Source organism: Homo sapiens, chromosome 10 (assembly GCF_000001405.40).
Source record: "Homo sapiens chromosome 10, GRCh38.p14 Primary Assembly".
Lineage (NCBI taxonomy): Eukaryota > Metazoa > Chordata > Mammalia > Primates > Hominidae > Homo > Homo sapiens.
The window spans coordinates 37083617-37290090 of NC_000010.11; the positions used below are offsets into that span (position 1 = coordinate 37083617).

General features: G+C 36.8%; 1 protein-coding gene and 2 pseudogenes across 7 annotated transcripts; all 3 read left to right on the forward strand.

The window, feature by feature from the left end:
- Positions 41982–182278, forward strand: ANKRD30A (ankyrin repeat domain 30A). 7 transcript variants are annotated; one of them, XR_007062015.1, is made up of 55 exons: positions 41982–42392; positions 46277–46391; positions 46589–46762; positions 48624–48730; positions 50300–50437; positions 52991–53055; positions 58102–58674; positions 61379–61440; positions 63754–63841; positions 66035–66063; positions 66161–66233; positions 68444–68505; positions 69956–70046; positions 74776–74804; positions 74898–74970; positions 79033–79061; positions 79160–79232; positions 81478–81539; positions 82989–83079; positions 85349–85390; positions 85914–85942; positions 86036–86108; positions 90096–90124; positions 90223–90295; positions 92541–92602; positions 94050–94140; positions 97141–97182; positions 97706–97734; positions 97828–97900; positions 101897–101925; positions 102024–102096; positions 104342–104403; positions 105851–105941; positions 109448–109476; positions 109570–109642; positions 113665–113693; positions 113792–113864; positions 116111–116172; positions 117619–117709; positions 132565–132778; positions 134079–134262; positions 135364–136281; positions 147845–148064; positions 148883–148951; positions 152179–154242; positions 157240–157400; positions 157555–157657; positions 159142–159231; positions 164502–164780; positions 164880–165004; positions 168632–168780; positions 178248–178309; positions 178867–178923; positions 180914–181021; positions 181588–182278. XR_007062015.1 is itself a non-coding variant. In XM_011519757.4 (43 exons), exons 1-43 carry the CDS (start codon positions 42172–42174, stop codon positions 137838–137840), a joined length of 4758 nt encoding a protein of 1585 aa, XP_011518059.1. In that variant the 5' UTR covers positions 41982–42171; the 3' UTR covers positions 137841–139332. The 7 variants fall into 7 exon arrangements, 5 of the variants coding, with proteins under 5 accessions (XP_011518059.1, XP_011518060.1, XP_047281946.1 ...); XR_930524.4 differs by lacking the exons at positions 164502–164780; positions 164880–165004; positions 168632–168780; ... (2 more) ...; positions 180914–181021; positions 181588–182278 and adding an exon at positions 161972–162861; XM_011519757.4 differs by lacking the exons at positions 147845–148064; positions 148883–148951; positions 152179–154242; ... (8 more) ...; positions 180914–181021; positions 181588–182278 and adding an exon at positions 137709–139332.
- RNU6-811P (RNA, U6 small nuclear 811, pseudogene) lies at positions 51621–51727 on the forward strand (annotated as a pseudogene).
- On the forward strand, positions 164502–181021 carry ATP8A2P1 (ATPase phospholipid transporting 8A2 pseudogene 1; annotated as a pseudogene).
- Positions 182279–206474: the final 24196 nt, after the last annotated feature.

Consider the following 206474-nt stretch of genomic DNA (forward strand, 5'->3'; position numbering starts at 1 on the left):
GTAATCCCAGCACTTTGGGAGGCCAAAGTGGGAGGATCACAAGGTCAGGAGATCGAGACCTTCTTGGCCAACATGGAGAAACCCCGTCTCTACTAAAAATACAAAAATTAGCCGGGCGTGGCGGCACAGGCTTATAGTCCCAGCTACTCCGGAGGCTGAGGCAGGACAATCGCTTGAACCCAGGAGGCAGAGGTTGCAGTGAGCCAAGATCATGCCACTGCACTCCAGCCTGGTGACAGAGTGAGATTGCATCTCAAAAAAAAAAAAAAATATATATATATATAGATTCTGATATTCCTAGAGTTTCTCCTGATGAAAGCTAGACAGTTCTGTTTATCAGTCACATGAAGATATTTGTTTAACTAAAATTTTTATTTACGATGTATTTAGATTCACATGAAATTGGAATAAATCATACAGAGAGATAATCCACATCCCTTACCTATTTCCCCCATCAGTAACATCTTGTAACATCATAGTACAATATCACAACCATGGAGTTGGCATTGATAACAGTTATGATGCAGTTCTGTCATGACAAAGATTCCTCATGTTGCCTTTTATAGCCATTCTCACCCACCCCGACTCCATTTCTCTGTTCCTGATTCCTGTTACCCACTAATTGTTCCCCTTTTCTATAATTTAACTCCTTCAGCACCATTTGTTTAAAAGGCTGTCCTTTCGGCCAGGCGCGGTGGCTCCCGCGGGAGGCCGAGGCGGGCGGATCACGAGGTCAGAAGATCCACACCATCCTGGCTGACACGGTGAAACCCCGTCTCTACTAAAAAAATACAAAAAATTAGCTGGGCGTGGTGGCAGGCACCTGTAGTCCCAGCTACTCGGGAGGCTGAGGCAGGAGAATGGCATGAACCCAGGAGGCGGAGCTTACAGTGAGCCGAGATCGCGCCACTGCTCTCCAGCCTGGGCGACAGAGCAAGACTCTGTCTCAAAAAACAAACAAACAAAAATAAAAATAAAGGTCCTTCACATCCCTTGTAAGTTGGATTCCTAGGTATTTTATTCTCTTTGAAGCAATTGTGAGTGGGAGTTCACTCATGATTTGGCTCTCTGTTTGTCTCCTATTGGTGTATAAGAATGCTTGTGATTTTTGTACATTGATTTTGTATCCTGAGACTTTGCTGAAGTTGCTTATCAGCTTAAGGAGATTTTGGGCTGAGACAATGGGGTTTTCTAGATATACAGTCATGTCGTCTGCAAACAGGGACAATTTGACTTCCTCTTTTCCTAACTAAATACCCTTTATTTTCTTCTCCTGCCTAATTGCCCTGGCCAGAACTTCCAACACTATGTTGAATAGGAGTGGTGAGAGAGGGCATCCCTGTCTTGTGCCAGTTTTCAAAGGGAATGCTTCCAGTTTTTGCCCATTCAGTATGATATTGGCTGTGGGTTTGTCATAGATAGCTCTTATTATTTTGAAATACATCCCATCAATACCTAATTTATTGAGAGTTTTTAGCATGAAGGGTTGTTGAATTTTGTCAAAGCCTTTTTCTGCATCTATTGAGATAATCATGTGGTTTTTGTCTTTGGCTCTGTTTATATGCTGGACTACATTTATTGATTTGCATATATTGAACCAGCCTTGCATCCCAGGGATGAAGCCCACTTGATCATGGTGGATAAGCTTTTTGATGTGCTGCTGGATTCGTTTTGCCAGTATTTTATTGAGGATTTTTGCATCAATGTTCATCAAAGATATTGGTCTAAACCACTGCTCAAGGAAATAAAAGAGGATACAAACAAATGGAAGAACATTTGATGCTCATGAGTAGGAAGAATCAATATCGTGAAAATGGCCATACTGCCCAAGGTAATTTACAGATTCAATGCCATACCCATCAAGCTACCAATGACTTTCTTCACAGAATTGGAAAAAACTACTTTAAAGTTCATATGGAACCAAAAAAGAGCCCGCATCACCAAGTCAATCCTAAGCCAAAAGAACAAAGCTGGAGGCATCACACTACCTGACGTCAAACTATGCTACAAGGCTGCAGTAACCAAAACAGCATGGTACTGGTACCAAAACAGAGATATAGATCAATGGAACAGAAAAGAGCCCTCAGAAATAATGCTGCATGTCTACAACTATCTGATGTTTGACAAACCTGAGAAAAACAAGCAATGGGGAAAGGATTCCCTATTTAATAAATGGTGCTGGGAAAACTGGCTAGCCATATGTAGAAAGCTGAAACTGGATCCCTTCCTTACACCTTATACAAAAATCAATTCAAGATGGATTAAAGACTTAAACGTTAGACCTAAAACCATAAAAACCCTAGAAGAAAACCTAGGCATTACCATTCAGGACATAGGCATGGGCAAGGACTTCATGTCTAAAACACCAAAAGCAATGGCACCAAAAGCCAAAATAGACAAATGGTGGGATCTAATTAAACTAAAGAGCTTCTGCACAGCAAAAGAAACTACCACCAGAGTGAACAGGCAACCTACAAAATGGGAGAAAATTTTCACAACCTACTCATCTGACAAAGGGCTAATATCCAGAATCTACAATGAACTCAAACAAATTTACAAGAAAAAAACAAACAACCCCATCAAAAAGTGGGCGAAGGACATGAACAGACACTTCTCAAAAGAAGACATTTATGCAGCCAAAAAACACATGAAAAAATGCTCATCATCACTGCCCGTCAGAGAAATGCAAATCAAAACCACAATGAGATACCATCTCACACCAGTTAGAATGGCAATCATTAAAAAGTCAGGAAACAACAGGTGCTGGAGAGGATGTGGAGAAATAGGAACACTTTTACACTGTTGGTGGGACTGTAAACTAGTTCAACCATTGTGGAAGTCAGTGTGGCGCTTCCTCAGGGATCTAGAACTGGAAATACCGTTTGACCCAGCCATCCCATTAGTGGGTATATACCCAAAGGACTATAAATCATGCTGCTGTAAAGACACATGCACACGTATGTTTATTGCGGCATTATTCTCAATAGCAAAGACTTGGAACCAACCCAAATGTCCAACAATGATAGACTGGATTAAGAAAATGTGGCACATATACACCATGGAATACTATGCAGCTATAAAAAATGATGAGTTCATGTCCTTTGTAGGGACATGGATGAAATTGGAAATCATCATTCTCAGTAAACTATCGCAAGAACAAAAAACCAAACACCGCATATTCTCACTCATAGGTGGGAACTGAACAATGAGATCACATGGACACAGGAAGGGGAATATCACACTCTGGGGACTGTTGTGGGGTGGGGGGAGGGGGGAGGGATAGCATCGGGAGATATACCTAATGCTAGATGATGAGTTAGTGGGTGCAGCGCACCAGCATGGCACATGTATACATATGTAACTAACCTGCACAATGTGCACATGTACCCTAAAACTTAAAGTATAATAAAAAAAAATAAAAATATTATAAAAATAAAAAGCTGTCCTTTCTTCATTGAAGTGCTTATACAGTTTTGTAAAAATACAATTGTGCATATTTTGGTGGGTCTATTTTGGGTTCTCTATGCTACGATATTGACCTATGTATTTACCCCTCCTTAACCACACTGACTTAATAACTGTAGCTATATAGTAGGTCTGAATATGAGATAGAATTATTTCTCTTACTTCATTCTTCTTTTTCAAGATGCTTTTAGCTATTGTGGGGCCTGTGCCTTTCCATATGAATTTTATGATAAGTTACCTATGTCTGCAAGAAAACATACTGATATCTTGATAAGAGTCATAACTATGAATAGTTTGAGAAGAATTGATATCTTACTATGCTGAGTTTTCCTATTCACAAACACAATGCATTTCTTTTCTGATTTCTGTCAGCATTTTAAAATTTTCAGCATACAGATCGTATACATGTTTAGTTAGATTTAAATCTAGGTATTTAATTTTTTATGTGCTTGTAAATAGTAATGTCTTTTAAATTTCAGTTTCTACATGTTCAATCTTAGTATATAGAAATCCTGTTAGTTTTTTTGTATTGATCTTGTAAGATCCTGGAACCTCGCTGTACTCATTACTGGAGTATTTTTGTATATCCCTGGGGTTTTTCTATGTAAATAATCATGTCATCTGCAAACAAGAACAGTTTTATTTTTTTCAAATCTTTATTTCTTTTTCTTGCCTATTGTGTTGCCTAGAATTTTCAGCACTATTTAGAATAATAGTAGTGAGAGTGAATAGGTTTGCACTGTTCCCCATCTCAAAGGGAAAACATTGTCTTTCAATATTAAGTATCCTATTAGCTTATAGATATCTTGTGGATTTTTAAAAAATCAAGTTTACGAAGTTCTCTATTTTCAGTGTGCTGAGAGTTTTTATAATAAGTGAGTGTTGGATTTTGCCAAATGCTTTTTTTGGTGTTAACTGACATAACGAGAAGATTTTTTTGTTGTTGTTTTTCAGCCTATCCATACAATGAATTCCATTGATTGCTTTTTGAATGTGGGACAAGCCTTGCAGACTGTAATAATAAATACATTTAAATTGTTTCAGAATAAGATGAGGTATTTCTAAATGTCTTTTGTGCAGCCATAAGATGAAGAACCAATGAAATAAATCTCTTTTGGTCATGGTGTATAATCATTTTTATACATTGCTGAACTTGATTGGCTAATATTTTGTTGGAATTTTGCTTTCTATGTTCATATAAGATTTTTTTTAAATTATACTTTAAGTTCTAGGGTACATGTGCACAATGTGCAGGTTTGTTACATAGGTATACATGTGCCATGTTGATGTGCTGCACCCATTAACTTGTCATTTATATTAGGTATTTCTCCTAATGCTATCCCTCCCCCTCTCCCCCAACCCCATGACAGGCCCCAGAGTGTGATGTTCCCCGCCTTGTGTCCAAGTGTTCTCATTGTTCAGTTCCCACCTATGAGTGAGAACATGTGGTGTTTAGTTTTCTGTCCTTGCGATAGTTTGCTAAGAATGATGGTTTTCTGCTTCATCCATGTCCCTTCAAAGGACATGAACTCATCTTTTTTATGGCTGCATAGTATTCCATGGTATGTATGTGCCACGTTTTCTTAATCCAGTCTATCATTGATGGACATTTGAGTTGGTTTCAAGTCTTTGCTATTGTGAATAGTGCTGCAATAAACACATGTGTGCATGTATCTTTATAGTAGCATGATTTATAATCCTTTGGATATATACCCAGTAATGGGATGGCTGGGTCAAATGGTATTTCTAGTTCTAGATGCTTGAGGAATCGCCACACTGTCCTCCACAATGGTTGAACTAGTTTACACTCCCACCAACAGTGTAAAAATGTTCCTATTTCTCCACATCCTCTCCAGCACCTGTTGTTTCCTGACTTTTTAATGATCGCCATTCTAACTGGCATGAGATGGTATCTCTTGTGGTTTTGATTTGCATTTCTTTGATGACGAGTGATGATGAGCATTTTTTCATGTGTCTGTTGGCTGCATAAATGTCTTCTTTTGAGAAGTGTCTGTTCATATCCTTTGCCCACTTTTGATGGGGTTGTTTGATTTTTTTCTTGTAAATTTGTTTAAGTTCTTTGTAGATTCTGGATATTAGCCCTTTGTCAGATGAGTAGATTGCAAAAATTTTCTCCCATTCTGTAGGTTGCCTGTTCACTCTGATGGTAGTTCCTTTTGCTGGGCAGAAGTTCTTTAGTTTAATTAGATCCCATTTGTCTATTTTGGCTTTTGTTGCCATTGCTTTTGGTGTTTTGGACATGAAGTCCTTGCCCATGCCTATGTCCTGAATGCTATTGCCTATGTTTTCTTCTAGGGTTTTTATGGTTTTAGATCTAATATTTAAGTCTTTAATCCATCTTGAATTAATTTTTGTATAAGGTGTAAGGAAGGGATCCAGTTTCAGCTTTCTACATATGGCTAGGCGGTTTTCCCAGCACCATTTATTAAATAGGGACTCCTTCCCCCATTTCTTTTTTTGGTCAGGTTTGTCAATGATCTGATGGTTGTAGATGTGTGGTGTTATTTCTGAGGGCTCTGTTCTGTTCCATTGGTCTATATCTCTGTTTTGGTACCAGTACCATGCTGTTTTGGTTACTGTAGCTTTGTAGTATAGTTTGAAGTCAGGTAGCATGATGCATCCAGCTTTGTTCTTTTTGCTCAGAGTTGTCTTGGCTATGTGGGCTCTTTTTTGGTTCCATATAAAATTTAAATTAGTTTTTTCTAATTGTGTGAAGAAAGTCATTGGTAGCTTGATGGGGATAGCATTAAATCTATAAGTTACTTTTCTTTTTTGTTTTTTTGAGATGGAGTCTTGCTCTGTCACCCAGGCTAGCCTGCAGTGGTGAGATTTCAGTTCACTGCAACCTCCGCCTCCCAAATTCAAGAGATTCTCCTGTCTCAGCCTCCTGAGTAGCTGGGATTACAGGCATGTACCACCACACCCGGCTAATTTTTGTATTTTTAGTAGAGACGGGGTTTTACCATGTTGGTCAGGCTGGTCTTGAACGCCGGACCTCATGATCCTCCTACCTTGGCCTCCCAAAGTGCTGGGATTACAGGCGTGAGCCACCGAAGATTTTGTTTTGTAGCTTTCTTTTCTTTTCTTTTCTTTTTTTTTTTTTTTTACTTTTTCTAGTTTTGGTGTCAAGGTAACAGGAACTGTTTCTTCCTCCTCTAATTCTAAAAACAACTGATTAAAATTGGTCGTAATTCTTCTTTTAATATTTGGTAAAATTTGTGAGTGATTCCATTTGGACCTGGAGATTTTTTTGGGGGGAGCTTTTTAATTACACATTTATTTAGTGGTTATAGTACCATTATAGAACAGGCTATGTATTTAATCTTGATTGAATTTTGATTATGTTTCATGGAATTGGTCAATTTATTTTGAGTTGCTGAATTTATGAGCATTAATTTGTTCATAGTGGCTGCAGAATTTGTAGTGTATATCCAGTTTATTCCTGCTATTAGTGATTTGTGTCTTTTGTCTTCTCTGTCTTGCTAGAGGTTTATCAATATCACTGATATTTTTAAAGATAATTTTTTGGTTTTGTTGTTTTTAAGTTGTATTCCTATTCTCAATTTTATTTTTACTATTTCTTTCTGTTTATGTTGGGTCTACTTTCTTTTCTTTTTCTATTTTCTTGAAATAATCAGGACAGTCTTGAGAGTTACAAGTGTTTCTGTGAATAAATGCACTGGGAGAGCAGGTGTCCACTGGGATTATCAGGCAAATTAGAGAGGGTTGTCACCCTATTGATAACCCTAAGCAGTGGGACTGTAGGAATTAGATCCATGGCCACTTCATGTGTATCACAAGGGTCTTGGATCAGGATATCTGGTCAGCACTGGCTCTTTCGCTTCTTGCATGAAGTCCCTCATTACTAATCACAAAGAGCACAAATTGTTATCCTGTGAAGTACCATAGTCCTGACACCCTAATATACTCAAGTTTGGTCTGCATTGTTGTTTTGGTACCAGGAGGTATGTGCTAACTCTTATAACAAGGTTTCAAGTGTAGGTGAAAAGTCAGAAGTGGTAGCTAATATTTGTTGTGCCTCTGTTGTTGAATATGTTTAAATCTATAATTTACTCCTCATAACAATATTATAAGTTTCAAAATCTTCATTTTGTAAAAAGGAAATTAAATCTTGAAGAGGCTAAATCCTTTGTATAACATATAGCAAATGGTGGAGATAGGACATGAGGTGAGAGATAGATGCCTAACTCCATCCTACTAAAAAGCTTTCCAGTGCATGCTGTTTGCATCAACACATGCTAGCTGTCATTACATACAGAGGAGGGTGCTCTGATCATGTAATCACAACTGTAGTTTCTAGAAAGGCCCCAATGTATATTTAATCATGATGAGATATGGTGATGTTGGATTCATATATGTAGTTGTTTTGATGAAGGAAAATAAATTTACATCGTTTTAGGAAAAAAATAGATTCGTTAAATGTCCTTTGTGCAGCTATAAGAACCAATGAAGTAATATTTAAGCTACATTACCTCAGGAGAAGGTGTTGACCATGTCCTGAACAATCCATTTTATAGTTGGGAAATATTACCAGCATGTATGTAGTGTTTAAACTGTAAATTATATACACACAGGGTCATAGGCAATGGACATAATCAATGACATATATAGACAAAATTTGGAGATTGAGATCTGACAAAGATAATCAGTAGAGCCCAGTAGAAAATGAAGTGAAGGATTTGTGTATGTAATTATATTCAGGGTCTATCAAAATGTATACAGCTTCATTTTGTCTGCTTTAAAAGGAAACAAGTTATACATTTTCCTTTCTTTCATTCATACTAAGATGTAGATAAAACACATTTATTTACTTATTTACATTTAAACATTTATTCCACAGCTTTTACTAAGAAGTGCAATCTGTTGATTAATCTGTATTGAGTGCACAGAACTTACAATTCAGTCATGAAAAGGCAACCTAATTTTAAAATGGGCAAAGGACTTGAATAGACATTTCTCCAAGGAAGATATACAGATGGTCAATAAGCACATGAAAAGATGCCTAGGATCACTAATTGCTATGGTTTGGCTGTGTCCCCACCAAATCTCATCTTGAATTGTATCTCCCAGAATTCCCATGTGTTGCAGGAGGGACTCAGGGGAGGTAATTGAATCATGGGGACCAGTCTTTCCCATGTCATTCTTGTTAAAGTGAATAAGTCTCACGAGACCTGATGGGTGTATCAGGGGTTTCTGCTTTTCTTCTTCCTCATTTTCTCTTGCCACCACCATGTAAGAAGTGCCTTTTGCCTCCCGCCATGATTCTGAGGCCTCCCCAGCCATGTGGAACAGTAAGTCCGATTTAACCTCTTTTCTTCCCAGTCTCAGGTATGTCTTTATCAGCAGCGTGAATACAGACTAATACAGTAAATTGTTACCAGTAGAGTGGGGTGCTGCTGAAAAGATACCTGAAAATGTGAAAGCGACTTTGGAACTGGGTAACAGGCAGAGGTTGGAACAGTTTGAAGGGCTCAGAAGAAGACAGGAAAATGTTGGATAGTTTGGAACTTCCTAGAGGCTTGTTGAATGGCTTTGCCCAAAATTCTGATAGTGATATGGACAATAAGGTCCAGGCTGAGGTGGTCTCAGATGGGGATGAGGGACTTGTTGGGAACTGGAGCAAAGGTGACTCTTGCTATGTTTTAAGAAAGAGACTGGTGGCATTTTGCCCTTGGCCTAGACATTTATGGAACTTTGAACCTGAGAGAGATTATTTAGGGTATCTGGCTGAAGAAATTTCTAGGTACCAAAGTATTTAAGAGGTGACTTGGGTACTGGTAAAGGCATTCAGTTTTATAAGGGAAGCAGAGCATACAAGTTTGGAAAATGTGCAGCTTGACTATGCATTAGAAAAGAAAAACCCATTTTCTGAGGAAAAATTCAAGTTGGCTACAGAAATTTGCATAAATAGCAAGTACCCTAATGTTAATCCCCAAAACCATGGGGAAAATGTCTCCAGGCCATGTCAACGATCCTCACAGCAGCCCCTCCTATCACAGGCCCAGAGGCCCAGGAGGAAAAAGTAGGCTGGGCCCAGGGTCCCTGTGCTGTGTGCAGCATGGGGCCTTGGTGCTCTGTGTCCCAGCTGCCCCAGCCATGGCTGAAAGGGACGAATGTACAACTCAGGCTGTGGCTTCAGAGGGTGGAAGCCTCAAGCCTTGGCAGCTTCCACATGGTGTTGAGCCTGCAGGTGCACAGAAGTCAAGAATTGAGGTTTGGGAACCTCCATCTAGATTTCAGAAGATGTACGGAAATGCCTGAATGCCCAGGCAAAAGTTTGCTGCAGGGGTAGGGCCTTCATGGAGAACCTCTGCTAGGGCAGTGCAGAAGGGAAATGTTGGATCAGAGCCCCTACACAGAGTCCCTAGTGGGGTGCTGCTTAGTGGAGCTGTGAGAAGAGGGCCACCATCCTCCAGACCCCGGAATGGTAGATCCACCAACAGCTTGCACCACACTCCTGGAAAAGCCACAGACACTCAATGCCAGTCTGTGAAAGCAGCCAGGAGGGAGGCTGTACCCTGCAAAGTCACAGTGGCAGAGCTTCCCAAGACCATGAGAACCCACCTCTTGCATCAGCATAACCTGGATGCAAGATCTGGAGTCAAAGGAGATCATTTTGGAGCTTTAATAAAAATGTGACTTCCCTGCTGGATTTCAGACTTGCATGGGCCATGTAACCTCTTTGTTTTGGCCAATTTCTCCCATTTAGAGTGGGTGTGTTTACTCAATACCTGTACCCCCATTGTATCTCAGAAGTAACTAGCTTGCTTTTGATTTTACAGGCTTATAGATGGAAGGGGCTTGCCTTGTCTTTGATGAGACTTTGGACTGTAGACTTTCGGGTTATTGGGGTAATGGTGAAATGAGTTAAGACTTTGAGGGACTATTGGGAAGGCATGGTTTGTTCTGAAGTGTGAGGACATGAGATTGGAGGGGCCAGGGGCAGAGTGATATGGCTTGGCTGTGTCCCTACCAAACGTCAACTTGAATTGCATTTCCTAGAATTCCCACGAGTTGCGGCAGGGACCGAGAGGGAGGTAATTGAATAATGAGGGCTGGTCTTTCCCATGTTATTCTTGTTATAGTGAATAAGTCTCATGAGATCTGATGGGTTTATCAGAGGTTTCCACATTTGCTCCTTCCTCATTTTCTCTTGCCGCCACCATGTAAGAAGTGCCTTTTGCTTCCTGCCATGATTCTGAGGCCTCCCCAGCCATGTGGAACTGTAAGTCCAATGAAACCTCTTTTTCTTCCCAGTCTCAGATATGTCTTCATCAGCAGTGTGAAAATGGACTAATAACACTAATCATTAGTTAAATGCAAATCAGAACCGCAATGATACACCATTTCATACCTGTCAGATGACTATCATCAACAAAACCCCAGAAAATAACAAATGTTGACAAGAGTATAAAGAGATTGGGACCATTGTGCATTGCTAGTAAAAATGGAAAATGATGTAGCCACTGTGGAAAATAATGTGGCAGTTCCCCAACAAATCTAACATAAAATTACCATTTGATCAGAAGTTTCTCTACATTTAACGTAGTGAAACATTTAATGTATATACCCAAGAGAATCAAAAGCTGAATCTTGAACAGATGCTTGTGCACTGCTATTCTTAGCAGCATTAAAAATAGTCAAAAGGTGGAATCAGCTCAAATGTCCATCAACAGATGAATAGAAAAAAAATGGTGTGTTCATACAATGGAATATTATGTAGCCTTAAGAGATGAAATTCTGACACACTCCATGACATGGATGAAACTTGAAGGCATTATGCAAAGTGAAATCAGCCAGCTGCAAAAAGACAAATACTGTATAATTCCATTTATATGAGGCACCTACAGTGGTCAAATTTATAGCCACAGAAAATAGAATGATGGTTGTCAGGGGCTTGAAAGAGGGGAGAATGGAGAGATATTATTTAATGGGTATAGCGTTTCTCTTTGGAAAGATGAAAAAGTTCTAGAGAAGAATGGTGGTGATGGCTGTCCAACAGTGTGTATGTACTTGATGCCACTAAACTGCACACCTAAAAATGATTAAAATGGTAAATTTTGTTGTATATATTTTACCACAATTTTGAAAACTTAACATCTTTGTCTGTCTAGCACCCTCCCCTGATTCAACAGCGTAAATCAACTTAGCAAACTAAAAGCCACTAAACTGATGTTTCATTTATTTCCTGCAAATGGTCTAAAAGTTCTCTTTAGCATTTTATTTTAAAAATCAAGTTAGTTTGGTGGCTTGCTTCTCTATGTTAAAAATAGCATGGGTTATTGTTGAATGAGATAGCATGTAATGTAGATATTAAAAATAGTTCACGTGTTGGGCACTTTTGTGCCTGGCACTCTACTGTTTTACACGTTAGCTCATTTATTCCTCACCACAATTCTGTATGATAGCTATCATTTTTGTCATGCACCAATAAGCAAACTGAGGCATGAAGTCTTTTAATAAATGTCCTGAAGATAGTAAACCAGTGTATGGTGCATCCAGGATTTAAACCCAGGTAGTGTAACTCTAGAAACACACCATTTATTCATTATCTGATTAATTAGCTAGTAACCATGAATATTACTCTTGATCTTGCTGAGCTTTTGTTTTTTTCATGGGTAGTTTTGTTAAAAACTTTCTTACCTTTAACTACATGAACCACATGCCAGCAGTGTGATAAGCACTTTCATTCATTATCTCAAGCTTCTGTACCTCCAGAGCCTACAACAATGTGTGGCACATTATGTGTGTTCTATAACTTTAAATAAATGAATAATGCAAAAAGAATATGTGCTTAATAAGGAAGGAATGGAATTTATTTCCAGTTCTGTGGCCAGAAGCCATTTGTATCTCGTTTGTGTGTCTAGGACCCATTGGAATGCAATGCAGCCAAGTTAATATTCAGACAAACTGCAAACTAATAAATATTAAGTTTCCCTAAGTTTCCTATTGCCTGATGGTACTTCTTTGATGTCAGTACGGAAATGGGCCAGCTCCACATCAGGATGTGGTTGGGAAGAGGCTGTGCACTGATCTAAGAAAGAAATCTGATGAAAATATGTTTCCACTGCATTATTCAAGGAGATAGTATATAAAACTCTGTATATACAAGCATACCTCTAAATGTAATCTGAATATTAAATTTTAAATTAGTGCTGTACTTTTACTTCTAAAATGAAACTCAGAAAGGATGGCATAATTCCAAGAAAGAAAGAGTTTGGAAACTTCCTTAACAACACCATTAAGCATTCCTTAACAACAACAACACAGGGAGGTGCTGTTTTAAAATAACTCACGGGTCAAATAGCAACTTTTTGGATATTGGTCACTGTTTTGGTGTGGTCTGTGGAATGGGTCAAGGGGGGACAGTTTTCACACTGAAGGAAATATATGAATATTCTATTCTTGATGGTAAGTCTAATGAAAGGTAAATGGAGAAATAAGGCAATTTTGTCTCGCTTCGCACCAGAAGTGTGAAAGGACACATAGGCAATCAGACCAAAAATAAATGTTTTGTTTCAAGTAACCAGATACTTGAAGCAAAAGCATTTTTTTGTACCTTCCTATGTGTAAAATTATCTATCTCATTCACGTAAAATTGGTTTTGTTACCATTATCGAGATACTTACAAAACAATGGTTTTTATTTTCAGGAGAATAGCGAGTTCATTTCTATTTGTTTGTTGTTTAGTTAGTTGGTTGACTGTTACGAGGGAGCAGGTGGGAAGGCTGGCTAGATAGTTGTCCCAATCAATTACTTTTCTCCTGTGTGTACGGTTGCTCTAAATAAGGATAGTAGAGTGATCAGGCAAGTTACCAAGGTTGCCTGCTTCCCTTCAAATCTGACAAATAGCCATGGGCACGTCATTCTTAATGCCACCAAAATGAATGGTGTCTCTCTAGTGTAATGGATGTTCCACATTAAAAAATGAGACAGAATGTGAGCATAGCTTTAAATTATTAAAATGGAGAAGATTTATGTTCATACCTTGTGTAAACTGGTTTACAGGATGCATTCTAAAACGTGAAAAACAGAAGGTAGCAAAGTAATCATGCTAGTGGTCAAGGGAGATTTTGCTTAAGTTGTGTTTTTGTAATTTGTATAAAAATTATATGTTGTGTCGACTAAAATAAACTAGAAATAATTAAAAATCATACATACTATGTGATTATACATTTAGACATTTACACTTGTGTGTGTATTTGGGGAAAAAGACTACAGGTAAATACATCCATATTAATAGTATTTCTGGATTGTGGAATTATGGCATTTTTTTCTTTGAACACTTCAGATTTACAAAGCACTGGATAAGCAGGAAGAATTACTTTTATAATAAGCTATGACGGTAAGTTTGTTTGAGGTGCAGTCTCATTTTTCCCATGTAACAAAGGAGTGGGCCTTGACCCAATCAGAGCTAAGTGTTGTTTTTGTTTTAACTTACATCAATCTGTTTATTTCACTCATATGAAAAGCACAGGCATGTCCCAGGTTCACAAAAAGCAAATAAAAGCATTGCCCTTTACTCACCTTGCTCTCAATTCAATAAACTAAAAAGAAAGGATATTTATTGTGAAAGGCATGATTATCTCTTCTACATATGTATATTGAGAATATAGCATGTGCAAGGAATTATTCTAGGTGAAACAGGGAATACAGCAGTGAAAAACACAACCAAAACAACTTCCTTTAAAAAGCTTACATTCTAATGGGAGGAGAAGACATTAGTGCACCAACTACATATTACGCTGGAAGATAATACATGCCATGGAGATTACAAAAAATAAAACTGAGTACATGAAATGAATTTAGGAAAGGAGTGAAATTTAAAAATGTCTAGTCGCTAGTCAGGGTAAGCGTTATTGAGATGATATTTGTTTTTTCTTTTTTGATAACTTTTTACAGCTTTATGTTTAACGAATATCAAACATACTGTCAATATTTAAAGTGTAAATGAGATGAATTTAACATGTACATGTGCCCATTAAACAATCACCATGAAGGAGATAGTGAACATATCCAACACACCCAAAGCTTTCCAGTTCCTCTTTGTAGTGCACACTCATACCTCTCAGGTGTGAAGTAGTGAGCCACACTCATACAAACAAACACACACTGGGCTATCTCATTGTTTCAGGAGCATTTGTTCAAAATGTTATCCTTATGTCCATGAATCGTCTCAGAACTTTATTAAAACTTAGCTGATATACGTGTATGTGGCTGTATTAGTACTACATTTTCTTAGTTACTATAACTTTATAAGTCTTGAGACCAGGTGCTGTTCTCCAAATTTGTTGCCTTTCAAAGTAACTTGCCATTGTAGGTCCTCTGCATATCTATGTAAATTTCAGAATTTTAGTTTGTCAGTTTCTAAAAGAAATCCAGCTATGATTTGATTAGGACTGTTATAGATCAATGTGGGAAGAGTAGACATCTTAACAATATTGAGATTTATGACTTGTGAATTCCATTTATTTGTTATCTCAGCAATATGTTGTAGTTTTCAGATGTTTTGCTTTTTTTTCAGGTTTATGCCTAATTACTACACATTTTGATATTTATAATAATATCAAAATTACTGTAATATTGTAAATGTTTTAATTTTTTTCTCCATTAATTGTCAGGTACCTTTAAATCATAATTTAATTGGATGATACAACTGGATTTTGAAAAAAGTATACATATATGTATATTAAAAGTAATGTATTTTTTTCTGTTTGGCAGACTGACTCTGCTATCATATCATGTATTAGTCCAAATTCATACTCCTGATAAAGACATACTCGAGATTGAGAAGAAAAAGAAGCTTAATTAGACTTACAGTTCCACATGGCTGGGGAGGCCTCAGAATCATGGCGGGAGGCAAAAGGTACTTCTTACATGGCAGTGGCAAGAGAAAATGAGAAAGAAGCAAAAGCAGAAACCCCTGATAAACCCATCAGATCTCATGAGACTTATTCACTGTAACAAGAATAATATGGGAAAGACCAGCCCTCATGATTCAGTTGCCTCCCTCTGGATCCCTCCCACTACACGTGGGAATTCTGGGAGATACAATTCAAGTTGAGATTTGGGTGGAGACACAGCCAAACCATGTGATATCATAATGTAAAATTGCACTCAGTATCACTCAGCCTCCTCTCAAGGACAATATATCAAAATATATGGCATGTTTCAGTTTATTTAGCATCGCAAAACTCTAAAATTGCACTTACTTTTAGAAACCTGGAATAGTAATATAAATGCCAGCTCATAGACAGATATAAGACTACATATGACAATTTTCTAAATTCAATCTAACCACTTTTTAATTCTGTATTCTCAATGTTTTTCCTCCTCTTGAAATTCACTCACTCTTTTTTTTAATTTATTTTTTATTTCAATAGGTTTTTGGGGAACATGTGGTGTTTGGTTACATAAATAAATTCTTTAGTGGTGATTTGTGACATTTTGGTGCACCTGTCACCCAAGCAGTATACACTTTACCCAATGTGTAATCTTTTATCCCTCACTCTGCTCCCATGCTTTCCCTCAAGTCCCCAAAGTCCATTGTATTATTCTTGTGCCTTTGTATCCTCATAGCTTAGCTCCCACTTATGAGTAAGAATATATGATATTTGGTTTTCCATTCCTGAGTTTTTTCACTTAGAATAATAGTCTCCAATTCCATCCAGATTGCTGCAAATGGCATTATTTTATTCCTTTTTGTGGCCGAGTAGTATTCCATGGAGTATATGTATATATACCAGATTTTCTTTATCCCCTCATTGACGGATGGGTATTTGGGCTGGTTCCATACTTTTGCAATTGCAAATTGTGCTCTTGTAAACATGCATGTGCAAGTGTTTTGTTCATATAATGACTTCTTTTCCTCTAAGTAGATAACTAGTAGTGGGATTGCTGGATCAAATGTAGCCAACTGATCTTCAACAAAGCAAACAGAAACAAAGTGGGGAAAGGACACCCTATTCAACAAATTGTGCTGGGCTAATTAGCAAACCACATGTAGAAGAATGAAACTGGATCCTCATCTCTCAGCTTACACAAAAATCAACTCAAGATGGATCAAAGACTTAAAGACCTGAAGCCATACAAATTCTAGAAAATAACATTGGAAAAACCCTTGTAGACATTGGTGTAGGCAAAGACTTCATAACCAAGAACCAAAAGGCAAATGCAACAAAAACAAAGATAAATAGATGGGACTTAATTAAACTAAAAAGCTTCTGCACGGCAAAATAAACCATCAGCAGAGTTAACAGACAACCCACAGAGTGGGGGAAAATCTTCAGAATCTATACATCCAACAAAGGACTAATATCCAGATTTTACAAAGAACTCAAATAAGCAAGAACAAAGTGAACAATCCCATCAAAAAGTGGGCTAAGGACATGAATAGACAATTCTCAAAAGAGGAAATGGCCAACAAGCATGGAAAAATGCTCAACATCACTAATTATCAGGGAAATGCAAATCAAAACCGCAATGCAATACCACCTTACTCCTACAAGAATGGCCGTAATCAAAAAATAAAAAAATAATAGATGTTGGCGTGGATGTGGTGAAAAGGGAACACTTTTACACGGTTGGTGGAAATGTAAACTTGTACAAGCACTATGGAAAACCGTGTGAGGATTCCTTAAAGAGATGATATTTGAACAAGAACTTGAGGTGAAAGTAGAAAATGTATAGCAATCTGGCAGAAGAGTGTTCCAAGCATATGGAACAGCCTGTGTGACGACTCTGAGGCAGGGATGTGCCTATCATGAACAAGCAAGAACAAGGAGACCAGTGTTACTAAAACAGAATGAGCAAGGAGGACAAATAATAGGTGATGAGGTCAGTGGTAATCAGGGACCAGATACTATGGCCTTGAAGGTTATAGTAAAAACTTTAACTTTTGTTTTGGTAAGAGGAATGAGGTAATCTAGCTTAATATTTTAAAGTATCATGCAGTTGCTGTGAGGAGAATAGATTGTAGCAGGACCAATATACCAGCAGGAAGACCAGTTAGGAATCTAATGCAGTAACTCAGGTAAGAGATGAGGATGCCCTGGTCAGAGGTGCTAGCAGTAGAAGCAGTGAGAAGTAGTAAGATTCTATACATATTTTAAAGATAGAGCCAAAAGCATCTTTTGTCTGTGGAGATGGAGAGACCTTAAGAATGACTCCAAAGATTTTAACCTCAGCACCTGGATGGATAGAGTTGTCATTACTTGAGACAGAGGAGAGCATGTGTGTAATACATTTTTGTAAAGCACAGGAAATTCTGGTACATGCAGATCGACATGAGATTTAAGTATTCTGTTGGGAATAATGAGTCAGCACTGGCTACACAAGTCTGGATTTCAGAAGAAAAAAGGCTTTTTGGCTAGAAATGCAATCTTAGGAATTGTTGGCCTACATAGCATTCTACAATTTTGTGGACAGATGTCAGGACTTAGGTGTAAGGCATACGAGCTTTTAGAGCTGAGTTCGATGCAGTAAAATCAGCAAAGGGAACTGAGAAGGAGGACTAAACATAGGGTAGGAGGAGTAAGTAAAACTAGAAATGAAAATCTCTGAAGGAAGAGAGAATGATGAAATGTACCAAATGGGGTCTGTTTGATATAGAATAAGAAGGAGATGAATTAGAGAGAGTAAATACAGACAACTCCTTCAAAGAATTATAAATAGGTAAGAAATGTGCCAGTAAGTAGAACAGAAAGTGTAAGAAAAGGAAGAAGGCTCTTGTTTGTTTTGAGAAGAAATAATAACATTTATTTACTCTTGGGAATGACAGTGAAAACAAATAGTAAAAGGGAAAGAGAATGTGGGGCAAAGTCCTTGATTGAGTGTCCTAGTGCTTAACTGAGGCGAATCCAAGTAGAGAGGCACAGATTAATGTAGATTCTTACAGGTAGTGTTGGGATGGGTGGCAGCTCTCTTCTGACTGTTTCAACTTTCTCAGTGCAGTAGGAGGCTAAATTTCAGGCTGTACATACATGAGTACATTTAACACATTGAGCATATTTTGTGTTCTTAATACTATCCTAGGCCTTGATGTGATTATGTCATCAGATGTTCTTGCCCACAGAAAATTTGCATTCCAATGAAGATGTACAATTAAACCTAAAAAAATTGTAAATGTTATGAGAAATGTTAGATTTCTATGGAAGTATTACAAAAAGGGCATTTAATTCACTTGGCCATGAGTGGCACCAGAGAAATCTTCCCTCACAAAGTAATCTCTAAGTTGAAATGTGATTATTGAATAGTGGTAGAGGGGCTGTAAAGGGTACTTCAGATAGAAGGAATAGTGAATGGAAAGCCTGAAATATGAGAGCTAATATGGCAGTTAAAGGAAATGGCAATGACGGTAAAACTAAAAAGGTTGATGGAAAGAGTAACTGAGGTTGAAAGACTGGCAGGGGCAAGATTATGTATCCATGTAGAAGAGTTTGCAATTTCTCCTTTGAACATTTGGAAGGGACTTAAACAGTGAGAAGTTATGGACAGATTTGCATTTACACTCTAGAAAGAGCATTGGCTCAAGTGTGACAAATGGAATGGAGTGAATTGAGGGGAAGTCAAGGAGAGCAGGTGAGACACTATTTCAGTAGACAAGGTGAGAGGCGGTGTGTTGGAAGACTAGCAGTCATGGTGTTGCAGGAAAGTGGGTCCACTCGAGAATATTCAGGAAGAAGGATCAAGTAAGTGGGTGTGAGTAGTGATTGAATGTGGATGGTTGAGTGAAGAAACTCAAGCGTCACTAACAGAATATGGCTTGGTGGTAACTTTAAATGAAGTAAGATAACGAGGCTTTGGGGAAAAAGTGCTGGGTTAAATTTTTGACAATGCTGTGTGATGCCCAAGTGGAGTTTTTGAAAAAGACAGAAATGAGTCTAAAACTCAAGGGAAGTTGTTGTTTGATTGGAATTATAAATTTGGGAGTTATCGGCATAGCTATAATTCAGTTTCTAACCAACTACAAAGAAAAAAATAAAAACCTCAAAGAACAAATAGGCCAAAAAATTGACATTCAGGTCACTGTTAATTTTTCTTATCACTAAGCCTGAAGGCCATTGTCCTTTTATTCAGGTTTTCCTTTGTTCTTTAGAGGGTGAATTAGCATGTTCCTTTAATGTTTCCATATGGAATTCTCATGCATTTTGAAGTGAAAGGGTTATAAATGTCATATAATTTTCCTTGGCATTTTTATTTTCTGCAAGTAAAGAACATTTCACTATAAAGCATTCATAATGATACTGATTTTGTTGGTCATATTCTCCAGCTACTAATTTTCCATAAAAGTTCGCTTGGGGGAAAAAAAAGGAAAAACACTTTTTATTAGGATTTGAGCTAAACTGAGTTAGCTCGTTCACGGCAAAGAAGTCATTTATTGCTGACATGGGCCCTGTTGCTGATGGTCTTTCTCCATAAATCTAGCATGTCCTGTGAAAGGTTAATGCTGCAGTTTAGCAGCCAATTCCATCCAAAGTGTAGTGAAAATTAGCATACCCTTTTTTACTTAGTTGTGTGTATGCATATCAAGAGTCTTTTTAAAATTCAGACTCGAAATAATCCAATGTTAAATAAATAAAAATAATTGATTGTGTCATGTATTATGCTAGAGTTTTATATTCCTAAACTCATTAAAGCTTCTCAATCATACTTTCCAATTGGTATTGTTATCTTTAATAATGTAGATGAAGAAAATGGGTGCCTGAAAGGTGGGTCTTTCTCCAGAAGTGACAAGTCATAATTCCCAAGTCCAAAACGTCAACAAAAATGCAAAACGTTATGGATAAATAATACCCTAGGAAGGCTTGAACATTCGTCATTGTGCAAGCAGAGGGTCATTGAGAACTGGCTCCGAGAATCCCAAGAATTTTTCTTGCTGTCCTTTTGTTTATCGTCATTGTGTGCATTTCCCCAATGCTTTGGAAATAATTTGGAGTCTTTACAATGAAAGATGAAATCTTTATTGTGACAACACAGCAATCTAATTTATCTCTGACATGGTTCCCCCTTTACCCAGCATAAATGGAGTGCCAGCTTAATGATGTCATTCTCTATAATATAGGATATCAAACAAGGAAGAAGTCATTTGGGGTCTGCACCGGGGAAAACAATGAACAATGTCTTTCAGCTTCCTGTGAGCACCACTGCAAAGGTTCCTAAATTTATCCCTAGGGTTTCCAAAAGGTAGAGATTGAGTATTGCACAGAGCTAGTGTAACTAGCCTCACAGGATCATTCTAAAGATAAAATGAGATAATTTGAGTAATGAGATCTAGCATAGTGACTTGAACTTAATATATTCTTATTTTTTTCTTTCTATTTTTTTTTCTGTTTCTAGGTTGATTACTTCAGGCTAGAAATATACCTTTGAATTTTGAAAGAAAATCTCTCTCTCTCTCTCTCACTCTGTGTGTGTGTGTGTGTGTGTGTGTGTGTGTGTATCTATGTATGTATGTATGTGTTTGCAACTTTGGCTCTCTAAAAGGAAAAGTATAAAATTTTCTAGTTTCAGTTTTCTGTACCCTAACATTTAATTTCATCTAGACCTGGAAAGAATAAAACAAATTTTTGAATCTGCTGAAGTCAAAAGATTATAGTATCTGTGCTAAAAATACATAAACAAAAACAGCAACCACAATATTCTAATGAAATGTAATAGGTGTAAAATAAACTTATATAAAATAAAAAAGAGAAAACAATAGAAAGGAATAAGCTAACAGAAGGTTTAAGCAATGTTACCCGATGAGAGTTTTGAAGGAATTTTGGAATTTTCAGGAGTTTATATGAAAAAGTTTAAGTTTAGGAAAGAGAGAAAGTTATGGGCAGATACAGAAGGCATAAGCCATGTAGCACGTTTGGGAAACTTCACAGAATTTGGCAGTGGTGAAATAAAAAGGCCAAAATTCTACATTGAGGCTCGGTTCTGATTGTGGTCTACCTTCTATGCAAAGGAACTGGACTTTTCCCTCAAAACAAGGAGAGTCTTTGGAGAGCTGTAATCATAGGAATGCCAGGATCTGGCCTAGAAATAATGAAGTAGATTTTCCAATTCTACCCCAGCAGATCTCAGCTATCTTAGTCTCCTAGGAAGGAGACAAATAGGCCAAATTGGTTAGCTCAAGACTAAACTCATTGTCTTCCTGTGACCATGGGTCTCAAATTGTTTCTGTTTCTTACTATCTTCACAATCAAGTACAAAATCTTCTTGGTGTGACACTAATTATAATCTGGCAACTATTTACTTCTCCAGTCTCATCTTGTACACTGACCTCCTTCATAGACAATGAGCTATCCCTCATTAGGGATACACACAACATGAACAACATTAAAATAATTACAATTAATATTTCTTGAGCACTTATTATAAGCTAAGTAAAGCATTATTCTAAATATTCAATGGGTTATATCTTTTTCTTCTTAAAGCCTTGCAAGGATGTCTAGATAGATTGAAATTCAAAGTCCTCACAAGACCCCTAAAGTCATACATGAACCAGACCCCCTCTGATCCCTCATCTTTGAATTATTTTCCCTTGGTTATTCCATCTTAACCACTCTGGCACACTTACCTCTCCTTGGATAGCACAGTTATTACCTCAGACATGGCCTAGACTTTTGCTGCTCACCTCAACCACCTCATGCTGGGAGTGCTCTCAGCCAGAAATGCACATGGCCAACTCTCTCACCTTCTCTGAGTCTTCACTCCTAACTCACCTTCTCAAGGAGGCTCTCCCAGATGGCTTTATTTAATTTGCAGTTCCCCTTCCCCACTGCCCCATGTTGCTGATTTCCATACTCTCTTATACTTAATTATTATCTTTTTTCAACAGTGCTCATTTTCTTCTAATATTTTATATAATTAACTTATTAATAATGCTTACAGTTTATTGCTTCTCTTCCCCTGGCAATCATAAATTCTACAAAGCAGTGGTGGTTTGTCCAATGAGGTATTTCAAATGCCTCAGACAATATCAGTTTCTAGTAGATGCTCAGTAGTATGCATTGAATAAAATAATGCATTATTCCTCACAATCTTCATAAGACAAGTAACTATCATCTTTTCCTAATGGACATGAAAATTGCATGACAGAAACATTCCATAACTAGATTTGTTGCCCAGCTTACCTGTAGTAGACCCAGGACTTCAAGACAGGCAGGCGCTTAACTTCTACACTTGATAAACCTATATGGCCTGCCTTTGTTCATGCTTTGCCATGTTTGTCTGGTTCTCTGGTTCTTTCACTAGATTTTAGTTTCTTGAAGGCAAGTTAGCTCTATAGAACCTACCTCAGTGACCTACCAGGTACCGGGGAAGTAAATATTCAATGTTTGCTAAATTAAATAGCAAGTTACAATTGGGAAAATCTGACAAAGTAGAAAGACTTTGAAGCTAGTTAGACGTAAGTCAAAATCATACGTTTGATATTTGTTATATTCTGCTCAAAATATTACTTAACCTCCCTGAACCTCACCTTCCTCATCTACACCATGGGACTGATATTACCTCCAATGAAGATTATGCACATAAGATAGGAGTCACGTATTATGTTTATTTTCATGTCAAGTAATTAGAATATATTTTGTTCCATTTGCCCTGGGTTCTAAGTCAAAGGCTGGGAAACGTTTTCTGTAAAAAGCCGGATAGCAGGCCAGGCGCGGTGGCTCACACCTGTAATCCCAGCACTTTGGGAGGTCAAGCCAGGTGGATCACAAGGTCAGGAGTTTGAGAGCAGCCTGGCCAACATGGTGAAACACCTTCTCTACTAAAAATACAAAAATTAGCCGGGCCTGGTGGCGGGTGCCTGTAATCCCAGCTACTCTGGAGGCTGAGGCAGGAGAACTGCTTGAACCCGGGAGGCGGAGGTTGCCGTGAGCCAAGATCACACCACTGCACTCCAGGCTTGGTGACAAAGCAAGACTCCATCTCGAGGGGAAAGGAAAAAAAAAAAAAAAAACCCAGATAGCAAATATTTTAGGCTTTACAGACCATACAATTTCTGTTACAATGATTCAGCCCTGCTGTTGTAGTTTGAAAGTAGCTATAAACAATACATAAATAAGTGGGTATTGCTGTGTTCCAACAGACCTTCTCAAAAATGGTGCATGCCTGATTTTGCCTGCGGGCCACAGTTTGCAAACCCTTGTTCTAAAGCATGACACCTGGAGTCATTAGCTAAAAGAAATTCTCATCTAAAACTACTGGATTTAAACATTTTAATATTGTTTATCATGTATTTATCCCTGGATACTGATTTCTTGTGTTGTAATTATAAACACTAATAATAGAAACGGGACAATTACAATTATCTTTCAAAGAGTTTTACATATTCAAAATGTGCATCCGGCCCAGCCTTACATGTCAGGTGCTGAGCAGCACTTTAAAGATGTTCACCAGTATGAGCAGAATGGTTCATATTGAGGCCTTTTAAAATAGCCTCATGAGGGCAAGTTCTTGTTTCTGTGTGCTGCTACCTCACGTGACTTGTCTATGTCCTGAATTTAAATCTTGTTTCCAGTACTCCTGTAATCCTCTCTACGTGACGTGGTATTGTTCATCCCAATATCTTGTTACTGACCTTTGCTTGACTCTTTCTCTAGTCATTGAGTCCTAGATATCCCAAGGCCTTTTTCACAAATAGCTACCCCCTGTCCAGCATATTTTGTCACTTAGCAAGCTTGACAGCACTAGTCCTGGGCTGTGAATTCCTTCTAGATCCTTATTTGTTTTAGGGTTAATTGAACTCCTTTGCCTTGTGTATAAGGCTCTGTGGGACTTGGCCCTAGTCATATTCTCAAAACTCCAAAATATAGTCAGGCCCCTTTCACATGCCTTGTTGTTTTACACTTCTGTGCCTGCTGTTCTCTCTGTGACACACTTTCCTTGTTTGGATATTTGGCAAACTTCTACTAATCCTTCAAAATCGGGGATGGCTGCATCCTCCCTTGATTCTTCCCCATAAAGGTTCCACTTTCCAACCAATATCACCCCTGTACTCTGATCCCTAATTTCGGCAGCAATCAGCCCCAGGAAACCAAACCAAAAGCTCTGCAGCAACTGACCCAGAACAGACAGGATTTGTTCAATGACTATAGCTTCCCTTATTTTTGCTTCCACCTCAGGACCAACCAGAAAAAGCCAATATGCTCCCCAAACCAATTATAGAGGATGCCCTCCTTCTAGTTAGAAGAAGCAACTGCAGCTTCTTTATGCCAACCACGTCCAATCAAAGCATACCTGAACCCTTCTCTTCTGTTCACTATGATGTTTTCCACTCCCCTGCCTACCTATGAGTTTCCAGCTATCACAGTGATGATAGCTGATTCCCTTGCTTTAGAAAGCTCTGATAAAATAAGTGACTAAACAAACTCTGCCTCTTCTCATGTAGGTGTCTTCTTTTATTACCACAATTCCTAGCACCAAGCATTATTAATATGTTCAATCTGCCCACACTGATGGGAAGAACATCAGGATAAGCAGTCAGACTAAGTCTAGAAGCGTTCTGTGGTGAAGCCCTTCTCTAAAACTTTAATTACACTTAACCTAGGGACCAATCAGATCACAGGTCCGGTAGAATGTCTCATGAGCTAAATGGGAGCAGTGGACCAATGGAAATGCATATGTAGAAAAGCAAAGAATAAGAGATATAGAGAAGAGAGCTGTAAACTTACTGGGGAAGTCCTAAACATCCCTGTACTTTCACTATTATCACTGGCCTTCTGATCTACAAGGATGAATTAACTTATATAAAGGGCCTAGAGTGAGACAGATGTTTTAATGTTTTTTTAAATAAAGGAATAAACCCTCAACCATGAAAAGAATATGCATATTTGCAATTACTCTCATCTTGCTTTTGTCCTTTATTCTGCAATACAAAGCAATTTCACTTTAAGTTCTCTGTTATATATTTTATAAGACAATACACCAAGGAAGCTTAATCTATTTTACACATGGAAGGGCAACAGAAAAGACTGAGCATGACATGAGAAATAGGTGTGCCTCCAGGAGCATTAGATCCAGCCATCAGTGCACACCAGTACACCTCTGATACCTGAAATTAATCTCACAGCAGTGGGAAAGCTTAGTCATGCAGGCTGTGCTTCCTGCTGAAAGTAAAACCAACAAACTCAACACACATGCAGGCGGTTGCCTTTGAATCTTAAGGACCATTATTGTTATCTGCCATAACCATGCCACAAGAATATTGCCTCTCTCATTTATTGCATTGAAAAACCTTAATATATTTCCTCATTTCCAGTGTATAATTAAATATCTAATATATTTATTTTGGCAGTGTATCATATTAGGGAATGTGCTATGGAGCTGGAAAACATGAGTTAAAATCCTCGTTCTAACCCTCAGATAAAGGACATGCTACTTAACCTATCAAACCTTTAGTTTCCTAATCTGTATAGTGGATATATTAACATCAGTATCTTGGGGAATACTGTGAAAATAATATTAGACAATGTGTGAAAAATATTTAGTATAGTATAAAATAGGATTATTTTATTACTATATACTTTATGCATAAGACTATACATATATGAGCATGTATACATTTACTAGGTATACCTGATAAATGTTTTAACATTTAGATTGGGCTTCTTCAAATTAACAGCTATGCTGTAAGATGTTCGAGTATCTACATACCATATACAACATATCAGATGTAGTAAACTGAACTATGAATGTGTGTATGGCAATACATTTTAAAACCATGATACCATTAAGCAATAAGGATGTTTGGCAGACAGTTGGGCTCACTAACTACCAAAGTAACCACTCTGCACACCAGCTTCACAGCACGGACAATTCACACTTATTTCTACTTCAAGGAAATAAAACCTATTACTGTTCTCTGTGCTTTTTGATGTCACTATCAAATACTCAAATATGCAATTATTGGGTCCATGGACAATAATGATTCATGATTTTATATTGCACGCATCCTTGCCTGCTTCTTCCTTTTCCTGAGGTTCTGACAGCCTGACTACAGTGTCTTCAATGCTTCCTCTCAGAACTAATTCAAACTTCACCTCTGCCACAAAGATTTTTCTTTACTCACTCTTTCCTCTGTGTTATCATGGCCCCTGCTTGTCCCTATGAAGGAGGATAAAACATCGACTCATGTTTTGTTCATTATTCTCTCACCTGCTAGACTGTGAGTTCTCTGAGGACAGGAGATGATGTTTTCTGTGGCTCTGTAGTACAGTGACAGCAAGTCACTTTATTCATTTATTCAGCAAGTTTGTTTGGTAGAATCTCATTAAGTATCTACAACACGATAGGTGCTATGCTATTAATGTTGGTTTCACCAGCAAATAAGACAAGGCCGCTGCATATTTCCAGTTGAGCCAGGAAGATAAGCATTGGATAGGTAACTGCAGGCATGATGAGGGGTAGGGAGAAAGCAGTCTGAAGCTGAAGGGAAGGCAGGGTTGATGTTGCTAGGTGATGTTGGGAAGAGGTGTTCCAATCAGGAGGAATAACATCTAGGCAGAATTAGTATTGTTGGAGACAAGGGCTGAGCAAAGTGTGATAGGGCTGGAGTTTGGGAAGCCAGGGGGTCAGGGGTACAGAGTAGACCTGAAGAGGTAGAATGTACCCAGATTTCTCTGGGCCTTGTAGGTTATTTCGCACAGTTTTCAGTGCTAGAAGAAGGCATTGAATGGTTTTAAACAAAGGAGTGACATGATCAGATTTTTAGTTTAAAAAGACCTTTAGGTATTGTATAGATTGGATCTGGGGATAAAGGGTTTCTTGAGAGACAAGTCAGAAAACGAGTAAAAAGATCCAAATGACATATAATAGTGGCTCATATCAGGATTGTGTCACAAAGGGTAGAGAGGAAGAGGCAGGTTCAAAATATATTTAATGAGTAAAATGAACAGATTGTTGTGTTCATTTGTTATGGGAGGTTGTAAGGGGTAGAGATGAGTCAGGAATGAAACTTGTCTTTGAATTTGAGCAACTCTACCCTGACCCAAAATTAATCTTTAAGTCTAGGCCAGATCCTGGCATTCCTATGATTACAGCTCTCCAAAGACTCTCCTTGTTTTGAGGGAAAAGTCCAGTTCCTTTGCATAGAAGGTAGACCACAATCAGAACCGAGCCTCGATGTAGAATTTTGGCCTTTTTATTTCACCACTGCCAAATTCTGTGAAGTTTCCCAAACGTGCTACATGGCTTATGCCTTCTGTATCTGCCCATAATTTTCTCTTTCCTAAACTTACACTTTTTCATATAAACTCCTGAAAATTCCAAAATTCCTTCAAAACTCTCATCGGGTAACATTGCTTAAAGCTTCAGTTGCTTATTCTTTCTATTGTTTTCTCTTTTTTATTTTATATAAGTTTATTTTACACCTATTACATTTCATTAGAATATTGTGGTTGTTGCTGTTTTTGTTTATGTATTTTTAGCACAGATACTTTAACCTTTTGACTTCAGCAGATTCAAAAGTTTGTTTTATTCTTTCCAGGTCTAGATGAAATTAAATGTTAGGGTACAGAAAACTGAAACTAGAAAATTTTACACTTTTCCTTTTAGAGAGCCAAAGTTGCAAACACATACATACACACACACACACACACACACACACACACACACACAGAGTGAGAGAGAGAGATTTTCTTTCAAAATTCAAAGGTATATTTCTAGCCTGAAGTAATCAACCTAGAAACAGAAAAAAAAATAGAAAGAAAAAAATAAGAATATATTAAGTTCAAGTCACTATGCTAGATCTCATTACTCAAATTATCTCATTTTATCTTTAGAATGATCCTGTGAGGCTAGTTACACTAGCTCTGTGCAATACTCAATCTCTACCTTTTGGAAACCCTAGGGATAAATTTAGGAACCTTTGCAGTGGTGCTCACAGGAAGCTGAAAGACATTGTTCATTGTTTTCCCCGGTGCAGACCCCAAATGACTTCTTCCTTGTTTGATATCCTATATTATAGAGAATGACATCATTAAGCTGGCACTCCATTTATGCTGGGTAAAGGGGGAACCATGTCAGAGATAAATTAGATTGCTGTGTTGTCACAATAAAGATTTCATCTTTCATTGTAAAGACTCCAAATTATTTCCAAAGCATTGGGGAAATGCACACAATGACGATAAACAAAAGGACAGCAAGAAAAATTCTTGGGATTCTCGGAGCCAGTTCTCAATGACCCTCTGCTTGCACAATGACGAATGTTCAAGCCTTCCTAGGGTATTATTTATCCATAACGTTTTGCATTTTTGTTGACGTTTTGGACTTGGGAATTATGACTTGTCACTTCTGGAGAAAGACCCACCTTTCAGGCACCCATTTTCTTCATCTACATTATTAAAGATAACAATACCAATTGGAAAGTATGATTGAGAAGCTTTAATGAGTTTAGGAATATAAAACTCTAGCATAATACATGACACAATCAATTATTTTTATTTATTTAACATTGGATTATTTCGAGTCTGAATTTTAAAAAGACTCTTGATATGCATACACATAACTAAGTAAAAAAGGGTATGCTAATTTTCACTACACTTTGGATGGAATTGGCTGCTAAACTGCAGCATTAACCTTTCACAGGACATGCTAGATTTATGGAGAAAGACCATCAGCAACAGGGCCCATGTCAGCAATAAATGACTTCTTTGCCGTGAACGAGCTAACTCAGTTTAGCTCAAATCCTAATAAAAAGTGTTTTTCCTTTTTTTTCCCCCAAGCGAACTTTTATGGAAAATTAGTAGCTGGAGAATATGACCAACAAAATCAGTATCATTATGAATGCTTTATAGTGAAATGTTCTTTACTTGCAGAAAATAAAAATGCCAAGGAAAATTATATGACATTTATAACCCTTTCACTTCAAAATGCATGAGAATTCCATATGGAAACATTAAAGGAACATGCTAATTCACCCTCTAAAGAACAAAGGAAAACCTGAATAAAAGGACAATGGCCTTCAGGCTTAGTGATAAGAAAAGTTAACAGTGACCTGAATGTCAATTTTTTGGCCTATTTGTTCTTTGAGGTTTTTATTTTTTTCTTTGTAGTTGGTTAGAAACTGAATTATAGCTATGCTGATAACTCCCAAATTTATAATTCCAATCAAACAACAACTTCCCTTGAGTTTTAGACTCATTTCTGTCTTTTTCAAAAACTCCACTTGGGCATCACACAGCATTGTCAAAAATTTAACCCAGCACTTTTTCCCCAAAGCCTCGTTATCTTACTTCATTTAAAGTTATCACCAAGCCATATTCTGTTAGTGACGCTTGAGTTTCTTCACTCAACCATCCACATTCAATCACTACTCACACCCACTTGATCCTTCTTCCTGAATATTCTCGAGTGGACCCACTTTCCTGCAACACCATGACTGCTAGTCTTCCAACACACCGCCTCTCACCTTGTCTACTGAAATAGTGTCTCACCTGCTCTCCTTGACTTCCCCTCAATTCACTCCATTCCATTTGTCACACTTGAGCCAATGCTCTTTCTAGAGTGTAAATGCAAATCTGTCCATAACTTCTCACTGTTTAAGTCCCTTCCAAATGTTCAAAGGAGAAATTGCAAACTCTTCTACATGGATACATAATCTTGCCCCTGCCAGTCTTTCAACCTCAGTTACTCTTTCCATCAACCTTTTTAGTTTTACCGTCATTGCCATTTCCTTTAACTGCCATATTAGCTCTTATATTTCAGCCTTTCCATTCACTACACCCTGCCAACAGAGTACTTTTTTAATATTAACATATTTGTGTCTTTATATTTAACATGCACTTCTTGTAGATAGCATACATTTGTGTCTCACTTATTTATCCAATCTGATAAGCTCTGACTTTGAGTGTTTATACAATTTACTTTTTTTTTTTTTTTTTTTTGTGAGTGAGTCTTGCTCTGTTGCCCATGCTGGAGGGCAGGGACGCAATCTCAGCTAACTGTAAGCTCTGCTTCCTGGATTCCAGCAATTCTCCTGCCTCAGCCTCCTGAGTAGCTTGGAATTACAGGCGCCCGGCTAATTTTTGTATTTTTAGTAGAGACAGGGTTTCACCATCTTGGCCAGGCTGGTCTCGAACTCCTGACCTCGTGGTCCACCCCCTTAGTCCCCCAGAGTGCTGGGATTACAGGCATAAGCCACCGTGCCCAGCCACAGTTTACATTTAATCAGATTATTCGTATTGTTGGTTTTAAATCTAACATCTCACTATATTTTTTCTATTTTATCATTTGCTTTTCTGGTCCATATTTTTTTCTGCTTTATGTTGATTTTTATGATCCTATTTTTTCTTTATTGGGTTTTAGGCGTAACTCCTGTTATTTTGGTAGTTACTTCATAGTTCATAATATGCAGCTTTAACTTATCACAGTCAACCTTCAAATGATATTACATCACTCAGACTCTTGATTTGTGAGTACGGAGGGACAGGGCAGGGACATAGATGATGAATCGGAAGCACCTGTCTCATTTAAAAGGCTCACTAATCTTAGTAAAATAAACCCATACAGAAAATTCTTTTATTTTAAGGTGAGTAAACATGCAAACACATGGCCCTTCAAGGTCATTCTGTCAGTCAGCCTTAATCCAACCCATGAGATACCAGTTTGCCAGTTTATGATCATTGCCATAGAATAGTTTTTTCTTTTAAATTCTAAGTTTAAACTGAAGATTTGATGGATGTGGAACTAGTTTTCTTTTTGAGCAAGAAAATAACTCAATTAAATGTACTATGTCTCAAAATATGCAGTATACACCATTATGAAAACGAGACAAGAGTAAATAAATTATGACATCTAGAAAATTAGGTGAGACACTGTTCAATAATGAGGCAAAATAGGATGTGAATGTCACCTATGCTATCAAATATAGAGAAATGTGGGGTTTCATCCAATAAATGTGAGGTTGAATGTATAAACCGTTATTTCAAATATGTCTTGATTTGTATCTAAATTTATATCCTATAAAATCATGCAGAAAATGAGTCATTATCTCATTTTAAATAGGAAAAATCTGAATCAATACTAATACTAAAAACTAATAATTTACTCAGTGCCAGGCAATGTTTCTAGTGTTTTAAGTTTTCAGAAAATGATTATGAGATAATTATGAAGAAAACAATTCTTCACTTTTCAAGGAAGAAAACCAAGGCAATGAGAAACTAAGTAACTGGCCCACCCAAGGTCATATAGTTAAGAAATGACAAAGTTGTAGACCTTAATATGTTTTTTTTTGTTGTGGTTGTTGTTTTGTTTTGTTTTGTTTTGTTTTGAGACGGAGTCTCGCTCTATCACCCAGGCTGGAGTGCAGTGGCATGATCTCGGTTCACTGCAAGCTCTGCGTCACCGGTTCACGCCATTCTCCTGCCTCAATCTCTTGAGTAGCTGGAACTACTGGCACCTGCCACCACGCCAGGCTAAATTGTTGTGTGTTTAGTAGAGTTGGGGTTTCACCATGTTAGCCAGGATGGTCTCGATCTCCTGACCTCCTGATCCGCCTGTCTCGGCCTCCCAAAGTGCTGGGATTACAGGCATGAGCCACTGTGCCTGGCCGAGTTCAGCATGTTTTTAATAAAATTTGTTATTTTTCATGTCTAATATTTGCTCTGTCTCTCATATATAATAAAAATATAAATATAAATATAATCATAAAGAGAATTATAATAGCCAACTTTCTCTATATTTCGGAGATATTGGCTTGGCATTGCTTTCAGCCAGGTATTTCAACATTAGCCTCTAGAGTGGAGTTGGGTAAAGGTTGATTTCAATGTTTCAAAAATATATGAGGACTGAGAACCTATGTTAGTGAATTTCCTATTCTCGACTTCTAGTCAAACACTATCAAAATTGACAACTAAAGAAATAATGAAATGCAAGAAAATGTTTATAACACTTAAGGGGATAAATTAGTTTCTTTATGTCTGATTTTATATTAAGTAAGGAGCTTGCAGGAAAAGTAAATGACAGTTGATGATTTTGATTATAATCAGTCCAATTTTTTCCATATTTGAGCAAAAATTGTAATTCACCTATCCAATGCTTTCAGTGTAGATTAGCTGAGTCATGTAACTTACGTCATCTCTTATAAATATTGATTGAGATGAAAAATGAAGAAATGATTTATCTTAAAACAGTTCTATGTGGATAATATAAAAAATACTGACAGGTTCATCTAAAATATTTTTGGATAAGCTACATTATACATGATTCATAGCTTATGTGTAACATATGATATTTGATTTGGTTTATACACAAAAGAACAAATGTTTCTGTATAAGAAAGTTATTTTGCTTATTATGGAATTTAAAACTAAAATGATTCTTCCACGATGGCCATTTAACAATTTAAATTTAGGAAACATCTGGCATGTACGATGAGTATTTACTTTGTATAATTGTGTTCCACATCTTAGTGCATTCCCTTTAGCAGTTTCTTTCAGCAAGCAACGCATGTGAACTTGTTTCTCACTAAATGTTTATTTTAGCAAAGTTTTAGACCTACAGATTTAAAGAAGAATCGCAAAGATGTTACAAAGGTGAACTCTTGAACCGAGTCTTTTATTTTTAAGCATGCAAAACGGTTTTTTTTTTTTTTTGAAACGGAGTCGCGCTGTTGTCCAGGCTGGAGTGCCCTGGAGCGATCTCGGCTCACTGCAAGCTCCGCCTCCCGTGTTCACGCCATTCTCCTGCCTCAGCCTACCAAGTAGCTGGGAGTACAGGCGCCCGCCACCATGCCCGGCGAATTTTTTTTGTATTTTTAGTAGAGACGGGGTTTCACCATGTTTGCCAGGATGGTCGCTATCTCCTGACATCTTGATCTGTCCGCCTTGGCCTTCCAAAGTGCTGAGATTACAGGCGTTGGCCACAGCGCCTGGTCAAAAGTGTGGTTTTTTAAACCCTGAAGACATAAATGTACCACTGAGAACCCAAAGAAAATTGGACTAACTGTTTTGTTTTGTGATTTGATGTCTGAAAAATAAAATCTTTTAGTTTCCTTTCATTTTTCCTCAGAGACTATAAACTGTGTTGTGATGTCAAACTCAGAATGAGTTTAGATGCCTATGGGCAAATTGTTTGCTCTAATTAGAACAAAATGAGACAAATCTCTTACACATAAATCTTTGATGGTGGGAAATGTAGCTTCATGTTTTTAAAGTCTTCCCAGAAGTCAAAATGCCTCTCAATCTTGTAACTACTTTTTATAGCTACCTAAAATAATTATTAAGGCATATTTGATATTCTGAAATCAATTTATGTTTGTGTTTTGTTTAATAATTGGGATCCTTGGGAACCATTTGCTGCAAATATCCTATACTGAAAAAACTTTGTCTAAAGATATCATTCAGAAAAATATTTATACTTAAAAATATAAACTCCATTAACAATAATTGTTCAGCAAAACTCTATTAATTCAACACGTTGTATGCTTAATTTTCGTAGCCAATTTTTCCTTTTCTTCTCTCTAATGATGTGATGTTCTTCAATGTCTTCTGAAAACTTGAACATAGGAAGTTGGAAGTGTATAAAGTAAAACAAATTGTAAGGAGAGAATTTAGAATGCTAATTTTTGAAGGGGAAATATAAATTTACAGCTCTTAGTTTGCATTTTAAATTTATGTTATTACCTGTATTTAAGTATTTAAGTTGATTTTCACCAGTGCGTTAGTGTGTTTGTGTTGTTGTAAAAGAAATACCTAAGACTGGGTCATTTATAGAGAAAATAGATTTATTTGGCCCTTGGTTCTGCAGATGGTACACAATGCATAGTGCTAGCATCTGTTTGTGGTGAAGGCCTCAGTAAGATTACAATCATGGCAGAATTTGAAGGGGAGCCAGCATGTCATTGGGCAAGAGAGGGAGCAAGAGAGACAGGGAAGGTGCCACACTCTTTTAAAGAACTAGATCTCCTGTAGACTCTTTACCACTCATTACCCAGGGGAGGGAACCAAGCCATTCATGAGGGGTTTGCTCCCGTGACCTAATACCTCCTACAAGGCCCCACATCCAACAATACAGGTCACATTTTAATATGAGATTTGGAGGGGATAAAACATCCAAACCATATCAACTGTTCACTGCTAACTACTAAATCAAAGAATTAATTTTTTACAGACAATGTACATTTTTTCTTCATTCAAAAGAAAAATACTTGATTAGACCTTATGAGGAGAAAATGTTAATCTCTTACAGTTTTTAATTAAATAAAATAATTTGAGGCTATTTTTATAAATTAAGGCCATCAAGAAGGACTCCAGACTCTAAAAAGATTCCAGACATTTTCTATAAATATATTTTAAATATGTTTATATATATTTATTTATATGTGTGTGTGTGTGTTTGTGTGTGTGTGTGTGTATAGTTGTTTTCATAGTAGATTTACACCACTGCCATCTGGGAGTAATTCCCTTATTCAATACAGAAGGATTTCTCATCCTTCTCCTAAATATTTTCTTCTAGCTCAGAGTGCCTGTGGCCAAAAACAAGAGATTTTAAAACAACAACAAAAACAAAAATTTCTTCATCCCCATAGGGGTTAGCTTTCTTTTCTAGTCTTTTTACTTGAGTTAAAACATTTCCTTTGAATTTAGACTGACAAAGATATTGAAGGACATCTAATGTCGTTTAGAACACTGCTCCTGTGCCTGTGTTCACTAGTTCCTCAAGTGGAGGTGATTGGAGATATTAGAAGAAAGGAATAAACTAGGGTAGCTCATATCACCCATTCCGTGTTTTTTCTCTTTAGGATGTGCCAGCCTGCAGTGAAAATGAATTCTGTTCTGCCTCTGCTATGCTGTAAATTTAGCAATAAAGTTTCTGCTCCATATGTGACCGACTAGGTAAGGGTACCATGTAATGGAGTGTAGTGTAGGAAAATCCCTGTTGCTAAGCACCACGCCAACAACACCGTGAGCTACAAAGCTCACATGTTTATTTGATTATGCTTTACTTCTGTATCTATCTTGAATTGTTCAGTATTCAGAGAAAACAGGAAAGTAAGTTGTTAACATTCTTCATTGCAACAAATTTTTTAGAACTAATTCTATATTGAGGAATGTCTTAAATTTTAACCAAAACCTTTTGATAAATTACAGAGTTGCTGAATATATCTAGATTTGAATCTTAAACTATATCTGTATCTATCATATAGATTTATATGATTTATCAAGAGCTATTATCGGGAATATATACTTGATTCCTTTTACAATTTTCATAATGTAACCAGAAAGTGACCCTTGAGATCCTTGAGAGTGATTATATAAACATACCCTTGATTTGGTGTCTCCAGCCTAATTATCACAGTTAAAATTTTGGTATCAAAAATGGAACAAAGATAATAAGACTTGTAAAGCAGCAGAACTTACAAAATGTTAAAAACAATTTTATTTACATAGTGCATCCACACAGACCTAATTATATGTATTCAACCTAACATTTAACATTATTAGCAAGTCAGAGACTTTAGAAAAATCAGACATAATTTTAGATAAAATAAATATTAATACTAGTTATTAATATTAATCCCTATTTGATTAAATGACTCTATATGAAAATAACTGCCCTTGAATTATTTTCAGCTCACAAATTTTTAATGACAGGAGATGGCAGCTGGGCACAGTGGCTCACGCCTGTAATGACAGCTCTTTGGGAGGCCAAGGTGGGCGGATCACTTGAGGTCAGGAGTTCGAGACCAGCCTGGCCAACATGGTGAAACTCTATCTCTACTAAAAATACAAAAAATAGCTGGTCATTGTGGTGGGTGCCTGTAATCTCAGCTACTCTGGAGGCTGAGGCAGGAGAATCACTTGAACATGGGAGGCGGATGTTGCAGTGAGCCGAGATCATGCTACTTCACTCCAAACTTGGTGACAGATCAAAACTCTGTCTCAAAAACATAAATAAATAAGGAGATGGTATGTAATCAGTATTAATTTTGGGCCCCTCATGTTAGCTAATATGTTTAAGCCTAGGACAAAATAGAAACTGACCGAGATTATTAGCATGTTTCAGTGCATAATATTTTAAAATAATTCAACGCTGACACATAATACTATACTATTCCACTTAGTTATTAAAAAATGGTAAGAGAAGTCTCACGTTCTTGTCCTGGCATGGTGGCTCACATCTGTAATCCTAGCACTTTGGGAAACCAAGTGGGGAGGATCCCTTGAGCCCAGGAGTTTGAAACCAGACTGGGCAACAGTGAGACCTATCTCTACAGAAAATTTAAAAACTAACTGGGCATTGTGGCAAGCACCTGTAGTCATAGCTACTGGGGTGGCTGAGGTGGGAGAATTGCTTTTCCCAGGAGTTTGAGGCTACAGTGAGCTATGATCACATCACTGCACCCCAGCCTGGGTGATACAGTAAGAACCCTGTCTCTTAAATAAACAAACAAAAAATAATCCCAGAACTCTAATGTTCTTGTATGATATAGGACTTTTAAAAATTAGCTGGGCATGGTGGCGCATGCCTGTAGTCCCAGCTACTTGGAAGGCTGAGACACGAGAATCGCTTGAGCCTGGGAGGCAGAGATTTCAGTGAGCCGAGATCACGCCACTGTACTCGAGCCTGGGTGATAGAGCGAAACTCTGTCTCTAAATAAATAAACGATTGAATGAATGAATGAAAGTATACCGAAAGTTTTAACTTAACAAATTTTATTTATGCCTCACATTGATGAAGTGATAAGAACTAATAATACTAATACACGTACAGGATATTTTACAAAAAAGTTTTTTTTTTTTAAATTAGACCCTTATGATATAGGAAATAATTTAATTTTTTATTTTTATTTTTTTGAGGCGGAGTCTCACTCTGTCACTAGGCTGGAGTGCAGTGGTGCGATCTTGGCTCGCTGAAACTTCTGCCTCCTGAATTCAAGCGATTCTCCTGCCTCAGCCTCCCGAGTAGCTGGGACTACAGGCATGTGCCACCACGCCCAGCTAATATTTGTATTTTTAGTAGAGACGGGGTCTCACCATGTTGGCCAGGATGGTCTTGATCTCTTGACCTCATGATCCACCTGCCTCAGCCTCCCAAAGTGCTGGGATTACAGATATGAACCACCATGCTCGGGTGCAAAGTGATTTAAATTTATCAACAATTTTATCTTAATGCAAAATTTTTGTCATTTGTGATATTTTCCAATAGCTTATCTGAAATCGTTAGAATCAGATTTCAAAATAAGATTTCAAAGTCAGAGTTCTTTGAAATCACAATTCAAAAATATTTAGATTTTAGAAAGGTAATGTGGTAAATATACTGCATATTTTGGAATATCCCTAGTGTCAAATCATATGAATAATCACATGAACTGGGATCAATAAAGACTACCCCTGGCCGGGTGTGGTGGCTCACACCTGTAATCCTAGCACTTGGGGAGGTTGAGGTGGGTGGCTCACCTGAGGTCAGGAGTTCAAGACCTGCCTGACCAACACGGTGAAGCTTTGTCTCTATTAACAATTAGCTGAGTGTGGTGGTGGGTGCCTGTAATCCCAGCTACACGGGAGGCTGAGGCAAGAGAATTGCTTGAATCCAAGAGGTGGGGATTGCACTGAACCCAGATCGTGCCATTGCACTCCAGCCTGGGCAACAGAGCAAAACCTCTGTCTCAAAAAACAAGACTATAATACTCCTACATCAGCATAGATCAGATTTTACCAAACTTACGTTTAGATATTCATAAATGTTGAATTTTGTAATTCCATATGAAGAATTATAGATCTGCATATATTTTCAAATATTAATAGTTATAATTCCATAGTTTATAAGTCAAATTTTTGGTTATTTTCATTATTAATACTTTTCCATTCATCTACCCTTTCTAACAGAGAATACAATATGTTTCTTTTCTTCTTCTTTTTTTTGAGATGGAGTCTTGCTCTGTCCCCCAGGCTAGAGTGCAGTGGCGCAATCTCAGCTAAGTGCAACCTCCGGCTCCCAGGTTCAAGCAATTCTCCTGCCTCAGCCTACTAAGTAGCTGGGACTACAGGCACGTGCCACCACGCCTAGCTAATGTTTGTATTTTTAGTAGAGACTAAAATTTTAATTTTGTATTTTGTATTTTTAGTAGAGACGGGGTTTCATCGTGTTGGCCAGGCTGGTCTAGAACTACTGACCTCAAGTGATCCACCCACCTCAGCTTCCCGGAGTGCTGGGATTACAGGTGCGAGCCACCGCGCCTGGCCAATAATACAATATGTTTCTAAGTTGATAGTCTATCATTTATCCACGTTTCTATGGTGAACTTAAGTAATTTCTAATTTCTCCCTATTGGAAATAATGATGCTACAAATAATTTCATTTATGTATATTTTTGTTCATTTGAACAATTTCCTTAGAATAAATTTCAAAGCATAAGCCACTAGATCAAAGAGAATTAAATCCTTTTATTTTTAAAAACATTGGCAGATTTCCTCCAGAAAGCACTATGCTAATTTACAATGCGCCCAGAAAAATATTACTATGCCTTTTGGTAGTACCAGACCATCGGTATTCCTTTCTTATGCCTGTTTAATAGTGTAGGATGGTTCATTTACTCTTTTTTATATTAGCATTTATTTAATTGCTACTAGTGAAAAGAACACAGTCCCATATATACATGTATGTATTAAATGTGCGTTCATTTTCTTTATCCTTTTGTTGATCAAGGTCTTAGTGGTGGCCGTGTATAGTTGAATATGTTTTCAGTTATTAACGCTTCATCATGTTATAGTTACTTTGGTCATTTTACTGATGCTTAATTGGTAAGAATCAATTTCACTAGGGATAAAACTCAGAAGAACAGAAATTGTGAGTTCCTTTGTGAAGATCCAAGGACCTCAAGTACCCCAGAATAGGCAAGAACAATCATTCCTATTTTTTATCTTCAGTGGAAAAAAGAGCCCATTATACCTTTCTAGCCTATTCTGGAATAAATAGCAATTAAATTTTAGTTAGTGTAAACTAACAAAGAAAACACTGTAAGTTAATGAAATGTAGTCTCTACAATTTGTTAGACTTTTTATTTTTTATTTTTAGTTAGACTTTGTTTTTGAGACGGAGGCTCGCTCAGTTGCCCAGTCTGGAGTACAATGGCTTGATCTGGCTCACTGCAACCTCGCTTTCCAGGTTCAAGTGATTCTCCCTGCCTCAGCCTCCCTAGTAGCTAGAATTGCAGGTGTGCAGCACCACTCCCGGCTATTTTTGGTAGAGACAGGGTTTTGCCATGTTGGCCAGGCTGGTCTCCAACTCCTGACTTCAGGTGATCTGCCTCCCTCAGCCTCCCGAAGTGCCGGGATTACAGGCCTGAGCCACCGCGCCAGGCCGCAAGCTAATTTTTGTATGTTTAGTAGAGACGGCTGTTTCTACTAAACATGTTGGCCAGGCTGGTCTCGACCTCGACCTCAGGTGATCCACCGGGCTTGGCCTCCTAAAGTGCTGGGATTACAGGCTAGAGCCACGGCGCCCGGCCAGCATTTATGTTACTTAAATTACAAAGTAACTGGCCGGGCGTGCTGGCTCACGCCTGTAATCCCAGCATTTTCAGAGGCTGAGGCAGGCGAATCACCTGAGGTCGGGAGTTTGAGACCAGCCTGACCAACATAGAGAAACCCTGTCTCTACTAAAAAGAAAAAATACAAAATTAGCCGGCATGGTGGCACATGCCTGTAATTCCAGCTACTCAGGAGGCTGAGGCAGGAGAATCGCTTGAACCTGGGAGGCGGAGGTTGTAGTGAGCCGAGATCACACCATTACCTTGTAGCCTGGGCGACAAGAACTAAACTTGTCTCAAGAAAAAAAAAAAAAAAAGAAAGAAATTGGCCAGGCACGGTGTTTCACGCCTGTAATCCCAACACTTTGGGAGGCCGAAGCGGGTGGAACACGAGGTCAGGAGATCAAGAGCATCCTGGCTAACACGGTGAAACCCCGTCTCTACTAAAAATATAAAAAAAAAAATAGCTGGGTGTGGTGGCGGGCACCTGTAGTCCCAGTTACTGGGGAGGCTGAGGCAGGAGAATGGCATGAACCCAGGACGCGGAGCTTGCAGTGAGCTGAGATAGCACCACTGCACTACAGCCTGGGTGACAGAGCGAGACTCCGCCTCAAAAAAAAAAAAAGAAAAAGGAAAAGAAATTACAGAGGGGCACATTGGCTCATGCTTGTCTTGTAGTCCCAGCACTTTGGGAGGCCGGGGCAGATGGATCACGAGATCAGGATCAAGACCAGCCTGACCAACATGGTGAAACCCCATCTCTACTAAAAGTACAAAAATTAGCTGGGCGTGGTGGCACGCACCTGTAATCCCAGCTATTCGGGAGGCTGAGGCAGGAGAATCGCTTGAACCCGGGAGGCAGAGGTTGCAGTGAGCCGAGATGGCGCCCTTGCACTACAGCCTGGGCAACAGAGCGAGACTCCGTCTCAAAAAAAAAAAAAAAAAGTAACCAATGCAGGAAACCGAGAGGAGAGGTTTGGAAGGTGGTTTAGTGAGGTAATCCATCTTTTCTAGTGATAAACTGGCACCCAGTCAATTTATTCATCAGAAGGGAATACATCAGCCTGGCGTGGTGGCTCGCCCCCGACCCTGTCAGCGTCACCAGCAGCGCGGATCCATGGGCCAGAAGCCTCTAGGGCGCCTAAGTCAGGGGGTGGGTCCCCGGCTGCAGGAGGGCGGGAACGGACACTCAGTGCCACCGCGGAGGCTGCACGGTGCCCAGCGCCAGGGTCCAGCTCCTGGATCGCAGGTCGAGGAGGGGCCACGGGCGGCTCACTGAAACCTCCGCCTCCCGGGTCCAAGCCATTTCCCTGCCTCAGCCTCCTGAATAGCTGGTATTACAGGGATGTGCCACCATGCCCGGCTAATTTTGTATTTTTTTTTTTTTTTTTTTTAGTAGAGACAGGATTTCTCCATGTTGGTCAGGCAGTTCTGGAACTCCTAGGGTCAAGCGATCTGCCCCGCTCAGCCTTCCGAAGTCCTGGGATCAGGACTTTGCGATCCTGGGCAGATCGCTTGAGCCTAAGAGTTCCAGACCGGCCTCACCAACATGGAGAAACCCCGTCTCTACTAAAAAAATACAAGATTAGCCTCCACCGTGGACTCAGGTGCAGCTCCCACCTGAACATGGCACGCGGCAGCAGGGGCTGCAACCTCGACCCTGTCAGCGTCACCAGCAGCGCGGATCCTTGGGCCAGAAGCCTCCAGGGCGCCTAAGTCAGGGGGTGGGTCCCTGGCTGCAGGAGGGCGGGAACCGACACTCAGTGCCACCCAAGAGGCTGCACCGTGCCCAGCATCAGGGTCCGGCTCCTGGATCGCAGGTCGAGGAGGGGCCAGGGGCGGCTATGTCAAGCGGGCCATGTGGCATGGCGCCCCCCACTTTCCGCTCCAGGGAGGCCCGCCAGCCTCGCAGTGCCTCAGCGGCAGTTGCCACCTGCACGCGGTGCCCGGAGAACGCGGCCAGGGCGCGTGTCTCCTCAGCCTGCTGAGCTGCGCATGCGCTGCTGGCTAACGGCTCTGCTCAGCGCGATTCTACTGAGAGAGGCCTGAGTGTGCAAGAGCTTGGCGAACACAGAACTTTTTACGGGTATCGAGGCGGTGCGTGGACTGAAGAAGGGCGAGGGCGATTGGGGAGGGGTGGGGGGTGGTGGCTGGGAAGGGCGATCGGGAGGCGCGGGCACTCTCTAGCAGGTGGCCGCAGCCATGGAGGAGATCTCTGCCGCCGCTGTCAAGGTCGTGCCGGGCCCGGAGCGCCCGAGCCCTTTCAGCCAGCTAGTCTATACCAGCAACGACTCCTACATCGTCCACTCTGGGGATCTTAGAAAGATCCATAAAGCTGCCTCCCGGGGACAAGTCCGGAAGCTGGAGAAGATGACAAAGAGGAAGAAGACCATCAACCTTAATATACAAGACGCCCAGAAGAGGTACCAGGCCCTGCCTGAGCCGGGGCTGCAGGAGGAGGTGGGGGCGGTGGGAGGATCGCCCCTTCAGAGTCGGGGGCTGGGGGGCCTGGGGAAGAAGGGAGCAGGTGGAGGAGTAACGGGCAGCGGGGCAGCCATCCTGGGCCCTCGGGTCTAGGCCTTCTTCCTGGGCAGGCCCCCAGGCTTGGGATGCGGGGTCCCTGCAGGGCGGAGGGCCCATGCCACCTTAAAATCAACCCCAAACTTTAGCTGCTTTCTCCTTCACTCCCACTTCCTCTCACAGAGGACTGTGTAGAGAATTTTAAAGTGATTTAACTCACAAAATTAAGTACATACAGGGTTTTACATTTAATGTACAGGTTTTAAAAGATAATGTTAGATACATTATGAAATGGTGCGTAATGAAATAATTCCCATAATATATGTACTTCTTGGCTAAAAATTATCTGGATAGAGTCCAATATCCATTTTGATATCAATGAATGTCTATGTAAATATGTTCTTTGCTGAGGGACCTTAGAAGGAAACTTCGAGGTGGGAAGATGGTTTATGTTCTTGAATTTAAGAAGACTCATTTTTCTCAGGATGCGAGTTCTTTATCAGTTTTACATAAACCAAATAAAGTTATCAACGTTTTAACATTTTTTAAATTACACAGGCTGTCTTTTACTATTGTGATGACATTTTAAATATTTTGTAATGGAGTAAAAAAGTCTTGCCCTTCTAGATATCAAAATGTGGTATTAATTTGCACAAGATGAGCCGGGAGTGGTGGCTCACGCCTGTGATCCCAACACTTTGGGCTGCGGAGGCAGGTGGATCATCTGAGGTCAGGAGTTCAAGATCAGCCTGGCCAATATGGTGAAACGCCGTCTCTACAAAAATACAAAAATTAGCCGGGCATGATGTCGGGTGCCTGTAATCCCAGCTACTGGGGAGGCTGAGGCGGGAGAATCGCTTGAACCCGGTAGGCGGAGATTGCAGAGAGCCGAGATCCCACCACTGCAATTCAGCCTAGGTGATAGAGTGAAACTCTGTCTCAAAAAAAAAAAAAAAAAAAAAAAAAAAAAAAAAAAAAAATCACAAATTGTTCGCTAACAGCTGAAAAGACAGGTAAATAAATACAACAGAATAGAAAATCCACAAACACCCAAATATATGTAAGAATTTAGAACTTGGTAATGGTCACACTTTATACTAGCAGGAAAAGAATTAGTTTCCTAAGTGAAATGCCTGCTTTTTGGAGAAAACTAGATTTTTGTGCCACAAAATAAGTTCCTGATGGAATATAGATTAAAAGTTTTTAATGTACAAAATGATAAAAATACCGGAAGAAAATATAAATGCCTATTTACACAGATACATTTTTATCTTGACAAAACCTTTTTAAGAAGCTCAGAAGCAAGCACTCTGAAGGGCAATTTAGTAAAACAGAAATTAAGTCACCCTGCATATGAGAAAAAATAAAGGGCAGCATACTTGTAAAAATATTTACTACATATGTATGTGTGTGTGTGTATACATATTAGATTTAAAAATCTTCGCTTTATAGAGAATTCACTCAAATCAACAAAAAACCCTCTAATTTAAAATTGGGAAATTTAAATTAGAGATCTAAATTGCAGATCTAAAAATTGGGCAAAGTCCTTTTTTAAGATCTGCAACTGACCTATGCACACAGGAAATAATATTTAGTGTTCCTGGTTAGAGAAGGCATTTAAGTTAAAAAAGGAATCAAATACTGTTTTCTATCCACAAAGTTTGTGAGGATAAAAAGCAGTGATATTTATAGTACTCCTTAAAGTTTAAGTTGCAGATGACTTTTCAAATAGACAATTTGATGGTAAGTACCATATTTAAAAAATTGTATATGCCCATTAGTGATCAATTCTATTATACTAAAATATTTTTAGAAAATAATGAAACATACATGCAATTTCTTTTCTGAGCACTTCTTAAAATATCAGTGTATTAAAAAGAATCCATTTAATGGCTTTTATAAATACATTTCAGTGAGTTTACAGCATGGGATAATAGTTGACCACTCAAGGTAGAAATATATACAGAAGTATGTTGACATTTGAAAATGTATTTTGGTGTACCAACTGAGGGTAAAGTTCAGTTTGACTATACATACACATAGACTATGGTCTTGTGTTATCTGAAATTATGTACAAAATATAAAATTTGTTATTTGAGGACATTTGTTTTAATATAAAATGTTTTTCCTTTTTATTATCTTTGATTTATGCATTGAGCATGTACAATGCTATTAGTAAAAGTTTATTGTTAATAAAATAATTTTTGGGAAGATCAGCAATGTGAAATTTGCACAGATAAAAATAGTTTCTCACTTTCTATGTTTTAATTTTTATTTTTTGTGGATTAGTATATTCTGTGAACTTTTAGCATCTTCAGAAGAGAATCTTTTTATCTGTGCTTATTGATTTACATGTACATTTTATTAGACACATATTTTTATTATATATAGATTTATTACATATACGTCAATAACTACAGATTAATCATTTTAGTGTAGTTTTATTATTAGAAAAATAAAAGAGCAAATATAAGTGCTTTATTTATAGCAGTGTTTTAAGATATTGAACTTCTCAACTGTATTGATCCATTCTTTTAATCCATTTACCACATGTAAGCTGAATGCCTATTGTGTAAAAGATACATTCTATTAACTCTCAGGACCCTTTCATTCTTAAAAATTTCACATTTACTTGCTCAGCCTGAGCAAAGTGAGAGATTTAAAATTGGAGTATTAGGACTGAATCTCAATGGAAACTTTTCCTCTCATCTTTCAAAAAAAAGCACTTCTGAAGTGAAAAACTAGTAAAATATAACTACCAACCGTGATTTTGGAAATTTATAATAGCTTTGAATAGTAATATTAATCATTGGAAATACCTAATTTACATGCATTCTATAAATCTAAATATGAATTTACATACATTCTGTAAATCTAAATACGGAATAAGATGAGCCATACCTATTTATTTGAATCCCAAGTTTTCTTTGGCTTGAAGCTTTAAAAATATTAAAGAAGTACTTTGTTTTAATAATTTGTTGTCTTTATTTCAACTCTCCTTTTGCGTAGTACTCTTAAAAGCTAACATTTCTTTCAGTGTTAATCCTGTGACTAGGACTGCCTCGTCCTGTTGTATATACCATATTCCACTTCTTGGAAGGCACTGTGAATTGTGTGATGCCTCCTTATTTTATGCACCAATAAAAGATTGTTTAAATTTCTGCCAAATATAGTTGTAATAAATAATGAACTATAAGTGGCATTTCAATGTCAGAAATGTTAAAATATGAGAAATTGAGCATCTTAGAATCATTAAAATACAGTGTTATCTCTAACCTTTAAAACACACCACAATGTAGTCATAATTGTACCATTTTACTTAAAATGCTGTCTTTGTTAAGTAGTAGTAATAATTATAATACCTAACAATTACTGAGCTGTTACATGTGCTAGGAACTCTTCAAAATACTTTGCATAGATTCCCATTGAGGCATCATAGTGATAACCTGTGAGATAACTGCTGTGTTCATCTTCATTTTGTTGATGAGAAAATTGAGGTGCAGAAAGTTTAAGTGACAGCTAGAAAGTGAAAGACCTTAAAGTAATATTCAAGCCCGAGTTGAACTGAATCCAAAGGCCAAGCTCTTTCTATTCAAATAGGCCACTCTTTCTTTAATGTAGTGAGTAATGAGAGCAAATGAATGTTGTACTTTCTTCAGGAGAATATTAAGTATTTGTTTTGAAGGCAGAGAAAGAGCGTGGTATTTAATGTTTACAGTTACATAACTCATTGTATGTTTTGGGACAGTGGACTAAACTTTGCCAAAAAGTCCTCTCACTCTCGTAGGACTGCTCTACACTGGGCCTGTGTCAATGGCCATGAGGAAGTAGTAACATTTCTGGTAGACAGAAAGTGCCAGCTTGACGTCCTTGATGGCGAACACAGGACACCTCTGATGAAGGTAAATAGTAGCCAGATTTTTCAGCAGGAGATGGATTTGGTTTAAATACATAGAATAAAAATGAATTTATCTCATTGAAATACAACTAGTTTTGAAACCTGTGGAATATTTATTTTGATTTCCTATAATTTATAATTTATAATAATTTATATTATAAATTATACAGTTTACAATAATTCTTGCTTTAATACTGACAGGCTCTACAATGCCATCAGGAGGCTTGTGCAAATATTCTGATAGATTCTGGTGCCGATATAAATCTCGTAGATGTGTATGGCAACACGGCTCTCCATTATGCTGTTTATAGTGAGATTTTGTCAGTGGTGGCAAAACTGCTGTCCCATGGTGCAGTCATCGAAGTGCACAACAAGGTAGACACTAACCAATGTTATTTTCAAAATATTTGAAATCCATTTGTTTTAACATTAACATATGTAAGGTTTTTTATATTTGGAAGCTCAAACATTCCTTGAATGAAAATAGTTTGAAAGAACTTAATTGTCTAAGATTTTACTTTAAATATTAATGTTTTTACAAGAACTATTAGAGAGTATGGATTTTCTCTGCATTTATGATAAATATTTGAATGTGTTAAAGGTAAAAACTTCTTCAAATATTCTTTCCCATCCAAGTTTTTTTTTCTTTCCAATTAGTGTAAAACTAGAGGAAAGCAAAAATTGCCTGCATAAATTGAGTCAACATGTAAAATTTAGGAGACATGCAGAAATCTGGATTTCCTCTTAAAGGATTGAATCTGGTGTCTCCAGCCCATATGACTGTTTGGTATGCTAAGAAGACATTCTAGCTTTACACAAAGCATATGTTTCCAGTTTGCTACTGTGCCCACCTAGTTACAACACTTACTCAGCTTACCTCTTTTGCCTCTGTAAATACTTCAGTTATCAATTCCTCTCTCATAGTATATTTTGGTAAAGATTTCAAGGTATTCAAGACAGTTGATAGGTATTTATAATATATAGTTTATATTTTACATTAATTCATTAATAATGGGGTTGACTTCTAGAATTTAGAGGACTTTTTAAACAATGATTTTTCTGTATATAAACTATAAATAATCATCTTCTATTAGAATGCCTTTAAGCCTTTTTAGATTAATCATGGTTATATTTGAAAGGTTATGCATGTTGCAGATAATATTATATCCTTCTCAGAATTGTCCCTTAAAATTCAAGTGTTTTAGTGGCTTTTATTATGCTAATGCATATAGATGAGTTAGAACTTTCATTAATAAGCCATTTTATTAATATTTTTGATATTTTGCCAAAAATTAAATAGCAATTACAATAGAAACCAGAATAAAAATGGATTACTGCATTTTAAGAAGTAGATATGCATTAGAATTTTAGGATTATCATTATAATTGAGAATAAACTTTTATACTGAATTTCTAATAGCTGAGATAAAATTCTATTGTCTTGTAATAGGAGAAACCCCATGGACCATTTAATAATAAGCAATCAAAGTTCACTTGAAGCCAATCTCTTTTAATTTGGAGTTGCTTCCTTAGTGACCCATGTAGAACAGGAGTGCCTGACATTGGCATCTGGGATCTTGGGATTATTGATAGAAGAGAATCAAGCGAGTTTGTATCACCCAGAGGAAACCTCCATTTTTCTTGGGAAGCTTTCAGAGTTGTATCCCTGAAATTCTAATTTGTCAAATGTTAATGTCTGCTGCAAAAATATATTGTCAAATAAGGAATAGTCAAAGTTCAAGTCATTTATTGAATACTGGACATTTAATTCACAGTTTTATAATATTTCTTGAACATAGATAATGGTAGAATATGTTGGGGTACAGTGCTTCTGGTAAGGTAATTATTCTTTGGAATATAGTTTAAGAAACACTAAATTAGAATACTACTTTAGTCAAAAACAAAGTATTTACTACTATGTCTTAGGGTTTAAGGATATAGAGATAAAAGATACAGCCCTTGCCCTCAAGAAGCTCTTGGTTTAGATGGGAAACCATAAAATCATTACAATATAATGATTTTTGGAGATAACCAGAGTTATGTGGTGATGCAGAGGCTGAATATTTACAGCGGAAGGTGCAGTGCATGGGAAAGCACAGAAAAGGGAGAAAGAAGGGACTGCTATTGATTTACTTTCTATTTTATGTGTTTAAGTTCATAAGATATTATATAAGGTATTCAGTTCAGCTGAGAAATATGTAATTTCATGAATTATAAATTGTTTTGCTATTTTACAGGCTAGCCTCACACCACTTTTACTATCCATAACGAAAAGAAGTGAGCAAATTGTGGAATTTTTGCTGATAAAAAATGCAAATGCGAATGCAGTTAATAAGTATAAATGGTATAGTAGTTCTTTTTTTATTAAAAAACACTTGAGTAGTGTTCTAGAGTAATAACACTCAAGTCAGAAATATTTAATAACATTTACTTAAAATTGTTAGATTATGTGAAAATATCAATACAGATTATCAGAAGAAAAGCAATTATTTGGACTGGTCAACATAAAGAACAGTATATAGTAGGACTTCTCTTATTATATTGACTGATTCCTATGTGTAATCTGATGTTTTTGGTTGCATTATCTTCTAAAGTGGTTCTGTATTAGTTTTAAGAAGTATGAACTTTTTTAGTTTACTTTATAAATGATTAACACTTTTATAGTATTTTTCTAACCTCTGTTTTTTATACACTTTTTAAAAAATGCAATATTTGCTGGGCACGGTAGCTGTTGCATGTTATCCCACCACTTTGGGAGGCCAAGGTGGTTGGATCACTTGAGGCCAGGAGTTTGAGACCAGCCTAACCAACATGGTGAAACCCCATTTCTACTAAAAATACAAAAATTAGCTGGGCATGATGGCACATGCCTGTAGTCCCAGCTACTCTGTGGGGGGCTGAGGCACGAGAATCGCTTGAACTTGGAGGCAGAGGTTGCAGTGAGCTGAGATCATGCCACCACACTCCAGCCTGGGTAATAGAGCGAGATTCTGTCTCAAAGAAAAAAAAAAAGAAAAATTAAATAGAAATAGGAGTTTAAAATCATTTTGTCTTTAGGATGACTGTTTGCTTGTTTTCTTTGAAGAATATTAATTTTAGGTTATCCCTACGTGACTATTAATTGCTATCACCAGATACTGTGAATTTATTATTATTTTTCCTTTTTTATTCATAGTGTATTTTTATTTTTAATTTGTATGGGTAGAGGAAGAAAGACATCTTTAATTGGATTAAAATTTTAGTTAATTAAGTTAAGCCATAGGTGAGTAATAAAGAGGAAAGAGATAGGCTTTTGATTCACACAAGACTGAGTTTAATTTCTAGCTTCCTCACTTGATAGGTGTGACCTTGCAAACGTTACTTAATACCAAGTATGATTTTCTATATGAAAAGGAGAATAATAATATGTCCTTTAAGGACTATTGTGTTGAAGTAACATTATGAATGTCAACAGCATTTAATTCAGGGTCTCATACATTCTTATCAGCATCATTAACTAAACTTAGCATGACTACTACTAATATCATTATTCCTAATATTGTTTTAAGCCTTCAGATTGCTGTCACTTGTCTGACTTCTAGCTGATTTTGAAGTATAAACTATTATGTCAGACTAAGGAAGAAATAGATAATTTTTCATTTAAATCTTTGCCTCTTTTAGATTAGTGAACAGAGCATAATTTCTTGCCTCTCAAAGGACTTTATATTAGCCAATTCTAGTGTGCCATATCCCCGTGGGACATGAATCTTTTTGCTCCTTCCTTTTAGCCTTGGTGGTGATTTACAAGGATAAACACTTGAGCACTCAAGATACTTATGTTTGTTGGTACATGTAAATGGTTAATTCTACAATGACAGGCACATATTAAATTGGTTCTGCTCATAATAATGAAGTTATCTCTTTGTTATTTTAGCACAGCCCTCATGCTTGCTGTATGTCATGGATCATCAGAGATAGTTGGCATGCTTCTTCAGCAAAATGTTGACGTCTTTGCTGCAGATATATGTGGAGTAACTGCAGAACATTATGCTGTTACTTGTGGATTTCATCAGTAAGTGTTTACGTTTAGAGGCTAGGTGAGATTTTATAGTTTGTTTCAGGTAGTTTTTGAATTACAGTGAGTTCACTTCATCAGCCAGAAACTAGGCAAAAAGCTAGACTAGTTAGAAGGAGTATTGGGTCCAGGATTCTTTATTTTAGGACTTTCAACAACTTTATCCCTAGGGATCCTAATGTTGTCTACTTGATTTTTCTAATTAGTTATTTGGGTCTTGAAGTGTCCACTTTAGCAGAAAACCTGATAGTGTCCTCTGGGGGCTGTCTTCCATATCTAAATACTTGAATTTTTTAAAAAAAATCTAAGGAGTTCCCTAAGTCCAAGGAAGACATTCTTTTTGTGTAAGTCAAAAGGATTGGGGGCAGAAATCACCATTCTCTTTATTTTGTTGTTTCCATTGATTCTGTTGTTGCATTGTTGCCACTGAAACTGCCCCTGCAGTCTAGTAATGATTGACCTTTGTGACCAGGATGCCCTTACTAACACAGATCCCTCAGTCTTCATGGTGATCCATATGTAGATTTCAAAGTTATTACAGTTTTTTAAAGTTCACATACATATTCTCAGCCATTGTTTCCAAAGTACCAGCACCCTGCTCTGGCAGCTAGAACTTTTAGCTTTAGCCACACACGTAGTGAGCAAATTGACCCTGCTCCTCCACTCAAAACCTGATGTGAAACCCACATCTTAGCCTGGACTTGGCCTAGACCTTCAGGGTAAGTTATCCTTTGAATGACTTTTTTCTATTTTCTCTTGCAAATATTAATTGTGATAGTTTAAAACTGTAAGTCAGGTTGAAGTAATGTTATAGGAAGAAATTAGAGACCCATTTTTATTTTGTTACCAGATCTATATCCCTGGCACTTTATATCCTGTGTAGTGCCATTTTGTAAGTAGCAGAAGGTCTTATCTTATTCCGTAAGATCCCTTGTCATCTTTCCAAATTTGTAGTGGGTTCCAACTTGTGGTTATACCCTCAAGTGATTCTTTTTTCCTAAAAGTAAAAATCTCCCATGCTACTTGCATCTCTATCTCAAGTTTTTAAAATATTTTCAAATTCTGCATTACCATGAAGCCATTCAATAGACTTCACTCTATCTCAAGTAAGTTGGTTAGATTTAACAGAGCTAAGCCTCATCCATCATTGATCAGTCTTCAGGTATAAAAGTAGGGATTTGTGCTGGCTTCAGTGGTACATATACTAAAATTGAAACAATGTTGAGAAGATCAGCATCGTCCCTGCACAAGGATGACACACAAATCTGTGAAGTGTTGCATATTTCTTGCAGTCCCCAAAAGGACATTTGACTACTTTCTAACTAGCTCCAAGGAAATGATGTGTCAAAGCAAAATGTGTGACACCAAGTATTGCAATTGTGATTTTCATACAAAAAATATTTATGTAAGGTGATGTATGAAATGAGATTTGGTGAGTAACACATAGGATCTTGTGTGCAGTATGCTGTTAGTAGGCATCTCAGAAATGAGAAAATACCAACTTGCATCTTCTTTGTGGAACTTACAAAAAACAGTGGTGGGTTTTGTCTTCCACAGCAGCTGGAAATGATCATAGTTACTAAGCATCATTCTATCAAAGATTTGTTAGTTCAGGTTTAAGGAGGTAAATAAAGAGTAGCAATAGTCCAAGCCAGATGCTGACATCTATTAGTTTTCTGCCCTTGGTGTGATTGATGAGCTCAGTAATAGAGGATAATCAGGTTATCCAATTTGATGAATTAATATATTTATAAATAAATTTCATTACAAATTATAAAATAGCTTAGATGCCTTGAATTACATGCCACAAAGAATAGAACATCTAATAACCAAAAGTAGGAATTAATAACAGAAAACTGCAACATTTGAACATTATAACCTATGAAGAAACACTTTTTTTAAAAAATTAATTTTTTGTAGAGACAGGGTCTCCCTATGTTGCCCAGGGTTGTCATGAACTTCTGGGCTCAAGCAATTCTCCTGTCTCAGCATCCCAAAGTGCTTGCATCACAGGCGTCAGGCACTGCACCAGGCCAACACATTGGGTTTTATTGGGATTTTAAAACAGTTTCAGCAATTAGGTTCAAGAACAAATTATTTCATTGCTTCACTATTTCTTTGAGCATTTTTAAAATGTTATCTTGTTAGATCTTTATAATAGTCTAGTGAAATAGGGCTCTAAAATCCTCATTTTTAGAAGACATTGAGCCTAAGAGAAGCAACTTGTTCAAGAAAAAATACCCGTTGGTAACCATGCTAGGACTTTTTCTGAGTTAGGGAGATTTTCCATTAAGCCAAGCTAACTCTAGTTAATTTACTGAGTTATACTGCCCTAAATGCATGAGTATTTCATCTTACTTTATTTCTTCTTTAATTAGAAGCTTAATAAGTTCATAGAGCTTACAAACTTAAAGTCTATGGAATAAGTAATGTTCTGATGTTAGTTCTGATATTGTCTGAAATGCTCTAAGAACTTAATAAATTTGGTAAATGTTTTTTATAAAGTCAGTGTTAAAATGGTAATTTTATTTATCACATTTTTATACATAGCATTCATGAACAAATTATGGAATATATACGAAAATTATCTAAAAATCATCAAAATACCAATCCAGGTAAGACTTCTGATAGTAAACTACCCTTGGTGGTGCTATCATAAGATTATGGAAGTGTTGATCACAAAAAGGTAATTCAAAAAGCAATGTGTAAATAGCATGTGTTTACATATATACATATATGTGGGTGTGGGTGTGTGTATGTGTGTGTGTGTGTGTGTATATATATATATATATATAGCTTTGATTTGATTTTTTGGTTTATAATTCAGAATTAGTTAAGAATTTAGTTGTAGGCAGTTTATAATCTCAAAAAATGTTACCTGAAAAAATATTTGTTTAATTATGGTCCCTAAATCCTATATAATACTTTTGTATAAATAACGCAAGTTTTAAGTTTGTATATTTTATGTTTCCTCAACTGTCCTAACAACTTAGGCTTGTTATAAAATGTATAACCCTTGGGGTGATTGATGAGCTCAGTAACAGGGGATGATCAGGTTATCCAATTTAATGAATTAATATATTTATAAATAAATTTTATTACAAATTATAAAGTAGCTTACATGCCCTGAATTACAAGCCACAAATAATTGAACATCTAATCATGAAAAGTAGGAATTAATAACAGAAGCCAAGATGGCTGAATAGGAACAGCTCCAGTCTACAGCTCCCAGCGTGAGCAACGCAGAAAGGGATGGGTGATTTCTGCATTTCCAACTGAGGTACCCGGTTCATCTCACTGGACAGTGTTGGAAAGTGGGCGCAGGACAGTGGGTGCAGCGCACTGAGCATGAGCCGAAGCAGGGCGAGGCATTGCCTCACCTGGGAAGCGCAAGGGGTCAGGGAATTCCCTTTCCTAGTCAAAGAAAGGGGTGACAGACGGCACCTGGAAAATCGGGTCACTCCCACCTTAATACTGTGCTTTTCCAATGGTCTTAGCAAACGGCACACCAGGAGATTATATCCCGAGCATGGCTCAGAGGGTCCTACCCCCATGGAACCTTGCTCATTGCTAGCACAGCAGTCTGAGATCAAACTGTAAGGTGACAGTGAGGTTGGGGGAGGGACGCTTACCATTGCCGAGGCTTGAGTAGGTAAACAAAGAGGCTGGGAAGCTCGAACTGGGTGGAGCCCACCGCAGCTCAAGGAGGCCTGCCTGCCTCTGTAGACTCCACCTCTGGGGGCAGGGCATTGCCAAACAAAAGGCAGCAGAATCTGCAGACTTAAATGTCCCTGTCTGACAGCTTTGAAGAGAGTAGTGGTTCTCGCAGCACCCAGCACGCAGCTGGAGATCTGAGAACGGACAGACTGCCTCCTCAAGTGGGTCCCAGACCCTCGAGTAGCCTAACTGGGAGGCACCCCCAAGTAGGGGCAGACTGACACCTCACACGCCCGGGTACTCCTCTGAGACAAAACTTCCACAGGAATGATCAGGCAGCAACATTTGCTGTTCACCAATATCCGCTCTTCTGCAGCCTCCACTGCTGATACCCAGGCAAACAGGGTCTGGAGTGGACCTCCAGCAAACTCCAACAGACGTGCAGCTGAGGATCCTGACTGTTAGAAGGAAAACTAACAAACAGAAAGGACATCCACACCAAAACCCCATCTGTACGTCACCATCATCAAAGACCAAAGGTAGATAAAACCACAAAGATGGGGAAAAAACAGAGCAGAAAAACTGGAAACTCTAAAAATCAGAGGGCCTCTCCTCCTCCAAAGGAACGCAGCTCCTCACCAGCAACAGAACAAAGCTGATGGAGAATGACTTTGGTGAGTTGAGAGAAGAAGGCTTCAGACGATCAAACTACTCTGAGCTAAAGGAGGAAGTTCGAACCCATGGCAAAGAAGTTAAAAACCTTGAAAAAAAATTAGATGAATGGCTAACTAGAATAACCAATGCAGAGAAGTCCTTAAAGGACCTGATGGAGCTGAAAACCAAGGCACGAGAACTATGTGACGAATGCACAAGCCTCAGTAGCCGATTCGATCAACTGGAAGAAAGGGTATCAGTGATTGAAGATCAAATGAATGAAATGAAGTGAGAAGAGAAGTTTAGAGGAAAAAGAATAAAAAGAAATGAACAAAGCCTCCAAGACATATGGGGCTATGTGAAAAGACCAAATCTACATCTGATTGGTGTACCTGAAAGTGACGGGGAGAATGGAACCAAGTTGGAAAACACTTTGCAGGATATTATCCAGGAGAACTTCCCCAATCTAGCAAGGCAGGCCAACATTCAAATTCAGGAAATACAGAGAACGCTGCAAAGATACTCCTTGAGAAGAGCAACTCCAAGACACATAATTGGCAGATTCACCAAAGTTGAAATGAGGAAAAAATGTCAAGGGCAGCCAGAGAGAAAGGTCGGGTTACCCACAAAGGGAAGCCCATCAGACTAACAGCTGATGTCTCGGCAGAAACGCTACAAGCCAGAAGAGAGTGGGGGCCAATATTCAACATTCTTAAAGAAAAGAATTTTCAACCCAGAATTTCATATCCAGCCAAACTAAGCTTCATAAGTGAAGGAGAAATAAAATACTTTACAGACAAGCAAATGCTGAGAGATTTTGTCAACAACATTTGAATATTATAACCTGCAGGGGTCTGTCCTGCAGATGGTTGAGACACATAACCAGATACTGATATTCAGTGAAAGAGCAGCAAGGATTCCGAGCTGATTACAGACACCAAGGAAGATGCTGTAAAGAGTCAGCAGCCACAGCCCTGGCTAGCTGGCCCTGTGGGCATTTATTAGTAAAGTTTTAATGACAAAAGCTTTGAGTCAACACACCCGTGGGTAATTAACCTGGTCATCCCCACCCTGGAGAGCCATCCTGCCCATGGGTGATCAAAGGTTAGTCTTAAGACCACATAAGTAAACAAGCTATTTAGATAAACTACTCTACCTTCCTTTGTATCCACTTTAAGCTATTTATGCAAGGTAAGAATTAGGCTGCTTTCAGCCATAACCATATCTTGAGACTTTTACAAAACCCTCTGGCCTTCCAAGAAGATTTGTGTCTATGTCCTATAACTTCATATTAAAATGTTTCTCACCAGCCTGACTGAACTCCCACAATAACCTATGAAGAAACATGGTTTTATTGATTGATTGATTGATTGATTGTAGAGACATGGTCTCCTTATTTTGCCCAGGTTGATATTGAACCTCTGGTCTCTATTTAATTTTTACAATAAATGGTTTGCATTTAGTAAATGAGAATTAATTACAGTTGAGTCTTGAGCAATATGAGAGTTAGGGTGCTGATCCCCCATGCAGCTGAAAATCTGCTTCATATGAAAATCTCTTTCTTTTGACTCCTCCAAAACTTTACTAGTAGTCCACTGTTGACCTGTAGCCTTCCTGAAAGCACAAACAGTCAATTAACTCATAGTTTCTATTTTATATGTACTATATAGTGTATTCTTACAATAAAGTGAGCTGGAGGAAAGAAACTTTTATAAGAAGGAAAAATATATTCACTTTTGAGTGGAAGTGAATTATTATACATAAAGATCTTAATTCTTATTGCCTTCATGTTGAGTAGTCTGATAAGGAGGAAGCAGAGGAGAGATTTGTCTTGCTATCTTGCAGTGGCAAAGGAAAAGAAAAATCTGTCTGTTAGTGGGCTCCTACAGTGAAAACCCATATTCAAGCATCAACTGTGTGACATAGTGACTCGTGTCACTAAAAAAGTAACTATCTTTAGAATTTGAAAACTTAATAATGCTTTCCTGGTGCCATAAACAAATGTCAACAAGAATTACAAAACTTAGCCAGGGTGCCTCAGTACCAATAGGAAATTATTTTCCAAAGATACCTACTGAATGCAGAAGTCAGAAAAGCAATTATTTGTTGAGAAGCGCAGGTTATGTTACATAGTCTTGTACCAACAAGGTCTCACTATTATCAACTTCATTTCCTCCAAGTTGAAACCAAATAAGATATATTTACTTCATTAAAACAAGATATGTTGTTCTATCTGCTGGATAATTAGGGTGTTAATAGTAATTTGTTACAACAAGATACTCTGTTTCTAATAGCCAAAATATTATCATTATAAATATTCAAATAGCTTAACTCTAGGCTCAACAAATTATAATGAAGTTAGAAAAATTTTTCATAATAACAAAAATGCTACTATGATACCTAAATGTGACATAATGCATTGTACAATATGAATTATATGGGCATATCTTTATTATATATTTATTAAAGGACCTCTGTAAGTTAGGTTTTGCAAGTTGCAGGAGACAAGGATAGAATACATATAGTTTGGGTCTTTAAGGTGCTCATAAAACAGTAGAGCTGTCCTTATTGAATTTCTGCATTTTTCCAACAGAATTTCGTAAAAAATGTTTTTTTATTCATTTATCCACTTGTCCACTTAACAAATAATTGTTAGGTATCTTTAAGGTACTAAGCATCTTCCTTGTTATTATATAATTGGTCATTTTATATTATTTACTACTTTATTAAGGTATTAAGCATTTTTCTTGTTATTATTGTCTTTTTTTATTATTTGTTACTTTATTTAGTGCTTACTCTGTGCCAGAACCCCTTTGGAAGCTTATAATTATTACTTATTATGTCATGTCGTTACTGTATTCAGCATGTGTCAGACCTTTTATATCCAAGGTGAAGAATTAAAGCTTTAAAAAGTTTGGTAGTGTCCAGGCACAGTGGCTCACTCCTGTAGTCCTAGCACTCTGGGAGGCCAAGGCAGATGTATTGCTTGAGCTCAGGAGTTTGAGACCAGCCTGACTAACATGGTGAAACCCGTCTCTACTAAATATGAAAAATTAGCTGGGTGATATGGCCCACGTCTGTAATCCCAGCTACTTGGGAGACTGAGGTAGGAGAATCGCTTGAGGTAGGAGAATTGCTTGAATTGCATTGAGCTGAGATCACACCACTGCACTCCAGCATGGGTGACTGAGTGAGACTCTGTCTCAAAAAAAAAAAAAAAAAAAAAGAGAAAAGAAAAGTTTGGTAGTATTTAAGGAAAGCATACAGAATGAGTAGAAGTTTGCCAGGTGAAGAGTCAGGAGGATGATATTTAGTAGAAGGAAAATTTAACCAGATTGTGTGTTTGGCAGAAGGAACATCTGCAGGAACACCTGATGAGGCTGCACCCTTGGCGGAAAGAACACCTGACACAGCTGAAAGCTTGGTGGAAAAAACACCTGATGAGGCTGCACCCTTGGTGGAAAGAACACCTGACACGGCTGAAAGCTTGGTGGAAAAAACACCTGATGAGGCTGCATCCTTGGTGGAGGGAACATCTGACAAAATTCAATGTTTGGAGAAAGCGACATCTGGAAAGTTCGAACAGTCAGCAGAAGAAACACCTAGGGAAATTACGAGTCCTGCAAAAGAAACATCTGAGAAATTTACGTGGCCAGCAAAAGGAAGACCTAGGAAGATCGCATGGGAGAAAAAAGAAGACACACCTAGGGAAATTATGAGTCCCGCAAAAGAAACATCTGAGAAATTTACGTGGGCAGCAAAAGGAAGACCTAGGAAGATCGCATGGGAGAAAAAAGAAACACCTGTAAAGACTGGATGCGTGGCAAGAGTAACATCTAATAAAACTAAAGTTTTGGAAAAAGGAAGATCTAAGATGATTGCATGTCCTACAAAAGAATCATCTACAAAAGCAAGTGCCAATGGTAAGATGCTAGAGCGAACTTTGTAAGGTTTATTGGCACTTCAGGTTCCCTAGTGAAAAAAGTGTGATATGGGAGTAGTTGGGAATGACTTGAATATCTAAATAAGGCGAGCTTAGGCAACACTTTTTAATAGTATAGGAATAAGTAGCTCTTATTCTGTAGGTCCTGGAAAAATTCTCACAATTCTTCTGGCCGTAAATGCTAGATGAACTAACTAACAATGGCTAAAACCATAGGAACCAAAGTTGTTTGGTGGTACAGGGATATCATAGGATCACACTTTTTTTTTTTTTTTTTTTTTTTTTTTTTTGTGAGACAGAGTCTCGAACTGTCCCCTGGGCTGGAGTGCAATGGCACGAGTGATCTCGGCTGACTACAACCTCCGCCTCCCAGGTTCATGTGATTATCCTGCCTTAGCCTCCCAAGTAGCTAGGATTACACGTGCCCACCACCACACCTGGATAATTTTTTGTATTTTTAGTAGAGATAGGGTTTCACTATATTGACCAGACTCAAACTCCTGACCTCATGATATGCCTGCCTTGGCCTCCAAAAGTGCTGGGAATTCAGGTGTGAACCACTGTGCCCAGCCAGGATCCCACTTATGGTTGGCTAGTTAGCAACAGCTCCAATAATCATGCTCTCTCAAGACAATATTTAAAGGCTGGAAGGGCTGCTTTTGTTCACATGTTTCTTTTAAATAGGGAGAAAACTTGGAAGCTTGCAGTAATCTTCCTGTAACATTTTATTGGCTGGATTACACCACATGCCCATATCTAAACCAGTCACTAGGAAAGCAAATGTAATTACTGTGATTAGCTTAGAATAATGATTTCTCTTTTTGAGATGGGATTGGGGTAATGGAATACTGAATATCTAAAGAAACTTGTGTTTCTGCAGCAAGAAAGAAAAAATAATGCTTATGCATAGGAAGCCAGCAATGTTTTCTGCAGGGATTCATTGGAAAATTTTGAGCAGGGGAGTCACAAGATTAGATTTGAGTATCAGGGCATACTGGTTATGGTATAAGGCAGAGATTGGCAAACTTTTCCTGTAAAGTGACAGATAGGGAATATGTTAGGCCGCTGGGCATGGTGGCTCACACCTGTAATCCCAGCACTTTGGGAGGCTGAAGCATGCGGATCACCAGGTCAGGAGTTCGAGAACAGTCTGGCCAACATGGTGAAACCTCATCTTTACTAAAAATACAGAAAGTAGCCAGGTGTGGCGGCATGCACCTGTAATCCCAGCTACCTAGGAGGCTGAGGCAGGAGAATCACTTGAACCCAGGAGGCAGAGGTTGCAGTGAGCTGAGATCGTACCACTACACTCTAGCCTGTGTGACAGAGCAACATTCCATCTAAAAAAAGAAAAAAAAATGTTAGGCCATGTGGTCTCTATAACAGCTATTGAACTCTGCATTGTAGGGTGAAAGCAGTCATAGATAATGTGTGAGCAAACAGGCAAGATTGTATTCCAATAAAACTTTGTATAAAAAGCCATTTGGTAAGCTGAATTTGGCCTGTGGCCTATAGTTTGCTGGCCCTTCATATAGAAGAAAGATGGAGGGTAATTACATAAAAAGATTTAAAGACGAAACTTTTGTAGTAGTTCATGCTATAGTCTTTTTTTTTTTTTTTTGTCACCAATCTGTGGCCTAGTATCAATCTATTATGAAAGTTTGACCCATCCAGGGTAAAAAGAGTCAAGTTCAGAAGCTCAATTTACACATTTAAATACGTAGGTCTTTCTTTGCCGTTATTTTATTTTGATTTCTTTTACTGAATTTTTTTTAACTTAAAAATAACCGTAGTAATTGGTAGGGTTTCTTTGTCCCTGTGAAAGCCATCAGTTAAGGGGCTGTGTCTAACTAGGAAATTTGAGTGAATTCACTTCAGAAGAATTTAGAATATTTCTGTTATATATTTGTTTTCTGTCTCATGGCTGTCAGTATTCCTTGGGCCTTGCATGGACCTTGATTTAATTCTATGAAATGTGGGAAATTTAGTTACTTAAGGCAATTGTTTTTCCTATAAATTTTTAATGTTTCTCCAAGGAGGCACAAGTTGATTCTGAAGGTATTGTTGCATTAAGGAAAGACTATCTCATTGTAATTAAAGCAGTTTTTAATTTATATGCAATACAAGTTCTTTAAGCTTATTTATCTAAAACACATACACACCAAATATACTGTCATGGCATATTGAAATTTAAAAGGGTTGGACATATATTTTGCTAATATCAAAAAGTTAATATTTTGAAGCATCTTATTTATTGATAAATAATCTTTTTTGAAGAACCATATAATAAAGATTAGTCAATCAAACTACATAATACTAAAAAATAAAAGAAAGTAATGAGAGCTGACAGGTAATTAAAGTTATCTGAGTGAACAGCAAATATCTGACATAGTATGCTTCACGGGAGAAGAGGATAGGACTTCTTTTGTGAAGAAATAATTAATACAAATTAATCAAATTTTTAATTTTTTTGCATTCTAATGAATATAAAATTAATTTTTACATTTTTAAGATTGCAGCTCTAACCATTTGACTATAGAAGTGGTTGTGGTTATCTACCAATAGAATATACAGGCTATAGAAGTAAGTCCACAGATTCATGAATGAAAATAGATTTGTATATGTTTTAAAAATTTATAATAAGAAATGTTATCATGAATATATCTGTGATTAACTTTTTATAGATCAGAGGTTCCCATCAGAATCCAAACAAGAGGAAGATGAAGAATATTCTTGTGATTCTCGGGTATTGTGTATTATTGATGTTATTCTCTAAAAATATTAATATTGAGTGATGTGAAAATATAAAGTCAGAGGCTTTGACTTGGTTTTCTTACCACTGCCTATGCTCAGAAGAAATTCTGATATTTCTAAAAACATACTTGGCTGGGCACGGTGACTCATGCCTGTAATCCCAGCACTTCGGAAGGCCCGAGGTGGGAGGATCACCTGAGTTCAGGAGTTTGAGACCAGCCTGGCTAATATGGTGAAACCCTGTCTGTACTAAAAATACAAAATTAGTTGGGTGTGGTGGCATACCCCTGTAATCCCAGCTACTGAGGAGGCTGAGGCAGGAGAATCACTTGAACCCGGGAGGTGGAGGTTGCAGTGAGCTGAGATCGTGCCATTGCACTCAGATCGGGCCATTGCACTCCAGTCTGGGTGACAGAGTGAGACTCTGTCTCCAAAAAAAGAAATACTTAAAAAAAAATGTGTGCTGAGTAGATTACTGCTTGGTAGTGAAATTCTGCTAATTTTCAGAATTAGTTTCAGACACTTGTGTAGTACAGTGTAAAAAATAAGGCTTAGAATTCACCAGTAATTCACATGAGTTCTGAGGTGAAATTTGATCAAAAGCTAAAGAATTACTCCGAGTTCATCTTTGGGCAATTATATGACTCAGTGGTATATCTAGACGTACAAAAATTTTAATTGGATTCATAGAAAAACAGTTTAAGCTGCAGTTTTGTACAACTTGAAACATAAAAGATAATGCTTGGATTGGAAATTATTGACGTATCTGTATTGTCCAGTATAGATCTGAAGGAACATTTCAGGAGACAAACATGCATAAAGAATAGGAAACCAGTGGGACTATAATAACAACAATTTGGTTGAGTAGTATTTTAAAAAGTAGAAATTATTTTTACAGATAGAACTCTTTGAGTCCGTTTGTGGTAGCCATGCTTATAGCAACATAAGTATCAAATAATAGTGATATAGTCCAAGGTCACAACTGTGGAAAGACACAGGAAGTGCCTGACCTCTTAGATCCAAGCCCCTGCTGCACAGTGGTAACAGAAATGAGATGACAACAGACAAGCAGACTTTATCTAATTTGTCCATAGACAAAAAAAGACTTTCTAATACTTGATTGCTTTCATTTAAACATAACATAAATATAAGTTTTCCTTACTACTTTTTCATTTTATTCAAGTACTTTTTCCATCAGCAGATATTTTATCAAAAACATGTTGATTATTTTAAGCCCATTTACCTAAATAAAGCAGCTTCTACAATGTTCTGAGTGCACTTTATATGACTTATTCTTAACATTCTTTTCATGCCATGCATCATTTTTAACACTAAATAATTCTATTATCATGAATAATTTCAGTGTTTAATGCAGTATGTATTTGCGGCAGCGCTCCTCTGGAGGGGGCACCAGCTGCAGGGAGTCTGTCCCTTGCAGACCCCTGACCCGGGGACAGATGAATAAAGTACATTGACACACAGATATTCTTCTCTGCCAGTCCAGCTGAGGGCGTCTGAGTGGCTTACAGACTCCCTGTTGAGTTCTGTAAACAGTTGTGACTATGGCCCTGATCAGCTAGTCAGACTCGCATTTATTCAGTATGATTAATTAACAAAAGCTTGAGTCAATACCCTTAGAGGGTAATTGACATTGTGGACTTCCTGGGGTAGTCCTGAGTAAAAAGCACTTAAGCACCTGTGGTACATCAAAGGTGAGTCTTAAGATTATATGAGTAAACAAGCTAGCTAGGTAAGCTACTCTGCCTTCCTTTATGACTACTTTAATTTGTTTAACTAAAGGTAAAGATCAGGTTGCCTTCAACCATATCTATTACCAAAGTTATGCAAACTTCTCGGCCTTCCAAGAAGATTTGTGTCTATTTATATAACTACCTCTAATATTTTTTCCACCAGTCTGATTGAACCCCAACATGTGTTATGGCAGGTAGCAAGTGTATTGTACTTGTTTGATGTGCCTTCTTGATTTTTGGTGAGGAAGATAAAGTAAGATATTTTTAAGTGAGCTACTTTTTGAAATATGCAGATGAGTGAAAATTTTTGTCAATGTTATTTATTTTTCATGCTCAGTAACCGAGTCAATAGCTGCATGAAGATAACAGATAAGTTTTGATATAGATAGCATGTGTGAGGGTTTCTATCAAAATGTCATGATTTTCAATATGTGCCTATCCTCAAATCAAATTGCCTTTGAAGTCAGAAATTGAGTTTAAAAAATATTTTAATTAGGAATTTTCATGCTTATGATTTTAAAACTGAAATTATCTATTGATACTACTTTTAACAGAGTCTCTTTGAGAGTTCTGCAAAGATTCAAGTGTGTATACCTGAGTCTATATATCAAAAAGTAATGGAGATAAATAGAGAAGTAGAAGGTAAGAACGATTTTTTATTTGAAAAGTCTTTTAACCATATGTTTGTCTAAATGCATGATGACTGATATACTCTAATAGCCAAATAAAATTACCCACTAAATACATAACATCGAAAAGAGAGGAGTAAAATGATAAGTTATGTATCTTTTCAGGTGTTGGCAACAGGAATATGTAGAGAGTGCAAAAAAAACAACCGAATTATTTGTTTGAATCCAAGATACTCTAGGACATGACGAAAGTCAGGAAACAAGTAAGGGAAAAGGAGTAAAAAGGGAATGAAGACTAAAGAAGGCAGAGAGAGTACAGGGAGTTCATGAAGGAACAAGAAGCAGGTTTATATAATGGAGGTGGCAAAATAAAATATTTTTTAGAAAAGATAGACCATGCTTAGAAAGATGGCAAGAATATAAAATGATCTTCCAGTACCAAAACTTGTCCGAAAATTATAGCTAAAGTTTTCTCACTTTTCCTGTCTTTCTCACTACTGGGAAGGCATTAGGAATGGAATTATCTGAGCATGCAGAATTGTGTTTTATTTGCAATAGGTGAGTATTAACAAAAATGCATAGGTGTGCATCTATAAAATTTATCATATACACTCAGTATAGACAAATACTTATGAAACATTAGAAAATCAGCTGAATACCTTGTTAATACACAGTATCATTCAGCATAATTGAGTTTCTAAATTTTAATAAGTTCTCAGGCGATGCTGATACCAGTGGTACTTGGAGCTCATTCTGAGTAGCAAGAGGAGAGGCCATTCATGGGAAAAATGTGGAAGAAGAGCAATTGGATAAAAGGATAAGACAAAACAGGGTCAAGAGAAAGCATTATATTCCTTTTATTTCTGAGTATGCTTTTAGCCAGAGAAGAAGAATAAAAAGATAAAGAAACAAATTATAAATTTAAGTTACTGTCACTAAACAAGGAGAAAGGAAGTGATGGAAAAATAAATTTGAAACAGTGTTGGATGGAAAAAATCAGTTCTAGGAAGTTAGAGTTTTTTTAAATTTTTTTAAAAATTTTTTTAGCAGAGGCATTCTAGGCAGGTAACGGGACAAACAAGAGAGAAGGTAGGTAGGTAATTTTGGAGACTCTGAGAAGGACAGTTCAGTGAACTCGCTTCAGATGTGTTTAGATTATTTGCACTCCAGAAAGTAAATTATGGACACTCCAGAGACTACCAGAAGCAGGAGTCTTACTAGAATTGGAGAAACCAAAGTGACTCATTAGGTTTCTATGTTACAATCAGGCATGACAAATATATATTTGGTTGATGTTAGCTATTCAAGTGAGATATATTTGAAACTAAGAACATTGGCTTTATATTTTAAGAAAGTGAGTTGTTTTGGTAAAATTGTCATTCCACAAAAATTTATTATAGACTAATGATACGCCAAATCAGATGAATTGTAGGAGCTAAAAAAATACTGAATTTATACTTGAATAATAAGATTGCTTTTTAAAATAAATATTGTGGTGACTTTATAATATAAAAAGTTATTTATGTTTAATACATCTATTGCAATTAATTTTTATATACATATGTCAATATTGAAAGCTTATTATAGATTATTTCCATGATGAGTTTTATACATCATCTTGCATGAGTGGATCAAGAAGCATTCAGATGTATAAACTGGAGGATACAGAAATGTAGGCATATTATTACACCATATGGTTATGGAAAACAATGAATATTTATATTTAGTATTATGAACTAAGTATATATCCAAGCTGATCAATTCATAACACTTCACTGATGAGATGTCAATTCTACATTCAGCTGAACTCTCATCATAACTATGTACTTTTCCAAAGATAGGCCATATTAAAGAACATGATGAATAGAATAACATAAATGATTCTAATATGTTTCATTAAGTACGTGGTGTAGCATTCCATGTTCAGCTTTGACATTTATTTTCTCATATCAACCCTTTTTACACGTGAAACACAATCTCGCTTTGAAGTCTTAACTGCACGATCTATGAAACCTATATTTATATTTTCTTCAGTGTATTCCTGTCGTGTGTGTGTCCTAAACAAACCAAAAGAAAACTTTCCAAATCTAAAGTATTCGTTCTCAAAGTCGACCAAGAGGAATCAGTTACATACTATGACTGCATTCATTTGGTTGGCATTGTCATACTTACTTATGATTGATGATAAATCTCTTTTGCTTTTTAGAGCCTCCTAAGAAGCCATCTGCCTTCAAGGTATTTAGTTTTATTATTTCATTTTGAATGACTTATTAATTATGTATTTGTGAAGTATACATTCTTTATTAATCATTTTGCTTCCAACCCCATTTAGCCTGCCATTGAAATGCAAAACTCTGTTCCAAATAAAGCCTTTGAATTGAAGAATGAACAAACATTGAGAGCAGGTAAATTTTTCAATTTAACTATGCAAAGACGAATATTTCAATATTGGACATTTTGATGGTCTTTCTATCCCCAATGCTTTATTTTTTTCAACTTTGATGAAAACATTTGATCTAGATAATGCCAATACTGGTATTGATGTTTGAAAACCTGATATTACAAGAACAGTAATTTTTAATATATTTTTTAAAAATGTAGCCTTAATCTCAGATGTTTCTACTTTTGTATCCCGAAACTGTAATGTTTACTATTTTGAACTTCTGTAATTCTTAAAGATTCAAGTAGGTGAATTTTGAAACTCTTAACTTCTTTTAGTTCTTCGAAGCTTGATTCAAATTCCACTGTTTACTTCGGGGATCACGTCTTTTACTGATATAACACTTGTGTTTTAATATTAATTACCTTGTTTCCAGTGTTGTCACTTTGGGAATCCTAAGAAAATCAGTAACTCGGATTAGTGAACTCTGTGTGTTTGTGTGTGTGTGTGTCTGCGTGTGTTCCTGTGTGTGTCTGTTTATGTGTTTGGTACCTTTACCTTGTAAAGATGAGGAAAGTAATTAGTCATTTCTTTGTGAATATTTGATAAGCACACTTTTTCCTAAAACTGTAATTCTGAAGCATTTGGGTTTAGAGTCTTTTTACACTAACCTACTTTTTAAAACTATTCTTATGCATGTTTAAACATTTTACAACATGTGTGCGTGGTCATATTTAATATGTACAATTTTTTTCAACTTCTAATGCATACATGGTTGTACGGTGTAATGTTCAGAAACATTCTTTTTTGATCAGCATCATAATTTTTAGTGACATCCATAAAGGACACAATTAACTGTGTTTTTTAATATTAGGTTGTTTATAAAATTCCATTGTATGACAGTACCATAGTTAATTGCACAATTTTTATGCTGATAAGTAATAAATAAAAATGAAAACATTCAGATTTCAGACTCTTTCAAAAGTTAGTGTTATCTGCTGATTTTTTAGGTATTAGAAACTAAAAGTAAAATATTTAAAGTATTTCCTTGTGCAATCATACACTCCACTAAGAATTTGAACTGTGCCCCACAGCTTCTTAGAGCTATGGTGTGGCAACACGTTAGATCTCTGAAACGATCCAGGGTACGCTTCTAAAAATGAGTGAACATGGTGACTTACCAAAGTGTGATTTGAGTTTCTTGTACCCTCTGCATGAAATGTGAACATTAGGGATGCTAAGATCAGAAGTTAAACTTACTTTTGAAAACCAGGTATACAGTTGATGGATGTCAAATGAGAAACGTATGCATAGTGATGAAACGGTCTTTTAAGTTTTAGTTGTGCATGTTTGCTTTTTTTCCTCAACCTGATTCAAATAGTTGTAATTTGTACTTTGTACTGATAAAGAAAACTGGACATTATTTTTGGTATAAATTCATTTTCTGTCTCATGTTCCTGAGAACTCGTCAAGTCTTGAGTGGGCCTTGATTTTATCCTATAACATGTGGGAACGTTAGATTACTTAAGGCAATTATATTTTCCTATACATTTCTGATGTTTCTCCAAGGTGTCACAAACTGACTCTGAAGATATTGTTGCATTAGGGAAGAAGTATGTCATTGTAATTGAAGCAGTTGTTAATTTATATTCAATAAAAGTTTTTAAGCTTATCTTCCTAAAACATATACACACCCAAAACACACCCAATACACTGTCATAGAATATTGAAATGTAAAAGGATTGGACATATAGTTGACTAACATCAAAAAGTTAATACTCCTAAAAAATCTTATTCATTGATAAATCATCTTTGTGGAAGAACTGTGTAATAGAGATTGCTGAGTCAATCAAACTAAGTAATACTACCAAATATAAATTTACAAAGAAAAGAGAGATGATAGGTAATTAAAGTTTTCTGAATGAACAGCAAATATAGGACATACTGTGTTTCAGAGGAGAAGAGGATATGACTGCTTTATGAAGAAATAATCCATACAAGTTAATCAAATTTCTATTTTTCTGCATTGTAATGAAATAATGTTAATTTTCAGACTTTTTAGATTTCAATTCTAATGGAATGACTATAGAAGTAGTTATTGTAATCGACAAAAAGAATATACGGGCCACAGAGGAAAAACCACAGATTCGTGAATGAAAGTAGATTTGTATATGTTTTTAAAATTTATAGTAGAGAAATGTTGTCATGAATGTTTCTGTGATTAACCTTTTATAGATCCGATGTTCCCACCAGAATCCAAACAAAAGGACTATGAAGAAAATTCTTGGGATTCTGAGGTACTATGTGTTATTGATTTTTTTTTAATATTAGTATTGCATGATATGAAAACATAAAGGCAGAGGCTTAGGCTTTATTTTCTCGCCTCTTCATATGTCACCCCGAAATTATTTTTGATATTTTTCAGAATATGCTTAATGGAGAATCTATGTGCTAAGTAGATTACTGCTTCATAGTGAAATTCTGGGAATTTGTACGATTAATTTAAGAAGCCAAAGTGGTATAGTGTAAAAACTAAGGCTTAGAATTCACTAGAAATTCACATGGGATCTGAAGTACATTTGTCTAAAAGTGAAAGAATTACACTGATTCCAGCTATGGGCAAATATATGATTCTGTCTTACATCTAGATGTACAAAAGTTCTAATTGGATGCATAGAGAGACATTTTAAACTGCAGTATTGTAAAAGCTGGGACCTGAAAAGTTAATGCCTGGGACTTGAATGTATTGACATATGTTTATTGTTCAGTATAGATCTGAAGGAACATTTCAGCAGAAAGAAAAGCATGAGGAATAGGAAACCTTGTGGGAGTATAATAACAAGAGTATTGGTTGAGTAGTCTTTTGAAAAATATAAATTATATTTTCACAAATAGAACTCCTTGAGTCCTCTTATGGCAGTCAAGCTGCAGCAGCATGAGCGTCAAATAATAGTGATGTATTTTAAGGTCACAACTGTGGAAAGACATGGGAAGTATCTGACCTCTTAGAAACAAGCAGCTGCTGCCTGGTGGTAACAGCAAAAGGTGGAAGTCAATAGGTAGATTTTATCTGATATTTTATTAGACAAAAAGACTTTAACACTTGTTTGCTTTCATTTAGATGTGACGTAATTTTTTTCTTACTGCATTTACATTCTATTCAAGCACTTTTTCTATCACCATAAATTTTGTCTAAAACATGTTGCTTATTTTAAGCCCCTGTTTACCGAAAGGAAGCAGCTTTTTCATATTCTGTGCATACATTCTGTGACAGACTCTAAAAGTTCTCTTCATGACATGCATCATTTTTAACACTAAACAGTTCTGTGATCATGAATATTTTAAATGTTTAATGCTGTATGTGTCCTGGCAAGTAGCAAATGTGTTGTATTTTGTTTGAAATGTCTTATTTATTTTTGATGAGGACTAGAACATAAGTTAGATATTTTTAAGAGAGATACTTTTTGAAATATGCACGAGTGAATTTTTTTATCAAGGTGATTTGTTTTTCCTGCTCAGTCACTGAGTTAATGGCCACATGAATGTAAAGATCAGCTTGATGTAGAGAGGGTTGTGTGAGGTTTTCTATCAAAATGTGTTGGTTTTCTATATGTATCTGCACTTAAGTCGAATTGTTTGCAAAGGAGGAAATTGTGTTTTTAAAAAAGAATTTAATTAGGAAATTTTGATACTCTTCATTACTAGGATTTATCCATTGAAATTATTTATTGCTATTACTTTTAACAGAGTCTCTGTGAGACTGTTTCACAGAAGGATGTGTGTTTACCCAAGGCTACACATCAAAAAGAAATAGATAAAATAAATGGAAAATTAGAAGGTAAGAACCGTTTTTTATTTAAAAATCAGTTGACCGAATATTTCTCTAAACTGATGAGGAGGGATATCCTCTAGTAGCTGAAGAAAATTACCTCCTAAATGCAAACCATGGAAAAAAAGAGAAGTGCAATGGTCGTAAGTTGTATGTCTCATCAGGTGTTGGCAACAGACTATATTGAGAGTGCTGAAAAGGAGCTGAATTATTAGTTTGAATTCAAGATATTGCAAGACCTGAGGAAAATGAGAAAATAAGAAAGAAGAATGTAGTAATAGAGTAACTGAAGACTGAGAAAGACAGAACGTACAGAGAGTACATGAAGGAACAAGAAGCAGGTTTATATAGTGGAGGATGATAAAATGAAATGATTCTTTAGGAAAAGATTGGGTATTGTTAGAAATTTGGGAAGAATATAAAGTGACCTTCTAGTATCAAAATTTACCAGAGAATTACAGCAAAAATATTCTGACTCTTAATGTCTTTCTCACTGGTGGGAAGCCATTAGGGATGGAAGCACCTGACCATGGAGAGCTGTGTTCTATTTGCAATAGGTGAGAATAAGCATATCTGCATGGCCACACATGTATATAATTTGTCATATACACTCCGTATAGACCAGAAGTTTTCAAACTTTAGAAAATCAGCTGAAAACCTTGTTAACAATTCACACTGAGATTCAGCCGACTTGGGATTCTGCATTTTTAAAAAGTTCTCAGGTGATGCTGATGCTGGTGGTCCTTGGACCTTGCTCTGGGTAGCAAGAGGAGAGGCCTTTTGTGGGAAAAATGTGGAAGAACAATTGGATAGAAGGTCAAGACAGAAAAGGGTCAGGAGAGAGCAGTATGGTGTTCTCAATTTTGAGGATGTTTTTAGTCAGGGGAGAAGAAGAAAGGGGCAATGCAATAGAAATTATAGATGGAAGATACTACCACTAAACAAAAGGAAAGAGTGGGAAAAAAATTTTCACAGGTGTTGAATGGGAAGAACCAAGAGCACAAGTCTAGAGATTATTTTTGCTAAAGCAGAGAGATTGTGAGGCAGGAAGCAGGGGACAAGAGAGAAGCCAGCTAGATGATTTTGGATTTTCTATGAATGAAAATGGAGTGAGCTCACTTCAGAAGCATTTAGAAAAGTTTTACTGCAGAATGCTAGAGTGTGGGTGCTCTGGAGACTACTGGAATCATGAGGATTACTAGAATTGGACTAAACCTCAGTGACTCATTAATTTTCTTTATTACTATGAGGCATCAAATATATTTATGTATATATGTATGTATGTATGTTGTTGATATTCACAATTTGAATAAGATATACTTGAATGTAAGAACCTTGGCTTTATTTTTAAGGAAGCAAATTGTGTTGGTAAAATTGCCATTTTATAAAACCTCATTAGCAAATAACATGATACACGAAACCAGACTAATTTTAAAAACCATAAAATTCTGAATTTATGACTTGAATACTTAAATTGTTGTTATTCATAGGTATTTTACTGATTTTAACATAGAAAATGTTATTAATATTTAAAAGTCTATTGCAACTAAATTTAAATGAAATACAGCAATATTGAAAGCTTATTAAATTTGCTATTCCTGATGAAGTTTGTACATCTTCCTCCATGAGTGGATCAAGAAATATTGAGATGGCTAAGCTGGAAATTACAAAAATGTTGGCATACTATTATAGCATATGGTTATAAAAATCAATGAATATTTATATTTAGTATTATGCTTTAAGTATATATCCAAGCTGATCAATTAATTACACTTTCACTGATGAGATGTCAATTCTACATTTAGCTGAACTCTCATCTGAACTGTGTGGCTTCTCAATGACAGGACATATTAAAGAACATGATGAATGTTTGTAATGTAATGATATAAATTATTATAATGTGTTGCATTAAAGACACATGGTGTAGCATTCTACGTTCAGCTTTTGCATTTATTTTCTCAGTGTCATGATTTGCTCCTGTGATTCCAGATCAGTTTTCTCCTTATCAGTCAGCATATACATATTGGTATTAACACTTTTTGCAAAAATCATATATAAATGGTTGTAGAATGTTGTTGTCATTCTACAGCAACTGTTTAGTTTTTGTTCAGCGATTAGCTTGTTTTTCATTTATTTTAAGATTTCAGGCCAGTCGTGGTGGCTCACGCCTGTAATTCCAGCACTTTGGGAGGGCGACGCGGGCGGATCACAAGGTTAGGAGATCCAGACCATCCTGGCCAATACGGTGAAACCCCATCTCTACTAAAAATACAAAAAATTAGCCGGGCGTGGTGGTGGGTGCCTGTAGTCCCAGCTACTCTGGAGGCTGAGGCAGGAAAATGGCGTGAACTTGGGAGGCGGAGCTTGTAGCGAGCCAAGATCTCGCCAGTGCACTCCAGTCTGGGCAACAGAGTGATACGCTATCAAAAAAAAAAAAAAATCATAGTGTGCATTTTTACTTTACACCACCTTTAATTAGACGCTATTCATGGTGACTAAAGAGCAACATAAATATAATTACGGATGTCAACAAGCCTTTGTTTAAGTGTATGTCCTACTTCATGCTATACTAGAAATTAAAAGTGAAGTACTGAAAATCCAAGTACGTACAGCCATACATTTCAATAGCCATTACAAATGCGGCTCATGAATCTTTCGAGCTATGCCATGTGACCTGTCCTGATTCTAAACAACTCCAGTGTACCCCTTTATAAAAATAAAAGTAATAAAAAAAAACTAAGGTGGTATTTTCCTACCCGGTTCCTCTGCATGAATTTTGAACTTCAGGGATGATCAGATCACAATTTAGAACCAGAGTTTTCAACCTTACATAGGATTCTTAAGTGCCAAGTGATAAATGGTTCCTTGATGATGAGCTCACCTTTACTGTTTCATCTCTGCGTGTTTTGCTTTTTTATCTTGTCTTAGAAAATTTAATGCCAGTTATTTTCTTTATAAAGGAAAATATTTTGGTTACATATTCATTTCCTGTCTCATGACACTCTGCTTTCTTTGCACTTAGTGAGGATGTGTATTTCTCACAGTTTTACCTAAAACAAGCAGATGAATTCATGGTATCATTTCTTATATATGAATTTTGGAGGTTTCTTCAGTGCTTCAGAAGTAACTTTTAAAGATATTAATGAATAGAGAATGACCTTCTCATTGTAATTAAAGCAGGTTTTTATTTAAAGCGTATTGAATACAAATTTAAGCACTTTTTTTCTAACACACATACATGCAATATGGTCATGCATATTTAGCCTTAAAATGGTTAGACATAAATTTTGTGTGTTTTAGAGAGTTTATGTCCCTGAAGTGTCTTCATTATTGATCAATGATCTCTCAAGGGAAACAACATATATAGTTGATATTTCTAAATATATTAAAGCATGTCATATGGAAATATTTGAGGAGTAGAGAAAAATGAGTGATTAAACATGTTTGATTAATATTATTTGAAGACATGAGATCTATTTCTATCTCAATGAAATGTCTGTGATTTTCTTGAAGCTAAGTTTTTTATAAGAGCTTATTCATAACAATAGTTTAACACCTGGCACGGTGTAACAAATAGAATTAGTTTTAGAAACAAAACTATTGTAGGATTCATTCCTTGAACACTAAAACTGTTATTTTGAATAAGCATTATTGTAACATTGAAATATGCAGGTGAATGATATGTAAAAAGTCTCTAGAAGTTTGCTTCTTGTTTGTAATACATCCATATAAGATGTTTTCTCGCTCTGTCATCCAGGCTGGAGTGCAGTGGCATGATCTTGGCTCATTGCAACATCTGCCTCCTGGGTTCAAGTGATTCTGGTACCTCAGGCACCCAAGTAGCTGGGTTTACAGGCATGTACCACCATACCTGGCTGATTTTTGTAATTTTAGTGGAGACAGTGTTTCCAAAATAGTGATTTTGGCCAGGCTGGTTTGGAACTCCTGGCCTCCAGAGATCCGCCCTCCTCAGCCTTCCAAATTGCTGGAATTACAGGCATGAGCCACTGCACCTGGCCTGTATTGGTTTGTTGATGGGTACGCTTGGACCTTTTTGTATAAGTGGATCAGGAAATTTTAAGAGGACTAAACTAGAGAACCCTATGAATGTGAAAATACTCGTATTTCACAGAGGTACAAAAATGAATATATTTATTAACTTTTATTCTATAAGTAGATATGCTGCTAAATTTAGAACCTTCTCTGCAATGATAAGTACATTGTACCTTTGAACTCTCATCACAACTTTGCAATTCCTAAACTCCAGGACAAATTGAAGAACATAATAGCTACATGTATATATTGACATAAGTGATTCTGACGTGTTTCCTTAACAATATGCCATAGCATTCTCCCATTAGCTTAGTCATTTATTCTGTTTTGGTGGGGTGTGGCATGACTTGGTCATCTTATTAAATACAACTTCTTTCCTTATACGGCCGCTTTCTCTTACTGATAGTAGGATATTTCTGCTTTAGTTATTGTCACCTTAAATATATTTTCAATGTTGAAATCCTCACAGCATGTTTGATGAAATCTAGTTTTCAAATTTTCTTAGGTATATTTCTGTCACGTTGGCATGATAACAAATACAATAACCCAAAAGACCCCAAAACATAGTGTAATCCGTTTTGCAATCCAAGCATGAGGATTCATCTTCATGTTCACACTGTGTGAATGTTCGGTAGGCTTTGTCAGGCTTGCATATAATCAATTATGTATGTCCCTTTTCTTATAGAGTCTCCTAATAAAGATGGTCTTCTGAAGGTAATAACTTTTATATTTTTGTCTTGAGTATCAACTACATATTTTATGAAGTATACATTGTATATTAATTGTTTTGTTTCCAAACCCATTTAGGCTACCTGCGGAATGAAAGTTTCTATTCCAACTAAAGCCTTAGAATTGAAGGACATGCAAACTTTCAAAGCAGGTAAATTTTGTAATTTTAATTTTACTCTGGAAAGGAGAATATTAAAATATTTGAAATGCTGTGAGACTTTTCATTCCCAATGTTGTTTTCTATTCAAAATTTGATGGGATATTTTGATACAATAATGCCAATGTGAGTATTTCTGTTTGAGAAAATGCCATTTACAAGCATAAGATTTAGAGATTTAGAAAAAAAATTCTGCTTTACCTCATGTGGTTCTACTTTAATATCCTGATAGTGTAAAGTTTCCAGTTTGCAATTTCTGTACGTGCTTGGTTTTAAGGCAGGTGAATTTTGAGACTGAAATATTTGCAGTGGTTCAAAGGCTGATTGGAATTCCGATCTTTACTTAGAAGAAAGTTTCACTTGCTGACATGACAGTTGTGAGTGTTGCCACTCAGAGAATATTAAGAAAATCAGCTTTTTTTTTGATTAGCTGACTGTGTGTGTGACTTTTAATTTTAAAAAATCAGTCAAGCAATCATTACTTGATGACTCTTTGCTAGACATAGTGTTTTAGAAGAGTGACTATAAAGCATTTGGCCTTGGTGTCTTTTAATGCTACTGTAATGAATTGCCTAGAGATACAAAACAGCCTGAATTAGTTTTTGCTGTCATTCCCATGCACGTTTAAAACATTTTACAACAGGCTGTGCATGGTGACACGTGCCTGTAATCCTAGCATTTTGGGAGACAAAGGCGGGCAGATAAGTTAAGGTCAGGAGTCCCAGACCAGCCTGGTCAAATTAGTGAAACCCCATCTCTACTAAATATAACAAAAAATAGCCGGTTGTGATGGTGGGTGCCTGTCATCTCAGCTACTCTGGAGGCTGAGGTGGGAGAATCGCTTGAAACTAGGAGGCAAAAGTTGCAGTGAGCCGTCCTTTTGCCACTTTAGCTTGAGTGACAGAGTGAGACTCCATCTGAAAAAGCAAAGAAATAAAAAAACAAAAACTCACAACATGTATGTGGTTATAGACCATGTGTACAATTTGTTTTCATGTCTTATACGCTGTGTGTAGAATTTGTTTTCATGTCTTATAGGCTATATGTAGAATTTGTTTTCATGTCTTAAATTTTCTTCTATTTTTGTTTGTATTTTTTTCTTCAGTTTTTTTGTTTTGTTTTGTTTTTGTTTTTTTGAGATCACCCAGGCTGGAGTGCCATGGCGCGATCTCGGCTCACGCAAGCTCTGCCTCCCGGGTTCACGCCATTCTCCTGCCTCAGCCTCCCGAGTAGCTGGGACTCCAGGCGCCTGCCACCATGCCCGGCTAATGTTTTGTGTTTTTAGTAGAGACAGGGTTTCAGTGTGTTAGCCAGGATGGTCTGATCCGGATCTCCTGACCTTGTGATCCGCCCACCTCGGCCTCCCAAAGTACTGGAATTACAGGCGTGAGGCACCGTGCCCGGCCGATGTCTGAAATTTTCAATAAATGGTTGTACACTGTACATATTGTCCTGGAACTTCCTTGTTTGCTTATCGAATATTTTAGATGGACCCAATACAATTAGCTCTGCTTTGATTTAAGGCCTCATAGTTTGCCATGTTAATTCTAAAACACATTTAATTAGACCGTCTTTTCTAGCCACTAAAAGTCGACATTAAATGGCAGCTGATATCACAGAGCTTTTACTGAAGTGGGGGTATTTACTGCTTCATCCACTGTTAGAAATTAAAATGAAAATATTTAAAATACACGAATTGGAAAAGTCCTACTTTTCAATACGCATTACAACTGTTACTCATTAACCATGAAAATTATGACATTGTGACATGTCATGAGTCTGAAAAATTTTAGTTTACACTTTTTAGAAAATATCAGTAAATAGGAGAAATAGGAAAAACATTATGTGAACTATTAGGCCCCCGGTGTATTTGTTGAACTTCAGAGATGCTCAGATCAGAAGTTAGAACAAAAATTTTCAAAAATGCATAAGGTTCTAAAGTGCCAAATAACAAATGGGCTCTTGTATATGAAATAATGTCTGAAGTTGCACCTCTGAGTCTTTTTTCTCTTTCTCTTTTTTTTAAAAAAATATAAATCAAACAAAATCAAAATTTTGTTTATAATGAAAAGAATTGGTTACAGATTCATTCTGTGTCTCATGGCACTGTGCTCTCTTTTTCCCTAGAGAGGATCTAGACTTTTCATCTGTTTACATGGGAAGAAGTAGTTCAGTTTATGGTCTCATTTCTCATATAAATTGTGAAAATTCTCCACGGCTTCACATGCTAGTTCAGAAGATATTGATGCCTTGAGAATAAAGCATCTGGTTGTAACTCCAGCAGTTTTATATTTAAAGTATACCTAATATAATTGTCAACCACATTACTTTAGAAAACATAAACAAAAGATAGTTACACATATTTATTTTAAAAATGGTGACTGGGTGCGGTGGCTCACGCCTGTAATCCCAGCACGTTGGGAGGCCGTGACTGGCAGATCACGAGGTTAGGAGATCGAGACCATCCTGACTAACAAGGCGAAACCCTGTCTCTACTAAAAATACAAAAAAATTAGTCGGACGTGGTGGCACGCATTTCTAATAAGTTCTCAGGTGATGCTGATGCTGGTGGTCCTTGGAGCTTGCTCTGAGTAGCAAAAGGAGAGGCCTTTCATGGGAAAATAGTGGAAGAAGAGCAGTTGGATAGAAGGTCAAGACATAACATGGTCAGGAGAATGCATTATATTGCTTTTATTTCTGGGTATGCTTTTAGCCAGAGAAGAAGAAGAAAAAGATAAACAGAAATTATAGATTTAAGATACTATCACTAAACAAAGAGAAAGGAAGTGTTGAACAAATAAATTTGAAACAGTGTTGTATGGGAAGAATTCTACAGAGTTAGAGGTTTTTTTTTATTTTCTGTTTTTATTTTTTATTTATTTATTTTTTTAGTTGAAGCATTCTAGGCAGGTGACAGGGGACAAACAAGAAAGAATGTAGGCAGGTAATTCTGGAGACTCTGAGAAGAACAGTTGAGTGAACTCACTTCAGTTGCATTTAGATTATTTGTACTCCAGAATGTAGACTGTGGGCACTCCAGAGACTACCGGAAGCAGGAGTCCTACTAGAATTGGGGGAACCACAGTGACTCATTAGGTTTCTCTGTTACAATCAGGGAAGACAAATATATATTTTGTTGCTGTTCGCTATACAAATGACACATATTGAAAACTAAGAACATTGGCTTTATGTTTAAGGAAGTGTGTTGTTTTGGTAAAATTGCCATTCCACAAAAAATTTATTATAGACTAATGATACACCGAACCAGACGAATTGTAGGAACTGAGAAAATACTGAATTTATACTTGAATAATAAGATTGCTTTTTAAGATAAATATTGTGGTGACTTAACAATATAAAAAAGTTATTTATGTTTAATTCATCTATTGCAATAAATTTTTATATAAATATGTCAATATTGAAAGCTTATTATAGATTATTTCCATGATGAGTTTTACACATCTTCTTGCATGAGTGGATCCAGAAGCATTCAGACAGCTAAAGTAGAGGATACAGAAATATAGGCATATGATTACACCATATGGTTATGGAAAAAAACAAATATTCATATTTAGTGTTATGACCTAAGTGTATATCCAAGCTGAACAATTCATAACATTTCAGAGACAAGATGTCAGTTCTACATTCAGCTGAACTTTCATCATAACTATGTACCTTTCCGAAGATAGGCTATATTAAAGAACAGGATGAATGGAATAATATAAGTGATTCTAATGTGTTTCATTAAGTACGTGGCGTAGCATTCCATGTTCAGCTTTGACATTTATTTTCTCATATCAACCCTTTATACACATGAAACACAATCTCGCTTTTGAAGTCTTAACTGCATGATCTGAGAAACCTGTATTTATATTTTCTTCAGTGTATTCTTGTCGTGTGTGTGTCCTAAACAAACCAAAAGAAAACTTTCCAAATCTAAAGTATTCATTCTCCAATTGGAGCAAGAGGAGTCAGTTAAATACTATCACGGCATTCATTTGTGGTTGGCTTGTCATATTTACATATGATTGATGATAAATCTCTTTTGCTTTTTAGAGCCTCCGGGGAAGCCATCTGCCTTCGAGGTATTTAGTTTTATGATTTCATTTTGAATGACTTATTATCTATGTATTTTGTGAAGTATACATTCTTTATTAATCATTTTGCTTCCAACCCCATTTAGCCTGCCACTGAAATGCAAAAGTCTGTCCCAAATAAAGCCTTGGAATTGAAAAATGAACAAACATTGAGAGCAGGTAAATTTTTCAATGTAACTATGGAAAGACCAATATTTCAATATTGGACATTTTGATGGTCTTTCTGTACCCAATGGTTTATTTTTTTCAACTTTGATGAAAAGATTTGATCTAGATAATGCCAATACTGGTATTGATGTTTGAAAAGCTGGTATTACAAGCACAGTAATTTTCAATATATTTTTTAAAAAAATGTAGCCTTAATCTCAGATGTTTCTACTTTTGTATCCTGAAACTGTAATGTTTTCTATTTTGAACTTCTGTATTTCTTAAGGATTCAAGAAGGTGAATGTTGAAACTCCAATTTCTTTTTTTAGCTCTTCGAAGCTTGATTCAAATTCCACGGTTTACTTCGGGGATCCCATCTCTTACTGATATAACCCTTGTGTTTTAACATGAATTACCTTGTTTCCGGTGTTGTCACTTTGAGAATCCTAAGAAAATCAGTAACTCGGACTAGTGAACTCTGTGTGTTTATGTGTGTGTGTGTCTGCGTGTGTGCCTGCGTGTGCCTGTGTGTGTGTGGTACCTTTACCTTGTAAAGATGAGGAAAGGAATTATTCATTTCTTTGTGAATATTTGATAAACACACTTTTTCATGAAACTGTGATTCTGAAGCATTTGGCTTTAGAGTCCTTTTACGCTAGTACCATTTATTGCCTGGAAGTAACCAATATTCTAAACTGTTTTTAGAAACTCTTCTTATGCATGTTTAAACATTTTACAACATGTGTGCGTGGTCATATTTAATATGTACGATTTTTTTCAACTTCTAATGTGTACATGGTTGTAGAGTGTAGTGTTCGGCAACATTCTTTTTTGATCAGCATTATAATTTTTAGAGACATCCGTAAAGGACACAATTAATTGTGTTTTTAAATATTAGGTTATTTATAAAATTCCATTGTATGACAGTACCATAGTTAATTGCACAATTTTTATGCCGAGAAGTAATAAATAAAACTGAAAACATGCAAATTTGGGAGTCTTTAAAAAGTTAGTTTTATCTGCTGATTTCTTAGTCATTAGAAATTAAAAGTAACATATTTAAAGTATTTCCTTGTGCAATCATAGACTCCACTAAGAATTTGAACTGTGCCCCACAGCTTCTTAGAGCTATGGTGTGGCAACACGTTAGATCTCTGAAACGATCCAGGGTACGCTTCTAAAAATGAGTGAACATGGTGACTTACCAAAGTGTGATTTGAGTTTCCTGGACCCTCTGCATGAATTGTGAACATGAGCTATGCTGAGATCACAAGTTAAATTTACTTTTGAAACCAGGTATACAGTTGATGGATGTCAAATGATAAACGTATGCATAGTGATGAAACGGTCTTTTAAGTTTTAGGTGTGCATGTTTGCTTTTTTCCTGAACCTGATTCAAATAGTTGTAATTTGTACTTTGTGCTGATAAAGAAAACTGGACGTTATTTTTGGTATAAATTCTTTTTCTGTCTTATGCCCCTGAGAACTCGTCAAGTCTTGAGTGGGCCTTGATTTTATCCTATTACACGTGGGAACATTAGATTACTTAAGGCAATTATATTTTCCTATACATTTCTGATGTTTCTCCAAGGTGTCACAAGCTGACTCTGAAGATATTGTTGCATTAGGGAAGAAGTGTGTCATTGTAAATGAAGCAGTTCTTAATTTATATGCAATAAAATTTTTAAAGCTTATCTTCCTAAAGCATATACACACGCAAAACACACCCAATACACTGTCATAGCATACGGAAATGTAAAAGGGTTGGAAATATAGTTGACTGACATCAAAAAGTTAATATTCCTAAAACATCTTATTCATTGATAAATCATCTTTTTTGAAGAACTGTGTAAGAGAGATTGCTGAGTCAATCAACGTAAGTAATACTACCAAGTAAAAAGTAACAAAGAAATGAGAGATGATAGGTAATTACAGTTTTCTGAATGAACAGGAAACCTAGGGCATACTGTGTTTCACAGGAGAATAGGATATGACTGCTTTGTGAAGAAATAATTCATACAAGTTAGTCAAATTTCTATTTTTCTGCATTCTAATGACATAATGTTAATTGTCAGAGTTTTTAGATTTCAATTCTTTTGGAATGACTATAGAAGTAGTCATTGTAATCAACAAAAAGAACATATGGGCCACAGAGGAAAATCCACAGATTCGTGAATGAAAGTAGATTTGTATATGTTTTTAAAATTTTTAGTAGAGAACTGTGCTCATGAATGTATCTGTGATTAACCTTTTATAGATGAGATACTCCCATCAGAATCCAAACAAAAGGACTATGAAGAAAATTCTTGGGATACTGAGGTACTGTGTGTTGTTGATTTTTTTAAATATTAGTATTGCATGATATGAAAACATAAAATCAGATGCTTAGTCTTTATTTTCTCACCTCTGCATGTGTCACCCTCAAATTATTTTTGATGTTTTTCAGTATATGCTTAATGGAGAATCTATGTGCTAAGTAGATTCCTGCTTCACAGTGAAATTCTGGGAATTTGTACGATTAATTTAAGAAGCCAAAGTGGTATAGTGTAAAAACTAAGGCTTAGAATTCACTAGAAATTCACATGGGATCTGGAGTACGTTTGTCTAAAAGCAAAAGAATTACACTGAGTCGAGCTATGGGCAAATATATGATTCTGTCTTATATCTAGAGGTAGAAAAGTTCTAATTGTATTCATAGAGAGACACTTTAAACTGCAATATTGTAAAAGTTGGGACCTGAAAATTTAATGCCTGGGACTTGAACATATTGACATATCTTTATTGTTCAGTATAGATCTGAAGGAACATTTCAGCAGAAAGAAAAGCATGAGGAATAGGAAACCTTGTGGGAGTATAATAACAAGAGTATTGGTTGAGTAGTCTTTTGAAAAATATAAATTATATTTTCACAAATAGAACTCCTTGAGTCCCCTTATGGCAGTCAAGCTACAGCAGCATGAGCGTCAAATCATAGTGATGTATTTTAAGGTCACAACGGCGGAAAGACATAGAAAGTATCTGACCTCTTAGAAACAAGCAGCTGCTGCCTGATGGTAACAGCAAAGGGTGGAAGTCAATAGGTAGATTTTATCTGATATTTTATTAGACAAAAAGACGTTAATACTTGTTTTCTTTCATTTAGATGTGACATAACTTTTTTCTTACTGCATTTACATTCTATTCAAGCACTTTTTCTCTCACCAAAAATTTTGTCAGAAACATGTTGCTTATTTTAAGCCCCTGTTTACCGAAAGAAAGCAGCTTTTTCAAATTCTGTACATACATTCTATGACAGACTCTAAAAGTTCTCATCATGACATGCATGATTTTTAACACTAAACAGTTCTATGATCGTGAATATTTTAAATGTTTACTGCTGTATGTGTCCAGGCAAGTAGCAAATGCGTTGTATTTTGTTTGAAATGTCTTATTTATTTTTGATGAGGACTAGAACATAAGTTAGATATTTTTAAGAGAGTTACTTTTTGAAATATGCACGAGTGAATTTTTTTGTGAAGGTGATTTGTTTTTCCTGCTCAGTCACCGAGTTAATGGCCACGTGAACGTAAAGATGAGCTTGATGTAGAGAGGGTTATGTGAGGTTTTCTATCAAAATGTGTTTGTTTTCTACATGTATCTGCTCTTAAGTCGAATTGTTTGCAAAGGAGGAAATTGTGTTTTTAAAAAAGAATTTAATTAGGAAATTTTGATACTCTTCATTACTAGGATTTATCCATTGAAATTATTTATTGCTATTACTTTTAACAGAGTCTCTGTGAGACTGTTTCACAGAAGGATGTGTGTTTACCCAAGGCTGCGCATCAAAAAGAAATAGATAAAATAAATGGAAAATTAGAAGGTAAGAACCGTTTTTTATTTAAAAATCATTTGACCAAATATTTCTCTAAACTGATGAGGAAGGATATCCTCTAGTAGCTGAAGAAAATTACCTCCTAAATGCAAACCATGGAAAAAAAGAGAAGTGCAATGGTCATAAGTTATGTGTCTCATCAGGTGATGGCAACAGACTATATTGTGAGTGCTGAAGCGGAGCTGAATTACTAGTTTGAATTCAAGATATTCCAAGACGTGAGGAAAATGAGAAAATAAGAAAGAAGAAAGTAGTAATAGAGTAAATGAAGACTGAGAAAGACAGAGCATACAGAGAGTACATGAAGGAACAAGAAGCAGGTTTATGTAATGGAGGATGATAAAATGAAATGATTGTTTAGGAAAGATCGGATGCAGGGGACAAGAGAGAAGCCAGCTAGATGATTTTGGATTTTCTATGAAGGAAAATGGAGTGAGCTCACTTCGGAAGCATTTAGAAAAGTTTTACTGCAGAATGTTAGAGTGTGGGTGCTCTGGAGACTACTGGAATCATGAGGATTACTAGAATTGGACTAAACCTCAGTGACTCATTAATTTTCTTTATTACTATGAGGCGTCAAATATATATATATATAGATGTGTGCATGTATGTATGTTTTTGATGTTCACAATTTGAATAAGATATACTTGAATGTAAGAACCTTGGCTTTATTTTTAAGGAAGCAAATTGTGTTGGTAAAATTGCCATTTTATAAAACCTCATTAGCAAATAACATGATACACGAAACCAGACTAATTTTGAAAACCATAAAACTCTGAATTTATGACTTGAATACCTAAATTGTTGTTATTCGTAGGTATTTTACTGATTTTAACATAGAAAATGTTATTAATATTTAAAAATCTGATGCAACTAAATTTAAATGAAATACATCAATATTGAAAGCTTATTAAATTTGCCATTCCTGATGAGATTTGTACATCTTCCTGCATGAGTGGATTAAGAGATATTGAGATGACTAAGCTAGAAATTACAAAAATGTTGGCATACTATTCCAGTATATGGGTATGAAAATCAAGGAATATTTATATTTAATATTATGCTCTAAGTATATATCCAAGCTGATCAATTCATAACACTTTTTCTGATGAGATGTCAATTCTACATTCAGCTGAACTCTTATCCGAACTGTGTGGCTTCTCAATGACAGGACATATTAAAGAACATGATGAATGTTTGTAATGCAATGATATAAATTATTATAATGTGTTGCCTTAAAGACACATGGTGTAGCATTCTACGTTCAGCTTTTGCATTTATTTTCTCAGTGTCATGATTTGCTCCTGTGATTCCAGATCAGTTGTCTCCTTATCAGTCAGCATATACTTATTGGTATTAACACTTTTTGCAAAAATCATATATAAATGGTTGTACAATGTTGTTGTCATTCTACAGCAACTTTTTAATTTTTGTTCAGCGATTAGCTTGTTTTTCATTTATTTTAAGATTTCAGGCCAGGTGTGGTGGCTCACGCCTGTAATCCCAGCACTTTGGTAGGCCAAGGTGGGTGGATCACGAGGTCAGGAGATCCAGACCATCCTGGCTAACATGGTGAAACCTCACCTCTACTAGAAATACAAAAAATCAGCCGGGCGTGGTGGTGGGTGCCTGTAGTCCCAGCTACTCCGGAGGCTGAGGCAAGAGAATGGCGTGAACCCGCGAGGCGGAGCTTGTGGTGAGCCGATATTACATTATTGTAACATTGAAATATGCAGGTGAATGATATATAAAAAGCCTCTGGAAGTTTACTTCTAGTTTTTGATACTTTCACGTTACGTGTTTTTTCTTTTTTAGAGACAGAGTCTCGCTCTGTCATCCAGGCTGGAGTGCAATGGCATGATCTTGGCTCACTGCCACCTCCAGCTCCTGGGTTCAAGTGATTCTGGTACCTCAGTCACCCAAGTAGCTGAGATTACAGGCATGTGCCACCATACCTGGCTGATTTTTGTAATTTTAGTGGGGACAGTGTTTCTAAAATAGTGATTTTGGCCAGGCTGGTTTGGAACTCCTGGCCTCCAGAGATCCGCCCTCCTCAGCCTTCCAAAGTGCTGGAATTACAGGCATGAGCCACTGCACCTGGCCTGTATTGGTTTGTTGATGGGTACGCTTGGACCTTTTTGTATAAGTGGATCAGGAAATTTTAAGAGGACTAAACTAGAGAACCCTATGAATGTGAAAATACTCGTATTTCACAGAGGTACAAAAATGAATATATTTATTAACTTTTATTCTATAGGTAGATATGCTGCTGAATTTAGAACATTCTCTGCAATGATAAGTACGTTGTACCTTTGAACTCTCATCACAACTTTGCAATTCCTAAACTCCAGGACAAATTGAAGGACATAATAGCTACATGTATATATTGACATAAGTGATTCTGACGTGTTTCCTTAACAATATGCCATAGCATTCTCCCATTAGCTTAGTCATTTATTCTGTTTTGGTGGGGTGTGGCATGACTTGGTCATCTTATTAAATACAACTTCTTTCCTAATACGGCCGCTTTCTCTTACTGATAGTAGGATATTTCTGCTTTAGTTATTGTCACCTTAAATATATTTTCAATGTTGAAATCCTCACAGCATGTTTGATGAAATCTAGTTTTCAAATTTTCTTAGGTATATTTCTGTCACGTTGGCATGATAACAAATGCAATAACCCAAAAGACCCCAAAAGCTAGTGTAATCCCTTTTGCAATCCAAGCATGAGGATTCATCTTCATGTTGACAGTGCGTGAATGTTCGGTAGGCTTTGTCAAGCTTGCATACAATAAATTATATATGTCCCTTTTCTTTTAGGGTCTCCTGTTAAAGATGGTCTTCTGAAGGTAATAACTTTTATATTTTTATCTTGAGTATTAACTACATATTTTATGAAGTATACATTGTATATTAATTGTTTTCTTTCCAAACCCATTTAGGCTAACTGCGGAATGAAAGTTTCTATTCCAACTAAAGCCTTAGAATTGATGGACATGCAAACTTTCAAAGCAGGTAAATTTTGTAATTTTAATTTTACTCTGGAAAGAAGAATATTAAAATATTTGAAATGCTGTGAGACTTTTCATTCCCAATGTTGTTTTCTATTCATAATTTGATGGGAAATTTCGATACAAATAATGCCAATGTGAGTATTTCTGTTTGAGAAAATGCCATTTACAAGCATAAGATTTAGAGATTTAGAAAAAAAATTCTGCTTTACCTCATGTGGTTCTACTTTAATGTCCTGATCGGATAAAGTTTCCAATTTGCAATTTCTGTACGCGCTTGGTTTTAAGGTAGGTGAATTTTGAGACTGTGAAATATTTGCAGTGGTTCGAAGGCTGATTGGAATTCTGATGTTTACTCAGAAGAAAGTTTCACTTGCTGACATGACAGTTGTGAGTGTTACCACTCTGAGAATCTTAAGAAAATCAGTTTTTTTTTTAATAGATGACTGTGTGTGTGTGTGACTTATAATTTTAAAAAATCAGTCAAGCAATCATTACTTGATGACTCTTTGCTAGGCACCGCATTTTAGAAGAGTGACCCCAAAGCATTTGGCCTTGGTGTGTTTTAATGCTACTGTAATGAATTGCCTAGAGATACAAAAGAGCCTGAAGTAGTTTTTGTCATTCCCGTGAACGTTTACAACATTTTACAACAGGCCTTGCACGGTGGCACATGCCTGGAATCCTAGCAGTTTGGGAGACAAAGGCGGGCAGATAAGTTAAGGTCAGGAGTCCCAGACCAGCCTGGTCAAACTAGTGAAACCCCATCTCTACTAAACATAACAAAAAATAGCCGGTTGTGGTGGTGGGTGCCTGTCATCTCAGCTACTCTGGAGGCTGAGGCAGGAGAATGGCTTGAACCTAGGACGCAGAAGTTGCATGAGCCGAGCTTGTGCCACTTTAGCCTGAGTGACAGAGTGAGACTCCATCTGAAAAGGTAAAGAAATAAAAACACAAAACTCACAACATATGTGTGGTTATAGACTATGTGTAGAATTTGTTTTCATGTCTTATAGGCTGTGTGTAGAATTTGTTTTCATGTCTTAAATTTTCTTTTTTTTTGTTTGTATTTTTTTCTTCAGTTTTTTTGTTTGGTTTTGTTTTTGTTTTTTTGAGATCACCCAGGCTGGAGTGCCATGGCGCCATCTCGGCTCACGCAAGCTCTGCCTCCCGGGTTCACGCCATTCTCCTGCCTCAGCCTCCTGAGTAGCTGAGACTCCAGGTGCCTGCCACCACGCCCGGCTAATGTTTTGTATCTTTAGTAGAGACAGGGTTTCAGTGTGTTAGCCAGGATGGTCTGATCCGGATCTCCTGACCTTGTGGTCCGCCCGTCTCGGCCTCCCAAAGTACTGGAATTACAGGCATGAGGCACCGTGCCCGGCCGATGTCTGAAATTTTCAATAAATAGTTGTACGCTGTACATATTGTCCTGGAACTTCCTTGTTTGCTTATCGAATATTTTAGATGGACCCAATACAATTAGCTCTGCTTTGATTTAAGGCCTCATAGTTTGCCATGTTAACTCTAAAACACATTTAATTAGACTGTGTTTCCTAGCCACTAAAAGTCGACATTAAATGGCAGCTGATATCACAGAGCTTTTACTGAAGTGGGAGTATTTACTGCTTCATTCACTGTTAGAAATTAAAATGAAAATATTTAAAATACACGAATTGGAAAAGTCCTACTTTCCAATACGCATTACAACTGTTACTCATTAACCATGAAAATTATGACATTGTGACATGTCATGAGTCTGAAAAATTTTAGTTTACACTTTTTAGAAAATATCAGTAAATAGGAGAAATAGGAAAAACATTATGGCCCCCGGTGTATTTGTTGAACTTCAGAGATGCTCAGATCAGAAGCTAGAACAAGAATTTTCAAAAATGCATAAGGTTTTAAAGTGCCAAATAACAAATGGGCTCTTGTATATGAAATAATGTCTGAAGTTGCACCTCTGAGTCTTTTTTCTCTTTTTCTTTTTTAAAAAGATATAAATCAAACAAAATCAAACTTTTGTTTATAATGAAAAGAGTTGGTTACAGATTCATTCTGTGTCTCATGGCACTGTGCTCTCTTTTTCCCTAGAGAGGATCTAGACTTTTCATCTGTTTACATGGGAAGAAGTAGTTCAGTTTATGGTCTCATTTCTCATATAAACTGTGAAAATTCTCCACGGCTTCACATGCTAGTTCAGAAGATATTGATGCCTTGAGAATAAAGCATCTGGTTGTCACTCCAGCAGTTTTATATTTAAAGTATACCTAATATAGTTGTCAACCACATTACTTTAGAAAACATAAACAAAAGATAGTTACACTTATTTATTTAAAAAATGGTGACCGGGTGCGGTGGCTCACGTCTGTAATGCCAGCACGTTGGGAGGCCGTGACTGGCAGATCACGAGGTGAGGAGAGCGAGACCATCCTGACTAACGCGGTGAAACCCTGTCTCTACTAAAAATACAAAAAATTAGCCGGACGTGGTGGCACGCACTTCTAATAATTTCTCAGGCGATGCTGCTGCTGGTGGTCCTTGGAGCTTGGTCTGAGTAGCAAAAGGAGAGGCCTTTCATGGGAAAATAGTGGAAGAAGAGCAGTTGGATAGAAGGTCAAGACATAACAGGGTCAAGAGAATGCATTATATTGCTTTTATTTCTGGGTATGCTTTTAGCCAGAGAAGAAGAAGAAAAAGATAAACAGAAATTATAGATTTAAGATACTATCACTAAACAAAGAGAAAGGAAATGTTGAACAAATAAATTTGAAACAGTGTTGTATGGGAAGAATTCTACAGAGTTAGAGGTTTTTTTTTAATTTCTTTTTTTTTTTTTTTTTTTTTTTAGTAGAAGCATTCAAGTCAGGTAACGGGACAAACAAGAAAGAATGTAGGCAGGTAATTCTGGAGACTCTGAGAAGAACAGTTGAGTGAACTCACTTCAGATGCATGTAGATTATTTGCACTCCAGAATGTAGACTGTGGGCACTCCAGAGACTACCAGAATTGGGGGAACCACAGTGACTCATTAGGTTTCTCTGTTACAATCAGGCATGAGAAATATATATATTTTGTTGATGTTAGCTATTGAAATGAGATATATTGGAAACTGAGAACATTGGCTTTATGTTTAAGGAAGTGTGTTGTTTTGGTAAAATTGCCATTCCACAAAAATTTATTATAGACTAATGATACACCAAACCAGGCGAATTGTAGGATCTGAAAAAATACTGAATTTATACTTGAATAATAAGATTGCTTTTTAAGATAAATATTGTGGTGACTTAACAATATAAAAAAAGTTACTTATGTTTATTTAATCTATTGCAATAAATTTTTATATAAATATGTCAATATTGAAAGCTTAGTATAGATTATTTCCATGATGAGTTTTACACATCTTGCATGAGTGGATCGAGAAGCATTCAGATGGATAAAGTAGAGGATACAGAATCATAGGCATATGATTACACCCTATGGTTATGGAAAAAAACGAATATTCATATTTAGTATTATGACCTAAGTGTATATCCAAGCTGATCAATTCATAACACTTCAGTGATGAGATGTCAGTTGTACATTCGGCTGAACTCTCATCATAACTATGTACCTTTCCAAAGATAGGCTATATTAAAGAACAGGATGAATGGAATAATATAAGTGATTCTAATGTGTTTCATTAAGTACGTGGCGTAGCATTCCATGTTCAGCTTTGACATTTATTTTCTCATATCAACCCTTTTTACACGTGAAACACAATCTCGCTCTTGAAGTCTTAACTGCATGATCTGTGAAACCTGTATTTATATTTTCTTCAGTGTATTCTTGTCGTGTGTGTGTCCTAAACAAACCAAAAGAAAACTTTCCAAATCTAAAGTATTCATTCTCCAATTGGAGCAAGAGGAGTCAGTTAGATACTATCACGGCATTCATTTGTGGCTGGCTTGTCATATTTACTTATGATTGATAATAAATCTATTTTGCTTTTTAGAGCCTCCCGAGAAGCCATCTGCCTTCGAGGTATTTAGTTTCATGATTTCATTTTGAATGACTTATTAACTATGTATTTTGTGAAGTATACATTCTTTATTAATCATTTTGCTTCCAACCCCATTTAGCCTGCCATTGAAATGCAAAAGTCTGTTCCAAATAAAGCCTTGGAATTGAAGAATGAACAAACATTGAGAGCAGGTAAATTTTTTAATGGAACTATGCAAAGACCAATATTTCAATATTGGACATTTTGATGGTCCTTCTATCCCCAATGCTTTATTTTTTTCAACTTTGATGAAAAGATTTGATCTAGGTAATGCCAATACTGGTATTGATGTTTGAAAAGCTGGTATTACAAGCACAGTAATTTTCAATATCTTTTTTTAAAAATGTAGGCTTAATCTCAGATGTTTCTACTTTTGTATCCTGAAACTGTAATGTTTTCTATTTTGAACTTCTGTATTTCTTAAGGATTCAAGAAGGTGAATGTTGAAACTCCAATTTCTTTTTTTAGCTCTTCGAAGCTTGATTCAAATTCCACGGTTTACTTCGGGGATCCCATCTCTTACTGATATAACCCTTGTGTTTTAACATGAATTACCTTGTTTCCGGTGTTGTCACTTTGAGAATCCTAAGAAAATCAGTAACTCGGACTAGTGAACTCTGTGTGTTTATGTGTGTGTGTGTCTGCGTGTGTGCCTGCGTGTGCCTGTGTGTGTGTGGTACCTTTACCTTGTAAAGATGAGGAAAGGAATTATTCATTTCTTTGTGAATATTTGATAAACACACTTTTTCATGAAACTGTGATTCTGAAGCATTTGGCTTTAGAGTCCTTTTACGCTAGTACCATTTATTGCCTGGAAGTAACCAATATTCTAAACTGTTTTTAGAAACTCTTCTTATGCATGTTTAAACATTTTACAACATGTGTGCGTGGTCATATTTAATATGTACGATTTTTTTCAACTTCTAATGTGTACATGGTTGTAGAGTGTAGTGTTCGGCAACATTCTTTTTTGATCAGCATTATAATTTTTAGAGACATCCGTAAAGGACACAATTAATTGTGTTTTTAAATATTAGGTTATTTATAAAATTCCATTGTATGACAGTACCATAGTTAATTGCACAATTTTTATGCCGAGAAGTAATAAATAAAACTGAAAACATGCAAATTTGGGAGTCTTTAAAAAGTTAGTTTTATCTGCTGATTTCTTAGTCATTAGAAATTAAAAGTAACATATTTAAAGTATTTCCTTGTGCAATCATACACTCCACTAAGAATTTGAACTGTGCCCCACAGCTTCTTAGAGCTATGGTGTGGCAACACGTTAGATCTCTGAAACGATCCAGGGTACGCTTCTAAAAATGAGTGAACATGGTGACTTACCAAAGTGTGATTTGAGTTTCCTGGACCCTCTGCATGAAATGTGAACATGAGCTATGCTGAGATCACAAGTTAAATTTACTTTTGAAACCAGGTATACAGTTGATGGATGTCAAATGATAAACGTATGCATAGTGATGAAACGGTCTTTTAAGTTTTAGGTGTGCATGTTTGCTTTTTTCCTGAACCTGATTCAAATAGTTGTAATTTGTACTTTGTGCTGATAAAGAAAACTGGACGTTATTTTTGGTATAAATTCTTTTTCTGTCTTATGTCCCTGAGAACTCGTCAAGTCTTGAGTGGGCCTTGATTTTATCCTATTACACGTGGGAACATTAGATTACTTAAGGCAATTATATTTTCCTATACATTTCTGATGTTTCTCCAAGGTGTCACAAGCTGACTCTGAAGATATTGTTGCATTAGGGAAGAAGTGTGTCATTGTAAATGAAGCAGTTCTTAATTTATACGCAATAAAAGTTTTTTAAGCTTATCTTCCTAAAGCTTATACACACGCAAAACACACCCAATACACTGTCATAGCATACTGAAATGTAAAAGGGTTGGACATATAGTTGACTGACATCAAAAAGTTAATATTTCTAAAACATCTTATTCATTGATAAATCATCTTTTTTGAAGAACTGTGTAAGAGAGATTGCTGAGTCAATCAATGTAAGTAATACTACCAAATAAAAAGTAACAAAGAAATGAGAGATGATAGGTAATTCCAGTTTTCTGAATGAACAGGAAACCTAGGGCATACTGCGCTTCACAGGAGAATAGGATATGACTGCTTTGTGAAGAGATAATTCATACAAGTTAGTTAAATTTCTATTTTTCTGCATTCTAATGAAATAATGTTAATTTTCAGACTTTTTAGATTTCAGTTCTATTGGAATGACTATAGAAGTAGTCATTGCAATCAACAAAAAGAATATACGGGCTACAGAGGAAAAACCTCAGATTCGTGAATGAAAGTAGATTTGTATATGTTTTTAAAATTTTTAGTAGAGAACTGTGCTCATGAATGTATCTGTGATTAACCTTTTATAGATGAGATACTCCCATCAGAATCCAAACAAAAGGACTATGAAGAAAGTTCTTGGGATTCTGAGGTACTATGTGTTATTGATTTTTTAAATATTAGTATTGCATGATATGAAAACATAAAATCAGATGCTTAGACTTTATGTTCTCACCTCTGCATGTGTCACCCCCAAATTATTTTTGATATTTTTCAGTATATGCTTAACGGAGAATCTGTGTGCTAAGTAGATTCCTGCTTCACAGTGAAATTCTGGGAATTTGTACGATTAATTTAAGAAGCCAAAGTGGTATAGTGTAAAAACTAAGGCTTAGAATTCACTAGAAATTCACATGGGATCTGGAGTACTTTTGTCTAAAAGGAAAAGAATTACACTGAGTCCAGCTATGGGCAAATATATGATTCTGTCTTATATCTAGAGGTAGAAAAGTTCTAATTGTATTCATAGAGAGACACTTTAAACTGCAATATTGTAAAAGTTGGGACCTGAAAATTTAATGCCTGGGACTTGAACGTATTGACATATCTTTATTGTTCAGTATAGATCTGAAGGAACATTTCAGCAGAAAGGAAAGCATGAGGAATAGGAAACCTTGTGGGAGTATAATAACAAGAGTATTGGTTGAGTAGTCTTTTGAAAAATATAAATTATATTTTCGCAAATAGAACTCCTTGAGTCCCCTTATGGCAGTCAAGCTGAAGCAGCATGAGCGTCATATCATAGTGATGTATTTTAAGGTCACAACGGCGGAAAGACATAGAAAGTATCTGACCTCTTAGAAACAAGCAGCTGCTGCCTGGTGGTAACAGCAAAGGGTGGAAGTCAATAGGTAGATTTTATCTGATATTTTATTAGACAGAAAGACTTTAACACTTGTTTGCTTTCATTTAGATGTGACATAATTTTTTTCTTACTGCATTTACATTCTATTCAAACACTTTTTCTATCACCAAAAATTTTGTCAAAAACATGTTGCTTATTTTAAGCCCCTGTTTACCGAAAGAAAGCAGCTTTTTCAAATTCTGTACATACATTCTATGACAGACTCTAAAAGTTCTCTTCGTGACATGCATGATTTTTAACAGTAAACAGTTCTATGATCGTGAATATTTTAAATGTTTACTGCTGTATGTGTCCCGGCAAGTAGCAAATGTGTTGTATTTTGTTTGAAATGTCTTATTTATTTTTGATGAGGACTAGAACGTAAGTTAGATATTTTTAAGAGAGATACTTTTTGAAATATGCACGAGTGAATTTTTTGTGAAGGTGATTTGTTTTTCCTGCTCAGTCACCGAGTTAATGGCCACGTGAACGTAAAGATGAGCTTGATGTAGAGAGGGTTATGTGAGGTTTTCTATCAAAATGTGTTTGTTTTCTACATGTATCTGCTCTTAAGTCGAATTGTTTGCAAAGGAGGAAATTGTGTTTTTAAAAAAGAATTTAATTAGGAAATTTTGATACTCTTCATTACTAGGATTTATCCATTGAAATTATTTATTGCTATTACTTTTAACAGAGTCTCTGTGAGACTGTTTCACAGAAGGATGTGTGTTTACCCAAGGCTGCGCATCAAAAAGAAATAGATAAAATAAATGGAAAATTAGAAGGTAAGAACCGTTTTTTATTTAAAAATCATTTGACCAAATATTTCTCTAAATTGATGAGGAAGGATATCCTCTAGTAGCTGAAGAAAATTACCTCCTAAATGCAAACCATGGAAAAAAAGAGAAGTGCAATGGTCATAAGCTATGTGTCTCATCAGGCATTGGCAACAGACTATATTGTGAGTGCTGAAGAGGAGCTGAATTACTAGTTTAAATTCAAGATATTCCAAGACGTGAGGAAAATGAGAAAATAAGAAAGAAGAAAGTAGTAATAGAGTAAATGAAGACTGAGAAAGACAGAGCGTACAGAGAGTACATGAAGGAACAAGAAACAGGTTTATGTAATGGAGGATGATAAAATGAAATGATTGTTTAGGAAAAGATCGGGTATGGTTAGAAATTTGGGAAGAATATAATGTGACCTTCTAGAATCAAAATTTACCAGAGAATTACAGCAAAAATATTCTGACTCTTAATGTCTTTCTCACTGGTGGGAAGCCATTAGGGATGGAAGCACCTGACCATGGAGAGCTGTGTTCTATTTGCAATAGGTGAGAATAAGCATATCTGCACGGCCACACATGTATATAAATTGTCATATACACTCCGTATAGACCAGAGGTTTTCAAACTTTAGAAAGTCAGCTGAAAACCTTGTTAACAATTCACACTGAGATTCAGCCGACCTGGGATTCTGCATTTTTAAAAAGTTCTCAGGTGATGCTGATGCTGGTGGTCCTTGGACGTTGCTCTGGGTAGCAAGAGGAGAGGCCTTTTGTGGGAAAAATGTGGAAGCAGAGCAACTGGATAGAAGGTCAGGACAGAAAAGGTCAGGAGAAAACATCATGGTCCTCTTAATTTTGAGGATGTTTTTAGTCAGGGGAGAAGAAGAAAGGAGCAATGCAATAGAAATTATAGATGGAAGGTACTACCACTCCTCAAAGTAAAAGGAAAGAGTGGGAAAAAATAATTTTAACAGGTGTCGAATGGGAAGAATCAAGAGCACAAGTCTAGTGATTATTTTTGCTAAAGCAGAGAGATTGTGAGGCAGGAAGCAGGGGACAAGAGAGAAGCCAGCTAGATGATTTTGGATTTTCTATGAAGGAAAATGGAGTGAGCTCACTTCGGAAGCATTTAGAAAAGTTTTACTGCAGAATGTTAGAGTGTGGGTGCTCTGGAGACTACTGGAATCATGAGGATTACTAGAATTGGACTAAACCTCAGTGACTCATTAATTTTCTTTATTACTATGAGGCGTCAAATATATATATATATATATATATATATATATATATATATATATATATATATAGATGTGTGCATGTATGTATGTTTTTGACGTTCACAATTTGAATAAGATATACTTGAATGTAAGAACCTTGGCTTTATTTTTAAGGAAGCAAATTGTGTTGGTAAAATTGCCATTTTATAAAACCTCATTAGTAAATAACATGCTACACGAAACCAGACTAATTTTGAAAACCATAAAACTCTGAATTTATGACTTGAATACCTAAATTGTTGTTATTCGTAGGTATTTTACTGATTTTAACGTAGAAAATGTTATTAATATTTAAAAGTCTGTTGTAACTAAATTTAAATGAAATACATCAATATTGAAAGCTTATTAAATTTGCTATTCCTGATGAGATTTGTACATCTTCCTGCATGAGTGGATTAAGAGATATTGAGATGACTAAGCTAGAAATTACAAAAATGTTGGCATACTATTCCTACATTATGGGAATGAATACCCATATTCCAAGTATATGGGTATGAAAATCAAGGAATATTTATATTTAATATTATGCTCTAAGTATATATCCAAGCTGATCAATTCATAACACTTTTTCTGATGAGATGTCAATTCTACATTCAGCTGAACTCTTATCCGAACTGTGTGGCTTCTCAATGACAGGACATATTAAAGAACATGATGAATGTTTGTAATGCAATGATATAAATTATTATAATGTGTTGCCTTAAAGACACATGGTGTAGCATTCTACGTTCAGCTTTTGCATTTATTTTCTCAGTGTCATGATTTGCTCCTGTGATTCCAGATCAGTTGTCTCCTTATCAGTCAGCATATACTTATTGGTATTAACACTTTTTGCAAAAATCATATATAAATGGTTGTACAATGTTGTTGTCATTCTACAGCAACTTTTTAATTTTTGTTCAGCGATTAGCTTGTTTTTCATTTATTTTAAGATTTCAGGCCAGGTGTGGTGGCTCACGCCTGTAATCCCAGCACTTTGGTAGGCCAAGGTGGGTGGATCACGAGGTCAGGAGATCCAGACCATCCTGGCTAACATGGTGAAACCTCACCTCTACTAGAAATACAAAAAATCAGCCGGGCGTGGTGGTGGGTGCCTGTAGTCCCAGCTACTCCGGAGGCTGAGGCAAGAGAATGGCGTGAACCCGCGAGGCGGAGCTTGTGGTGAGCCGATATTACATTATTGTAACATTGAAATATGCAGGTGAATGATATATAAAAAGCCTCTGGAAGTTTACTTCTAGTTTTTGATACTTTCACGTTACGTGTTTTTTCTTTTTTAGAGACAGAGTCTCGCTCTGTCATCCAGGCTGGAGTGCAATGGCATGATCTTGGCTCACTGCCACCTCCAGCTCCTGGGTTCAAGTGATTCTGGTACCTCAGTCACCCAAGTAGCTGAGATTACAGGCATGTGCCACCATACCTGGCTGATTTTTGTAATTTTAGTGGGGACAGTGTTTCTAAAATAGTGATTTTGGCCAGGCTGGTTTGGAACTCCTGGCCTCCAGAGATCCGCCCTCCTCAGCCTTCCAAAGTGCTGGAATTACAGGCATGAGCCACTGCACCTGGCCTGTATTGGTTTGTTGATGGGTACGCTTGGACCTTTTTGTATAAGTGGATCAGGAAATTTTAAGAGGACTAAACTAGAGAACCCTATGAATGTGAAAATACTCGTATTTCACAGAGGTACAAAAATGAATATATTTATTAACTTTTATTCTATAGGTAGATATGCTGCTGAATTTAGAACATTCTCTGCAATGATAAGTACGTTGTACCTTTGAACTCTCATCACAACTTTGCAATTCCTAAACTCCAGGACAAATTGAAGGACATAATAGCTACATGTATATATTGACATAAGTGATTCTGACGTGTTTCCTTAACAATATGCCATAGCATTCTCCCATTAGCTTAGTCATTTATTCTGTTTTGGTGGGGTGTGGCATGACTTGGTCATCTTATTAAATACAACTTCTTTCCTAATACGGCCGCTTTCTCTTACTGATAGTAGGATATTTCTGCTTTAGTTATTGTCACCTTAAATATATTTTCAATGTTGAAATCCTCACAGCATGTTTGATGAAATCTAGTTTTCAAATTTTCTTAGGTATATTTCTGTCACGTTGGCATGATAACAAATGCAATAACCCAAAAGACCCCAAAAGCTAGTGTAATCCCTTTTGCAATCCAAGCATGAGGATTCATCTTCATGTTGACAGTGCGTGAATGTTCGGTAGGCTTTGTCAAGCTTGCATACAATAAATTATATATGTCCCTTTTCTTTTAGGGTCTCCTGTTAAAGATGGTCTTCTGAAGGTAATAACTTTTATATTTTTATCTTGAGTATTAACTACATATTTTATGAAGTATACATTGTATATTAATTGTTTTCTTTCCAAACCCATTTAGGCTAACTGCGGAATGAAAGTTTCTATTCCAACTAAAGCCTTAGAATTGATGGACATGCAAACTTTCAAAGCAGGTAAATTTTGTAATTTTAATTTTACTCTGGAAAGAAGAATATTAAAATATTTGAAATGCTGTGAGACTTTTCATTCCCAATGTTGTTTTCTATTCATAATTTGATGGGAAATTTCGATACAAATAATGCCAATGTGAGTATTTCTGTTTGAGAAAATGCCATTTACAAGCATAAGATTTAGAGATTTAGAAAAAAAATTCTGCTTTACCTCATGTGGTTCTACTTTAATGTCCTGATCGGATAAAGTTTCCAATTTGCAATTTCTGTACGCGCTTGGTTTTAAGGTAGGTGAATTTTGAGACTGTGAAATATTTGCAGTGGTTCGAAGGCTGATTGGAATTCTGATGTTTACTCAGAAGAAAGTTTCACTTGCTGACATGACAGTTGTGAGTGTTACCACTCTGAGAATCTTAAGAAAATCAGTTTTTTTTTTAATAGATGACTGTGTGTGTGTGTGACTTATAATTTTAAAAAATCAGTCAAGCAATCATTACTTGATGACTCTTTGCTAGGCACCGCATTTTAGAAGAGTGACCCCAAAGCATTTGGCCTTGGTGTGTTTTAATGCTACTGTAATGAATTGCCTAGAGATACAAAAGAGCCTGAAGTAGTTTTTGTCATTCCCGTGAACGTTTACAACATTTTACAACAGGCCTTGCACGGTGGCACATGCCTGGAATCCTAGCAGTTTGGGAGACAAAGGCGGGCAGATAAGTTAAGGTCAGGAGTCCCAGACCAGCCTGGTCAAACTAGTGAAACCCCATCTCTACTAAACATAACAAAAAATAGCCGGTTGTGGTGGTGGGTGCCTGTCATCTCAGCTACTCTGGAGGCTGAGGCAGGAGAATGGCTTGAACCTAGGACGCAGAAGTTGCATGAGCCGAGCTTGTGCCACTTTAGCCTGAGTGACAGAGTGAGACTCCATCTGAAAAGGTAAAGAAATAAAAACACAAAACTCACAACATATGTGTGGTTATAGACTATGTGTAGAATTTGTTTTCATGTCTTATAGGCTGTGTGTAGAATTTGTTTTCATGTCTTAAATTTTCTTTTTTTTTGTTTGTATTTTTTTCTTCAGTTTTTTTGTTTGGTTTTGTTTTTGTTTTTTTGAGATCACCCAGGCTGGAGTGCCATGGCGCCATCTCGGCTCACGCAAGCTCTGCCTCCCGGGTTCACGCCATTCTCCTGCCTCAGCCTCCTGAGTAGCTGAGACTCCAGGTGCCTGCCACCACGCCCGGCTAATGTTTTGTATCTTTAGTAGAGACAGGGTTTCAGTGTGTTAGCCAGGATGGTCTGATCCGGATCTCCTGACCTTGTGGTCCGCCCGTCTCGGCCTCCCAAAGTACTGGAATTACAGGCATGAGGCACCGTGCCCGGCCGATGTCTGAAATTTTCAATAAATAGTTGTACACTGTACATATTGTCCTGGAACTTCCTTGTTTGCTTATCGAATATTTTAGATGGACCCAATACAATTAGCTCTGCTTTGATTTAAGGCCTCATAGTTTGCCATGTTAACTCTAAAACACATTTAATTAGACTGTGTTTCCTAGCCACTAAAAGTCGACATTAAATGGCAGCTGATATCACAGAGCTTTTACTGAAGTGGGAGTATTTACTGCTTCATCCACTGTTAGAAATTAAAATGAAAATATTTAAAATACACGAATTGGAAAAGTCCTACTTTCCAATACGCATTACAACTGTTACTCATTAACCATGAAAATTATGACATTGTGACATGTCATGAGTCTGAAAAATTTTAGTTTACACTTTTTAGAAAATATCAGTAAATAGGAGAAATAGGAAAAACATTATGTGAACTATTAGGCCCCCGGTGTATTTGTTGAACTTCAGAGATGCTCAGATCAGAAGCTAGAACAAGAATTTTCAAAAATGCATAAGGTTTTAAAGTGCCAAATAACAAATGGGCTCTTGTATATGAAATAATGTCTGAAGTTGCACCTCTGAGTCTTTTCTCTCTTTTTCTTTTTTAAAAAGATATAAATCAAACAAAATCAAAATTTTGTTTATAATGAAAAGAGTTGGTTACAGATTCATTCTGTGTCTCATGGCACTGTGCTCTCTTTTTCCCTAGAGAGGATCTAGACTTTTCATCTGTTTACATGGGAAGAAGTAGTTCAGTTTATGGTCTCATTTCTCATATAAACTGTGAAAATTCTCCACGGCTTCACATGCTAGTTCAGAAGATATTGATGCCTTGAGAATAAAGCATCTGGTTGTAACTCCAGCAGTTTTATATTTAAAGTATACCTAATATAATTGTCAACCACATTACTTTAGAAAACATAAACAAAAGATAGTTACACTTATTTATTTAAAAAATGGTGACCGGGTGCGGTGGCTCACGTCTGTAACGCCAGCACGTTGGGAGGCCGTGACTGGCAGATCACGAGGTTAGGAGATCGAGACCATCCTGACTAACACGGTGAAACCCTGTCTCTACTAAAAATACAAAAAATTAGCCGGACGTGGTGGCACGCATTTCTAATAATTTCTCAGGCGATGCTGCTGCTGGTGGTCCTTGGAGCTTGGTCTGAGTAGCAAAAGGAGAGGCCTTTCATGGGAAAATAGTGGAAGAAGAGCAGTTGGATAGAAGGTCAAGACATAACAGGGTCAAGAGAATGCATTATATTGCTTTTATTTCTGGGTATGCTTTTAGCCAGAGAAGAAGAAGAAAAAGATAAACAGAAATTATAGATTTAAGATACTATCACTAAACAAAGAGAAAGGAAATGTTGAACAAATAAATTTGAAACAGTGTTGTATGGGAAGAATTCTACAGAGTTAGAGGTTTTTTTTTAATTTCTTTTTTTTTTTTTTTTTTTTTAGTAGAAGCATTCAAGTCAGGTAACGGGACAAACAAGAAAGAATGTAGGCAGGTAATTCTGGAGACTCTGAGAAGAACAGTTGAGTGAACTCACTTCAGATGCATGTAGATTATTTGCACTCCAGAATGTAGACTGTGGGCACTCCAGAGACTACCAGAATTGGGGGAACCACAGTGACTCATTAGGTTTCTCTGTTACAATCAGGCATGAGAAATATATATATTTTGTTGATGTTAGCTATTGAAATGAGATATATTGGAAACTGAGAACATTGGCTTTATGTTTAAGGAAGTGTGTTGTTTTGGTAAAATTGCCATTCCACAAAAATTTATTATAGACTAATGATACACCAAACCAGGCGAATTGTAGGATCTGAAAAAATACTGAATTTATACTTGAATAATAAGATTGCTTTTTAAGATAAATATTGTGGTGACTTAACAATGTAAAAAAAGTTACTTATGTTTATTTAATCTATTGCAATAAATTTTTATATAAATATGTCAATATTGAAAGCTTAGTATAGATTATTTCCATGATGAGTTTTACACATCTTGCATGAGTGGATCGAGAAGCATTCAGATGGATAAAGTAGAGGATACAGAATCATAGGCATATGATTACACCCTATGGTTATGGAAAAAAACGAATATTCATATTTAGTATTATGACCTAAGTGTATATCCAAGCTGATCAATTCATAACACTTCAGTGATGAGATGTCAGTTGTACATTCGGCTGAACTCTCATCATAACTATGTACCTTTCCAAAGATAGGCTATATTAAAGAACAGGATGAATGGAATAATATAAGTGATTCTAATGTGTTTCATTAAGTACGTGGCGTAGCATTCCATGTTCAGCTTTGACATTTATTTTCTCATATCAACCCTTTTTACACGTGAAACACAATCTCGCTCTTGAAGTCTTAACTGCATGATCTGTGAAACCTGTATTTATATTTTCTTCAGTGTATTCTTGTCGTGTGTGTGTCCTAAACAAACCAAAAGAAAACTTTCCAAATCTAAAGTATTCATTCTCCAATTGGAGCAAGAGGAGTCAGTTAGATACTATCACGGCATTCATTTGTGGCTGGCTTGTCATATTTACTTATGATTGATAATAAATCTATTTTGCTTTTTAGAGCCTCCCGAGAAGCCATCTGCCTTCGAGGTATTTAGTTTCATGATTTCATTTTGAATGACTTATTAACTATGTATTTTGTGAAGTATACATTCTTTATTAATCATTTTGCTTCCAACCCCATTTAGCCTGCCATTGAAATGCAAAAGTCTGTTCCAAATAAAGCCTTGGAATTGAAGAATGAACAAACATTGAGAGCAGGTAAATTTTTTAATGGAACTATGCAAAGACCAATATTTCAATATTGGACATTTTGATGGTCCTTCTATCCCCAATGCTTTATTTTTTTCAACTTTGATGAAAAGATTTGATCTAGGTAATGCCAATACTGGTATTGATGTTTGAAAAGCTGGTATTACAAGCACAGTAATTTTCAATATCTTTTTTTAAAAATGTAGGCTTAATCTCAGATGTTTCTACTTTTGTATCCTGAAACTGTAATGTTTTCTATTTTGAACTTCTGTATTTCTTAAGGATTCAAGAAGGTGAATGTTGAAACTCCAATTTCTTTTTTTAGCTCTTCGAAGCTTGATTCAAATTCCACGGTTTACTTCGGGGATCCCATCTCTTACTGATATAACCCTTGTGTTTTAACATGAATTACCTTGTTTCCGGTGTTGTCACTTTGAGAATCCTAAGAAAATCAGTAACTCGGACTAGTGAACTCTGTGTGTTTATGTGTGTGTGTGTCTGCGTGTGTGCCTGCGTGTGCCTGTGTGTGTGTGGTACCTTTACCTTGTAAAGATGAGGAAAGGAATTATTCATTTCTTTGTGAATATTTGATAAACACACTTTTTCATGAAACTGTGATTCTGAAGCATTTGGCTTTAGAGTCCTTTTACGCTAGTACCATTTATTGCCTGGAAGTAACCAATATTCTAAACTGTTTTTAGAAACTCTTCTTATGCATGTTTAAACATTTTACAACATGTGTGCGTGGTCATATTTAATATGTACGATTTTTTTCAACTTCTAATGTGTACATGGTTGTAGAGTGTAGTGTTCGGCAACATTCTTTTTTGATCAGCATTATAATTTTTAGAGACATCCGTAAAGGACACAATTAATTGTGTTTTTAAATATTAGGTTATTTATAAAATTCCATTGTATGACAGTACCATAGTTAATTGCACAATTTTTATGCCGAGAAGTAATAAATAAAACTGAAAACATGCAAATTTGGGAGTCTTTAAAAAGTTAGTTTTATCTGCTGATTTCTTAGTCATTAGAAATTAAAAGTAACATATTTAAAGTATTTCCTTGTGCAATCATACACTCCACTAAGAATTTGAACTGTGCCCCACAGCTTCTTAGAGCTATGGTGTGGCAACACGTTAGATCTCTGAAACGATCCAGGGTACGCTTCTAAAAATGAGTGAACATGGTGACTTACCAAAGTGTGATTTGAGTTTCCTGGACCCTCTGCATGAAATGTGAACATGAGCTATGCTGAGATCACAAGTTAAATTTACTTTTGAAACCAGGTATACAGTTGATGGATGTCAAATGATAAACGTATGCATAGTGATGAAACGGTCTTTTAAGTTTTAGGTGTGCATGTTTGCTTTTTTCCTGAACCTGATTCAAATAGTTGTAATTTGTACTTTGTGCTGATAAAGAAAACTGGACGTTATTTTTGGTATAAATTCTTTTTCTGTCTTATGTCCCTGAGAACTCGTCAAGTCTTGAGTGGGCCTTGATTTTATCCTATTACACGTGGGAACATTAGATTACTTAAGGCAATTATATTTTCCTATACATTTCTGATGTTTCTCCAAGGTGTCACAAGCTGACTCTGAAGATATTGTTGCATTAGGGAAGAAGTGTGTCATTGTAAATGAAGCAGTTCTTAATTTATACGCAATAAAAGTTTTTTAAGCTTATCTTCCTAAAGCTTATACACACGCAAAACACACCCAATACACTGTCATAGCATACTGAAATGTAAAAGGGTTGGACATATAGTTGACTGACATCAAAAAGTTAATATTTCTAAAACATCTTATTCATTGATAAATCATCTTTTTTGAAGAACTGTGTAAGAGAGATTGCTGAGTCAATCAATGTAAGTAATACTACCAAATAAAAAGTAACAAAGAAATGAGAGATGATAGGTAATTCCAGTTTTCTGAATGAACAGGAAACCTAGGGCATACTGCGCTTCACAGGAGAATAGGATATGACTGCTTTGTGAAGAGATAATTCATACAAGTTAGTTAAATTTCTATTTTTCTGCATTCTAATGAAATAATGTTAATTTTCAGACTTTTTAGATTTCAGTTCTATTGGAATGACTATAGAAGTAGTCATTGCAATCAACAAAAAGAATATACGGGCTACAGAGGAAAAACCTCAGATTCGTGAATGAAAGTAGATTTGTATATGTTTTTAAAATTTTTAGTAGAGAACTGTGCTCATGAATGTATCTGTGATTAACCTTTTATAGATGAGATACTCCCATCAGAATCCAAACAAAAGGACTATGAAGAAAGTTCTTGGGATTCTGAGGTACTATGTGTTATTGATTTTTTAAATATTAGTATTGCATGATATGAAAACATAAAATCAGATGCTTAGACTTTATGTTCTCACCTCTGCATGTGTCACCCCCAAATTATTTTTGATATTTTTCAGTATATGCTTAACGGAGAATCTGTGTGCTAAGTAGATTCCTGCTTCACAGTGAAATTCTGGGAATTTGTACGATTAATTTAAGAAGCCAAAGTGGTATAGTGTAAAAACTAAGGCTTAGAATTCACTAGAAATTCACATGGGATCTGGAGTACTTTTGTCTAAAAGGAAAAGAATTACACTGAGTCCAGCTATGGGCAAATATATGATTCTGTCTTATATCTAGAGGTAGAAAAGTTCTAATTGTATTCATAGAGAGACACTTTAAACTGCAATATTGTAAAAGTTGGGACCTGAAAATTTAATGCCTGGGACTTGAACGTATTGACATATCTTTATTGTTCAGTATAGATCTGAAGGAACATTTCAGCAGAAAGGAAAGCATGAGGAATAGGAAACCTTGTGGGAGTATAATAACAAGAGTATTGGTTGAGTAGTCTTTTGAAAAATATAAATTATATTTTCGCAAATAGAACTCCTTGAGTCCCCTTATGGCAGTCAAGCTGAAGCAGCATGAGCGTCATATCATAGTGATGTATTTTAAGGTCACAACGGCGGAAAGACATAGAAAGTATCTGACCTCTTAGAAACAAGCAGCTGCTGCCTGGTGGTAACAGCAAAGGGTGGAAGTCAATAGGTAGATTTTATCTGATATTTTATTAGACAGAAAGACTTTAACACTTGTTTGCTTTCATTTAGATGTGACATAATTTTTTTCTTACTGCATTTACATTCTATTCAAACACTTTTTCTATCACCAAAAATTTTGTCAAAAACATGTTGCTTATTTTAAGCCCCTGTTTACCGAAAGAAAGCAGCTTTTTCAAATTCTGTACATACATTCTATGACAGACTCTAAAAGTTCTCTTCGTGACATGCATGATTTTTAACAGTAAACAGTTCTATGATCGTGAATATTTTAAATGTTTACTGCTGTATGTGTCCCGGCAAGTAGCAAATGTGTTGTATTTTGTTTGAAATTTCTTATTTATTTTTGATGAGGACTAGAACGTAAGTTAGATATTTTTAAGAGAGATACTTTTTGAAATATGCACGAGTGAATTTTTTGTGAAGGTGATTTGTTTTTCCTGCTCAGTCACCGAGTTAATGGCCACGTGAACGTAAAGATGAGCTTGATGTAGAGAGGGTTATGTGAGGTTTTCTATCAAAATGTGTTTGTTTTCTACATGTATCTGCTCTTAAGTCGAATTGTTTGCAAAGGAGGAAATTGTGTTTTTAAAAAAGAATTTAATTAGGAAATTTTGATACTCTTCATTACTAGGATTTATCCATTGAAATTATTTATTGCTATTACTTTTAACAGAGTCTCTGTGAGACTGTTTCACAGAAGGATGTGTGTTTACCCAAGGCTACGCATCAAAAAGAAATAGATAAAATAAATGGAAAATTAGAAGGTAAGAACCGTTTTTTATTTAAAAATCATTTGACCAAATATTTCTCTAAATTGATGAGGAAGGATATCCTCTAGTAGCTGAAGAAAATTACCTCCTAAATGCAAACCATGGAAAAAAAGAGAAGTGCAATGGTCATAAGCTATGTGTCTCATCAGGCATTGGCAACAGACTATATTGTGAGTGCTGAAGAGGAGCTGAATTACTAGTTTAAATTCAAGATATTCCAAGACGTGAGGAAAATGAGAAAATAAGAAAGAAGAAAGTAGTAATAGAGTAAATGAAGACTGAGAAAGACAGAGCGTACAGAGAGTATATGAAGGAACAAGAAGCAGGTTTATGTAATGGAGGATGATAAAATGAAATGATTGCTTAGGAAAAGATCGGGTATGGTTAGAAATTTGGGAAGAATATAAAGTGACCTTCTAGAACCAAAATTTACCAGAGAATTACAGCAAAAATATTCTGACTCTTAATGTCTTTCTCACTTGTGGGAAGCCATTAGGGATGGAAGCACCTGACCATGGAGAGCTGTGTTCTATTTGCAATAGGTGAGAATAAGCATATCTGCATGGCCACACATGTATATAAATTGTCATATACACTCTGTATAGACCAGAGGTTTTCAAACTTTAGAAAGTCAGCTGAAAACCTTGTTAACAATTCACACTGAGATTCAGCCGACTTGGGATTCTGCATTTTTAAAAAGTTCTCAGGTGATGCTGATGCTGGTGGTCCTTGGACGTTGCTCTGGGTTGCAAGAGGAGAGGCCTTTTGTGGGAATAATGTGGAAGCAGAGCAACTGGATAGAAGGTCAGGACAGAAAAGGTCAGGAGAAAGCATCATGGTGCTCTTAATTTTGAGGATGTTTTTAGTCAGGGGAGAAGAAGAAAGGAGCAATGCAATAGAAATTATAGATGGAAGATACTACCACTCCTCAAAGTAAAAGGAAAGAGTTGGAAAAAATAATGTTAACAGGTGTCGAATGGGAAGAATCAAGAGCAGAAGTCTAGTGATTATTTTTGCTAAAGCAGAGAGATTGTGAGGCAGGAAGCAGGGGACAAGAGAGAATCCAGCTAGATGATTTTGGATTTTCTATGAAGGAAAATGGAGTGAGCTCACTTCGGAAGCATTTAGAAAAGTTTTACTGCAGAGTGCTAGAGTGTGGGTGCTCTGGAGACTACTGGAATCATGAGGATTACTAGAATTGGACTAAACCTCAGTGACTCATTAATAATCTTTATTAATATGAAGCATCAATATATAGATATATATATATAGATGTATGTATGTATGTATGTTTTTGACGTTCACAATTTGAATAAGATATACTTGAATGTAAGAACCTTGGCTTTATTTTTAAGGAAGCAAATTGTGTTGGTAAAATTGCCATTTTATGAAACCTCATTAGCAAATAACATGCTACACGAAACCAGACTAATTTTAAAAACCATAAAACTCTGAATTTATGACTTGAATACCTAAATTGTTGTTATTCGTAGGTATTTTACTGATTTTAACATAGAAAATGTTATTAATATTTAAAAGTCTGTTGCAACTAAATTTAAATGAAATACATCAATATTGAAAGCTTATTAAATTTGCTATTCCTTGATGAGATTTGTACATCTTCCTCCATGAGTGGATTAAGAGATATTGAGATGAGTAAGCTAGAAATTACAAAAATGTTGGCATACTATTCCAGTATATGGGTATGAAAATCAAGGAATATTTATATTTAATATTATGCTCTAAATATATATCCAAGCTGATCAATTCATAACACTTTTTCTGATGAGATGTCAATTCTACATTCAGCTGAACTCTCATCCGAACTGTGTGGCTTCTCAATGACAGGACATATTAAAGAACATGATGAATGTTTGTAATGCAATGATATAAATTATTATAATGTGTTGCCTTAAAGACACATGGTGTAGCATTCTACGTTCAGCTTTTGCATTTATTTTCTCAGTGTCATGATTTGCTCCTGTGATTCCAGATCAGTTTTCTCCTTATCAGTCAGCATATACATATTGGTATTAACACTTTTTGCAAAAATCATATATAAATGGTTGTACAATGTTGTTGTCATTCTACAGCAACTTTTTAATTTTTGTTCAGCGATTAGCTTGTTTTTCATTTATTTTAAGATTTCAGGCCAGGTGTGGTGGCTCACGCCTGTAATCCCAGCACTTTGGGAGGCAAAGGTGGGTGGATCACGAGGTCAGGAGATCCAGACCATCCTGGCTAACATGGTGAAACCCCACCTCTACTAGTAATACAAAAAATCAGCCGGGCGTGGTGGTGGGTGCCTGTAGTCCCAGCTACTCCGGAGGCTGAGACAAAAGAATGGCGTGAACCCGCGAGGCGGAGCTTGTGGTGAGCCGATATTACATTATTGTAACATTGAAATATGCAGGTGAATGATATATAAAAAGCCTCTGGAAGTTTACTTCTAGTTTTTGATACTTTCACATTACATGTTTTTTCTTTTTTAGAGACAGAGTCTCGCTCTGTCATCCAGGCTGGAGTGCAATGGCATGATCTTGGCTCACTGCAACCTCCACCTCCTGGGTTCAAGTGATTCTGGCACCTCAGGCACCCAAGTAGCTGAGATTACAGGCCTGTGCCACCATACCTGGCTGATTTTTGTAATTTTAGTGGGGACAGTGTTTCTAAAATAGTGATTTTGGCCAGGCTGGTTTGGAACTCCTGGCCTCCAGAGATCCGCCCTCCTCGGCCTTCCAAATTGCTGGAATTACAGGCATGAGCCACTGCACCTGGCCTGTATTGGTTTGTTGATGGGTATGCTTGGACCTTTTTGTATAAGTGGATCAGGAAATTTTAAGAGGACTAAACTAGAGAACCCTATGAATGTGAAAATACTCGTATTTCTCAGAGGTACAAAAATGAATATATTTATTAACTTTTATTCTATAAGTAGAAATGCTGCTAAATTTAGAACATTCTCTGCAATGATAAGTACATTTGTACCTTTGAACTCTCATCACAACTTTGCAATTCCTAAACTCCAGGACAAATTGAAGAACATAATAGCAACATGTATATATTGACATCAGTGATTCTGACGTGTTTCCTTAACAATATGCCATAGCATTCTCCCATTAGCTTAGTCATTTATTCTGTTTTGGTGGGGTGTGGCATGACTTGGTCATCTTATTAAATACAACTTCTTTCCTTATACGGCCGCTTTCTCTTACTGATAGTAGGATATTTCTGCTTTAGTTATTGTCACCTTAAATATATTTTCAATGTTGAAATCCTCACAGCATGTTTGATGAAATCTAGTTTTCAAATTGTCTTAGGTATATTTCTGTCACGTTGGCATGATAACAAATACAGTAACCCAAAAGACCCCAAAAGCTAGTGTAATCCCTTTTGCAATCCAAGCATGAGGATTCATCTTCATGTTGACAGTGCGTGAATGTTCGGTAGGCTTTGTCAAGCTTGCATACAATAAATTATATATGTCCCTTTTCTTTTAGAGTCTCCTGATAATGATGGTTTTCTGAAGGTAATAACTTTTATATTTTTATCTTGAGTATTAACTACATATTTTATGAAGTATACATTGTATATTAATTGTTTTGTTTCTAAACCCATTTAGGCTCCCTGCAGAATGAAAGTTTCTATTCCAACTAAAGCCTTAGAATTGATGGACATGCAAACTTTCAAAGCAGGTAAATTTTGTAATTTTAATTTTACTCTGGAAAGAAGAATATTAAAATATTTGAAATGCTGTGAGACTTTTCATTCCCAATGTTGTTTTCTATTCATAATTTGATGGGAAATTTCGATACAAATAATGCCAATGTGAGTATTTCTGTTTGAGAAAATGCCATTTATAAGCCTAAGATTTAGAGATTTAGAAAAAAAATTCTGCTTTACCTCATGTGGTTCTACTTTAATGTCCTGATCGGATAAAGTTTCCAATTTGCAATTTCTGTACGCGCTTGGTTTTAAGGTAGGTGAATTTTGAGACTGTGAAATATTTGCAGTGGTTCAAAGGCTGATTGGAATTCTGATGTTTACTTAGAAGAAAGTTCCACTTGCTGACATGACAGTTGTGAGTGTTACCACTCTGAGAATCTTAAGAAAATCAGTTTTTTTTTTATTAGATGACTGTGTGTTTGTGTGACTTATAATTTTAAAAAATCAGTCAAGCAATCATTACTTGATGACTCTTGTCTAGACACGGTGTTTTAGAAGAGTGACCCCAAAGCATTTGGCCTTGGTGTCTTTTAATGCTACTGTAATGAATTGCCTAGAGGTACAAAAGAGCCTGAATTAGTTCTTGTTGTCATTCCCGTGAACGTTTACAACATTTTACAATAGGCCGTGCACGGTGGCACGTGCCTGTAATGATAGCAGTTTGGGAGAGAAAGGCAGACAGATAAGTTAAGGTCAGGAGTCCCAGACCAGCCTGGTCAAATTAGTGAAACCCCATCTCTACTAAACATAACAAAAAGTAGCCGGTTGTGGTGGTGGGTGCCTGTCATCTCAGCTACTCTGGAGGCTGAGGCAGGAGAATGGCTTGAACGTAGGAGGCAGAAGTTGCATGAGCCGAGCTTGTGCCACTTTAGCCTGAGTGACAGAGTGAGACTCCATCTGAAAAAGCAAAGAAATAAAAACACAAAAGCTCACAACATATGTGTGGTTATAGACTATGTGTAGAATTTGTTTTCATGTCTTATAGGCTATGTGTAGAATTTGTTTTCATGTCTTCAATTTTCTTCCTTTTTTTTGTTTGCATTTCTTTCTTCAGTTTTTTTGTTTTGTTTTGTTTTTGTTTTTTTGAGCTCGACCAGGCTGGAGTGCCATGGCGCCATCTCGGCTCATGCAAGCTCTGCCTCCCGGGTTCACGCCATTCTCCTGCCTCAGCCTCCCGAGTAGCTGGGACTCCAGGCGCGTGCCACCACGCCTGGCTAATGTTTTGTATTTTTAGTAGAGACAGGGTTTCAGTGTGTTAGCCAGGATGGTCTGATCCGGATCTCCTGACCTTGTGATGCGCCCGTCTCGGCCTCCCAAAGTACTGGAATTACAGGCGTGAGGCACCGTGCCCGGCCGATGTCTGAAATTTTCAATAAATAGTTGTACACTGTACGTATTGTCCTGGAACTTCCTTGTTTGCTTATCGAATATTTTAGATGGACCCAATACAATTAGCTCTGCTTTGATTTAAGACCTCATAGTTTGCCATGTTAACTCTAAAACACATTTAATTAGACCGTCTTTTCTAGCCACTAAAAGTCGAAATTAAATGGCAGCTGATATCACAGAGCTTTTACTGAAGTGGGAGTATTTACTGCTTCATCCACTGTTAGAAATTAAAATGAAAATATTTAAAATACACGAATTGGAAAAGTCCTACTTTCCAATATGCATTACAACTGTTAGTTGTTAACCATGAAAATTATGACATTGTGACATGTCATGAGTCTGAAAAATTTTAGTTTACACTTCTTAGAAAATATCAGTAAATAGAAGAAATAGGAAAAACATTATGTGAACTATTAGGCCCCCGGTGTATTTGTTGAACTTCAGAGATGCTCAGATCAGAAGTTAGAACAAGAATTTTCAAAAATGCATAAGGTTTTAAAGTGCCAAATAACAAATGGGCTCTTGTATATGAAATAATGTCTGAAGTTGCACGTCTGAGTCTTTTTTCTCTTTTTCTTTTTCAAAAAGATATAAATCAAACAAAATCAAAATTTTGTTTATAATGAAAAGAGTTGGTTACAGATTCATTCTGTGTCTCATGGCGCTGTGCTCTCTTCCCTAGAGAGGATCTAGACTTTTCATCTGTTTACATGGGAAGAAGTAGTTCAGTTTATGGTCTCATTTCTCATATAAACTGTGAAAATTCTCCACGGCTTCACATGCTAGTTCAGAAGATATTGATGCCTTGAGAATAAAGCATCTGGTTGTAACTCCAGCAGTTTTATATTTAAAGTATACCTAATATAATTGTCAACCACATTACTTTAGAAAACATAAACAAAAGATAGTTACACATATTTATTTAAAAAATGGTGACCGGGTGCGGTGGCTCACGCCTGTAATGCCAGCACGTTGGGAGGCCGTGACTGACAGATCACTAGGTGAGGAGATCGAGACCATCCTGACTAACACAGTGAAACCCTGTCTCTACTAAAAATACAAAAAATTAGCCGGACGTGGTGGCACGCATTTCTAATAATTTCTCAGGCGATGCTGCTGCTGGTGGTCCTTGGAGCTTGCTCTGAGTTGCAAAAGGAGAGGCCTTTGATGGGAAAAATTGGAAGAAGAGCAGTTGGATAGAAGGTCAAGACATAACAGGGTCAAGAGAATGCATTATATTGCTTTTATTTCTGGGTATGCTTTTAGCCAGAGAAGAAGAAGGAAAAGATAAACAGAAATTATAGATTTAAGATACTATCACTAAACAAAGAGAAAGGAAGTGTTGAACAAATAAATTTGAAACAGTGTTGTATGGGAAGAATTCTACAGAGTTAGAGGTTTTTTTATATTTTCTATTTTTTTTTTTTTTTTTTTGTAGTAGAAGCATTCTAGGCAGGTAACAGGGGACAAACAAGAAAGAATGTAGGCAGGTAATTCTGGAGACTCTGAGCAAAACAGTTGAGTGAACTCACTTCAGATGCATGTAGATTATTTGCACTCCAGAATGTAGACTGTGGGCACTCCAGAGACTACCGGAAGCAGGAGTCCTACTAGAATTGGGGGAACCACAGTGACACATTAGGTTTTTCTGTTACAATGAGGCATGACAAATATATATATTTTGTTGATGTTAGCTATTGAAATGAGATATATTGGAAACTAAGAACATTGGGTTTATGTTTAAGGAAGTGTGTTGTTTTGGTAAAATTGCCATTCCATAAAAATTTATTATAGACTAATGATACACTGAACCAGACGAATTGTAGGAACTGTAAAAATACTGAATTTATACTTCAAAAATAAGATTGCTTTTTAAGATAAATATTGTGGTGACTTAACAATTAAAAAAGTTATTTATGTTTAATTCATCTATTGCAATAAATTTTTATAGAAATATGTCAATATTGAAAGCTTAGTGTAGATTATTTCCATGATGAGTTTTACACATCTTCTTGCATGAGTGGATCAAGAAGCATTCAGATGAATAAAGCAGAGGATACAGAAATATAGGCATATGATTACACCCTATGGTTATGGAAAAAAATGAATATTCATTTTAAGTATTATGACCTAAGTGTATATCCAAGCTGATCAATTCAAAACACTTCAGTGACGAGATGTCAGTTGTACATTCAGCTGAACTCTCATCATAACCATGTACCTTTCCGAAGATAGGCTATGTTAAAGAACAGGATGAATGGAATAATATAAGTGATTCTAATGTGTTTCATTAAGTACGTGGCGTAGCATTCCATGTTCAGCTTTGACATTTATTTTCTCATATCAACCCTGTTTACACGTGAAACACAATCTCGCTCTTGAAGTCTTAACTGCATGATCTGTGAAACCTGTATTTATATTTTCTTCAGTGTATTCTTGTCGTGTGTGTGTCCTAAACAAACCAAAAGAAAACTTTCCAAATCTAAAGTATTCATTCTCCAATTGGAGCAAGAGGAGTCAGTTAGATACTATCACGGCATTCATTTGTGGCTGGCTTGTCATATTTACTTATGATTGATGATAAATCTCTTTTGCTTTTTAGAGCCTCCCGAGAAGCCATCTGCCTTCGAGGTATTTAGTTTTATGATTTCATTTTGAATGACTTATTAACTATGTATTTTGTGAAGTATACATTCTTTATTAATCATTTTGCTTCCAACCCCATTTAGCCTGCCATTGAAATGCAAAAGTCTGTTCCAAATAAAGCCTTGGAATTGAAGAATGAACAAACATTGAGAGCAGGTACATTTTTCAATGTAACTATGCGAAGACCAATATTTCAATATTGAACATTTTGATGGTCTTTCTATCCCCAATGCTTTATTTTTTTCAACTTTGATGATAAGTTTTGATCTAGGTAATGCCAATACTGGTATTGATGTTTGAAAAGCTGGTATTACAAGCACAGTAATTTTCAATATTTTTTTTAAAAAATGTAGCCTTAATCTCAGATGTTTCTACTTTTGTATCCTGAAACTGTAATGTTTTCTATTTTGAACTTCTGTATTTCTTAAAGATTCAAGAAGGTGAATGTTGAAACTCCAATTTCTTTTTTTAGTTCTTCGAAGCTTGATTCAAATTCCACGGTTTATTTCGGGGATCCCATCTTTTACTGATATAACACTCGTGTTTTAACTTGAATTACCTCGTTTCCAGTGTTGTCACTTTGAGAATCCTAAGAAAATCAGTAACTCGGATTAGTGAACTCTGTGTGTTTATGTGTGTGTGTCTGCGTGTGTGCCTGTGTGTGCCTGTGTATGTGTGTGGTAACTTTACCTTGTGAAGATGAGGAAAAGAATTATTCATTTCTTTGTGAATATTTGATAAACACACTTTTTCATGAAACTGTGATTCTGAAGTGTTTGGCTTTAGAGTCTTTTTACACTAGTACCATTTATTGCCCAGAAGTAACCAATATTCTAAACTGTTTTTTAAAACTATTCTTATGCATGTTTAAACATTTTACAACATGTGTGCGTGGTCATATTTAATATGTACAATTTTTTTCAACTTCTAATATGTAGATGGTTGTGCAGTGTAATGTTCGGCAACATTCGTTTTTGATCAGCATTATAATTTTTAGAAACATCCGTATAGGACACAGTTAACTGTGTTTTTAATATTAGGTTATTTATAAAATTCCATTTTATGACAGTACCATAGTTAACTGCACAATTTTTATGCTGATAAGTAATAAATAAAAATGAAAACATGCAGATTTCTGCATCTTTAAAAGGTTAGTTTTATCTGCTGATTTTTTGGTTATTAGAAATTAAAAGTAAAATATTTAAGATATTTCCTTGTTCAATCATGCATTCCACCAAGAATTTGAACTGTGCCCCAGAGCTTCTTAGAGATATGGTGTTGCAACACGTTGTATCTCTGAAACTATCCAGGGTTCACTTCCAAAAATGAGTGAAAACGGTGGCTTACCAAAGTATGATTTAAGTTTCTTCGACACTCTGCATGAAATATGAACGTTAGCTATGCTGTGATCACAAGTTAAATTTACTTTTGAAAATCAGGTATACAATTGATGGATGTCAAATGATATACGTACCCTTAATGATGAAATGGTCTTTTAAGTTTTAGTTGTGCATGTTTGCTTTTTTCTTTAACCTGATTCAAATAGTTGTAATTTGTACTTTGTGCTGATAAAGAAACTTCAACGTTATTTTTGGTATAAATTCATTTTCTGTCTCATGTTCCTGAGAACTCCTCAAGTCTTGAGTGGGCCTTGATTTTATCCTATAACATGTGGGAACGTTGGATTACTTAAGGCAATTATTTTTTCCTATACATTTCTCATGTTTCTCCAAGGTGTCACAAGCTGACTCTGAAGGCATTGTTGCATTAGGGAAGAAGTATGTCATTGTAATTAAAGCAGTTCTTAATTCATATGCAATAAAAGTTTTTTAAGCTTATCTTCCTAAAACATATACATACCCAAACCACACCCAATACACTGTCATAGCATATTGAAATGTAAAAGGGTTGGACATATAGTTGACTGACATCAAAAAGTTAATATTCCTAAAAAATCTTATTCATTGATAAATCATCTTTTTTGAAGAACTGCGTAATAGAGATTGCTGAGTCAATCAACGTAAGTAATACTACCAAATAAAAATTTACAAAGAAATGAGAGATGGTAGGTAATTAAAGTTTTCTGAATGAACAGGAAATATAGGATATACCTTGTTTCAGAGTAGAAGAGTATGTGACTGCTTTGTGAAGAAATAATTCATAGAAGTTAGTCAAATTTATATTTTTGTGCATTCTAATGAAATAATGTTAATTTTCAGACTTTTCAGATTTCAATTCTAACGGATTGACTATAGGAAGTAGTCATTGTAATCAACAAAAAGAATATACGGGCTACAGAGGAGGAACCACAGATTCGTGAATGAAAGTAGATTTGTATATGTTTTTAAAATGTATAGTAGAGAAATGTTCTCATGAATGTATCTGTGATTAACCTTTTATAGATCAGATGTTCCCTTCAGAATCAAAACAAAAGAAGGTTGAAGAAAATTCTTGGGATTCTGAGGTACTATGTGTTATTGATTTTTTTAAATATTAGTATTGCATGATATGAAAACATAAAATCAGATGCTTAGACTTTATTTTCTCACCTCTGCATATGTCACCCGCAAATTATTTTTGATATTTTTCAGAATATGCTTAATAGAGAATCTATGTGCTAAGTAGATTACTGCTTCACAGTGATATTGTGTGAATTTGTAGGATTAATTTAAGAAGCCCGTGTGGTACAGTGGAAATAATAAGAGTTAGAATTCACTAGAAATTCACATGGGATCTGAAGTACGTTTGTCTAAAAGCAAAAGAATTACACTGAGTCCAGCTCTGGGCAAATATATGATTCTGTCTTATATCTAGATGTACAAAAGTTCTAATTGGATTCATAGAGAGACAGTTTAAGCTGCAGTATTGTAAAAGTTGGGACCTGAAAAGTTAATGCCTGGGACTTGAACGTATTGACATATCTTTATTGTTCAGTATAGATCTGAAGGAACATTTCAGCAGAAAGAAAAGCATGAGGAATAGGAAACCTTGTGGGAGTATAATAACAAGAGTATTGGTTGAGTAGTCTTTTGAAAAATATAAATTATATTTTCACAAATGGAACTCCTTGAGTCCCTTTATGACAGTCAAGCTGCAGCAGCATGAGCGTCAAATAATAGTGATGTATTTTAAGGTCACAACGGCGGAAAGACATAGAAAGTATCTGACCTCTTAGAAACAAGCAGCTGCTGCCTGGTGGTAACAGCAAAGGGTGGAAGTCAATAGACAGGTAGATTTTATCTGATTTGTAATTGGACAAAAAGACTTTAATACTTATTTGCTTTTATTTAGACATGACATAATTTTTTTCTTACTGCATTTGCATTCTATTCAAGCACTTTTTTATCACCATAAATTTTGTCAAAAACTTGTTGCTGATTTTAAGCCCTTGTTTATCAAAATAAAGCAGCTTTTTCAACATTCTGTACATACATTCTATGACAGACTCTAAAAGTTCTCTTCATGACAGGCATCATTTTTAACATTAGACAATTGTATGATCATGCATATTTTACATGTTTAATGCAGTATCTGTTATGGCAAGTAGCAAGAGTATTGTATTTTGTTTGAAATGTCATATTTATTGTTGTTGAGGACGACAACATGTTAGATATTTTTAAGAGAGATACGTTTTGAAATATGCACGATTGAATTTTTTCGTGTATATGATTTGTTTTTCCTGCTCAGTCACCGAGTTAATGGCCACATGGACATAAAGATCAGCTTGATGTAGAGAGGGTTATGTGAGGTTTTCTATTAAAATGTTTTTTTTTATACGTGTCTGCTCTTAAGTTGAATTGCTTGCAAAATAGGACTTTTTTTTAAAAAAAGATTTTAATTAGGAAATTTTGATAATCTTCATTATTAGGATTTTTCCATTGAAATTATTTATTGATATTACTTTTAACAGAGTCTCCGTGAGACTGTTTCACAGAAGGATGTGTGTGTACCCAAGGCTACACATCAAAAAGAAATGGATAAAATAAGTGGAAAATTAGAAGGTAAGAACCATCTTTTATTTAAAAGGTCATTTGACCAAGTATTTCTCTAAAATGATGAGGAAGGATATGCTCTAATAGCTGAAGAAAATTACCTCCTAAATGCAAACCATGGAAAAAAAGAGAAGTGCAATGGTCATAAGTTATATGTCTCATCAGGTGTTGGCAAAAGACTATATTGAGAGTGCTGAGAAGGAGGTGAATTATTAGTTTGAATTCAAGATATTCCAAGACCTGAGGACAATGAGAAAATAAGAAAGAAGAAAGTAGTAAAAGAGGAAATGAAGACTGAGAAAGACAGAGCGTACAGAGAGTACATGAAGGAACAAGAATCAGGTTTATATAATGGAGGATGATGAAATGATTGTTTAGGAAAAGATTGGGTGTGGTTAGAAATTTGGGAAGAATATAAAGTGACCTTCTAGTACCAAAATTTACCAGAGAATTACAGCAAAAGTATTCTGACTCTTAATGTCTTTCTCACTGGTGGGAAGCCATTAGGGATGGAAGCACCTGACCATGGAGAGCTGTGTTCTATTTGCCATAGGTGAGAATAAGCATGTCTGCATGGCCACACATGTATATAATTTGTCATATACACTCCGTATAGACCAGAAATTTTCATAGAAAATCAGCGGGAAACCTAGTTAACAATTCACACTGTGATTCAGCTGACTTGGGATTCTGCATTTTTAAAAAGTTCTCAGGTGATGCTGATGCTGGTGGTCCTTGTACCTTGATCTGAGTAGCTGAGGAGAGGCCTTTTGTGGGAAAAATGTGGAAGAATAGCAATTGAATAGAAGGTCAGGACAGAAAAGGGTCAGAAGAAAGCATTATGTTACTTTTATTTTTGAGTATGTTTTTAGCCAGCGGAGAAGAAGAAAGGGGCAACGCAATAGAAATTGTAGATGGAAGTAAAGCAGTCCTCAGCAAATGTAAAAGAACAGAAATTATCACAAACTGTCTCTCAGACCACAGTGCAATAAAACTAGAACTCAGGATTAAGAACCTCACTCAAAACCACTTAACTACATGGAAACTGAACAACCTCCTCCAGAATGACTACTGGGTACATAACGAAATCAAGGCAGAAATAAATATGTTCTTTGAAACCGATGAGAACAAAGGCACCACATACCAGAATCTGTGGGACACATTTAAAGCAGTGTGTAGAGGGAAATTTATAGCACTAAATGCCCACAAGAGAAAGCAGGAAAGATCTAAAATTGATACACTAACATCACAATTAAAAGAACTAGAGAAGCAAGAGCAAACACATTCAAAAGCTAGCAGAAGGCAAGAAATAACTAAAATCAGAGCAGAATTGAAGGAGATAGAGACACAAAAAATCCTTCAAAAAATCAATGAATCCAGGAGCTGGTTTTTTGAAAAGATTAACAAATATGATAGACTGCTAGCAAGACTAATAAAGAAGAAAAGTGAGAAGAATCAAATAGACACAATAAAAAATGATAAAGGGGATATCACCACCGATCCCACAGAAATACAAACTACCATCAGAGAATACTATAAACACCTCTATGCAAATAAACTGGAGAATCTAGAAAAAATGGATAAATTCCTGGACAGCTACACCCTCCCAAGACTAAACCAGGAAGGAGAATCCCCGAATAGACCAATAACAGGCTCTGTAATTGAGGCAATAATTAATAGCCTACCAACCAAGAAAAGTCCAGGACTGGACAGATTCCCAGCCAAATTCTACCAGAGGTACAAGGAGGAGCTGATACCATTCCTTCTGAAATGATTCCAATCAATAGAAAAAGAGGGAATCCTCCCTAACTCATTTTATGAGGCCAGCATCATCCTGATACCAAAGCCTGGCAGAGACACAACAAAAAAACAGAATTTTAGACCAGTATCCCTGATGAACATCAATGCAAAAATCCTCAATAAAATACTGGCAAACCGAATCCAGCAGCACATCAGAAAGCTTATCCACCATGATCAAGTTGGCTTCATCCCTGGGATGCAAGGCTGGTTCAAGATATGCAAATCAATAAATATAATTCATCATATAAACAGAACCAAAAACAAAAACCACATGATTATCTCAATAGATGCAGAAAAGGCCTTTGACAAAATTCAACAGCACTTCATGCTAAAAACTCTCAATAAACTAGGTATTGATGGGATGTATCTCAAAATAATAAGATCTATTTATGACAAACCCACAGCCAGTATCATACCGAATGGGCAAAAACTGGAAGCATTCCCTTTGAAAACTGGCACAAGACAGGGATGCCCTCTCTCACCACTGCTATTCAACATAGTGTTGGAAGTTCTGGCCAGGGCAATCACACAGGAGAAAGAAATGAATGGTATTCAATAAGGAATAGAGGAAGTCAAATTTTCCCTGTTTGCAGATGACATGATTGTATATTTAGAAAACCCCATTGTCTCAGCCCGAAATCTTCTTAAGCTGATATAAGCAGCATCAGCAAAGTCTCAGGATACATAATAAATGTGCAAAAATCACAAGCACTCTTATACACCAATAACAGACAAACAGAGAACCAAATCATGAGTGAACTCCCATTCACAATTGCTTCAAAGAGAATAAAATATCTAGGAATCCAACTTACAAGGGATGTGAAGGACCTCTTCAAGGAGAACTATACACCACTGCTTAACGAAATAAAAGAGGACACAAACAAATGGAAGAGCATTCCATGCTTATGGATAGGAAGAATCAATATCGTGAAAATGGCCATACTGCCCAAGGTAATTTATGGATTCAATGCCATCCCCATTAAGCTACCAATGACTTTCTTCACAGAATTGGAAAAACTACTTTAAAGTTCATATGGAACCAAAAAAGAGCCTGCAGTGCCAAGACGATCCTAAGCCAAAATAACAAAGCTGGAGGCATCACACTACCTGACTTCAAACTATACTACAAGGCTACAGTAACCAAAACAGCATGGTATTAGTACCAAAACAGAGATATAGATGAATGGAACAGAACCACACATCTACAACCATCTGATCTTTGATGAACCAGACAAAAACAAGAAATGGGGAAAGGATTCCCTATTTAATAAATGGTGCTGGGAAAACTGGCTAGCCATATGTAGAAAGCTGAAACTGGATCCCTTCCTTACAACTTATACAAAAATTAATTCAAGATGGATTAAAGACTTAAATGTTAGACCTAAAACCATAAAAACCCTAGAAGAAAACCTAGGCAATACCATTCAGGACAAAGGCATGGGCAAAGTCTTCATGACTAAAACACCAAAAGCAATGGCAACAAAAGCCAAAATTGACAAATGGGATCTAATTAAACTAAAGAGCTTCTTCTGCACAGCAAAAGAAACTACCATGAGAATGAACAGGCAACCTTTTTGCAATCTACCCATCTGACAAAGGGCTAATATCCAGAATCTACAAAAACTTAAGTTTACAAGAAAAAATCAAACACCCCATGAAAAAGTGGGCAAAGGATATGAACAGACACTTCTCAAAAGAAGATATTTATGCAGACAACAGACACATGAAAAAATCCTCATCATCACCTGTCATCAGAGAAATGCAAATCAAAACCATGATGAGATATCATCTCACACCAGTTAGAATGGCGATCATTAAAAAGTCAGGAAACAACAGGTGCTGGAGAGGATGTGGAGAAATAGGAACGCTTTTACACTGTTGGTGGGAGTGTAAACTAGTTCAACCATTGTGGAAGACAGTGTGGTGATTCCTGAAGGATCTAGAACTAGAAATACCATTTGACCCAGGGATCCCATTACTGGTTATATACCCAAAGGATTATAAATCGTGCTACTGTAAAGACACATGCACACATATGTTTATTGCAGCACTCTTCACAATAGCAAAGACTTGGAACTAACCCAAATATACATCAATGATAGACTGGATTAAGAAAATGTGGCACATATACACCATGGAATTCTCTGCAGCCATAAAAAAGGATGTGTTCATATCCTTTGTAGGGACATGGATGAAGCTGGAAACCATCATTCTGAGCAAACTATCGCAAGGACAGAAAACCAAACATCACATGTTCTCACCCATAGGTGGGAATTGAACAATGAGAACACTTGGACACAGGAAGTGCAACATCACACACGGGGGCCTGTCATGGGGTGGGGGGAGGTGGGAGGGATAGCATTAAGAGAAATACCTAATGTAAATGACGAGTTAATGGGTGCAGTGCACCAATATGGCACATGTATACATATGTAAAAAACCTGCACGTTGTGCAGATGTACTCTAGAACTTAATGTATAATAACAACAAAAAAAATTTCCACCCGTACTTACACGCTTGTGGAAGACATTGGAGATGGAATTACCTGACTATGTGAAGCTGTGTTTTATCTATTATTGGTGAATATAAGCATATATGAGCAGCCACACATGTATATATTTTTTCAGTATTGTCTAGAAGGTTTCAAACTTTAAGAAATGAGCTATAAAACTTGTTAACAGTGCACATTCTGATTCAGCAGACTTGAGGTCATGCAATTTTAATAAATTCTCTGATGATGCTGATGCTGGTGGTTCTTGGACTGTACACTGAGTAGCGAAGGTATAGAGTTTTCATTGAAATAATTTGGAAGAAGAGCAATTGGATAGAATGTCAAGACATAACAGAGTCAAGGGAAAGCATTATTTTGATTTTATATCTGAGTATGTTTTTAGCCAGAAGAGGAGAAGAAAGAGGTTAAAAAGCAAAAACAGAATTTATAGATGCACGATATTACTTCTGAACAAGAGAAAGAAACTGGTAGGAAAATTTATTTTAAAAAGTGTTGAAGGGAAAGAATCAAGACCACAGATCCAGATCCGGAGATTATTTTGCTAAAGAATAGCAATTGTGAGGCATGAAGTGGGAGGGGGGAAGAAGCTATGAACTTAATTTTGAGGTTTCTGAGAAGGAAACTTGAGTGAATTCACTTCAGATGCATTTGGAATGTTTGCACTCCAGAAGATGAGATTGTGTGTGCTCTGGAGAGTATTGGAAGAAGGAGGTATTACTAGATTTGGCGACTCCCACAGTGACTCATTACTCTTCTCTGTTACTTTCAGGATTCATAGAGATATGTTTTGTTGATATTATTTATTTAAGTGAGATAAATTTGAATATGAATCCATTGGCTTTTTTTTGTAAAATTTCTGCTTTATAAAATCTGTTAGAAGGCTGGGCCCGGTGGCTCATGCCTGTAATCCCAGCACTTTGGGAGGCCAAGGCGGGCAGATCACTTGGGGTCAGCAGTTCGAGACCAGCCTGGCCAACATGGTGAAACCCAGTCTCTACTAAAAATACAAAAATTAATTAGCTGGGCTTGGTAGCACATGCCTGTAAACCCAGCTACTCAGGAGGCTGAGGCAGGAGAATTGCTTGAACCCAGGGGGCAGAGACTGCAGTGAGCTGAGATTGCTCCACTGCACTCCAGCCTGGGTGGCAGAGTGAGACTCCCATCTCAAAAAAAATAAAAATGAAAAAATAAAAATTTCTTAGAGACTAACATGATAAATCAGACTGATTTTAGAAACAAACAAAAAATGCTAAATTTATTACTTGAATACTAAAACTGATTTTTACATAAATATTATACTGATTTCAAAATAAAAATGGTTATACTTAATTAATATTTAACAATTAAGTTGTTGAATACATATTTCAATATTGAAAGTTTTTTATACATTATTTTCTTTATGAGTTTTATATGCCCTCTTACATGAGGGGATCAAAAAACATTCAGATGGATAAGTGAGAGGATGCAAAAAAATGTAGGCATAAAATTACACCATGTGTATGGAAAACAATGAATATTTTATTTACCATTATTTTCTAATATACATCCATACTCATAAATTCATTATACTTTCGTTGATGAGACATCAATTTTACATTCAGCTAAACTCTCATTGTAACTGTGTACCTTCTCAATTATAAGATAAATTAAAGAATATGATGAATGTTTGTAGTTTACTGATATAAGTGATTCTGAAGTGTATCTTGTACTTCAGAAACTCTCACAATTTATAACCAGTATATGTTAGCCATGTGTGAGATTCATAGATGCCATATGATAAATGGGCTCTAAATGATTAAATGGCTTGTAAAATTTTCCTTGTGTGTTCTTTGCTTTTTTCTTTTGTCACTTAAAAATTTTAAACTCAATGTTTTTGTTTATGAAGGAAAATAGTTACATACTTACTTTTTGTCACCTGGGACTCTGCACACTTTTGATATAGTTTGAACCTAGACTTTTTTTTTTAACTTGTGAAAAATTAGGTCACTTATGGCTATTATTTTTATATAAATTTCTAATATATTTATCCAAAATTTCACAAGTACATTCTTAATATATTGGTGCATTAGAAAGAGACTATATCATTATCATTATAATAGTTTTTTGAAAATATATTCAATAAAGTGTTTTAAAGTCCATGTCTGTATAATTCATTGACAGAATAGTCTCATACCTCTTTAAACTTTAAATGACTAGACATAAATTTCATTGATAGAAAAGTATATATATCTTTGAAGAATCTTATTGATGAATAATTTATCCTGGAAAACAAACTATGTCATAAAGTTTGCTGAGTCAATTAAAGAAAGTAATAGTAAAATATTAATTCCTGAAAGAAAATGAGGGTTGATATTTAATTAAACATATCTGGGTAAATGGTGACTATCAGACATAGTGTGTTTTTTGTGGGGAAAGGAAGACAAGAGACTGCTTTTTAGAAGAAAAAAAAATTCATACGAGCTCTTTATGAGTCTTAGGTCAGGGTTTTGATAAGGAAGCAGAGCCATTCATGACCACTCAGGACATAGAACTGATGCTGCATTTTCTCTTTCCTCTGGGAGCCTCTTTGCAATTCACTAAGAGCTTTTCCTGAGACCCTTGTCTTGGCTGGTGTCTGTGCCCCTCATTAGGGTATCCAAACATCAAGCCAGTTTTGTCAGTCCAGTCCAGCTTGTCAGTGTAGTTTTGCTCAGCTTCGTCCTTCTTTCTGGAGCTGAGTAGAGAATTCAGGGCACTGGGCATTACACAGACTTGCCGATAACCTGAGGTAACAGAGAGTTCCTACCGGTAAAACAAAGACAAAGCATATTCTTATCCGCTTCTGCCACAGTACATTCTAACCTGTGGTCACCATTTGTTGGCTGGGAGGTTGCACTGCACACCCCATTACAAAATTTGCTGACTCAAGTGTGGATAGGGAAATGATGTAGGCTTCTTGAGACCTCCACTTTCTCATTTCTGCAGCAAATTGAGGGCCTTCTCACCTGCCCAGTATGCTGCCATGAGAACTAGCATTTGGGAAAACCACCATACTAAGTTTACATATAACCAAAAGAATCATACAGAGGCTGACTCCCCTGACAGCACTCAGAAACAAATTGCATTCTTCAGCATATGTTAAAGCCACACCCTCCAAGGTGATAACATGTCTCAAGCAAGTGAAAGTAAACTTAAATAGAAGAAGTGACTCTCTTTTCAGATTGGAAAGATGAGCCAAAAGTCTGAAAGCTGAAAAAACACAGGATATCAGCACACGACTTTATTCCTCAACCCTTTGGCAACCACTGATCTTTTTACTCTATCTATACATAATTTTGTTTTCTGGATAATGTCATTTTTAGAAATATGCATTTAAGTCTTTTCATGTCTTTTCATAGCTTGATAGTTCATCTCTTTTGAGTCCTTAGTAATATTCCATTGTATGACTATAGCACAGTTTATACACTCATCTTTCTAAGGTTATCATTATTGCCTCACAAATTGGTTGAATTTTTGCAATCATGTTCATAAGGCAGTTCTCTTGTTTGTAATAATATCATCTGGTTTTGATTTAGAGTAATGCTAGCATTATACAATGAGTTAAAATGTACTGTGTATTAGGCTATTTGTGCATTGCTATAGAGAAATACCTGAGATTGGGTAATTTATGAGGAAATAGATTTCATTGGCGCACAGTTCTACAGGTTGTACAGGAAGCATAACGTGGGGCTCTGCTTCTGGGGAGGCCTGTGGAAGCTTACAATTATGGTGGAACGTGAGGAAGAACTTGCACATCACATGGCCAGAGCAGGAGCAAGAGAGAGAGGTGGGAGGTGCCATGCATGTTTAAATGACCAATATTCATGAGGATCACTATTGTGAGTACAGCACCAAAGGCACGGTGCTAAATTATTTGTGAGAAATCTTCCCTCATGATGCATTCACCTCTCACCAAGCTTTACTGCCAACATTGGAGATGACATTTCAATGGGAGATTTTGGTGGGGACACACATCCAAACTATGTCATACTTTCTTTTATTTTAGGAGTAGAGTTTGTTTAGAATTATACCTCTTTTTTTCTAAAATATTTGGTAGAACTCACCAGTGTAGGATTCTTTTCCTGGACTTTTCAATGTAGGAAGACTTTTAACTATGACTTAATCTTCTTTTATATATTTAGGGCAATGCAGGTTAACTATTTTTTCTTGAGATATTATATTTTTTTTGACACTGACTAGATCTTATTTTCCTATTGTTGACATCATTTATATTTTGGCAAAAGAGAGTTGGATCTTTTACATAAAAATTTCCTTTGAACCTTTGCCAGAATCAGTATACTGTCATTCCTAGTTAAAAAGGTTTTCTTATATTATAATTTAAGTTCTAGGTTACATGTGCAGAACATGTGGGTTTGTTACATAGGTATACACATTCCATGGTGGTTTGCTGTACCCATCAACCCATCATCTACATTAGGTATTTCTCCTAATGCTACCCCTCCCCCAGCCCCTCATCCCCAACAGTCCCTGGTGTGTGATGTTCCCCTCCCTGTGTCCATATGTTCTCATTGTTCAACTCCCACTTATGAGTGAGAACATGCAGTGTTTGGTTTTCTGTTCTTGTGCTAGTTTGCTGAGAATGATGGTTTCCAGCTTCATCCATGTCCCTGCAAAGGACATGAATTCATATCCTTTTTTATCACTGCATAGTATTTTATGGTGTATATGTGCCACATTTTCTTTATCCAATGTCTATCATTGATGGACATTTGAGTTGGTTCCAAGTCTTTGCTATTGAGAATACTCCCCCAATAAACCTATGTATGCATGTGTCTTTATAATAGAATGATTTATAATCCTTTGGGTATATAACCAGTAATGGGATCGCTGGGTCAAATGGTATTTCTGGTTCTAGATCCTTGAGGAATCGCCACACTCTCTTCTACAATGGTTGAACTAATTTTCACTCCCACCAACAGTGTAAAAACGATTCTATTTCTCCACATCCTCTCCAGCATCTGTTGTTTCCTGACTTTTTAATGATTGCCATTCTAACTGGCGTGAGATGATATCTTATTGTGGTTTTGATTTGCATTTCTCTAATGATCAGTGATGATGAGCTTTTTTTCATATGTTTGTTGGCTGCATAAATGTGATCTTTGAAGAAGTATCTGTTCATATCCTTTGCTCACTTTATGATGGGGTTGTTTGTTTTTTCCTTGTAAATTTGTTTAAGTTCTTGTACATTCTGGATATTAGCCCTGTGTCAGATGGATAGATTGCAAAAATTTTCTCCCATTCTGTAGGTTGCCTGTTCATTTTGATGTTAGTTGCTTTTGCTGTGCCGAAGCTCTTTAGTTGAATTAAGTCCCATTTGTCAATTTTGGCTTTTGTTGCCATTGCTTTTAGTGTTTTAGTCATGAAGTCTTTCCCATGCCTATGTCCTGAATGATATTGCCTAGGTTTTCTTCTAGGCTTTTTATGGTTTTAGGTCTTATGTTTAAGTGTTTAATCCATCTTTTTTTTTATCTAGAATTTTTTTTATTATTATACTTTAAGTTTTAGGGTACATGTGCATAACATGCAGGTTAGTTACATATGTATACATGTGCCATATTGGTGTGCTGCACCCATTGGCTCATCATTTAACATTAGGTATATCTCCTAATGCTATCCCTCCCCCACCCCACAACAGGCCCTGGTGTGTGATGTTCCCCTTCCTGTGTCCATGTGTTCTCATTGTTCAATTCCCACCTATGAGTGAGAACATGTGGTGTTTGGTTTTCTGTTCTTGTGCTAGTTTGCTGAGAATGATGGTTTCCAGCTTCATCCATGTCCCTACAAAGGACATGAACTCATCATTTTTTATGGCTGCATAGTATTCCATGGTGTATATGTGCCACATTTTCTTAATCCAGTCTATCATTGTTGGACATTTGTGTTGGTTCCAAGTCTTTGCTATTGTGAATAGTGCTGCAATAAACATATGTGTGCATGTGTCTTTATAGCAGCATGTTTTATAATCCTTTGGGTATATAACCAGTAATGGGATGGCTGGGTCAAATGGTATTTCTAGTTCTAGATCCCTGAGGAATCACCACACTGACTTCCACAATGGTTGAACTAATTTACAGTCCCACCAACAGTGTAAAAGCATTCCTATTTCTCTACATCCTCTCCAGCACCTGTTGTTTCCTGACTTTTTAATGATCGCCATTCTAACTGGTGTGAGATGGTATCTCATTGTGGTTTTGATTTGCATTTCTCTGATGGCCAGTGATGATGAGCATTTTTTCATGTGTCTTTTGGCTGCATAAATGTCTTCTTTTGAGAAGTGTCTGTTCATATCCTTTGCCCAATTTTTGATGGTTCACCACTCCTATTCAACATAGTGTTGGAAGTTCTGGCCAGGGCAATCATGCAGGAGAAGGAAATAAAGGGTATTCAATTAGGGAAAGAGGAAGTTGAATTGTCCCTTTTTACAGACGACATGATTGTATATCTAGAAAACCCCATCGTCTCAGCCCAAAATCTTCTCAAGCTGATAGGCAACCTCAGCAAAGTCTCAGGATACAAAATCAATGTGCAAAAATCACAAGCATTGTTATACACCAATAACAGACAAACAGACAGCCAAATCATGAGTGAACTCCCATTCACAATTGCTTCAAAGAGAGTAAAATACCTAGGAATCCAACTTACAAGGGATGTGAAGGACCTCTTCAAGGAGAACTACAAACCACTGCCCAATGAAATAAAAGAGGATACAAACAAATGGAAGAACATTCCACGCTTATGGGTAGGAAGAATCAATGTCGTAAAAATGGCCATACTGCCCAAGGTAATTTATCGATTCAATGCCATCCCCATCAAGCTACCAATGACCTTCTTCACAGAATTGGAAAAACTACTTTAAAGTTCATATGGAACCAAAAAAGAGCCCGCATTGTCAAGTCAATCCTAAGCCAAAAGAACAAAGCTGCAGGCATCACGCTACCTGACTTCAAACTATACCACAAGGCTACAGTAACCAAAACAGCATGGTACTGGTACCAAAACAGAGATATAGACCAATGGAATAGAACAGAGTCCTCAGAAATAACGTCTTTAATCCATGTTGAGTTAATTTTTGTGTAAGGTGTAAGGAAGGGGTCGAGTTTCAGTTTTCTGCATATGGCCAGCTAGCTTTCCCAACACCATTTATTAAATAGGGAATTATTTCCCCATTGCTTTTTTTTTCAGTTTTGTCAAAGATCAGATGGTAATTTTCACATTTCAATGAATTTGTCAATTTTGTCTAAGTTGTCATGTTTATTCACATAAATTTTATATTATTACCATGTATTTTTAAGTATCTGTAGAATCTTAAAGAATGTCACATTAACTCATTTTCAAACTTGGTAATTTGTAGTTTTTGTTTTCAAGAGCTAGTTTGGCTAGATAGACTTTTGCTTTTATTGATCCTCTCAAAGTGTTTGGTGTTGTTCAAGTTTTCTATCATTTTTGCGTTTTATTCGTTCCATCTCTGATGTTTTAGTTCTCTTTGCCTATTATTTAAAAAATCTGTAGTTGGGAGCTTATCGGCAACATAAATTGAATTCTCACCATTGTGGAAGCTGCACAGTTCAAGATCAAGGTATCATCAGATTTGATGTCTGAATAGGTACCACTTCATGATTCATCGATGCACTGTTTTTCCCTGTGTCTTCACATGGCAGAAAGGGTAAAGAGGCTCTCTGGGGTTATTTCTATCAGGGCATTAATCCATTTATGAAGGGTTGGCCCTCATGACCTAATTACATCCCAAAACTCCTACCTCCTAATAACATCACCTCTATGATTTGATTTTAGCATACGAAAATTGCAAGGACAAAAACATTCAAACCAGTACAGATATTCATCATTTCCTTTCCTCTGCTTCCACTGAGTTTACTTTTTTCTTCTTCTTCTTTTTTTTTTTTTTTTTGGTTTCTTAAGGTAAAAGTCAAAGTTATTTATTTGAGAGTCTTCTAATGTAGACATTCAGTGCTGAAAATTTTAATTTAAGTGCTGTTGTAGATGCATTTTACAATATCTAATGTGTTGTGTTTTCATTTGAAATTAGTTCAAAATACTTTCTAATTTTCCTTTTTATTATTTTTGAACCAACCCAGGGTTATTTGGATGTATGTTACTTAATTTCCAATAGTTGAGTTGTTTCAGGTACTTTTTTATTATTGATTTTTAATTTGATTGCTTTTGGGTCAGGTAACATGTTTTGTATGACTTAAATCCTTCTTAATCCTTTTATTAAGATATGATCTAGAATATAGTCTTTGAGTACTTCTGAAGAATGGTGTTAAGTCTATCACATTCTTGCCGATTTTCTGCCTCTCATTTTACCACTTGAGTAAGGGGTTTAGAAATTTTAGACCACACTTGGGCATTTGTCCATTTCTTTTGCAGTTCTATCTTTGTATCATGTATTTTGAAGGATTTATGTTATTATGCACATAAATATTTAGGACTGTTATGTTTTCTTGATTAAGTGAACCCTTTGTCACTATAAAATGACTTTGTTTATTGCTGGTAATATTTTTGCTATGAAATGTACTTTGGTATTAATACAACCACCCTTCCTCAGCCTTCTTTTGTCAAGTGTTAGTGTGGTATATGTTGTTTCATCTTTAATCAATTTTTGTCTTTATATTTAAAGTTTATTTCTTATAGGCATTACACAGGTAGATCTTACTTTTATATCCATTCTGACAATCTGCTTTTGAGCAGAGGTTTTTAGACCACTTTAATTTATAATGTAATTATTGATATGATAAAAGTTTGCTGTCATCATGCTGTTTGATTTCTATTAGTTCCAGATCTTCTTTGCTTTGCTTTTGTTCTTTTTCTGCTTCCTTCAGACTAGTTTAGTAATTTTTATGATTTAGTTTTATAGGTATATATATATATATATATATGTATAACTTTTTTAGTTATTGATCTAGTTTTATATTTCTTTATGATTTAGTCATATCTTTTTGTGGTATAAGTTTATTTGGTTATTAGGTATAACTCTTTGCTTTGCTGTCTTAGTGGTTTTTTTAGGATTTATAGTGTATGGATTTACCTCATCACAACCCATCTTCAAGTAATATTATATCATATCATAGATGGTATAAGAAATTACAATTGTGTATTTTCATTTCTTCTCTTCCAGCCAGATCCCAGCCTGGATCTGTGGGATTGTAGCTTTCATTAAGTTTAGAATGTATTTAGCCAATTTTTCCTCAAATGTTTTTTTCTGTCTCTCCTCCTACCTGTTTGGAGACTTATATATTACCTGCTGGGAGTTTGCTCATAGTTCTCTAGTGTCTCAAATTTGTGAATCTTTTCTTTCCTGATGGCAAATCAATCTATGCTCATATCTACTCAGTGTAGCTTTCATCTCCGGCATTGTAACTTGTATCTCTACAAGTGCAATTTAGTTTTTAAAAGTATATTCTATTGCTCTACTTATCTTCTTGATTTTTATTGTAGAATAGAGTTGAGTTACTTATAAACAGCTTGATCTTTTTCATTTTTGCTTTTTATGGTATGAGCTAACTCCCCACACCTGAGGGGCAAGGCCTTTCTGACTATTCATTTTCCTGTGAAGTCTGAGTCTTCCAGGTAAATCTATAAAAATAGACACTCTTCTTGCCACTATGTGAGAACCAGGTGTGATTTTCTCTAATTTTGTAAGACCCCCCCGACCCAGCTTGGTCTTAGGTAGTTTTCTGACTCACATGCAATCTTTATTATTTTGCTAAATAGTAGGAGGGGTTTCCAGGGGTTTCTTGCTATTGCTTCTGTATCTCTCTCCCCTCCTCAGTGTTTTGTTCTGTAATGTCTGTCTGCTTTGGTTTTACCAGACTCTAAGCTTCATCACTGTAACCAAGAGAGTCTGATAGGTTCCACCTCAGTTTTTTCTTCCTGTGTCACGTCTTGGAATCTCTGTCAAAGCAGGAAGCTGAAACATTCATAAGGTTTGCTTTCCATTTTTTTTCTGTTTTTCAGGGATTATCATCTTCTTTGCCTAATGTCCACTGTCTAAAAAAATTGTTTAATGTATTTTGTGTGTTTTCTTTTTAGTTATTTTAGCTAAGAAGAAAAATCAATACCCATTGTTCTCTTTTGGCTGGGGTCAGACTACACTAGAGCTTCAGCACATGCCACACACTGGCTAAAATGCTTTTCTTCCCCCTTTGCTCAACTGCTTCCTTTTCAATCTTTATTCCACAGTGTAGCCATACATTCCTCAGGGGAATTTTCTGTGGGCCTAGTATATATCTTATTCTTAGCAATCTGTTTTCTTACAGTATCTATCTGAATTTATAATTGTCACTTTTCTGGGGCTTTGCTTTTCAGTATATTTTAAGCTAAACAAGAGGAGAGGTTTTTTTTTTTTCTGTTTAATCTGCAGAGCTTAGTATAATGCCTTCCACGTGGTAGGCAATCAATATATATTTGTTCAGTGTATAAGTGATTGTTAAAATATGCAGCCCTTTATATCCCAAAAGTACTAATATATTTTATTTGTATCTCCTCCTTGAGACAGATTCAACTAGCCTATCAAAAATCTTGGATACAGTTCATTCTTGTGAAAGAGCAAGGGAACTTCAAAAAGATCACTGTGAACAACGTACAGGAAAAATGGAACAAATGAAAAAGAAGTTTTGTGTACTGAAAAAGAAACTGTCAGAAGCAAAAGAAATAAAATCACAGTTAGAGAACCAAAAAGTTAAATGGGAACAAGAGCTCTGCAGTGTGAGGTGTGATTTCCTAGTTTTAAATAAATATTTCAGCTATTTATACTAAAACTACGTAGGATACTTTTTGTAATAGCTGACTTACCTTCTGAGGTTTTACTGGAGAAAAAAATGTCTGTCTTGTAGAGTGTCAAATTCTTTAAATAATACAAGTTCTTAAATGTGAATACTTCTGCTGATAATTAAATGCATATTTATTTAAATCACAGTTTTAATGGCTATATAGAAGGCCATTATTTGGAAATCCCATTACTTACTTAACAAATTAAGTTTTTTGATTTTTAACTTTCTGTATTATAAATGCTGCAAGGCATAACTGCATGTAAAACTTTTTCTACTTTTCTAATTATTGACTTGAAATAAATTCTTCAATATAAAAATATTTGGTTAAGTTATAGGAAGTTTTTAAGAAGTTATTTGTTCATTACTTCTAAATTGTTCTCAAGAAAATGTATATTCATTACAGTTCAACAAAGAGAGCGTGAAATGGCCATTCTTCTTTCCCCAAGACTCGATTTCTTTCAATTATACACTTTTAATCTTAATGTGCATGGAATATAAAGAAAATGTATAATAATTTATTAGTTTATTCAACATCTCTTGCTGTCCTACATAAAATGAATTCAGAGTTCTATGTTAAAAATGCATACTATTTTTATTCTTTAATTAAATATTATATTCTGTCTTGTTCTAAAAGAGATTTAAAATTTGTTGATAAAATATATAATAATCAACAAGGTACGTTTAAAGCATTACTCAAAAAAGAAACAAAAGGCATATGGGATAACAGATATTAGACTCTTTAACCTAATCTGAGATTTTAATATTAAAATTATTTTTAGGGATACTTGCCATATTTTAGAAGTATGAATATTTATGTCTAACAGATCTGTAAACTTGTTCATAAAAAGTAATCAGTTAACTTTAATCAGTCACTTTAATCAGTTAACTCTAAATAATCTGTCCTCATTGAGGAGTAATTTTGACTGCGTGAGATTTTTAAAAAATAATTTTCAACTTATAAATTTACTGGATAGCTTCCAATATTCTTTTCTATAACAGTCGTTGCAGTTAATAGTAGCAGAAACTTTCTAACTGGAAGATGTTCTTTTCTCGCTATTTTTCAAGTATGTATGTCATTTGGAAGAGTTTGGAGTAATAAATAGCTGAGAACTAGGAAGAAAAAAATTCAAGAATATAGGAATTTTATTGGACTAATAACCCAATATAGGAAGAAATAGATCTCAAAATGAATTCTATTTTCTAACAAAATGAATTTTAAGATAAGTATGTTTAATGGCAGATTGACTTTAAACCAAGAAGAAGAGAAGAGAAGAAATGCCGATATATTAAATGAAAAAATTAGGGAAGAATTAGGAAGAATCGAAGAGCAGCATAGGAAAGAGTTAGAAGTGAAACAACAACTTGAACAGGCTCTCAGAATACAAGATATAGAATTGAAGAGTGTAGAAAGTAATTTGAATCAGGTAAATCAATCTCTGATAAAAATTTTATATTTCTAACTTTATTTCATCAATATTACTTTTAATATCCCTTTGATTTAGTATGTATTATTCAGGTCTAAATCAAACAAAAATGTTGTCTTAAAATTAACTATCACATTTGTAGCTACAGTTATTTATTATAAGTTATGACATCCAAGTAGTATCTTATTTCAGTACAAAGAGCTTTTGAAAACAATGATAATCCCTACCATATAGTTAGTGATAATTTATTGGTAAGTAGTTTGTTCCTAGCAACATAGTTTAGTGTTTTTCCTAGTTAACATTTAATACTGACTCAAACATTATCAAGAGGAAGCAAAAGTTACAGCCATAGTAAATAAGCTCATGGTTTTCTATGTAGGGCTCTCTAGATTTTATCTTCTTTCTTTTGTTTTGAAATAGAAGACTTCTTTTATATTTACATATTTACCCAGTAGAATGAACTGAGATTTGGTGAAGTCCTGGATGTAGACTCAGAAGACTGGGAGAAAATCCTACAACTTGTTTATATTTTTAATCTTTTCCTTTCAGAATTGTGATAACTAAAAGTGCTTGTTACAATGTCTCAACTTATCAAACATTCATAAATATAATTCTTAAAATTAACTATATTTTTTAAAAAGATAGAATATCTAGAGAATATTATCAGGAAAAAGGAACTGAAAGAGCTCTGGGAAATTTTATCTGTCTAAATATATGCAGCACTAAGATTCTTAGTATATGTTAGACATCAGAGTGTAAACCCAATTTTCGTATGTAGTCAAATTGATTTATCTTTTATTTTATGCTTTTGAGCTTGTTGTAATTCAGGGAAAGTTTTTTTTTTCAATTCCGAGGTTCTTAAAAACTCTCTAGTCATTTCTTTTGTACTTTCATGAATTCGTTGTCTTCAAATAAATGTTTGAACTTTGGGGAATTTATGCTCTATAGCATTTAAAGTTTTGATTCAGTGGTTCTTCAACTGATACCTACTTATAAAAACCCTTTCATTGTATAAATGTACAAGTTATTCTTTAGTTTCAGAGGAACCATGATATGCCATTTTATTGAGTGCTAGCTAAAAGTTTATTTTGTTTTATTTAGGTTTCTCACACTCATGAAAATGAAAATTATCTCTTACATGAAAATTGCATGTTGAAAAAGGAAATTGCCATGCTAAAACTGGAAATAGCCACACTGAAACACCAATACCAGGAAAAGGAAAATAAATACTTTGAGGACATTAAGATTTTAAAAGAAAAGAATGCTGAACTTCAGATGACCCTAAAACTGAAAGAGGAATCATTAACTAAAAGGGCATCTCAATATAGTGGGCAGCTTAAAGTTCTGATAGCTGAGAACACAATGCTCACTTCTAAATTGAAGGAAAAACAAGACAAAGAAATACTAGAGGCAGAAATTGAATCACACCATCCTAGACTGGCTTCTGCTGTACAAGACCATGATCAAATTGTGACATCAAGAAAAAGTCAAGAACCTGCTTTCCACATTGCAGGAGATGCTTGTTTGCAAAGAAAAATGAATGTTGATGTGAGTAGTACGATATATAACAATGAGGTGCTCCATCAACCACTTTCTGAAGCTCAAAGGAAATCCAAAAGCCTAAAAATTAATCTCAATTATGCAGGAGATGCTCTAAGAGAAAATACATTGGTTTCAGAACATGCACAAAGAGACCAACGTGAAACACAGTGTCAAATGAAGGAAGCTGAACACATGTATCAAAACGAACAAGATAATGTGAACAAACACACTGAACAGCAGGAGTCTCTAGATCAGAAATTATTTCAACTACAAAGCAAAAATATGTGGCTTCAACAGCAATTAGTTCATGCACATAAGAAAGCTGACAACAAAAGCAAGATAACAATTGATATTCATTTTCTTGAGAGGAAAATGCAACATCATCTCCTAAAAGAGAAAAATGAGGAGATATTTAATTACAATAACCATTTAAAAAACCGTATATATCAATATGAAAAAGAGAAAGCAGAAACAGAAGTAAGTATCAAAAAATATAAATACTTGTCAAACTTCCTGAAAGAAAGTTTAAAGTCATATTTGGCCTTGGCTAAATGCTGAATCTAGTTGAATATATATATATATATATATATATATATATATATATATATAATATATGTATGTATAAATAGATGATAAATGCACTTACTATATCAGCTTAGAAACATGCCTCATTTCCACCAAATGAAAGTTAAAGCTGAGAGACGTTTTACTTTGAGTAAAGACATTGTGTCACTGATGAAATTTTAAGAGTTTAAGATTTTTAATAGATTAACATTAATGACATTGGCTTTTACTGTTGAAATAAAGGTTTTAATGTCTCTTTGTGGCCACATTTTATGACCACAATGAAGCAGATGAATGGGAATGCCCGTATCAGCAATTAGTATTTTGAAATTAAGATTCAATTTAGCAATTTACTTTGACAGTTAATTCTAAATTTTCCAGAGGAACTGAAGTGTATTTGAAGTATACATTTCTGCGTCTTGTAATAATACTTTTTTTCAGTAGCTTTTTATGTATTTTAGTTGATAGAATTTTATTTTCATTTATGTCAATTTGACTTAAATCTGAACATATTTGAATCTCAAATTATGTATTGTTATAACCTCAATTTTTTAAAGGCATCTGTGTTTTATTAAATAATACCTTAGGACAAATGTAGTGAATTTTAGCAATATCAAATTTGATTTAATCACCCCACTGGTATTTATAATTTATTTTGAATATTGTTACAAATAATTTGCTCATAATTTCTATTTGAAGGCTCAAAGATTATCATGTCCCAGAGAAAGATCATTGTAGCTCTCTGTGATTTATTAGCTTTGCATTGGGTCCCCATTTTACAATTCATGAGGGGTGGCAGGGTTCATGTATAGTACAAAAGAAGTGAGTAGAGAAGAGAAACACAGCAGCTGAGGTCAGGAGGGATGCAGAGACCAGGTTACCTAAGGCCTCTAAAGCCTTTGAAATAAAAATACTTTTATTCTGAGATAGAAATCTATTGGAAAAATTTCAGCATGTGATTGAATATGTGAGGAACTTTGATGTTGATTTGTGCTTCTAATACAGAAGAAGGAGAAAGCATTCCACTGTGTAGAATTTACCACCATTAGTCCTTCCCACATTTTTTTTTTTTTTTTTTGAGACTTCAGTAGGTTGTGAAGCATTACAGATTCATTAGCGGACAAATGACTAGTGGGATGAATCTGGTGTCTAGTAAGAGAGTACCAGTTTGGCAGGAAGATAACATCTTCTTGTCTCCTTAAGTGGATTCAGTAATAAGCAGCAATGGGTACAAATGAAGAAAATAAGCTGAATCAATATATTTGGGGATATTTTTGAAAGTAAATATTGTTAATTTGATAAGATGATTTACAAAATCAATAACAAACATGTCTTGTCAGGTCATTGTGAGACAACTTCAAAAAAACTTGGCTGATCTCAATAAACAGTGTGTGTCTGAGGCTTCACTAGAGGTTACATCACATTATCACATTAATCTCAAAGATGAGATACAGGATTTAATGAAGAAATGATTTCAAATCAAAAGTCAAGTATGCATTAAATGTAACATGCCAACAGTGAATCTATAGCTGGTTAAATAATATAAATTGTTTTATGATACTAACTTCCATGGGAAGACTTCTTTTATATGTCATTATAGTTAGTTTTGTTACAATTTTATTATCTTTAAAATGTGCTTATTTTTAAAACTGTGGCTGTCATTCTGTAATGTTTTTCTTATAATTACATATTTTTCTCATAATATTTACCCTTAAGAAGATTAAGAATTATACATTGTTTAGCCCACAGGTTGGGAGACTATTCTTCAGATAAACAGTGTTTTTCAGTGATTTATGTTACCATGGCGAGGCAAGCCATATTTAATCAGAGAAGAATGTATAATGGAATATTCCAGAAAATTATCTTATTTCTTAGCTCCACTTTTGTGAGTGGATGCCAAGGACATTATACTGTTCTCCAAAATGGAGATGTTTAGGTTAATATACACAGTATTAGAATAGCTAGGCAATTCTTTTATTTTTTGTTTTTAATTATATTGTATAAACATAAACATTTAGATCATGTATAGTATGCATTCAAACATTCAAAATAGAAAATAGAGGAAATTATCTTGATACTGCCATTGGATGTTTAAAAAGGAACTTTATTGGGATAAAATTCACATATCATATAGTTCACACATTTAAATTGTACAACTCAGCATCTCTTAATATATTCACAAAGTTGTATAACCATCACCACAGTCATTTTCAGAACATTTTCATCACCCTAAAGAGAAACTTCACATCTCTTAGTCATCACCACCGCCCACCTCCATGTTTCTTCACCTTCCCCAGTCCTAGGCAACCATCGTCTAGTTTTTGTCTTTATAGATTTGCCTGTTCTGAACATTTCATAGAAATGGAGTCATACAATTTGTGGTGTTTAATGAGTGGCTTCTCTTACTTAGCATAGTGTTTTTAAGTTTCATCTATTTTGTAGTACATATCAGTACTTCATTTCTATTTATTGTCAAATAATATTCTATTGCATGGCTACAGCAGCTATTCATTCATCAGTTGATAGATGTTTAGGTTGCTTCTGCTTGTGGCCATTATGAATAACGCTGCTGTAAGCATTCACTTACAAGTTATTGTGTGGGCCTATATTTTTATTTCTCTGCCACTGGATTTTATATTTAGTTAATTGGGCCGATTTCCATATCTCTCTGCCTTCCTCATGCTGTTCCTCCATTTTCAGTTTTTGTTCATCTATCCTCATTCATTCAGACTTGGTGGACACATTTTCCATTTTCATAAAGCTTTCTCTGACTGTTCTGACTCTCATTGACCTTATGCTTCAGGATGTGTTTTCTAGTTGGTGCAGAACAATTTAACTTTCAATTGTACATTGCTTTATTTTTTCATGAGACATAATCATGTCTTATTATAAATTTGCCTAAGCAGGGGATAATATCTGACATACATGCTACCTGTTATTGTGTAAATTGAAAATATTCTATCTTACCAGTTGTTACAATTAAATATATTATACTGATAATTTATTTTTTCAGACATTGACATAATAAAGTTTTATTTGAAATATATCTTAATCAATAAATATAAAACAGAAACCACTCTAATAGAGGACAATTGTTCTAGTCAATACTCATATTTGTTCTGACTATTGAGAAAAATTATGTCTGCATTTTAAAAGTTTCAAATTTTGAAGCTTCAGATTTTAGAATAGGGATTTTCAACCCACGGTACTGGGTCTCCTCAGTTTACAGTGGCATTACGTCTTGATAAACCCATTATAAGTTGAGAATATTGAGAATGAGAAACATAGAAAACACATACACTTTATCTAAAGAAAAATGGTTAATAGAAAAAGAAAAAGAAAAAAAAACTATAAAAGAATGCTTACAGAGAATGAGCGTAGTTACCTTATCCTGAAGTTAGGTGAGAATCAGAAATGTTATGGGGAACAAATGAGAGCTTTCAAAAAATTATCTTACTTAGATCTGAATGAACAAACCTGGAATATTGTGAACTATTGATGACAATGCTTTGAGGGCATCTTTGGAAACCAAAATGTAAATATAACTAATTATTTTTTCACTTATTGTTAGCATTTAGTATTTTATGCATAAAAACTTTTTTACCAAATAAATTTTGGAAGTTTAAATTCCACAAATGATACTAATGAAAGTATAAATCATTTTGGGTTGTTTTTTAAAAAATTATGTTTCAATCTGTCATTATTGGAATAAAGTGTATAAACTGCATGTTATAAAACGGCTTTACACATATATAACTCATGAACTCAAGAGAAATAATATTTTTAGGAAAGAAGAGTATCTCTAGATTTTTAATAATAATTAAATTTCTTTAAAAGACTGAAGATAGAAAAGAGAAATTAAACATATGTATTGACTTAATGCAATCTCTGGAGGATAATTTGGATCAAGAAATAAAGAAAAAATGAATTAGGAAAAGAAATAACTGGGTAATATTTCAATATTTTAGAACTTTAAAAATATTAACTATAATTTCAATATATTTATTAAAACTGAGATACAAGTTTGACCTATATCTGCATTTTGATAATTAAACAAATTATTCTATTTTAATGTTTTTTCAGAGTCACAGCACAAACTGAAACTTTTTTTGAATACCTAAATATCACACTTATTCTTTAATGATTTTGAAAACAATAATGACAATGCCTTTGGCATATAATGTCAACTGCTCTTTTCATTATCTACTTTGAATTTTTATTTCTGAAGATATTTTTGTTTGTATTTGGTAATCTTCTTCTTGGTAGTATGCATATCTGCTATTCTTTAATATCTAAAAATATGTCTTTGTTATTTTTAAACATCATCAAAAATTATCTTGATTAACGTTTCTTTTAGTCTCTTTGATTTTTTTTAGTTTTAAAATATATTATGGATATTTACTTATTTTCTACTGGTATCTCCCATGCATATGTGAGCTACATATATATATCACTAAACTTCTGTTGTTTTTGATACACACACACACACGTGTATATATACACATATATTATATGTATATACATATATATGTTATAATAAAAAATATGTATGACCTAAAAAAGAGTAAATGAGTAATTGTGTTTTTGCCACTCAGATTAAAAATAGAACTTTCCTCAGTGCCTTTGAAGCCCCCAAGACGGCTGCTTTTCAATTTGCTGAGAACTTTAATTTGTTCTCTGATTCCAATTAATATTTTTCTCTCATTATCTTTCTCTGCATGGTTTTGGATGCCTTTCACTTTGTTAGCACTGTGCTAGCAAAGATCTTTAGATCTCTTCCTACAACAGTCGTGAAGTCTTCACATGATCTCTCTTTTCATTTCTTTTCTTCTAAAACTGCCTGTTTCCTTTTCCCTCCTCAACTCAGAATGTTTTCTTTCTATTTTTCTACTTTGAATAATCTTTGTGATAATTTATGTGTGTGTGTTCTTTTCTTCTACAGACTGTGGTCAAAAGGTATAAAAAATGTATTGTGTCTTTTGCAAACATTCATATATAAATATGCTTTTCCCCTTTGATGCTGATCTCTGAGTAAAAATTCGTATTTAATAATACGCTAGTGTTTTATATTAACATATTAGGTTGATGCAAAAGTAATCATGGTTCAAAAACCATGATTACTTCTCCCCCAATGAAATACTAAAATAAATATTAATAGTTTATATATAAAAACTATATATATGGTTATAATATCAATCCTTTATCTGTCATATATGCTGTACATTTTTCTTCATATTACTTACATAAAGTTAAATTTTGTTAGAATGTTTTCAAACTATGTTACGTCGAAACCAATGAGAGAGGGTCATAATTTATTGACTTGTTTCTTTGTAGGTTAGAACATGTTTGTTTAAGAAATTATTAAATATTAGTCTGAAACATTTTGACTTAGTCATTGTGTACATTCCTGCAGATATAAGAAGCTTTTAGAAATTACAGAAAAGAAGTTAAAGGAATGTTAAAATGGAAAGCTAAATTTCCATGGAGATTTTAAAACCAGTCTACTTGAAATGGATATTTAGATGAATAAGCTAACACATGAAGTACTTTTTAACTAGTTTGAGGACCAAAAGAACTACCCACATACTTTGGGGAAGTAAAAATCTGTCAGTGCTTTGAGCAGTGAAAGAGATTTTTAAAAAAATTTTTTTGGGCTTGATTCTAATGGAAAGAATACATTTTTAATATGTTCTTTTTCTATAAGGCGGGCATACTGCTCATTCCATGTCTTGAACACTGGCCAATGATACAAAAGCAAGCAGTACGCCATCCTATGATGACTTCAAGTCACTAGTATCAAATTGATTTTCTCGGTAACAATTTTAGTGAGATATAATTAACATGCCATGCAATTCACTCTTTGCAGTAGCTTTTAGTATTTTCACAGAATTATACAATCGTCACCACAATCTATTCTAGAATATTTTTATCAGTCTAAAAAAAAATTCGGCATTCTTTGTCACCTACCAGTTTCCCATTCCTTGCTCAGTTCTAGGGAACCACCGATCTACTGTGTTTGTATATATTTGTCTGTTCTGGAAGCTTTATCTTGTTCAAATCACAGTACATGGCCTTTTGTGACTGGATTCTTTCACTTAGCATAACATTTTCTTTTTATTTATATATATATATATAATTTTACTTTAAGTTCTAGGGTACATGTGCACAACATGCAGGTTTGTTACATATGTATACATGTGCCATGTTGGTGTGCTGCACCCATTAACTCGTCATTTACATTAGGTATATCTCCTAATGCTATCCCTCCCCCCTCCCCCCACCCCACAACAGGCCCCGGTGTGTGATGTTCCCCTTCCTGTGTATCCAAGTGTTCTCATTGTTCAGTTCCCACCTATGAGTGAGAACATGCGGCGTTTGGTTTTTTGTCCTTGCAATAGTTTGCTGAGAATGATGGTTTCCAGCTTCATCCATGGCAAATTGGATAAAGAGTCAAGACCCATCAGTGTGGAAACCCATCTCACATGCAGATGCTATAGCATAACATTTTCAAGGTCCTCTGTTGCAGCAAGTATCAGCACTTAATTTCTTCTTACTGCTGAGTATATTTCATTGTCTAGATACATCAAACATTTTATTTACCCACTCATCAGTTGATAGATCTTTAGGTTGTTTCCATTTTGGGCTAATATTAATAGTGCTGCTATGAACTTTTAGGTATAAGTTTTTGTGTTTGCATATGTTTTCATGTCTCTTGGGTGTATACTTATGAGTGGAATTGCTGAGTCATATGGTAGTCTATGTTTAACTTTTGGAGGAAATGCCAGTACATTTTCCAAAGCAGCTATACCATTTTTCATTAGCAGTATGAGGGTTCTAATTTCTCCACATTTTTACCAGGAAAGATTCCATCCTAGTGGTGGGAAGTGGCACCCCTCTGTGGTTTTATTTGCATTCCCTAATGACTGATAATTTTAAGGATGTTTTAATTAAAACATGCATCTTAGCCATGTGTATATCTTCTTTGGAGAAATGTCTCTTTCCATCCTTTGCCCATTTTCTAATTGGGCCATCTTGTTTCTTTCTGAATGGTAAGTGTTCTTTATATATCCTAAATATAAATTTTCTATCAGAAATACAGTTATCAAATATTTTCTCCTACTCAGTGCTTGCCTTTTTACTTTACTGTTAGTATATTTTCAAGCATAGCAGTTTTAAATTCTAATGTTAATCCATATTTTGAGTTGTTATATCTAAGAAGCCACTGCCAAATGTAGTCACAAAGATTTATTCCTGTCTTTTCTTTGAAGAAACTTATAGTTTTAGCTCTTAAATTTAGCTATTTTATTTTGAGATAATTTTTAAATACAGTATTTGGTGGGACTCCAACTTTTTTCTTTTGCATATGGATATCCATTTGTCCCAGAACCATTGGTTGAAAATACTATTCTTTTCCCATGTAGTCATTTTGTTATCCTTGCTGAAAATCAATTGACCATACATGTGCAGGTCTGTTTTTGGATTCTAAATTCTAAAACATTGATCTCTCTATTCTTATGCCAGTACCAAATCAACTTATATGAGAACTCTTTTTCAATCATGTTGCATATTACCAGTTATATATTATCATACATGATAAAAGTTCAGTATAGAGAAACATCTTTACTTTTTGTTTCTTGAAAGAGCCCATGGCCAGCTTATGCACTGCTGACTCCATGACTTGATGGGAAGTCAAGCTTACAAAGACAAGAGTCCATTCCTTTGTTTCTCTATTCAAACCTTTAGTCTCTCATTGACTGCCTCTCTCTTGAGTCCCATTTCTATCAAATCTTGGTCACATCATCTGACAGTCTACTATTTCATGCATTAGGTTCTATTAACTCATTGTAATTTGTACAATCATCTGTAGATGTTATCCATCCTGGGAAGAGAAGAGTCAGTCCAGACTGTAAGCTTTTCTTATTGGAAATGGAGCTAATTCATCATCTTGCAGTTCACAGGTAGATCCTCTTTTGACCTGGCACCTGATTCTTGTGTATAACACCTGGGATGATCTTTTCTTGGTACAGTTCCTGCATTCCCAGAAGTCACCATTCTCTGTAATTACTTCCCTCTGCTTAAATAGGTCAAGATGCACAGCTATATTTTATAGCTTCATACATATTTTTTGGAATAAATATTTTATGCTATTCAAAGAAAAAGTTTCAGAAGTGCAGCACTAAAAAATCAGGTTATGTTTAGGCAATTTATAAGAGACAAATAATAGTGAAATTAGTTGTTTGAATTTCAAAATATCAAAGCTAATTTTGTTGTATGATATGAAGAAGCATTGTGGTACAACATAAAGATTAAATGGTTAACTTCTTCATATAGACAAACTTGAAGTACAGTGAAGGAGAAATTGTATTTAATTTATTAACATTCAAACCCACTACATTTATTTTACTTCTGAGATGATTAAAAATGATTCTACAATGTTCTCTTTATTTTCTCATTGAAGAAAGGAAAATGAATAGTGAATGCCAGATTGATTAATAAATACTCAATACTGCTTAGCTTTCTGAAGATTTTACTTCTATGAAATCAGATAACATCTGATTTTGATTGTTAAACCAAATATTTTTAATTTTCCAGCTGTTGCGCTTCACAACTTGCCTCTTTGCTTCCCTGTCTTACTGATTTCCTAACTTGAGGGGAAATCCTAAAGAAGCACACTTGCCTAGTAATAAGAATTTTTAATTAAAAGGAATTTTAGGAAATCTTTCTCCTCAGTAGCTCTTATGTCTGTCTGCTACTTTTCTACTGCTTCTCATTAGCATTGTTTGTCATGAATAAATTAATATCAACCTCTATTAGATTGTACTTTAAAGGTGACTAATTTCTACTGTGTAAGTTTTCTATTGTCATTTTTTAAATCAAATTTTCTTTTTATTGTTTCCTAACAATTGCCCACAATTTAGTGGGTTAAAACAACAACATTTGTTTTACTAATTAATCTGCCATTTGGGAAAAGCTCGGCCAGGACAGCTTGTCACTGTTCCTCTTAACTTGCCTGGGGACAGCTCAAAGACTGGGAAACTACAGTAATCTGAAGGTTTGCTCAGCTATATGTCTTGTTGTTAATGCTGGCCATTGCCTAGAATGTTGGCTGTGGCAGGCAGCCAGATCACCTACATTGGAGCTTCTAGGCATTCATAAATGGCACTTGCTTTGAAAAAAATGGAATATGGTAAGAGGTATACCGTGAGATTTGCAACATTAGTTTAGAAAAGGCTCTCTATCTCAAACTGCTTGCCCTTGGTACCCCCTTCTCCTGTTTTGAGTGAGGATGGTCAGGCCACATTCTATTCATTAGCAGTAAGTCACTAAGTTTGGCCCATGTTATTATTTTTTTAATGAGATGAATTGTTTTATATTTTTAGTTGACATGTACATACACGTTTATGGGATGTAGAGTAACAATGATATCTCCTCTATATATGTATGCAATGTGTAATGCTCAAATCAAGATAACTAATATATTCAACACCTCAAACATTTATTATTTATTTCTGTTGGGAACATTTCCAATCCTCTCTTCTAGGTTTTGGAAGCATATCATAAATTATAGTTAACTGTATTCACTCTACAATGCCACAGAACACCAGAACTCATCCTCCTATCTAGTTATTAGCTATTATCAATTTAGTAAACATTGCTGATAAGTATTTCAAGCTTCAGCTTCTTTTTCACGTATTTAAAATTGCTTTCTGAATCACTGACTTATAAGGAAACAAATATACAATAATTATGCAGCTTATAATTACCTTAAAATGTACCCTTTTGATTTGTTTTCTTTTTAATTTTAATTTTTGTGGGTACACAGTAGGGTGTGTATATATATATCCATATATGTATGTATGGGTTACATGAGATATTTTAATACAGGCATCAGATGCATAATAATCACATTAGGGTAAATGGGGTATTCGTCACCTCAAGCTTTTATCCAATGTGTTACAAACAAATTCATTTTACTCTTTTAGTTATTTTTAAATGTACAATTAAATTGTTTGTTACTGTACTTTTAATTTGTTTAGACACAAGCAGAAACTCAAGAAAACCTATAGCACTTAAGAGAGCATGATATTGTTTCAATAAATAAGATGGAGGTGATAGTTAAAGATCTGCAATCTGAACTCTCCAAAATGAAAACTGTAGAAGACTTTAATAAAACAGAATCAGAAAAATATAAACACCTCTATTTAGAGGAATTAAAATTTAGGGATTTGTTGTCAAATGAACTAAACAAGTCAGTCAAAATATAATTATAGAAAGTAAATTAAGCTCATTAATTTGCCTCAAAAGTTTAATTTTTAGTGAGACAGGTTCACAACATCAGTGGGAAGTGGAAGTTAACTAGATAATATAATTATGGAAACATGATGTTAGTAAATGAACTGACCTTCAAAGTGTTTGTCCAGGAGAGTTTATGTCTCTTCCGCATTTGTTGGTTTTATATGGCTTTTTTCCCCTTCAGATTCACACTAGTCAACCTGATCTGTTAGCCTTTCAGCTAAGTATTTTTGAAGCATTTAATTTGACAGTAGTATTGTCATTAAATGGCTTTTCAGCATGTCCCCAAATAGAAATACTAATAAGTTTAACTATTGTTTAGAGGATTAAAATTGAGACCAAAATGGTCATGTACAATTACTACTACATTTCACTTTCTGACACTTGGTAAATTAACTTTCTTTGATAGTGGTCTTGGGTATTATCATTAGACAGCACCCTGAGAAAACACCCTGTATAGTTTTTTTCATTCTTTATAAAAGCATCCTTGTGAAATGGGGAATTAATAATACAGAGATTAAGGGATGTACAATTCACAAAATGGTTAAAAATAACACCTTGGTTAGCCTGAAGGTTTGTGTGGAAGACAGAAGGCACAGGCCCCACCTCCGATGCCTTGGTCACAATGTTAGTAGCTAATTGTCTTTGAAGCTGCTTTAGTTCTTTTTGATCTCTCACTCAGCTATCTTTGTCTCCCCTAGGAGTTGTTTGTCTGAATTACTTCTCAGTGTCAAATGCTTAATGGATCCCAAATAATGAGTGAAAATGTACAAGAAATGTTAAATGCCTGAAAATATCTTTGAGGGATAATATTTAAAAATCTTTAAACTGGTTTAATAAACACATATTTATAGCTTTTTTAATTTTAGTTTTTTAATTGCACATATTCAAGAAATACAACATGATGTTTTGATATATTTCTACATAGTGAAATAGTCATGGCGGCAAAAAAAAAACTTTTTGTTAGAAATCCTCCTAAAAATATTTGTACTTTTTAAGAACAATTTAAAACCTATAATTGCATACACTAGGCATGCTCTCACACATCTTCATTGTTAAAGCACGGCTTAATGGGAAATGTTATTTATTCTTATAGAAGGGTTTTCTTTTTAAATACAAGTCCTTTTCTAATTATGTAGGAAAAAATAAAATACTAAGCATTTTCCTTTTGCAATCTTCACAGAACTCATGAGAGACAAGCAGTAAGAAACTTCTTTTGGAGAAACAACAGACCAGATCTTTACTCACAACTCATGCTAGGAGGCCAGTCCTAGCATCACCTTATGTTGAAAATCTTACCAATAGTCTGTGTCAACAGAATACTTATTTTAGAAGAAAAATTCATGATTTCTTCCTGAAGCCTACAGACATAAAATAACAGTGTGAAGAATTACTTGTTCACGGTTAGTTATATTATCTGTCTTCCTTTGTTTTTCAGATTTCTGATGCAATTCTTGTTTTTAAGTAGGTGAAATACTGAGTTAATTGACTCACGTGTGTTAAATAATGGTCAACATTACCTGCGTTAACAAAGAAAGAAAACAGAAATTTTACAATTTTCTAAAAGTCCCTGGAGCTCTCATTTTCATGAAATACCCATTTGTTAACTTCATTCAATAAACTTAAAATAACACATTTTGAATTGCTTTAAAAACTGCATTTAAGTTACATTTTAGAAAGGGAATATTATTTCCTAGTAACTAAATATATACTTTGAGATGTTTTGGCTTATTTTCTGATTGGTTTGAGTTTGGCTGTGCTTCATAACACTTCTAATGTTTTCCTGTACCATCTCAAGTTTTGCACCCCTAATCAGAAGTGAATGTTTGACATCCAAACACTTAATCACATGTAGATGTTCATTATTTAAAGTAATCTAAAATAAATACATTTATGAAGTAAATAAACATGGAACACTTAAATGATTCATTTTTGTTTTGTTTTAAAGCTAAAAGTCTTGTTTTTTTTTTAACACAAGACTGGATCTTTAATTGCCACTATACCTACATCACTTTTTCCCTCAGTTTTTGTAAAGTGTCTATTATTGCTGTGCAATTTTACAATAGCTTGAAAATAGCTAAATCAACTCTTTGAATTTTTAAAATGATGTTCACTTATGTATGTCTATCACTTGAATTATTGATGACTAATACGGCGATGATATTGAGTCTTTTAATAGCAACTACAACCACACATAAGCCATTATCTTCTTTCTACCCAGAATTGCATAAAGCTGCACAGGATTCCCATCTACCCTGATGATGCAGCAGACATCATTCAATCCAACCAGGTGATTTTACTCATAGTAAGAATCAATTTCTGGAGATCCCAAAATGATGCCAGCAATGACAAGATGTATAAATTGAAGCATTGGTTTTATATATATATATATATATATATATATATATATATATATAAATAGAGAGAGAGAGAGAGAGAGATTCCATTTTTTGTCTGGGGTAAAAATTTTAAAACTATATGCAGTCATCCTAGCTACTTAGGAGGCTGAGTAGGCAAAAGAGTCACTTGAGCCCAAGATTTCAAGGCTGTAGTGTATCATAATCACAGCTATGAATAGCCAATGCCCTCCAGCCTGGGCAACATAGCCCCTGTTAAAAAAAAAAAAAAAACAAAATAAATTATTTAAAAACCCAGAATTTTTTGGACTAAAATAAATAGGTAGCAAATAGTTTTCACTGTGTATCACTGTCACTAAAATACCCATTTCAATCAATGCACATTGGCTTATAGTTTTGATGGTGATTTCATAATCTCTTTAATGCAGAGAAAAATAGTGTATGCTTATGTTAAATGAAATGTTTTTTCTTTACCTGGCTTCATATTCTAAAAAATTCTAGAGGAGCAAATCTAAGCTTTCTCAGACAGCATTGCTGCCAAATGGGAACAATTAAATGATTGTTTTAATACATAAATTTGATGATCCCAGCTAGCTGAGTTTTTAATTATTTTGATAGCTTAGTTTTATTTTTCTGGAAAAAGAGTGATATGGTCAGGGTCTAAGTGCTTCAGGGTCATAAAACTGCACTTCTGTGTACAAAAAGAGGAAGAATGTTAAATACTACTGTGAAGTGTTAGTCATGATGCACATATGAATTTTCTTATCTGTTTTTTTCCAGAATAATCAGCTCATGTATTATTTTACAAGATAATGAAAACATGTATAAATACAAATGCAGTGCAGGCAAAGATTTTTGAGAAAATATTTTCTCTTAGTTTTTAGCGGGCAAAGTGCTATTTATTTTTAGTATTTCCGGATATGTTGAAAGACAGTTCATTTTAAACTTCATTAGTACTTCCAAGGAGTGCAGGGTTTCTTTGTGCACAATTGGTTTGCCAAATCATGTTCGACTTAATAATTCTATGAAGATTCAGTGACATGTTTTCATACCTTCTTTATGTAATTGTTTACAAAATTCTTAGAGATACAGAAAGAAGATGCCTACTAGAGTTGCTAAAATTTAATTATTTCTACTAGAAAAACATCTAATACTACTTTGAGAGGTGGCACAGATTATCTAAAATAATACAAAAGGTGGGTTTTTGGAGGGAGCATTACAAACAAGAAGACATTTAGACATTTTTGGCTATAATTCTAGAAAGCAAAATGTTAAAATATCTAATCTAACATAAAATATGTTAAAATAGCATTGATACTGAATTTATCTTCTTTATTTGCAAGGTTGTAATATTTGGGAATATTGTTAATTTGAAGGACTATCTTATACAGCTTTTTTAACTATAAAGAAACTGATTATAATACATCATTTTTGTTGCATGTGATTGAAGTTGTGCTGGATGTCAAAGCCAGTGTTCTCTATGTTGATGTCATTTGCCAGTTCTTGCACCTGTCACCAACACATGAAGTTTAGCCTTACCACTTAACACTATTATAGCTATCATAGATAACTACGTATACTTTTTCCAAACTTTTACTTTGTTTTTTTATTTGAATTCTGAGATGCTTTGTTCTATATATGAGAAGGAATTTTATAATTTGATTGGTTCTTTAAAAAATTATATTATAAAATTCAAAAATTAAAATTAGCTTCAAAAATACATCAGTCATTGGATCCTTTTGCATACAGAATGTTTTTGTAATAAATGAAATCATAAAGATTTATTCCACATTAATGAAAGATAAGACTTAGCTGGTTTAAAGTTTTTTTTTAGGTTTGAAAGTTATATAGTACCTGTGTGTCTAAGACAATTCATGGCACCCAGTAGTCACTTGGTACATGTTTTTTAAATGTTTGAGATGGATGTCTAAATGTCTTCTTGTTTGTAATGCTCCCTCCAAAAATTGTATTATTTTAGATAATCTGTGCCACCTCTCATAGTATTATTAGATGTTTGAGATAGGAAGACTCATTTCTACATTGATTGGTTTTGGACTTCTGGTGCATTACTGACTCAAAAATTTTCTAATAATTTATTTAAGTAACTTTTCTATTTCTCAAATGTTCATTCAGTTTAGCAACTTCTTTTCTAAATGTAGTTATATAGATATGTCCAAGCTAAAACCGTATTCCTAAGACTGTAACTTTTTACATGGTGGAACATTGTGTCACATGGTGGAAAGTTGTGCCACATGGTGGAACTTTGTGTCACATGGTGGAACATTGTGTCATATCAGAATGTTGAACTGCGCTTTTTCCACAGTGTTGAGTTGCAGTTTTTCCCAAACAAAATAGTCCTGTTTGCATCACCAAGGAAGCGCCTGTCTACCCTGAATTTTAACTCTAATCAAACTATAATAATAGTTATGGCAATCATTCATAAGGCAAATACAGAGTTTGAGAAACTTACTACAACAGTTTTAGGCTCTATATAATTTCTCCTGTCTCCACTTTTTTATCTACTTAGCCAAATGCAAATTCCTCATTTTATCCTAAGAATTGTTTCAGATAGTTTCTCAAATTCTTCTAATTCTTCTTTTATTCATTTTTCCCCCACAAGGTCTTTAAATATATGTGTGGATCTATGCTTAATCTATCAGCTCTTTGGTCAATTAAGTGTTGCCCAGTTTCTTTCTCTGTGACACAGTGCACGTATTTAATACTCACAAACCACCAAGTATAATTGCCTTCAGACATTAAACTATTGATATTTTTATCTTGAATTGCAGTGGTTTGAATGTGCAAACTTATTTGATTATGCTACATGGGAGTGCATGATTACTGTCATAAAACTTGAGTACTCCTTAAAATAGAGAATGGTATTACATTTTACTTTAAAAACATGGTTACTTGAAAATATATTAATTATGGAAAAGTATGTGTGTGATGTATATGTATTTATCAAATTGGTCTCAAAAAGACAAAAGACAATACAGCAATATTTTAAACTTATAATATCAAGTATAATGTAACAGTAGCCTGTCACTAAGTTATTGTTGTGTTGTTGAAATAGTGAATATTGTATTTGTTGGGCTTTACTATTGTGATTGATTTCACTATATTTCATTCTCTTTTTTTTTTTTTTTTTTTTTTGAGGCAGAATCTCGCTCTGTCACTCAGGCTGGAGTGCAGTGGCGCAATCTCGGCTCACTGCAAACTCTGCCTCCCAGGTTCACGCCATTCTCCTGCCACAGCCTCCCGAGTAGCTGGGACTACAGGCGCCCGCCACCAAGCACAGCTAAGTTTTTTATTTATAGTAGAGACGGGGTTTCACTGTGTTAGCCAGGATGGTCTCGATCTCCTGACCTCGTGATCTGCCTGCCTCGGCCTCCCAAAGTGCCGGGATTACAGGCGTGAGCCACCGCGCCGGGCCTGATTTCAGTTTCTTCCAGCCCTTCCTATTGTTAACATGGGGGTTGTGTTGAAGAATATAAAGTTACAAAGTCAAGGAAGTAGGAAACATTTTTACAAGTATTATGTAGCCATCTTGGTGGGGCTGTGGTGAGGTAGGCTGCAAATGATTCTCCTATTTCTTTCCCTGAGTTCAGAACATAGGAATTAGATTGATAGACATCAACATACCCGCTTTATTGCTGACTCATGACAACTAATGGGAAGACATGGCTCAGATGTGCAGCCACAGTGAGCTTCTGAACATTTCTTCTCAGACTAAGCTCTTACACACAGTTGCAGTTGAAAGAAAGAATTGCTTGACATGGCCACAGGAGCAGGCAGCTTCCTGCAGACATGACAGTCAACGCAAACTCATGTCACTGTGGGCAGACACATGTTTGCAAAGAGACTCAGAGCCAAACAAGCACACTCAATGTGCTTTGCCCAAATTTACCCATTAGGTAAATCTTCCCTCCTCCCAAGAAGAAAGTGGAGAGAGCATGAGTCCTCACATGGAAACTTGAAGTCAGGGAAATGAAGGCTCACCAATTATTTGTGCATGGGTTTAAGTTTTCCTTGAAATTAAGTTCAGGTTTGTCTTTGTGTGTACCAATTAATGACAAGAGGTTAGATAGAAGTATGCTAGATGGCAAAGAGAAATATGTTTTGTGTCTTCAATTTTGCTAAAAATAACCCAGAACATGGATAATTCATTTATTAATTGATTTTGGTAAGCCAAGTCCTATTTGGAGAAAATTAATAGTTTTTCTAAAAAAGAATTTTCTCAATATCACCTGGCTTGATAACATTTTTCTCCTTCGAGTTCCTTTTTCTGGAGTTTAACAAACTTGTTCTTTACAAATAGATTATATTGACTACCACTCACTGATGTTATGATATTAGTTTCTATTGCTTACTTTGTATTTCTAATTTTAGGATTCACAATTTAGCTGGAGAACTATTTTTTAACCTGTTGCACCTAAACATGATTGAGCTAGAAGACAGTTTTACCATATGCATGCATTTTCTCTGAGTTATATTTTAAAATCTATACATTTCTCCTAAATATGGAGGAAATCACTGGCATCAAATGCCAGTCTCAGACGGAAGACCTAAAGCCCATTTCTGGCCTGGAGCTACTTGGCTTTGTGACCTATGGTGAGGCATAAGTGCTCTGAGTTTGTGTTGCCTCTTTTGTAAAATGAGGGTTTGACTTAATCAGTGATTTTCATAGCTTAAAATTTTTTTGAAGAACAGAACTTTTTTTAAAAACAGTTAGATGCAACCATATTATATAAAACAGAACAGATACAAGTAGAGCTAACTTGCTAAAGAAAGGATGGAGGCTCTGAAGCTGTGACTTCATTATCCCTTAATACTGCTATGTCCTCTGTAGTACCTTAGATTTCTATGGGACATCGTTTAAAAACTATTGTTTATGCGAGAGCCTTGCTAATTTCCTAAAAATTGTGGATACATTTTTTCTCCCATGTATAATTTTCTCACCTTCTATTTAAAAAGAAAAAAAAAGTCAGTGTAGTATTTACATATTTTACCCTATAAGGAGCTAACATAACTTTTGATTTAGTGTTATTCATAAAATTAGGTTAGCAGTTTATTAACCTTTTGTATTTGCTCTGGCAATGTTTAATATCTCATAAGCTATACACACCTCGAAGCCATCAATGACAACCTTTTCTTGCTGAATAGAACAGTGATTGATGTCATGAAGACAATTTTATCTCCTTTTGCCTTCCATAATTTGTACCAGGTACTGTATGTGGTCTCTTGAATGGAAATAATAATTCTGAATTTTGATTAAAAGAAATATGAGAAAATGTGTGGATTTAATAGGAAAGAAAGAACAAAATTGAAAGGGACTTATAAAAAGTCATGTAACATTGAAAAGTTTATACTTGAAAATATGCATAAAATTACCCAACTCTTTCTACAGCCAATAATAATAATAACAGTAAAGGTGGAGCCATCAATATCCAAGACCCTTTCCCTAAGCTTCTGGATGCCCTCATACAGAAGCTTCTTCCCCATGTTTTGGATTTGTCCCTTTTCTCTCTGAGCATTCACATCTGACCTGGTATCACTTTCTCAAAGGAAGTTACCCTCAGCAGTTCTTTGTGGGGTAAAGTGTTCAAAGGTCAGTCAAAGGCTGGAAGATAATTTATGCAGGGAGAGGCCACTTCAGCACTGCAAGAGAGGCAGCTCCTTCTACCATTTATTTATTTTTTTAAATTTTGTTATTATTATACTTTATGTTTTAGGGTACATGTGCACAATGTGCAGGTTTGTTACATATGTATACATGTGCCATGTTGGTGTGCTGCACCCATTAACTCAGCATTTAGCATTAGGTATATCTCTCCTACCATTTATTTTTTGAGAGTTAGGAGGGTAAAAAATGGCGTCACTTAAACTTGTTAAAAGAAAGTATTCTCTACAGAGTTCATATTTCTTCAGTACAAAATTAGACTATCTGTTGAGAAACGTGTTTGATATTTACCTAATCAAATTTTTGTGTTATCTAAAAATATTCATAAACAGGCTATAAAGAAGTAATGTAATCTATTACATGTAGGAATTAAATATTTAGAACAAGAGCTTTTGGGGAAAAGATAATAGCATTACCTTAGTAGTTTTTTAGTTGAAGTCACGTGAAAATGTATATTTTCATAGTGTTTATTAAAGGTAATATAATATTCTTCCAGTAAAGCCTCCTTCCTTTATCTGATATTGAGTTATTTCCTTTACAAGACCTCTCTAGTAATGTGTATTGTCACATTATTAAATTTACCAGGCATGTCTGTAACATTATAGTCACAGATGTGTTATGAAGTACAGTCTCTCAAATATGGGAAAACATGTTTGTCCGAAAATGGTGAAGGCTTTAAGTATCATATTATCATTGGTAATAAAATGTCCAGTATGTGCAGTACACAATTTCAGACCTTGTTGGCATACGGGGAGAGAATACCTCTTATACAAAAGATGTAAAGAGGAACACTCCAGATGGAAACACTTGCAATGGAGCTTGAAATAATCCCACACATTTCATAATTAAGTAGAAAACTATAATTAAATAATTCTTAAAACTGATACTAATTTCTGAAAAGACATCAAAGTTACAACTATGCAGCTACGTGATACTTTCCTTCTTTCTAATTCTAGAAAGTTATGAATCAAGCTAACATTGAAAACTGGTTCTACCTATATTTATCCTTTTTTCAATCAAATTTTCTGAAATCTATGTGTTTATATAAAGAAATATCAATCATAATGTAGATCACATGATATTTTTACTTATTCTCTTGCCAGTCCAATTTTCTCATGATATTATGTGAGTACCACTTTCTTCGTGTGTGTATTTAAGGTTCTGTGCTGAAAAGTTGATAACATAGAACATACATTGAAATGTAAATTTTCTGAAGGAGGAGAATGGAAAGTTAATTTAAGGAAAAACCTATTGAAGTGAAAAAACTGAACTTTAATAAAGGACAGAGTTTTGCTAAGAATTAGAAAGAAATGCATTCATTGCAAAATACGAATTAAATTCTCTAACCTTTGTAGTAGTAAGAGAAAAACTCATAGACCAATATTATTTGTAATTTTTTCTCAGGTTTAACAGCACTACACGTGTATAGTCTCTATTATCTAAATCTAAAATAAGTAAGAATTTTAGGTTATTTATGTGATTGTGTTTTTCTATTTAAGCAATTCTCATGTTAGGTATAGTCTCTGAAAGTACTAAAGGGCACAATTCTGTAAGTGAGACATCATTTTCAGGATAGTTTCTCTTCTTAAAATTAAACATTATAGATAATATTTGACTTATTTAAAATGCAGCAGGAGTGGCAGAAAATACCACTAGAACAGGAGAAAGGTACATTGCAAAATTTATTAATTCAATTCAGATTTATTAATTGGTTTCTAAAATAAACGGTAAATAGGAAATGGCTATTTACAGTTTCATTAATTGATAAGTACATCAGTTGGCTATTGTTTGTTTAATAGATAGTATGCTAATTATTTTTGTACACATATTTAATGAAAGATATAAACACATACTCATAATTAAGAGTATATTTATGCCTCATTAATTTGTCATGTTCCATATATTTAGAAAAGTCTCAAGTAGTCGGCATATCTGTTTTTGGCTCTAACTCTCTGCCATCCCTGTGGAACTTTTAGCCTACACACTGCAGTTGTTTTGAGAAAACAAAGGCATCATTCTCTTCTCAAGGTTATGGTAGTGATTTAAGGCCAACAGACCCAAGACTCATCTTGTAATGCATAGCCAAACAGTCATAGTTCATAAGCAGTCACGTGACTGGTGACATTTTAAATCTCCAGTCTTTGACTTTGTCATTGGTTGACTTTTGTCTTCAGGAAATATTCTACATTTCTTGGAATACAATAAAAATGCCCAAGTCAATTTGGTTGTTGTCAAATTATTCAGCTTTTTCTTACCACTTACTAGTACTCCACCTCTTTGCTCTAGCATCCAGCCAACTAGACTACATAGAATTTCACAGTGATCTTCCTCAGCTCCAGCTCTTGGCATTTGCTCCTCCCTTCTATCTGACATATGTTTTTGTTGTCCTTCTGGTATCAACCTGCATATCTCATCCACCAAAAAGTCTACAATATTGACCCAAAACCTGGATGTCCTATCTGTGTGTTCCAGTAGTGCCCTATTTTAAATGTGTCATGATATCTATTACTTTGTGTGAAAATTACCTGTTTGTTTTTTCAGGTTATATAATAGTATAACACTGCCAAGGAGCGGATTATCTCATCTTCATCCTGTAATTCCAGTGTTTGTCACGTGGTTGTTGAATAAATGAATAAAGAATGAGAAAACCAGAAGCTCTGATACATAATCATAATGATAATTATTTCAATGCACAACTACGGGTGAGTTTTATTTAACAGCAATTTTGTATCATAGTTATATATACATTTTTTTATTCTCACTAACACAGAGTAGGTTCTCAACTCTTTTTTCCTGACTTCCACTTAGTTTACATAAAATCTTTTAGGTAAAGAACATAAATATTTTTCTTTCCAGGTGGTGCTGAACTAGAATCTATATTTTCTGAAACTGGCTCCTCTAGGATCTACTAATGATTTAAATCTAAAAGATGAAGTTAGTAAAGCATCAGAAAAAAAAGGTACTAACTTTTATTTTTAAAATTATATAATATAAAAAATTGTAATATTTTATTACTGGAATGCTTACTTGAGCTTTTAATGATTTTTTAATTTAACATAAAACATATAAAATTTTTTCTTAAAAAGGATAATATTTTTATATCATATATGTCTGATGAAAATTTATATGGCATTTTAAACCATGTTTCTAAGCCTCTTTAACAAACTTTTTAGTGGATCTTACAAATAAAATCCTGTATTATTGAGTTTTACATACTCAAATGATTCAATAGGCAGCTATTTAAACAAGCAAAACTACCAAGTTGTTATTAGTGCTTTGTATCCTGTAATTTTTATTACAATTACAGTGATAGATTTAGATTTCAACTGACATCATTTTGGTATATTAGTACTGTGGTCATTGTCAGTGGTTGCATGTAATGCAATTGACACCATACCATCAAATTTATGTAATTTTAAGTGCTGATTTATATGGATCTTTCCTCATGAAAAAATAAGGTTTTCCTAAGACTTTTCACCTTTTATGTTACTTACTTATTTATTTTTTGGTTAGCTTTTGGAAACAGTCTTAAAATTAAAGAAAAGTTTCAAGCTTTACTACAAAGAACTTTCTTTCTCTGAACCATTTGAGAGTAAATTGCTGACGCTCTACCGTGATTTCTGATTTCCTTAGTGGGTATTCCTACAAGTCAGGACATTCTACGTGACTACAATATAATCTCACAGAAATTTAACATTAATACATTCTAAGATTTAATTCTTAGATTCTTGGTAAGTTTTATTACTTGTCTATAATATTCCTTGTTGCAAAAGATTCCATTCAGAGACATCAGTTATATTTAGCTTCTGTATCTCTTAGACTTTCAATTGTAGCAGTTTCTCAGTCTTGATATTCATGACGTTGAATCTTTAGAAGATAAAGTTTAGTAATGCAGAATGTTCTTCAATTGAGTTTTTGTAATGTTTCCTTGTAATTAGTTTTATATCATACTTTTTGAACATGGCTATCACCAAAATGCTCCTGTGATCTTATTGCATCCTATCATTGGACCACAGTTTTGATTTGGTCTGTTACTGGTGATGCTAGATTTTATTTCTAATGGTGGTATCTGCTGAACATCTCCTCTGTCATGTTATTTTTTCACTTTTTAATGAATTACTATTTTGTAGGGAGTTCATTTGAGACTATGTAAATATCTCTTTCTCTTCAAACCTTCAAGTTATTCATTTACTTGTATCAGTATGGATTCATGGTTCATTCTGTTTAATAGGTTATGACTTGTTAATATTTTTCAAAGCTTTTTCTTTGGAGAAATGTTCAGCTTTTTCATATAAAAAAGTCATGACTTTACATCATTGGAGCACTTATGGCGTCAATAGTGGCACTTCACATGTTTCGAGGTTCATGGTATTACAAAAAAATGATGGAAAACAGGCAAGAACCATGAGAAATCACCTTTTACTGTATGACACATTTTTCTAGGTAAACAAATTGCTCCTGTGGAGATGATTGGCATCACATGGTGTTTTGAGCTGATACACCCAACACTTGAGCTCACTGCAACAGTACCAGGTGGGCATAAACTTACTATAGCAGTACAATACATACTAAAGTTAACTTTTTGCAGTTACAATTTAATGCTGCATTTTTATGCTTGTTTACATTTCTCTTAGCTGAAGCTGGCATCGTGTTCTTTGTATGCACACATTTTGATAAATTTTCACTTTTTATAATTGATTTTGTATATTTCATGGTAGCAATGATAAAATAGACTAGTAATTGTATAAATATTTTTGTTTGCTATTTCTAGGTTATTTGGTTCATCTACAGTTTTTTTCAAATTGCCATTAATTTCCAAATTTTTTTTTTTTTTTTTTGAGACGGAGTCTCGCTCTGTCGCCCAGGCTGGAGTGCAGTGGCACGATCTCGGCTCACTGCAAGCTCCGCCTCCTGGGTTCACGCCATTCTCCTGCCTCAGCCTCCCGAGTAGCTGGGACTACAGGCGCCTGCCACCACGCCCACCTTTTTTTTTTTTTTTTTTTGTATTTTTAGTAGAGACGGGTTTTCACCGTGTTAGCCAGGATGGTCTGGATCTCCTGACCTCGTGATCCGCCCGCCTCGGCCTCCCAAAGTTCTGGGATTACAGGCGTGAGCTACCGTGCCCGGCGTCCAAATTTTTTTATATTTCTTGAAAAATATCTGCTAACAAGAGCACCCATGCAGTTCACACTATGTCATTCGAGGGTCAATTGCATTTGTAACTCCTGTCTCTGACAGTAACCTGTCTCCTTTCATGCTTAGTATGTAGTAAGTCCTTACTTAACGTGGTCAATAGGTCTTGGAACTGAGCTTAAGTGAAAGACGTATAATAAAACCACTTTTACCATAGGCTAACTGACATAAATAAGAGTGACATTCCTATGATGTATTTCTGGTCACAGAAACATCACTGAACTTCTAAGTAAGGACCCAAAACACTTGTAACAAACAGTAAACATTGAAATCAATGTGTGCTTTATATATATTTTTTAAAGGTTAATAAAAATAAGTAGATATTTTTTCTCAATTTCTGGCGAACCACCGAGTGATGGCAGTTGTAGTGGTGGTGGGTTCCATCAAGCAATCAACGTCAGTAGATTGCAGATTGTAAGGAGCACCACTTACCATTATGCAGTTCAGAAACAAACAGTCACAAATATGTCAGCCTCACAGAGTGCTTTTGTATGGCATCATTGTCAACAACAGCATTTGTGTGATTATCATAGTTCTCACAGATTTTTATTTTACAGTACTTTCCATTCGTTCACTTGATCCTTTTCCAACCTGCTTATTGCAGTTCAGGTTTGCAGATGGCAGGAGCTTCTCCTGGCAGTTTTGGGTGCCAGGAGGGAACCCTATTATTATAGAGTTTCTTTGTTAATGCTGGTCAGTGATTTAATCTAAATTAGAAGTGTTTGAAAAGGATTAATTGTCCTACATCAAACTTGTAAGCAACGTCATGTACATCATGACATTGCAGGGTCACTCACACACACATCCACTGTTAGTCAGACTGGCACCACGTAGACACATCAGTTAATCTCATGTACAGAACTTTGGGATGTAGGACAAAAAGAAGAGTCCCTGAAGAAACCCCATACAGACATAACAAGAACATTTAAACTCCTCATAGACAGAGACCTCAGATGAGATTTGTTTTTCATCCATGTTAGAATGAAATGGCATTATTCAAGGACCTGCTATCCTCACTTATTTGTTCAATACCATTCTGTGTGACCAGTCTCTTGTGTCCCTGCCCTTAGGCGAGTACTCACTCCCTCTGGGACTTCAGCATCCTTCATCAGGTTACCTCTGCTGCTTTCCCTCTGTCTTCACCCCATGCTTTCTCAGATATTTTGTGCCAAGCTGCCCTTTTACACAGAATATTTTTCCTGCTCAGGTGCTGAAAACCCATGCTAGGCTGTCCTTCTCCATCTCTGCATGGATGCCTCCTGACTCTATTCAGTTTTTGATATTTTATTCTATTTCACCCACCATTCAGGGGTGCTCTCACTTGATTGTTAACATTGTGCAGGGTGGTGCTCCCACACTTAGGTCTTTCCCATTGTCTCCAGGCCCCAACTCCTCACTCTGGACAACCATAGCTTTCTGTTTTATCTCCATGCTCATGAATAAAAATGCTCAGAAAGAGAAGAGAGGGAAAATGCCATATACATTTTATAATCAATACACAAAGCTCTGCAGAGCAAGGATTTTGATTGGAATTTCATTGAGTTAATAATTTGGGCAGAAAAGAGATAATACTGTATTCTCACACTACTAATATTTCAATTGTCTTATTAACTTAATTAATTTTAAAAAATTTCACATAGAGATCTTGCCTAGTTTAACATCTATACTCAAGTATTTGGTATAGTTGATCCTATCACAAATTTTATTTTTATATATATTTTTTCTTTTTGTTACTTGCTTACAGAAATAAAGTTGATATTTTGTGTATTGAACTTGATTAGTTAAGCTGTCTTGCTAAACTCCTTGTTATTTTCTTATCTGAATATTTGATCTGTACAATATTTAGGATTTTCTATATACACATACCATCTGTAAATAGTAACAGTCTTCTTTGTAGTTCAAGAGGTTTTATTTCTTTTTTTTTCTACTGCAAGAATAATGTTGAATAAATGTGGGTACAATTGGTATCCATATCTTGTTGAAATTGTAATGGGAAAACAATATATTTCAATCTCTATGTAGATAGTGGGTTTTTGTTTTCATAATATATATCTTTTAGTTTACTGTATGAGTTTTGCAGGACTGCATAATAGATCACCACAATCATAACATCTTAGGACCACAGACATTTATGAGATCATGGCTTCTGTGGGTTAGAAGTATGCTCATGTCTTAACTGGGTCCTCTGCTCAGTCTTATCTGGCTGCAATCAAGGTGTCAGCTGGGCTGAATTTTCATTTGGAATCTTGACTGGGAAAGAGTCTGCTTCCAAGGTCATGAAGTTTGCTGGCAAAATGTATGTTTTTATGACAGTATGACTGAAATCCCAAGCTATCTCCTGACTTTTAGCTGGGTAATCTCAGGCCCTAAATGTTGCCTACAGTTCCTAGAGGCTGGTCACAGTTCTTAGCCATGTGGATTTCCTCAACATGGCTGCTTGCTTCATCAAGTCAGCAAGAATAGCCTGTCATATCAGTGTATATCAGGCTCACTCAGGATAATTTCCCTACTGATGAGCCAAACACTAACTGATTTTAGAGCTTAACTACATCTGCAAAATTCTGTTCACCAGAGGCAAGTCATATTCAGGGAAAGAGAAGTGTACAAAGTGAGAACACCAAGGTGCAAAAATCACTGGAGCTACCATTATAATTGTAGTAATAAAATTCTCTTCTAATACTAGGTCTCAAAGTTTCATTGTGAATCAAAGTTCAATTTTACAAAGTAAAAATTACTTATTTTGCATCTATTGAGATGATCATTTAAGAAACCATTTGTTACTTGTGTTGAATTGCATTACATTATTTACTCTTGTTAATCTAACCTTGCATTTGTCCGATAAACTGAACTTGATTGTGATAATACTTTGTTTTTATTCATTGCTACTTTTGGTATGTTGATATTCTGCTTAGGACTCTTTTAATCTGTCTTTTCATGTGATGATAATAAAGAGAATTTTCAATACTTTAACTCCATGTACACTCTGCCATTATCCTTAGCAAACTATTTCTTTGCATTTTAATTCTCTTATAATTCTTAAAAACACTAGACATTTTCATAGTTTATGCATGAGACTGCCAATGTTCAAGCAATTCTCCTACTTCGGCCAGGCTAGTAGCCAGGGGGTTCTTTCTGTTTCCAAGAGCTAGCTTTAGTGCCTGTGGTAGATCTGTTTACCAGGCTCTTTTCAGAAATGAGTGGAAGATATAGAGGCATTAAGGATGGTTCTAGAGAAGGATTTTCCAATCTTAGCATTGTCAACATGTTGGATGGGATGATTCTTTGTGTATGGTGTTCCCTTGTACATTGTAGGATGCTTACCAGATCCTGCCCACTAGAGGCCAATAGCACCTCATCATCATAGCACCCCTTCCCTCAGTGATAATAAAAAATGTCTCCAGACATTGTTTAAGTTAATAAATGTGCCCAGAGCCCAGGCACAGTGGCTCAGGCCTGTGATTTTAGCTCTTTGGGAGACCGAGGTGGGTGGATCACTTGAGGCCAGGAGTTCCTAGAACGTTCCTCTGTCAAAAGACAAAATTACAACAATTTAAAATCTAATTGGCTGTTATTGGCCATTCTAGAATTGGTTGACATCTCATTCTATGAAATACAATGAGTGCTCTTCAATAAGCTGAGCAGAGGGGGGTTAGCTTTATTGGCAGAAAAGGGCTAAAGAAAACAGAAAAAGAACAAAAAGTGATTGGTTGTTTCAGAGTTACTTTCCTTAAAGAGGTAAAGCACAGAGGACCCCCTTATCATCCTGGCTCAGGTAACGGTGGTGTCACTCCACATCAGCCCTCATTTTACACGGGAAGGTAGTTGCTAATTTAACAAGATTTCATGGCCAATAAAATATTTATGATGCTTTTAGTGTTCAATGCATTTATCTTATAGTGATTTATTATAAAAATGGTATTTTATTTTCTTTTTTTGGAGGGTGTTCTGGGGCATTGTGAATCATGGAATCTCATGGTTTGTACTTGACTGGATTTTAATGGACACATAGAGAGGAACAACGTACACTGGGCTTTGCAGAGGGCAGAGGGTGGGAGGAAGAATAGTATCAGAAAAAATAACTAGGCCGGGCACAGTGGCTCACGCCTGTAATCCCAACACTTTGGGAGGCCGAGGCGGGCAGATCACAAGGTCAGGGGATCGAGACCATCCTGGCTAACGTGGTGAAACGCCGTCTCTACTAAAAATACAAAAAAAAAAAAAAAAATTAGCCGGGCGTGGTGGCGGGCGCCTGTAGTCCCAGCTACTCCGGAGGCTGAGGCAGGGGAATGGCATGAACCCGGGAGGCGGAGCTTGCAGTGAGCGGAGATCGTGCCACTGTACTCCAGCCTGGGCGACAGAGTGAGACTCCATCTCAAAAAAAAAAAAAAAAAGAAAAAATAACTAATGAATACTTAGGCTTAATACCTGGGTGATGAAATAATCTGTACAGCAAACCCCCATGACATGAATTTACCTTTGTAACAAGCCTGCTCATGTACCCCTCAACTTAAAGTAAAACTGAAAAAAAAAAAAATCATGTGGTAGAAGGGAACACTGAAGCCATGTGAATTGGAAGGGCCACTCTTAATGGCTTATTGTTCTCCCTGCAGATTTTCACCGCTATGCCTCCTTTCACTCTGGGAGTCTTCCAGAGGTCTTGCACTCGGGAGAGCATGCTCAGGTTTCCCCAGCTCTACAAAATCACCCAGAATGCCAAAGACTTCAACACAAGGGTAAATAAGGTTGATCTCAGAATTGTCACCTCAAAAAGGCCCTGCCTTCCACTGTTCAGTTCTGGTCATCTGCCTATGAGATATCTGAAGCTTGAAAGAGAACACTTGAAAATCACTGAGACCGTGACTCCCATCCCAGCACACACAGCAAGCCAAGTAGGTTACAGAGATTTCTTCTTGGGTGATGAGTTCACGCCACATGGGGTATGTTCTCCAGTTCCAGTGTGTTGACTCCTTCCTGCTTCCCCCCATCAGCCCCTGAGGTCAATGTGGGCAGCAGCCCCCATGGTCCAAGTTCAAGATCCGCTGTGGAAGACTTTTTTAGGCAATCACACAGCCCTGCATGGAGTCCTGATGAGAGCTTGCCTAATTGTTGCTAGGTTTGTCATTTTAAATACAGTGTTTCTTTAGCTAGTGAGTAAAATTGGCTATATAGGAACTCAGGGATCACGAGTCACTTTTTTTTTTTTTTAATGAAACAGAGAATCAGCAAAGAGACCACAAAAGATATAGGTAATTCTCAGAAACCCATGCAGATGCTGAGTTGGGTGTTAAAGTTGTCACACAGTTTCAAACTGCAGAGGGGTCTGTCACATAGATGCCTTTCACAGCTGGAAGTGGCAGAGCAGTTGGGTGACCCTACCCAAAGGAAAGATAGATGTGTTCCTGGCCAGTGCAGGGGTGAGATGTGAGCACAGCTGCATGGCCATGCTGCTGTCTTGGGTCTTTGTCGGAGGGGATTCAGAAGTTTAGACAGAGGTCATTGCCCAGATCAGTTCCAGTGCTACATGATGCTGGTGGTCATGACTTGCAAGGGTGGTTCCTGGGCCATCAGTGAGAATAACACAGGGAGTTCCCTCTCTAGGTCTCAGTGAGAGAACAGTCTCTGAGGCCCTGGCTTCTGAGCCGGATATTCCTGATGGGTACCCTTCACAGCTGCTTTCTTCTGGGAAGGCTTCCTAGTTATATTCAAGGCTGGGAACAAAGAGAAGAGATTCTTATTGTTTCTGTTGTCTCCCATATCTAAAGATACTTAAGTGACTAATTCTATTAGTCCTTGTTGACTGTGATTCTATTAATGGCAAAATATGACCCATTTTCATTGGATTATTTATGGCAATCCATTTTCTACAGAATTTGAATTCTAAGGCCATTTGAGGTGGGAAGTAAGTAAATAGAGCTAAGAATGCCTGGAAACCTCAGGCACTTTGAATTTTTTTTTTTTGGTAGTGAGGTCAGGGATGGTGCAAAATAAATATTTAAAGTAGAGGAAATTCCATTATGTTATAATAACATTTTTCATAATTTTATGTTGTTTTATCACTACTGAGGATCAAACTATATGATTCCCAGAACAACTTGTAAACTTTTAAATAAATTTAAGCTGGGCTTTAACAGTTCTGTCATTGCAGTGACAAAACTATTAATGAAACTAAAGTGGGGAAATTCAGGGTAGGTGTGGAAAACTGTGAGTAGATCAGGACTTAAAGGGTGGAAGATGGGGAAGTTTAGGAAGGCAGTTGAAAACTAAATTGTAAAGGCTTTGAGTGTGAGGTTAAGAAATTGGGACTTAATTGCTTAGGCATTGAAGGGTCAATATAGAATTTAAATTAAAAAATGTTTATGATCAGACCATTTTGGGGAAATGAGCCAAATGTGTCTTTTAAGGTGAGTAGTAGAAGGAAAACTACTGGCAGAGATTCCAGGGGAGAGTTTAGGGAGAATTAAACCCAGGAATGGGATGTGTTTGGAGAGGAGGGAGTGTGTTTTGAGAGGAGTGTCTTTGTTCGTCAAGATTGTGGCATATCTATGATGTAAGAGGCTCTCTGAGAGCACAGTGGATATAGATGTTAATACACCAGGCCCTGCCTCTCTTGCCCTCTGGGAGCTTGCCTAAGGTCAGAGTTGATGGTCAAAAATTGTGTACATATTGCTTATTTACCAATGTGATGAGTCCTGGGGTCTGTGGGTAGAGCTTATATAATAAAAGAACATAGTTTAGTAAGTTCAGGAGAATCTTCTCCAAGGAAGTGATATTGAAGTTCTTGAAAGATGAGTAGGGGGTGGCCATACAGGTCAGGGAGGTGTGGGGAAGGATTCAGAGAAGGAGCATTCATGGCCAGGATCAAGCAGAGGCATAGGACCTGAGTTGTTGTGGCTATGGGAAGTGTTTTATTGGGGATGGGGATGCCTGAACTTGACTCTCCTTTGCCAGACTCTGACGAGGGGTTCAGGACACTGAGCACCCCTCATCCTGGCCAGTAAATATGGTAACGTCCTACTGTGATCTGAATGTTTGTGCTCCCAGACCCCGACATTTTATATGCTGAAACCCAAAACCATAAAGTGATGGTATTAAGAGATGGGGCCTCTTGGAGGTGATCAGGTTTTGAGGGCAAACCTCTCACAAATGGGATGAGTGCCCTTATAGAAGGGACTCCAGAGAGCTTATTGCCCCCTGCGCCATGTGAGATATAGCAAGAAGACACCATCTATGAGGAACGGGCCCTTGCCAAACACCAAATCTGCCAGTTCCTTCATCTTGGACTCCTCAGCCTCCAGATCTTTAAGAAATTAATTCACATTGTTTATAAACCATGCAGTTTATAGTATTTTGTTACAGTAGATCAGAAAAACTAAGACACTTTCCTCTCACTTTCCCTATCCTGCTGGAGCTACCAATCAAAACACACCTCTACACATTTCTAGCATCCCCTATAAGGTGGACAGCCACCCCAGTCAAGATAACTACAGCATAGAGAGGAGATGGGGGCTAGAAAAGGGGACAAATAAGTGAGGGAGGACTTTATCACTAACACGTGGGTGGAGGGACTTCTCAATGAAGAGTTGGTGATAGGAGAGTCACCTGGTAAGATTTGCTTCTAAAGAAGATAGGACTGCTCTGTAGAGAAAAACATACAATCTGGCAAGAGTAGGGGCTGCTATTGAGTTGAGGGGAGTGAAAGGTGGTAGGAATAAGGATTGTGAGCTCCAGAGAACTAGGATATGACAACTGATTGGAGTACTTGTTTATAGGTGTGCTGATTTGCTGTCCTAAGTATGAGTGAGTTCTTATTACACCCTTAATTGTCATTTAGAAGAATTTATTCTCCTCCCTCCCAAAAAAGCATAGAAACATGGCACCAATTCGAAATTTGAGACAAACTGGGGTGCTGTCAAAGCCAAAGGACCCTTGTCTAACACAGGGTCACCTTCAGGCTTATTTCCTTTCACCAAGTGCTGCCTGAAGCTGTCCCTTAGATGCCTGACCACACCCTGAGCCCTACATGAGTTTTGTTTGACCAGGTACTAAAGTTGCTAAAGTGGCTTCATTTCTTCCTTTGATACTGTGTGGATCATGTCACAAAGACAGGAAATCTTACCAATTTTCTCCGCCATCCATGCAGAGAGCCTCAAGCATAAATCAGCAATGTTCACCATGGGCAAAGCAACATGATTATTTGGAAGAAATATTTTTGAGTACGTATGGGTACATTGTTCATTCACTAGAATGCTTCCAAGAATTTCACTTTGCTTATTTTCATGTGATTTTAGAGAGAATTTTCAAAGTGCTCCTTTGATGATGGAGTTTGTGATAGTTCATTTTAAGTTTCAAAGTGAATTTTTCCACTCAAGCAATTCAGTGAATCAAATTTCTTTCAACCATCACAGCCATATGCGTACTCCCATGGTTGCTCCTAGCCTTTGATCTAAAAACTGATTCGAGGTTAAAACTAGCATGTCACCTTTACAGGAACCCAAGTCCATTAAGATACCTGGTGTCAGGCCACACTGGAGTTTTCCCATCATGTGTCCTGTCAAGCATAGTCGAGCAACCCTCCTTGAAGTGTAATGTGGTTATTGGCAGGAGAATGAAAAATAAGTTTTGATTTTAAAAAGGAAGTTTTCAGATTGTTCTTCTTGAAATTTTAGAGGGAGGTGATGGAAAAGAGAACATAGTTACCATAAAAAATGGCTCCTGAAAACATTTGTTCTTGATTCCCCAGAGTCCACACCATGGAAACCGATTCCTCATCTTTTAAGAATACCATATGGATACTTATATATAGGCATGAATTAAGCAACTAGGCCTTTCAACAGTTTTGGAGAAGGCCATTTCCCACTTTTAAAATAAATAATGCTCCTATAAGATCAGGTATGTTTTATATACTAAAATAACAGTGCACATGTATAAAATAAAACTTAGTGGTACCTCCCTCTGCTCATGGCATTGTTGGGTCATATTAGCTTAAACTATTTCCGACCTATAGCTTATTACTGTTCACCATAATTCTCTCCTGGAAATTTTCTATTAGGTGTCAGTTTTTCAAATGAGTATTTCTTAGTCTAATTTTTTTTCCTCTGAAGTTATCTTTTTTAGTCTTTGGAGGCCATTATTCTATCCCAGTTCATGAATATAAACTCGTTTATAAAATTTACAGTTTTTTTTTTTTTACTAACTGTGTGACCTTGGACATATTTGACTTCTCTTTTCTGTACCTCATCTGGAATATGCACTTAATTACACTGTTTCAAATAGTTGTTAAAGTATTAAAGGCGCTAATATATGTAAGGTGCTTAAAACTGCTTGTCATATATAAGTGCTTATATAAGATGTTTTTTCAATATCTAACAATTTTGTTTATTATGTGTACATCCATAAAATATGAAACACATTGTCCTTTTAGACAAATGCCCTTTATGTTTAATTTCTTTTAGTCTAAGAATCAACCAGCATTGGAAATACTGTTATTAGAAGGAAACTCAAAAACTTGTTAAATCATAACTGCAAAATTTGATTTTCAGCTTAGTCTCCCACAACTTCTAAATTTTTCACCAATCAAAGTTTTCTGTAGGCTCTCTTAGGGCAAATGCAAGTGGAAAGCGAAGGCACACGTTTCCACCTTTGAAATAATTTCAACTTGTATCACTTCTTACCATGTCTATCATAGCCACTCTGACCCTGCATTGTCTGATAGAACTTTCTGTGAGGATAAAAATGTGCTGTATCTGTGCTGTCCAATACAATAGCCACTAGCCACATGTGGCTATTGCATATTTAAAGTGACTGAGGAACCAAATTTTTAATAATAGCTTTATTGAGATACAACATATACCATACAATTTATTTAAAGTGTACAATTGTATAGTTTTTTAAACATATTCATAGAATTGTACAACCATTACTACAATCCATTATAGAATATTTTTATCACCTCTGAAAGAAACCCTATATTCATTAACCATCACTCTCTATTTCCCCCCAGGCAGCGCTAGTCCTTAGAAACCACTGCTCTTCTTTCTGTCTCTATAGGTGTGACAATTTCTGGACATTTCATAGAGATGGAATCATACAATATGTGGCCTTTGGTATCTGGCTTCTTCATTTATTATAAGGTTTTCTTTTTCTTTTTTTTTTTTTTTTTGAGATGGAGTCTCACTTTGTCCCCCAGGCTGGAGTGCAGTAGCACATCTTGGCTCACTGCAAGCGCCACCTCCGGGCTTCACGCCATTCTCCTGCCTCAGCCTCCCAAGTAGCTGGGACCACAGGTGCCCGCCACCATGCCTGGATAATTTTTTTTTGTATTTTTAGTAGAGACAGGGTGTCACTATGTTAGCCAGGATGGTCTCGATCTCCTGACCTTGTGATCTGCCTGCCTTGGCCTCCCAAAGTGCTGGGATTACAGGCGTGAGCCACTGCGCCCAGTCTATTATAAAGGTTTTCCAGGTGCATTCATGTTGTAGCGTGTATCAGCACTTCATTAATGTTTATGACCTAATAAGTTTGTATTATATTGATACAACACATTTTGCTTGCCAATTCACTGTTGGGTTATCAACATTTGGGTTCTGAACAGGCTACTGTGAATAATGAAAAATGCTATGTATTATTTTAGGCTATTATTAATAATTATGGTAATGCTGCTATAACATTTAGGACCAAGCTTTTGTATGTTTCATTCATAAATTTCATTTCTCTTGTGTATGTACCTAGGAATGGAATTGCTAGGTCATAAGCTACCTATGTATATTCTTTTCAGCAACCACCTCACAGTTTTCCAAAGTGTGTACTATTTTACTTTCCCACTGGAAATGTATGAAAGATCTAATTTCTCTACATCCTCACCAACACTGGTTATTGTTTGTCCTTTTTTATTATAGGCACACTATTGGGTGTTAAGTGATGTCTCCTTGTGGTTTTGATTTTGTATTTTCTTGATGGCTGGTGATCTTAGGCTTTTCTTCATGCACTTATTCGACACTTATATCTTCTTTACAAAAAAGCCTATTTAAATGTTTTGTCTATTTTTATGTTTTTTTTCTTTTCACTGTTGAGTTGTAAAAGTTCTTTGTGTGTTTTAGATACATATTTCTAATCAAATATATAATTTGCAAACATTTTCTCCACTTTTCTGGTTGTCCTTTTCTTTTCTTTTCTTTTCTTTTTTTTTTTTTTTTTTGAGATGGAGTCTCACTCTGTTGCCCAGGCTGGAGTGTGGTGACTTGATCTCAGCTCACTGCAAGCTCCGCCTCCCGGGTTCACACCATTCTCCTGCCTCAGCTTCCGAGTAGCTGGGACTACAGGTGCCCGCCACCACACCCAGCTAATTTTTTGTGTTTTTAGTAGAGACGGGGCTTCACCGTGTTAGCCAGAACGGTCTTAATCTCTTGACCTCGTGATCTGCCCACCTCAGCCTCCCAAAGTTCTGGGATTACAGGTGTGAGCCACTGCGCCCGGCCCTCTCCTTTTATTTTCTTTGTTATGTCCTTTGAAGGACAAATGTTCTAATTTTGATGAAGCCCGGTTCATTTTCTTTTATCACTGTGCTTTTGGTGCCATATCTAAGAAACTCTTGTCAAACCCAAGGCCATAAAGGTTTATTGCTATTTTTTATCCTAAGAGTTTTATAGTTTTGCAACTCAGAAATATAAAATCAAATACTGCATGTTCTCATTTAAAAATGGGAAATAAATAATGTGTACACATGAACATAGAGTGTAGAATGATAAGACACTGGAGACCCAGAAGGGCAAGAGGGTGGGAAGGGGGAGGGTGATAAGAAATTGGTGAGTGTACATTGTTCCAGTGATAAACACACTAAAAGCCCAGATTTCACTCCTACCCAATATATCCATGTAACAAAATTGCACTTGTACTCTGTAAATATATACAATTAAAAAAATGGTTTTATGGTTTTGGTTCTATGATTAATGTTACAATGTTTTATTGTGGTAAAAGCATATGTAATAAGCTTTGCCATTTTAACCATTTTAAACATAAAATTCAGAGGCATTAATTACATTCAGAATGTTGTGCAATCATCACAACTATGTATTTCCAAAAATTTTTTATCACCCCAAACTGAAACTCTGTAGTCATTAAGCAATAACTCCCCATTCTCCCTTTCCTCCCGAGCTCCTGAGAGGAATAAATTTTTATGGCATTTTAATTAATTTAAATGTAAACAACTAAATGCAGCTGGTGGCCATCATATTGGACCTCACAGTTTTAACACCACCAATATCAACCCCTGGACAGATATAATCATTTCTAAGCTGCCTTTGCATTTATTATTATTCTATTTCTGGTAATCTATGATCTATTCTCCCATAAAAGCTGGACTATTCCTGTAAGAATGTATCTTATACCATTTCATTCCCAGCTCTGAATCCTCCAGTGGTTACCTATCACAATTAACAAAGAAATCCAAGCTCTTTACTATGGTCTGTGTTTATCTGCTCCTTGGACTGTGTGTATTCTCGTTTCCTCCTCCCAGTGCCTGCAGCGTGACTGGTCTTTGTGGTGATCTTTGGGCTCATCAAGCGCTGTCTGTATTCAGACTCTGCACAGTGTCTCTTCTCTCTGCCCTCTAGACATTCACTTAACTCATTCCATCATACCATTCTGACCTGCTCAAGTGTCACCTCTTCAAAAAGATTGTTCCAGAGCTCCCTATCTAAAGTAGCAGTCCCTGTCTCCCTGAATGTGATTACCCTACCTTATGTTTCTTTGTATTATTATGCTTTTTTATTTAGACAAGGTCTCACTCTGTCACCAAGGCTGGAGTGCAGTGGCACAATCATGGATCACTGCAGCCTCAAACTCTGGGGCTCAAGCAGTCCTCCTGCCTCAGCCTCTCAAGTGGCTGGGACCACAGGTGAACACCACCACACTTGGCTAATATATTTCTTCGTAGCACTTATTACACCCATCATTTTAGTGTGGAACTGTTTATGAATACATGTTCTATCTCTGTCACTATACTGCAAGCTCTATAAAGACAGACCTTCTCTCTCCAGTTCCCATAATAGTACCCAGCATAAAATAGACTGTAAGTAAACATTTATTGAGTACATAAAAGAAGAATCTTATTCATTTTAAGGCTATAATCTATGTTAGACTCAAAGAGATAGACTAATCTGTGTTAATCTATGTTAGACTCAAAGATTATTCTCCTGAATAAATGGAAGTGTTTCTTTATTGAAGCATGCCTTTTAAAAAAGTATTGCATATGGTGGATAAGCTTTTGGATGTGCTGTTGGATTCATTTTGCCAGTCTTTTATTGAGGGTTTTCACATCGATGTTCATAAGGGATATTGGCCTGAAGTTTTCTTTTTTTGTTGTGTCTCTGGCAGGCTTTGGTATGGATGATGTTGGCCTCATAAAATGAGTTGGGGAGGAGTCCTTTCTTTTCTTTTGTTTGGAATAGTTTCAAAAGGAATGGTACCAGCTCCTCTTTATACCTCTGGTAGAGATCGGCTATGAATCCATCTGGTCCTGGGCTTTTTTTTTGGTTGGTAGGCTATTAAATACTGGTTCTATTTCAGAACTTGTTATGGGTCTATTCAGGGATTCAACTTCTTCCTGGTTTCATGGCGGGAGGGTGTATGTGTCCAGGAATTTATCCATTTCTTCTATATGTTCTAGTTTATTTGCATTGAGGTATTTATAGTATTCTCTGATGGTAGTTTTTATTTCTGTGGGATCAGTGATGGTATCCCCTTTATCATTTTTTATTGCATCCATTTGATTCTTCTCTCTTTTCTTCTTTATTGGTCTAGCTAGTGGTCCATCTCTTTTGTTAATCTTTTCAAAAAAAAAAACAGCTCCTGGATTCATTGATTTTTTGAAGGGTTTTTTGTGTCTCTGTCTCCTTCAGTTCTACTCTGTTCTTTGTTGTTTCTTGTCTTCTGCTAGCTTTTGAATTTGGTTGCTCTTGCTTCTCTAGTTCTTTTAACTGTGATGTTAGGGGGTCGATTTTAGATCTTTCCAGCTTTCTGTTGTGGGAATTGAGTGCTGTAAGTTTCCCTCTTAACATTGCTTTAGCCGTGTCCCAGAGATTCTGGTACATTGTCTCTTTGTTCTCATTGGTTTCAAAAAACTTCATTATTTCTGCCTTAATTTCATTATTTACCCAGTAGTAATTCAGGAGCAGCTTGTTCAATTTCCATGTAATTTTGTGGTTTTGAGTGAGTTTCTTAATCCTGAGTTCTAATTTGTACATATACAAATTAGAGTACACCATGGAATACTATGCAGACATAAAAAAGAATGAGTTCATGTCCTTTGCAGGGACATGGATGAAACTGGAAGCCATCATTCTCAGCGGACTAACACAGGAACAGAAAACCAAACACTGCATGTTCTCCCTCATAAATGGGAGTTGAACAATGAGAACACATGGACACAGGGAGGGAAACATCACACTCTGTGGCTTGTCAGGGGTTGGAGGGGAAGGGAAGGGAGAGGATTATGACAAATACCTAATGCATGTGGGGCTTAAAAGCCAGATGACAGGTTGATAGGTGCAGCAAATCATCATGGCACATGTATACCTAGGTAACAAACCTGCATATTCTGCACATGTATCCCAGAACTTAAAGTAAAATTTTAAAAAAGGATATAAGTATCATGTACATTAAAAAGATACAAAATGCTTATGAACAGAAAGATTCTATATTGTAAATAAGTCATTTCTATTTACTAAATTATGGTTGAATGCAATCCTACTCAAAATCCTGTCAGGTAATTTGAAAATTGACAAGCTAATTTTAAATGTATTTGAAAATTTAAAAGACCAAGAAGAACCAAGAAAGTTCTGAAGAAGAACAGAGCTCAAGAATGTATACCATCAGATGTTTCAATCTTTATTACAATTACAATAAGATGGTATTAGCAGAAGGACATACAAATAAAGAAACCAGAAACAAACTCATATTTATACCATCACCTGATTTATGACAAAGGTGAAACTGCAGTGTAGTGAGGAAACAATAATCTTTTCAATAAATGTTAGTAGATCACTTGGATATCATTATGGGGGAATAAAAGAATTTGACCCCTATCTTACATCATAAACAAAGGTCAATCGTAGGTGGGTTATAAAGCTAAATGTGAAAGGTTAAAAATTAAAAAAAAAAAAAAAAAGCTTCTACAATGGCCATGAGTGGTGGCTCATGCCTGGAATCCCAGCACTTTGGGAGGCCGAGGTGGGTGGATCATGAGGTCAGGAGATTGAGACCATCCTGGCTAACAAGGTGAAACCCCTACTCTACTAAAAATACAAAAAATTAGCCAGGCATGGTGGTGGACACCTGTAGTCCCAGCTACTCGGGAGGCTGAGGCAGGAGAATTGCTTGAACTCGGGATGAGGAGGTTGCAGTGAGCCGAGATTGTGCTACTGCACCCTAGCCTGGGTGACAAAGTGAGACTCCATCTCAAAAAAAAAAAAAAAAAAAAAAACAAGCTTCTATAACATAAGAGAGTATCTTTATGACACTGGAGTTGACAAAAATTTCTTGAGCAAGACTAAATAAGCATTAACTATAAAGAAAAAGTCTGCTAAGTTGGACTACATTAAAATTAAGAACTTTGTATTAAGAAAGTCATGATTAAGAGAAAGAAAAGGGAAGTTAAAGTGGGAGAAGATATCTGCAATATTTATGTTCAATAAAAAACTTATATCCAGAATATATAAAAAACTCCTACAAATCAGTTACAGAATATATTCAAAGAGCCAATTAAGCATCAGAAAATGTCTTCATCAAAGGCATGCAACTTAAAATGACAATGGGATACTATGACACACAGACCAGTCTGGTCAAAATAAAAAATACAGATAATGCCAAGTGACAGCAAGGATATGGAACAACTAGAACTGGTGAAGGTAAAATAGCACAACCACTTGAAAAATTCTTAGGCAGCATTTAATGAAGTTAATATATAAATATTTTAAGACCCAGCAATTTCATACTTGTTATATACCCAACAGAAATGCACACAAGTGTGTACCAAAAGAATGTTCATAGCAGCATTATTTGTCATAGTCAAGAGCTGGAAGCAACCCAGTTGTGCATCAATGGTAGAATGGATGACTAAATTGTAGTGTATTCTTACAATAAAATACTATAGAGCAATGAAAATAAATAAACTATGGCTATATGCAACAACATGGATAAATCTTACCAACAATGTTAGACAAATGTAGCCAAACCAAAAAATACACATGTTCTATGAATCCATATATGCAAGGTTCACAATAGGTGATAGTAGCTACTCTTTTGGGAAGGAGTGAGGAAAGGACTGAGAGAGTATTGCAGAGGGGGCTCCGGGTGTTTGTAATTTCTATTTCCCAGTGCAGGTGTGGTTTGCATGAGCATGTTCACTTTGTGGAAATTCATTGAGCTGTAACTAAATATACAGAATTATTTATGAATGAAATGATATATAATTCAGTGGGAACCTGGGAGGATAGGGAGGAGGTGGGGGAGCTGAAGAAACATGAGTGGCCGAATGCTTAACAATTGTTATTGTTAGGTTATGGATACCCGGGGGGTGGTTGTACTATTCTTTCCTTTTGTGTATGTTTGAAATTTTCCATTATAAAAAGGACAAAAAAAAAAGAGAGAGAAAACTAAAAAAGAAAAAATAGTGTTGCGCTTGTTAGTAAAACCAATCTTAAGGCCAGTTACTAAAAAGTAAACTCCTACAATTTTGAATAGCTATTTGCTAATACAGTGATTTGCTGCCTTCTTGGGGTTAGTTTAGCCTGTCCATTCCTTATTTAACTTGCTCCCTTCCTTCCCTTTTAATAAAGTCCTGCCTAAGCTCCAGGCTCTATTTTCCACCTCTCCCCTAAGATTTAGGATTGTTCCGTTTTAAGTCAGTGGCCATATGTCTTCCTGTTCTCCTAGTGTAACTCTTACCTTACCCAGCAGCAGGCCCTCTGTTTAGGGCAGCCTATAATATTGCTTTTATGATTAATCTTCCCTTATCCACAAACTTAACTGTGGAGAAACAGGAGAAAGTGTGTGCCTAGAAGCTGGATTCAGGGACCCATGGTTACCCACTTCTACTTATGATTCCGTCATTACTGTTGTTTTAGGAAAATAAACAGATCTTGATTCTTTCATAAAAGTCGATTCTTCAACAAGCAAATGGGAAAATCGGCAGGCCCAGATATGTGTGTATAGCAGCTACTGGTTGGAAATTTGGACACAAAAGTCTTTATCTACCCAGCCTGTGAGCCACAAATCTGGACTGAGTATAAAAAAGAATAAAACTAAATACCACATGTTCTCACTTATAAGTGGGAACTAAACATTGAGTATGCATGTACATATAGATGGGAACAATAGACACTGGGGAACATGAGAAGGGAGGGAGAGAAAAAAGGGTTGAAAAACTACCAATTGTGTGCTATGCTCACTACCTGGATGATGGATTTGTTTGTACTCCAGCCTTAACATTCCACAATATCTTTTTAACAAACTTGCACTTTACCCCCAAATGTAAAATAAAAGTTGAAAAAAATATAAAAGAATAAAAGGTGGTTGGCTCTGTCATACAAAGATACTGAGGCTTATCTTAAAAATAGGCTCTGACCCCTCAGGATAAAAATCAGGCTTCTCCGTGCAGGTTTAGTTGACATGATTAGATGACTCTCCCAGAGTTGTGCCTTAGTGGTTGTCATATACATTGTTATAGACATCCTTGAAAAAACAAGACAAGACAGGAAAACTGAAGCTTTGAAATCCTTCCTGTATTTTCTAAACATCTGTCATTGGATTGCTTGCATTCCTCCAACTGATAGATTCCAGAAACTCACATAGTTGCAAATAAGAACATGAGTAGTAAATATCCCCCCAAATTATTTCAGAACTCAGCCATTATAAATTGATTTTATATTCATATAGTTATCTTTTTATTGATCTGTAATCCAAATTTAGCAAAGAATTAAAGATGAATCATAAATGAACACTTGAAAAAAGGTTCAATGTTGGCATTTTATAAAAATAGGTTAATAATTTCTTATTCCTTATCAAAAAACTGGATAAATAGAAATTTTAATCTTCATAAAAATGTAAATTCCAATGCAGATCAAGTGTTTGGTTGTTTGGTTTGTTGAAAGCTTGACTTTGTTTGCTTCATTTAGACAGACTATAAGATGCAAAACTTTAGCCCTAGAAACAAAATTAGGCATTAGAATCACGAGAATGGGATTTTGAAATGCCCCTGTGAGTTTACAGATGTTTCTAAAGTTCTGTGTTTAATATTTTGAATAAAATATGTGGCCATGCTCAGGATCTAGGAAGTTAGCAGTAGCCTCTTTCTTTTTCAGATACTGTGTTGACCAGTGGTCATGCCACTGCCTGTTGATTTGTTGAAAATATTGTTTACACGGTAAGTTTATCTCTGTTTACTGAGTCATTCTTAAGCAGCTCATGTGTGGCTTGTACTTCTCTAAACCCTTTATATAAGACCTTCCTTGTTATCATTCCTTATTTTAAATCTTCAAAATGTATTTGATAGATCCTTTAAAGGCCTGAATGGTTATGAAGTGCTTACATTATTGTTTTTGAAGGTTATACAAAGTCAGAGTTTCTTGACAGGTGATTAGCAGATTTCCCCATTCTTCAAATGACCATTTCACATCTACCTGCAAAGGAGAACAACACTCAGAAAGATGGTGTCTCCCAAATCATCCAAGCTAACAGAAAGTCTTTCTCTACTATTTATGAGAAGGTCCATCACTAGATTGAGAGCTCTTCTGGAAGTGAATCTGCCTGTATGTTCCCTAAAAACAACCCCTAGAGAGTTAGCTGCTGAGATGGCTGTATTTTCAAACTTGAGCTGCCTTGGAGAAAGCAGATCTGGAGTGGAGACATGGGATTTCTCATGGAAAGTGAAAATAACTCACTCAGAATAATGTTTTTTCAAACTCTTCTGTCTTTCCACAGTATGTTCTTGTTACTGATTGTCAGAAAGCTGGTTTTGAGACTGCAGCTTGGACTAAAGTAAGTTTTGTCTAGAATTGTTTCTCTATTCAGTATAGACATTTTCATGCTATGATTTATTTCTAAGCCTAGGGGAAACAATAAACAACATCTGGCTATCTTATTTCAAATTTGTTATGTAAAAATTGTGGATTGATCTTTATTGGAGCAAATTTGCAATCCAAATTCTCTTGGTGATTTATTTGCTTGGCACCTAATACACCTCTAAGCTAACAACAGTCATCTCATTTCAAATGTAAAGCCTCATTGTAAAAACAAAAAGCATATACATACACAAATATATAGAAAATAAAGACTAAAAAAATTTAATTTCCATAATTTTATCATCAAGAGACAGCCACTACTAATGCTTTGCTGGGGATCCTTCCAGACATTGTTCTATGTCTGTGTGTGTGTGTATTTTTAAATAAGATGATGCAGAACACAAGGCTTTGTTATTAAAAAAAATTAGACACAATTTCTATGCCTTAAAATCTAATTCAACAAAATTATTGTTTATGATTAAAGATTAAGTTTTATAGATGTTCCATCATTTATTTCAGCAGTCTCTTATTTTAGACATTTTCGTTATTTTCAGCATTTAAAGATTATATCTAAATCTTTATGTTTGTTTCTCATGAAGTGTCATGACCTGCCTGATATTTAAATGCTCTGCTAAAAAAAAAAAAAAATGAGTATGAGGTGGTAAGTCAATGTGGAATAGGTAATCTCCTAAGATAGCAGTCCCCAACTTTTTTGGCACCAGAGACTGGTTTCATGGAAGACAGTTATTCTATGGACAAGGGGACTTCCATGAGTCTCCTAGGAGCTGGTTTCAGGATGATTCAAGAACATTACGTTTATTATGCACTTTATTTCTCTTATATATTACATTGTAATGTATAAGAAAATAATTATACAACTCACCATAATACAGAATCAGTGGGAGTCCTGAGCTTGTTTTCCTGCAACTAGATAGCCCCATCTAGGGGTGATGGGAGACAGTGAGAGATCATCAGGCATTAAATTTTCAGAAGGAACACGCAACCTAGGTCCTTCGCATGCGCAGTTCTCAATAGGGTTCGTGCTCCTATGAGAATCTAATGCCACTGCTGATCTGACAGGAGGCAGAGCTTCAGGTGGGAATGCCAGTGATAGGGAATGGCTGTAAATACAGAGGTAGCTTTGCTTGCTCACCTGTTGCGCACCTCCTGCTGTGCAGCCTGGTTCCTAACAGGCCATGGTCTGGTACCAGTCCATGGCCTGTGTCGTGGGTTGGGGCCCACTGCCCTAAGAGACAGTGGCAATTAATCCAGGTTAAATGTGATGATGTCTTAATTAGCCTGGGATGTTAGAGGAGGAGGCAGTGAGAAGTGGTCAGAGCCTGGATTTATTTTATCTTTTTAAAAGCTAACAGAACTTGCATATGGATTAGATTGTGAGTTGTGGAAGAAAGAAAGAAGTCAAGGATCATCATATTAAGAGGACAAAGGAGGAAAAATGAACAACTCAGTAGATGCTTAAAGAAACATTGTTAAGAGGCAATATCCATTTCAGATTTTTTTTAAAAACAGTTTTTGCAAATTGAACAGAACAATTGAAGTCCCAAAATGATCAATAAAAACATATTATTGATTTTGTCCATTCAGCCACTCTCTCACCAGATTAATGAATCCTTGTTGTATACAGCCTTAGGTTGGAGCAAACCCTTGCCATGAACTGAGAGGGGCCTGCTGTCACTATGGGATAAATCTTAGAGAAAGGCCAGCCATGACAGCAAAAGTGTGTTCATCTTCAGAGTACTTTGGGGACACTCATTACTTGAAGTCATTGTTAAAAATTCTGAGACAAGGAAATTAGGAAGATTGACCTCCCCAGTAAGCTATGAGCCATGAGAATCTTTCCATAAGAAGAGGTAGCTAGGATGCAGGGATTCTGTAGTGGGTGGAGTTCGGGTGAATCTGCCATGCCAGCCAAGAAGCCCTGTCTGAGTGACTGTTTTCCTCTGCAGTTCAGTCATCTGGCTGTCTGGGGAAGCATGCTGACCAGTCTGGTGTTCTTTGGCATCTACTCAGCCATCTGGTCCACCATTCTCATTGCCCCAAATATGAGAGGACAGGTAAGTATGCCAGATTGGAAGTTTGCCTTCTGTGTCTTGTGATAACAATGTTTCTCCATGTGTAGGCAAGCAGGCTCTCTGTGTTTTACAACTGTATTGAGGTTTGATAGACGCTGGTGCTACCTCTTTCTGTCAGGATCTATCAGGAGGTAAACCAAATTAAAGCACCTGGAAGATGTCATCCAATCCACAGAAATGGCATTTCAAATTTAAAGTATTATAAAAAGTCAACCTAAATCCCCTTACTTACCTGGCATGTCCACATTTTCATAATAAATTATGTGTTAATTGCACATAGTACTGATATGTGCAGTTTATGGCCCTTTGGAAACTGGAGCTATTTTGAGTTGCTCATAATCCAGTGATTATACTGGTTACAGTTTTGATGTTGTACTCTGATTAGTAGTTATCCTCTGCTGAGTCATCTGTGGAAGTTAAATCTAACAGCTCTATGAACCAGCATCTCTCATTGTTCCGTCTCTTTGAACTAGAAAGACTGAGATTAAAGGTCTTTATACTCACTTGAATATCTTTTTATTTTTTTCTTTTATATTACCTTTTTCTAGTGCATGAGATTCAGCCATCAACCGTGATGAACTGGATCATGGAATCTAACAATATCAAGTTTGGATAGAAAGGAGCTTGGCAATCTTGTGGTCCATGCCTCCTCAATTTACCAAGGAAGCTGTGCAAGCTCAGGTCTCCAGGTTCATCCCAGAGACCCCACCCTGGGGTTGCCCGCAGCATTCCTGTCCTTAGACCCCAAAAACAGGCTGCTGGGCCCTGTATTTAGGGACCTCTGCACTGGCTCTTCTTCTCTGGGTGTATTTCTCTGCACAGAGTGAAAAGCTGTGATGCACACAGCCAGTCTTCCCACTTCTAATCTGTTCTCTGGGCTCCCAGGAACCCAAGCCTCTTTCTCAAACAGCCAAATGCCCACTGCCCAGGCCTGCCTGGGCCTCCTTCCAGATCAAGGCCAGTTTGCACAACCTTAGGCCCAAGGGACAGTTGTTTGCAAGGGGTGTGCACTGAGTAGATTGATGTTTGCACTGGTGTTTCCACCGACGTTTAAAGGAGGATGTTCATGCTGGGGCACAGAACCCAGGTGGAAAGGGAAGAACTGTGGGTCAGACTTTAATTGGTGTTTCCCACCCAGGAATACATATTTTAGGGGCAGGTCTGGGCATGGCACAGCTGTCTGCTATCTCTGCCTCACTTACTCTGCGGAAGTAAACAAACCCCCCTGGGTTAACCCAAGTCTAGACTGTGTCCAGCAGCTGTTTCTTGTGAGGTAGCCCTGAGTAGTGTTGCTTGTCTTTTGACCTGGTGGCTCAATTGGCTAATATCCCAAGGTGCAGAGGACCCCCACTGAGGATGCTGAGTGGGATGGACCTGTCCTGCAGGAGCGGGCGTGCTTGCCCTCTAATGCATTTTTGCTTTTTGTAAGAAAAGAGGACAAATGTCTAATGTGCTTTTCAGTTCTTTTCCAAATTCAGACAATAGAGGAAATTAGAGGGGATTCAATAAACCCAGAATATTGTTGTGTAGCAAAATGAGCATTTCCAACAAAGAAACTTTGTGTGTTTAAAGAAAGCAATTCTATTTTAAAGCAGCATGATTGAGCCCCACAAAACAAAGTGTCAGCTACAAGACAACAATCTTTTGGTAAGGTATTGGGGCTTACGATATCTGTTTTGTGCCCTCTTCCTTCTGGTTCAGAGTTGATCTGCTATGATAAATATTTTATTTGGGGAGTTTTTTGGTACTGGACAATAAACAGGGCCACAGCTGATTGCCAGAGACAATTTTCTAAATTAGAGGACAATGACAGCTGACAGGATGGGTCACTTGGTTTGTGACTGGCAAACTAAGCCCATTTGTCTAGGTTCCTAGGTTGGTGAATGCTCAGAAGTGAAGGGTATTCTAGGAAAAAACTGCTTTTTATAGGCCCGGCACGCTTCCGCTGCACAACTCTGCTATCGAAAAGATTTTTTTTTTTTTTTTTTTTTTTTTTTTAGACACAGTCTTCCTCTGTTGCCCAGGCTAGAGTGCAGTGGCAAGATCTCGGCTCACTGAAACCTCCACCTTCTAGGTTCTAAGCGATTCTCCTGCCTCAGCTTCTGGAGTAGCTGGGATTACAGGTGTGTACCACCACACCTGGCTAATTTGGTATTTTTAGCAGAGACGGTGTTTCACCGTGTTGGCTAGGCTGGTGTCAAATTCCTGACCTCAGGTGATCCACCGGCCTCAGCCTCCCAAAGTGCTGGGATTTCAGGTGTGAGCCACCATGCTTTTAAAATTACTATTTGAATAATGCTTCTGATAATTTTTCTTTTTTTTTCTTGAGAATGAGTTTTGCTCTTGTTGCCCAGGCTGGAGTGCAATGGCGCAATCTCGGCTCACTGCAACCTCTGCCTCCCAGGTTCAAATGATTCTCCTGCCTCAGCCTCCCAAGTTGCTGGGAGTATAGGCATGCACCACCACACTCGGGTAATTTTTTATATTTAATAGAGATGGAGTTTCACTATGTTAGGTTGATCTCAAACTCCTGACGTCAGGTGATCCACCAACCTCGGCCTCCCAAAGTGTTGGGATTACATGCATGTGCTACCACACCTGGCCAGCTTCTAGTGATTTTATAAACCATTTTTTGTAGTTCACTAAACAGTAGGTTTTTGGCAAATAAACATGGTTATTTGATGCTCTTCTATTAAACTACTGTGTAATAGCAAATGGCATTTTCCACCCAGAAGCCAGAGAGATTGGACACACAAAACATTTTCTCTATTCATAACTTTATTTTTTTGAGATAGAGTTTCATTTTTTTTGCCCAGACTGGAGTGCAATGATGCAATCTCAGCTCACTGTAACCTCCGCCTCCCCGGTTCAAGTGATTCTCCTGCCTCAGCCTCCTGTGTAGCTGGGATTAAAGGTGCCCGCCACCATACCCAGCAACTTTTTGTATTTTTAGTAGAGACAGGGTTTCACCATGTTGGCCAGGCTGTTCTTGAACTCCTGTCCTCAAGAGATCCACCCACCTCAGCCTCCCAAAGTGCTGGGATTACAGGCGTGAGCCACTGTGCCTGACCCATAACATCTTTAACTTTCAAAAAGATGCACTGTTTCTGCTGGGGGTTTCTTTTACTAATTTGATTAGAGAATTCTTTGTTTTGTCCATGATATTTGGAGTTTTTCTCGTGGGGGAGAATGCAGGTTTTCTCTTGATGGTAATAATTCTACAGTAGAATTAGAATTCTTCTTCACTATCAAAGAGTCTTTATCTTCTGTAAAGAATCTCATGATATGGTATGTGAAACCCAACCAGCCAACACATTAGGAAGTTCCAGTTGAAGTTTCTGAAATCAAAGAAGCCACCTGCGTCCTTCCTCTCTTGAAAATATGCCACATTTGTGGGATCTTAAAAGGAGACCTGTTTTTCCATTTGTCTCTTCTCAAGCTTAGATCTATAGTAAGTTAAAAACTCAGATTGTATCTATCATGGTTAATGCCAGCCAAACCCTCAGCTATGGAAAATATGTGATAATGTTTTTTCTGTAGGGGATTACAGAAAGTGTTTTTTCCCCCAGTAACATATCTGTGAGATTTAAGTTTCCCCATAATGGGTCCCCAAGGCAAATACTTAAAAGTAGAATATAACTAAGTTCTTTTTAGTTCGCTGCCTCCCCCAAAGTTGCCTACTGATAGAGAATTGGAGAGATGAGGAAATCGTGATCCAAAATTAGATTAGGAAATGTGTTTATATTTTCTGCATGCTTTTCCCAATGCTTTTGACTTTAGTAGTGGTAGAGGGAATGCCATATTACTTGACCTCTGTACAAAAGTCAGGAGACCTGGCAGGGTTTATGCCCCAGGCAGTTATATAACATTTGGCAAATCCCTTTACCTGCATTAATCGCCTAATCAGCAAAGTCAGAATAATACCACTCACCCTAATTACCTGATAGGATTCTGGAAAATATGTAACAACCTGTGGAAAATCTAAAACATGCATGCTCTTCTTTTTCCTGGAGTGATGAATTATTTTTAAACCTTCATGAATAGAAATATTGCTGTGATTTAAACTCCAAATTCTTTTGGCCACATAGTTTTAACATTTTGTAGGTTCTAAATTGGATGTTTCTCAGCAAGGTCCATTGATTACCTGCACTCAAATCATTTGGATTGCTTGTTAAAACGACAACCCCTCCACCTGCAGGCAATCTCTCTCTCTCTCTCTCTCTCTCTGTCTCTCTCTCTCTTACACACACACACACACACACACACACACACACACACACACACACACACACACAGAGTGAATTTGGAACCTCTGGGTGTGGCACACCAGCACCTAAATTGTAATAAATCTTTAGGTGATTCTTTCCTTTAAACTTTGAGAACCACTGCTCCAAAACACCTAAAATATGACTTCATTAGAATGTTTTAGCTGTCATAGGGTGTTACAGGAGAACATGATACATTGAAGATACTCACAGCTGAGAATGTCAGTGGAGGAGGAGAGATTAAGTGTAGGAATCTGCCTAGGGCCAGGAGAGGACTTGTTTTCAGGTTAAGGTCTGTGGTGTGGAACCGTGTTTGCTTGTCTCAGCATCCATTCTTCTTCACCCTTTCCTAATTGTTCCCATATGTGCTGTGACTTTCCCCCTTACTCCTGGGGAAAACTTAATCCCATCCCTTCTGTAGTGATTGGTTCATGAAGCCGAGAGACATGGGGACACACTTGTCAGGGGCTTCTGGGATAGCAGCAAGTGTGCTCCTAAAAGAATCCGTCAAAGAGACAGCTTTCTCATCTGAATGCTGTGGTTGCTGCTGTGACACTGGGAATGGTTCAGCTAAAGGAGGAAAACCACCCTCAATACCACCCTACTGCTGGCATGAAAGATAGACTAGAAAGACAGAAAGGCAAACAAAACCAAAAGTCTCTTTTTTATTGCTTTATTTGACAAGTAAATAAAACCCAAAAGTCTCTGCGTGATTGTTGAGACCCTGTATAAAGCCAGCTTCAAAGCCCAACCCAAATGGGGCACTCGGAGAGTCTCCTGTGTGTGGCTTGGCATTGTGGTCAGCTCTTGCCAAGGAAGCTTCTCTCCACCTAAGTGAGGCTGTCAAGTTGTTTGCTTAGCTTCACAAGCACGTGGTCAGCCAAGGAAGTAAATGCTTTTTAAGAACAGTCTTTAGTATAGCATGTTTAACTGTTTTACTATGCCTAAAGTTACAGATTGGTTTTACGAGCCTTGTAAAGAATTATTTAGTGTTGCAATTATTAGTTTTTTTAGGCAGTAACATCCCAGAAAATGTCTAATGGGCATATCTTAAGCTTGTTGGAATTAATCTCAAATACAATGTTGAATAGACTCAGTCCAGTTTTCTTCAAGTATCATATTTCAGAAACCTGAGGCCTGTCTGGTGAGGAGCAGTCAGCCTCATCAAGGAGGAAGTCCCATCAGCGGAGGCTTGCCTTTCTGTTTGAAATAACATTGTGGCATATTTTTATACAGTTTTCTTGAATATTGAAGTTGGCTGAATTATTTGTTGTAGTCTGATTTCCATTCTGGCTTTTAAACTTGTATATTTTGTGGAACAGTAAGACTCACTTACAAGAAGTAACATGCTGTGTTTCTGGATGATATTCTTATCTGAGTACAAAGCACGATGAGATGAGCAAAGTTAACATGGCACAGACTTCCTGGTTTCTCCCATACCTGTGACTCTTGTTGCCTGCAACCTGGGGTCTCCCATTCATGTATATTTCTCTCCTTGAAGCCTCCTGACATCAATCCCTGTCTGAGGCAATTTCTAGAATAAAAGAAAATTAAAACTATAACAAAAAGCCCTCTTCACTGATAATAAAAAAAGTCAGAAACATTGACTTGACCAGTGCTAGCAAGGTGCCTTCTCACAGTCTATAAATATTTGGGATCTAGAATCAGAAAACTCAGGCATCCATCAGACAACAATTCTGTCACAGAATTGCTTTGTCATTGTTACATGTAATACCAACTTGTTTTGAGTTTTCTTTTCCTAATTAACAAATGAAAAAGAAAGTAGATTTTCTTAAGTTGAAAGCTCTTTAAAGTGATTTCAGATTCTTTCGATAGGCAGTGATGGGCACAGCATCTTCCTTTATCAAAATTGCCTCTGGATTCTCTCGAATCCTTCCAAATTAAAGTGACCCGAATCTAATTTCTTTCCTATTCAGTTAAAATTATAACTGTGAAAGTAGGATTTGAGCTAAATTACCTAATGCCTAAATCATTTATGACGTTGAGTCTATTGTCCATATTAGCCATACTTGTGTTATTTCTGAGCCTCAGCTTTTCAGGTGTATGAAGGTGATAATATCCTTGGATTTTATATGGAAATTAAATAAAATAAGTCATGTAAATGAGACTTTGTTGTTTATTGAACAATTACTATGTGTCAGACAGAATATGAAAATATGTTTTTACTATATGCAATTACATGCATAATAACTTTAGCATCAGCTCATTCAGTAATCTGCAACCTCAGGAAACAGGCTTAGAGAGAAAGAGTCAGCTTTTTGGCAAGGCAGGGAATAGAGTAGCTGGAATTTCCCCTGGAGTCAGACTCCAAGCTGTGAGTCTCCTCACTTTGTGACTCTGGATAACACCTACAGTGATAATAAACCAGGCATCTGAGAAATGGTTAACACTCCTGAACATTTTGCACTTAATAAATTTTATTTGAAGTGACTTACCCTGCAATGCAATTTAATTTTTAAAAGATAAATGGAGAGTTAGAAGGAATAAGCAGACTTTGTGCTTGAACTGCAATCTTGTGTCCGTGAGCCCAATCTTCCCTATGGTAAAGCAGGTTTCAAACAACAGTGTTTATTTTTTATGTACACTATGAAAAGTCAAATGGTGTTTCTGGTTCTAGATCCTTGAGGAATCGCCACACTGTCTTCCACAATGGTTGAACTAATTTACACTCCCACCAACAGTGTAAAAGCATTCCTGTTTCTCCACAGCCTCTCCAGCATCTGTTGTTTCCAGACTTTTTAATGATTGCCATTCTAACTGGCATGAGATGGTATCTCATTTTGGTTTTGATTTGCATTTCTCTAATGACCAGTGATGACGAGCTTTTTTTCATATGTTTGTTGGATGCATAAACATCTTCTCTTGAGAAGTGTCTGTTCATATCCTTCATCCAGTTTTTGATGGGTTTGTTTGATTTTTTTCTTGTAAATTTGTTTAGGTTCCTTGTAGATTCTGGATATTAGACCTTTGTCAGATGGGTAGATTGCAACATTTTTCTCTCATTCTGTAGGTTACCTGTTCATTCTGATGATAGTTTCTTTTGCTGTTCAGAAGCTCTTTAGTTTAATTAAATCCCATTTGTCAATTTTGGCTTTTATTGCAATTGCTTTTGGTGTTTTAGTCATGAAGTCTTTGCCCATGCCTATGTCCTGAATGGTATTGCCTAGGTTTTCTTGTAGGGTTTTTATGGTTTTAGGTTTTACATTTAAGTTTTTATTCCATCTTGAGTTAATTTTTTTTAAATAAAGTATAAGGAAGGGATCCAGTTTCTGTTTTCTGCATATGGCTAGCCGGTTTTCCCAGCACCATTTATTAAATAGGGAATCCTTTCCCCATTGCTTGTTTTTGTCAGGTTTGCCAAAGATCAGATGGTTGTAAAGGTGTGATGTTATTTCTAAGGCCTCTGTTGTGTTCCATTGGTCTATACACCTGTTTTGGTCCCAGTACCATGTTGTTTTGGTTACTGAACCCATGAAGTATAGTTTGAAGTCAGGTAGCTTGATGCCTCTAGGTTTGTTCTTTTTTGCTTAGGATTGTCTTGGCTATACGGGCTCTTTTTTGGTTCCATATGAAATTTAAAGTAGGTTTTTCTCTAGTTCTATGAAGAAAGTCAATGGTACCTTGATGGGAATAGCATTGTATCTATAAATTACTTTGGACCATATGGCCATTTTCATGATATTGATTCTTCCTCTCCATGAGCATGGAATGTTTTTCCATTTGTTTGTGTCCTCTCTTATTTCCTTGAGCAGTGGTTTGTGGTTGTCTTTTAAGAGGTCCTTCATGTCCCTTGTAAGTTGTATTCCTAGGTATTTTATTCTCTTTGTAGCAATTGTGAATAGGAGTTCACAAATGATTTGGATCTCTGCTTGTCTATTTTTGGCATATAGGAATGCTTGTGATTTTTGCACATTTATTTTGTATCCTGAGACTTTGCTGAAATTGCTTTATCAGCTTAAGGAGTTTTTGGGCTGAGATAGTGGGATTTTCTAAATATACAATCTTGTTGTCTGCAAACAGAGACAATTTCACTTGTTCTCTTCCTATTTGAATACCTTTATTTCTTTCGGTTGCCTGATTGGTCTGGCCAGATCTTCCAATACTATGTTGAATAGGAGTGGTGAGAGAGGGCAAACTTGTCTTATGCCGGTTTTGAAAGGAATGCTTCCAGCTTTTACCCATTCAGTATGATATTGGCTATGTGCTTAACAGAAATAGCTCTTACTACTTTGAGATATGTTCCATCAATACCTAGTTTATTGAGAGTTTTTAGCGTGAAGCAGTGTTGAATTTTATTGAAGGCCTTTACTGCATCTATTCAGATAATCATGTGGTTTTTGTCATTGGTTCTTTTTATGTAATGGATTATGTTTATTGATTTGTGTATGTTGAACCAGTCTTGCATCTCAGGGATGAAGCCAACTTGATCGTGGTGGATAAGCTTTTTGATGTACTGCTGGATTCATTTTGCCAGTATTTAATTGAGGATTTTCATCTCAATGTTCATCAGGGATATTGGCCTGAAATTTTCTTTTTTTATTGTGTCTCTGCCAGGTTTTGGAATGAGAATGATTCTGGCCTCATGAAATGAGTTAGGGAGGTGTCCCTCTTTTTCTGTTGTTTGGAATAGTTTCAAAAGGAATGGTACCAGATCCTCTTTGTACCTCTGGTAGAAGCCAGCTGTGAATCCATCTGCTCCTGGACTTTTTTTGGTTGGTAGGCTATTAATTACTGCCTCAATTTCAGAAATTGTTATTGGTCTATTCAGGGATTTGACTTCTTCCTTGTTTAGTCTTGGGAGGGTGTATGTGTCCAGGAATTTATCCATTTCTTCTAGATTTCCTAGTTTATTAGCATAGACATGTTTATAGTATTTTTTGATGGTAGTTTGTATTTCTGTGAAATCAGTGGTGATATCCCCTTTATCATTTTTTATTGTGTCTATTTGATTCTCCTGTCTTTTTTTCTTTATGAGTCTGGCTAGTGGTCTATTTTGTTAATCTTTTCATAAAAACGGCTCCTGGAGTCATTGATTTTTTGTTAATCCAGTCTATCATTGATGGACATTTGGGTTGGTTCCAAGTCTTTGCTATTGTGAATAGTGCCGCAATAAACATGCGTGTGCATGTGTCTTTATAGCAGCATGTTTTATAATCCTTTGGGTATATACCCACTAATGGGATTGCTGGGTCAAATGGTATTTCTAGTTATAGGTCCTTGAGGAATTGCCACACTGTCTTCCACAATGGTTGAACTAGTTTACAGTCCCACCTACAGTGTAAAAGTGTTCCTTATTCTCCACATCGTCTCCAGCACCTGTTGTTTCCTGACTTTTTAATGATTGCCATTCTAACTGGTGTGAGAGGGTATCTCATTGTGGTTTTGATTTGCATTTCTCTGATGGCCAGTGATGATGAGCATTTTTTCATGTGTCTTTTGGCTGCATAAATGTCTTCTTTTGAGAAGTGTCTATTCATATTGTGTCCAAAATTGGTGGGTTCTTGGTCTCATTGACTTCAAGAATGAAGCCATGGACCCTCGTGCTGAGTGTTACAGTTCTTGAAGATGATGTGTCCCGAGTTTGTTCCTTCCAATGTTTGGAGTTTGGACGTGTTTGGAGTTTCTTCCTTCTGGTAGGTTTGTGGTCTCACTGGCTTCAGGAGTGAAGCCGCAGACCTTTGCGGTGAGTGTTACAGCTCTTAAGGCGGCGCGTCTGGAGTTGTTTGTTCCTCCCGTCCGGAGTTGTTCATTCCTCCCAGTGGGTTCGTGGTCTTGCTGGCCTCAGGAGTGAAGCTGCAGACCTTCGTGGTGAGCATTACAGCTCATAAGGGCAGTGCGGGCCCAAAGAGTGAGCAGCAGCAAGATGTATTGCAAAGAGCAAAAGAACAAAGCTTCCACAGTATGGAAGGGGACCTGAGTGGGTTGCTGCTGCTGGCTCCAGCAGCCTGCTTTTATTCCCTTATCTGACCCCACCCACGTCCTCCTGATTGGTCCATTTTATAGAGAGCTGATTGTTCCATTTTACAGAGCGCCAACTGATCCATTTTACAGAGAGCTGATTGGTCTGTTTTGACAGGGTGCTGATTGGTGTATTTACAAACATTGAGCTAGACACAGAGTGCTGATTGGTGCATTTACAATCCTTTAGGTAGATATAAAAGTTCTCCAAGTCCCCACCAGATTAGCTAGATACAGAGTGCTGATTGGTGCATCCACAAAACCCGAGCTAGACACAGAGTGCTGATTGGTGCATATACAATCCTCTGGCTAGACATAAAAGTTCTCCAAGTCCCCACCCAACTCAGGAGCCCAGCTGGCTTCACCTAGTGAATCCTGCACCAGGGCTGTGGGCGGAGCTGCCTGGCAGTCCCTTGCCATGCGCCTGCACTCCTCAGCCCTTGGGCGGTCGATAGGACTGGGCACTGCAGAGCAGGGGGCGACACCCGTTGGGAAGGCTCAGGCCGCATGGGAGCCCATGGCAAGGGGGAGGTTCAGGCATGGCAGGCTGCAGGTTCTCAGCCCTGCCCCATGGGGAGGCAGCTGAGGCTCGGCAAGAAATCAAGCATGGCGCCGGCAGGCCAGCACTGCTGGAGGACCTGGCACACCCTCTGCAGCTGCTGGCCCAGGTGGTAAGCCCCTCACTGCCCAGGGCCGGCAGCACTGGACAGCTGCTCCGAGTGCAGGGCCTGCTGAGCCCGCACCCACCCAGAACTCATGCTGGCCTGCGAGCGCCGCATGCAGCCCTGGTTCATGCCTGCACCTCTCCCTCCACACTTCCCTGCAAGCAGAGGGAGCCAGCTCCAGGCTCGGCCAGCCCAGATAGGGCCTCCCACAGTGCAGTGGTGGGCTGAAGGGCTCCTCAAGCATGACCAGAGCAGATGCCAAGGCTGAGGAGGTGCTAAGAGTGAGCAAGGGCTGCTTGCATGCTGTCACCTCTCAATCCCCGCTCTAAACAGGACACTCCAACTGCTGTTGGGAATTTGGCCAGTGACCACTCTAGCTACTTCCTGCTGCATAGGGGCAATGAAGAGGCCCTGCAGTTTTAGTGTCCTCCAGAGGGGAGCCCTCTAGACCAGTGAAAGTGCCAGCAGGTCGGTACAGGGTCCTCATTAGAAGTTGTTAATTGAACTCATTTGAGTTTCCATTTGTAAGACCATCTGTAGCTTGATGGCCTCGATTCTGGAGGAAAAAAATTTGACAAGAAGGTTAAAAACACAGGGCCCAAAGGTGAGTAACAGTAAGATGGCTGCCATGGGACCTAGAAAGGGGAGAAGCCATGTTGCCCAACTCCAGAGGTTGGTATGAGTTTGAAAGGCATTGCCTGATTTCAGAAGCCTTTTCCTGTAAATGCTGGGCGGCATCTCATACTATCCTTGATTGGTTAGTGTAAAAACAATACTCTTCCCCTAAGAAGGTGCAAAGTCCTCCTTTCTCAGCAGTGAGGAGGTCTAGGCCTCAGAGGTTTTGGAGAGTCATTGCTGCTAAAGAGTCTATTTGGGATTGTAAAGTAAGGATAGATTTTGTTATTTCTTGCAAACTGAGAAATCCTTTGAGTGTGTGTGGTAGTAGAATAATGAAGTAGATAAACCAGCTATTCCAGTTCCTGTAGCAGTAGCCATTCCTAACCCTATAAGTAGGGTTATTAGTTGTATGGCTCTGCACTGAGGGACTTGAGCTTTGAGGGGTACTGATAAGGTCTGATTTCCTGGGGCAATGTTAATTTTGGGACTTAGAAAGACTAAGGTGCAGGTGCCTGTCCAGTTAGTGGGGAGGCAGATATAGGTCGATGTTCCACATAAGAATATACCTTGGCTGGGTAGACATAACTGGTTATGTATGTTAAAAAAGTGTGTGAGTTTGTTGTTTTCATTTTCCCATACTCCTATAGCACTTGCCAAGGTAGCTCCAGTGAGTGACTGGAAAGGGGTATTGGGAGCAAACTGAGTGGCTCCCTGTGTTCTGTTTTCCCATTGGAGAAAAAAACATTTCGTATCCACTAGGAACCATTCGAGAGAGTGATTGAAAGAGGGGATGAGAAGGCATTCACTAGTGGTGGGGGCACTGCTGCAGGGGGTCCAGGGGTGAATGGTCATGCAGGGAGTATGTTTGCCATTACAAAACCTGGACTATTTGTTAAGCAGGGAGGAGATGATGATTTTGGGGGGCCCTGAGAAGCGGACAAGCCATCTGAATGGAGCTGTTTGGGTGACTCAGAAGTTACTATGATCAGTTGGGGCTTGAAGCAATAGGGTGTAATTACACTGATGAGGTAGTAGGTGCCCCAGGGGCAGACCTGATAACAGGTTGCATTGGATGCATAAAGGGGCTTGGAAAGGTAAGATAGTATTTGTGGTTACAGGGCCTTGTATGGGCTTTTCATTGCTTGTGTAATAGGTGAGATTGGAAATGTAAGAACCTAAAAGTTGGATTGCACATCCTGTTATGGTATTCTTGGTCCTATCAGATATGGGGAAGTCGGCTAATGATTGCATATTTAAAGTCAGAAAGGGTCTTTTCCTTCATAACGAGGGTAGTAGGTTAAGTTGGTAAAGACCCAGTTTTTTGCGGGAATGGGAGTGGCAACGTAGGCAGAGGTTGATAGAGAGATACAAAGGCAATAGTCATTTGCCAGGGAAGGATTGGACTGGTTTAACAGAGAGTGAGTTAAGTTGAGAGTCTTGTAGAGGTAATTAGGAGCTAGTGGAAGGGGAGGGGTGATTGTGTGAGGTATCCAAGGAAGCAGGAGGGATACACAAGCAAAGAGCAAATAGGAAGGTAAAGAGGGTGCTCTGGAAAACGAGATCATTTTATCTAGTCTGAGTTAAAGGTAGGAGTAAATTGCTGTCAAAAGGAAGGAAGATAGAAGGTTGATGTGATTAGGATTTTCATCCTGGCAGGAGCTACAGTATATAGTCCTATCACAAAGAGTATGGTTAGTATGCTGTTTTCACTTATCTTTTTTAAGGAGGAAGGGGTCTTTCCTCAGGATCAGTGGTAGGAGCCTTTTTAGTCTGGGATGTTTCCTTCTGAAACAGGAGGTGCAATTCCTTCAACAGTTTGCAGGTGTATCGAGGCTGGTCTGGCTGATCTTGGGACTCCTGAGTTGATGGTCCTGCAGGTTCCTCAGGGGATGTCCAAAGTTTAACTCGGGTGTGGCGAATCCAAGATTCCACTCCTGCCACCTTAACTGCAGTGGGAGTAGAGAGGATTACCGAGTATGGTCCTTCCCATAAAGAGTCCATAGATGGGGAGGTAAAGGGGAGATATTTGACCAACACTAGATCTCCTGGTTGAAACAACTCTGTTCCCTTTTTTCTGTGACATCCTTCAGGTAGGTTTTAAAGGTTTTGTTGATGTTTTGCCAAAGAAATTATATATTTGACCAAGTTGGCCATTTCCTGATCAAGTAAGAGGTCATTTGTGAGAAAAGGTCGTCCATACAGCATTTCATTTGGACTGAGCTCTATTTTGTGAGGAGAATTTCGGATTCTCAACAGGGCCATGGGCAAAAGAGTAGGCCATGGGAGATGAATTTCTTGTGTTAGTTTCCTTAAGTGCCTCTTGAGTGTTTCATTTGCCTTCTCAACCTTCCCTGAAGATTGTGGCCTCCAGGAGCAGTGAAGGTGATATTGTATCCCTAGCACCCTGGAAATTCCCTGATTTATCATGGCTTTAAAAGCCAGACCATTGTCACTCTGTAAGCTTTGGGGAAGCCCAAATCTAGGAATTATTTCATGAATTAGGACTTTAATCACTTCCTGAGCCTTCTCTGTCTTGCAGGGGAAAGCTTATATCCAATTTGTAAAGGTATCAACACAGACCAACAAATATTGAAATCCCTTTGACTTAGGCATATGGGTGAAGTCTAACTGCCAGACCTCTCAGGGATAGTGACCTCTTCTTTGTTTCCCCAGAGGGGCCTTACGATGAACCAAGGGATTATTCTTTTGGCACACCTCATAGGCTTTGACTACGTGTTGGATGGTCCAGAGGAGACTTGGCCCTGTAGATAGGGATTTGGCCATTTGATGAGTATTTTCAATACCCATATGAGAAGTTTGGTGGAGGGTTTTAAGTATTTTCCACTGGCTGGCTTTGGGTATAAGTACCTTTCCTTCTTATATCACCAACCACCCCAAGGGGAGAAAACTATGCCCCGTGAAAGTCCCCATTCTGCTTCAGTCAGGGAATACTGGGGCTTAATCTCTTGGAGGGGGTCGATCCATACCAAGGGTCCTTCCGTAGGTATTTCTAATGGGGGGTTCCACCTAGCAGCAATTTTGGCCTCAGCATCTGCCTGATGGTTTCCTTCTGCCTTTCTTCCTTCACCTTTCTGATGGCTGTGGCAGTGTAAGACTGCCACCTCCTTGGCTTTTTGCACTGCATGCAATAACTCTATAATTTCCTTGTGGTATTTAATGGCAGTTCCCCCAGAGGTTAGGAATTCCCTTTCTTTCCATATTGCAGCATGGGCATGTAGGATTAGATAAGCATACTTGCTATCTGTATACACATTTATTCTTTTTCCCTTTCCCAGTTCTAAGGCACGGGTAAGTGCCACTAGTTCTTCTAACTGGGCACTGGTCCCTGGGGGAAGAGGCTTACTTTCAAGTACAGTTACATCACTAACTATGGTGTAACCTGCCCTTCATATCCCATTCTCCAGGAATGAACTTCCATCGGTATATAGGTTAAGGTCAGGATTAGCTAAGGGGACTTCTAAGAGATAATCTTGGGTGGCATAAGTCTAGACTATAATTTTTTGGCAGTCATGCTCAATTGGTTCCCCATCCTCTGAGACAAAAGTGGCAGGGTTGAGGGCCACGCACATGCATATTTGAAGCACCGCCTCAAGGAGTAGCACCTGGTATCTAAGTAGGTGGTTGTCTGATAGCCATAAACTTCCTTTGGCACCTAGTATGCCATTTACATCATGAGTAGTCCAGACAGTGAGATCCTTTCCTTGCATTATCTTGATAGCCTCTGACACTAAGATGGCCACCACCGCAACTACCCTTAAACAGTGAGGCCAGCCTTTTGATAGTACATCAATTTCCTTACTTAGGTATGCCACTGGTTGTGGGGTTGTCCCACAAGTCTGAGTAAGGACTCCCAAGAGCTATCCCTGCTCTCTCTGTGATGTATAAAGAAAAGTTTTGTACTGTGGGAAGGCTTAAAGCTGGAGCTTGTACTAGGGCCTGCTTTAAGGTTTTGAAGGCTGTTTTTGCATCTTATTCCCATTCTATTAGATGAGTATTTGCTCTCTGGGTCTCCTTGATTAGAGTATAGAGGGGCCTGGCTATCTCGCTGTATCTGGGGATCCATAGTTGGCAAAAGCCTGTGATTCCAAGGAACCTCCACAACTGTTTTAATGTCTTAGGGTGAGGATAAGCCAGTATAGGTTGTATTCATTCTTGCTAAGAGCCCTGGTCCCTCTGGCTAAGATTAGGCCTAGATATTTGACCTGCTGTTGGCAAAGCTGGGCCTTCGACCTAGACACCTTGTACCCTTGATTAGCTAGAAAGTTCAAGAGATCTAGAGTAGCCTGCTGGCATGATGCTTCCGAACTGGTAGCCAAAAGTAAATCATCCACATACTGAAGCACCAGAGTGCCTGGACTTGAGAAGTGGCCGAGATCTTGTGCCAGTGCCTCACAAAACAGGTGAGGGCTATCCCTAAACCCTTGGGGCAAGACCATCCATGTAAGTTGGGACATGTGATCTGTGGGATCCTCAAAGGCAAAGAGAAACTGGGAGTCAGAATGCAGGGGAATACAGAAGAAGGCATCCTTGAGGTCCAAAACCATGAACCATTCTGCTTCCTTTGGTATTTGAGAGAGCAGGGTATAGGGGTTGGGTACAACTGGATATAGAGGAATTACTGCCTTATTGATGAGTCTAAGATCTTACACTAGTCTCCACTGATGGTTTGGTTTTTGTACTCCTAGAATTGGGGTGTTGCAGGGACTGCTGCATTTCCTTACTAAGCCTTGAGCTTTTAAATGTTTAACAATATCCTGTAATCCTTTATGAGCTTCAAGCCTTAAGAGATATTGACTTTGATAAGGAAAAGTGGTGGGATCTTTTAACCTGATTTGGACTGGGCGGGCATTTTTTGCCCTTCCAAATTGTCCTTCCAATGCCCAGACTTCAGGGTTGATTCCCTCCTCAAGTAGGGGACAACAAATGGGTAACTTGTTCCCCACATTCCTGTAGATAATAGCTCCAGCCTTGGCTAATATATCCCCCCCTAATAAAGGTGTGGGACTTTCAGGCATAACAAGAAAAGCATGTGAAAAGAGCAAAGTCTCCCAATTACAACTAGGAGGTGGGAGAAATACCTGGTTACAGGCTGTCCCAGGATTCCTTAGATAGTAATGGGCCTTGAGGACAGTCATCCAGGACAGGAGATTAACACTGAGAAGGCCACGCCAGTGTCCAGGAGGAAGTCAATTTTCTGGCCCTCAATGGTTAAACGTACTTTGAGCTCAGTGAGGGTGTTGACATGAGCTCACGCTTGTCCCAGGCACCCTCAATCCTGTTGTTGGATCATCTGGTTGGGGGCTTCTGACCCAGAGGACCTTTTTCCTCTGGGGCAGTGCACCTTCCAGTGATTGCCTCGGCATACTGGACATGGATGAGGGGGCAGCTTGTTTCTCGTTGGACAATCTTTTTTAAAGTGTCCTAGTAAACCACACTGATAACAAGCCCTACCGGGTAATTGGCCTGCTCCATTTTCTGTTCTCTCTGAACCACCAAGGTTTGCTTGTCTGAGGGCCATGACTAAGTCTGTGGCCTTTCTCTGATCCCGCTTTTCCTTTTGGGCCTGTTCCTCTTGATCCCTGTTACAGAACACTGAGGTTGCCAGGTTTAATAATGCCTCCAAATTTTGTTAAGGGCCCAGGGCTTGCTTTTAGAGCTTTCTCCTGATATCTGTGGCTGATTGGGTAATAAACTTATCTTTTAGAATCAATTGACTGGGAAGTATATTTTCTTAAGGCCTCCTGTAGCCACTCAAGGAAGGCCAAAGGATTTTCTTCCTTTCCCTGAGTTATGGTGGACATCATTGAATAATTCATGGGCTTTTTTCTAATTCTCCTTACTCCGTCTAGAACACAGATCAACAGATGTTTACAACTCCAGTCCCCATGATCTGAGTCAAGGTCCCAGTGGGGATCCATACTGGGGATGGCTTGCTGACCGGTAGAGAATTTGTCCCTTTCTTCAGCTGTCATTCTATCATTTACTTGACTAAGATACCAGGTATCTCCAAACTCTCGGACTGCAGCTAAAGGCACATTCTTTTCATTAAAGGCCAGAGTTTGATCTAACAATAGCATGACATCTCTCCAAGCAAGGTCGAAGGTTTCCCCTAGACCCTTTAGGACATCTGTGTGCCTATCAGGATCGTTTGAAAACTTCCCCAGGTCTGCCTTGATCTGCTTTAAATCAGAGAGGGAGAAGGGGACACGTACCCGAGTTGGGCCAAATTCCCCTCCCCCTACAGCTTGAAGGGGACATAACCAATAGCCTGGGGTTTTTTTGTGGTCCTTTGGAGATTTCTTTGCTTATTTTCTTCTGGGTGGGGGTGATTAGAGGAGGCTTATCACTAATAGGAAGGGGAGCTATAGGGAGGCTAGGATATGGGGGTAAGCTGAGAGGTCCTCCTGTGGGATGTAAATTTCAAGCTTTGCATAGTGTATTCTCCTTCAATGAAAAGAAAGCTTGGACATAAGGTATTTCACTCCATTTGCCTTCCCTCTTACAGAAAAGGTCAAGCTGCAGGATAGTATTGTAATCTGTACTTCCCTCAGGTGGCCATTTTTCCCCATCAGAGAGAGAATGTTGGGGCCAAGCCATAGTGCAGAAAAAAAATGAGCCACCTCTTTTTCCAGGGTTTGTGGGTCAAATTTGTCCCATTGGCTTAGGATGCATTTCAAAGGTGAGCCTGTTGATGCCTGAGTGTTTCCCATCTGAAAGACAAAACTGCCCATGGTTTTGGTTTGTTTTGTTTCTCCCCCTGCCCAAGAACCTGCAGTGGTCCCTGGACCCTGCTGATCGGAATAGTTGTGCTCACTGACACAGCAACAGAAACACTAGTTTTCCTCCCAGACCACAAGGAGGAACGAGGAAGGTCGGATTTAGTGGCCCTTACTGATGCATTCTTGAAAATCTGCACCCTTGCCTGTCCTCCTAGACCACAAGGAGGACCAAGAAAAATTGGATTGAGTGGCCCTTACCAACACATTCTCAAAAACCTGTTAGAGTCCTAAGCATTCTCCTGTTAGTATTGGGATTTTACCCCTGTCCTATAAAGATGTTATGTACCAAAAATGAAGTGGAGGGCCATACCCTGAGGGAGGGGAGGGATCTCTAGTGTTGGAAGAGCGATACCTTTTGTCCTCACTTGAATAGGAAGGATACCATTTCTGAGGTTCCACATATCCTAGCTTCAGGAATAGCTTTTATTAGGCCTGTTAGTCTGAGGAGGGATCCTAAAATTACAGATATTCCCCCCTACAATGGGGCTTTGGGCAAAAAATATGTCATTCTGCTTGGTGAGCCAGGTTGCCTAAAAAAGGTAACAGAGTCCTGGAGTTTATACTAGAAATCATTCTTACAGGAAAAACTAGAAAACCACTAGAGACAGGGAGTGATTTTTAGAAGCGGGGCTAGCCTTGGAGAAGAGAGGCAAGAGGAAGTTTGTCTGGCAGGCATTAGGACCCAGGGGGCAAGGGTCGAGATAGATAGGATAGATGGGTGAGTCTCACTTGGGTGACATGCCTTTGAGAGTTCCACTCTTGGCTGCAGGGTCAACCAACTTGCTGTTGGGACCCCAGAGCTAAATGGCTTTCCTCTCTGTCGACCCTCGGCTCAGCCCAGAAGTAAAGGAAAAGTGAAAGCTGGTTCCAGGCAAACCAATGCTCCCAACTCTGAAGAGTCAGAGGTTGTTAGAGAGCCCTTTCCCAGAAAGCCTGACACCTGTGTCTTTACTCTGGCAGCTGTGCTAGTCGCTTTTAACTGGCTGACAGGTGCATGGTATTTAGCCCCCAAATTCTAAGGAAAAATAGGACAGAATAGCAAGAGAAAGGGGTCCAATGGTACCGCTCGGTGATAGGCAATGGCCTCACCACTTGGCGATAGGCGATGGTCTCACCATTTGGTGATAGTCTCACCTCTTGGCGACAGGTGACAGTCCCATCTGGCTTGCCAAAATATGCCCAAAATTGTGAGTTCTTGGGTCTGACTTCAAGAATGAAGCCGCAGACCCTTGTGGTGAGTGTTACAGTTCTTAAAGATGGTGTGTCTGGAGCTTGTTCCTTCTGATGTTCGGACGTGTTTGGAGTTTCTTCCTTCTGGTGGATTCATGGTCTCACTGGCTTCAGGATTGAAGCCGCAGACCTTCACAGTGAGTGTTACACTCTTAAGGCAGCATGTCTGGACTTGTTCATTCCTCCTGTCTGGAGTTGTTCATTCCTCCCAGTGGGTTTGTGGTCTCACTGGCCTCAGGAGTGAAGCTGCAGACCTTCGTGGTGAGTGTTACAGTGCATAAAGGCAGTGTGGACCCAAAGAGTGAGCAGCAGCAAGATTTATTGCAAAGACCGAAAGAACAAAGCTTCCACAGTGTGGAAGGGGACCCGAGCGGGTTGCTGCTGTTGGCTCTGGTAGCATGCTTTTATTCCCTTATCTGGCCCCACCCACATCCTGCTGATTGGTCCTTTTACAGAGAGCCGATTGGTCCATTTTACGGAGAGCTGATTGGGCCATTTTGCAGAGAGCTGATTCTTCTGTTTTGACAGGGTGCTGATTGGTGCATTTACAATCCCTGAACTAGACACAGAGTGCTGATTGGTGTATTTATAATCCTCTAGCTAGACATAAAAGTTCTCCAAGTCCCCACTAGATTAGCTAGACACAGAGCACTGATTGATGCATTTACAAACCTGGAGCTAGACACAGAGTGCTGATTGGTGCATTTACAATCCTTTAGCTAGACGTAAAAGTTCTCCAAGTCCCCACCAGATTAGCTAGATACAGAGTGCTGATTGGTGCATCCATGAACCCTGAGCTAGACCCAGAGTGCTGATTGGTGCATATACAATCCTCTGGCTAGACATAAAAGTTCTCCAAGTCCCCACCCAACTCAGGAGCCCAGCTGGCTTTGCCTAGTGGATCCCACACCAGGGCTGCGGGCGGAGCTGCCTGCCAGTCCCGTGCTGTGTGCCCGCACTCTTTAGCCCTTGGACGGTCGATGGGACTGGCCGCCGTGGAGCAGGGTGCGGTGCCCATCGGGGAGGCTTGGGCTGTGCAGGAGCCCACAGCCAGGGAGTGGCTCAGGCATGGCGGGCTGCAAGTCCCAAGCCCTGCCCCACAGGGAGGCAGCTGAGGCCTGGCCAGAATTCGAGCGCGGCACCAGTGGTTCGGCACTGCTAGGGGACACTGCACACCCTCCACAGCTGCTGGCCTGGGTGCTAAGCCCCTCACTGCCTGGGGCCGGTGGCACCGGCCGGCCATTCTGTGTGTGGGGCCAGCCCAGCCCATGCCCACCTGGAACTCGCCCTGGCCCGTGAGCGCCACATGCAGCCCTGGTTCCCGCCTGTGCCTCTCCCTCCACACCTCCCCACAAGCAGAGGGAGCCAGCTCCAGCCTTGGCTAACCCAGAGAGGGGCTCCCACAGTGCAGCAGCAGGCTGAAGGGCTCCTCAAGTGTGGCCAGAGTGGACACTGAGGCCGAGGAGGTGCTGAGAGCGAGTGAGAGCTGCTAGCACATTGTCACTTCTCAATATCCTTTGCCCACTTTTTGATGGGGTTGTTGTTTTTTTCTTGTAAATTTGTTTGAGTTCTTTGTAGATTCTGGATATTAGCCCTTTGTCAGATGAGTAGATTGCAAAAATTTTCTCCCGTTCTATAGGTTGCCTATTCACTCTGATGATAGTTTCTTTTGCTGTGCAGAGGCTCTTTAGTTTAATTAGATCCCATTTGTCAATTTTGGCTTTTGTTGTCATTGCTTTTGGTGTTTTAGACATGAAGTCCTTGCCCATGCCTGTGTCCTGAATGGTATTGCCTAGGTTTTCTTCTAGGGTTTTTATGGTTTTAGGTCTAACATTTAAGTATTTGATCCATCTTGAATTAATTTTTGTATAAGGTGTAAGGAAGGGATCCAGTTTCAGCTTTCTACATATGGCTAGCCAGTTTTCCAAGCACCATTTATTAAATAGGGAATCCTTTCCCCATTTCTTGTTTTTGTCAGATTTGTCAAAGATCAGATAGTTGTAGATGTGTGGTGTTATTTCTGAGGGCTCTGTTCTGTTTTTTGAATGGTTTTCTGTGTCTGTATCTCTTTCAGTTCTGCTCTGATCTTAGTTATTTCTTGTCTTCTGCTAGCTTTTGAATTTGCTTGCTCTTGCTTGTCTAGTTCTTTTAATTGTGATGTTAGGGTATCGAATTTAGATCTTTCTCACTTTCTGACGTGGGCATTTAGTGCTATAAATTTCCCTCTAAACACTTCTTTAGCTGTGTCCCAGAGGTTCAGATACATTGTGTCTTTATTCTCATTGATTTCAATAACTTACTTATTTCTGCCTTAATTTTGTTTTTTACCCAGTAGTCATTCAAGAGCAGGTTGTTCAGTTTCCATGTAGTTGTGTAGTTTTGAGTGAGTTTCTTAATCTTGAGTTCTAATTTGATTGCACTGTGGTCTTAGAGACTGTTATAATTTTTGTTCTTTTGCATTTGCCAAGGAGTGTTTTACTTCCAATTGTGTGGTTGATTTTAGAATACATGCTATGTGTTGCTGAGAAAAATGTATATTTTGTTGATTTGGGGTGGAGAGTTCTGTAGATGTCTATTAGGTCCACTTGGTGCAGAGCTGAGTTAAAGTCCTGAATATCCTTGTTAATTTTCTGTCTTGTTGATCTGTCTAATATTGACAGTGGGGTATTAAAGTCTCCCACTATTATTTTGTGGGAGTCTAAGTGTCTTTGTAGGTCTCTTAGAACTTGCTTTATGAATCTGGGTGCCCCTGTGTTGGGTGCATATATATTTAGGATAGTTAGCTCTTGTTGTTGCATTGATCCCTTTACCATTATGTAATGCCCTACTCTGTCTCTTTTGATCTTTGTTTGTTTGAAGTCTGTTTTATAAGAGACTAGGATTCCAACCCCTGCTTTTTTTTTGCTTTCCATTTGCTTGGTATATGTTCCTCCATCCCTTTCTTATGAGCCTATGTGTGTCTTTGCACATGAGGTGGGTCTCCTGAATACAGCACACTGATGGATCTTGACTCTTTATCCAATTTGCCAGTCTGTGTCTTTTAATTGGGGCATTTAGCACATTTACATTTAAGGTTAAAATTGTTATGTATGAATTTGATCCTGTCATCATGATGCTAGCTGGTTATTTTGTACATTTGTTGATGCAGTTTCTTCATGGTGCCATTGGTCTTTATATTTTGGTGTATTTTTACAGCGGCTGGAACCAGTTTTTCCTTTCCATATTTAGTGCATCCTTCAGGAGCTCTTGTAAGGCAGGCCTGGTGGAAACAAAATCCCTCAGCATTTGCTTGTCTGGAAAGGATTTTGTTTCTCCTTCACTTATGAAACTTAGTTTGGCGGGATATGAAATTCTGGGTTGAAAATTCTTTAAGAATTTTGAATATTGGCCCCCACTGTCTTCTGGCTTTTAGGGTTTCTGCAGAGTATCTGTTGGTAGTCTGATGGTCTTCCCTTTGTAGGTAATCCAACCTTTCTCTCTGGTTGCCCTTAACATTTTTTCCATCATTTCAACCTTGGAGAATCTGAAGATTATGTGTCTTGGGGTTGTTCTTCTCAAGGAGTATCTTAGTGGTGTTCTATGTATTTCTAGAATTTGAATGTTGGCCTGTCTTCCTAGGTTGGGGAAGTTTTCCTAGATAATATTCTGATGTGCATTTTCCAACTCTCTCCTCATCACTGTCAGGGACCCCAATCAGTTGTAAGTTTGGTCCAGTCCCATATTTCTTGGAGGCTTTTTTTGTTCCTTTTCAATCTTGTTTCTCTAATCTTGTCTCCACATCTTATTTCAGTAAGTTGATCTTCAATCTCTGATATCCTTTCTTCTGCTTGATAGATTCAGCTATTGATACTTATGTATGCTTCACGACATTCTCATGCTGTGTTTTTCAACTCCGTCAGGTCATTTATGTTCTTCTTTAAACTGGTTATTCTACTTAGCCATTCCTATACCTTTTGTCAAGGTTTTTGGCTTCCTTGCATTGGGTTAGAAGGTGCTCCTTTAGCTCAGAGGAGTTTGTTATCACCTACCTTCTGAAGCCTCCTTCTGTCAATTTCTCAAACTCATTCTCTGTCCAGTTTTGTGTCCTTGCTGGAGAGGAGTTGTAATCATTTGGAGGAGAATTGGCACTCTGGTTTTTGGAATTTTCAGGATTTGGGTGCTGGTTTTCCCTTCATGGGTTTATCTACCTTTGATCTTTGAGGCTGATTACCTTTGAATGGGGTTTCTATGTGGCAGTTCTTTTTGTTGATGTTGATATTATTGCTTTCTGTTTGTTAGTTTTTCTTCTCACTGTCAGGGCCCTCTTCTGCAGATCTCCTGCAGTCTCCTGGATATCCACTCCAGATGCTATTTGCTTGGGTATCACCAGCAGAGGCTGCAGAACAGCAAAGATTGCTGCCTACTCCTTCCTCTGAAAGCTTCATCCCAGAGGGGCACCAGCCTGATGCCAGCCAGAGCTCTCCTGTATGAGGTGTCTGTCAACCCCTGTAGGGGAGGTCTCTCCCAGTCAGGGGGCATGGGGGTCAGTGATCAACTTGAGGAGGCAGTCTGTCCCTTAGCAGAGTTCTAGTGCTGTGCTGGTAGAGCCTTCCTTGTCAGGATCTGCTGCTCTCTTCAGAGCTGGCAAGCAGGAATGTTTAAGAGTGCTGAAGGTGTGCCCACAGCTGCCCCCTTCCCCCAGGTGCTCTGTCCCAGTAAGATCGGAGTTTTATTTATAAGCTCCTGACTAGGGCTGCTGCCTTTCTTTCAGAGATGCCCTACCAGGTGAAGAGGAATCTAGAGAGGCAGTCTGGCCACAGCCACTTGGCCCCCCACTTCTTGCACTTCCTGGGTGAGGTGACACTCCATCCTGCTTCTGCTCACCCTGCATGGGCTGCACCCACTGCCTAACTAGTCCCAATGAGATGAACAGGGTACCTCAATTGTAAATGCAGAAATCACCCACCTTCTGCATTGGTCTCACTGGGAGCTGCAGACTGGAGCTGTTCCTATTCAGCCATCTTGCCAGCCATTTTATGAACTTTGAGCAACCAGCTATCATAAGTGTTTGGCATTTCTTTGGCTAAAGAGAAATCTAGGTTGCTTTTGTCTGTGCTCCTATGCGAACTTTGAGTCACAATACTTCTGTAATGGTTGCGACCTGATTTCAATGAAAGGTGGAAACTGAAAGAAGGGCATATTTAAATGCACAGATACTTTTCAGTGTCCTCAGAAGACAAACCCTACCATTTTGCTCAGCAGTAGCAAAGACATCTCTTGTGCAGGGTGCATTGGCATCTTGTCATCTTCTGCTTGCTCTGCATTCATTTCCCTTTCTTCTGATCACAGGCCCTTAATCCCTTGCTCTCTTTTAGAACATACATTCAAATGGTGGTGGTTCTAGCTCCATGCCACCTCTGGGGTCTGGATCTGTGGCCAAAGACTAGTCAACCAGGTTTTGCATTTGGAAAATAGTGAGAAAAACATGAGGCAGCTTCTAATCCCCAGCCCCTTAGTATTCCATAGGCTTTACATGGTTTTGCTGGTTGCTAATTGTAGGGTCAAATTTAAAAAGAAAAGGATAATCAGCTCAGGCAAGTTGACAACAGCTGACCAGCTAGCTGACCGAGAACACTTTTTATGGAGTCCTTTTGGGAAAAAGGAGTCAGGCTGGCAGAACCAGGGGAAAGCAAAAAGAGAAAGCAGATAAACTATAAGTCTGCTTTTCTTCATGGTTCAGAACATGTAGCCCTCCTGCACCCAACTTATCACCAGGCACCTGCAGGTTAGCTCACTTGCAACTTTGGTGTTGTCAGTACTGCACAAAGCTCTCTTCAGCACACAGCATAAACACTAACCTATAAAATATCCAGAAAGACTTGGTTTTATTGCAGTTGGC

Coding starts and splice junctions, on each gene's coding strand:
- ANKRD30A (XM_011519757.4), top strand. CDS start 42,172: ATGGAGGAGATCTCTGCCGCCGCTGTCAAGGTCGTGCCGGGCCCGGAG. Junction 94,141..97,140: donor AATAAATGGAAAATTAGAAG/GTAAGAACCGTT, acceptor TTTATTCTATAG/GTAGATATGCTGCTGAATTT. Junction 105,942..109,447: donor AATAAATGGAAAATTAGAAG/GTAAGAACCGTT, acceptor CTTTTCTTTTAG/AGTCTCCTGATAATGATGGT.